General features: G+C 42.2%; 2 protein-coding genes across 2 annotated transcripts; one reads left to right on the top strand and one right to left on the bottom strand.

Annotated features, from left to right (window-relative positions):
• Nucleotides 1-41833: 41833 nt before the first annotated feature.
• On the bottom strand, nucleotides 41834-48796 carry LOC116698889 (probable ubiquitin carboxyl-terminal hydrolase 4). The gene is made up of 6 exons (XM_032531114.1): nucleotides 48703-48796; nucleotides 47516-47592; nucleotides 47108-47216; nucleotides 44691-44748; nucleotides 42945-43102; nucleotides 41834-42161 (listed from the first exon to the last, which is right to left on the bottom strand). The coding sequence occupies exons 1-6, from the start codon at nucleotides 48790-48792 to the stop codon at nucleotides 42156-42158; spliced, it is 498 nt and encodes a 165-aa protein (XP_032387005.1). The 5' UTR covers nucleotides 48793-48796; the 3' UTR covers nucleotides 41834-42155.
• Nucleotides 48797-107902: 59106 nt separating this feature from the next.
• On the top strand, nucleotides 107903-235187 carry adcy8 (adenylate cyclase 8 (brain)). Its single transcript, XM_032531093.1, is given in 19 exon segments — nucleotides 107903-108814; nucleotides 148624-148773; nucleotides 163094-163224; nucleotides 164861-164972; nucleotides 167357-167484; nucleotides 175645-175803; nucleotides 182483-182753; nucleotides 197606-197803; nucleotides 202944-203044; nucleotides 204213-204414; nucleotides 205591-205680; nucleotides 207106-207278; nucleotides 209768-209846; nucleotides 220687-220845; nucleotides 229303-229426; nucleotides 229429-229448; nucleotides 231350-231442; nucleotides 232875-232989; nucleotides 234506-235187. Coding segments are annotated over 19 exon segments (3717 nt in total). The 3' UTR covers nucleotides 235006-235187.
• Nucleotides 235188-238630: the final 3443 nt, after the last annotated feature.

The raw sequence follows: 238630 nt of genomic DNA, 5'->3' as shown, positions 1-238630 counted from the left end.
GACACAGAAATGACTGACCTCTAGCTCAAGATCTATGTCATTTATATAAATGTGTATGTGTATGTGTATCTACAGTGAAACACCAGAAGAAGAGAGGAAGGCGAGTTCTGATTGGCTGAACCACACGTAGGGCAATGATAGAAAGCGATGACAATAGAAGTTCCTAATAAGCAGTCGTATAATGTACAACTTCCTGCTGTTAGCCATGCTAGCTCCCACAGTTTATGTCTACAACCCAGCCCATGCCTTCGAATAATAATAATAATAATAATAATAATAATAATAATAAATACTCTTTATTGATCCCCTATGGGGAAATTACAAGTATACACTCTGTTGTTATTACACACCTGAAATACACACACATGCCCAGGTTCTTTTACATGCACTAATGGTGAGATGTCAGAGTGTGTGTGTGAGTGTGTGTGTGTGTGTGTGTGTGTGTGTGTGTGTGTGTGTGAGAGTGTGTGTGTGTGTGCAATTTTAATGTCGATAAGACTTTTATGAGGATGTTTCACTGTTGTTTCATTGAATCTATTCTTTCTTTTGCCTTTTGTGAGTTGGTTTGCGTCCCTCACGCTTAAAAACAACAACAACAACAGGCTGCAGTATATAGTTAATAGAGTAATAAAGCTTCCTTTACTCATGCTACCAAATGCACCCTTGTTAAGATGACAGTACTGCCAATTTTGGACTATGGTGATATTATCTACAAAATGGCACCAAACACAGCTCTAAAAAAAAACTTGACACAATCTCCCATTCAGCCATTCGTTTTGCCACTAATGCCCCCTTTCACACTCCTCATTGGGACCTGTACAGTCTGGTGGGATGGCCCTCCCATTATACCCGGCGGCTACATCACTGGTTTCTCTTTATATACAAGACCATCCTGGGCAAGACACCTCCCTATTTGTTATCTCTTCTTCATGGCGTTCATAACACCTATCACACCAGATCGAGTCATTTGATTAAATTTAGTACCCCTCCTACCTCTACTACCTTTGGACGTAATGCCTTCCGCTTTGCAGCAGTACATGACTGGAATACACGACAGAATACCCTGAAACTTACATCTCTGATCCCAATCTCCACCTTTAAGCAAAAAGTAAAAAAAGCAAAATGACATTGAATCATGAACCATATTTATACACACATATTTAAGCTCTTATTCTTTATCTTTTTTCGTTGACTGTCTTTTTTAATTCAGTTGCTTGTTCTATGTGTCATGCGTTTGACTATGTAAAGTTGGACAGTATGTTCCTATTTATTTCTGTAGCCTCTTGGCCAGGTCGTGTTTGTAAATGAGAATTGGTTCTCAAACAGTTTACCTGGATAAATAAAGGTTAAATTAAAAAAAATATATATAGTTAAGGTGGGTGGCAAGATTTCTCCCACAACCCTCTGACTTAAACTCTGCATATGAGAGTATTGTATTCAGTCTTCCTAAATGATGACAAACAGACACACAAACTCCTTTGTCCCTGTTGCTATGGGCTGTTTTTAATAAGTCAACGTGAGGAGTGGATTTCCGTGTGATACGTATTTTTATTTAGTTTCTAGATGTATGGCTGTTGTCGTGAATAACCTGTGTGTTATTTATTTATGTCACATGCTGTTGCACAGCAAATTGCCCCCCGGGGATAACAAAGACTCCTTGAACCTGAGGAGCGGTTGAAGTGTGTACGGTGCCTTGCTCAAGAGCACCTTAGCAGAGGCCAGGTGGTGAACTGGCACCTCTCCAGCCACCAGTCCACATTCCATACAGAGACTTGAACCAGCAACCCTCCGGTTTCCTACCCAACTTCCAACCGACTACCGCCACAAGCACATTTCACCTGTTCTCCATCTATGCTATACGCTATGCTATGCTAAGCTAAGCTAAGCTATGCTAAGCTATCCGTCTATAGTCTGGATCAATGGAAGTAGACTGGCAGGATAAGCACTGACAAGCCGAAGCTGAGGCACGTACATTTGTGCAATCATTTACAAAGGATTTGTTATAAAAGATGAATCTATCACAGAGACAACAGAAGCCTTAAAACGCCCCACACAAGCAGTGTCCCTGAACGCATCACAGTCACTTTTTTTTTTTTAAACTTCAACTGGTGTCTGTCACACAGTAAAATGAAGCTAATCTGTGACAGGCACGCTCAGTTGTAGGGTTGTTTTTCTAACTTGTCAACACACACACACACACACACACACACACACACACACACACATATCCGCTGTCAATGTCACACACGGACACGGACACACACCCGGACACACACACAGCTTACCGGCTGGCATCCTGGTGCTAATGTACCGCAGTTCCTCTTGTTTTGCTGAGCACCGATTGGTCCGGTCTTAGTTAGCCTCCATGTAGCTTCTCACTTCACCTGGCATCGGAATGACAACACGTTAACATGTAACACACACACACACACACACGGGGTGTGTGAGTTCACAGAGACAGTCAACATGCAGACAAAAAGACGTGTGAAGCGTCATTGACAGGCTACAAAAAAAAAAGCTGAGACTACCAACCCCAGTCAACACTGAATATCCAGAGGAATTAGCTTCAGAAGCTAACTAACTGTGCGCGCGGGTTCACGAGAAAACACACACGGAGACATAAATGGAGACATTTCGTGGGGGGGGGGGGGACAGACCGGTGGACATACCTGTAGGTAACGTTAATAAACAGCAAGCTGGCAAGACAACCTCCTGCACATTACTACAGTGCTTCCTGCTTTACGGTGACAGACAAGACGGAAGTGTGTGCGGCTTGCTGCCCCAAAAAAAACCTCCTACCCCCCCCCCCCCCGCGCTCGGATTCAGCTCTCAGAGCCTCGTGGAGCCCGGAGAGCTAATTATAGCTGTCTGCGGCAAGGTGTGCAGTCCAACGGGATTAGGCTCATTAGACTGGATATATGCAGCTATGAGTTAGTTATGGAAACACTCACACACACATTATTTTACATGTGCATGTTGTGTTTTTCATGTACCTGTCAAGTGTGAATGTGTGTAAAATGGAGATTATTAAAAGCTTTATTAATTCCCAGGGGGGTATATATATATTATATATATATATATATATATATATATATATATATATATTATATATATATATACAGTCTATGGGGAAAATGCAGGTGTTGCATTACGATATATGACCATATTTTGATTTCCAAACAAAGAGGACACTCGGCTAGCCTTGAGACACAAATTCAGTAGAAATTATGCCTCAATGGTACAAAAATAACTTATGTAATGAAATAATAACTCTCTTTTCAAATAAATAAATAAACATGAAGTAATGTATATGACCCATTCTGTGTCAGCGTCAAAATCCAGCTTCAACTAAATGTCTCTTAAAGCCTTTTCATTGTATTAAGATCAGGTTTTTCGGTGTAAGTCCATGTGAGCTTTGAGATCTCCAGCACCTTCATTAGACACTGAAACATATGTGCTAGCATGATATATAAGAAAATATAATATATATAAGGCGGACTCTCAGGCACTACGTCAAAGTACCGTAGTATTGTGTGCAAAGCACCAGTCAGTTTAAGTACACGCTTAATGCCAATAGTCCCATGAAAAACAGTGAAAACTGGACATTTTCATGAATTTATACGAGTTAAGGAGAAATATATTATTTTCTCCTTAACTTCTCCAGACATGAACACCTGTTTCCTGGTGAAGGTCTTGTGTTTTCTCCTTAACTTCTCCAGGACATGAACACCTGTTTCCTGGTGAAAGTCTTGTGTTTTCTCCTTAACTTCTCCAGGACATGAACACCTGTTTCCTGGTGAAGGTCTTGTGTTTTCTCCTTAACTTCTCCAGGACATGAACACCTGTTTCCTGGTGAAGGTCTTGTGTTTTCTCCTTAACTTCTCCAGGACATGAACACCTGTTTCCTGGTGAAAGTCTTGTGTTTTCTCCTTAACTTCTCCAGGACATTAACACCTGTTTCCTGGTGAAGGTCTTGTGTTTTCTCCTTAACTTCTCCAGGACATGAACACCTGTTTCCTGGTGAAGGTCTTGTGTTTTCTCCTTAACTTCTCCAGGACATGAAAACCAGACATTTTCATGAATTTATACGAACGCCCCGGACAGTATGTAAAAAGTGGACATCTCCGGCCAAAAGAGGACGTTTGCTCACCCTAAAGTTGTTGTTTTTCATGCACCTGTCACGTCATAGTAGCCTGTATGTGAATATGTGTAAAATGGAGATTATTAAAACCTTTATTGATTCCCGGGGGGGGGGGGGGGCTAACGTTAGCTTAAAACACCAGTCAACTGAGAGCCTTTGTTGTGTTTGATGCTAACTTGTAGCTAAGCTAGCCGTGAACCAACTTTGTTATGTACTGTAGGTCCCTTTTTTTATCGTATTGATATTACAGAAGTCTCTCATTATGTCACCTTTGGGTCATGTAACTCTAACCCAAAGTAGACAAAAGTATGTGGACAGGGTCAACATTGGTATGTTATAGCTCAAACCAGTACAACTGCCATGTTTAGGCCACTCATGCTAAATCTGTCGGCTACACACTCGTGTTGTCTTGAGCCTCGTTAGAGCTTTGTATCATACACACATACACACAATGAGAAAAAGAAAGGGCCTGCCGCATCTCTAATGACGACACAAGAGAGTTTCTTGTCATTAAGATCACCAATGAGACCAAAAATGTCAGTAATTAACTCTTAAGTACAAATACCTCCCAGAGCTGGTGGGTGACTGTGTGTAGAAAGTGTGTTGGTTGTGCTTTTTTTTTAAGCTCTTAAGGACCTTTGCTTCTGCCGTCCAATGGACTTAGAGGTGATTAACGGCTTTGGCCCCCACAGATGGCACGCCAAGCATCTGCTAAAGTCAAATGACCGGCAGCAGCCAGCCAGCGGCACTCCTGCCTGCCCGACACCAAAATAAATACAAATAACTGAGATTAAGGGGGGGGGGGGAAAGACTCTTGCTTGTGTAATTACTGTAATGCAGCGACGTCCACGTGTCTCAATAGTGTGGCAGAGGTGGATCTGCACACTGCACGCTGAAAATAAAACCCAGCAACATGAACAGACCTTCAGACAGGAACACATAGGGGTGCCGTAGACTGCTATTATCTTAATATTATATTTTATTAATACTAATGGACAAAGCACCCGGTTCGGCAAAGTGCTGCAAATGCAGAAGTGCCCTCAACCCTCGTGTTGTCTTCCCGTCAAAATAGAAAAAATCAACACTTTTGTTGACACTTTTCATTGATGTTTTTAACTTTTTCTTACGTTTTTGTCCATTTTTTCAACCCTTTTTCAATGTGTGTCACTTTCTTTGACGTTCAACCCAACTCATTAACTTTAGTTTTACAGTTATTTTTGGAAACCTAATTTTGTTTAAAAAATTATGTTTGAGTTAGAAAAGCAGAAATTAGGAATTATTTAGACTAAAATTAAAGGAATGGATGTTGATGATAATCAAAGACTGGAATATGTCAACTTTTACTCAATACTATTTCAACAACACTATAAAATTGAATAAGACCCAAAATTAATGAAAGTAGAGATTTGTACTTGGCAAAGAGCGTTGGGTGGAATCAATCATGTTATTTTGGGGAATTAAAAAGAACATTGATATAGGACAACATGAGGACAACATGAGGACAACATGAGGACAACATGGGGACAACATGAGGGCAACATGGGGACAACATGAAGACAACATGAGGGCAACATGAAGACAACATGGGGACAACATGAGGGCAACATGAGGAAAACATGAAGACAACATGGGGACAACATGGGGAAAACAGGGGGACAACATGAGGGCAACATGAGGGCAACATGAAGACAACATGGGGACAACATGTGGGCAACATGGGGACAACATGAAGACAACATGGGGACAACATGTGGGCAACATGGGGACAACATGAAGACAACATGAGGGCAACATGAGGGCAACATGAGGGCAACATGAGGGCAACATGAAGACAACATGAGGACAACATGGGGACAACATGGGGACAACATGTGGGCAACATGGGGACAACATGAAGACAACATGAGGGCAACATGAGGGCAACATGAAGACAACATGAGGACAACATGAAGACAACATGAAGACAACATGAGGACAACATGAGGGCAACATGAAGACAACATGAGGACAACATGAGGACAACATGAGGGCAACATGAGGGCAACATGAGGACAACATGAAGACAACATGAGGACAACATGAGGACAACATGAGGGCAACATGAGGGCAACATGAAGACAACATGAGGGCAACATGAGGACAACATGAGGGCAACATGAGGGCAACATGAAGACAACATGAGGGTTAAACCCGTATTTTATCTGAATTCCAGCAGAGGGAGACACGTGCGGTGGCAAAAGGAGTTTTGTTTCTGGAGAAATCTGTGAGAAATTGACCCACTTCTCATTTAATTTATTATCTCAGTCAACATCTTCATAATGAGTTAATCGCTAGTTTTAACCTTCGTGTTGTCTCCACCTCCGGGACCCTCTCGTGTCCCTCGGGTCAAACTGACCCAGGACTTATTTGGGGTTTTAAAAACAATTCTGAAATCAAATGTTACTTCATAATCTATTAACAAATATTGTCTTTATCTCCATTTCCAACAGCTGAGATAACATCTATGTTCAGGGAATGCATCAGTCTCTACTAGCACACTATTAAACATGGAAGTGGGGTTTTATCATAAGTTATAATTCATGTTAAAAATCCACTATGGAAACAACATAAGTGTCATATCCAGAATAATGTTCTGAGTCAGGAATACATGTTAATCACAGGAAATAAGGAAAGGACGCTGATTTCAGGTAGAAAACATGGAACTTGGACCATTTTTCTTCTTGTAAAAATTTTAAAATGGGTCAACTTTTTGAATTATGGTCTTGTTGATTTTAAAATCGGCGGTAAAGCAGGGTGTGTTTTAGGGCGTGGCTATGATGTGATTGACAGTGAAGGTGTGTAAGGGCTCCACCCCCTCTCCTCCCTCTCTCCTCCCTCTCTCCACCCCCCTCTCCTCCCTCACTTCTCCCACTCTTTTCCTCTCTCCTCCCTCTCTCCACCCCCTCTCCTCCACTCCTCTCCCCTCCACCCCCCTCTCTCCATCTCTCCTCCCCTCTCCACCCCTCTCCTCCACTCTCCTCCCCCTCTCCACTCCTCTCCACCCCCTCTCTCCTCCCCCTTCTCCTCCCTCACTTCTCCCCCTCTCCCCCCTCTCTCCTTTCTTCCTCCACCCTCTCTCCACCCCCTCTCCTTCCTCTCTCCTCCATCTCTCCTCCCCTCTCCTCCCTCTCGTCTAAAATCTCCCGGATTTTCTTATACCCATAAAAAAATGTGCAATGACATGTAACAACATGCTTTCCATTATAATTATAATATGTTTTGATTTTTTTTTCCTGGTTTGCCTTTTTGTCTCCTTTTGTCTCCTTTTCGTCTCCTTTTCATCCTCCTTTGTCTCCTTTTCATCTTCTTTTCGTCTCCTTTTCGTCTTCTTTTCGTCTCCTTTTAGTCTCCTTTTAGTTGCTTTTTGATGCTTTTCGATGCCTTTCTAAAGCCACTTCACACTCTTTTTACAGCAGCAGTCATACTGTAATTAATAAGTGGAAAACATATCAAGTACAGTTCTTTACTTTTGAAGCTATATGTACGAATGGGTTCTCATGAACCATTCTTTCAAAAGTAAAGCCTGGTACTGTCTCCAGTCTAGACTCTAGCTTCAATATTCTTTCAGTTCATGGGGCAGCGTTACACTGACCCTCAGCACAATATCGACACGTGTAATCAGAAAACAGGTGAAGTCAGTGAAACCGGTAGATGGTTGCTGATTGTCTGGCTGCTTTGGGGTGTTTTGGTGCAGTAATCAGAACCAGTTTACTTGTTGATGAGTGAACTTGATGAACAGGCAGACTCTAGTTTGAGCGTTTCCTGCATCTAGGGATCAGAGCTGCCCACACAGAAATCTTTATGCTTACAGCTTTTTAACTGGATGGGAAGAGACTGGCCTCAGATGAAAAACCCATTGGTTGTTTGTTCAAGCAGCAGTTACAAACCATCTAGTAGCCTCCTGTAATTATTACGTTATCACAGAAGGAAGAAAGCTCATGAAATATAAGAGTGCCAAATTCCACGTAAGTAGGGCTTCGGGTTTGAATCCAACCCGCGGCCCTTTGCTGCGTTTCATCCCCCATCTCTCTCCCCCTTTCAGTGTCTATCCACTGTCACTTTAATTAAGGGAAAAGCCCCAAAAATAAGCTTAGAACAGTAGGCAGGTTGGGGTGGTGCATGGGTGGTGTAGTCCGACCACACCACAGCACTGAAACGGCTCTTGTCAAAGTCTTTAATGACATCCACCTTAACACAGATAATGGCAAAATTTCAATCTTAGTATTACTTGATCTCAGTGCTGCATTTGACACGGTCGACCACGATATACTACTAGACCGATTGGAAAACTGCGTTGGCCTTTCTGGCTCAGTACTAAACTGGTTTGAATCCTACCTAAAGAATAGGGATTACTTTGTGTCTATAGGTAATTATGCATCTGAGCGTACAAATAGACGTGCGGAGTTCCGCAAGGCTCCATTTGGGGCCTCTTCTGTTAACATCTACATGCTTCCACTGGCTCAGATTATGGAGGGAAAAACAAAATAAGTTACCATAGTTATGCGGACGACACACAAATTTACATAACCTTATCGCCAGGGGACTATAGTCCAATACAAAAACTGACTAAGTGCATCGAACAAATTACGGCTGGATGTGCCAGAACTTCTGAAATTAAATGAAGGAAAAACTGAGGTGGTGTTTTTGGAGCAAGAGAGGAACGATTAAAAGTCTGCGCTCAGCTTCAAACAACATGTTAAAAACAACAGACAAAGCCAGAAATCTTGGTGTAGTCATGGACTCAGACCTGAACTTTAACAGCCACATTAAGACAATTACAAAGTCAGCCTACTATCACCTTAAGAATATATCAAGGGTTAAAGGACTATGTGTCAACAGGATTGGAAAACTTGTCCATGCCTTATCTTCAGTAGACTTGACTACTGTAACGGGGTCTTTACAGGTCTCCCTAAAAAATCAATCAGACAGCTGCAGCTGATTCAGAACGCGCTGCTCGAGTCCTCACTAAGACCAAGAGATGGATCACATCACTCCAGTTCTGAAGTCTTTACACTGGCTTCCTGTGTCTCAAGAATTGATTTCAAAGTACTCTTGCTAGTTTATAAATCACTTAACGGTTTAGGTCCAAAATATATGCTGATCTGTACTACACTATGAACCACCAGACCTCTCAGGTATCTGGGACAGGTCTGCTTTCTGTCCCCAGAGTCAGAACTAAACAGGGTTGAAGCAGCTTTCAGTTTCTATGCTCCTCATATCTGGAATAAACTCCCAGAAACCTGTAGATCCGCTGCTACTCTCAGTTCTTTTAAATCAAGGCTGAAGACCTTTCTATTTGATGCTGCCTTTCTTTAAATGACTATCATTTCTTTAAATTTCTTATGCTGCACTGTAAATTTTATTCTTGTGTTTTATGTTTCTCTTTGTTTTTAACTGTCTATTCATGTGTTTTACCCGGTTTTTAATGCTTGTGATTTTTAACTGTTTTACTTGTGTTTTATCTGTTCAACTGATTTTGTGTAAAGCACTTTGAATTGCCTTGTTGCTGAAATGTGCTATACAAATAAAGCTGCCTTGCCTTGCCTTGCCTAGTCTAGTTTCTTTGTAGTGAAAGATCCGGATTTTTCCCCTCCCAGCTTTAGACTCGCCCGTCCCAGAGTGACAACCCCATAGGTTTTTTTTAACTTCACTGCGTAAAGCATCAGGCTCATCTGTACGTTACATAACATTGGTAGAAACGTCGCCGCCTTATTGTCGCCACTTTGTCACTTTTTTGTTGCCTTTTCGTCGCCTTTTTCGACGCTTTGTCGTCTGCTTCTTTCGTCGCCTTATTCGATGCTTTTTGCTGTCTTTTAGTCGCTTTTGTGTCTCCTTCTTGTTGCCTCTTTGTCGGTTTGTAGTCACTTTTTGTTGCCTTTTCCGCCGCCTTTTTGACTCCTTTTTGTCTTCTTTTTGTCGCCTTTTTGTCACCTGTTTATAGCCTTGTAGTCACTTTTTGTAGCCTTTTTCGTCCCCTTTTGTCCCCTTTTCATTGCCTTTTATTTGCTGTTCGACGCCTTATTTGTTGCCTTTGTCGTTGCCTTTGTTGTCGCCTTTTTGTCATGGTAAATGCAGACATAGGACTATGGTTACCTGGTCCTCAGATCTCTGCAGGGTAAATCCAGACAGCTAGCTAGACTATCTGTCCCATCTGAGGACTATGGGTACCTGGTCCTCAGATCTCTGCAGGGTAAATCCAGACAGCTAGCTAGACTATCTGTCCCATCTGAGGACTATGGTTACCTGGTCCTCTGCAGGGTAAATCCAGACAGCTAGCTAGACTATCTGTCCAATCTGAGGACTATGGTTACCTGGTCCTCAGGTCTCTGCAGGGTAAATCCAGACAGCTAGATAGACTATGTGTCCAATCTGAGGACTATGGTTACCTGGTCCTCATGTCTCTGCAGGGTAAATCCAGACAGCTAGCTAGACTATCTGTCCAATCTGAGGACTCTGGTTACCTGGTCCTCAGATCTCTGCAGGGTAAATCCAGACAGCTAGCTAGACTATGTGTCCAATCTGAGGACTATGGTTACCTGGTCCTCAGGTCTCTGCAGGGTAAATCCAGACAGCTAGCTAGACTATCTGTCCAATCTGAGGACTATGGTTACCTGGTCCTCAGATCTCTGCAGGGTAAATCCAGACAGCTAGCTAGACTATGTGTCCAATCTGAGGACTATGGTTACCTGGTCCTCAGGTCTCTGCAGGGTAAATCCAGACAGCTAGCTAGACTATCTGTCCAATCTGAGGACTATAGTTACCTGGTCCTCAGATCTCTGCAGGGTAAATCCAGACAGCTAGCTAGACTATCTGTCCAATCGGAGTTTTCTCTTGCATGACTATTTCGCAGTGGCTCGGTGCACCGCCCATGACAATTGTGATTGGTTTAAAGAATTGCCAATAAACCAGAGCACATTTCCCCCCCATCCAGGAATGCTGGGTGGAGTAGCCTGACTCTCCTTCAGCGCGCTTTTGAGGACGGTCTACTACACAATGTTAACACCATGTTTTTTAAAACCGTGACTGTTACGGTCTCTGGTTTAGATACGGTATGAGGACGGAAAACTCTCCTGTGGGTCAGATTAGAGAGTGGGAATAACTCTGGTTTGGGAAACGTGAGTGAGTGAAACGTCTAAAACAGCCTGCAGAAAACAAGACTTTTAAAACTTCCATATCGCTGCCATTTCAGACTGATTCTTGGTCATGAAGAATCCTATTGAGCTGAATAAAAATTACATTTGAGACAGTTTATACTACAATGCCTTTGAATCTAGAAAGAGATCTTTTACTGTCTTCAATACTTGAAAGATACTAAATGTGCCGTATTTTACTCTCATCCTAAAATTTTATTATCAACCTATTCAATTAGAAATTGAAGCTCAGTGAAAGAACATAAATGGGAGAGCAGAGTGAAATAAATATCTCCTGGAGAGGACTCTATGTGCAGCAATTCACTCTTTTATTAAAACACTTTGTACATCCATATACTGTACATAATAGTTTGAAAAAACACTTTGCAACAAACAGTCAAAATCCAAACTTTTACACGTGCTATTGCAATTTCCTTTAAATGTTTATCTGTGATTCATCCTTCAACATAAAAGGGAATACATTTGATAGCAAACAACACATTAAATGCAATCAATCTGTCTCACTTCATATATCTCTCTCCGTACACACACACACACACACACACACACACACACACACACGTCTCCACGGCGCCCAGAGGTGGAGGTGAAAAGTGCTGTCGAAAGCCTCCGTTTGCACTTCAAAGGGTTGTGTGGGTGGAGGACAGACGCCTGTGGTGCGCTGCAGCAGAGTCGTATAAGCTGCTGGAGTTTAACCTCCTGGGAAGCGTCCTCGGCGTCCGACAGACCCCCGATCAACTCTGACGGATGTTTAACATCGAGCCTGGAGGAGGCGGAGGGGTGCGGATGGACGGGTCAACGGTCTCAGAGTTGCAGATATCAGATATGTTTTATAAGCTTTATGTGCTTGGCACAGTGAGCGGTTTTATGTAGAACTGCCCAGCTGACTGCCATGAAAGTATTTGAGGGGTGTAGACGGGGATCTTTGTGAAAACTACTTGAACACATTACTGTAAATGCAAATTGTCAATGGGGGGGGGGGGGGGGGGTGATAATGCACAACAATATAACAAAACATGCAAGAGTTATATCTCCCTTCCAATACCACTATGGCTATAGAGCCACTGGGCCGGCCATGCCATTACACTTATTCATGAACTTCAATATCCAATGGAAAATAATTTCAAAATAAAACAGTACAATGTGGTGTCAACATAAAAAATAACACTTTCAAGCCAGAGGAGTTAAATTTGTGTTGAAAACAAAATACTTTCACCCAGGAAACACTTGTTTAACCCTCTGGGCTGATTGAATCCAAACCAGGATATTTTTCCAACAACTTAACGAGTCGTTTTGGTGCCTAAACGTAACTGTCACGATCCAGTTATGATTGAATTTTAAGGAGGCTTCATATATCACGCAGAGTAATGTCAGGACAACCTGGCTAACCAGTAGATCAACTCTATGAATTCCTGTTGGGTGTAGTTGCACCCAGTCCCAAAACAATAAAGGAGACGTTGGGTGTGAGGAGCAGAGGAGGGTTGGGTGGGAATATTTTATTTTGTACAGATGTGATTGTCTGAACAGTCATCCATAAACCTGCTATTTGACAGACTGGAGGATTACATGACTCATACTTACATTTACAATCATCTCTAGGTCTGAATGCCCTGTAAAATGTCTACTTATAGGCTAGTAATATCCACCTGCATATCCAGCTGTAAATCTTGCTCACAATACTAGTTATCTATATATTATATTTATAGGGCAAATCTATCTGTAGAATTCTGTTTATAATAGTTTTAATTTCTATATTTATTCACTACTTATCCATGTCCTGCACTTATGGAACCATTGTATATCCTGCACCTGCTGCTATTGCACTTCTGGTTAGACCTAAACTGCATTTAGTTGCCTTGTGTCACAGTATGGTGAGGACCCAAATGCAGCGATACGGAGGCAGGCAGGAGCAGGTAAACAGGGCTTTATTGTAGTCTGTTAACAAAACAACAACCCACTAGGGAAAACAAAGTCCAGGGGAGCATCCAAAATCCGAAATCCAAAAAGACAGGCACAGGAGCCGGAGAAAATGCAAAACAACAGGAGATTACACGGGGAAAAAACTCACGGGGAGATCAGGAACACAGTAGCAAACACATGGGATAGGCAGGTTGACAAACAAGACAGGACGCACGACTGGAATGATCTAACAAGAGACAAAGGAAACACAGGGGTTAAATACAAGAAGTAACGAGGTAATGGGGAACAGGTGAGACATCAGGTGAATCACATTAGGGCGGGGCAGGACAATCAGACAAACAAAGTGAAGCTAGACAAGACAGGAAGCTGACTATCATAATAAAGCAGAACAAACAGACACAGGGGAACAAGACAAGGCCAGGAACACAGGTCCATGGAGAAAACAGACAAAAACACAAGTAGGCCAAACAAAAACCCCAAACCACAACACCTTGTACCTGTGTAATGACAATAAAGTTGAATCTAATCTAATGCAAATTATCAGACTCTCTTTTAGCTCTGTTTTTGTTCTCCACCAACTGAAGAAAACATCTGTCCCTTTCGCTGCTAAATGCAACACTCTGCTCACCAGCTAGTCTCTAACTGTGTCTGTCTGCTGATTTATTTCCCATCTAAATGGGAATCTAAATCTAAATGTTCTTCAGATTTGAAAATGAATGGCAGAGAACACCATGTTGTGCTCGTGGTGTTCAAGCCGCCGTTTCATTTCTGTCAGATGTGAAACGTGTTGCGGCACCTGTCTCTCTGCCGCGGGCCTTGTTCTTCATCAGACGGCTAAGAATAGCAGCGGGGAGATCAAGGGGTGACGGGGGGTGTGCAGCAGTGAAAGTGGGGAGGAAAGTGTAGCTCACCTGGAACTGGGAGATCTGTGAGAGTTTTCACAAAGCGTGAAATGGCTCTCGAGCCTGAACTATGGAATGACAAACACAAAGCATGACTTTTTCTAAACATAACCAAGTACTTTTTAGGCCTAATGCTAATCAGACAACATGAAATCATAACATAAGGGCGGGAATAAACAACCATCATGGTATGGTTTAGAGCAGTGATTATAAGGCCATGCTACTGTATGTACAGGGCTTTAAATTCACATGTTTGATCACCAGCCAACATATTTTAAGCCATCACACACACACACACACCACACACACACACACACACACACACACACACACACACACACACACACACACACACACACACACACCAAATGATGAAACTAGTGTCTGAAAAACTGATTTGAGAAGGACGGGGTATATGAATAAATCAAGAATTGGAATATTGTCAGATACTGAATCATATATATATAAATAAATAAATAAACAAAGGTAAATACAAGCTGCACAATTTCAGAGGAGTGATTACAAGGCCATGCATACTGTATATACAGGGCTTTAAATTCACATTTTTGATCAGCAGCCAACATATTTTTAAAGTTACCAGCCAATCAGATTGGGTTTTTTCCACAACTAACTTTACTTTAGCGTTTGTCGTCTATTGCTCATTTCTATACAGTGTAGACATTAGAGCCCCGATATTAGGCGTTTCCCAATATATCGGTATCAGCATTTATAATGGCCGATTTAAAAAAGAAATATTCATATTCAATAATCAGAATAATTTATAATGACAAATAAATGATTCTGATAAATGAATATTTAACAAATAAAAACGGACGGTCAACCATGTTATGAGTGTTGGCTTTGCATAGTCTGTCCACCAGAGGACGCTCTACAACGTCCCTGTTAGTGATGGCGTTGCATAGTCTGTCCACCAGAGGACGCTCTACAACGTCCCTGTTAGTGATGGCGTTGCATAGTCTGTCCACCAGAGGACGCTCTACAACGTCCCTGTTAGAGATGGCGTTGCATAGTCTGTCCACCAGAGGACGCTCTACAACGTCCCTTTTAGTGATGGCGTTGCATAGTCTGTCCACCAGAGGACGCTCTACAACGTCCCTGTTAGTGATGGCGTTGCATAGTCTGTCCACCAGAGGACGCTCTACAACGTCCCTGTTAGTGATGGCGTTGCATAGTCTGTCCACCAGAGGACGCTCTACAACGTCCCTTTTAGTGATGGCGTTGCATAGTCGGTCCACCAGAGGACGCTCTACAACGTCCCTGTTAGTGATGGCGTTGCATAGTCTGTCCACCAGAGGACGCTCTACAACGTCCCTTTTAGTGATGGCGTTGCATAGTCTGTCCACCAGAGGACGCTCTACAACGTCTCTGTTGGCAACACTGATTTTTTGTTTTTGTCATTGTGTTTTTGTTCAAAGGACTTTAAGTTAAGTTTCCTATCTTAAGTTTGTATTTTTATACATTTTATTTATCACAACTTTACCTTATTTTGGTGTTTCTCTGTTCTGTTTTTTTTATCGTGTTATTTTAGTGAGGAGAGAACTTTCATAAATACCTACAGATAACTAATGTTAGGGAAATCTGTTTATGGTTTGTCACGCTTTTCTGACATATCGGCTGACATATTGGCGTATCGGATTTTTGAATAACAAAATATTCGTATCACTATCAGCTTTAAAAATCCTTTATCAGTCGGGCTTTAGTAGACATACACGCCACTTGGCGTGTTGTCGCAAGAAGAAAGCGATGGTTGCGTTTAGGGCATGTGACACGCGGGACATGATCCTGGATGAAAGTCCTGTGTTTACCCATCCACCACCCCGGCTAATCTCCATACATGGATTTTCACCCTTTCATAATACTCGCTACTGCGTAAATTAACACACAATTGCAGGGTAATGTAAGTCAATGGAGGCCAAACGACGTTGATATACACGCTAAAAAGCAAGTATGCGTCTTGATACCACGCCAACAATGGCATGAGAATTGGCGTGTCCAATTGCATGAGATCAGTCTGAAAGTTTAAATTAAAATAACTTTGAAACTCGACTGTCTGTCGGCAGAGTTGTAGCTGCAGGGAATCTGCCGTTAAGACTCTGGCTCCCAGACGGCTGTGGCAGGTTGGTGTGACGAGCCGATCGATGACGCCGCGGCTGATGAGCCGAGGATGCAGGAGTCCCAAAGCACAGAGCGAGGAATAAAACTGACTCCAATCAATGTGTCTGTGAGTCGAGGAAACTCTGACAGCAATGACTCACCCTCCGCAGGGAGACGGGACGACGGAGCGTGACGAGAGGAGTTAGTCCAGAAGCAGCCAGGTGGAGGGACGATGGGTGTTTGATGACCTGTAGAGAGAGAGAGAGAGAGAGAGAGAGAGAGAGAGAGAGAGAGAGACACACACACACCACCACACACACACACACACACACACACACACACACACACACACACACTTTGGTATAATAGTGTACTTTACATGTATATGCAGTGGCCTAATGATCTAACTAGTGTCTGTAAAACTGACTTGAGAAGGACAGGGTATGTAAATAAATCAATTATTAAGAATGTTGTCAGACACTGAATCATAGATAGATAGATGGATAGATAGATGGATAGATGGATAGATAGATGGATAGATAGATATTTTGTGAAGGTAAATACAAGCTGCACAACTGCCCTGTTAACTTATGTTGTAGCTTGTGTCACCACTGCCGAACGCAGCGATCTCTCTTAATACTGGACCCATGTCAAAGATTCTTGTTCCCATCAGTTACCCTTTAACCCTCATTTTGTCCTCGGGTCAAATTGACCCGTTTTTCCTTTATCAATGTTCTTTTTAATTCCCCAAAATAACATGATTGATTCCACACAACGCTCTTTATCGGAACACATCTCTACTTTCATTCATTTTGGGGCGTCTTATTCAATTTTATAGCATTTGAAAACAAATGAAGTGTTGTTGAAATAGTAATGAGTAAAAGTTGACATATTCCAGTCTGTGATTATCATCAACATCCATTCCTTTAATTTTAGTCTCAATAATTCCTAATTTCTGCTTTTCTAACTCAAACATTAGGTAAAATTTCCTATAAATGAGGTTTATTGACCATAAATTACAAAAATAACTGCAAAACTAAAATTGATAAGTTAGTGTCACCTAGGTTTGCTTGTCAAAAAAAGTGACAAACATTGAAAAAAAATCAGCAAAAGTGTTGAAAAATGGGACAAAAACTTAAGAAAAAGTTCAAAACGTCGGGAAAACATCGTCAACAAAAGTGTTGATTTTCAATTTTGACGGGAAGACAACACAAGGGTTAAATATTAAGTTGAATCTTAGGTAACAATATATGAAAAACTCTTGTGGCACCGTGGTAGTCACACGTTTCCATAACATAACTAGCAAAAATATAAGGATTTCATGCATCGGCCTACAATGGGAAAATAGTTGAATCTGGTGAAATACAGTAAAAAAAATAAATCAAATATCACTTCTTTTCTCCAAAGTTGAATGTTCACACTACATAATGCATCGTCTTATTCTGTAATGGCAGTGAGATTAAAAAAAGTGTTTTTAATGAAGGTCAATGAGGCATTTTTGGCAACGAAGGTGTCCAGAGAGACTATCCAACTACTTAAATACCAAAGCAATCAAATAAATTTTGTTGCTAATCTTTGACATGAATCTAAGCTTTAATCATGACCGAAGCTGTTTAATTATATGGAAAATAAATCATTTCTGTTTTTAAAAATAATTCAAATCATTAAACTGGCATTTAAAGGGTTAAAATACTGAAATTTACTTAATGTTTGCAAGTTTGGAGCAAGTTTGAAATGGTTTTATTTAAGTGATTCATGAAGAAAATACAGACAAAAATATTGATGTATGATGATTTAATAGCAGTTTCTATGTGTGCGTACATTTTTGCCATGAAGGTGTCCAGTGGGTGCAAAATGCATCAATAGGGTAAAAAAAAAAAAAGCATTAAAGACGTTGGATTAAAACAATGTAAAAACTAAAAAAGGTTCTTGCAAAAATTCATGCCACAAGCTGTAAAAAAAATAAAAGAAATTGAGAAAAATGCACAGAAATGCCCTAGAGGGGCATTAGGGATCAGAAAAGAGTCACTGGTACTGTACTAGACAATAAAAACAGATCATCTTAACATAAAAAGCTGATTATTTTGTCATTAACTCATAAAGATGAGGTTTTAAAAGTAACCAAGACTTGTGGGACATGTAGTTGTTGAAAGCTAACAAGATTATTATAAGATTAGATCGTCCTCCCCCCCAAAAAACAGCCACATAAGTCGTTTGTTTAGGCAGCAATTACGACTCATATTTAGGTTTCTAGTGGCGTCGCCCTCTAGTGGCCGTAGTAGTCATGCTGGGAGCAAATCAGGAAGTAAGGGGACGAAGAATAAGGTAGTTGTTAAAAAGCTAACAAGATTAAAATAAGATTTTCGAATTACACTAACCTGTGAGACCGTCCTCCCCCCAAAAACAGCCACATAAGTCATTTGTTTAGGCAGCAACAGATGATATCATGATTTACAAGGATTTACGACACTACACAATCTGTTCCACAGTAGCGGTCTGCCGTTAGCCTCCACCGGAAAGCTAACGACGTTAGCTTAGCTAACGGCTAATTCGGCTAACCGCTACCTGACAGCTTGATTCACCCTAAAATAACATTACTCAAACTAAACAGCGGGAAAAGCAGGGAGAAAACTAACACAAACACAAGGAAGGCCACGAAACACCCAAAACCAAAACCCCAAACCACAACAGATATCATCTGCGCATGCACAAACATATTGCACATGTGCAGAACGGATCGTGCTGTGTTGTAAATCCTCGTACATCATGAAATCATCTGCACATGTGCAGAACGGACCGTGCAGGAGGGAATGCCAAAAAGTAGTTGATGGCTGCCAACACAGATGTGTGTGATAATGGAGTCCCAGCATCTAACGCTAAAGGTGTTGACATTAAGTTGGCGAGCCAGCCAGTCTGGCGGTCCGCCAGCACCTCCGGTTTTCCTCCTGCTCCTTACTGTTTTCTTAGTCGTGTCGTATCGGCTGCAGCCGGCGCTGAGTGGACGCCTTTTGATTTCCCATCCCTTTAGCTAGTTGACATTTATTTCACAAACAATGCATTTGGGAAAAGGGCTCCTCTGTGAGTGCTGGTGTGCACCCTTGAAAACCCCCCCCCCCCCCCCCCCCCCCCCCTCCTTTCCACACACCAAAAACCACATACAGAACCACACATACCACAAGACTTGCCATTAGCACCCTTTGTACCGAGCACTCTCCTTAACCTGAATTGACCGAGGTTTCAGCCGCTAAAAGAAAAAACTGTCAGTCTGGGGCTTTTATTCCCCCAAAATCAACACATTCGTGCATTCTGCGGAAGGGCTGTTTCGATCAGGAAGACATTTTTCCCATGTGCAAATACTCCACCAAGAACATTTTGTATAACTAGGGAAAGAACCATCAGCCCCCCCCTGGGAATCAACACCGGGGGTGGGGGCCAAGGGCCCGAAAACCGACCAAAAAAAGCTCCGGACCAGATTTTTTTTTTTTCTTTTAAAGGAGCTCAGCATTTTAAAGCCAAACTCCATATAGGGGAGCTGCTTTGATTTTTTTGCATTTTGTTGTTGAAATATCATTTAAAAAACAACACTTTTGCTCTGGGTCTGAGGGTTATCAGACATCAGACGATCCATTTGGCACCCCGTTATAAAACCCAAATATTTTTTCTAAAACAATAAAATAGCTTACATTAAAAAACCGCCAGGGAATCGACTGGGGATGCGATAACCCTTGAGACAAGCGTTCCGTAGTTTGTGCCACAGTGATTCTACATTTATTCAACTTTAAATGGGGTAGGGAACCCCGACTGAGTGGGCTGTCTAATCTACTGGATATATTTTTCTTCTTTATCATGTACATCAGTTCACCGAGGTTTGGAGGACCAAACCCATACAGCCCCCGTGGTGTGGACGCAGATACATAATCAGTTGATTAAAAAACATTACATCGGGAAAAAAAAACCCCTTGGGGGAAAAAATCCCGTTTCATAGGGTAACGCTTCTCAAACCCCCCCCCCCCCCCCCCCCCCCCCCCCCCCCCCTCCCCCAAAAAGTGCCCCCCCGAAATTAAAATTCCCGTTCTTCGTTTTGTTTTGCTCTGTGACCAGCAAACCCGAGGCCCTGGAAGCAAAGCCCGATCTCTGATTCCAAGAGAAAGTAGATCTCCGACTGACAATAAGAAAAAAAAAAAATGGCATCTTGAATTATGTCAGATGAAATGATGAAGCAGAGAGCAGGAGGGGGTAAAAAACAAAAAACAAAAAACAGTGTACGTTTGTTTCTATGTGTTCATGTTTGCATTAACATGTGTGAGGTCACGCACCCGGGAGTGGATGTATGTCTGTGCTGCTGTTTGCCTTCAGGCCTCCCCTCATACTGTGTGTGTGTGTGTGTGTGTGTGTGTGTGTTAGAGTGCGGATCGGGCCGGATTTTTCTGTCCGAGCCCGGCCCGCGTCCGACAGAGCAGTAACCGAACCCGACCCGAGCCCGACACAGTTAAAATGGCATTTGTTTCTCATACTAATGACACATGTACGTTTGTTTGTGTGGAAGCTTTTATTAAGCAATGGTAGGAAGGCATTGTGAAATGTCAACAGATGAGCGCATCAATGCACACGGGGCAACAAGCGCCATTACCTCCATAATAAGCAGTTTTAAATTCTAAATGTTCAATGCCTCATCGCGCTGATGTGACCGAGCCCGACCCGAACCCCAGCATCCTTTCTAAAAATCTGTTCCAACCTGGCCCGGCCCGTCGGGTACCGTCGGGTCCCGTCGGGTCCCGTCGGGTATCCATCCTCTAGTGTGTGTGTGTGTGTGTGTGTGTGTGTGTGTGTGTGTGTGTGTGTGGGAGATTTCTTTCATTATCACGAGAGAAGCTGCCCTTGAAATTGTCTTCATATACATCTAAAAACAAAATCTGAATAACGTTCCCTACGTTTTAATCCGCGGAGGGCAGGACATCTCTTCGCCTTCCTAGAAAAAGCCAATTGGCAGAGGAGAGCAGCGCCTCTATCAGCGCTCTATTAAGTTGAATGGGGATTCAATAATTCATATTTGCAGCTCTTCGATAGATTTCCAAATGTTATGGGGTAGAACAGATCAAACTCTGATAGTGAAACGAGTCATTTTGCGGGGTTGTGAATCTTAAAGCCCTATTCACACAGGACTAGTATTACCTGTGCATCTCTAGTCATTTGTAATAATTGCAATAAAAGGTCTTGTTCCCATGGAAATCTGCCATGTCTGTAATTTGTCAAGTAACAATTCCCCCGCAAATGACCCACCATATTCAATCAATCAAAATGTATTCATATAGCACTTTACAATAACCAGAAGGTATCCGAAGTGCTTTTACAAAATGAGTAAAATCACAACATACAATATATATAAAATATATAATCAAATATTTTGCCAAACACAGAGGTTGTGTAAGCATTAGCACCAGTGTCAGTCCTGTGTGAATCGGCATGTCTGTAATTCAGGAATCATATTGGCTCGTTAGCTATTATGAATTATAATTTTTTTATTTTACCTTTATTTAACCAGGAAGTCCCTTGAGATTGAAATGTCTTTTCCGAGGGAGACCTGGCCGAGACGACACACCAGTTACCATGTAAACAGAAATAAAGCATAGACAACACAAACAGACAAGCATCACACATAGAGGAGAGGAACAGGTCACATGTGGCAGCTGCATTTTTGAGTTACATGGCGTTTTAACACAGCCTTGAATTCATTTAATGGGACTAGATCATTTAGATGGAGCAGGTTATTCCAAGACCATGGAGTGCAGTAAGAGACGCTTTGTCCCCAGCTCAGTAAAAACCCTTGGAACCGGGTAGGAGCGCCGCCTGGTGGACCGGAGATGAAAACAGCTGGTGAATTCAGCTTGAGGAGATTACATAAACATGCCCACATGGCCTTTATAGCAATATAAATAATGTCAGTAAATTTGAGTAAAACGCAGACTTTGCTCATCTGTTGTGGATGCGTTACTAATAAACTCGGTCTCTCTCTCTCCACTTGGTCTCAGCGCTCATTACTGGACAGCTCGGGCTGTAACGGCACATATGCCACAGTGCAGCTTCACAGGCCACGGGTAAACTGCAGTTATACTGCATGTGTCTGGTGGGAAGTGACCAGAGGTGGGTAGTAACCAGTTACATTTACTCCGTTACATTTACTTGAGTAAGTTTTTGAAAAACTTGTACTTCTAGGAGTAGTTTTAAATCACTATACTGTCTTACTCCGCTACATCAGGCTACAATGAGCTCCTTACTTTTCTTTTTACCTCGTTGGTATTCTACGCCTCATCGTTTTTACCCCAGCTCCTTTTAATGTTTTATTTTGAAAGAGAGAGAGAGAGATAGAGAGAGTCTTCCTCTGAAGGCTCTACCACGTGACTGTGTTCCACCAATCAAACGTCGTCGTGCAGTCACGTGACCGTACTCGGTCTCAGCGGCGGGACAGGTTAGCTTTACAGTCGTAGCACAACAAAGATGTCAGAATCAACCGTCCCCAGGGCAACACAGACCAGGAGCCACCCCCCCCCCCGGCCTCATAGTGAAAGCATGGTTACACCTTTTAGGAAAAGTGCGAAACAGCAGCTACATATATAATACATTAATTTTAATTTATCTTATGGATTGGATGAACTATAATTGGCCTAAAGATGATTATTTTGTATTTTTGTCTGTCTGATTGATGCTTGTCAGACGTCACTCAACAGTTACTCACTACTTACGTAGTTTTTTCACCAAGCACTTTTTTTTTTACTTTTACTCTGCGTGGCTCAAAATGCTGCGCCACGCCGGCAGAGGTTCAGAGTTACGCGACGCAGTAACCGGCGGTAGATGTAATGTGTCGGCGCAAAGCATCCGGCACAAACGGGTTCATCGGTTCTCCTAAATCAAGTCAGCTGTTATCCTAATAAATGGACTCTTTATCATGCTGTGTGTAATATATCTGCAACTAGTCTCTCCTGATTTAAATATAGCTCAATGTACTCAAATTTAATCTCTTCCTAAATGGAATCAGCTGTTGGAGTCGTTCCCCTTCCTGCTTAACCAATCAGAATCATGCACAAACTGCAAGGGGCCAATCACAGAGTCACAACCCTGCTTTAAATAATCTGTTTCTCCCTTTGCTATCAGCTGTCATTGCAGGCAAAGAGTAGAACCTTCCACCTCCAGCTGACCGTGGGTCTGATGGTTCTCTACCCCTATGTACACACGTATGTATATATATATATATATATATATATACATACATATATGTATATTACATATATGTATATACATACACACACATGTATTCATGTATATACATACACATATATGTATAGTGATGGAGTCACCAAAGACTTTGTACATTTAATAATACACAGTATATACAGTACAATAAACCTCATCTGCAAACACGTCTCTCCTGATTGAAATATCGTGACACATGTGCATCCAGCTTCATCGTCTCTCACACACACACACACACACACACACACACACACACACACACACGCAACACACCACGCGTAGTGCTGTAACAACCCGCCCTCACACTGCCCTCACCACCTGGGGTACCACGGTGACCTTCTGCCCTTCTGCCCTTCTGCTTCATCATCTTCCAGCTTTCCTGCTCCACAGACGAGTCCCACTCCCGGATCAAAGTACCGCCCCCCACCGCCACCCTTCTTCTCCGTCTCCTTGTGTGGTTGTTGCACCTCGAACGCAGCTGCCTGCTTCACCGAGCGCTCCCGTGTGTGGGCGGCTGCTGCTGCTGCACCACCTCTGTTTGCCTCCGCCTTCATCCCAGCGCTCTTCCTCGCTGCACGCACGCTCCTCCGAGATGGCCGGGCCGCCATCTGCTCCCTCCAGGAGAGGCTGATGGAGGCACCGCCCGGGTAAAAGCTACAACGATGACTCATCCATTCCTGCAGCGACGGCTGCTGCAGTGAGAAAGTGTGTGAGTGTGTGATGTGTGAGTGTGTTGTTTAAGAAACACATGGCGTTCTCTGTCTCCTCTCCATCTGTCTCGCTTCTCTTCTTCTTCTTCACCTACAAGCTCGCAGAACAAAGCGACACAAAGCGGCGTTCGGTTCCCAAGGTTTTAACCTCTCGTGTCGTCTTCCTGGAGACCAACGTTTAGTTTTTCTGGGTCGAAATTCAAAATTCAAACCTCCTTAAGACAATTTCGTCACTTTTCCCACATTTTTTTTGTCAATGTTTTTGGAAATCTTTGTTGTTTTTGAAGCTTTCTCCGTCATTTGTTGTCACTTCTTTGACGTTTTCTAACTTTTACCAGTTCTTTCTCACTTTTTACAATGTCTTTGTCGATTTTTTTCTGCGTTTTTTTTTTGACGTTTTTAAAAACAAAACCCCCTTAAACACTTTATCATTTTCCCCAATTTCTTGTAAATGTTTTGGGAAATTTTTTGTTGTTTTTAAAGCTTTCTGACTTTTAATGTCCTTTTTTTGAGTTTTTAACTTTTCCCTAAGTTTTTTCACACTTTTTACAATGTTTTTTTCGTTTTTTTTTTGAAATTCTTTTTTTTTGAGTTTTCAATTTTTTCTCCTCATTTGTTGTACTTCTTGACGTTTTCTAAATTTTTCCAAAAGTTCTTTCCTTTTTTACAATGTCTTTGTCGTTTTTCTGCTTTTTTTGGGACGTTTTTGAAACCCCCGACTTTCTACCACTTTTTCAGTGTTTTTATTTTTTTTTCTTTTTAAAATGCTAAAAATTTAAAAATAAACCCAAAATTCAAGAAATATGCTGTCGTTACGGGTACGGTCTGCCTCTTTTTTATGAAAAGCGAAAAATTTTGCGTGTTTGGCGTTATTTAATTGTTTGAAATTAATTTAAAAAAATGGTTTTTTAACCTGTGGGGCGTTGGGGGATTTTTTTTTCAATTGGTTGGGCCCCCCAATTTTTGTTTTAAAAAATTTTTAAAAAAGGGGTAAAATTGGGGTTTAACAGGGGGTTAAAGCTTGAATCGAAAAACTAGGATATAAAATGCTCCTATTTTTCTTTTGGTTTGGGGGTGGAGAAAGGAAAGGTGGATGGGTGGGAGGTTTTTAAAGGTCGGTCACCAGACGGGGGAAAACAGTGTTGGCACTCGGGGATAAACATGGATGATACGACTTTCTAAAACTTATTCCCTGACAACGTGCCCACAGGCGGGCTAAAACCTTGTTGTATTAACGGGAGTCTATATCCACGTTTTTCGTTTCCTGTTTGGGTTGTTGCCCCCAAAATTCGTTTTTCTCGGCATGACGTCCATTCTTAAGGGGAAAACCCACAGTAATGTTGATAAACTGCGATTTCTCCTCCCCATATTATTTACATTTTAAACAAGACTTTTTAGTCAAGTTTGGGGGCTTTTGGGCTTTGATTGAGGACTAGAGTGAGGTTTGAAGGAGGTGATTTTTACCCTTTCTGGAAAAATTATAATACATGTATTTAATTTTAAAAGAAGGGGGGTGGAATTGGTTTGTACGAGTTAAAAGATTTATTCCATTTTTATATTAGTTTTGTTAACTGATTTGTATTGCATGTGGAAACTTTTTTGTTTTTTTCTCTTTCTTTGCATTTTTCACATTTGCTCAGGGGGGTTTTTGAAAAAAGAAAAAAAAAATCGACTTTATTTTGAAACCCCGCATCTGGATCAGTAAACCCAAAGGGGGCCGGCTAGACCCGGGGACCAAGATTAAAAAGGCCCTTAGGGGCCATCCCAAAGGGATTAAAATTTTTCAGTGTGGGGGGCCCTTTTGGGAAATTTGGGGTTGTCAGGGGGATCAATTTAAAGCAGATTTAAAAAAATTCAGAATTTTTATTCCCTTTTTGAACTCATATATTTTTCTGGAAAAAAAACCCAAACCCTGGGGGAAGAGAAAAAAAAGGAATCACGATTAAAACAGCGCCACGCTGGTTTTTGAGCTCATGTTAGGCTCCCTCTTAATTTGTTTCCCGATGCTTTTAATTTAAAAAAGGCCCCCCCCCCGGGGGCCCATTGCTTGCCTTAACGGTGAGCTGTGATCAACCCCATTGAAGCAGGAAAGGGCCCCCCTTCAGGTCAGATTGCGGCTTTTGGGGCCCGCCGGGGGTTTTTTGTCCCCCCCCCCGTCCTCCTGATTTTTAAACCCCCCTCCCAGCAGAGCTAAAAGGATCTCTCCTCTCCCTTTCCGAGCGTCACAGCCCCTTTACCTCTCGTGGCTCCTGTGGGTGGAACCCGTGTCAAACCACACCGGGGGGGCCACAAGAACCCCTGTCGTAGTAATCGCCGTTTCATACCCCTGGAGGGTAAAAACCATTTTTAACAAAATAAAACACGCTGAACGAGGGTTGAGACAATTTGAGAGGTTTTTACAGGCCATTTTGTTTCCCATTGAAACCCGACTGGGGAACCCTGGTGGGTTTCGTTTGGGAAAACACCCCGCTAGGAGCGGGCTCGGATCTGTGGACACAAATGGGTTTATTGTTAACTTAGGTTTAGGGGGGAGGGCCAGCCCAAACCCCACCAGCACCAGACCTACATATACTGTTCTGTGCAACCGGCTGTGTCTCTGATTGCTTGACCCCCCCCCCCCCTTCCTTTCCCTCTCCTTCATCCATCTTCCCCCTCTTCCCTTCCTGTACACATCTCTCTCATGTCTCATCTAGGTACCGTCTGGGGGGTCTGGAAACTATTCGGGCGAAAACTGCTTCTGAGAAGGAACCCCCCACCCTGAGTCTCATCCTATCCTCCCAGACCAGCCATCAGACGACATCCACATCAATTTTGCACATTCATAATGTTCATCTGTACATTCATAATGTTCATTAAATCTTTAACTTACACATGGTTGTGGCGTGGTCCATGCTAGTGAATGTTTCGCAATTCGGGTCAAGTGCATTTTGGTTCAGGTCTAAGTAGTCAGACAAGGTCTGGCTGTCCAGGTCTGGCTGTTTGGATTGGAAAATAGGTTCACGCACCTGTTTTCAGGGTCTGATTTGGACATGGTCGAACACCCGCACATACTCCAAAAGAATAAATTGCAGTATTTGATCTTGATTTAAAACGTGTTAACACATCATGGACCGTGTCATAGATGGTTCCTACTGAAACCTAAGGGTTAGGGTTACTGAAGACTAACCCTAACCCAGTACACTGAACCAGGAACCTATCGGATTTAGCTTGAATCAGTGAGTCTTATCTCTGCTCATGTATCCATCAAAGGTTTTAATTACAGGTTCCACCAAGTGTGAAGCAACTATAAACTGCCACAGTACCCTGATTGGCAGCGGGCAGTTTTTAAATGCGTGTGGGTGATATTCAAATGCACGGTTGAAGTAACTGGACAGTGAATAAACCATTTCTGAGGAAAACTAGATTGTTCAATGCGGCGTATAATTATCACAAGTGAAAGAACGCAGCAGAATGCTAAATCCACCATGTGAAAAGAAAAGGAAGTTATCAGTGATTTACACTTTGGAATAAATTAAGGAAAGAGCAGCGAGCGTCGGCTCTCTTTGGATATGCTAATATCTGGAAATTTAACTTGCTCCTTCCCATGCTGCTGTCCTTTGTCTTTGTGATTGTGTTAAAGCTGCAGTAGGGAGTTCTGAGAAAACGTGCCTTAGCCTAAAAATTTGAACAAGCACACCTTCCAGGTCCCTCCCCCATGCTCTCTGCTGCGCTACAGCCCCCCTCCACAGCTCCTCCCCACAGGGGGGCCTGCCGTGAACACGCAGGCTAGTAAGCAGGGCCACCGATGCTTTCCACATCCTCATGGACATACAGGGGATTTATTCTGAGGAGGGTATAGCTTATGTAAAAAAATTGCTTATATAATTATTTCTATTAAGTTTTGTAATTTTTTTTAATAAATGGGTTTAAAATTATTTTTATGAAATTGCTCATTTGTGAGAACAAAAGAAGCACTTTACACAGTACATCACTAATAACCTTGTTGGATCAATTTAAACACTAAAGTTTCAGTAGGAATGATGAATCAGGGAGGAGCTAAATAAGCCACGGAATAACAACATTTTAGAAATATGTAGGTTTTATTTTGCATATGGGTAAAATAAATCAGCTGTTTTTGCAAAGTACTCCAGCACAAGGAAATACTGAACTTTTTGATTTGGACTGAAAGACGATTCCTTCACGTGCCTCGGTGTCCGGGGAACGTCTGACCTGTTGAAGGAGCAAAAAAGAATTTGTGTCAGACATTTGATTTATAAATTACATCCTGAGGGGGAAGAAACATGTATGTTCAAAATAATCAAAATAGAATTCTGCCTTGCCAAACGATGATGGGGACAGCACACAAGTAGTTTAACCATAGCTACATTTATTGTGATCGACAAAAAAACATTTTGACTTACTAATGTAGGTATCGAAACAATATTGCTTATACTGAGGGTGAAGAGTTTGCAAGTAAAGTTTATCTTGTTGTGATGGGGGCGGAAGGAGGACCCAAACGCAGTGTAGCAGGTGGAAGGCAAAAACGTTATTGGGGGAAAACACAGCAGCAACGGATACCAAAAAACGTCAAAACACAGGGAGCCAGAGAAAAACCCAAAAACCGAAGCACAAGGGCTGGGAAACTCACAGGGAAGGTAAACAGGCAAAATATCACGGGGAAGTCTTACTGGAGCTGGAACAGAGGAGAGGTGACGACACGCTGGAGAACAAAAGGATCTAACAAGAGGCAAAGGAAACACTGGGTTAAATACATGAGGTAATGAGGCATAGGGAACAGATGAGACAACAGGTGAATCACATTAGGGCGGGCTGGACAATCAGACAAACAAAGTAAAGCTAGACTAGACAAGACAGGACAAGACAGGAAGTTGACTACCAAAATAAAGCAGAAGCATAACAACACACAGGGAAACATAAGACAGAATCTATGACACCAGACTAGGGAGAAAACCGGGACAAAAACACCGGGAAGGCCAAATGGAAAATAACCCCAAACAAAACCCCAACCCACAACAAATCTTCACCTGCTACAACATTCCTGCCGTGACACAAGCTAACAAGCTAACTGTTAGACTTAGCAACAGTACAGAGTAAACTGAGATTTGCGCTATCACCAGTGTACTGAAAGTGTACTGTAACCATTGTTATCTTAGTTGTTTAGTTCTTAAAAATTAAACAAATCAAGCAGGGATACTTACATGTCACGCAGAAATGTGGCTAACGCTAGCTCAGAATCCGTGTTGAATCCTTCCAGGAGGCGTAGCTCCCTCCACCTCTGAAAAGCCGCTTCGATGTTGACCCTCGTTTTATTTCGGGCTCGGTTTAATTCTTTCTTTTTAGCTGCTTTTCGTCATCGGTCTTCTTCTGTTTGCCGTCTTTGTTTCTGAGCAGGTGTCACTCGAGAAATTGCCTGTTTTCCTGAAAAGTTGTTTCTCCGCGATAAGCACAGTTGCAGTGCACTGGCAATCTTGAGCTTGAACGGTTGGTACGCGCTGTGCGGGGGAGGGTATGAGCAGCGCGTACACGAGAGTGATTGACACTTCTAAGACAGTCCTCCTGGCTCTGATTGGCTGTTTCTGACCGGGAGCGGTGTATTTCTGCAAGTGGTAGTAGGAGCACAGAGAGGAGCCACAGGAGCTTGATTTTTTCACAGATTATCTGTCTCATATTCTACTGTCAGGACATAGTGACAGTTTTAACAAATATGTAAAAAATACATTTTTACAAAAGTTACCTACTGAAGCTTTAAAGACTAGTACCTCCTCACAGTTGCGCTGTTTTAAAAAACGCAAGGTTTGACTGATGGGATTTTTGAAAGCCATTGCAGATATTATGGGCAAGTCAGTGAAGAATTTGTTTTTTTAGACTATTATTTTGGGCATTTTTAGGCCTTTTATTTTTACAGGACAGATGAAGGAAAGAAGAGAGAGGGGGGGGTATGACATGCAGCAGAGAGCCAGGTCGAAGTCGAAGCCGCGGCCGCTGCGTCAAGGAGTAAACCTCCAGAAAAATGAATACGTTATTGGCAGAAATAGATATAGAATGACTTTTGTTGAGGAAAAGGAATAAATATGAAGGTTGCATAACACAGAGAAAGACAGCCTCAATAGGCAAGACTTTAAAGAAATAGTGTGAATGTGTAGTGTCAAAAGATCTGAAAATCGTGCAAAGACGGTCGTTAAGTAGCCACGAAAGGCAGCGCTAGATCGGCTTGATTAGTGTGAAGAAGAGTCCAAGGAGACGAAAGGTAACGTCTCTAAAAATAGAGACTAATGAATGAAAACAATCAGGTCTCTGCATCATTTAGTACAGTATAGAAAGTATAATGCTGTGTTTATGACCCTCGTGGGGATGAATCTTGCAGCCGCTCAGACTCATGAATCCCCCCGTTTGACCGGCTCGGGGACACTGACAGCATGAAGTCCATTGATTGCACTTTGTGACGTCCTTTTTTGTTGGAAAGGACGACATGCATATGGCTCTGATGGCCTTTGAAAAGGGAAGATATGCCCTCTTTTGCAGATGAGAAGCCCTTTTGTGGCACATGCACACCATTAGCCGGGCATAATGAAAGGCCCTCGAGGCTGAGCACACGTCTCATACGTGGGGAGTGGGTGTGATTTATATGTTGGACTATTTGTCGAGCCATGGTGTCCTCCTCAAGCTATTCCACGGCACAGTCAGCTAAAGCAGCTGCTTTAAGGACCACTCGGCTGTCTTTTAATGTTACGCACCATTAACTGCAGATCTAGGATACTTTAAACTATAAAGGTGTTTTTTCTAAGTTTTCAGATCAGTAGATTATTAAGCAATTGTATACGATATTTGATTTACACTACATGGCAAAAGGTAATGGGACACGGTGGCTCCTTTCTTTAAATGAATCTTAACCCTCCTGTTGTCTTCTCATCACAATTGAAAATCAACAATTTTATTGACCCTTTTTATTGATCTTTGATATTTTGACGCTTTTAAAAAATGTTTGTCACTTTTTTGGCGTTTCCAACACTACGTAACACTAACTTATTAATTAACTTTAGTTTTACAGTTATTTTTGGAGTGAATGGTCAATAAATAAGGAAATTGTACCTAATGTTTGAGATAGAAAGCCCTTTTATTCTGATGGTGTGGGCATTAGGGGGGCCGACGTCTCCCTTAGAGATCGGGGGACAAGCTCAGTCATCCAAGAGGAGCTCGGAGTAGAGCCGCTGCTCCTTCACGTCTGAAGGAGCCAGTTGAGGTGGTTCGGGATCTGGTAAGGATGTCTCCTGGGCGCCTTGTATGTCCAACCTGGCCTGGGAACGCCTCGGGACCCCCCAGTCGGAGCTGGTTGATGTGGCTCGGGAAAGGGAAGTTTGGGGTCCCCTGCTGGAGCTGCTGCCCCTGAGACCTGATACCGGATAAGTGGACGCAGATGGATGGATGGATGGATGGATGGATGGATGGATAGATGGACGGATAGATGGACGGATGGATGGATGGACGGATGGATGGACGGATGGATGGCAGTAGCTCAGTTTGTAGGGAGTTGGGTTTGGAACCGGAGGGTCGCTCGTTCAATACCCGTATGGACCAAAGTATGGTGGTGGACTGGTAGCTGGAGAGATGCCAGTTCACCTCCTGGGCACTGCCAAACCCCAAACTCCTCCATTTCCATGGGCAATGGACCCCCCCCCCAATCTGAAATCTCTCCATTAGTGCATATGTAGGTACTGAGCATGTGTGTAGTTCAGGCTACTGTGTAAAAAAATTAAACTTATAAAGTATACATGATGGATGGATGGATGGGTGTGGGCATCAAGGCTAGCAAGGCTCTCTTCAACATGACCTGTCTAGACCTCGGGTTGGCTCCTGGTCCTTTACTGTCTCGACTTTAAAATGAACCAACCACCGCCGCATTTAGTTTAACCTGAACTTTTAAAACTTTCCTTAGCTAACCTCCTCGTCTTTCAGTCTACGCTTCCTGCTCTGACTCCGTTCGTTCCTTCTTCCTCGTGTTGTCTGGTGGACGCTCCCTTCGTTTCCATGGTTTCTCGCGCTGGTTTCCCTGCAAACTGCGTGCAGCCAATGGGCGTAGCATCACGTCCCAGTATTCATGGGCAATGTAGGAAGAACTGCCAGGGGGATAAATGACCGAGAAGGTAGAGAGAAGGTATTATGCATGTAGTGTCTCATGCATCACCAGCCAAACTGGCTAGTAAGTTTTTTATTAACACCTGCATTTGGCGTTGGAGTTAATTTAGAACCCTATACATGGTGTGTAATCTCAAAAAGATTCAATTACCTGCGTGTATATGTACAAATTAGAGGATGGATACCCGAACATCTGTCCGAACCCGGCGCGGCCCGTCAGGTCCCATGGGGTCCCGTTGGGCTCAGATAGACATTTAGAAATAACGTTGTTCGGGTCGGGCTCGGTCCCATGCGATGATGCATTTTAAATTTAAAACTGCTTATTATGTAGGTGGAGAGATCAGCAACTAAACTAGCCGAAGCTTAGTGCCCTTGACCGGGACACAGGGCAGGACCATCGAACCCAGGAGGAGGTCTACAGAACCTCTTGTGTGAATCTTTTTGGATTTTGTTCCGTTAACTTGAGCCATTTTCTCTGTTTATGAATCATGTAATATTCAAAGCGTCAGAGTCTGTTATCACAGACTAACAGATGTCCCCTCCGACAGGTCTCTCTGAGTGAAGTGTCTAACCTTTCTCAGATCGGCTGCCTCCAAACGGACGCTGTCATCATGTTGAATGGAGAATTATTTCCTTCTTCATCCAAATAAGAATATCTCACGCCCCTGGTGCTTCTCCTCGTCTCTGTGGTAACACGGCTGCAGATGGACAGTTGTGTTGACACCTCGTGACTTCCCCTTTTACTGCAACATTTCACACATTTAGATCACACCTCCATCATTAGTAAGACAATTCATATATATATATATATATATATATATATATATATAGAGCAACAAATATCAACTGGCAAAGCTTTCATGAAAATGTGAGGTTCTGCTGTTTTTCTCGGTTTCACATGATTATTGATTCATTGTAAAGGATCTTTTGCTCTTTTTGAGACAAACATATTCTTCCAAAAGCTGCTTTTTTAGCTTAATTTACCTTAACTGAACAGCTCCGGAGTCATTAGAATGGTTATGGGACTTTTTTGAGTTGCATGGTGGTCGTCTTGCTTCCCCCTAGCGCCTTAAAAGCAGAAAAAAACACCCTTGCAACTTCTGGCCACATCCAATATTAAATGAAGTTAACTGTCGACATAATACAGTAACGTGAGCTATTAAAATCAGCTGATACACGGTTAAACCTCATTACGTTTAACCAGTGTGTCTCTGTATGTCCCTCGTCCACAGCAATCCCACCTATCGGTCCCGAAACGTCCCTGTTAGAGAGGAAACGCCATATTCTTTATAAATCTTTACAATCATTCCCTAAAAGAACCTAGCAGGCCGGCCTTTAAGCGCAAATCAAATATTGACGTCTTGCTAGATTGTTTTTTCCTAGTCTCACATTCCAGACCTTCATCCACAGCGCTGCACAAGAAGGTCTGTCCCGTCCACATAGCATTCTGGGATGGAAGAAAAACGGGCTCTGGTTTATCGGCATTTCTTCCAACCAATCACAATCGTTTTAGTGGGTTCTAAGCGCCAGACGGAGCCACGGTGCCGCTGCTAAATAGTCTCAGAAGTAGTTTTTGTCAACAGAAACTCAGATAGTCTAGCTAGCTGTCTGGATTTACCCTGCAGAGACCTGAGGACCAGTACCATAGTCCTCAGATTGACAGATAGTCTAGCTAGCTGTCTGGATTTACCCTGCAGATCTGAGGACCAGGTAACCATAGTCCTCATTGGACAGATAGTCTAGCTAGCTGTCTGGTTTACCCTGCAGAGACCTGAGACCAGGTAACCATAGTCCTCAGATTGGACAGATAGTCTAGCTAGCTGTCTGGATTTACCCTGCAGAGATCTGAGGACCAGGTAACCATAGTCCTCAGATTGGACGGATAGTCTAGCTAGCTGTCTGGATTTACCCTGCAGAGGACCAGGGAACCATAGTCCTCAGAAATCAGCCGCAGGTTAGAGCGCCGACACAGAGACAGAGGACGGGGACCGACATCCGAAAAGGCAACGAAAAGGTAATGAAAAGGTGACGAAAAGACGACAAAAAGACGACGAAACAGCTTCTACCGATGTTATGTAACCCTGGTCATCAACAGAAACTCAGATTGGACAGATAGTCTAGCTAGCGGTCTGAATTTACCCTGCAGAGACCGGAGGACCAGGTAACCATAGTCCTCATGAATCCATCCATCCAGACCAAATTGAGGGACATCCGGGGGAATTTACTGCGGCACCTGAACAATCCCGGAAGTGGACCGTCAGAAATATAGAATAGACGGGGCTAAGTGGGACCAGAGTCCTCAGAAATCAGCCGCAGGTTAGAGCGCCGACTCAAAGGAAGCCCGAGGTAACATCCAGCCTTGGTGGTGTAAAGTCGTGCACGTGGACTAGTTGTCTCCCGTAGTGACGGGGTTTTAAAATCGGCAACACACAGAGAGCGGACATACAGAATAATATGGCTTTCTGATCTTTATCCTGGAAATGTGCCACCGTTGATCCAATCTCTGGAAAACGTGACCCGCATCGTGATGATCTCTCATGTATTTCTGGGACAGTGAGTGTTTTCCATGGTTTCTTCCATCGAGGAGATTAGCTCCTGAATCACCAGGGCTTTTGACCTTTGAACTCTGCACTGTTAGATGTTGATGATGGTGCTAATCTGTCTGTGGCTCTGCTGGAGCGCGCACACACACACACACACACACACCACACACACACACACACACACACACACACACACACACACACACACACACACCCTCCTCCCAGGTCACGGTTATCACATCTGGCCCAGTCTGAGCAAATCCCTTCCATATTTTTCCATAAGTTAGAGCCTGAATGAATGTGAAATACAATTAGTGATCATAAGACACTGTGTGTGTGTGTGTGTGTGTGTGTGTGTGTGTGTGTGTGTGTGTGATGGCACGAAGGCTGAAATGATGCTAACTGAACCGTGGCCGCTCGCCAGCAGCAGCGCGTCCGGCTCTTTTGTAGAGAGGAGCTCAAAAGAACAAATGAATAACAGAAAACAAAATGAAAGCCAACAGCTCTCTCTCACTCTCTCTCTCTCTCTCTTTCTCTCTCTTCTCTCTCTCTCTCTCTCTCTCTCTCTCTCTCTCTCTGTGTGCAGCACAGAAACCACGCCGCTCAGTGAAATCTGTCATTTTCAGAGAACAAAGCCTCTCGTCCAGCTGTGCGACAGCGTTTCGCTTTTTATTTCTCCTCCTCACGTCAGAGACGTCCATCCTAAAAAGTTATTCTGTCAAAGTCGCCTCTGTTCATTCTCACTTACATTTATAGAAGTTGTGTTACAGTTTTTCTCAATTGTTTTCACACAAATACTTGAGTCAATGTGTAGTATAAAAAAGACCTTAATGTCTGTATTAGCAAAGTTGTAGCAACGGGATTTGAATAGTTTGATCTGTTTTAACACATTTTATATTTGTATTGTTGACTGTAATCTTCTTATTGTTGTTTAATAGGGAGACAATTCTAGGATCTGACCAGGGACAACGGATGAAAAACTGGTGCATTTACAGCAACGTTAGTTAATGTACACTGTCCCTGTCAAATAAATTAAATTAAATTAAATTAAATGAACATGTAACTCCTGCACCACCCCCCTGAACCAATTCTGCCAAACTACAAGCACAATTCCTGCTTTCCACTCAAATTGCAGTTCTAAAACACACTGTTTTCAAACCGCTACACACAATTCTCTGCATTTGGCACATTTTTCATGAAGGAAATCTCTTGCCTTCACAAGGACCACGCCGCCATTCAGATATGCACACTGACTCATCCCATGGGCAAACACCCGTCACACAGTTTTACAATTAGCAATCAGAGCTTTAGCATGAAAGGGCAACAGGTGAGCTCTTCTGCTCCGGAGCAATGGACGCCAACACTGGAAAACAGAGGCAGAGGAGTGGGAGTTAGAGGAGGAGGACGGGGAAGGCCAAGGACCGTAATCTCTGATGAGATCCGAGCCACTTTGGTGGTCCAACCATGGTCTAACAATGAGGGCAAACAGTACAGCCCAATTTGAGCTGGTACACTGTAGCATTTATCATCTGGACTGGAAATGAGAATAGGTAAGAAACCTACTCTCACTAGACAATTGCAGTACTGTACATATCAATGCAGTACTGCAATGAGTACATTAGTAATTGCCTGTGGACTATTCTGTAGGACTGTAAAAATAAAGTACGTTGTAATAAAGTATTTGGGAAATGTACTCTTCCATTAAAAAGCAAAACCCTATCGCACAGCTGGACGAGAGGCTTTGTTCTCTGAAAACGACAGATTTCACTGAGCGGTGTGGTTTCTGTGCTGCACACACACACACACACACACACACACACACACACACACACACACACCACACACACACACACACACACACACACACACACACACCACACACACACACAAACACACAGAGAGAGCTGTTGGCTTTCATTTTTCTTTCTGTTATTCATTTGTTCTTATCCTTAAAAATCAAAGTGTAAGCATATCCACTGTGTGTGTGTGTTTGTGTGTGTGTGTGTGTGTTTGTGTGTGTGTGTGTGTGTGTGTGTCCAGAGATAAGACCTCAAGGTCACAGCTCTGTCCTGCCTTCGGATCAGTCTAAGATCTGCCACAACATCGATAAACAGCAAGACACACAAGAGCATTCAACTCAATTATATATCCCTGAACCTTCCAGTCCCCAGTCAGCTGATCCATGTAGCGCCGATAATCTATAATCAGCTTTAAATGAAGACAAGTAGAACGTCACAGTACATATCATGTTCCCTTTATCATGTTCCTGCTCCAAATGTTTCAGGTCAGTGAAAACCAAAAATGGAGAAAATCAGCTTTCCGGTGGATTCATGAGGACTCTGGTTACCTGGTCCTCAGGTCTCTGCAGGGTAAATCCAGACAGCTAGCTAGACTATCTGTCCAACCTGAGGACTATGGTTACCTGGTCCTCAGGTCTCTGCAGGGTAAATCCAGACAGCTAGCTAGACTATCTGTCCAACCTGAGGACTATGGTTACCTGGTCCTCAGGTCTCTGCAGGGTAAATCCAGACAGCTAGACTATCTGTCCAATCTGAGGACTATGGTTACCTGGTCCTCAGATCTCTGCAGGGTAAATCCAGACAGCTAGCTAGACTATCTGTCCAATCGGAGGACTATGGTTACCTGGTCCTCAGGTCTCTGCAGGGTAAATCCAGACCGCTAGCTAGACTATCTGTCCAATCTGAGGACTATGGTTACCTGGTCCTCAGGTCTCTGCAGGGTTAATCCAGACAGCTAGCTAGACTATCTGTCCAATCGGAGGACTATGGTTACCTGGTCCTCAGGTCTCTGCAGGGTAAATCCAGACCGCTAGCTAGACTATCTGTCCAATCTGAGGACTATGGTTACCTGGTCCTCAGGTCTCTGCAGGGTAAATCCAGACAGCTAGCTAGACTATCTATCCAACCTGAGGACTATGGTTACCTGGTCCTCAGGTCTCTGCAGGGTAAATCCAGACAGCTAGCTAGACTATCTGTCCAATCTGAGGACTATGGTTACCTGGTCCTCAGGTCTCTGCAGGGTAAATCCAGACAGCTAGCTAGACTATCTATCCAACCTGAGGACTATGGTTACCTGGTCCTCAGGTCTCTGCAGGGTAAATCCAGACTGCTAGCTAGACTATCTGTCCAACCTGAGGACTATGGTTACCTGGTCCTCAGGTCTCTGCAGGGTAAATCCAGACCGCTAGCTAGACTATCTGTCCAACCTGAGGACTATGGTTACCTGGTCCTCAGATGATGGTGACTGTTCCCCCCTCTCATTCCCCCTGCTCTGGTGTTCCCCCCCTCTCATTCCCCCTGCTCTGGTGTTTCCCCCCTCTCATTCCCCCTGCTCTGTCATTTCCCCCTCCCATTCCCCTGCTCTGTCATTTCCCCCCTCTCATTCCCCCTGCTCTGGCGTTTCCCTCTCTCATTTCCTCTGACCCCATCTCCACTCCTCATTGGGTCACGACATTTCGTTCTCTGAGACTAAGACACCAACGTTACCATGACAACTAACAGCAACACGCTGCCTCCTGTATATGCCCGATATACCAGAATGATGAGGAGATATGAGGTTTGACTAGTTCCTCTACTGCAGCTAAAAACACACAGAGATCGCTTTTGGCTCAAAACAGAAATGCCGATAAACCAGAGCACGTTTTTCTCCCATCCCACAGACCTTCCTATATATATATATATATGTATATATATATATTATATATATATATATATATATATATATATATATATATATATTATATATAATATATATAAATAAAGGAGTTTGACCAAAGCATCTTTGGATATCTACCTCAACCTTTAGACTTGAGCTGCTGTCAAACCTTTGTTTCCAATGACGAATAAATGAAATCTTGTCAGTATAAATGAAAAAAGATCCTGTTTTATTGACTCTAATTCTGTAATTCAGCTTAAACAGACCTTCTGACTGTTCATTGTCCCTTCATATTATCACACTCTGCTTTTCAAACTTCAGAAACAGCAGCATATTCAGTTTCTCCTCACACAAGTAAACCAATTCAGTCCAGTTTTGTCTTGATAAGAAGTTATTCATTTTTTAATCTTACCAACATTTTGACATTCAGCCCAAAGCTTCCCAAACATCCACGACCTAGACAAGCCTGTTAAGAGTTTGACTTGTTGGGCCAACATTTCCTCAGGCACAAGGAATTTAATCCTACACCGCATCCCGATAACTCTCCCCCCCCCCTCGTCCCTCCCTCCCTGCACTATTTTCCACCAGATTGGGTAAAGTCTCCTCTCTATAAGCCGATGATCCCTTTGCTTAATAAAACTCCAGAGAATGATACTTGGGCTGCAGTTAAGCTTCTTAACCGAGATCTCTGTTTGCAAGTAAAAGTAGACCTTGTGTAGGCTAGCAGTTCATAGATTGGGGGGGGGGGGGGGGGGGGGGGGCAACAGATTGATTACAGATACACAGATTTTGGTTGTTTAAATTTTCAGAATTTTAATGTTGATACAATTTGGTTTTGACTGGGAAGACGAGACGAAAACACGCTTACCCAACTGTCCTCATGAGTACGATTTTGGGGTCAGCCCAATGGTCCCACAGTCCTATGGTCCCACAGTCCTGTGGTCCCACAGCCCTGTAGTCCCACAGCCCTGTAGTCCCACAGCCCTATGGTCCCACAGCCCTATGGTCCCACAACCCTGTGGTCCCACAGTCCTATGGTCCCACGGCCCTATGGTCCCACAGCCCTGTAGTTCCACGGCCCTATGGTCCCACAGCCCTGTAGTTCCACAGCCCTATGGTCCCACAGCCCTGTAGTCCCACAGCCCAATGGTCCCATAGTCCAAAGGTCCCACATTTCTATATAGCCTAAGGTCCCACAGCCCAATGGTCCCACAGCCCTATGCTCGCTGATTCCACTCTGAAATCCAAACGAAAAGGAAGCAATTTCAAACAGCGGGGGTAAGTTAGAATTCTACTTATAAACAATTTGAATTGGATATTGAGACACTGTGTGAGACAAATACTGACCAAGGTTTTCACTGGGGTTATTTGGTGAAAGTTTTATCTTTTGTTTTGGGAAACTTTGGGTTGTACAAAACAGAAGAAAAAGGTTTTTTGTTGTTGTTTAACATCCAGGTTGTTAACGAAAATAAAAACCACAAATTTGACATCTCATCAAACACGGGAGTAGGACGGGGTGACGGATAGATTTTAAAATCATACAGATAAACAGTCATCGTAGCTGCCTATCTGGATTTTCATCGAGCAAAATCTATCACAGACAAACAGTCATTGTAGCTTAAATTAAGTTACAGCTGTTTTCAGGTTTTTTCGCAAAGTTTACCGAGAGACTAAACTGGGCCGTATAGTGACGATTATACGAAAAAGAAGTACTTCAATTACTTGTTCATTTCACTTTTAGAAATGGGCAATAAGGGCACAAAATCACACGTTCCTTCAGGCCCGGTGGTTCATGAGATGGTGAAAAAATATGGTCCGCAAACTTTAGATTGTTTGGTTTATTGGACCACTAAGCATGGCTTCCCTGAAAATGGCTCTTTGAGTACAGGGAAACTTAGGATGCTAAAGCAAGATTTAGAAGAAGAAGAAAAATTATTGAGAGGGGGTAAAACAATTAGCACCCAGGATTTAATTCAAATAGAGAAAAACAAAGAATGTTTTAGTCAGTGGATGGAAGAAGCCACTTGTAGGGAAAGAAAACAGATGAAAAAACTAGTAACTAAGGAGGGAACAGATAATGCTGTTGAAACACAGAGAGGAGAAATGAACACTGTCACTAATGCATTTTCCCTCTATCCGAGTCTTAAAGATGGCGATCAGCTGCTCAAACCACCACCCCACCCTCCTCCAACATCCAGGCCGAAGGGAGAAACACCGTCCGTGTCTCCCCCAGAAGCAAGCACCAGGAGCGGACCAGATCCCACACAGCCCCCACCTCGCTGCAAGCTCGCTCTCTCTACAAGCAGCCACGGCCTCTCCCCCACCTACATCTGACAATAACAGCAGCATCGGGTACCGTCATCCAATGCTACAAATCAGCTGAATAGGCTGACAAGAAGAGACCTTGTTGAAACAAAATAAAGACAGGCTAGAGACTGGATTAAAAGTTTGGATATTCGGTGAAAGAGTTTAATTATTTTCTCGAGAGAACAATCAAACAAAATGACGAGAATGGCAGTTCACAATGAAACAGAGTAACAAGTGACACCACACATTCTGGTAAATACAATAATGAATCCACTTCTTTATATGCAGTGCCCCCAGAGGAAAACCAACCCTTGTTTGAAACCAGTTTAATCTCAAACATAACAATCAGTGGACCTCAGGCAGACAGTGTGAGCTCTTACGTATTTCTGAATCTGTCCCTCGTGTGTCCAAGTGTCTTGACCGGTCATTCTATCTTAGCTAAAAAAGGACATCTTGTCTCTTGGATAGGCTCTGGTCTCGACCTGGGACCTGCTATGATAAACACCGTTCTAGGCAACTGTTTCTGTCAGGCTCCACGTCATCTATCCTTGGTGGGAAATGCAAAGTCATAACATATCCAGTTGTCTCCTACAAAGAGATCACACTGAGGACAGATACAGGAACCAAATACTCTGAGAGGCATTGAAGATATTATTATGAATAATTAATATGAAAATCATTGGTTACATGTAATTTTCCCATTACATCCCACAGCCCAATGGTCCCACAGCCCTATGGTGCCACAGCCCAAAGGTCATGCGCAGGGAAGTGGATCACTTGACACTTAAAGATGACTTTACTTAAAGGAATACAGAGCGTTTTTTCCCCTGACACAGCGCTGTGGAGATAGGATAGGATAGAAAATGAGTATCTATCCAAACACTTGTGGAGCTTCCTATTAAAGCAAACAACAAAAACCAACAAATTAAAAGGTAGGCTATTTATTTTCTGTACCTTTCTTTGTAAGGTCTCCCTTACAGGACAACATATTTACAGTATGACTTTAACATCTCTGTCCGGGAGTTCCCACCCTGGTGGGGGTCCGCCCTGCTGTCAGCAAGTGTGGGGCGACATCTGCAAAGGCACAACTCCCTCTGAGAGGGAGGATCCTTGGGAGGAAACCAGGCCCTCTGGGGGACGTGGGGGTCCATCCTCCTCAGGGTAGGGGGATATAAAGCTGCGGCTCCATGGGCTCCATCGTGATAGGAATGATCATGGCTCTCTTCATGTGGCTCCTGGAGCGTTTTAGGGCACTGCTCCCCCCCGTTGTCCTACACCTGAAGACAATGATCCTATTAACCATTAACACTGTTCAGGCTGTACTCATACACAGTGCTGGGTATCGTTCAAACTGTTTCAGTGCTATTACCGTGACTTAATACCGGTTCCTAAACAATACTTTTCGTGGATTTCTAGGAATTGGTGTGCAGGCATTTTCATACAATGACGTACAAACCGGTTCAAAAATCTCTCTTGCTTTGGAAATCCTTGAAAGTTACTAAAATCTTTGCCAGCATTCAATCTTTTCTAAACTTGAGGCTACATTTACATTATTTACGTTTTTCCCTCTCATTCCCCCCTGCTCTGGTGTTTCCCCTCTCATTCCCCCTGCTCTGGCGTTTCCCCCTCTCATTCCCCCTGCTCTGGCGTTTCCCCTCTCATTCCCCCTGCTCTGGCATTTCCCCCTCTCATTCCCCCTGCTCTGGTGTTTCCCCCTCTCATTCCCCCTGCTCTGGCGTTTCCCTCTCTCACCCCCCCTGACCCCATCTCCACCCCTCATTGGGTCACAACATTTCGTTCTCTGAGACTAAGCTACCGACGTTACCATGACAACTAACAGCAACAGGCGGAGTCTACACGCTGCCTCCTGTTGATGCCCAATATATCAGAATGATGAGGAGATATTTTGGTTTGATCAGTTTCGATTGGTTATTGATTATCATATTTGTTCCTCTACTGCAGCTAAAAACACACAGAGATCGCTTTTGGCTCAAAACTCCACTTAAAAACCCAAATGTTGTACATGTAGCCTGAGTTGAGGGGTGGTGTTGGCTCCGTACCTGTCTCTTGTAGAACAGGATGTAGGCGTCCTGCTTCTGGTGCCGACAGACCGCAGACCCGCTGGTCCTGAAGACCACCGAGTCGTTGAAGCTGAGCCAGCGGTCTCTGGGATCGTCTGGACTGTCGTCGGGGTGAACCCCGTCACAGATGTAGTGTCCTAACGGGAGACAGGTTCTTGTTAACATATTAAGCAGAGGTGGAAAGAGTGTACCAACATATTCTACCCCAATATTGCAATAAGGGCAACCGGCACGATTGGTTCATTACATTTTAACATACTTAAACAGTTGCACATTTAGTTTTTCACATCTTGTTTATATTTAAATATTTGTTCTTATAGCCTTATATTTCATTCTTATATTTCTTATATTATTATTATTATTATTATTATTATTATTATTTCATGTATATTGTATTTATGTGTATTTTGTGTGCTGCTGTAACACTGTAATTTCCCATTTTTTGGGATCAAATCTATCTATCTATCTATCTATCTATCTATCTATCTATCTATCTATCTATCTATCTATCTATCTACTAAAGTAAAAGTACTATTACTTTGATGAACTTTTACTTTAAGCAGCTACAAGTACCATCTCCACCAGACTCCATGTAAATAATCACTACTTTTAGCGTTAATAGAGCAGCATATCTCCACCAGACTCCATGTAAATAATCACTACTTTTAGCGTGTATAGAGCAGCATATCTCCACCAGACTCCATGTAAATAATCACTACTTTTAGCGTGTATAGAGCAGCATATCTCCACCATACTCCATGTAAATAATCACTACTTTTAGTGTGTATAGAGCAGCATATCTCCACCAGACTCCATGTAAATAATCACTACTTTTAGCATTTATAGAGCAGCATATCTCCACCAGACTCCATGTAAATAATCACTACTTTTAGCGTGTATAGAGCAGCATATCTCCACCAGACTCCATGTAAATAATCACTACTTTTAGCATTTATAGAGCAGCATGTCTCCACCAGACTCCATGTAAATAATCACTACTTTTAGCGTGTATAGAGCAGCATATCTCCACCAGACTCCATGTAAATAATCACTACTTTTAGCGTGTATGATCAGCATATCTCCACCAGACTCCATGTAAATAATCACTACTTTTAGCGTGTATAGAGCAGCATATCTCCACCAGACTCCATGTAAATAATCACTACTTTTAGCGTGTATGATCAGCATATCTCCACCAGACTCCATGTAAATAATCACTACTTTTAGCGTGTATAGAGCAGCATATCTCCACCAGACTCCATGTAAATAATCACTACTTTTAGCGTGTATAGAGCCAGCATATCTCCACCAGACTCCATGTAAATAATCACTACTTTTAGCGTGTATAGAGCCAGCATATCTCCACCAGACTCCATGTAAATAATCACTACTTTTAGCGTGTATAGAGTAGCATATCTCCACCAGACTCCATGTAAATAATCACTACTTTTAGTGTGTATAGAGTAGCATATCTCCACATGTATTTCAACCAAACCAGAGTGGTGATTGTTGGAACAGTGGAAAAACAAACCGAGATGCCTTTTGACAGTTTAATTTTGGTTCTGTTCACTTGAAGTATGTTTCACAGTGATAAAATGATCGTATATTTAAATGAAGATTGGCAAAGGCAATTTTGGGTCTGTTTCTGATTAGACAAAAAGGATCTTTCTCTTTAACATCTCTAACAGACGGTCCCAGTCAGTCTCCAGTGTGTGAGTCTCTTACCTCTTTCTGTGCCGCCAATATGGCTGATGGTGCTGATCAGACTGTAGCAGCTGCCGCCCTGAGAAGGAACAGTTTAGAAGAGTTTAGCTTCACACACAAGGGTGGGTGTTGTGTTTCAGTATCTTGGGGGTCGTCCCTCATAAAATTCTCAGCGTCAAAAACTTAATTTCCTGCCTTCTGGTTAATTTTTAAAGCAACATCTATCAGCATCAAGTTATGGTGCAAATATCTTTATTTATGTAAAGGAAATTGTGATTCTCTTCTCTTGTTCAAAACCTTCTGCATGTTCAAAACACGTGTTTGGGGAAGTTTTAGAAATCATGTGTATCTCAATAACAAATCCTTATTTTAACAGAGTTTCTGCAGGTTTCATCACATCCAATTTAGGACCTTTTAAGACCTTTAACCCAACATCTACTGAGCCCTGATTTCAGTTTTCTTCAAGCAAAGTAGCAAAATTGCTAAATTTGTGGTGCAATTCAAAAGAGACTTGCGCCAATAACAAAAAAGCTGATTGGCTGCAATTTAAGTTGCACGTTTAGTTTCATTTGTAGTCGTAATACAGCAAATTATATTTGGACCAGCGCAAAAACAGCGTGGATGCTAAAAAAGACGAGCAGGTAGAGTTACATGAAAATTAAAAACCTTTTAAAATGTATAATAGACCCAGAACTTAATACTTTTTAAGGCATTACATTTTGAAATGTTAGACTTAGACTTAGACTTAGACTTAGACTTCTCTTTATTGATCCTTTTGGGATGACTCCCGCAAGGAAATTGAAAATTCCAGCACCAGTTTTAGCAAGAAAGAACAAATTAAAAAATAGATTAAAAAAAGAAAAGAAAAGACAGTATAAAGACAACAAAATAACAATAATGATAATAACAACAATAAGAACATTTGTCAAATAAAACAAACAAAAGACCATAAATTATTATTAAAGTGTCAGTGTTGAGTCCAGTATTGAAGTGATAAAGTGATAAAGTGACTAGGTGTGCGTGTATGTATGTATGTATGTATGTGTACTGTGTATATGTATGTATGTATGTATGTATGTATGTTTACTGTGTATGCATGTATGTATATATGTATGTATATATGTATGTATGTATGTATGTATGTATGTATGTATGTATGTATGTATATATGTATGTATATATGTATGTATATATGTATGTATGTGTGTATGTATGTGTGTATGTGTGTATGTATGTATGTATGTATGTATTGTCCTCTCTGCCCTATTTCCTCCTCCCCCCTAGTGAGGAGTTGTAGAGTCTGATGGCATGAGGGACAAAGGAGTCCTTGAGTCTGTTGGTCCGGCACTTGGGAAGGAGCAGCCTTCCACTGAACCGGCTCCTCTGGGTGCTGATGACGGTGTGCAGGGGGTGGCTGGAATTTTCAGTAATAGCCAGCAGTTTGTCCAATGTCCTCCTCTCTGCCACCGTCACCAGTGAGTCCAGCTTCATGCCGACCACAGAGCCGGCCCGCCTGATCAGTTTGTCCAGCCTGTGGGTGTCCTTCTTTGATATGCTGCCCCCCCAGCACACCACAGTGTAGAAGAGGACACTGGTGACCACAGACTGGTAGAACATCCACAGCAGTTTGCTGCAGATGTTAAAGGAGCGCAGCCTCCTCAGGAAGTACAGCCGGCTCTGTGTCTTCCTGTACAGGTGGCTGCTGTTTGTTGTCCAGTCCAGTTTGTTGTCCAGCCACAGCCCGAGGTATTTGTATGATTGGACTGCCTCCACCTCAACTCCCTCCAACAGGACTGGTTGCGGTTTTGGTCTGGACCTCCCAAAATCAACGACCAGCTCCTTTGTTTTAGAGGTGTTGAGCTGTAGGCAGTTAGTGCGACACCAGAGAGCAAAGTCCCCCACCAGACTCCGATACTCCTCCTCCCTGTCCCCCCTGATACACCCAACGATGGCTGTGTCATCTGCGTACTTCTGTATGTTAGACTTTTTAAGACTTTTAAGACCCCGCGGAAACCCTGTTTGAAGCCAACAGCTATCTATCCTTATCAATCTTTCTTTTTCGTGCTTCTTTTGTTTTCTTTTGTTTTCTGCTGCGCTACCTTTGTGAAGCCAAGACTTTTGTGAACTCATTTCAAGCACCAAAACAATTAAGTGTAGGTATCAAGAAACAGTGTCAAGCGGATTCCTGTCAACACATCATCCAGCATGGCTCAGACACCACATTGTCACCTGAGGTTTGAAAACTAATGATTTCTTTACACAAAGCCCTGGAACTATTTTGTGCGTCGCTATACAAAAAGCTGAGTTTGTTCAGAACATGTTGATATGAAACACAGATTAAAACCGTACAAAGGAGAATTCAAGAAGAATTCTGAAGATGCCCTTGGACCTCAGAGGGTTCAGGTGAGGCACACGGGTTGAGTTGTGCGTTTCCTTACCTGTGCGGAGGTCAAGACCAGGTCCCTGAGCAGCGTGACGGGCTCATCGGCCTTCTCGAGCTCGAGGGACGGAGAGAAGCGAAACCGCTTCAGCTGCATGATGAGCACTCTGAAGGAAACAATGAGAAAAGGAGGAATGAGTTCATGTGTATGTTTTGTGCGATTACTATGAATATTTCTTTTTTTAAAGATTATTTTTTGGGGGCTTTACCCTTTATTCAATAGTGACAGTGGATAGAAAGGAAAGGAGAGAGAGAGAGAGAGAGAGAGAGAGAGAGAGAGATGGGCGATTCAGAGGTCAACCCAGATTATTGTGAATCTTAAGGACCCCTGAGGGTCAGCGGACCCCGCTTTGGGTACCCCCCAGACCAGATTCATTGTTTCTGTGCTGGATGTGGTGTCACTCACTGTGGCAGGGTGCTGAATGACGACCTGTAACTCGACGTCCGTCCTCCGCACTCACAGCTGAACTCTAGCTCTTTTTCCTGCGGAACAGCAAAGATATAACACAAGCAATGAGTGGCCGTGTGTGCGTCTGTGTGTGTGTGTGTGTGTGTGTGCGTCTGTGTGTGTGTGACTGTTTGGCTACATTTATAGCAATGCTGCGTTCTCGGCAGATGTGCGGATTATGTAGTGGCGGCCCGCCGTGGCCAAATATCTGCCGCCACGGTATCAGAAATAGGGCAGACGCACAATGTAGACGCGGTTGCCTTTTAACTGATCCTGCCGACATAATGCACCCCCCCCCCCAATCCCCCCGTTGGCTGCTGCTCACATTGCAATTTAACAACAAGGGGAACCCCAGTTTAACTCCACACACTGTTGTGTTGATGGAGTTGAACTGGTCGGTTCTGTCAGCTCATTGTCTTGATGTCAAACATCTGGAAACATCACAACGCTAAGTGAGTCTATGTGATATCATATAAATTGGAAATAGTCTATAGATGTCCTCATCTGGGTTTTGGTTCCCCTATGAAGAATTTCTTCTGAAATGCATTTTGTAGACCTGTTGCAGATGTTAAGAGCCCGATAGTTCCTCAAAAAATACAGTTCAGTTACAACTGGAAATATGCCTCATTGTGTGAATAAAGGTGTCAGGTAGAGGTGGTGGTGGTGGTGGGGGGGGGTTGTGGTTTTGATTGACCTGTTCCTGCTGCTAAAAAAAACCCTAAAGGAAACACTGTACAGTATCTTTTAACGGGCTACACCTGAAGAGCACACACCGTGCGAGAGGAGAGCTCGTTCAATCTACAGTCAGCTGTTACACAAACTCCTGGGCAGTTCAGGGCCTGTGTGTTGTGTTTTTTTTTAACCCTCATAGTGGTTTAAAACCTTCTCGTGGCAGCAATAGAGGCAGTGATGGTTTCTGTTTCCTGTACGAGACTCTCACACCGCCTCAAACCACAGCTCAAAACACACCGATGACTCTGATCTCCGGTTGCATGCCGGGCCACGGCAGCGTGACGTCTTGACTTGGTCTTAACTTTATGCTGCAGGCCCCCTGCGGTTTTTGGAGTGTCCCCCATGCGACAACCCCCCACACTACCCCCCATTCAAAATGAATGTAAAGACCTGCGAGGCCAAGTGGATCCTACCTTGAGGTACTCCTGGAGCAAGTCTTCCACAGAGACTCCAAAAACCAGGTCCAGAGACAGGTTAGTGAACTCCTCCTGTTTTGTTGACATGGCCCCACAGCTGCACATTAAAGGGACAACGCACATTAAAATACAGAACTCAACTTCAGTTTTCACCTTTCATGCAAACATGCGGCCCACAGAACAGGATTAAAACACGGGGGAATTTAAATAAACTAAATCTTTTTTTATACTTATACCAAGATTTGGAATGACATTCCTTATCACATCAGAAAACTACCATCCATCAAATATTTCAAAAAGGCACAAACAGCTGACACCTGCACACGTTAATTAATTTGCTCATGTATCAGCTCTATGTCTGGGCCAAACCAAGTTGAAGATGTGGTTGACTCTCACCTGTTGCAGGTCCTGGTGTTCTCCATCTTGAACACCATGTGGTCCTCGACGGGGCAGGTGTAACGCCGGCCCATGCACGCTGCGGCCCTCTGCAGCCGAGGGGCCAGACTCCTCATCTGCTCCAGCAGCGACGTCAGGAACTCATGAGCGTCCTGGAGATCATACACACAGCAAGGATGTCACGAGTTGGAACTTAAGTATTTTAACAGTGTGGTATTATTACTTTTACTTAAAGTGGCTGTGTGTAACTTTCAGTTTGTGTTGATTTCAGAGGCCCCTTTGGATGAAAGTGGTAGTGTTTTACATTTATTCATTCATATAAAAGTAACATTACATTACAATATAAATGGGCCTGATTCAGGTTAACAACGGGTTTTTTAGCTGGTTCCTGTTCTGCAGAAACACACTGAACCTGGTTACAGCACGTCGGGACAGACATTTGTACAGGACATCGATATGGACTAGACAGATGGACAACTAAAACAACAACACAGTTTTAGCACATAAGGACAGAGACATTTATACAAGACATCAGACACACCTGTAAAGGTCTCAGAGTTAGCATTATTGAGACTAGAGCTATAGTCAGGCCTTAAAAGGAAGGAATTCGGCCCGAGCTCGACAATTACATTTTGATTGACAGTTTTTTAAAAGTCTGAACCCGTCTACAGCCCGACATTATTCTGCCGACTCAGTCATAAATCATTTTGTGACTTGGCCCCGGGCAGAGGCATTAATAAAAACTGTAGAAAATTGGCGTTATTTTTACTATTTGCTGTTAAAGGTCATTTAAGACCATCAGATGGAACATTACACTGTTCCAGAAACATATAAACGTTACATGTAGCCACTCTAAGTAAAGGATCTGCCTTCTTCTTTCACCACTGGGTAAAACCCCAAAACATGACAGGAGAGAGCTCACGTGTTGCTGGAGGTTCCTGAACTGGAGTGGAACCGCCTCCCGAAATGAATGCAGGATGTAGACTTTAGTTTGTGTGTTTGTAGAGGTGTGAGCGTCCCTGATCGCCATCAACCCTCTACAGAGAATAGGAGAAAAAAAACAGACATGTTTCTGCTGTTAGATCTGCTCATTAGTGGAGAAACTTGAGGATTGACATGAGCAGAGGTGTGTGTTTGTGTGTGTGTGTGTGTTTGGGCCAGGGGTTGATGCATAGACTGTATAAGTAAGGCCAAAACATCTTTGTCTAGGGCTGCAACCAACAATTACTTTCAGAGTTGATTCATCTATTGATTATTTTCCCAATAAACTGTTAGTTCGCTTTCAAAAATGTCAGAAAAAGGTGAAAAATGTAGATCAGTGTTTCCCAAAAAAGCCCAAAACGACGTCCTCAAATGTCTCGTTTTGTCCACAACTCAAAGATATTCAGTTTATTTCACAGAGGAGAGAAGAAACTAGAACATATTCATATTTAAGAAACTGCAATCAGAGAATCTTTAGTCGTACGTAAGGCGGTTTTTTTGAGGGGGGTCAGATGATCAAACAACAGGACTTTGACCCAGGAGACCGGGGTTCATGTCCTGCTCTTGTCCCGACCAAGCAGGTCTAAATATGGCGCTAAAGAACAATTTTTGTATCAATAATAAACGCTAAAGGCCCCTATCCGAGTGAGAATAACAGTCTGCGGTTTGGGCTGCCGTACCTCATGAGTTGAGCCTCAGGGACTGATCTCCAGACGTCCTCCATGCGGCTGATGTCCCTCATGAAGTCCTCTAGGATCAGGAGACTCTGCAGGCTGGAGTTCATGTAGCAGCTCTGCCCAATGTTTGGTAACCTGACACACAAACACAGCCGGTCGAAAGACAAATATGTCAGTTTGGTTCGATAGATTAATTCCTCGTTATGTCTTTGATTCACATGCAGATGCACTCACCCAAAGCGGTCGATGCGGCTGCCCTTTAAATTTGTATATTCATAGCCGCGTTTATTGTTTATTGTGGCGCTACGGAGACATGAAAAATCACAAAATTATGGTTAATAAATACAGTTTCGGCACATAAGGACAGAGACATTTATACAAGACATCACCTACTGTTCTAAAGGTCTCGGAGTTAGCATTACCGGGACTAGAGCTGCAGGCCTTAAAAGTTCGGCCCGAGCTCAACAAGTAAATTTTGATTGACAGCTTTTTAAAAGTCTGAACCCGTCTACAGCCCAACATTATTTAAATCTCCGCACGCACGCAGAATAATGTTGAACAAAACATCTTCATTTGCAGTTATAATCAGCTAGAAAACCAAATTCAAAAGGCAGGAAATTCAAAATATGCAGAAAATGTTAATTATTTTGCTAAAAGAAATAACAAACTGGGCCTTTAAAGCCAAACTTTGGTCGTCTAGGACTTAGATTTAGGAAGGTAGAGAACGTGGAGGAAGTTTTTGGGTTACCTGGCGAGATTCTCCTCGAGCAGCGCGTTCAGGATGGCGTTGAAATCTGTCAGTCGTGACACCATCAGGTCGTCCAGCGGGCTGACGCAGTTGCTAAACTGTGCCACATCGTCCTCATGTCCCTGCTTGTCCTGTGTCTTTGTCTCGTTCACTTTTGCAGAGCTGCTGCTGGAAGAAAAAGAAATAGATCATCGTCATCAGCATACAGGCAGAACACACAAAAAGACTCAAAAATGAAATGTTATACAAACCAGAACCAGAATCAGCTTTATTTGCGAGGTATAAGGACACATATGAGGAATTTTACCTTGGAGCATTGTTGCTCACACTGTGCTTACACATACAAATCCACCAAAACAAAAATATACACACTAATATATACACAATATATACATACTCTAAACAGAAACAATTTAGAGGCCTGAGTGCAATGACAAGTTCAATATAAATTATTTAAATGTGGAGCATAGTGAAAAAGATACTGGGATAAATTGTGTGATGTATACATTATATAAACATAAACTAAATTAACAGGACAGATTTAAGAATCCATTCTCTACATGTTATTTACAATTACAAAGATTACATAGCAGATCAAGTAGTTTGTGAGTTGAACCAGTGCAAACCCAACAATATGAGGACAACGCCACTATAACCCTCATGTTGACCCGTTTTCAGTTTTTTCATCACAAAGAAATTGGCCTTCGAAATCAGCTGGAAATGTCAACATTAGAAATATCAAATAACTTTGGAAAACACATTAAAACGAGCACCCACAACATTGAAAAAGTGACACAAATGTCAGAAAAAGTGGTGACTATTTTTTCATGGTTGACAGGAAGACAACTCAAGGGTTAAATGTAAATGTCTTCGCTGCTTGTACAAACCATGTCTGGGAGCATTTCTCTGGGAACGGACATCGAAATGAACTTCTTTTCCTCCTCGGAGGGTCCAGGGAGTTCGTCTTTTCGTCTTTTTTGTCGTCTGCAGCCGGAGCGACGCGACACCTTCTCTGTTGGAGGAAAGACAGACGTTAATGGTTCAATAGTGCAAACCCAGAACAACGACCTATGATCGGACTCCGATTTGGTGAATATGGAGCTACTTTGGCTCTTTCTGTGAAACATACCCTGCAGCACCTGAACAGCTGACGCCACCAAGACGTCTTCTCGGCTGCTGCCTTCGTAGTTGGGCCGTCAGAAGTGCTAAAATGAAATATGGTTGGACATATTTGTAGAATAAAGATTCTCTAGACCAAAGACAGTGATGTATTAGCAAAAGATGTATCCCGCGATTCACTCAAAACTTTATTTTGTTCAGAAAATGTTGAAATTCGACTGAAAGAGACAATTATATTGTTGATTGCAATTATTTCTGAAACAATGAGTTGTACAGCAACATTTGGAGTTGTGACAAGGCTGTCCAATTTCTGTGGTTCCACGTCACAGTGAGAGATAACGGAGTGAAATGTTGGTTTTTTTTAACCCTTGTGTTTTCTACACCTCCGGGACCCTCTCGTGTCCCTCGGGTCAAACTGACCCGGGACTTATTTTGGGGTTTTAAAAGCAATTCTGAAATAACAGTTTTCTTCATAATCTGTTACCAAATATTGTCTTTATCTCAATTTCCAACAGCTGAGATAACATCTATGTTTAGGGAATGCATCAGTCTCTACTAGCACACTATTAAACATGGAAGTGGGGTTTTATCATAAGTTATAATTCATGTTAAAAATCCACTATGGAAACAACATAAGTGTCATATCCAGAATAATGTTCTGAGTCAGGAATACATGTTTATCACAGGAAATAAGGAAAGGACGCTGATTTCAGGCAGAAAACATGGAACTTGGACCATTTTTCTTCTTGTAAAAATGTGAAATGGGTCAATTTGACCCGGATACCAAACAAGGGTTAAACACTGGAATGATTTATGTTTATTTTTATTTAGTTGTCCAACCTGGCAACTAGGGTAGTAGTTTCTACAACGGACAGGGGGGGACATGTCCAGTTTGTGTCCCCCCTGCTTTCTAATTTGTTTGATATTATTTAAATCATAAGTCTCTGTGATCAGTAATCACTTCTCAAACCAAAGTTACACCCTTGCGATATAGTTTCAGATTAGTTTTTGGTTGAAGTTCTTCAGTAGTTTCATCTAACTAAAAGTATTTGTCCTTTACTTTAGTGTAATGTCCGAGGTGTCTTACCTTTTCTGGGGGGCGGAGGGCTTCTCCTCCGGAGGACGTTCCTTTTTCTGTCGAGTCAAAACCAAAACAACACAATGAGAAGCTAACTTTTCTTCGGTTGTCATTTACAACTTAACCCTTGTGTTGTCTTCTTGTCATCCATGAAAAAAACTGTTTTGGTCACTTTTTTTCAACATCATCGTTGTTTGAGACATTTTTGTCACTTTTTCAATGTTGTGGGTGCTTTTTTTTATGTTTTTCGAATTTTGACATTTTCACCGCTTATTTCGACGGCCCATTTTTTGTGACAAAAAAGCTGAAAACAAGGACAAAATGAGGGTTAAATGCACATGAATATAAAAGACTTCTAAAAACATGAAGCTCTGACAATTTCTGTCCAACCGTACCACAAAGAGACCAAAGAGACGATTTCTCCAGTTTGTCTTCTTGGTCTTTTCACCTTTTCCAGCCTGGGCCAGCTTTCCAGAGACTGGAGCAGCAGGAGAGTCTGGCAAAGTGAGTCTGGTGGTCAAGATAAACACAGTTAGTATATTTTAAGCCCGAAGTGAATCATAAATCACATGTGAGGAGAGAGAGAGAGGGAGAGAGAGAAAGAGAGAGAGAGAGAGAGAGAGAATAATCACAAACATGTTGCCACTAACTTAAAACATAAATCTCACACAGTTTAACAATTTCTTTAATTGTCAACAGGGTTGTAGTACTCGAGTCCGGTCTTGGACTCAAGTCCGGACTCGAGACTGTTTTTCTATGGTCTCGAACTTGTCTCGTTCTCGCTAGTATTTGGACTCAGACTTGTCTCGGCCACTGGTCTTGCCAGATCTGACTTTTGGGATTCTGGTCTGGACCGAGTCCAGGTGTCTTTATTATGTTGATAATAATATTGGAGGGAAAGGGAAACCCAAAATGATTGTCTTGATACTGTCATGCATGAGACCTTTATTCTGTCCTGGACTCGGTCTTGACTTGGACTCGACTAGTCCTGCTCTTGGACTTGTCTTGGACTTGACAAAGGTGGTCTTGACTACAGCCCTGTTTCACAATGACTTTAAAACACATGTCTCAAACTCGAGGCCTGGGGGCCAAATGCGGCCCCATGCAAATTTTGATCCCCCCCTCTCTTATCAATTTTAGGTCCAGAACACATTTAGGCCCTGGGGAGTCGTGCACCAAACCCAAAAGACAGAAAACTGTTTTCACACACCAATTGACGCGACTTTCAGAGCAGAAATTAGCAGATTTACCAACTTTGAAACTCAGAATCTCCCGAAGAACCACAGAGTATTTATATATTCAGGTGATGAAACAGGTTGTTGTGAAAAATATGTATTCATTGTTTTGCATGATTTGCTGAACTCTACAAAGACTTAGGAACTCTTTGCTGACTTTCTAGAGGTTTATATCGAACAAAGTGCGACAAAAGTTGAAAAGAGCGACAAAAAAAGCAACAGAACAACGCAAAAACCCATAGTAATAATAATAAAGAAAAAAGAGAGACACAAAAAAGTTGGAAAAAGCAACAAAAATGACCAAAAAAGTGAAGATATTTGACTTTTTACGATGTATGCATGTGAATTTAACTCTACATGTCAGACCCTTGATGTGATTCTCTTTTCCAGTGTTGCCAATGAAAATGAGAAACCAAATATGAAATCACATACTACACATAAAATGTTAAGTACCTTTGGTAATATGATTAAAAAAACAACCTTAACAACCTTACCTCCTTTCATGGGGGGAGTGAAGTTTCTTCTCACCCACCACAGCATTTTTTTGAGATGTTTTCTGTTTAGAGTAAAAAAACTATCATGAATATAAACAGAAAATGGAGCTGCCTTCATAGTGTAACGTTACAGAAAAGTATTTACTATGACTAACACGTGACTCAACAACTTTTACACTTGTCACATGTGGAATCTGCAGAAGAAGAGAGACAAACCCTTCGTGGTGATCCGAACATCTTTGTGTTTTTAAGAAAGAAAACTTCTTTATTATCTCTTTAATAAATCCGAGGTAACTAATCTCCGTGTGCGCTGTTCGGTTGTTGGGTTCAGACTGATGCTTCAGGAGCTCTTGAGTTCTCATTTAAGCCCAAAAGGTTCTAGAAGGGAAACCCTTGTGATGTCATAAGGGGAACTCTAATGTTCTGTAGGTTCTAGGTTCTTTATGCAAATTGTGGAATGTTCAGTGAACTTCAAATGTAATCACACGGGGACATTTAGACATGTTTTGGTTTAAAATTGTGAAATGGTCTATGCACCAAGGGTTTTCAATAGGGGCCCCGGGGCCCCTTTGGCAGTCCTCAAGCGTCACTGCAGTCATTTTTGAAAGTTTTTTCAAAAATTAAAATGTCTTAAAACCCTTGTGTTGTCTTCCCGTCAACCGTGAAACACTATTATCGCTTTTACCGACGTTTGTGTCACTTTTTCTATGTCGTGGGTGCTTTTTCTGATGACTGTTTCAAAGTTATTCGATAGTGCTAATGTTGACATTTTCAGTGCTTATTTTGAAGGCTTATTTATTGTGATAAAGGACAATATAAATGTTAACTCAAAGCTGGATTACTTGACATGCAGGAAGTACTGAAGACATTACACTCAGTTTAATCTTCATTCAAATTAAGAAAGTTATGTAAAAGCCACAACTTTGATGATTTACAGTATATAATCTCACCAACAATTATTATTCTGGTGTGCTGTTGCAGTTGCTCTAAAGAATCTAAAGTATTTCTGATTCTGATTTCTGATTATTTTAATAGCCTTGTATTCTATGCACTAAAAAGGCTCCCTACACTTTGTTGGCCCAGTTTGATATGCATCCGTCTCTCTTTAACCCTCATGTTGTCCTCATGTTGTCCTCATGTTGTCCTCATGTTGTCCTCATGTTGTCCTCATGTTGTCCCCATGTTGTCCCCATGTTGTCCTCATGTTGTCCTCATGTTGTCCTCATGTTGTCCTCATGTTGCCTTCATGTTGTCCTCATGTTGTCCTCATGTTGTCTTCATGTTGTCCCCATGTTGTCCTATATCAATGTTCTTTTTAATTCCCCAAAATAACATGATTGATTCCAACGCTCTTTGCCAAGCCCAAATCTCTAGTTTCATGAATTTTGGGTCTTATTCATTTTTGTAGCATTTGAAAAACAAATGGAAGTGTTTTTGAAATAGTGTTGAGTAAAAGTTGACATATTCCAGTCTGTGATTATCATCAACATCCATTCCTTTAATTTTAGTCTCAATAATTCCTAATTTCTGCTTTTCTAACTCAAGCATTAGGTATAATTTCCTATAAATGAGGTTTATTGACCATAAATTACAAAAATAACTGTAAAACTAAAGTAAATAAGTTAGTGTTACGTAGTGTTGAAAACATCAAAAAAAGTGACAAACATTGAAAAACAGCGTCAAAAGTTTTGAAAAAAAGGGCAAAAACGTAAGAAAAAGTTAAAAACATCGATAAAAGCGTCAACAAAAGTACTGATTTTCAATTTTGACGGGAAGACGACACGAGGGTTAAGTTAAGAGGTCCCCTGGTATGTTATTGTGTAAACTGTAAATCCCCAACTAGCACTAAGACACTTAATTTAAGTAATAATGCCAATGTCTGAATGAAAGATACTCCAAGTTATTGGGAGTATCTTTCATTTATTAGTCACACATATTCATAACATTCTTCAACGAATGTGGCTGGTAAATTATGTTCATCTGCAAAAACAAAAAAAAAGATATCACTTTTATGTTTGTTTGTCATAAACTGTATAAAGAGGGACAACGCGTCTCAACTTCCTCCCACTGTACAAAAGAGAAGCCAAATTATCTACTTAATTAATAAAAAAAAAGGTTGTGGTTTAGGTCGAAATTGTTGGGGTTATTTCAATAGCCTTGTATTCCGTGCACTAAAAAGATAATGTCTTATTATTGCACCATTTCAGTCTCCCTGAGAATTCATTGATCCATCATCAGCACCAGTAGCACAAAGCTAGGTGCAGGACATTTGTAGCCTAAATTAGCACAAATTGGAAGCATGCCTATGAAGAAATGCAAAAATACAAATGCAAATATACTAAAATCTATGTACACGTCCTCCAAACCATCCAACATGACCCACAGAAGCGTGTTTTTAAACAGTGGTGGCAGGAAATACAACCTAACATCTGAACCAGAGAATGTCTTTAACATTGTGAAATGGCACTTTGGTTAGGTTTGGGCACAAAAACTACTTAAAAAACTACACTGGTTCCACTTATTATTCCACTCATTCAGTATTATTCTTCATTCCCATTCTCACATCTCACTTAGTATTATTGATTTTTTTTAAATGTATTCATCATTCTCATTTCCCAATACATAACTGTTCATATGTTAAAAACTGTTCATATTGTAATATAATAACATAACTACTTTTTATCTATTACTTTTTTTTATTTATATCTACTTCTTAATTACTATTTATCCCAGTATCCTTTGCACTATGCTCCACATTTAAATAATTTTATTAATCTCTTCATTGCACTCATGCCTCTATATTGTTTTCTGTTCAGAGTGTGTATATATTGTGTATATATTAGTGTGTATATTTTTGTTTTGGTTGTTTTGTATGTGTAAACACAGTGTGAGCAACAATGCTCCAAAGTAAATTTCCTCGTATGTGTCCTCATACCTGGCGAATAAAGCTGATCCTGATTCTGATTAATTAAAAAAAGGTTGTGGTTTAGGGTGAAATTGTGAGGGTGAGGGTTAGTGTAACAGGACAGAGAGCGGGTGCATTAAACAGCAGCCAGCCACCATATTTAACTTTAACTACATTCAGTGGAACCGAAGGTTTTGCACTTTCATCTCCCGTCCCTTTCAGGTCTCGGTTGTCCTTTTGAATTTGAATAACGGATCCAATTTGAACGGCAGCGCGATGTTCCGGTCTCCAGTTCAAACCGAGCCGCACCTTAATTCACCTGATAAAAAGCGTACAAAGAGAGCCCCCCCCCCCCCCCCCCTCGGGTCTCTTTATCTTTCTCACTTTTAATTGGACCACTTGATCAAAGAGAGATGTCTTGCCTATGAAGCACACTGTGTCGTTTCAATTCTCTCTCATTAGCTTTTAAATTACTAAGCAGTGCGGTCATTTAAAAAAAATGGGGAATGAAAAAGCTGCTCAGGGAAAAGCAGGAGGGGGTGGGGGGGGGTGGTGGGGATAGAAAAGACTCAGCAGGTCTCTGCAGAGCTGCTGATATCCTGACTGGAAATGAAAGAATTCTGACCTTTGACCTCAGATGGGAGGCGCTGTGGTAGGGGAAAGATAAGGATCAGGTCTCTGAAAATGGGGGTTTATCGGATGCAACTGCTCGGTGGGCTTTCACGTTTTTATAAGAACAAATGGCAGCGAGTGAGGAGGAAGAATCTCCCAATACTGTATGTCACCAGAGTCAAATCCAAACCGACACTTTGCCCCCTTCAAAAAAACGTTGTTGTCCTAATCTGGACTGTGAAATTTAATTAATTTATTTAATTGCAATTTCTGCTCCTAACGATCACTAAAACCATGTAATCAATGAACACAATTATTGTGCACGTTAGGTTTTGCGAGTAATTCTGTCTTAGGTTCTGAATTAAATATTTAGCCTCCTCCCAAAGGCCAAACTCACTCAGCCAACATTTATATACATCTTGTTTTATTATTTATTTTAAGGGTAATTTAAAAAGTGAGCCTAAGTATTTTATAATGGGGGAAATTCAACAGTTCAAGATGTTTTCACAGGTTTCTTTTATGTAACGTCCTTCTAAAAAGTCAATTAGTAATCGTGCTAAATAATCGTGATTTGCTGAGTACCCAGGGCCCTCATGTGAGGAGGGCCCAAAGCGATGCTATAATGAATAGCTGTGGATGTGGGGAGGGACCCATAGACCCTTAGATAGTCTTACTACGCCCCTGATCGTGCAACAGAGTTCTCAGACTGGAAAGATAGTCTAGCTAGCTGTCTAGATTTACCCTGCAGAGACCTGAGGACCAGGGAACCATAGTCCTCAGATTGGACAGATAGTCTAGCTAGCTGTCTGGATTTACCCTGCAGAGATCTGAGGACCAGGTAACCATAGTCCTCAGATTGGACAGATAGTCTAGCTAGCTGTCTGGATTTACCCTGCAGAGATCTGAGGACCAGGTAACCATAGTCCTCAGATTGGACAGATAGTCTAGCTAGTGGTCTGGATTTACCCTGCAGAGATCTGAGGACCAGGTAACCATAGTCCTCAGATTGGACAGATAGTCTAGCTAGTGGTCTGGATTTACCCTGCAGAGATCTGAGGACCAGGTAACCATAGTCCTCAGATTGGACAGATAGTCTAGCTAGTGGTCTGGATTTACCCTGCAGAGACCTGAGGACCAGGTAACCATAGTCCTCAGATTGGACAGATAGTCTAGCAAGCTGTCTGGATTTACCCTGCAGAGATCTGAGGACCAGGTAACCATAGTCCTCAGATTGGACAGATAGTCTAGCTAGTGGTCTGGATTTACCCTGCAGAGACCTGAGGACCAGGTAACCATAGTCCTTAGATTGGACAGATAGTCTAGCAAGCTGTCTGGATTTACCCTGCAGAGATCTGAGGACCAGGTAACCATAGTCCTCAGAAATCATCAGGTTGGAGCGCCAACACAAAGACAGAGGACGGGGACACACATTCGGCCGAAATCATGCCAAATTTCTGACGGGAACCTGAACAATCCGGGAAATGAACCGTGTCGATATAGACTGCTCGGACAGAAACAAGCAACAGAAGATCTGCTTAACCATACAAAAATAAAACAGACAACCACACAGGCCGAGCACCAAACAACAAAACACAGACAGGCAGAGAAATCCAAGTTTAGAAAGCCAAACGAAAAAAATCTCCATTCTCCCAAACAACAGAGAAAGAAACCCATGACTCAGCGGAGACAAGGCCCCTGGGGCCCCAGTGCGTGGGTGTTGATTTTCTAACTCTTTTTAGCTGGTGCAGGCGACGTGTCAGCGTCTTCTCCAAGCTTACAATTTAAGCCAGGCAACAGGACAATGTTCCAGGAAAATGGGAAAAAGCACTAACCCCTTAGTCTATTTCAGTGAGGCGGTGGCGTGCACTTTGTCCGCCCTTCGCTCTACACCAAACAGCCATTATTAAGCTTTCAAAGTTCCCAACATCTAAAGGCTCTTGTCCTGCATCGACCTAGTTTCTTTTTTTTTTTTTTACCACTGCCGGTGTCCTGCTGGTTAGATTGTCATGAAGTCATGAGTCCAGTTTTTCAGGGTGTTGCCGGCAAGTCGATTAAGCCTGAGGGGCGCAGGGACACGAGTAGAACAGGTACGTCTATCATTAGATTCAGCCGGGAAGCTTGGACGTCAGCAGAGGTGACTTAGAAAGAACCTGTGCTGTCAAATCACAAACTCACTTCACTGTGACTCGGGAGCCAGACGTCAAGGTGAAAATTAACAGCCCTGGATCCCAAAAAAAATGACATTCCCCTATATAGGCCTGCAACCAAACTGCATTCTCCATTGTTTTGGAGAGACATGTATTTTGTCCAGGATTTTGCTGAAGCCAAAAGTCTACGTTGACACAACCTACGTAGCTTTTTACGTAATTTTAATTGTATAATTTTTTACTTATCAGAATCAGAATCAGAATCAGAAATACTTTATTGATCCCCGAAGGGAAACTCTGTGTTGTAGTTGCACAAATATTATAAATAGAGTAGAAATACAAGAAATAAAGAAATATAAGGAATTGGATACGTACATTTTTTAATAATAACCGTGCACTTTAATATCTATATAAGGGGTTGTCTTTAGGGGCCAAGGGCAATATACATTTATATTTTTTGCAATTTAGGAATGCAATTTATTTATTTTTATTGGTACTTTTTACTAGTTTTGTGAAATTTTATTTATTTATAATGTAAATGCTTTGTGTGTCTTTTTAAACTCAACTTGACTCTGAGTAACTACTGCACAAGAGTTCCTATGTGTACACAAATGGCAAATAAAGTTCTTGATTCTTGATTCTTGATCTTGACAATTTACATTGAACACAATTGTAAACGCAACATTTTGTTTGTTGCCCCCATTTTTCCTGAGGTGAACTCAAAGATCTAAGACTTTTTCTATGTACACAAAAGGTTTATTTAGGGTTAGGATGTAAGGTTCATCGGTGAAGAGAACACCTCACCAGCATCTCAGCAGACACTGCTGAATGTGAGCGTTTGAACAGAATAGATAGAAAGCCCTTATTGTCATTGTACACAAGTGCAGAACCTGTGTGACGACATTGGAGCAAACCCTTTACAGTGTCAACACAAAAATATAAAATAAAAAATGTAAGAAGTGCAGAAAAAAATGTGGAATGTAAAGAACAGTCCACACAATTATATACAGTACATATATACAGTGGTAGAGAGATAAAGGGTTTGAATACACATTATGCAGAAATATAGTTTGGTGTATCAAAAGTCCTAAATATTAAATTTTGCACAGTGATGAGATTAAACGGTTAGGTAGGGAACCGGAGGGTCACTGGTTCAAGACCCAGTACGGACCAAAGTACAGAGTGTGGATCGGTAGCTGGAGAGATGCAAGTCTCTGGCTCTGTACCCCCCATCCACTCAGGGTGCTGGTCCAGCTGGCAGCCCACTCACTCTGACGTGTGTGTGTGTGTGTGTGTGTGTGTGTGTATATTCCAGGCCTATGTGTATTGATTTCAATCATTAAACAGTATATATTATTAGTATAAATGGCTATAAATGAACCTTCACATGCTGACAGTCATGAACCTCGGTCTCCTTGGTGAAAGTCCTGTGTAGCCCCCCCCAGCCCCCCCACCCCTCCCAACCTGCCTCCTTAAGCTAAAATTTCCCGCTCTTATATTTAGCTTCCTCTCTCCTCTACTCCTGTTACAACTGCCACTGCCATCAGACGGCGACTATAAACGTGAATATAGTCATAATTGCTGCTTACACCAGCAACTTCTGGGAGCGTTTTGTTTCCCATTTTTGTTTTTTTTGTCTTTCCAATTCACAACGTTAACCACGTTTCTAAACCCATTCCACGATGTGCGCCACATTCTGGTTTGAGAAGCTTAGGTTTTCTCCGCCTCCAGTCATTGATCGTGCGATTACGCTCTGGTGGAGATAGCCGGGTGATATCAATATTTAGTGCCGCCAGCTCATTGCTGGTAACTGATGGATGTGGTGTTCCTGAAACCCTGATTCATCTGTTCCTGATTGACTGACCAAGCCGCAGACAGACGGTTGGAGGGCGTTAAAGTGAAAATCCATACCGTTTAGGCTCGGTTAGTGTTGTGTTTTCCTGCTGATAGATGAACACAAGCAACCCTTATCTCACAAGCACAATCCCCGCTGGAACCGGGGGCGGAGCCAGACGTCGTAAAATTCAATAAATATAAATATAATGTTCCCTTTAAAGCAGCTGTAGGTGCTATTTTTCAAGACATTTGATAACAGAAGATCTGAACATCTTTTGAGAAACACTTAATAATCTACCTCTGTTGTCCTCGGGTCAAATTTGACCCCTTTAAAAAAAAATTATATCTGAAATATGAGTTTCTTTTTAACCAAATTGCCACAAAAAATGGATTGGATTCAATACAACGCTCTTTGTAAATACAATTGATCACTTTCGTTCTTGATGAAACTCATCTGTTCTTTCCTCTGATCTTAACTATTAGTCAAATTAATTCAAAATCTTTGCTTTTTAAACTCAAATTATAGGTATAATTCTATAAAAATGCAGGTTATTGACCATGAATTCCAAAAAGTAGTAAAACTAGTGAGATGGTGTTAGTGGAAACTAAAAAAAAAAAAGTCTGAAAGTTTTTTAACCCAGGAGGACAACACGAGAGATAATAATAATAATAACAATAATAACGGTTATTTACATAGCGCCTTTCAAGAAACCCAATGACACTTGTGTTGTGGTAAACAGGTGGTGTCCCAGGAGTTACATATGTCCAGGGGTGGAGCATTTTGGGGTGGGGTGTATGGATGGAGAAGGTTGCTTTTTTTCAGTGTTGTTTTTTGGGCTTTTTTCTTCACCTTTTTGTTGCGTTTGACACGTTCAACAACGTTTTTGTCCTCTTTTTTTTTTTTTATCTAAATGTTCTCCAACTGTCTTCGTCATTCTGAAACCAGAACACAAATATGGAGGATGACTCATTTTTCCTTTTCGGTTCTTAACTTCTAAAACATAGGTAGATGGGTAGGGAAGCTGCATTGATTTGCCGGTCCAATCAGAGAGACCGAGGAGGAAATGAGTTGAAATTACCCTCAGGGCTTTAAAGAAAACATTTGGGGCTGGAGCCCAGTAAGCCCCCCCCCCCCCAGCCATGGCCGCCCGTGAGCTGCCTGCGTGCGAATCTGTCCACACTCTGGGTGGAGTCCCACTGTGCTGCAGCAGCTAGCAGGTGGCTGATTGTCAAACACATGAAGAAGACAGGCTGCATGACAACAAAGTGGGAAGGCTTCTGGAGAAAATAATTAAAGACTTGCCGTGTACATATATACACATACATACCATATATATATATATATATATATATATATATATATATATATATATATATATATAAGAAGCAAAGACTGGTGGTTAAATTCTACCGAGGCATCAATCCTCCACACATCCTCCCGAGGCCCCACCTGTTATATATAATATATAACATATGTATAACATAACATATAACATTTATATAACATATTTATAACAAATATAACACATATATAACATATAGAACACATATATAACACATATATGACATATAGAACACAACTATAACACATATATAACACATGTAACATACTGTATATGTTATATGTGTTATATATATATATATATATATATATGTAACATACATATAACACACAAACAACATGCATGTTATACGTAACATATATATGTTAAATGACATATATAACATAAATAACATATATGTTATATATAACATATATATGTTATATATATGTAACATATATATAACATATATAGATGTTATATATATGTAACATATATATAACATATATGTTACATATATATATATATTATGTATATGTCATATAGCGTGTGTGTGGAGGGAAATCAAAGCGAGAATGGGTGGAGGAAAAACAGTGGATATTAAATAGGTTCTTCCTCTGTGGTCCAATTCTATTTTTTCCTCTAACAAGATGCAGATGTGTGTAAAGCCCACGCAGATTCATCACCTTCTGGACCAGATGGATGTATGAGATGTTTGATTAACAGGTAAACTCTGAGGGTGTATATACCTCACAGAATGAAAGGTTTTAAGTTTTTATTCTATAAGTTATTTTAGTAAATAAGAGCTCAGAGTGAAAATGTGAAAAAAAAACAGAAACCGATAATAACTGGTTTCAACCAGGAGAGACTTTACATAACGTGAAATGTAGAGAGTCTTTGGAGATTAGACTCCATCGTTATAAAATCATCAGCTATGTTTCCATCCACACGTTTTTATCCAAATTAAGTGATATCGAATGAAAAACACCTTCTGGAAACAGTAAAATTCGATGGAATTTCATGAATATCGACTCAAAGTAAATACGTTCAGTCTCATCGGATTTAAACTTGACCGATATGCGGCTTATGCGATAAAACGCTGCAAGTTGCATCTGCATTGTCATAGCGATGTGTCGATAGCATCGTTGTTGTCTTAATATAGCTCGATATGTCACTATCAGCTGACACATAAGCTCCATTACAACTTGTCCCATGTTGGTAGACACCGCGACCCATTTTGTCTAGTTTGTTGTTGCTTGAATGTTGTGCGATTCAGTGGGAAATTGAATGGAAACACCTTAAAATGTGTGTGTAATGTGTGTAATAACAACAAAGTGTAAATTGTAATTCCCCCTTGTGGGATTAATAAAGTACACATTATTGTTATTATTAGCTGCAACATCACTTGTTGAGTTCGTGGTGGGCAACAGGACGTCCAAAGGTTCAGAGCCAAAACCTTACGTTCATACATTTTAAAAATGGAAGTTCATTCTTGACAGTGCGATGCAGTTATTAGGGCTATTAGGGTATCAATAAAAAATGTTCATATCAATACCGTATACCAATACTTTTTCAATACCAATTTAACCCTTGTGTTGTCTTCCAAAAACATAAGTGGTCATATCCAGAATAATTTCTTGATTTAAGTCAGGAATACATGTTTATCACAGGAAATAAGGAAAGGACGTTGATTTCAGGTAGAAAAAAATGTAACTTTGACCATTTGTCTTCTTGTAAAAATTTGAAACGGGTCAATTTGACCTGAATACCATACAAGGGTTAAAGGGTTAATAATTTGAGCCCATTTATTTTCATTATAGTACCAGTTGATGATCCGGGCTACTGTACGCCCCCCCCCCCCCCCCCAGTTCCAGATGGATTAAAGACACATAGGCTATCTGCAAAGTGAGATTAAAATCATGTATGCTCAGAAATGGGATTAATGACAGCAGTTAATCTGCCCTGTGTGTTAAGACGCTGGCTCTCATATACGCCCTGTTCATCGATTCAAATCAGCCACGCAGAGTGCATGGAGGCTCTTTCGCCATTTCAGAGATTTACGGCCCAGATGTTTTGTTTTCGGCCACAGTGTCACGTCCTGTTGTCCCATCCGTCACATTTCCGACAGCGTTTATGGGGGAGGAGGTAGCAGAGCTGCAGCACGTGACTTCAGCCATTTCAATTATGCGGGCCAATAAATCTGAGCTCAAGGAAGTGTCAGTGGACAAAGAGTGTGGAGTGCTGTACAGTTTTAAAAAATGGGGGTTCAACAAGGCAGAGAGGAGCTTCTGACGCAGGGAAGACAAGGGTACTTGACCTATTTGGTTCTGGGACTAGCAAATAAATCTGAACCAGTTTCCAATACCATCAGATGGATTGGGCTGCTTTTTATCATCTAAAGTTCAAGTAAGTGTTGAGTATGTATCATCACCATCAGACCTGTGTGAAGATTGGCAGGGTTTTGGTGACTGACTGAGCTGAATTCAGGACAATGAAGACCCCCAGAGAAAACAGATGACTTCTTCATGACCTCTCGCTGCTGCAACTCTGCTAAAAGCCTCCAAATCCCAGCATGATTAGTAAAGCTCTGAGCTCCTCTCTGATTGTTTCTGTCGCTAAAAATGGAAGCGATTTTTGTCATAATGTGTTATAATCTCTATTCTGGGATTGATGTGTCAATCTTCCCTTAATTAATTACAGACAAATAAACCTAATCCCACTTCTGCTCGTCTAAGCAGAAAGAAATCACTGCTGTCTGAAACGTTGTTGGACTAGAAGCTCCATCAGTGCTGATTTGAGTCACGCATGCATCACTTAGCGACAAGTAGCATACAAGATGCTAACGAGAGACTTCTCTAATGTCAACACAGTAAAAATTGACCTACTTAACCAAGTTGGTTCACTGCTAGCTACAAGTTAGCATCAAGCACAACAAAGGCTGTCAGTTGAATGGTGTTTTGAGCTAACGTTAGCAACCAAACAACCATAGATAGCTAAAAGGTTTTTGAAATGACTGCTAGCTTAGCTACAAGCTAGCATCAAACATAACAAAGGCTGTCAGTTGAATGGTGTTGTGAGCTAAGGTTAGCAATCAGACAACCATAGATACTGTTATTGTTTGTAATGAGAAAAGTATTTCATTATTTCATGGATTTTACAAATTTTAGTATGACAGTTATGTCGTAAACCGTTTAAATCTGAGCCCGCACGACTCAAATCAGACTCAACCCTTTTTTGACGTTTTTTCAGTACCTCCAGGATTTTGCAATGTCAACCACAGTGAATTGGGTGTGACTCACAATTATGACCAATAACCGCAACTTTACCGCAAATTGAACCAATAACCATGGTTTCCAGTGACTTCAGCCAATCCCTGCAGTCCCACGTGCGTCCGTATGTGACTCTGAGAGCCACTCACCAAGCAGGAGTGAGAACTGGTTGACGTAACACACGTAGGTCGCCAAATTAATTTCCTTGTTTCTGATATGAAAACGAGACGTGTGTGACTCGAACATCTCACATTTACCAACAAAACGTACCGCGTTAATAAAGAAAACCATCAGACCGTCCTGCCAACCTGTAGCATGTATATACTGTATGTTACAACATCAACGTACAGTACGCTGGGATGATTTTTCACTCTAAAGTCAAGGAAAGTTGCTGCTGTTTCAATCCAGTCAGCTCCCTGCAGGGGAACACTGCTCAGTTCCCTCCATGGCTGACGTGAGCACACACACACACACACACACACACACAAACAAAGGACAGACTGGAGTTAAAAAACAGCCCTGGACTTTCTCCCAAATTGGCCCATCATCCGGCCATTCGCCCGTATATCGCAACCTTTTTTTTTGCAATATTCACTGTCTTTTGCAACTTCATTGCAACAAAAATACAAAAGACATAGCAACTTCTATTGCAATTTTTTACAAAAGCTGCTACAAACTCATGCATTTTGGGCTGGAACAATCTAAAAAAAAGCCAGCAAAATCCTGGAGGGACTGCTTTTTGTGTCTAAGTAACAGATGGGAACAATTTGAAATTGGTCCAGTACTGAGTGAGACGGACGGCAGCAGCAAAACAAGCTGCAATGTACCATTACTTTAAGTTTTTCCATTCTATTTGCCACTTGAGATTATTATTCTCAGGTGGTACTCACACTTGGCCCAGTTACCTTAAACCGTGCCAAGCATGATTGGCCCTCCTCCTCCCTCCCCTGCTGACCTGCACTGAAACTCCAACAACACATTCAGGGCCAGAGCACACTAACATCATCACCTGGTTTAATGTACTCTGCCTGACACTAGTCAGACCGGTTGGACATGGGGGTCAAACCTGCTCTGACACGGATTAACTGGGTCAAGTGTGGGTCTGCCTTAAGTTTTTACAACAGCTTAGCGCCATTGAAACCATACACAACACTGGCTTAGATCCATCATCCTCCCCAGCTGTGCCCTTTTGTCCAGTTAAAGTCACTTCTGGCTCCAAAATACCAAGATGGCGACGGACAAAATGCAAACTCCTGGCTTCAAAACGGCACTCCACAAAACAATTGGTGACGTTGCCAATGCTACATCAGTTATTTTTACAGTCTATGGTTTTACAGGCCCTGACCTGCTCTCTGGTATGTATTTTCCACCAAGGCAGTTCTGGTGCTGGTTCGGAGTCAAGGCCAAATATCAAACCGGTTCTTTGCCTTTCCACACAAATAAACCTGGCTCTGGGCCAAGAAAACGGGTTCCAACTCAGCACCAACTTAGCGCTGGTCTAGAGATAAGAACTGGTTACGTCTGGTGCTGGGGGGGCGAGGTTATCATGACGTTTGAAAACAAAAACCTCTGGCCACCATTTTGAAAACCCCGGTCAGCTGTTAACCATAGAGAGCTGTTAATGTTAGCTTTGGACATGGATGGGAGACCAGAACCACCGTGGTCTGGGGAGGAAACAAACGGTCTGCTGGCTCTCAGGCTGGGGAAGATCCAGCTGGTTCTTAGATACCTGGCCAGTAGAACCAGCCCAGAACCAGGACCTGGTTAGCCTTGGTGGAAAAGACATATGGGAGCACTGTTGGGTTCAATGTTCTGCTCAAGGATGTGTGGACTGGAGGGAAGGGTTGAATATCCAAACCCTATGATTGATGCCTACAGCCACTCTGGACCGTAACAGTAATTTTAATTGAATAATTCATACCCTTTATTGATCCCTTTTGGGGAAGTTAAAACACAGTATAGTTGGGCCAGGATAAAAACCTGACTCTTGGTAAATTTTTGGTTGGTAAATGTGAGATGTTCGAGTCACACACGTCTTGTCTTCATATTATAGAAAATTAATTTGGCGATCTACATCGCGTCAACCCGTTCACACTCTCTTTGGTCAGTGGCTCTCAGACTCTGACGCAAAGTCTGGCACATGGGGCTTCTGGGATTGGTTGAAGTCACTGGAAACTCTGATTATTGGTTCATTTTGCGGTAAAGTTGCTCTGATTGGTCAAAATTGCGAGTCGCAGCAAACTCTCAGTGATTGGTTGAATTTGCGTGAATTATTTTGCGATGGTGACATTGCAAATTCATGAAGGGATTAAAAGATGTGAAAATAGTAGGAATTTGCTTTGGTTGAAAATTTAAACATTGATATACAAATTAACAAACATATAGAGAAGCAAATATCACATTAACATGACATTTCAGCTCTGGAAAGTGTCCTCAGAGGAAAGTTTATTAATCACGTGCATGCCAATCAAGAATCTTGTTCTTCTCAACATATGAATTCCACAATTTTAATAACAAAGGTCGCTGACAACATCCCTGACGGAGAGCTTAGTACAATCCCACAGAGAGCAGCTGAATCAAAGGGACTGTAATGGCTGAATAAAAGCCTTTTAAAGCTAGGCGAAGCAGCTTTAAAAGTGACATGTTTTCTTAGTTATTCAGTTATTTCCCTATAAGCAATGTAGCACTTAAGAGTCGTCATCCAACGGTTTAAACCGAATAGTCTAGCTCAGGTAAAACCACAATCCAAATCTGTCAGCGTGTCATGTGTGTGATTGTTAGGCCACCGACAACATTATCTTTGCTTCACCTGTTCGACTGACCTAAGCAGTTTGGATAACACTGCTGTTAGACACGAGAACTAACCACAGTTACTCTGCTTAACCCTCATGTTGTCCTCATGTTGTCCTCATGTTGTCCTCATGTTGTCCTCGGGTCAAATTGACCCGTTTTCCTATATCAATGTTCTTTTTAATCCCCCAAAATAACATGATTGATTCCATACCACGCTCTTTGGAAAGCACAAATCTCTACTTTTAATAAATTTGGGGCGTCTTATTTAATTTTTGAGCATTTGGTGAGAAAAAAATGGAAGTGTTTTTGAAATAGTGTTGAGTAAAAGTTGACATATTCCAGTCTGTGATTATCCATCAAGATCCATTCCTTTAATTTTAGTCTCAATAATTCCTAATTTCTGCTTTTCTATCTCAAACATTAGGTATAATTTCCTATAAATGAGGTTCATTGACCATACAAACATTGAAAAAAAGCACCATAAGTGTTGAAAAAAATTTACAAAAACGTAAGAAGAAGTTAAAAACATCGATAAAAGGACTCAGCAAATGTGTTGATTTTCAATTTTGACGGGAAGACAACACGAGGCTCATGGACTCACGGCAGTGCAACGCTGAATGAAAACAGGGGATATGTGTCAGTGTTTTTTTACAATTACACACCAGAGAGCAAGAAGCAGTTCTGATTAAGATCTTCATTAATGCTGCATTGTTGTGGTGTCTCTAATTAAAGAAGTGACATTTGAAATAGAGCCTGGGGTTGCTGGAGAACTTGGCGTTCTCTATCTCATCCTCGTCTCCACTGGTTCTTCTTTGTCCTAGTGGTCTCCGTAACAGTGGGAATCCATCACTGTCCCCAGCCTCTGGTCTTCCCCCGGGGTCTTTCGTTGAGCCCAAACGGTGAATGTCAGACGTCATGGTAATGAGCTGTTATTGCCCGAACGCTAATGTATCATTGATTATGTGATCAATGGCTCATTGGGGGAGCTGCGGGGGTCGTTGGAGGGTGTTGGGTCCAGCATCGAGGCCTTCGTGGACTCTGGGCTGCATACCAAGCGTGACATTGACCTCGCAACACTCGCTCCTCTTAATCAGAGAGTGACTGAGTGAAATTAGTAAAGACAACCATGGGTTTATTGCCCTCCCTTCAAACTCACTTGAGTTGTATTTGTATGTTAAACATATAGTCATAGGTGTGGAAGACATACTAACAGACTAATGCAGGGAGTACAAACTCTGCCAGGAATTAATATATAATAAAATGCAATGCTAGTGCTTGTCCATCAGTTTAGCAGTCCCGTGTTTCGTCATTTCTAGCATCCATTTTCTTTCCATCTGTATGGTACCTCAAAAGTGCAATATAAGAACCAGTGTAAAGAAATTAGGCCTAGTTACTACTGTACTACGGTAATTTTGGGGGAAAAAAAGGGAAGCCTACTTTACATTCATAGAATAATTTGTTTGTCATTTTATTCTGAATTTTTTATTTTTTTACTTTTTTTAAATTAAAAAATACCTTTTATCGGCCGAGCCGACATATCGGTCGGGCTCTAATAAAGAGAAAAGCCCCCAAAAATTGTCTTTAAAACAAAAGAGAACATGTGTTTTCTCAAGTTTGCTTCACTTTCGCTTCATAGCTCTGTAATGCAGTTAAGCCACACCCACTATACACAAAATACAAAAAAAATCTGATGTTTTATGACGTGACACAAGCTCACCTTTAAACAGTTAAAGACAACACACTGGCAGCGCACAACAACAACAACAACACCTACAGCGGTTGTTTTAACATAAATCAACATAGCATCCCGAAGGCATTAACAGGGACGTTGTAGAGCGTCCTCTGGTGGACAGACTATGCAACACCATCACTAACAGGGATGTTGTAGAGCGTCCTCTTGTGGACAGACTATGCAACGCCATCACTAACAGGGACGTTGTAGAGCGTCCTCTGGTGGACAGACTATGCAACGCCATCACTAACAGGGACGTTGTAGAGCGTCCTCTGGTGGACAGACTATGCAACGCCATCACTAACAGGGACGTTGTAGAGCGTCCTCTTGTGGACAGACTATGCAACGCCATCACTAACAGGGACGTTGTAGAGCGTCCTCTGGTGGACAGACTATGCAATCCCATCACTAACAGGGACGTTGTAGAGCGTCCTCTGGTGGACAGACTATGCAACGCCATCACTAACAGGGATGTTGTAGAGCGTCCTCTGGTGGACAGACTATGCAACACCATCACTAACAGGGACGTTGTAGAGCGTCCTCTGGTGGACAGACTATGCAACGCCATCACTAACAGGGACGTTGTAGAGCGTCCTCTGGTGGACAGACTATGCAACGCCATCACTAACAGGGACGTTGTAGAGCGTCCTCTGGTGGACAGACTATGCAACGCCATCACTAACAGGGACGTTGTAGAGCGTCCTCTGGTGGACAGACTATGCAACGCCATCACTAACAGGGACATTGTAGAGCGTCCTCTGGTGGACAGACTATGCAACACCATCGCTAACAAAAAACACCTACAGCGATTGTTTTAAAATACATGGCCTTCCGAAGGCATTTTGTTGCACTTTCTTATGGGGCAACTCTCCAAAACAAATGTCAATTTTTAATTTAATTTAATTTAATTTAATATTTGACATGGCACATTCCAGCTACCGTACCCTGACCTCTGCTTCTCTGCACAGTGCATCCACTGATGGCCACAGGCGTCAAATGATACAACGCTAGGCTATGTGACCACTTTCTAACCCTCTCCTGTGTCCTGTATGTCACTTTATCATAATAAAAAAATGTGAAAGCCAACAGACAGCGGGAAACTGACTGTTGAGAGAGATTGAGTGCAGCAGTCAGCTTCAGGAAAACATCACATTCTGCCAACACGCTTGTTTTTCTGCCCAATATAATTCAAAAGGGAAAGGTCACTGTCATCTTCTTTAACCTCCTGTCACTGACTCACTGGATGGCTCACACACACACACACACACACACACACACACACACACGTACACACACACACACACACACACACACACACCACACACACCACACACACACACACACACACACACACCATGATGTCAGTAAAACACATAGACATTCAATTCTAGTTGTCTACAAAGGTAAAAACAAAAGCTGGTTTTTCAGTATAATTATGTGACATTAACAGTGATTTCTATTCATTGAGAAATGCAACACACTCTCATTGCTATCGCGTAAAATACGGACGCTTGGTCAGGTGTGTTGGCGTTGTTATTGATGCTAAAAGTCTCCTTTAGTGACATATCTAATCACTCTTTATCTAAAACGCGGTGGATCGGGACTACTGGCCTCACTTTTGATGCAGTTAGGTTAAGGAAAAGATTGTGGGTGGGCTTATAAAAGGTAGGTTACATGGGACAAGACCGAGACAGTTGGCTTTAGGAGAAGAAGAACGGGACAGACGGGACACGAACCTCGGTCTTGTGTGTGAAAGTCCTATGTGGGTTGACCTATCCAGCCCCCCCAACCAGCCTCACAATGTGGATGTTGGGCTTTCATAATACTCGCTACCGTTGTCGCTCTTAATACGTCAAACTTAAAGCGCAGCGTAGCTGCTGCTCGGCCCAAACATCCGTATTTGATGCGTTGGGAGTCAGAATGAGTTGATAATTGAATGGTTGACAGCTGATGAAATCTTTTGTCATTTCAGAGGACAAAACTGTCTCCCATTAGCTCCTGCTGGGACGCCTCTGTCTCTGTGTTGACCTCTGAAATCAAGGACTGAATGCTTAAAACATTTGCTATGAACTTTGCGTGGCGAATCCGTTATTGTCATCATTGAACACTGCCTCGCCTTCAAGACTGGAAAGCGTGACAGGTGTAGAAACAGTTACCAGCTGACGGTCAATCATATAATATCATATAATCAACAGCTAAATCCCTGTGACATTCACATTAGCCTTTATGTAAACACATCTACACACCTGCTCATCGGATACACACTCACACACATCTACACACCTGCTCATCAGATACACACTCACACACATCGACACACCTGCTCATCAGATACACACTCACACACATCGACACACCTGCTCATCAGATACACACTCACACACATCGACACACCTGCTCATCGGATACACACTCACACACATCGACACACCTGCTCATCGGATACACACTCACACACATCGACACACCTGCTCATCGGATACACACTCACACACATTGACACACCTGCTCATCGGATACACACTCACACACATCGACACACCTGCTCATCAGATACACACACACACACATCTACACACCTGCTCATCAGATACACACACACACACACATCTACACACCTGCTCATCAATACACACAACACACAAGATACACCTGCTCATCAGATACACACACACACACATCTACACACCTGCTCATCAGATACACACACACACACACACTCTACACACCTACTCATCGATACACACTCACACACACATCTACTACCTGCTCATAAGATACACACTCACACACATCTACACACCTGCTCATCAGATACACACTCACACACATCTACACACCTGCTCATCAGATACACACCACACACATCGACACACCTGCTCATCAGATACACACTCACACACATCGACACACCTGCTCATCAGATACCACTCACACACTCTACACACCTGCTCATCGGATACACACTCACACACATCTACACACCTGCTCATCGATACACACTCACACATCTACACACCTGCTCATCAGATACACACACACACCACATCTACACACCTGCTCATCAGATACACACACACACACATCTACACACCTGCTCATCAGATACCACACTCACACACATGTACACACCTGCTCATCGGATACACACACACCACACATCTACACACCTAATCATCAGATACACACTCACACACATCTACACACCTGCTCATCAGATACACACTCTCAACATCTACACACCTGCTCATCAGATACACACACATCTACACACCTGCTCATCAGATACACACACACACACATCTACACACCTGCTCATCAGATACACACTCACACACATCTACACACCTGCTCATCAGATACACCACACACACACACATCATACACCTGCTCATCAGATACAACACACATACACATCTACACACCTGCTCATCAGATACACCCACACACACATCTACACACCTGCTCATCAGATACATACTCACACACATCAACACACCTGCTCATCAGATACACACTCACACACATCGACACACCTGCTCATCAGATACACACCACACACACTACACACCTGCTCATCAGATACACACACACACATCTACACACCTGCTCATCAGATACACACACACACACACACATCCACACAACTGCTCATCAGATACACACACACACACATCTATACACCCTGTTCATCAGATACACATAACACATCTACACACCTGCTCATCAGTAACACACACACACATGACACACCTGCTCATCAGATACACACTCAACCATGTACACACCTGCTCATCGGATACACACACACCACAATCTACACACCTTCTCATCATACACACCTCACACACATCTACACACTGCTCATCAGATACACACTCTCACACATCTACACACCTGCTCATCAGATACACACACACACACACACACATCTACACACCTGCTCATCAGATACACACTCACACACACATCTACACACCTGCTCATCAGATACACACACACACACACATCTATACACCTGTTTATCAGATACACACACACATACACATCTACACACCTGCTCATCAGATACACACACACACACACATCTACACACCTGCTCATCGGATACACACTCACACACACATCTACATACCTGCTCATAAGATACACACTCACACACATCTACACACCTGCTCATCAGATACACACTCACACACATCTACACACCTGCTCATCAGATACACACTCACGCACACATCTACACACCTGCTCATCAGATAAACTCTCACACACACATCTACACACCTGCTCATCAGATACACACACACACACATCTACACACCTGCTCATCAGATACACACTCACACACATCTACACACCTGCTCATCAGATACACACACACACACACACATCTACACACCTGCTCATCAGACACACACTCACACACATCTACACACCTGCTCATCAGATACACACACACACACATCTATACACCTGCTCATCAGATACACACTCACACACATCTACACACCTGCTCATCAAATACACACTCTCACACACACATCTACACACCTGCTCATCAGATACACACACACATACACATCTACACACCTGCTCATCAGATACACACAACACACATCTACACACCTGCTCATCAGATACACATCACACACATCTACAAACCTGCTCATCAGATACACACACACACACATCTACCACCTGCTCATCAGATAACACACTCACACACATCTACACACCTGCTCATCAGATACACACTCACAACATCGACACACCTGCTCATCAGATACACACTCACACACCATTACACACCTGCTCATCGGATACACACACACACACACCATCTACACACCTAATCATCAGATACACACTCACACACATCTACACACCTGCTCATCAGATACACACTCTCACACATCTACACACCTGCTCATCAGATACCACTCTCACATCTACACACCTGCTCATCAGATACAACACCACATTACACACCTGCTCATCAGATACACACACACACACATCTACACACCTGCTCATCAGATACACACTCACACACACATCTACACACCTGCTCATCAGATACACACACACACACACACATCTATACACCTGCTCATCAGATACACACACACATACACATCTACATACCTGCTCATAAGATACACACTCACACACATCGACACACCTGCTCATCAGATACACACTCACACCACATCTACACACCTGCTCATCAGATACACACTCACACACATCGACACACCTGCTCATCAGATACACACACACACATCTACACACCTGCTCATCAGATACACACACACACACATCTACACACCTGCTCATCAGATACACACACACACACACATCCACACAACTGCTCATCAGATACACACACACACACTCATACACCTGTTCATCAGATACACATACACATCTACACACCTGCTCATCAGATACACACACACACACATGTACACACACTGCCATCAGGATACACACTCACACACATGTACACACCTGCTCATCGGATACACACCACACACATCTACACACCTTCTCATCAGATACACACTCACACACATCTCACACCTGCTCATCAGATACACACTCACACATCTACACACCTGTCATCAGATACACACACACACACACACTCTACAACACCTGCTCATCAGATACACACTCACACACACATCTAACACCTGCTCATCAGATACACACACACACACACATCTATACACCTGCTCATCAGATACACACACACAACACATCTACAACCTGCATCATCAGACTACACACACACACCCACATCTACACACCTGCTCATCGATACACACTCACACACATATCTACATCCTGCTCATAAGATACACACTCACACACATCTACACACCTGCTCATCAGATACACACTCACACACACTACACACCTGCTCATCAGATACACACTCACCACACATCTACACACCTGCTCATCAGATAAACTCTCACACACATCTACACACCTGCTCATCAGATACACACACACACACACACATCTACACACCTGCTCATCAGATACACACTCACACACATCTACACACCTGCTCATCAGATACACACACACAACACACTCTACACACCTGCTCATCAGACACACACTCACACACATCTACACACCTGCTCATCAGATACACCACACACACCATCTAACACCTGCTCATCAGATACACACACACACACATCTACACACCTGCTCATCAATACCATCTCACAACACACATCTACACACCTGCTCATCAGATACACACACACATACACATCTACACACCTGCTCATCAGATACACACAACACACACATCTACACACCTGCTCATCAGATACACACTCACACACATCTACACACCTGCTCATCAGATACACACCACACACATCTACACACACTGCTCTCAGATACACACTCACACACATCTACACACCTGCTCATCAGATACACACTCACACACATCGACACACCTGCTCATCAGATACACACACACACACCACATCTACACACCTGCTCATCAGAACACACTCACACACATCTACACACCTGCTCATCAGATACACACACACACACACATCTACACCTGCTCATCAGACACACACTCACACACATCTACACACCTGCCTCATCAGATCACACACACACATCTATCACACCTGCTCATCAGATACACACACACAACATCTACACACCTGCTCATCAAATACACACCTACACACACATCTACACACCTGCTCATCAGATACACACTACACATACACATCTACACACCTGCTCATCAGATACACACAAACACACATCTACACACCTGCTCATCAGATACACACTCACACACATCGACACACCTGCTCATCAGATACACACACACACACACATCTACACACCTGCTCATCAGATACACACTCACACACATCGACACACCTGCTCATCAAGCATACCTAGTCAGCCCCATCCGGTCCTGACCACACATGCGGCACAACCTTGGTATAAAAGTGTTTTCCATTTTTCTTCACTTAACACTTACATTTAAAATGGAAAAAAAAATGTTATGTAAATGTAAAAGAAAATTGACAATCAAAACAACGTTAAATGGCTTTCCAAATGAACATTTCTGCCAAATGAAGATGGAAAAGAAGATTCAAAAAATGGTTGAGATTGTCAAAAAAGTGAAGAAAGAAAAATGTCCCTAAACAACAATTAGAGCAGGAACAGCACAAAAGCATGTAGAACAGGAGAAGTCCTGGCACCGAAAGACATTTACATTTCATTGGATCTGGTTTTCACGCAGTGTTGCAGCCTGAGACCCGGGATGTGAACTTCTCTGCAGGATCCAGCTGATTGATGCTGTATCCCAGCAGGAGCCAACACACGGCTCCACATCACGGCGTCAAGTTGATAAATCTGCGGTGGAAATATTAGCTCTCTGGTTCGGTTGATGAACGGCAGAGAGCTCGCTGTCCTTCTTCTCTCCGACCTTTCACCAACTGGACTCATTTGTTCATTTTCCAACCAGAGATATACTGCCAGAGGCCGGTGTTGACCTTTCTGTCATGTGCCAGCATGACAAATACAACTACAGCTGAACTTTTGAGCTGAATCAGCAAAGAGGTGACTGAAAAAATCCCTGCGTTATACGTGGAATATGTTTTTTTAGTTTAGTTTGCTTCGGCCATTTTTTTCTCTGATTCCAGCTCGTCAAAATGTGAATATTTTGTAGTTTCGTCCCTGGTCTGTGCCATTAAACTGAAGCTCTTTGAGGTGTGGTGGTGATGGCCAGCCCAGTGTCATGGTAACGTTGTTTAATCTATTGACTCATGTACAGGTCACGTTAACGTTGTTATTTTTGTGTGTTGATTATGAATTTTAAAGTAATGTGTTTCAATGGGAAGCCTATGTCAACAATTACGGTAGCGAGTAGTATTGAAAGGATAAAGATCTGCATAGTGGTTGGGGGGGTGGACAGGTCTAACAACACAGGACTCTCACCCTGGAGACCGAGGGATTGTGTCCCTGCATGTTGCAGTTCCTTTTCCTGTTATCCTCTTCCTAACAACAACAACAACAACATCCCGTTGTTATGGCCGGCGTGTGGCATGTCATGTCGTTGTCGCGTGCCACAGAGACCGCCAATCGCGTCAGACCGCTACTGTGGAACAGATCCTGCAGGGGCGTAAATCCCTGGTAAATCCTCCTACATCCTGATGATCATCTGCACGTGTGCAGAACGGATCGTGCAGGCCGGACGGATCGTGTACCGACACCATGAACAAAAAGAAAAACATCAAACACAAAAGAACTTTTGAGAACTTTTGCTGTTTTCTGAGGGTTTACAAAATGCTTTCCTGTGTTTCCTCCTCTGCCTCTTTCCTCCCTGTGAGACAGCTCAACATCTTTGTGGTGTTGACTCTTTGATTCAGAAGGACTGAGACCAAAAACCCTGACATATACCTCTGCTGTTGAAGATCACAGGTGCTACTCTATTGCAGCAGTGGGAATTATTTGGCTCGTCGACAACCCACAAAAGACTTTTCTTCAAAGAGTGAAGATGACTTCACGGTCCTTGTAAATAAAGAGACTTTCTGTATCAGCGGGACAACTGTCAGGTAAAGAAAGAGCCATCGAGACGGAAGAGAGGAGCATCGGAAATGACACAAAGATGCCAGACGAGATAAAAAGAACGAGGAGTGAAAGAGAGAAAGGAGTGCGGAGTCATCCATCTGTCTGATAGAGAGGGAAGAGGAGATCTAGTCATCATCGATCAGAGCAAACAGAGCAACCTCCTTTCCTCCAGGAGGGTCTTTCTCTTCCTCTACTCCACAATTATGTCTCTTCTTCAGCATCTTATTAATGTTAATTATTACTATTACTTTCTTGTCTTTGTCTAAACATCTGCCATCTGCATTCCTTTCCCATCCGTTGGTTTGCGTAGGGAGCGCTACGTGTTCGAAACACTGGGTAACACAAAGCAGCGCATTCTCATTAACGGGTACGCAGATCTTAGGAGAACCTAAAAGGCTAACAATTTGTGTGGTATCCTACGAAATGACGGCAGCCGGCCAAGTGAATTCCTTTAGATTAGCTTTAGAGTGTCATGATGTGAGTGTGACCCAGAACTCAGAGATACAACACAGGAGTCAGAATGAAGTTCAGGTTGTTTTAATGTTTGCAGCAGCTCGACGGTAAACAGGAACAGGAGAATCTGCACGGAGAGCATGGGTTACTACGAGGAATCCACAAAGATAAACACGAGACGACAAATCTCCCCTACAGAGCCAAGTTACCACGATGGTAATGATCTGGCGCTGAAGAGGTGCTCAGCCCGTGGATTAATGCTGCAGAGGTGGATGATGGGATGGGAATCAGCTGTGCAGGTGAGCAGAGACGAGTGGCCACGCCTCTTGGCCTAGTTCCTCTAGACACGCCCCCTCATGCAAAGACAGACAAGACAGACAGACACCCAGAGGAAAGGGAGAAATGACACAGGATGGGGGGGGGGGGACGCAGCAGACCACAACATAGACACTCTTAGCAAACAAGTGCTCTGAACAATACGTCGAAATAAGTTGGTTACTACCCCAGAAATACGCCCCTAGTAGCGTACCTAGCACTCCCATTCAAAAGACCATTCGACCGAATGTGGGTTGTGCTTTGTTGGTTACCTGTCACACGTATGTATAATAAGGAGGTGAAGGTGATGATTGGATGGAGTTTATTTGGGGTAAGTAGGTGGTGGGGGGGGGCGTGTTCCTGTCTGTTCCTGAAAGGTAACTGGGGTGTGAAACAGAATTACAGGATCAGTTCTGCTAAAGCATCAATCAGAATTAATTACTTTTATTGTGAAGTAAAAATAACTCTTGGAAAACTGGCAGTGAATAAACAGTGTGCAGGTTCAGGGTTAGATGTCCCCGAAAGCAAGCAATGTCCTGCTGTGGACAGGGGGGCAGCAGCTAGATGGATTCTAGACACCCAAAAACAATAATATCTGTTTAAGTCGATGTTTTTTTGATAAAAAGGAGTCTGGTGGATTTCAACAGAGCATAGATGAGTTCAGTTCCCTATTGTAAAGGACTGTCTGATAGCAAGGAAAAGCGGTACAAATATTCTCAATATTCATATATTTATTATACAGGAAAGTTAGAAAAAGTAACTTCACATTAAAATATAAAAACGGGCCTGACTCAGTTTAAAAACTGGTTTTCAGCAGGTTCCTGTAGAGCGTCCATAACTGATTATAGATGTTTTCAGGTATCTAAACAAGCTGTTCTCATGAACCATTCATAAATATAGCTACAAAAAGTGATGTAATCCTTATGTACTCCACATATTAATTACTGTCAACACCACATTGACTGGAGCTGTATAGACGTGAAGATCCCCGTAGGGAGAAGGTCGGGGGGGGGGGGGGGGGGGGATAGTTGGTCCTAAAACACAGGAAACAGGTGTTCATGTCCTGGAGAAGTTAAGGAGAAATCACCAGACTTTCACCAGGAAACGGTGTTCATGTCCTGGAGAAGTTTAAGGAGAAAACACAAGACTCTCACCAGGAACAGTGTTCATGTCCTGGAGAAGTTAAGGAGAAAACACAAGACTTTCACCAGGAAACAGGTGTTCATGTCCTGGAGAAGTTAAGAGAAAAACACAAGACTCTCACCAGGAAACAGGTGTTCATGTCCTGGAGAGTCAAGGAGAAAACACAAGACTCTCACCAGAAACAGGTGTTCATGTCCTGGAGAAGTTAAGGAGAAAACACAAGACTTTCACCAGGAAACAGGTGTTCATGTCCTGGAGAAGTTAAGGAGAAAACACAAGACTTTCACCAGGAAACAGGTGTTCATGTCCTGGAGAAGTTAAGGAGAAAACACAAGACCTTCACCAGGAAACAGGTGTTCATGTCCTGGAGAAGTTAAGAAGAAAACACAAGACTTTCACCAGGAAACAGTGTTCATGTCCTGGAGAAGTTAAGGAGAAAACACAATCCTTCACCCAGAAACAGGTGTTCATGTCCTGGAGAAGTTAATTTGAAAACAAAAGACTTTCACCAGGAAACAGGTGTTCATGTCCTGGAGAAGTTAAGGAGAAAACACAAGACTTTCACCAGGAAACAGGTGTTCATGTCCTGGAGAAGTTAAGGAGAAACACAAGACTTTCACCAGGAAACAGGTGTTCACGTCCTGGAGAAGTTAAGGAGAAAACACAGGACTTTCACCAGGAAACAGGTGTTCATGTCCTGAGAAGTTAAGGAGAAAACACAAGACTTTCACCAGGAAACAGGTGTTCATGTCCTGGAGAAGTTAAGGAGAAAACACAAGACCTTCACCAGGAAACAGGTGTTCATGTCCTGGAGAAGTTAAGGAGAAAACACAGACTTTCACCAGAAACAGGTGTTCATGTCCTGAAGAAGTTAAGGAGAAAACACAAGACCTTCACCAGGAAACAGGTGTTCATGTCCTGGAGAAGTTAAGAGAAAACACAAGACCTTCACCAGGAAACAGGTGTTCATGTCCTGGAGAAGTTAAGAGAAAACACAAGACTTTCACCAGGAAACAGGTGTTCATGTCCTGGAGAAGTTAAGGAGAAACACACAGACTCTCACCAGGAAACAGTGTGTTCATGTCCTGGAGAAGTTAAGGAGAAAACACAAGACTTTCACCAGGAAACAGGTGTTCATGTCCTGGAGAAGTTAAGGAGAAAACACAAGACTTTCACCAGAAACAGGTGTTCATGTCCTGGAGAAGTTTAAGGAGAAAACACCAGACCTTCACCAGGAAACAGGTGTTCATGTCCTGGAGAAGTTAAGGAGAAAACACCAGACTTTCACCAGGAAACAGGTGTTCATGTCCTGGAGAAGTTAAGGAGAAAACACAAGACCTTCACCAGGAAACAGGTGTTCATGTCCTGGAGAAGTTAAGGAGAAAACACAAGACTTTCACCAGGAAACAGGTGTTCATGTCCTGGAGAAGTTAAGGAGAAAACACAAGACTTTCACCAGGAAACAGGTGTTTTAACCAAACCACATTTTTTGTATTAACCTATGTTCATGAGTCCAATGACATCAAGACAATCAATATTTCCACATTTCTAAATTAGGAAAAAGTTAAACTTGGGACTTGTACTGAAAATGTGAAAGAGCAGTAACACATCACATTTTTGTCCAGGAAGAGAGAAGAAGAAGCTGGGTCAGTGGACTGTCTAGACACCCAGCCCCGGTCCTGTGTACAGAAATAGACAGTAACCTGATGTTTCTCCACACACACACACACACACACCACACACACACACACACACACACACACAATGCAATCAAAATTAATTTAATTGCATTAGTATTTTTAACGTAGTGCCAGATACTCCGTCTCGACACCTTTGTGGCAAAAATGAACATAGCCCAAAAAACTGATATTAAATCATTAATACATATTAATACATTTTCTTCTTCTTTTTTTTCTCTCCATAAATCACTTAAACCATTTCAAACTTGCTCAAAACTACCAAACGTCCAATCATTTTCAGGATTTTAACCCTTTAAATGCCTATTTAATTCTTTGAAGTGACTATTATTTATGAAAAACCCAACAGAACAGTAATGATTTTACATAAACTAAATAGTAGGGCGATGGGGCTTTGGAGGTGATTAGAGTCTTGAATATGTCAAAGATTATCAACAAAGCTGATTGGATTGCACCCCGAGGTTCAACCAGTTTCCTCTTCACCCATTGGACGTCTCTCCACATTTCCAGAAGGACAATGGGAATATTGAAAGGAAGGAAACAAATTAATACCGTTTCAATTGTCTTTTATTTTGTGTACATTCATGATGTCCAGTAACAAACTACTTCACTTTATTTCACGACACAGTGGATCAGTAAAATAAGACAAAGACGCTTTAAAAGTCATTGTACAGGTGTATTTTTGCCTATCCTGTAGAATCAGCCAGAAATCCAACAAAAACTAAATACTAGTAATTGTAAATTTCCTCCAAATTACTTCAGATTTTACAGCTTTTTGAAACTCAACACACATTTATACACATTTTCAACTCAATTCATTAAGTTCATTCCATATTTTAAGCCCCCCACAACTGAAACACATCTACATTTTACATTAATCCCTCACTTTACCAGTTTCAAAAATAGAGAACCTCTTAAATTATAATTACCTTCTCTTCTTTAAAATTTTATACAGACAGGAACGCCATTGTTCACAACTCAAAAAAAGGTATTTCCAAAGTTTATAAATATACAAGATCATATTTTCTCCAGGTGCAACATAGAGCCTTAATTGTCCATCATGGTTGTGGAGCACGCCTTCTTCGTCTGCCTCCATATTTGCCACTAATTTTGGTTTAAAATGTATTTTGGGGGGAAAGTTTGGCTTCGAAAAGCTATTTTCGGAAATGACATAAGTTCAGATCTTGTGTCACATTCTATCCTAGAAAGATGAGTTCATTGAGAAAGTATGAACGTATAGGTTCAGGTTTTGGTTTTAGTGTGCAGTTGCTAACTTCCCACAACAAACGTTTACCATGACAGCTGTTCTCCAAACAGGAAACGAAGGCAGGTGATGAACCAGAGAGGCCAACGCATCACATTGTAATTCATTAAACTGATGATTAAAGCTGCGTTAGGACACAGTCGGCCGCTCAGCACGCCAGTCTGTGACCATCAAGGGTTGTGTAGTTGGGCCCTGCACCCAACAATGTGTTGTTTTCTACTTCCTGTCTGTGGTTTAGCCGTGAAGCGTGTCAGTGATTAAAGTTCTTCAGCGACAGCTGGCTGGGAAACCTGCCCGGGGCCGGAGACAATATTTACAGGTGTGACCTTGGTGTGTGTGTGTGTGTGTGTGTGTGTGTGTGTGGATTTATTCAGCTCAGACTCAGTGTGCGCTGCAAAACAAGACACAACTCACCCCCCCCGCAGGGAGTCCTTGGATAACGGGCAGAAGCAAGGCACTAACGGTGACTGGGGTATGTTTAAATCCTCCATCCTGGGTTGTTTGCAGGGCTTTGACTGAACTCTTTGTAGTCACATTTTGGAATTTACAAGCCAATCCCATTTTCCTCCACTCGCTGGTTCAAGTCCCCGTACGGACCAAAGTACGGTGGTGGACTGGTAGCTGGAGAAGTGCCAGTTCACCTGGGCACTGCCAAGGTGCTTTTGAGCAAGGCACCGAATCCCAGACTGCTCGGGGCTGTGTAGGTCCTGAGCATGTGTGTAGTTCAGGCCTGTGTGTAATGACAGTGTAAATTGTAATTTCCCCTTGTGGGACTAATAAAGGGTAAATTGTTATTATTATTTATCGTAAAACAGGACATGAACCCCGATCTCCGGGGTAAAGTCCCGTGTGCTTGATTGACTCCCCCCACCCCCCCAACCTGCCTTCTTCGTCACATTGCTTCCTGCTCTGCCCCTGAAGGGTTGCCGCCCTTTTTTATCTTGTTGCTGTGGCACCATTTGGTGGCACTTGGAGTAATTCTTGGGTCTCTGTAAATTATAGAGTGTGGTCTAGACCTACTCTATCTGTGAAGTGTCCTCACATAACCTAAAATTAAATTGAGTTTTTGTTTGAATTCATCGGTGTCTCTGTGCCTTATTAACACTTACCTAATAACGTATTACTTGTTCAAATTGACTCCTGTCTACTCTTTTGCTTAGTTCACCGTCCTGTTAAAGTTGATATAGTTTAAATAGCCAAGTGGATGCACTTCATGTTTGGCGTCGGCTCTGAAATTCAGTCGCCAAACATCACCAACGGACATTTCCCCGATTGTTGACTGAGCTGAACTCTAGGTGGCATCCCTGCACATTTAGTCCTGAGGCAGCAAAACAACAGCAAGCCCAAGAAAAGCTGTTTTATTTATTGTTTATTTGTCGCAGACACGGTGGCGGCTGACTCGTGAGTCTGATCCTCTCTCTCAGCTGCTCTGGCACGTCGCTCCTCGTGCAGCAGAAAGCCGTTAATCACGCCAGCCGGTTCACAGTTTCGATAGCAGTGCTTTGGAGCTCTGAGACACTCTGAGACTGTCAGTTTAATCACAGAGCGGGGGGGGGGACGGGGGGGGGGGGACGGGGGGGTAGGACGGCAGCCACGCGTCGCCTCATCCCACACTGCAAAAAACAACAACAACAACCCGACAATCATTGCACTGTTCATCATGTCTCAAAAATGCCATTTCCCAATTAATTTAGCGTTATCTTTCTGAAATATGACCACAAAAATAATTCCATAATAAAGATCCCAATCCCAAATTCCAATATTTTTTTTTGCAAGGCTGATACTGATTATTAGTTGTTAGTGAGACTGAACCAATGTGCATAAACAGTGGAAATGAAAACTTTTAACCCTCGTGCTGTCTTCCCGTCAAAATTGAAAAATCAACACTTTTGTTGATGCTTTTTATCGATATTTTGTAACTTTTTCTTACGTTTGTCCCTTTTATCCAAACTTTTCATGCTTTTTTTCATTGTTTGTCACTTTGTTGACGTTTTTAACCCTAAGTAACACTAAGTTATTAAATTTAGTTTTACAGTTATTTTTGGAATTTATGGTCAATAAACCTCATTTATAGGAAATTATACCTAATGTTTGAGTTAGAAAAGCAGAAATTAGGAATTATTGAGACTGAAAGTAAGAATGGTGTTGATGATACATCACAGACTGGAATATGTCAACGTTTACTCACACTAACCTACCAAACTACCGAGGCTGAATTTTGGAAAAATTGACTTATGGTTAGATACAGTATTAGGGACCACTAAGGTCTATATAAGAGACTTCAGATACAGTATTAGGGACCACTAAGGTCTATATAAAGAGACTTCAGATACAGTATTAGGGACCACTAAGGTCTATATAAAGAGACTTCAGATACAGTATTAGGGGACCACTAAGGTCTATATAAAAGAGACTTCAGATACAGTATTAGGGACCACTAGGCTATATAAGGTCTATATAAAAGAGACTTCAGATACAGTATTAGGGCACTAGGTCTATAAAAGAGACTTCAGATACAGTATTAGGGACCCACTAAGGTCCTATATAAAAAGAGACTTCAGATACAGCATTAGGGAACCTAACTAAGGTCTATATAACAGAGACTTCAGATACATATTAGGGACCTTTAAATAAATGACCTATAGCACGTCTCCAGGTCTCCAAATTAACTCATTATCACTGTGAAATAATGGGCAAAAATACCAAAATAAGACCCAAGTTGTAATAAACTGAAACTACAAAAGACAGTATGCGTTGGGTTTAAAGTGTTATTTTCTGAACAGCTGACTGTGCGGTGTGTCATTAAGCGTCTTGAGGTTGAGATGCGACAAGAGAAACTAAAATAACTCAGAACATTGTGTGAAATCAGACTGCGGCTGCAAATGCAATTTGTAGCGAATCCTGTTTGCTTTTGAAAATTACTGTTGGTGTTTAAAGGCCGCTCGCTGTTCCTGCAGGGTTTTTATATCGAGGCTTTCTTACACACACACACACACACACACACACACACACACGCACGCACACACACACACACACACACACACCACACACACACACACACACACACACTCACCACAACGATGAACGTATAGAAATTCAATTCTAGCTGTCTACACAGGTTAAAAAAAAGCTAGTTTTTGCTGTCTAAATTTTGAAGGCTCATTAATGGTCCATTTCAGTCTGTGTTGACTTGATGTGTACATCACACACACACACATACACCACACACACACACACCACACACACACACACACACACACACACACACACACAACACACACACACACACACATACACACGGAAAGCTGTATGTCTACATATAGACTCACAGGATTATTTTAAGACTTATTAGATCTCTGACACACACGCAATCCACACACACACACACACACACACACACAAACACACACACACACACCACACACGGATTCATGAACACACCCCAACACAGACTCATCGTTCACTGGCAGGGAACCTTGACTTGTCTCTCTCTCTCACACACACACACACACACACACACACACAACACACACACACACACACACACCACACACACACACACACACACATACGGCTTTTTCCACACCCTTCACAAGGTTGGTAACTATGTGAAATGGTCTTTACACCCACACAGCAATAAACAACGTATGGGCTCTGAAAACGGAGCAGGAACAGATCCGTCACGAGTAGCTGCTGCAATTCTGTAAAACCGCCCCCCCCCCCATCCCTGCCTAGCAATCAGCTGGGGAAAAAACAAAGAAATGCTTCCTTGCAATGCTGCACAAAACTACCCCTCCCGTAAATGAACCTGAGCTTAAAACGTGTCGTCGCCCCCCCGGAGTCACTACCGGAGAATAGATGGAGCACCGAGGAGATGCTTGCTAGCTTTTCGTCATTACCAAACCCGGTCTTTAAAGCTGTAGTGCGCGACTTTTTGCTATTAATGAACGTCCGTTACATTCAAGCCGTTGCCAAATGAGTTGCAACAAAGCTAATTAAGACTCCAATTAAGATCAGCTCCAATTAAGATCAGCTCCAATTAAGATCAGCTCCAATTAAGATCAGCTCCAATTAAGATCAGCTCCAATTAAGATCAGCTCCACACGACCCTCTCTGGATCTCTCAGCTGTGTTCAGAAGATTGGGGCGTCCGGTGACTTTTGCGCGCACAAAATTGACCGAAGACAATGAGCTCTTCTGAAGAGTCCATCATGTTTTTCTTTTTCACCCCCATGTTGCCTTTGGGTCAAATTGACCCGTTGTCAGGTAATTTTTTGGGGCCGTCGAAATAAGCGCTGTAAATGTCAACATTAAAAATATCAGAAAACTTTGGAAAAGACACCGAAAACATAAAAACCACACAACATTGAAAAAGTGACAAAAATGTACAAAAAAGCGATAATAATGTTGAAAAAACATTTTTTTTTTTTTCATGGTTGACAGGAAAAAAACACAAGGGTTGATCCAAGCAACTGTGTGGAGTAGGCATAGGTGGAAATCCCCAGCCCCCCCCCCCAAAAAAAACCCAAATATCATTAAAAACCATGCTGTGTATTGTACATAACACAACGGTGTATACTTAAAACATCCGTGTAAGTAGTAAAACACTACCAACCCCCCAAAAAATGTAGGTTTAGAAACATTTTGATGATTCTCCAACTTTTGCTGCACAATTAGTCCCAATTTTATCCAAATTGCAATATGGACTAGTCCAATATCCAAATCGCAGGGGGGCACACTATTTGTTAAAGGCAAAAATATGTGTCAAACCATCCTAAAATAAAGTATTGTGGTGCTGCAGAGACCTCCAGGTCCAACAACTAGTATCCTACAGACCACAGAAAACATCTTGGTTCACTTGATGATCACTTCAATCATTTCTTTTTAATTTTATTTCAATGAAAATGACAACAATGGTACAAAAATGATCATTCAATATCGTGAATCATCTCGCAATATCAGTCAAAATGATCACAATTGGATATTTTCCTACAATCGTGCAGCCGTAGTCCCAAGTCCTGAAATTGCATCCACGTTTCCCTCACCTCTTCGCGTCTTAGTCCGTCCCACTGTCCTCGTTCTTCAGCCACGTGGGTGGAGTTAGCAACGGCTTTCAGCTGCATGGAGTAGAATAGAAAGCCTTTGTTGTCATTATACACAAGTACTTGTGTAACGAGATTAAAGCAATCCCTTTACACCGTTGACACAAAATATATAAGAATATAAGATAACAATATAAAATGCACAGTCCTGAGTCCGGAGAGCCACTGCATATATATATGTAAAATAGCTTTGAATGCACATTGTGTAAACATAGATAAGTGTTAACAATGAATAAATAATATTGCACAGTGATGAAATGAAATGATTAAGTACTATTATTAAATAAATAAATATTGCACAGTAATGAAATGGAAAGGTTAATGTATTAAATATTGCACTGTATGAAATGAAAATGCACAGATTCCAGTGTCCTATGAGGTATTATATAACAGTATAACAGTAACGGTATAACAATATTGCACAGTCGGAGGGAAGGAAGAAGACAGTCCGGGAGCCGGGGGGGTGGGGGGGCTGTGGAGTGGAGTCAGTGCACATGTGAGTTCAGGGTGGTTATGGCCTTTGGGAAGAAAACTGTTCTTGGGTCTGTTGGTCCGTGCATGGCTTCCACGGAGGCTGCTCTCGTGTGAACTGAGTTCCCACCGAAGTGTGTCTAGTCTCAAATACCACTCGAGCATTAAAAACTCCTTTTGAAAAAAGTACACGTAGAACAGCCCAAAACATGTGTGATTCATTTGCAATTCATTTTCATCAATTGACAGCCCTGGTTGACTGTTGCTGTGTGTCTGACCAGCCGACATCACCTCAGCAGGTCACCTGCATTTGCAGATGCGTGACCACCGGTCATGGCTGAAATAACGAGGCGCACAAAAAGAGGATTCTCCGACAGCGTAGACACTCTTCACACATGTAGCGGTGGGCCACGGACGGGAGTGAGTCACTTCTTTGTTAGTCATCCACCAAGAGATGTTATTCAACATATGTAAAAGTATATGGATATTTATATCCAGCTGGAAAATAACACATTTGTCATCACACTTGTTTTTTTTTTTACACATAGTTACATACATATATTCTTTTAACCCTCATGTTGTCCGCGGGTCAAATTTGACCCGTTTGCAGTTTTTAAATCACAAAAAAATGGGCTTTCCAAATAAGCACTGAAAATGACAACATTATGAATGTCAAATAACTTTGAAAAAAACATCAAAAATGCACCCACAACATTAAAAAAGTGACAAAAAAATGTCAAAAAAAGCGATAATAGTGTTTTTTTCATGGTTGATGGGAAGACAACACAAGGGTTAAAGAACTGAATTCTGTCATCTGGGTGGACTTAAAAGTGGACCATCTCAAAAGGGACATTTCATTTCACAAGACTCAGTTGTCCTTCTTCTCTCTCTTTCGTTTGGTGGAACGACTAAGACGGCACCCCCTTTGGGGGGGGGGGTTATAGGCCATCGACAAAGGGTCTTTCTTTGCTATCTGGGACCAAGACAAAATGATTAATGCGTCAAACACAGAGCTTTCACCCAGGAGACCGGGGTTCATGGCCCCCGTGTCCCTGAAATGTACATTTTGTAACCCCACCTACGGTCTTTTTCTAAACCTAACTGTCCCATTCTTGTGCCGCAGTTAAGTTAAACACAGAGCGCCAAATAGTGACACAAAGAGTCCCAATCCAGAGCGCCAAATAGTGACAAAAAGTCCCAAACCCAGAGCGCCAAATAGTGACACAAAGAGTCCCAATCCAGAGCGCCAAATAGTGACAAAAAGTCCCAAACCCAGAGCGCCAAATAGTGACACAAAGAGTCCAAACCCAGAGCGCCAAATAGTGACACAAAGAGTCCCAATCCAGAGCGCCAAATAATGACAAAAAGTCCCAAACCCAGAGCGCCAAATAGTGACACAAAGAGTCCAAACCCAGAGCGCTAAATAGTGACACAAAGAGTCCCGACCCAGAGCGCCAAATAGTGACGCAGAGTCCAAACCCAGAGCGCTAAATAGTGACACAAAGAGTCCCAATCCAGAGCGCCAAATAGTGACACAGAGTCCAAACCCAGAGTGCTAAATAGTGACACAAAGAGTCCCGACCCAGAGCGCCAAATAGTGACACAGAGTCCAAACCCAGAGCGCCAAATAGTGACACAGAGTCCAAACCCAGAGCGCTAAATAGTGACACAAAGAGTCCCAATCCAGAGCGCCAAATAGTGACACAGAGTCCAAACCCAGAGTGCTAAATAGTGACACAAAGAGTCCCGACCCAGAGCGCCAAATAGTGACACAGAGTCCAAACCCAGAGCGCCAAATAGTGACACAGAGTCCAAACCCAGAGCGCTAAATAGTGACACAAAGAGTCCCGACCCAGAGCGCCAAATAGTGACACAGAGTCCCAAACCCAGAGCGCCAAATAGTGACACACAGAGTCCCAAACCCAGAGCGCTAAATAGTGACGCAAAGAGTCCAAACCCAGAGCGCCATATAGGGACGCAAAGAATCCCGACCCAGAGCGCCAAATAGTGACACACAGAGTCCCAAACCCAGAGCGCCAAATAGTGACACAGAGTCCCAAACCCAGAGCGCCAAATAGTGACACACAGAGTCCCAAACCCAGATCGCCAAATAGTGACGCAAAGAGTCCAAACCCAGAGCACCATATAGTGACGCAGAGTCCATTTCAGAGCGTCACATAGTGACGCAAAGAATCCCGACCCAGAGCGCCAAAATAGTGACAAAAGGTCCCAATCCAGAGCGTCAAATAGTACCACAAAGAGTCCTGATCAAGCGTGTCCACAAATGACGTTAAAGAAGACTTTTTGCATCAATAACAAATGCCACAGCCACCTGACCAAACCTGATGTTGCTTTAAAAGACTGATTCCGGTCACTTCCACACAGTGAGGCCTACAGCGTCAGTATCAGTATCGGTATCAATCTCTTAAAGTAACAAAGAATTAGACTAAATGGCCGCAGACTCTCACAAATTTCCACTTGATCTAATTTATCTAAATCAATCTGAGCTGAAGGAAACTAGCAAACTGGACTGTCCTGCTGTTTGATCAGCATATGAAACACCACCACAGGCAGCATGGACGCTGCGGACTCCCGACAGGTATTCAGGCTGATGAGCTCGCTCTCGAGGTAATTTGTGTCGCCTGTGAAAAGCAGCGACCCATGGGAAACGGAGGTGAAGGTGGTGCTGATAGACATCATTATACAACCGAGCAGCAGCAGCTTCACTTTAATAAATCACTCAAGAGTGACTCCTCTGAAGGCCTTGTTTTTTCTGAGAGACCCGGTTCCAAATCTTTGCTTCTGGGTGATGTCTGACATCAAATCAAAAGGAAAAATCTGCAAAATACCTGGATTCACAATAGCAGACGAGCAAAAGGGAAATTTGCTTCCAGTTTATATGAAGTAAAAGCCGTGGAATCGGGGGTCTGCAGATGGAAATTAGCCTAAGGCTACAATCTGGCATATTTACATTTGTGAAAATGTTCATTCATATGTATTGTCCCCTTTTGTTTTTTTCAAATAAAATAAATAAATAAAATAAAAGAAAGCCGTGGAATCGTGGCTTCATTCAGAGACATCTGGCCTGCAGCCAGCAACATGAAACACACACTATTGGCCCATCCATAGGCTTCTAATCGCAATATTTTTTAAAGAATCAACGTTTCTTTGTTGAACAGCAATTAATCAAAAACTAACATAGTTGTTGCTCCTCATCTTCTCAGTTTTCCAGTTTTGCAAAAATAACCTGTCCCTTGATGTGGAGAAAACTAAGGAGGTCATCATAGATTTTAGGAAGAACAAACTCACACACACACCTGTCGATATTAACAACTCTCCTGTTGAAATTGTCAACACGTTTAAATTCTTAGGCGTCCATAGTTCAGACTCCCTCACATGGTCGCTTCACATCAGATGTGCCGTTAAGAAGGCACATCAGAGGCTATGTTTTTTGAGGTGTCTTAAGAAATCAGGTATGTCCCCAAATATTCTACAGAACTTCTACCGTTGTACAATTGAGAGTATATTTACAGGTGACGTTGTAGTGTGGTTTGGTACGGCTACTTCACATGACCTTAATCTTCTGACAAAGGTCAAAACTGCGTCTAAAACCATCGATGTTCCACTTGAACCGCTGCAACATATTTACTGGAAACGCAGTACTAAGAAGGCACGAGGTGTCATGCAGGATTCTAGTCATCCTGCACACAACCTCTCCCCCCCACCCCCTTCCATCAGGGAGACGTTTGCAGAGCATTTGAGTCCAAACCAGTACCAACTGGGACAGTATTACCGACAAATGTAAATACGAATTTCAAGTGAGCCATTTAATCAAAAGCAAACATCGGAGGAAAGAAAAGAGTGACAAAGTGAGAAGAGAAACAAATGAAGACCAATTAAACTCCATGTTTACAGGGAAGAGATGAGCTAGGGGACTTTGTCAGACATCACAATTATGAATTTAAATGATAGCCTCCTGTACATCAGTATCTTGACTGTCTTCCGCTCAAGTGGACAATCAGGGAGATGTTTCTGTATTAGTTATAGATTCACTGATTGCCGACATGATTACAGATGATTAATGGCGAAAAAGCCCGCAAGCCAGATGGACGAAGAGCTGAGCACAGCAGATTACAAGCCAGAGACTGGAGGAATGAGAAGGAGGATGAAGGGGGGGGGGGGGGGGGGGGGGGGGGGGGGGGGGGGGGGAGAAGTCCTCTTGATGACTCATCCCCTCAGGCTGCCTCTCAGATATGATGCCAGCACAGTTGGTTATTTGCAGCGGGCTCAAACTGCGGCGTTATCCTCAAACATGATCATTTCCAGAGCCGGCCTCGGCCTCCGCGACTCCCAGAGCGCGGAAACATCTCAACGACTTCTTTAATCTTGTACAGAGGATTTAAAAACATACAGCACATCACTTGGAACGGCATGAGGGTACTTTCTGTGTCTTTCCGGTGCTGATTAGTTTGTCAAGACTTCCTTTTTTTTTTATTAGTTTATGCAATGATTCATAGCAGTGCAAGTGCAGGATTACTGCAGACATATTTTATGACGCTCACACTTCCAAAGATACAGATACAGAGTTGTGGTGATGACGTCAAATGGGGGCATATTTCAGTGGGAATTAATTTTTCCTCTCATCTCTATTTAAAGGAGCACACCAGTGGGTTTGCTGACGACACTCAGGGTATCTCCTCTGCATTCTTCGTGGGAGGATTTGGGGATTTAAGTTGAAAACTTTAAGCTGCTTTCTGTATTTTTAGACTCAAGATATTTAAATTGGACTTCTTTTAGGGCCGCCACAATGAGAAGGTCATAAAAGGATTCAGCACTTCTTCAGCATTATTGTGTTTCTAAAGAGAATGGAGAGGGTTATAAAACGGGATTTACACCATAATGTTATGAAATGAAATGTTACTGCTTCATTTTACCAACCCTGCCTCCCAGAAATAGGTTTATATACAACTAATTGGTTGTTTTGCGGTTGCTTTTCACTGGAAAGGTTATAGATTATGTCTTTCAAGTTGTTAAGTTTAGGTACGCTATGGATGGTGGTTGCACAAAGTCCAGTGTGCTGCTAGGTTTCAGCAACACAAGCACAACTGACTAGTCTGTATTCATGATTCAACAGGTTGTTGAATGGAGCCTCTGTAATGACTGAAGCTAAAGTAACTTTTTCCTGCATGTACGTCCAAATATGACCCAAGATGATTATTAAAGGCTTTGCTGAAATTTAATTTTGTCTCTCCTCTTTAATTAAATCTGATTGCATTTTGGCCAAGATGGATCTGGAAAACTTCAACTCAGCAGGTTTGAATTAAAAGAGCCGCTGCTGTTGGCCAATCGCAGCGCAGCAGTGTGAGGACTTACTGTTCAAGTAAAGGCCGCATTAACCCAGAAGCATGGTTGGATTAATCCACTCTTCAACTTTGGGGGATAAATGAGACCGCCACTATTGGTTTCTTTTACCCATGATCTACCACCTCTTGGAGAAGGACTTTCCTGATGTAATCATCAGAGTGGTCAGGGTCCCCAGTAAAAAGGTGAGCCATTTATTTTCACTATAATACCAAAGGTTACAATGACAGAATGCATGATTGTTTTTGGTCATGGGTTCTTAAACCAAAACTATCAGATCAGGGACAATATTTTGTTAAATGGGGGTCTGTGGTCTAATTTGTGTCAGTTTAGGGGTCCTAGGTGTGAAAAAGGTGGGGAACCGCTGCCCTAACAAACAGCATAATTCATAACAAGCCCGAACGTGGTCAACGCAAGTACGCAACCATGGATCCTAATATTGATCTAGCTACAAACGATCTATTTCACACGTTGCATTCACCTGACAACACCTGGAAACTTACCTCAAAACTCAACCTTAAGGTGTAGGGGGGGCGTTGCAGCTAGGGGGCGCTGTAGCATGAAACAAGACAACGCTGACTCCTGTTTGTTTCACTTCTGTTTAGAACAACCGCTGCTGACCAGTTCGATGGAGCTCTAGCTCAACATGTCACATGCAATTGAAGCGCTCTGATTGGCTCTCTGTTGCCCCCTTGAAGACTGAGGTTTGGGGACCGAGGTTTGAGGATTGATGTCTGGGGGCCGAGGTGAAAGGACCGAGGTTGGAGGACCAAGATATAGGGACGGAAGTTTGAGGACCGAGGTTTGAGGACAGAGGTTGGAGGGCGGAGGTGTGAGGACCAAGATCTGGGGACGGAAGATTGGGGACCGAGGTTTGAGGACTGATGTCTGGGGGCCGAGGTGAAAGGACCGAGGTTTGAGGACCAAGATCTGGGAACCGAAGTTTGAGGACCGAGTTTTGAGGACAGAGATTTGAGGACTGAGGACCGAGTTCAGAAGACCGCGGTGGGGGGACCGAGGTTTGGGGACAGAGGTTTGAGGGCTGAGGTGTGAGGACCAAGGTTTTTAGGACAGAGGTGTGAGGGCCGAGTTATAAGGACCGTGGTGGGGGGTTCAAGGTTTGGGGGCCGAGTTTTTTTTAAATTTATTTAAAGACTATTTTTTGGGGTATTTTTCGGCCTTTATTGACAGGACAGCTGAAGACAAAAAAGGGGAGAAGGGGGGGCGGGGGCAGTTAGGGCTCAGTTGGAAATGAGGTTTTAGTTGACCCTAACCTAGACCTAATACTAAGAACCAAGAACCTTAGAATCAAGTCTGCACCCTCAAACTGGGAGGCCCAAATGTCCTTATTTCCCCAAAATGTCCTCAATCTAAAGATTCACATTCACACTTGTTTACAAACCCATGAATACAAATATGGCAAAATACACACCCCAGTACACACACTCACACATGTCACACATCGCTGGCGTGCTGACGGCCGGGGGGCTCATCCATGGTGGCATGTGAAGTGCAGGTGAGCATGGCAGGAGGAGTAGGAAGGGATGCAGTGTCTCTGTCTGTGTGTGTGTGTGTCTGTGTGTGTGTGTCTGTGTGTGTGTGTCTGTGTGTGTGTGTGTGTGTGTGTGTGTCTGTGTGTGTGTGTCTGTGTGTGTCTGTGTGTGTGTGTCTGTGGTGTGTGTGTGTGTGTGTGTGTCTGTGTGTGTGTGTCTGTGGTGTCTGTGTGTCTGTGTGTGTGTGTCTGTGTGTGTGTGTGCGTGTGTCTGTGTGGTGTGTCTGTGTGGTGTGTGTGTGTGTGTGTGTGTGTGTGTGTGTGTGTGTGTGTGTGTGTCTGTCGTCTCCCAGCCTGCCTCTGATCTGAGAGATCAGATGAACTGCAGCTGAGTTCCAACCTACTCCACATCCAGAGAGTCTGCGTCCTGTCATCACACAGAGGACGAAGACGCAGAGCAGAGGTCAGTGAGACGTCCCTCGCTGCGTTTATATTTCCAGCTTTTGACACATAAATAAGCAGATGAAAGTCAAACTTCGTAAAGCTTCGAGAGATTTTTTTCAGAACTGAGTCTCTCATTTGCATAAAAAATATTCAGCACCACAGTGAAGTGCATTTTCAACCAATTTTATGAAGTAAATTTTCTCAAATTAAACAAATATACAAACTCCTCTCATCTTGTTTTGGTGTGTATGTTTAAAGATTGTGTTAGTCATGCAACAGGAAACTCAGATTGGACAGATAGTCTAGCTAGCTGTCTGGATTTACCCTGCAGAGATCTGAGGACCAGGTAACCATAGTCCTCAGATTGGACAGATAGTCTAGCTAGCGGTCTGGATTTACCCTGCAGAGATCTGAGGACCAGGTAACCATAGTCCTCAGATTGGACAGATAGTCTAGCTAGCTGTCTGGATTTACCCTGCAGAGATCTGGGGACCAGGTAACCATAGTCCTCAGATTGGACAGATAGTCTAGCTAGCTGTCAGGATTTACCATGCAGAGATCTGAGGACCAGGTAACCATAGTCCTCAGATTGGACAGATAGTCTAGCTAGCTGTCAGGATTTACCATGCAGAGACCTGAGGACCAGGTAACCATAGTCCTCAGATTGGACAGATAGTCTAGCAAGCGGTCTGGATTTACCCTGCAGAGACCTGAGGACCAGGTAACCATAGTCCTCTGATTTGACAGATAGTCTAGCTAGCTGTCTGGATATACCCTGCAGAGACCTGAGGACCAGGTAACCATAGTCCTCAGATTGGACAGATAGTCTAGCTAGCTGTCTGGATTTACCCTGCAGAGACCTGAGGACCAGGTAACCATAGTCCTCAGATTTGACAGATAGTCTAGCTAGCTGTCTGGATTTACCCTGCAGAGACCTGGGGACCAGGTAACCATAGTCCCCTTTAAAGAAAGAGTAAGGCATTGCTCCGGCACCAGTGGATAAAGGCAAAATATGATGTAACATCCGACAAATAGAAAGGTGATTATTTACCACACACTGCAAAACAACCTGACCCTGGTCCAGAAAGAAAATCCGTTAGTATTTAAATGACATGCGGCAACATATTTAAATGTAATGACGCATTTTAACTTTTCATTATTTTATTCAATCATCATATGAACATAAACATTATCTACACAACCTTTAGCTACATTGTTACTTTGCTTTGTCTCTCCACATGACACCTTGGTACCGCGAGCTTACATGAACTGATTTTAAAGTCCGCCAGGATAAAGATTTTAGGTCTTATTCAGATTTTCTACTTTGTTCTGTCTTCTGCGCCATGCCACACTCTGAAGCGTAGCGTTTTTGCATCTCGACGCGCAGATTTTAATCGTCTCTAAGAGCTTTACGGAACAATCACGTGTTTATTAAGCTAGCATCTTTTGTCTTTTGGTAACCTGACGGGATGTCGCTGCTTCACTGCTGGCTGGGATTGCTTGCGGTGGTCACGACGTCTCCTGACCCAGATTCAAAGCCAACGCTCCACAGAAGCTAAATTAAACAAAACTCCAGTGATGAGCAGTAGTCTTCTGACTCCAGTTTCCACACACCGGATAATCTGCCTCAACAAAAGTGTGTTTAGCTGCAGAGCCTCGGTGTGTAACCTTGATGGATCTGAGCGTTGACTCAGTGCACAGAGAAGCCTGTATCTGGGTAATTATTAACCTTTATACAACAAGAGAAGGGTGACTGAGCTTTTGCATTCTTTTTCCACCTCCTTCAGTAGTGCATTAACACCTGGCAGCGGGCAATCACAGATCGCTCTTGTTGGAGTTGAATTACAGTGAATGAACTGGAGAGGTTTGGCAAAAAAAACCTGATTTCCAAATTAATCACAGAAAAGCTGCATAAAAGCAGTCAGAATTGACATATGGGGAACAACTTAACTTTAGTTTTATGGTTATTTAAAAAAAATCTATGGTCAATAAACCTAAATTATAACTACTGTTTGAGAAATTAAGAATTATTGAGACTACAATTAAAGGAATGGATGTTGATGATAATCACAGACTGGAATATGTCAACTTTTACTCTATACTATTTCAAAAACACTTCAATTTGTTTTACAATGCTGTAAAATTGAATAAGACGCCTCCAAAAAAAAGGGTCAATTTGTCCCGAGAGCAACATGAGGGTTAACGTTGTATGTTGTGTACATTAGACAGATTCTAGAGTAGTTGTGTGCATCATACTTCATACCTTTCTACCAGGACATTGCTCGGATTCACATTTTGAAATTTTAAATATCGGGAAACTTATCAGTAACTCTGTACACTAGGCATTTAGAGAATTTAACCGAACTGTGAAAGACTGTCCTTTTTTCTGTTGTTGTATTCTTCTCTTCTTTCTTCAATTAAAAAATATATATATAATATGCTAATAATATAACTAACCCCAAATAAGAGAAAGGAGTACTTTTACTCAAGCTTAAGTTGCAGTTCATTACAATGAGTTACAGTGGAGTATTTTCCTTATGTGGTTTTGTCATGAGTGTTTAACTGAGTTTTGAGTTTTTCCTTCCAAACCTTAAAATCATTTTTACAGAATCAAACACACACACACACACACACACACACACACACACACACACACACACACACACACACACACACCACGCCCTCCACTATGATTGCCCTATGAGTATTTCCTATAGAAACATATCTGCTGCTGGTCTACTTATGACTGTAGACAACTGTTGAAAACCTCAAAACGGAGTAGTTTTAAATCACTATACTTTTACTTGTTCTTGAGTAGATTAGTGAAGAAGAAACTGTCTCACTCCGCTACATCAGGCTACAATGAGCTCCTTACTTTTCTTTATTACTTCTTTGGTACTCTACGCCTCATTGTTCCCCCCAGCGTACGTGTCTTTTTAACGTTTTATTTTGACCGAGAGAGAGTCTTCCGCTGAAGGCTCAACCACGTGACTGTGTTTCCACCAATCAAACGTCGTCGTGCAGTCACGTGATCGGACTCGGTCTCAGCGGCGGGACAGGTTAGCTTTACAGTCGTAGCACAACAAGATGTCAGAATCAACCGTCCCCAGGGCAACACAGACCAGGAGCAACCCCCCCCCCCCCCCCCCCCCCCCCCCCCCCCCCCTCCGGCTCATAGTGAAAGCATGGTTACACCTTTTAGGAAAAGTGCGAAACAGCAGCTACATTATGCGGTGCCTTCTGTGTCGACCAAAACAAACGGACATTTCAGCGTTCAACAACTCAACATCTAACCCGAGGCGACGTAGCGGTAGTTTTAGTTTCTGCTGTGGAGAGGTGGATGTTTGTCTTTTAGGTTACATTCAGTGTGTTTTACACATGCAGTATCCATCCAAATTTGAGGTGACAAGTCTCTTCACTTGAGCTATTTTGTAATTAATAAATTAATTTCAATTTATCTTATGGATTGGATGAACTATAATTTGCCTAAAGATGATTATTTTGTATTTTTGTCTGTCTGATTGATGCTCGTGTTACTCAACAGTTTCTTCACCAAGCACTTTTTTTACTCTTACTCAAGTTATTATTTGGACGACTACTTGTACTTTTACTTGAGTCGTATTATTCTGAAGTAACAGTACTTTTACTTGAGTACAATTTTTGGCTCCTCAGGGGAAGGACACGCTCGTCCTCGTTGGGTCCGTCCGCCGTTGTTAAGCTCTGCCCATATCAACGGAGGGCGAGCTGTCCCTCATGTCCTGTCACTTCGTCACTGAAACTGCAAATTACGCCACCGGGGAATTGATGAGCTGTCGCGCCCGCCTGCAGAGCTGTCAGCGGGCTGACACCCCGAAATGAGCGGGTCCGGACCAAATGGCAAACAGTTTGATTTCTGAGACTACGGCGACGTTTTGATTGCCGGGAGGCGGCGCAGACGGGTAAACTCCACTTAATGTCTGCAGCCTTTAATGAGGGGATCCACTCTAAATGGATACACATCACATTTAAATCAGCACCTGGTTTTCATGACTGTACACAAAGCAATTCAATCTGGTCGATTGTTTTAAAGGGACCCACGGAAGAAAGTGAATAACTTAAACACATAACAAGACATAAAGCCAATGATAGGTGTCCAGTTCATGACTTAAAACCTTTGAAATGTGGCAGTGGAAAAAGATGATATGCTTCTGGTGAATCCTCAATCCTCCATGATTAAAGGTGAGAATAAATACAAGCACCGGCCAGTTGTTGGCTTACACCTTCCTGAACAGCCGTGTCAACCAACGGATTTGTGGATCCACCAGAGGTCGGTGATGAGCGTATGTCTCCGATGCCAGACAGTCGTCGCTACCCCTCCCAGAACCATTCATATACGAAGAGAAATGCACTGGAGTGGAGTTCTTGTCCCAGAAGTTCAGAGGAAAACACAAGACTTTCACCCAGAAAACCCAGGAGTAAATGGACTGTTCTTGTATAGCGCTTTTCTAGTCTTAACCACTACTCAAAGCGCTTTTACATAGTACAGGAACCATTACACACATTCAAGGCGCCCCCTGGTCATCAGATAAACACACACACACACATTTACACTCCGATGGTGCAGCATTGGGGGCAACTCGGGGTTCAGTGTCTCGCCCAAGGACACTTCAACATGGGACTGCAACCTTCCGATTGGCAACCCTGTTGACGCTTTTTTTCAGTGTTTGTCACTTTTTTTGATGTTTTCAACACTACGTAACACTAACTTATTAACTTTAGTTTTACAGTTATTTTTGGACTTTATGGTCAGTAAACCTCATTTATAGGAAATTATACCTAATGTTTGAGTTAGAAAAGCAGAAATTAGGAATTATTGAGACTAAAATTAAAGGAATGGATGTTGATGATAATCACAGACTGGAATATGTCAACTTTTACTCAATACTATTTCAACAACACTTCACTTTGTTTTACAATGCTATGAAATGGAATAAGACCCAAAATTAATGAAAGTAGAGATTTGTACTTGGCAAAGAGCGTTGGAATCAATCATGTTATTTTGGGGAATTAAAAACAACATTGATATAGGACAACATGAGGACAACGTGAGGACAACGTGAGGACAACATGAGATGTTAAATGATGATGTTAGAAAACGTCACACACAAACTGGGACATGTTCAGTTTTAACCGACTTTCTCTGACGTGCAGCTGCAACTTTCTGGAGCAGCTTTCCTTCTGAAGTGATGTGGGGTACGGCTGATTTACAACTTCATTTTCATTCAGTTACCCTACATCCAGCATAAGGAGAAATCAAGTGGCTGTTGAACTCTCCCTGGTGCTTGATAGCGTTTGGTGAGGTTCAGGATTTCAGTAATTCCCTGTTCCTGGGAATGAGCAGAAACAAGCTACAGTGGAGACACTGCAGACGACAAGAAGGTAAAAATAGACTGAATAGCAATGAGGACAACTTTCCTCTCGCTTGAAGCTGTGTGTGAGTCAAAGTGTGTGTGTGTGTGTGTGTGTGGGGGGGGGTTGCTTCTCCTCATAGGGACCTGCTGCAGCTCCTTAAGGTTTAGGAGGGAACAATTTCACCCGATCTAATCCGTGGCCCTGCTTCTCTCGGATAAGGGGAAAGTGGGACAAGACACGCACACTGCGGGGGAGGATGTAACTTCTACCGTGTGCACACTTCCCTTTAATATTCTGTCTACATTTTGGGAGTTGTGATTCTGAATTAAAATCTGAATTAATCTCGCTTTAACCAGTGTCCTCCAGGCAAGACAGTAAGTGGAGATCTGTGGAGGAGGGAGGAGCTCTTCTTTTCTCGATTAATTTGAAGTTCATGGTTTGTGATTAAACATTTGAGGGGCTCTGATTTCTACCAATATTTTGACTGACTGCGGGACAGCTGTGCTCCGACTCTGTCCCAGCTCGGAGACACCGGAGAGCACAAGGCAGATGATGCGGGACTGGAAGTCGAGCACAGAAACAAAAAATAAAACATGCGGTTATTTTTCACAAAAAAAAATACATCGTGCTCACGGCGGATCATATCTCCCTGCGCTACACCTTGAAAACGTCAAAATGGGTGAAGACAGACCTGAAGTCAACAGGTCAGAGGTTCAGTGGTTCTGTTTATAGAAACTACATCCTGTTATATAGCTTGGCTAACAACGTTAGCTGCCTGGTGGTCTGTTGCTAGCAGGTCGCCCTGGGAGTGTGGAGGTGGAGAGGCTCAAGGATTTTTGCACACAAAAATCACAAAAAACTCAGGGCATTTTAACAGGCTAGGCTACTCCATCAGGATTTAAAAACCTGACATATGGGTCTGATAACATCTTGATCAATCAAACATAACAGGATGTGTGTTTCTGGGACTTCCTGGAAACTGTCTGACTTTGTTTTTAGTTTTCTCTAACACCACCTTACTACCACTAGTTTTACTCCTTTTTGGAATTCATGGCCAATAACCCTCATTTATATAGAATTATACCTAATATTTGAGTTAAAAAAGCAACATGTTTGAATTATTTTGACTAATAGTTAAGATCAGAGGAATGAAAGTGATCAGTTGTATTTGCAAAGAGCGTTGTAAGGAATCCAATCCATTTTTTGTGATAATTTGGTTAAAAAGAAACCATATTTCAGGTATAGACATTTTTTAAAGGGGTCAGATTTGACCCGAGGACAACAGGAGGGTAAAAATAAAACTTCTACAGCCTATGTAGGCCTACAGCTCAGGACTGCCTGTATTACCCAATCTTACCATGAAGTAAGAAGTTGAACTCCGCCTCGTGTTTCGGGCCTTGGAGTGGCCGATACACATTACCCAGCATTCACAGCGTTAAAATCCCAACAATAACAAACACAATGGCAATGTATTCCTCTTTTTGGTTTTTTTTTTCATACGCTTTCTGTAATAACGCATCTAAAATAGAGATGGAGGTTCATGGAACAAAATGTTATCCAACGGGGGGGTCCATGGTCTACTTTTGTGTCAGTTCAGGAGTCTTTGATGTGAAAAAGTTTGGGAACCATTGGTCTTTAATTTCACCCTGTATGTCAAAGCATTAAGGGGTTCATAGGAACTGAGGCCCCCAAAATCCAGTTTGTTGGACTCGTAAGGTCACTCCGGGCCGTGCCCGAAAGAGGGGGACCAGGGCACGGTGCGGCTGGACTCGGGCCCCAGTCTGGTTCGAATCTCATAGATCAATGTTTCCCAAACTTAGGGTCGGGACCCAAAATGGGTCGGTCAGTAAAGTGCATATCAACCTTATGTGAATGAGCGTTTTTTTGCTCCACTGGGCTGTTTAGCTCAGATGCTGTGGGGGGAGGGGGGGGGGGGGGTCTCTCTCTCTCTTCTCTTATCCTAGGAGGGGATAAGAACATGAGTTGAGAAAGGGGTGAGACCCAGAAAGGAGAATAGAGACCTTTTCTGTTTTTGTCTACTTTTATAATGGAATAAATATGCTTCATATACATTTAAATTCATGGTTTGTTCCGTCTTTTGTCCACAGTTTTAAACATGTCGATGTTACAATGATTCATGGTGTATTTTTGTAAATTCAGGTCCTGGGGAGACACCGAATTTCTGTTTTGGGTCTTGAGCTGAAAAAGTTTGGGAACCACTGGCTTAGATGAATGGGAATTGCAGTCGACTAGTCCCGAAATGTAATGGGGGGGGGGGGGGGGGGACAATCATGCTTGGGCACAGGGTTCAAAGCAACTGGGCCAAGCGTCCTACGCCCTAGGAGGCCTAACGTAGACCAAGTCGGTTAGTCGGAAACATGCTAAATTCAGTTCAAGTTTCATTGAAATTGAACAAAAATGGCAAAAAAACAAGGCAACAATGGGAAATAGAGGAGAGGACTGGAAGAAGGCAAATCATCTGAAGAGAGAGAGCACTGTTTGGAGACAGAGGGATGGAAGAAGGAAGGAAGGAAGGAAGGAAGGAAGGAAGGAAGGACGGAAGGAAGGGATAGCAAGAATAGGGAGGAACGAAATGGCAGAAATGGGGATTAAAGGATAAAGGAGTGGGATGAGGAAAGACAGTTAAGACGAGGAGAGAGAGAGAGGAGAGAGAGAGAGGGGGGGGAGAGAGAGAGAGAGATGGAGAGAGCACACATATAGAGGTGACTGTGACGTCAACCCGGAGCCCAGCTGACTCGCTCGCTGACCAGCCTCGCGCTCCCTGCACATCCCCACGCGGCTGCTGCTGCACGCCCTCTCTAAACACCAAGGAGGAGACGAAGAAGAAGAAGAAGAAGAAGAAGAAGAGGGAGAGAGAGGAAAAACCAGGAGAGAGAGAGAGAGACGGAGGAGGTGGAGGAGGAAGGAGACTCCGTTGTCATCCTCGCGCACGAGGGTCGAGCACGGGGACTGACAGGACAGTGGGGTGTTTTTTTTGGACACTTTCCATGCACATGCACGCTTTTATTCCCCTCGCGCTGTCTCCTCTCTACACAGATAACGGAGTAGGACTGTGACGGAGGACCGTTGTGTTTTTTTTTGGCACCGCACCCCCCCCCTTCCCCCACCACCCACCCTAATCCAGGTGTTGCATTCAATTCAAGCGCGAGCCCCTCGTGTCGATGGAGAGGGAGAAGGAGGGGTTGATCCGTGTTGCGGAGCTCGCGCACTCGACTCTGTCTGAACGTGTCTGAGACCCTCGCGAGCAACAACAAGTTGACAATTTTGAATTTCCTCTGGCACAAACGGATTATATTGACGGATTTTTTTTTTTTACTTCTTTGGCATTTTTTTGGCTTCTTCAGTCCGCGGATTTTGTCTCTTTTTTTGTGGCATATTTACTGACCGTTACCGTAAACGGGATTTAACGAGATTTGGGCTTTGTTTTCTTTGCTCTGCAGCGTGCCGCGAATTTAGGAAAGGAATGGCAAAGTAAACGGACCCAGCTGTGCCAACAACGCGCGAGCCGTTGTTGTTTTTTTTTTGGGGGGGGGGGGGGTTTACAGCTTAAACAGATGACACAGCCTTCTGCTTCTGCTGCCTGACACCGCGTGCACCCCGAACCCACGCCTTTGTGTTTTTGACTGATCCCGGGCGCCCGTGGCGCCGCGGCACCCTGATGGTGCGGACGGTCGGCGCACGGTGGCTCGAGCTGCCGTTTGGACACGCCGCGCGGTGATTCAGCCTTCAGCACGGAGACGCGGTGCATGATGATGATGATGATGATGATGATGATGATGATAATGATGGAGAAGAAGAAGAAGATGATGGTGGTGGTGCGGAAACGCGATTGATCCGGGAGATGCTTTTCCACTCGAGTGGGATTTATGTGCTGTTTCTTAAGTTGAATCGTTCGCGTGACGATGACCTCCAACCGCGCTTTACCCCGTGCTGCCCTCGCACCCAAATCTTCGAGCTAACCGTTCCCGCAGCCGGGAACCGCGGGAAGGGAGGGATCACATTAACCGACGCAACCGTGTGGAGGGGAACACAATAACAGCAGCAACAAGCGCCCGCAGTGATGGAGCTATCCGAGGTCCGGTGCTCCAGCGCGAGCGAGGAGCTGTACACCATCAACAAGACGCCGAGCAGCAGCGGCAGCAGCGGCAGCGGCGGCACCGCGCGACCCAAACGCCTGCTGTGGCAGAACGCGGTGCGGCACATCACAGAGCAGCGGTTCATCCACGAGCAGGGCGGGGGAGGCGGGGCGGGGGTGAAGGGCATCGGCTCGGACGAGCCCTACGACCCGAGCCAGGGCGCGCGGAAGCACTCTGCGGGGCGGACGTCGGTGGGAGACCGGCACAACAACGGCGGCACCAAGGTGTTCCCGGCGGAGCGCGCAAGTAGCGACCTGGGCTTCCTGCAGATCGACTGCGCGCCGAGCAACTCGGACTTTTTCCTCAACTGGGGCTACACGTACCGGGGCGTCATCTTCCCCACGCTGCGGAACTCCTTCAAGTCGCGCGACCTGGAGCGGCTCTACCAGCGCTACTTCCTGGGCCAGAGGCGCAAATCCGTGGTGGTGATGAACATCCTGGACGTGGTGACGAAGCTCACGCTGCTGGTGCTGCACCTGACGCTGGCCTCCTCCCCGATGGACCCGATCAAAGGCGCGCTCCTGGGCTTCTTCACGGGCATCGAGGTGGTCATATGTGCCTTAGTGGTCGTGCGGAAGGACACCACGTCGCACAGCTACCTGCAGTACAGCGGCGTGGTCACGTGGGTGGCCATGGCGACGCAGATCCTGGCGGCCGGGCTGGGCTACGGGCTGCTGGGGGACGGGGTGGGGTACGTGCTCTTCACGCTGTTCGCCACCTACAGCATGCTGCCGCTGCCGCTCACGTGGGCCATCATGGCCGGCCTGTTCACCTCAGGGCTCCACATCCTAGTCCAGATGCTCATCTCCCAGAATGCACCGCTCTCCACCAACCAGGTAAGCCCCTCACCTGTCCTCCGAACTACATTCATCCGGCCCTTTTTCTACATCCTTCTCTCCTCTTTTGTCTCCTCGCCTTAGCTTTTTACTGCCCTCCTCATCTTCTCCATTCATTCCCACTCTTTCTCCTTCTTTTTCTTCTCTCATCTCTCCTCTTTTGTTTCCTCCTGTCCTCCTCATCTTCTCCATTCAGCCCAGTTCTTTTCTTCATCTTTCTCTCCTCATTGTTCATTCCTCATCCTCTTCCTCTCCTCCTGATATGTCACTTGTCCTCCTTGTCTCCTCCATTCACCCCCACCATTTTCTCTTTTTTCTCCTCTTCTCTCTCTTTTGTTTCCTCCTGGCCTCCTCATCTTCTCCTCCATTCAGCTCCACTCTTTTCTCCATCTGTCTCTCCTCTTCTCTCCTCATTGTTTCCTCCTCTCCTCTTCCTCTCCTCCTGAGCTATCTCCTGTCCTCCTTGTCTTCTCCATTCGTCCCTGTCCCTTTCTCCATCTGTCTCTCCTCTTCTCTCCTCATTGTTTCCTCCTCTCCTCTTCCTCTCCTCCTGAGCTATCTCCTGTCCTCCTTGTCTTCTCCATTTATCCCCACCCCTTTCTCCTTCTTTTCTTCTCTCCTCTCGTTTCCTCCTGTCCTCCTTGTCTTCTCCATTCATCCCCACCCCTTTCTCCTTCTTTTTCTCCTCTCCTCTCTCCTCTTGTTTCCTCCTGTCCTCCTTGTCTTCTCCATTCATCCCCACCCTTTTCTCCTTCTTTTTCTCCTCTTCTCCTTAACTGACCTCCACTCTTTTGCCTTCTTACTCCTTCATCTTCTACCGCCTCCTCCTAATCCTCCCGTTTTCTATCTCCCACCTCCTCTATCTTCCCTTTGTTTGCTCGCTTGGCCTCATCTTTTCTATTTTCTCTCCTCTATTTCTCTATCTCCATATTCCTCTACCCCCCCTAATCTCTTCCTCCTCCATCCCCCTTTGCCTCCCCCTAATCCTCTGCTCCTCCTTTACAGTTTCTCCATCCTCCCCCTATTTCTTTTCTTAATCCTCCTCTCTGCTCCATCCTGTCCTTTCTATCTACCTTTCTTTCTCACTTAGGCGTCTCCACCTCCTCTGCTGTGACCTCCACCTCCTCTCTTCCATCCAGACCTCCTCTTCTCGCCTATCTGCTTCTCCGTTTAATTTCTCTCATCATCCTTCACTTCTCCTCCTCCTCCTCCTCTCCTCCACCCTCTGCCTCAGACAGTCTCCATCATTGACCGGCCCATCCTTATCTTTTATCCTCCATCCCTCCTCCTTCCTCCTCCTCCTCCTCCTATGAACAGGAGAGTGAAGAGAGTGGTTGGTGTTTACTGAAACTTTCATTTCATCGCTTTCATCGTCCTTTTCCTTCATATTTTTGCTGGACTTGGACTTAAAAACTGAAACTGGGCTGTAGGTCATTTGCAGCGATTTCATTGTCAGGGAAACCTGTGTGTTTGTGTGTGTTTGTGTGTGTTGTTTTTGTCGGTTTCCCTGCGCTGTTTGTCGCTCCGCACGTCTGCGATTTCCCATATCTGTAAGGGCTCTATTGATTTTGTGAAATGTTTCAGTTGTAATAGTGAAATATGGCACTCTGTGTGTGTGTGTGTGTGTGTGTGTGTGTGTGTGTGTGTGTGTGTGGTGTGTGACATCGGCCTGGTCGGATGGCTGAGGTTTCAGCACCTGGAACTGTCCAACACACACGCACACACACACACACACACCGGCCAGAGACAGACACACACACACACACACACACACAATCGCACACACACACACCCACACACACACAAACCAGAGACTAACATACAAACAAACCACACACACACCACACAACACACCCCACACACACGCACACCCAAAGACAATCACACACACACACACACGCACACGCACACACACACACACACACACACACACACACACACACACACACCACCCAAAGACAATCACACGCACACACGCACACACACACACACACACAAAGACAATCTCACACACACACCACACACACACGACACGCACACGCACACGCACGCGCACACACACACACACCCAAAGACAATCACACGCACACACACATACACACACACACACACACACACACAACACCACACACACACACAGGTCCTGAAAATGCACCTCAGCTATGATAAGATATTCCCCCCCACCCCTACTGGTGAATATTATAATCATAAATCAGCTTTTACACAACCTGCGTCCATCCCAAACCTTTTTTTCCTTCTGTTTTTACGTATTTAGGTCGATGTAAGGGTGACGATGAGGACACTATGCTGACTCTCAGCTCCTTACATGCACGTCAGACCAGACCAGTTTAGGAGCAGCAGTGTGTTTTTATGTAAAGCCTTGTTGCTGAAACGTGCTGCACAAATACAGCTGCCTGGCCTCGCCTTTCTACATATTTCTACATATTCATATACTGTACATCGGGTGCAGCACACAGCCTTTTACTAGGAGCGTTCTGTCACTCAGCGGTCTGTTAAGCAGGGAAATAATAATAATAGTGAAACTGATCTGGATCATGTTTCCCAGTATTCCCCTTCCTGGAGACTTTGCTTTCCAAGGCAGTCCGTGGCTCGAATGTCAGACAGTACAGCTCGTACAGTGTGTTCAAAAACTACAATACCGTGGAGTCGGCCATTCCTGTGGTGGAGTTATGGAGGAAAAACAAGCGTTTTTTGAACTTAACATCAAGGGGTTTGATACGGCTCATTTCACCCGACTCTGCACATACAATACAACTTTTGTTCTTGTTGTCGTCGTCGTTGGGAAACCTGAGCTGTGAGAAAAGCCTTCTTCCTGTTTCTCTTACCGTGTATCTGGAACAAGACATACGAGAGAGGCTTTATTGTCATCGCACCGCGGTCTAATAGTATCTCAAGGAAATTATGTTGGTACCCCCCTGAAAACTAAATTTAAATATCGTCAACTTCCTAAAATAATCGCCTAAGTCATTTTTTGACAAAAAAGTATTTTCTTGCCTAAATCATCTCCTCATGGTGCTGGCCACCTCTGGTAACATTTCCTCCATTCTCAGTTGAACAGGTCATGTGATTCTACACCTTTAGTATAACTGCCTGAGTCAAAAGTGGCACTTAGGCAGTTTTATTTGCCTAAGTCAAAAGACAATGTTTTACAAGCTTTTCAAATGGCCGCTGCTTCACGAATTTTTTTTTTTACCGCTCTATCAGTGAAGTTATTTCCACGATTCAGGGCTCGTCCCCAATCGGGAAGTGATGATGTTTACTATAATAAAGGCTAGGCTATACGTATAGTTATTTTGTAGTTTTTATTCAGCCTTTTTAGTCAGCATTTTAGTACATGAAAGTTAGCATTTAGCTAGCTGTTTTTAGCTAGCTTCGTGGACTTCACTCTTTTTTTGTTGAATTTTGTCCACAGTACATGATCTTATCAAGACAGATTTAAATACTTTATTGTAATCTAACAGCTAAAAACTATGTTTTTAACTAAAAAATCATGAAAACTAGCATTTAGCTAGCTGCATTTAGCTAGCTTCATGGACTTCGCTTAACTCTTGTCTTTTCAAAAACTATCTGGTCCTTCTTCCCCGCTCATGTATACGGGGAGAACTGGCATAAACCGGTTATTCACTTCACCGTATACCCCGGTTACTGCTGTGCATGTAAACACATTGTTGACAGAGTTGAGGGTTTAAAATTGCCTAAGTCACAAAGGCATGTTCATAATTTGCCCGAGTCATTTATTCCTCTCATGTTGTATTATTTACAGACATTGTTATTAGTATGTCAAAAGTCATCTATTGTCATAACATGTTTGAATGAAATTATTAATAAATATCATATGTTCAGTATTGGGTTCAGTTTTTTTGTGTTTTCTGAAAAACATGAAAAAATGACTTAGGCGATTATTTTAGGAAGGTGACGATATGGAAAACACAACGACAATGGATGACAATTTGAATTTAAATAGGCAAGTCAGGAACCTGTCCCAGAAAAAGTGCAATAATAGTGTACACATTCATGTAGAAATATTGGTTATTGCAGATAAATACGTGATGGGGTCAAACTAAACTGCAGGTGATGACTATGCGAGCTATAAGTCAACAGAAATAGGTTTGATTGGACCGTGTGCTGCACACTTGACAGATTCTAGCGTGTGCTGTCCATCTTGTCTGTTGTCATGACCACACGGCTGTCAAAGGTGATTTTGAACACTGATTCAAACCGGTGTGGGACTGAAAGATCAGTGGAGGCCTCGGATGGTTTTTTACTTTTTCAAATCAGCTTTTTATTTCTCTGCACAGTGTCCCCGAGTGCAGTGCAGTGCAGTGCGTATCTCATTTCAGACCTAAGGTCTCCATGTCAACATGAAAGTCCCCACATCAGCAGTCCGCTGTGAAATGCTCGTCCCTCCGTCAGCTCGTCTCTTCGGCCCGAGCCGGGGACGTTGGGAGCGGAGCGGAGATGACAGCGTGTCAGGCGTGCTGAGGATAATCCGTAGTAGAGTTGGCATCAAAACACTTGAGGACAGTTATGGGTCAACAGACACGTGAGATGACACGGAATAAAACCCAACACAGTGGAACTGCAACCAACAAAACCCAACAAACTACACAGCAACAAAACCACTAAATAACATCACCACCAGGGGTTTGATTTTGTGGAAGACTTAATGTAGGTGCTCATAATTGGCGACCTGACCCAATTAGGGGACCAAACAAGTCTTAAGTGACTGAGAGCAAAATGACCAATTAGTCGACTATTTGACTAAGACGGGCCGCCCTAATAATTTCTAATGGAAATTTTGAATGAAATCAGTTATTATGAGATTGTCTGACAGTTTTCAATAGTTGGCCTGTTCATCGGTTCAGCGACTAAAGGGAAGTTCTGCGAGCCTGGTCCCACCAGACTCTGGTCCATTAGCCTGGTCCTACCAGACTCTGGTCCATTAGCCTGGTTCTACCAGACTCTGGTCCGTTAGCCTGGTCCTACCAGACTATGGTCCATTAGCCTGGTCCTATCAGACTCTGGTCCATTAGCCTGGTCCTACCAGACTCTGGTCCAGTAGCCTAGTCCTACAAGACTCTGGTCTATTAGCCCGGTCCTACCAGACTCTGGTCCATTAGCCTGGTTCTACCAGACTCTGGTCCAGTAGCCTGGTCCTACAAGACTCTGGTCTATTAGTCCGGTCCTACTAGACTCTGGTCCATTAGCCTGGTTCTACCAAACTCTAGTAGACTAACCCGGTCCTACCGGACTCTGGTCCAGTAGCCTGGTCCTACCAGACTCCGGCTCGTTAGCCCCCACACACACATATCGTTCTCAGCCTAAAAGTTTAAAATTGATTACTCGATCCACAGAATACTTCTTGACAACAATTGTGACAGTCGACTAATCGTTTAGGTAATTTCAATGATTTCCTCTTTGCAATTCCTAGGATCTCCTGCTTCTGTCTCTTTGATTAAATAGTAAATTCTCTCTTAGGAGTTGTAGGTCGGACAAAACAAGACGTTTTGCATGATGTCACCTTGGACTTTGGTACCTTGTAGTTTAATTTCTCACTATCTTTCACAGGGGTGGATTTAGTCATTTTGAGGCCTAAGGCAAACACAGGCATGGGACTCTCCACAACCCTCGTTCTCCCCCCCTTTCAGTCCTTATTTATCTGAGAAAGACGTGCTTGTAACTTTTCTCCAGTCTTCACTAGACTCAACCTGGGCTGACACTCCTCTTCATCAGTGTTAGCATTGCTAGCTCAAGCACCGGCTTCTTGCTGCTCTTTAGTAACGTTAATGTTAGCGTTGTCAGTAGCCGTCGTGATAAAGGTTGATACCTTTGGAAGTTTTGTTAAAAACGTTCTGCTTTCTTCCCGCTTCTTCTTCCTTTTTTCAGAACCACTTCGGTAGCTTCGCTTCCTTTTCCAGCCGTCTGTAGCCTCCAGCTAACAGCCTGCTGAGCTGTTTGTTTACAGTAGGATAATGGAATAGTCCAATGTAGTGGGGACTGGGGGGGGGGGGTTTCTCATCATGAATTAAACAATCGGATGGCACTTTAGCGTATCAATGTTTGGAGATATAATTAATTGGTGAAGAGTAAGACAACAAATCGTAACCGTAAGTTTTTTGAGGCGTTTTAGGGGGCCCTTGGTAGCTCGGGGCCTAAGGCAACTGCCGAGCTTTGCCTAATGGAACGTCCGCCTCTGGTCTTTCAGACAGTTTGTAGACCCAGATAATCCTGGTCACCAGACATTTTGAGTCATGCCTTATTTTCAGCGTGTTAGACTCTTCCGTACTGCACGGTGAAACACGTTGAAAGGTCACCGAGCATGCTCAGTGCGACTCTGTAGCCTCCTGGTCTGAAGGCTGGATGAACAGAGCCTTGTCCTTATCGTGCTTCGCTTCTGAGTCTCAGCTGACTCCGCCGGCCCCTCTGCGTGGTCGTGTAGCTGACTGTGGAGGTGCTGCAGCTGACTGCACGCTGCTCTGTGTAGCTCGGGGGGGATTTCCCAGCTTCCCCCCTTGTGTGGTTCCGCTGCGTTGCGGCGCTCGCAGCCACCGACCCAGCGAGGTCCGAGGTCGAGGCTGCTCTTCGTCGGATTTGGGGAGTGGGACACTTTACTTTTCAGAATTTTTGCAGATGATTTCAACTTCAACACAACTGTGATACAGCCAGATTCCCTGATTCCCACTGATCATTTAACCTGACAGGAAATGCTTATGATACCTTTTTGATGTTATGTATTACAGTAACAATCTGATCTTTACAGGCTGTCCATTATCGATTCTTAAGTTTAAATAAATGCAGATTGTTGAAAGAATAGGAACATCAGGACGTACTTTTAAGGGATACGTAAAAGCTTGGGCCAGGTATGGCCAAGACTTCGCATTCTTTATAATTCCATGAAGTCAACTTTGTTTAATAGCTCAAAGCTATTACTCCTCATCTCACAAACCTTCTGTAGGGAGGTTCAGAGACAGGAATTTCAAAAGGTAGATATATTTGTTGGCTTGTCTTTGTAACCAAGCAGATAATGCCATTTTTTTCAGGTCAATAAGAATAGTACAAATTCAGTGGAAGCAAGATCCCCACTGTGTCCCCAAATGTCAAATGCTACCCATGCACCTGGAGATGTTTGGGGCATTAAGTGGCTTGCTCCTAGTGTAAAATCAAACCCAATACATTCATCATTCCCTCCCCTTTTATGGTTCTCAGGTCCAATTTTGTTGGTAGTTTAGCTTAGTGACGCAATGCTCATCCACATATGTTCCTCTGTGCTGCATGCTCAGGATGATGCCCTTTGTATGGCAATGTCACTGTATATTTGAATGTCAGATACCACCCCCCCCCCGTCATCATCACCCACCCAGACAATGATCAAGAAAAGATGACAGCAACTACACTATTCAAGACCATTCAACAAAGTAGTTAGTTAGTTAGTTAGGTTTATAACCAATTGTTTGTGTGTTGATTCTTGAGTACAAAAGGCCTATGATGGGAACATTTCCAGCTTTGCATTTAAATATCTTTAGGTTTTGGACTTTTGAAGGCAATGTGCTGTTGAAACAGCTTTATTTTACACAGACTTTTAGCCCAGTTACCTTCCAAATCCATGATCAACATTAAAGCTCTAGTGCGTAGTTTCTGTCTCCCCCATGAGGAATTCTAAGTAACGACAACAACACTGTCCACATGATACAAGCCTTCTGTGATCTCGCACCACCCCCAACCCCTCCACACAGTTGCTGGTAGCCAAGGAGGACACAACAGACTCTTCAGATGATTTCATTATCTTCTGATCATAGTCAAACTGAGAAATACAGAGAGTTGTGTTTTTGATGTGTTATGATATCAAAAGGTTATGCTCTCAAACGTTAATGGACTAAAATTATTATTACAGTTGAACAGCAAATAAATGAGTTTCCTCAATGTTTTTGTCAATTTATTATCCTGTCAAAAACATGCTAGTCCTCGGGTTAAAATAATCATCTCTTCAATTAAAATCAGTCTTTTTTGAGTGATTCCAAAACCAATCTTTTAATATATTTAATATATTTTCAATTCTGTCATGTTAGTCCAATGTCCCTTGAAACCCTTGTGTTGTCCTCAGGGTAAAATTTGACCCGTTTTTCAAAGTTTTTATTACATCAGACGATTCTTTCAACCAAAATGCCCAAAAAAAATAACATGGATGCATGGATGATCTTTGGTAAATTTAATGATTACTTCTGTTGAATTTGGGCTGTTTTATTCAGTTTCATAGCATTTGAAAAAAAGAAAGTTATATGGTTTCAAAACAGACTCCTGACTATACATCCTCTGATCTCAACTACCAGGCAAAATAATTCCTAATTCATCATTTTTAAACAAAAACAATAGGTATAATGTCATATAAATTAGGTTTATTGACCATGTTTGAAAAAAAAAAAGAAAGGTTTGACAAAAACGTTTTAAAAAGTGTCAAAAGCCCAAACCGCAGGAAATTTGTACAAGTTCATTTTCGACAGGAAGACCACACAAGGGTTAAACAAACATGTTGGGGGTTAATTCCTAATGCAAACATTAACCTGGCAAATTATTAAAAAAAATAATATCAAGACGGTTGCTTCTTCTATTTACAGCAGAAGTTCTCCGAGAATCTCCTTTAACCCTCGTATGGTATTCAGGTCAAATTGACCCATTTTAAATTTTTTACAAGAAGAAAAATGGTCCAAGTTCCATGTTTTCTACCTGAAATCAGCGTCCTTTCCTTATTTCCTGTGATAAACATGTATTCCTGACTCAGAACATTATTCTGGATATGACACTTATGTTGTTTCCATAGTGGATTTATAACATGAATTGTAACTTATGACAAAGAACAAACCCCACTTCCATGTTTAATAGTGTGCTAGTAGAGACTGATGCATTCCCTGAACATAGATGTTATCTCAGCTGTTGGAAATTGAGATAAAGACAATATTTGTTGATAGATTATGAAGGAAAATGTTATTTCAGAATTGTTTTTAAAACCCCAAATAAGTCCTGGGTCAGTTTGACCCGAGGGACACGAGGGGGTCCCGGAGGTGGAGACAACACGAGGGTTAAATCCAAAATAAACCGGTATTGTAACTGAAATTTCCCCGAACCCTAACTGCTATCAAATCAACACCTTGACAATCAGAATTGAATCGATTTAGGAAATCGTTGTATCATCGATACCCTTAGTATGCATTTAAATGTCTTTGGATTACATGTGTTACATGTGTGAGTGTTTGTTATTTTTTTTTATTTTTTAGGTCCATTAATTAGCTTCCAGTCACGCTGCGATAAATCCTAGCCTTGTGTCATTATGATGAGCATTAACTCGCTGGAAACTGGGGATTATTTTACATAGGGAGTTGGTGTTAGTCACATACGTCGCGTACACATTCAGTCTTAACCCAGCTGCGATGACATGCCAGCTGCGTCGGGTCGAGTGCACGCGGCGGGATGGTCGCGGCGGCGGAGCGAGGATTAGGACGACTCACTCTGCACCCCCGGGGGTCGGAAAAATGAAAAAAAACCTGTACTCAAGCAGTGCTAATCTGCTTTTAATACATTGTGTTTGCTCAAGGATGTGGAGAACATATTATGTACATGTTAACCACAGAGAGGAGAGACGAGGAAGGGGATGGATGCTGACTGTCACTTTCATTAGAAAGGGAAGCTCTGGATTTACCACACGCCTCGGTTCAACTGGAAGTCAAACGGGGACTAAAACTGTCCCCGCAGGGCTGCGCTGATGCCTCCTGTACTCTAGAAGACTCTTAAAAAAAGAGTAATCTCACAAGCAAAGACAATCCGTCATAACATGTGAAGACTGGAGATCTTGCAGGGTCACAGTTTTCCATACTACACATTGGTTCATTTTGAAAACTTTAACCAAGCTAGGTAGCTTAGCTAGCTTAGCTATTACCTGGTAACATGAGGAAAAGTTAGCAGATTTTCTGTTCTGCCGTACATGCAGATGGATGGCAGCCCCCCCTTCTGCCAGTCCAGCCATCTGTGGACCTAGCCCCCCCTTCTGCCAGTCCAGCCATCTATGGATCTAGCCCCCCCCCCCCTCTGCCAGCCCAGCCATCTATGGACCTAGCCCCCCTTCGGCCAGCCCAGCCATCTATGGATCTGGCCCCCCCCTCTGCCAGCCCAGCCATTTTCAAGTCAAGTCAAGTTTATTTCATCCATAAAAATGGAAATTACAGTGCTCACACTCGCCATCTTACCCACAAAAACTAGAGAATAAATACAATACCACAAATACACTACAATATTATACATAAATACAATAAAAAAATAAAATAAAAACTTATAAAATTGTACGTTTAATGTGCTTGTTGTGCTGTCTAATAGCCTGAGGTATGAAAGATAGAGCATACCGCTTAGTTTTTACCACAGGAGGTCTTAGTCTACCACTACGCTCCATAACCCCCCTACCAGTCAGATTACCACAGGAGGTCTTAGTCTAGCACTACGCTCTATAACCCTACCAGTCAGAATACCAGAAGAGGTCTTAGTCTTCCACTATACTCTATAACCCTACCAGTCAGATTACCACAGGAGGTCTTAGTCTACCACTACGCTCTATAACCCTACCAGTCAGATTACCATAAGAGGTCTTAGTCTACCTCTACACTCTATAACCCTACCAGTCAGATTACCATAGGAGGTCTTAGTCTACCACTACGCTCTATAACCCTACCAGTCAGACTACCAGAGGAGGTCTTAGTCTACCTCTACGCTCTATAACCCTACCAGTCAGAATACCAGAAGAGGTCTTAGTCTTCCACTATACTCTATAACCCTACCAGTCAGATTACCACAGGAGGTCTTAGTCTACCTCTACACTCTATAACCCTACCAGTCAGATTACCACAGGAGGTCTTAGTCTACCACTACGCTCTATAACCCTACCAGTCAGATTACCATAAGAGGTCTTAGTCTACCTCTACACTCTATAACCTACCAGTCAGATTACCATAGGAGGTCTTAGTCTACCACTACGCTCTATAACCCTACCAGTCAGACTACCAGAGGAGGTCTTAGTCTACCTCTACGCTCTATAACCCTACCAGTCAGATTACCAGAGAGGTCTTAGTCTTCACTAGCTCTCATAACCCTACCAGTCAGATAACCACAGGAGGTCTTAGTCTACCTCTACCTCTATACCCTACCAGTCAGATTACCACAGGAGGTCTTAGTCTACCACTACGCTCCATAACCCTACCAGTCAGATACCACAAGAGGTCTTAGTCTACCTCTACACTCTATAACCCTACCAGTCAGATTACCATAGGAGGTCTTAGTCTACCACTACGCTCTATAACCCTACCAGTCAGACTACCAGAGGAGGTCTTAGTCTACCTCTACGCTCTATAACCCTACCAGTCAGATTACCACAGGAGGTCTTAGTCTATCACTACGCTCCATAACCCTACCAGTCAGATAACCACAGGAGGTCTTAGTCTACCTCTACGCTCTATGACCCTACCAGTCAGATTACCACAGGAGGTCTTAGTCTACCTCTACGCTCTATGACCCTACCAGTCAGATTACCATGAAGAGGGTGACCCGGGTCCCTCGTTATTTTCTCTCTCTTCCCTCTGCCAGCCCAGCCATTTTGGATTAGAGTTAGTAACGTCAGGGAATGGAGCAGACTGGTAAATACAAAGACAAGAAACTAGACTGGATACAAATATCAAAAGCTGGTAAATACGCATACTCAGTGGTAAGCAACAATCCGGCACGGTATTGATACCGGTACCAATATCAATAACGTGACTTCGATATGTGGAAAACCAAAAAAGGTGAGTAGAGTCGAGACCATGAAGTGGAAAAACGTCATTAGTGACCTAGTCGGCACCTGTATGGAACATGCCTGATTCTTCCTGTCAGACTCCCAATGGCCTCCATCGATCCGTCTCTTTATAGAGCCTCTCTCAGCGTCGCTGCTGCTCACACATCTTTTGTCTCCCACTGAGTCCCTTAAAGCCTTCACACCAATCCGATCACGTCCTATCTTCTCTAAACACACACTCGTATTAACCTGCTGTTTGCTTGTTTCTCTCCCTGAAAAGACTCCAAACTGAGCTGATTCCGGCTCTCCCGTCGCTGCCGTGTTGAAAGAGGCCTTTGTAGAAGCCATCTAGCCTTTTTACTTGTTTTAAATGAACTGAGGCGTTCAGTATATAGCAGATTAGGGCTGTGTGTGTGTGTGTGTGTGTGTGTGTGTGTGTGTGTGTGTGTGTGAGTGAGTGAGTGAGTGAGAGAGATGATGTGTGTGTTTTGGTGCTGGGGAAGTGTTCTAGTGTAGCTAAGAGCATTATGTCAATAGCACTGTATCTTCTTCCCTATGTTCACACTTAGGCTCACGCACACGCACGCACGGACACACACACACACACACACACACACATCACACACACACACACACACTTAATCACACTCACAGTGTGAGCTTTGCTCCCAGCGATTATTTGTTCTTCAAGCTCGCTGCAGTTACCTCTTTCAAGGTCAAACTGAGCTCACCTGGAGCGCCGGCTGCACCGAGGAGATAGAGCAGGATAAAAAGGAGACAACAAGGAAAAGGTGGATTTCATAAAGAGAATACATGCATGCATTTTTATTCTCTTGCCCTTTTGCGTGCCGTGAAACACTATTTTGTGCCTTTTAATATTGTGTGCGTTTTCCACGGGTGCCAGCCAATCACAATCACACATTCTTTTGTAATTCTCTTTTAAAAACGCTGCTGTGCATTTTTATTTAAATTTGAGATTTCAGGTTTATGTAAGAAAGGAAACTGATCCAATTGTCTGTGACGGATTCTTAGGCTCTTCTTTCTGATCACGACCTAATTACAGTCAGGAGAGACTTCATTTAGTGCAATCTAGGGCTGCAACCTACCCTGGAAATCCAGAGTTTCAGTGTGCGAGAGCACAATTTTGAATTTGCTCAGCGAGTCACTCTGGAAATGAGTAATGCTGCCTATTATCCACACCCTTGGAGCCGAGCTGCACCAATCGCATCGGTGTATCTGATATGGGCGGGCCAGAGGCGCGCTAAACAGATGACAACATTGTTATCCCATTCCGTGCAGTGATACTTTCAAATGCATGCTTTGTGCCGCCTCTCGAGTTGGGCCATTCTCTCATAGCCAGACCCTTAATCTTTTGCATTTGGGTCTGGATTTCCAGCCATTTTCCCCTGTTGGAAATTAGGCAACAAGTGAAACTGAGGCTCTTTTTCATCAAACCGCAGTTTTTGCAAGTTCCCGAAATTTCATTGCATAAAATTGCATAAATATCCCACGTACTCCATTGCATTATTTAAGAAAACGTGCCACATAAGTGAGGATTTTCCCCCCTCAACAATCAGCTCTATGTACGAATGGTCCATGAGAACAGTCAGATTTATCTCACTTTGTGTGGACACTCGCAACTTTCCAAGTTTTGGAAAGGGTGTTGGAATCTTTGAAAGACTTTAAACCTGAGATTGGACCTGAGACCTTGTTGGACGAACACCATGTTGCAGCTTCCATTGCGTATCGTTGAGCCGGTCCCTGCAGCCTGCTGTCAGAAAACTAATGCTTTTAGGAACCCTGAGTGTGATAACCATGAAGGGCAGCCAGGTTGATCCTATAGTCCGAGAGTCTATATGGTCATCGTTTCATTCCTGGGATTGTTCAGGTACCACCTTTTTGGCCAGATGTCTGTCCCCTTTCTCTGTTTCTGTGTTGCCGTTTTAAACTCTGGTGGATTTCTGAGGACTATGGTTACCTGGTCCTCAGATCTCTGCTGGGTAGATCCAGACAGCTAGCTAGACTATCTGTCCAATCTGAGGACTATGGTTACCTGGTCCTCAGATCTCTGCAGGGTAAATCCAGACAGCTAGCTAGACTATCTGTCCAATCTGAGGACTATGGTTCCCTGGTCCTCTGCAGGGTAAATCCAGACAGCTAGCTAGACTATCTGTCCAATCTGAGGACTATGGTTACCTGGTCCTCAGATCTCTGCAGGGTAAATCCAGACAGCTAGCTAGACTATCTGTCCAATCTGAGGACTATGGTTACCTGGTCCTCAGGTCTCTGCAGGGTAAATCCAGACAGCTAGCTAGGCTATCTGTCCAATCTGAGGACTATGGTTACCTGGTCCTCAGATCTCTGCAGGGTAAATCCAGACAGCTAGCTAGACTATCTGTCCAATCTGAGGACTATGGTTACCTGGTCCTCAGGTCTCTGCAGGGTAAATCCAGACAGCTAGCTAGACCATCTGTCCAATCAGAGTTTCCTGTTGCACGGCTTAAACTACTTTTGAACGTACACATGCTTCTTTTGTATCCCTCCTGTTGTCCTCGGGTCAAATCTGACCCCTTTGAAAAATGTCCATATCTGAAATAAGAGTTTCTTTTTAACCAAAGTACCATAATAAATGGATTGGATTCCTTACAACGCTCTTTCCAAATACAATTGATCACTTTCATTCCTCTGATCTTAACTATTAGTCAAAATAATTTTTTAACTTTTTTAACTCAAATATTAGGTATAATTCTATATAAATGAGGGTTATTGACCATGAATTCCAAAAAGGAGTAAAACTAGTGGTAGTAAGGTGGTGTTAGAGAAAACTAAAAACAAAGTCTTTCCAGGAAGTCCCAGAAACACACATCCTGTTATGTTTGATTCATAAAGATGTTATCAGACCCATATATCAAGATTTTTTATTTTTTTTATTTATCCTGATGGAGTAACCAAGCCTGTTAAAATGCCCTGAATCTATTGCTGATGTAAATATACTCGTCCTTCCAGAAAAAGAGTTTTTTTGTGATTGTTGTGTGCAAAAATCCTTGATCATGAAAAAAATGGGATGGAATGTGCGGGATATTTATGCAATTTTGTGCAATGAAATTGCGGGAACTTGCAAAAACTGCAGTTTGATAAAAAAAGAGAATCACTGTAATTATGTCACTGCATAACGTTTTCATGGCCAAAGGGGAACATGGCTGCTCTTGTGTGACGTAAACGCAACAGGTTTCAACTTCCCGCTGAGAGATATGCGACTAGTTTGCAAAAGAAATTCGGGGATTATGAAATCATGCAAGCCCCGCATGATTTTCTGCGGAATCAGCAATTTATGCGGCGAAAGTGCGGCCTATTTGAAAAGATGCGGCCCCCCCGCATAAATACGCAGACTTTGGCTGACTATGCATTGAATTATGCGATCGCACAATCGTGTTTTTCTGGAGGGACTGACATACGACAGATGGTAGAGATGATGTAATCAGAAGAAATGTCGAACGCACACATGTTCCACCGAAGCGAGTTCCTTGCCGAGGCTATCTTGCAGAAATAGAAACCGTCTGTCTTGTGATTGGTGTAAAGAAATGCCAGTAAACCAGAGCACGTTGTTGTCCCATCCGGGAATGTGGTGTGGACTAGTCAGACCCTACCCGGCGGCGCTGTGGAAGAAGGTCTGGCAATGCAAGACTAGGTGGATCCTGACACACTTTCTGTCCTCCAGAGTCCAGAGTGTGGTCCTCATTCAGATGACTGCTTGTCTCTATCTGGATCTTGTCTCTTTCTGTCCCCCTTTGTGAGCAGCCACGCGTCTTTAGATTGACTCAGCTCAGTGAACAACCATTTCTGACAGAGGAAGGACACGGGGACGAATCAGAGGCTCCTTCATCCTTTAGCTCTTCTCTCTCCTCCCCCCTCACCTCCCCTCTCTTTCACCCTCCTTCATCTTGCTGGTTTCATGTTTTTCTCTCGGTGTTACCAGACACTGCACTCAGCCACTCTTAATATTTAATGAAGGATCAGGGCCATCAGCAGCAGCCCTTTTTTTGAGCTTTTAATAGCAGTTTTCCAGTGACATGTTGTGCCGTGACCCGTCCAAGGCATTTTCCAAAAACTGCTCCAGATTTAAAAGCTTTTACCGTCCCTCATTCTTATTCTGACATGAATAAACCCTGAAATCAGGGCATGAAAGAAAACACTTTTCATCCATTTAGAAATTTGCAGGCGTTATTAAACAAACATGATTTTTTTGAAGAAATGCTTGACTGCCAAAGTGCCAAAAAAGTATTGTACAAAATTGTATAAAAGCTTCCTTTAAATAAGAGTCTCGGCTCTCTAAATATTTATTTTGTGCCTGGAATATTTTGCGTAAGTACCATAACTTCACAACTAGTGTCTGCAGCTTTCTTTTCAAATAAAAGCAAAGAGACCCGGACTAGGATTACATTTATTAACATTTACATTTCTTATTCACACTGATTTTATAAGCGTTGTCATATAAGAGTAAGACGTGTCCCTTTTTCTGATCCGTCTTTGTTTGATTAATTTACACTTAAACATCTTAAAATTAAATTTACAATACAACACCTGGATGAGTTTTAAAGACAAAAGGATTATTTTAACAATAACAAAAGGCTATCTCCACAGGTAAGGTAAGGTCTGGCCCCTCCACAGATGCATTCTGGGATCGGAGGAAAAAACCCATTTTGGGTTGTTGTTGATTTCTTTAAACCAATCACAATCGTCGCAGCGGCTGTGGCTCTGCTAAATAGTCCTCATACAATATTAAATTAAGTTAAAGTGGAACTATGCAGGTTTTTTCAGTTACAAGTACTTACTCTTTCAACATTGGTTAATGGTTACCCACTTTTGCAACTATTTTAATGGTATCTTCACCTAGCTTATTTAAAATACGTCACCTCAACTCACTGATATGTGTTTTGATGTACCATGCAACGCACTGATGTAAACCTTTATTTGACGTGCACTTCTCAGCCCAGAGCAAAAGTTCCACAGAGAGAAAATCCACACTGGTCGTCTCTGCTTTAGGTTATGTTAGATTAAAGGGGATAATTAAACTGCTTAAGCATGTAAGTCTGTTTCAAGGACATTAGAGAATTAACGAGCTTGATTTAGGATCCGCAGTTTTCGACCATCAACGACTTCAACTGATTGGACGCACTTTGCCCCGTGCCGTGCGTTTGTCACTTGTGTTTATTCGTCCGGCTTTTGCTGTTGTGAAATGGACCATGTGAAAAACCCGTCGGTGGGATAAATTACAACACGTAGAGTCTGGCTCTAAAATCCTAATATAAACATTGGGCCGCTTTAGGGCCATTCTTTAACTCTGCTTTTGCTCTGCGTAAGGGGTCTTAACCTTTAGCGAGTTTATTGCACCGGCCGAGGACTTCACCTGACCTGAATTACATATGATCAATGTGTCGTTCAACACACTGCAGCCCCTGACCACCTTCACCGGGCACACTGCGCGTTCATTTCCACTCTTCTTTTGGTAGCGAGTTGATCCAATTAGTGTTATATCCAACGTCCAGCTTCAGATGCTAAATGAAATCGGTTACAGTGTTGATTCCAAGGTGCTTGTTAGATGCTGATCGACTCCAACTGTGGCACCTGCATTTTTTGTGCCAAATGCTGACTCAAAACACCCCACGCCCACCCCTAACCTCCTTTCCTCCTCTTCTACTCTATTAGTTTTGCCAGAGCAGCCCGAGACATTTACTCTCAACGACAGGCTTCTCTTCAGTCCCTTTTTTGACTAAAACTGATGACTTTTGATCATTGTGGTCAGTGTGTTCAGTCCTGCTGTGGTGTACAGTGAGAAGGGTTAAATGGCCTTCTTTGTGATTTGGTCAACGTTTCTCGTGTGCTGCACAAATTCAACAATCTCCTTTAGGTGCACTACGAGTTCCTGTGTGGTTTCAGCACAATTTCATTTTTGTGTCAAACTGTAGGCGTCTCTCCTTGAACACACCGTGGAAAAGCCCGGAGACGGGTCGCTGCTTTTTTTTAGTTTTTCGCCTGTTGTCGGTTGTTTGCTGTGTTCAGACGCCGCTACATTCAGGGAGTGTGTTTTTCAAGAGATAAAAAGGGGAGTTTGTATACATATTCAAAACCATGTTTAGCAATTATATAATATTGAGGAGGTGACGAATCGGGATGCATCGCGATATCGATTTGAACCCCTGACAGGGAATTGAATGCATCGAGAGACCAGTGAAGATTCACACTCCTAATTTTTGGGGGTGGCAGTCCCCATACGGACCAAAGTATAGAGAGTGTAGACTGGACAACTCCTGGGCGCTGCCAAGGTGCTCTTGAGCAAGGCACCGAACCCCCCTCAACCGCTCAGGATGCTGGTCCAGTACTGGCAGCCCCCCCCCACTCTGACATCTCGCCATTAGTGCATGTATTGGACCAGAGCATGTGTGTGTAGTTCAGGCCTGTGTGTAATAACAACAGTGTAAAATTGTAATTTATGCTCTTTATTGTGATCAATATCAAATTATAGATTTATAAGTTATAGAAAGTCATCCGTGGTCTCGGTGGACACACAAATTCCCTGTTGAAGCTCAGTCGCACCTTAAAAAGTACGTTTGGGTCAAACAAACACGGGATTTTCACCCAGGAGAGCGCCGTTTGTCTCCCATGGTCAGGGGGGCTCGGACAACCTGATACGCACAATGTAAACTAGTAAAATCCTGAAACCTTTGGGTGGTTTTTGTCAGCATGTCTGAAGAGTTTTTGTGCAGAAAATTGATTTTAAAAGATCAAACAAGCGAGGAGAGACTCCATGGAGCGCTCTGAATCTTATTAACAGGATCTTAAGTGGAATTGGGTCTGATCGTCTTAGTGATAAAGATGTAGGGTGAAAACAGAACAACCATCGTGCTGTGGTGTTATCCCCCCCACCTCAGTGTCAGGAGGTTAAACGACAGCTCACAGTGTGACCCTGAGACCTTTCCAACGAGCTCTCCTGAGATTAATCACAACAAACAGAATAATGAGAAGAAACGGCTGAGTGATGACGCACGGCGGCAGGGACACATGTTCAGCATCAATGTTTCAGAGCATCGATCCTCCTGTGTCGATGGAGTCAAGAGATTCACCCCCCCCCCGTGTGTGTGTGTGTGGTTAAGCTTGGGAAAATATGAATCTTAGAATTGATATCACGATTCTCTGCCATGATTTTTCCTGACTAAGTGTAATGTTATTGCACACATGAACCATGACAACACTTTGGCACATTGCTGTAAACATAGAGGCTTCAATGAAGAGAAGGGAGACGCTTTAAAACTTCCGTGTTACCACCTTAAAGCCACCAAGCAACAACGCACCCGACCCCTCCAAGACAAAAACTCAACCACCAACACCATTGCCACCCACCCACCCACCACCCACCAACCAACCAACCAACCCAACCACCACCCCCAACCACCAACCAACCACCAACCAACCACCCAACCAACCAACCCACCACCCACCAACCAACCACCACCCCAACCAACCACACCAACCCCACCCCAACAACCAACAACCAACCAACCAACCACCCACCCAACCAACCACCAACCATCGCAATCAACAACACCAAACCAGGTTATTATATCTACCGACATATCACTCCCCTTTTATCACCATTCCTAACCTGAACGACCCTGGACCAATTCTAACCCCAACCCCAATACCACATGCTTGCTCCAGTATAATGTCAAAGAGTATTTTTTAAATATCTTCAGGATCTTTTAAGCACCTTTTTCATGAAGGTATGAAAACCTTTAGGTTCCAAAAGCATCAAGAGACTATTGTTTTAGGTTTAAATGATCTACCATACAATAAAGAGATTGTTTTTGTGCCGTGAGACTCTTTTCAAACAAGGGCTTTTGTAGACTTTTCTCCATCCAATAGTACCTCAAACAATATTTGATCTGAAAGCCTCTCTACAGACATTTTGAGGATCACGTCTCTTCTTTTGCCACTGAGCATCATTTTCCAAAACAACACGACTCTTTGTGACCTTTTTTTTAATACCAACATTTAGTAACATCAGTCATAGTTTGCTGTGTAAATACTCCACAGAGAGTTTGATATGCATCATCTGTCCTGTTTATCTGACAACATATTGAGTGAGGTTTTAGGCTTAATGTGAGGGTGATTTTCAGATTATTCTTCACATTGAGGATGAGTTTCCGACAGGATTACCTCGCAGCTGAATGCGGGCGCCAGCCAGCAGCGCTTACTGCTCTCTCTGGGGTTACTGTTTAATGACATTACTTTTGGATTTCGGTTATCTGTTTGAAATGTAGGAAAACGGCAGGTACTCTGGACAACGCCTGTATTTAACCTTTCGTGGTGCAAATATTTGACCACAGACCTGCAACATGTTCTAGTGCAGGGGCTCCCAAAACTTTCAGCCCACAACCCCCAAAGTAACGGTGCAAGTGACTTGCGACCCCCCCCACTATAAACGTATATAAACATTGCGCGCAACCGTGCACGCACTATAGGCGTATCCAAACACGAGCATATTGACAACACAAAATAACACAACAGCCATGACATTATTCTACAGTAATTTACTCATTACTTTAATTAGAACCTCACCTAAGAGATGGATGTGCAGTATGTTTGGAGCACAGCAAGTCCAGTCCTGGTTTAATGTTGGAGACCGCTACTCGGAAAGAAAGAAAATCAAAAGAGCTGTTCTCTGTTTATTTATTTGCTTGGTTGTATTTTAAATTTAGCCACTAGTTTTATCTTGTGTTAAAACCATGGCTAACATATGCTATTTCTAATCGTTTTTAAATTTTTATTTTATTTCTGGAAATCAACTCGCGACCCCCCCCTCTCTGGCTCGCGACCCCCCTGTGGGTCCCGACCCCCACTTTGGGAATCACTGTTCTAGTGGAATGTAGTATGAACCTGAAAATGAGCAAGGTTTTTTGTCCAGTGCGGCGGCATTTTGCATTGACTATCAATCGAAGCAGACTGTCCTTCCCAAAAAAACGGCCATATAGGTCGTCTGTGCAATTAGGACCTATATTGGGGAAATATATGGGAGCAAAGGAGAAAGTTAGTTGATGTAGTATGAAGAGAGATTAAGTCTGCGTTGCGAGCAGGTGGGGGTGGATAGATGGGTCAAAGAAACAGGACTTTCACCCAGGAGATTGAGGTTTGTGTCCCTTTTGAAAATAAAAGTAAACAAGTTTTATCACTTAACAAACATTACATTCTTCATATGTGTAACTGGAAGTGAAGTAACTTCTGATTTTAACCCAATCTACAATCTTTGTTATTTTTAGTAGTTTTGGTGCCTAAACGAAACCCAACTGCGACCATTTTCATAACGTCAGCAACGTGTTTTCAACCAAAGTCATTACATTCTCTGGTTAAGAGTCAATGGTGATGTGTATTTATCTAGACTACTTACTTTTTTAACCCAAACCATGATCTTTACCCTAACCAAATACTTTTGTTTCAATTCGCCATGCGCGCCTATTGCTGGTGCTCTTCAACAGCCATATACGTCAGTTTGGGAGTTATTGGCAAACCTATTTTGTTGTCATGGTGTAAGGAAGTGTGCAATCAAAGACACGCGTTTGGTCTTTGGTCCGAACTTGAATCTCAGACTACTCCGGTAGTTTTGACTGAGAAAAATGTCGAATCAACTCTTCAAAAAAGTTGAAATCCTCTTCAAGACACAACTGAAGACACAACTGAAAACTGACATTTATTTCCTGAAATATATAGCTTTATCCAGGAAACTGTGGTATTTGTAGGGACTGAAAAGTCAGGACACATTGACATATAAAGTCTCTGCAGTGACATCAACACCTTTTGCAGTTAGTTTAAGATTTCAACATTGGTTTGCTGCCATCCATCCATCCATCCATCCATCTTCGGAGCGCTATAACTCCGTTATCACGTCTCGGGGGCACGAGCTCCAGCAGGTGGAACCCCACAATCCTCTTCCAGACCCACATCACCAGCTCGACTGGGTGATCCCGAGGCGTCTCCAGGCCCCAGGTTGGCCGATGCTTCATCTCCCCACCTAGTCCTGGGTCTTCCCCGAGGCCTCCTCCCAGCTGGATGTCCCTCCACCTAGTCCTGGGTCTTCCCCGAGGCCTCCTCCCAGCTGGACGTGCCTGGAAAACCTCCCTAGGGACCCCCCCAGGAGACATCCTTACCAGATGCCCGAACCAGACTGAATCCAAACCGAGCAGTTTGACACTTGCCAATGAATTTGGGAAGCTCGCCGTGAAGTTACCTCTGAGCCGTGTGCAGAGTGACACCCTGTTATTACACGACGACTCTCATGTTTGATACGACTCTAGCAGGGGGAATACCATCAGCGTTTACACAGTGATAGTCAGCAGAATGTGTAATGACCAGGCAGGGAGACTAAGAACTGGTTTCTGTTGATTGGAAAGGACATTTAAAGACTGCACTTTCATGAAAGCTGGGATTTTAATACTCATACGTAATACTTGAACAGAACTGTGTTCATTTTAGACACCTTACTCTTCCAAACTACAGGTTTTTCTGAGACTGTTTCTCCAGTACTGTGGGTCACATATGCGGTTTTAGTTTAAATGTTGTTGGAACTACTTTGTTTGTGAGGGGTTGGACGTGACTGTCCCACCAATGTCATTTTTACTGGAAGCTGAAGCTGTTTGAGCAGTTGCTTAATAGGGCTGGATATTTGTTTGTTGGGTAAGTATTGGATTTTAAATTTCTTTGTTTCTTTCATTCTTTTCTTGGTTTTGGTTTTTTCCATTTAATACTCAGCTTTTTGGAGAAACACAACCCAACGTCACACTGCGTTGGCCAATCATGTAACTGGCAATCAGACTTGTCAGTGTGTTTTGAGGTGTTGTTAGAGTCCAGGAAACATCACTGCCTCTATGACTGCCACAAGAAAGTTATAAAACACCAAGCACTGAACTGCCCGGGAGTTTATATAATCTTGGCCATATTGTTATTTGCGTTATCTGTTATCTATTATCTGTGTTCCTCGCTGTTGTTTGTATTCTAGTGCTTTGCAGGACAAACTGGGCCGTGCAGCTGCACATGTTCTCGAGGCTTGTAGCGGCTTGTTGTTTGGCGTGTGTGCTCAGTGTCTCGTGGGAGGACGGGTCTTTAGCTGCTACAGTATCACAGTCTATGTCTCCTGTCCCCCCAGGGTTGTGGTGCTGAAGCTGCTACACCTTGCCTCAGGGATTACTCGGCCAGACGGTGTCAGGGAACAAACACGGCTGCCAACACTGCAAAACATCACAGCCTAATTCAATTTTAAAGTTAGGATTTTCTGGTTGCTTTTGGTGCTAAGTGCTTATTTTATCCTAGATTTAGTTGTCAGGTGCAAGTCAGATTTTCCGATTTGGCAAAAACAACAAAAAGCAAGCAAACCTATCTACTTTTTCTGTTAAATACTGCTGAATTTGTATTGCTTTTGTAGTGGATTACAGAATGTAATGAAGCATGTAGGTTAAGGAAATTTTCCTTGCATGTTATTTAAAATAAATAAACCTGAGATTTCCCAGATCTTAAGAGAAGAGAGGAGCTCACATAAGTGGGATTGTGCGGACGTGGTCGAGGGAGGGGAGGATTCCATTAGTGATATCAATAAATCAGCCTCAGAAAAACAACACATAAACCGAAGATGCACCGTATTGTAGACTACAAATATGCGTTCGATGTGTGTGTCTGCACTCAGTGCATCTGTGCATTCAGGCCGCAATCCATCAAACATGTTCACACACACACACACACACACACACACACACACACACACACACACACACACACACACACACACACACACACACACACACACACACACACACACACACGCTGAGCTGAGCTAATGGAGATCAGCACGATGCTGTTCATCGCTCTGAGGGAGAAACAAGAGGTCATAAAGTGACATTGGGGAGAGCAGCATGCTGTGCACCTGCAGGCGGAGCTGTGGGGAAATGTCAGCGTCACATGTCCAGGAGACACAGTGGACTGTGGACATATTCTGTTGGACTCAGAGAAGGTTTCATGAGCGGTTGCTGTAATAAAGCCACTGCTCAGGTTGCAAGACACTCCTCCTTTTTCAGGCAAGACCCGCTGTGTTAAGATAGGCCCGGGTATCGTTAAATATTCAATACTGGTGCTGATACCAATACTGGGACTTGATACCAGTTCCTAAACAACACCAGTTTTATAATATTAAAAGAAATTACAACATTACACAGTACGGCACAGTAAGTCTTTATTTTTATTTTTCAGTTGTCTCTGTGTAACGTAGAGTTTTTCCTGCGTGTCTCTAAGCTCCCAGACGTAAGCATGCCTATTGGCCCATTTGACACTTATTTGATTTACTCCTTATGAAGGTATTTCATAGCCGATACAGATACAAATATTTGGTTATTTAAAAATCCGTTATTCCAATGTAGTGTTGCTAACAGGGACGTTGTAGAAGATGGCATAACATGGTTGACCGTCCTTTTTTATTTTATTTTTTAAATTTTCATTAGAATCATTTGTCATTACAAATAAATCTGATATATACTGTATGTATGTATGTGTGTATATGTGTGTGTATGTTTGTATTTATGTGTGTGTATATATATGTATATATATGTGTGTGTGTGTGTGTGTGTGTGTGTTCTACTCCTTAGGTATTGAAATTGGGTATTGAATGACGAGGCATTTTTCGAAAGTTGTTGCTAAGGAGACATTTGAATTCGGTACCCAACCCTACTCTTAGAAATACTTAGTTTTCTCCAAAAACATGGACGTTTGGAAATGAAGACATCCCATATCATTACTGCTAAATGTCACACATACTTGGGATTGTAATTCGGGGGATTTTTGCACGTGAAAGAGCAGGATTCGAGTAAAGACACTCAGGGGAGGAGGAGGGGGGGGGGGGGGGGGGGTGGTTGTTGAGTCAGGACACTCGAGTAAATGGACTGACTGTCCATCGCGGTTGGTCTCGGAAGATGTTTTGACGCACGGCTGTTGTTAAATTACCCGTCCTGCTGATCTTTAAGCCTCAGGAACCCTCTTTCTCTCTTGCATTAAAATCTGAAATTCAAACAGCATGACTAAAAAATAAAAAAATAAAAACATCCAGCCACACGGCAGATATGCAAAGCTGATCCAGAGCTTCGTCACCGGGTTGTTTCTGATCACACGTCGGGAACAGATTGCTGTAACACACACATCCTCCCACAGACCTTCACTTGTCATCTCCACCCTCGGTCCAATTTACACGTCGAGGTGGAGAAAGCAGCCGAGCCGCGAGGCTGGAGGTGCCAGGGAGAGCTGTTTACAGACTGTCATGGAAACGTGTTGACTGTCACATTTAACTTGTTATACCAATAATGTCATGATACTGTTTAATCTATACACCGGCTATCTGTTTAACATAGAGCTGGGCAATATATCAATATTACATTGATTTGGAGATATGAGACTAGATGTTGTCTCAGAATATCTGGATACAGTAAATTAATGTCATTTTTGGCTCAGTGGTAGAGCGGTTGCCTGCCAATTGGATGGTTGGTGGTTCAATCCCTGGTCCTGACACTGAACCCCGAGTTGTTGCACCATCGGTGCTGCACCATCGGTGTGTAGATGTGTGTTAGTGTTTATCTGATGAGCAGGTGTGTAGATGTGTGTGAGTGTGTATCTGATGAGCAGGTGTGTAGATGTGTGTGTGTGTATCTGATGAGCAGGTGTGTAGATGTGTGTGAGTGTGTATCTGACGAGCAGGTGTGTAGATGTGTGTGAGTGTGTATCTGACGAGCAGGTGTGTAGATGTGTGTGAGTGTGGATCTGATGAGCAGGTGTGTAGATGTGTGTGGGTGTGTATCTGATGAGCAGGTGTGTAGATGTGTGTGAGTGTGTATCTGACGAGCAGGTGTGTAGATGTGTGTGAGTGTGTATCTGACGAGCAGGTGTGTAGATGTGTGTGAGTGTGTATCTGATGAGCAGGTGTGTAGATGTGTGAGTGTGTATCTGATGAGCAGGTGTGTAGATGTGTGTGAGTGTGTATCCGACGAGCAGGTGTGTAGATGTGTGTGAGTGTGTATCTGACGAGCAGGTGTGTAGATGCGTGTGAGTGTTTATCTGACGAGCAGGTGTGTAGATGTGTAGATGTGTGTGAGTGTGTATCTGACGAGCAGGTGTGTAGATGTGTGTGTGTGTGTGTATCTGATGAGCAGGTGTGTAGATGTGTGTGTGTGAGTGTGTATCTGATGAGCAGGTGTGTAGATGTGTGAGAGTGTGTATCTGATGAGCAGGTGTGTAGATGTGTGTGTGTGAGTGTGTATCTGACGAGCAGGTGTGTAGATGTGTGTGTGTGTGTGTGTATCTGATGAGCAGGTGTGTAGATGTGTGTATGTGAGTGTGTATCTGATGAGCAGGTGTGTAGATGTGTGTGTGTGTGTATCTGATGAGCAGGTGTGTAGATGTGTGTGTGTGAGTGTGTATCTGACGAGCAGGTGTGTAGATGTGTGTGTGTGTGTGTATCTGATGAGCAGGTGTGTAGATGTGTGAGAGTGTGTATCTGATGAGCAGGTGTGTAGATGTGTGTGTGTGAGTGTGTATCTGACGAGCAGGTGTGTAGATGTGTGTGTGTGTGTGTATCTGATGAGCAGGTGTGTAGATGTGTGTGTGTGTGTATCTGATGAGCAGGTGTGTAGATGTGTGTGTGTGTGTATCTGATGAGCAGGTGTGTAGATGTGTGTGTGTGTGTGTATCTGATGAGCAGGTGTGTAGGTCGGTATTGAACCTACGTCCACTGTGTCCAGGACACGTCGCTCGGATACTATTCTCTCGGTTCCTGAGTGAAAATACTTTTTAATACAAAAAAGATAAATTGAAATCCCATTGATAAGGATTATTTCTGTAATTACAGATGGAAAGGTTTGGACATTTCCAAAAGGATATATGACCCATTTGGGACAGGAGCATTTATTGAAGAGTATTGATTTATTTAGCTTGTTCTTCCTTTTATAAACTATTCATTCCTTATCATTACATTGCTGATTACTGAAGGCCAGTGCTGTGTGAAGCCTGAGTTGGCGGGTGGTGTTAGGTGTGTGATGTGACTCGTTCTTTGTGTGACGGAGTCTATTTCCGTCCAGGTTACGATGGTTGGATCAGATTTCAGACGGTTTAAATGGAGACACCGAGCACGGTCGATGTGCATCCTGACAGCTCGACCACCGACAGAAAACACCGAGCTTCAGGTGGTTTTTCAACAACATCTGCCTGGAAGCATCCGAGCGATGTTGCACTCGGTTATTAATTATTAACCGTGGCCGTCCATGCCAAGTTAAATTTAACCCTCTGAGCCCTGAGGCCATTTTTACAGTTCGTTGTCCGTCTGGGTTTATTTTCTGTAAAAGCTCGTGAAACATCAACCCTGTTGTCTACAGTCAAGATATGAACATCATGTTTTTCAGGACAAACTGAGTTATTAGAATATTTGGGTTGCAGTGAGGTCACTTGCATGTTAAAAATGGTTGTAGGACCTTAACCCTCTGAGCCCGAGACACCCGCCCACGAGTAAAAAAGTACCTCTGATTCATAGTTTAATAACTTTTGAACCATACAAGCGATTTACTCACTTTCGGTTTCGTTTGAATCCTGACGTTTTCGGCTTTACGGCGGTCTTTTCCGGGTCTTTCTAGCCTCTACAGGGGGTTTTCTATCCAGCCTGGAACTTCAGCCTCTTTGGGCTTTAAATCCATACTGTTATATCTAAGATTGATCCACTTTATGTCCATAATTCATCGCGTTTTGGCTCATTTCTGCCGCTGGCTCGCTCCTCCGTCTCTCTATCTGTCTGTCCTGTCTATTTTTCAGGAAGTGCATGCCCATATATGGGAGATAAAAGCACCCCTCTTGTATGGAAGGCCAGAGGGGACAAAAATGCCTATAGACTCTATGGAAGGCCAAATAATGCACTATTTAGACACATATCTGCTTGTATAGCATTGCTGTGGGTGTAATATCAATAATTATGACATTATTATGTTATCATTGGCATAAGTAAATGTCATGAGAGCAAAACGTCTTGACTTTTTTGGAAAAAATGCATGTATTTTGTCAACTGTATAAGTTATAATGATTATTTCTTCACAGTGTGACTCCCAAGACATATGAGAAGTGTTTTAGAGGTTTTACTGATATGTCTGTGATATCAATACATATCTGGAAGATTCATTTATTTATTTTTTCATCTTTAAGGCCCTACAACCATTTTTAACATGCAAGTGACCTCACTGCAACCCAAATATTCTAATAACCCAGTTTGTCCTAAAAAAAAAAAATGATGTTCACATCTTGACTGTAGACAACAGGGTTGATGTTTTACAAGTTATTATAAAATAAATCCAGACGGAAATTAAACTGTAAAAATGGCCTCAGGGCCCAGAGCGTTAAAAACAAATAATTAAATAAAACGGAACAAGAATCTTCGAGGTATGTATTGATATCACAGACAGAGCAGTAAAACCTCTCTAAGCCATTTTCCTCTCTAAAACACTTTAAAAACCCTATTATTGGCTTTACTTCCGTAAACAACAGAGAGCAGACACGGACCACGGAGCTAGCGGCATAAAATCAGCCAAAACGCAATGAAATATGGACATAAAGTGGATAGTTCTTTGATGTAACGGTTTGGAATTAATGCTCAACGACCCTGAAACAGGCTGGAAGTTCCAGGCTGGATAGAAAATCACCTGTAGAGGCTAGAAGGACCCGGAAGAGACCTCCGTAACCGCTAACTTAGCTTTTAGCTGCAATTTTCGGTGAGGTTTCTGTGTTTTATGGTTATTAACTGATTAAACTCTGAATCAGAGGTGCTGTTTGTGCTCGTGGGCAAGGTTAAAATCTACTATCTTTTGACAGCCTGCGTTGACTGCGTCCTATCTAGTCATTGGAAGATAACAGTGCACCTAAAGTGAAAGGATGCACAATATATAGTTTGTTTTTTATCGCCAGGGCTGGACTGGGGTAAAAAAAACAGCCCTTTCAGGACTTTTGAGAACTAGACCAGCCCGCCACAGTCAGCCAGACACCCACCCGCCCTCGCCAACAGAGCGTCAGGTGGATAAGCCGGTTTTTGATTGGTCAGATTTCATAACAGAAGCACGGTAGAAGGGTAGAAAAGCTCCAGGATTCCAGGCGGAGCTAGAGGGCCAAACCAGATCCAGCTGGGTTTACCCGGTCCACCAACTAGTTGTATTTTTGCAGGAGACTGAGAGCAGCATGAAAGCAGAACTGAGCACACTTTAGCATCCGTTCATGTATCTGATCCACAAGGCCAGAGACGTCGGGGGGGGGGATCTGGACTCTCTGTGGGGGGGTGTCAGAGAGGAGGACGCTGTCCAAACTACATGCCATCTTGGACGATGTCTCGCACCCACTCCATGGCTTGCTGTTCAATCACAGGACAAGACTCATTCTCCCACAATGCACCACAGAGCGCCACAGGAAGTCCTTCCTGCCTGTGGCCATCAAACTTTATAACTCCTCCCTCTAAGTGTCTGACACACACACACACACACACACACACACACACACACACACACACACACAACACACCACATACACACACATACACACACACACACACACACACACACACATACACATACACACACACACACACACACACACACACACACACAAACACAAACTTGGAGGTTAAAACTGGACAATATTATCTGTTTTGTTCAATAACACTGGCTTGTAATGTGTGCAATACTCAACTGTTACTATTATTACTATTATTATTATTATTATTATTATTATTATTATTATTATTATTATTATTATCATTATTATTACTTTACACCATTGCAACACCTTAATTATGTTAATTATGTAAATACTGTGTCATAACATTCCTTTAACTATGTAAATATCCACACTCCTTATATTTCTTAATTTATAGTTCTACTATTTATGCAACTGCAACACAGAGTTTCCCTTCGGGGATCAATCTGTATCGCAGTTAATATCGCTATGGCGATATTTAACGACGTTATCGCAAATTTTCCTCATATCGTGCGGCCCTAGCGTGAGGCCGAGTTAATCATTGGCCGTCCTCTTGTGTCCCTCGGAGCCACGGAATAAATCCCTAGGTTTGGCAGAGGAGTGTTTTTTTTTTTTTTTTTTTTGGAAAGGTTTAGCTCTTCAGCTGAGAGCCAGCTGCCCCCCCCCCCCCCCCCCCACATGTTATCACACAGCTGTCATCGGACACTAAGAGCAGGTTAAACTGCTGCGGCCAGACATGTTGTCGGGTGTAGAAGACTCACCTCTGAGGATTTACAGTAATATGACGCCCGTCATTGTGCGACGAGGTAACTAATATCTCTGAAATATTGATGCTGGGTGAGTCTCTCGTCTGGTTTCTCTTCGTTTCTAATCACCTTGTCGTGTTGAAGCGTGACGCCCGCTGATTATCCTGCTCAGAAGTTCCCACGCTCTTCTTAAGCTCCTTTTCTTCTAATCTTATGTTCCTCTCTTTGGTAAATAATTAATGGGAATTTGAAATTGATTTTGGGTATGAGGCCAGGAGAACACATAATGGAAATAGCCATTGGGAAGCGGGTCGATTTTACAATCCCTGATTTGCCGGGTGGGATTAATTAAAATTTGGTAACACTTGAGCTGTAGGTAGCTACAGTGGGGTTCGAAAGTTTGGGGAAAAATGTGTAATAATGAGCATAAAGAAGCCAAGAAAAGATGGAAAAATCTCCAAAAGGCATCAAATGACAGATTTTTGTATAATGTGTCACAAAAAGTTAGATTTTATTTCCATCATTTACACTTTCAAAATAACAGAAAACAACAAAATGATTGATTGATTGATTGATTGATTATTTATTTTCACTACAAAAACATTAAGACGGTATTATATATTACACAAAAAAGATGTGACGGATGATTGCCGAAAAACCCTCCAAGGGGCTTAATAAGTGGCAATCTCCATAAAAACAATAACATTTAACAATTTAAAAAAATTTATGTTATTATGTAAAAAACTAAAAACTAAAACAAACAAGCAAACAACAATAAAAACAAAAACAAACAAACAAAAAATCCAAACAAACCAAAACACATTTAATTTGTATGAAACAACTTAAAAATAGATTTAGAACATAAACCCAAATGGAAAATTCAGAGAACTTAGGAGCAATAATTTGACTCTCAGTTTAAAAAGTTCTTTAGATGAGAGATTATACGAATGTCTAATCTGTCATTTGATGTCTTTTGGAGATTTTTCCATCTTTTCTTGACGTCTTTATGCACATTAACACACATTTTTTACCTTGGGGGCCCAAACTTTCCAACCCCACTGTTCATAAGAGTGACGTGACCCATGAGCCCTGACCCTAACCAACCCTACCCGGATTTTAAGGAGGTTTTTATAAGTTTTGTACTGTTTTATCACTCTTAAAAAGATACCTTCAACTAAAGTGTAGCCATAAATTTATACTTCTTCTCACTCTTTTCTCTTTTTCGATGTTCCCAATTTTCTTTGTTGTAATATTAATATTATTGTTATTTATTCATTGTCTTGGTATTTGTTTATGTATATCTTTTTACAACTTTGAGATGAACATTTTCAGCATATTAATGGTAAAAAAACTCAAAAAGTGACATCTTCGTGCCATGGGACCTTTTAAGCATGAAATGACTACAAAATACAAACCCCAGCAGACAAAACATCTCACTACAACTCGTGTGTGACAAATACATAATACACAAAATATAAGGAAGGGGTTGGCAAACTGAATTATATGAATATTTTTAAAATCACACATGGAAATGTACATTAAAAACTTGTTAATTGGTGATATGATGATGATGATGATGATTAATGTGAATCTATTTTTATAGCAAATATGAAAACATCAATCAATCAAATCTATTGTTCTATTTCTTACATGTGGACGACAGTCTGTAAGTGACTACACGTGTGTGTGTGTGTTTGTTTTCCATGTCTGGCTGTATGCCATTACTCACCCTTGCATCAAATTGAAAGCATTATGATAATTATTACTATTATTAACCTTGCCTCATTATTTTCCATGTAGCTGTTTGTAAGCTGTGTCTCCTCCTGGCCCGCTGCCTCCTAATGAGGCCTTGTTAAAAACATCCACCTCTCTGGCATATTCCTCTAATGAGCACCGCCGTTCTCCGTGCTGATGCACCGCCGCTGCTCCTTTTCCAAAACAACATGGACGCCACATCTACCACATCTGCCCCATCTGCCCCATCTACCACACCACATCTACCACATCTACCCCATCTACCACACCACATCTACCACATCTACCACATCTACCACATCTACCCCATCTACCACACCACATCTACCACATCTACCACATCTACCCCATCTACCCCATCTACCACAGCTACCACATCTACCACACCACTATCACATCTACCACATCTACCACATCTACCACATCTACCACATCTACCACATCTACCACATCTACCCATCTACCACATCTGCCCCATCTACCACATCTACCACAGCTACCACATCTACCACATCTACCACAGCTACCACATCTACCCCATCTACCACATCTACCCCATCTACCACATCTACCCCATCTACCACATCTACCACATCTACCACCACAATCTACCCATCTACACATTACCAATCTACCACATCTGACCCATCTACCCCATCTACCACACCACATCTACCACATCTACCACCAATTACCACATCTACCCATCTACAACATCTACCACATCTGCCCATCTACCACATTACCACATACACATCATACCCATCTACCAACATACCCCATCTACACAAATCACCACACCACATTACCACACTACCACATCTACCACATCTACACATCTACCCATCTACCACATCTACCACATCTACACAGCTGACAAATACCACATCTACCCCATCTACCACATTACCCATCTACCACATCTACCACATCTACCACAGCTCCACATCTACACACATCTACCATCTACCCCACATACCACATCTACCACATCTACCCATCTACACACATTACCACATCTGCCCCATCTACCACATCTACCACATACCACATCTACCCCATCTACACATCTACCACATCTACACACACTACCCACCATCTACACACATTACCACACACATCTACCACCATCTACCACATACTACCCCATCGTACCACAGTACAACATCTACACACAATACTACCAACATCTACCAATTACCACACTAACTACCACATCTACCCCATACACTACACAGTACCCATAACACACAGCTACACAACATCTACCACAGCTACAACACATACACACACGCTAACACACATCTACCACATCATACCACAGCTACCACAGCTGCCCGCTATGGGAATACATTACCACGTACACAGTACACAGTAACCTTCAGGAACACACTTAAAAATGTAATCACAGCTGACACATCACAGTCACATAAACACAGTAACAAGTCACACATCACACATAAGCATCCACAGTACCAACACACAGTACCACATAACACACAGTAACACACAGTACACAGTAACCACTACACAGTCTAACACACCAAGTAACACACAGTAACACACACTACCACAGTACACACACGTAACACACGTACACAAAGTAACACCACAGTAACCACACGTACCATAACACCACGTAACCCAGCACAGTAACACACAGAACACATACACACAGTAACCACAGTAACACGACACAGTAACCACAGTACACACACACAGTAACACAGTACAACACAGTAACACAGTAACACTAATCAGTAACACAGTAACACAGCAGTACCATTACAGAACACACATAACACAGTAACCACAGGTCCAAACACAGTACAACACACCACGGTAACACAGTAACACAGTACACAACACAGTACACACAGTAACACAGTAACACATAACACACGTAACACACAGTAACACATCAACAGCCGTAACACGTAACACCACGTACACACACAGTAACACGTAACACAGTAAACACCAGTAACACACAGTAACACACAGTAACACACGTAACACAGTAACACTAACAGTACACACAGTCTAACACACGTAACACACACGTAACACACAGTAACAACACGTAAACACAGTAACACACAGAACACATCACGTAACACAGTAAACACACAGTAACAACAGTAAACACAGTACACACACAGTAAACACAGTAACACACAGTAACACAGTAACACAGTAACACACGTAACACACGGTAACACACGTAACACAGTAACCACAGTAAACAGTAACACAACAAGTTAAACAGTAACCCAGCAACAGTAATAACAGTAACACACGTACACAGTAACACCAGTAACCACACAGTAACACAGTAACACAGTAACACAGTAACCACAGTAACCAGTAACACACACGTAACACAGTAAACACAGTAACCTAACACAAAAACAGTAAACATAACACACGTAACACAGTAACACCAGTAACACGTAACCCAACACGTAACACAGTAACACATAACACAGTACAGTAACACAGTAAACACAGTAAACAGTAACACGTAACACACAGTAACACAGTAACACAGTAACACAGTAACCACAGTAAACGTAACACAGTAAACAGTAACACAGTAACTACAGTAACACAGTAACACACAGTAACACACAGTAACAAACACAGTAAACACAGTAACACACAGTAACACACAGTAACTAAACGTAACACACGTAACACAGTAACACAGTAACACACAGTAGTAACCAGTAACACAGTACACAGTAACACACAGTAAACAGTAAACCAAAACAGTAACACACAGTAAACACAGTAAACAGTAAACACAGTAAACACAGTAACACAGAACACAGTAACACACAGTAACACAGTAAACACAGTAACACAGTAACACACAGTAACAACAGTAAACACAGTAACACAGTACACACATAAAAAAAAAAACACAGTAAACACACAGTAACACAGTAACGACAGTAACACAGTAAAACACAGTAACACAGTAACACAGTACAGTAACACAGTAACACAGTACACACGTAACACAGTAAACACAGTAACACCAGTAACACACAGTAACACAGTACCACAGTAACACGAGTAACACACACAGTAACACAGTAAACACAGTAACACAGTAAGTACACGTAATCACAGTAACACAGTAACACACAGTAAACAACACAGTAACAGAACACAGTAACACACAGTAACACACGGTAACACAGTAACACAGTAACACAGTAACACAGTAAACACAGTAACACAGTAACACAGTACAGTAACAGCACAGTAACACAGTAACACAGTAACACACAGTAACAACCAGTAACACACAGTAACACAGTAACAACACAGTAACACAGTAACGTACCAGTAAACACAGTAACGACAGTAACACACACCAGTAAACACAGTAACCACAGTAACACACAGTAAACACGTAACACACAGTAACACAGTAAACAGTAACCAGTAACACAGTAACAAGCACAGTAAACACACAGTAATACGAAAGTAACACACAGTAACACAGTAACACACAGTAACACAGTAACCAGTAACACAGTAACCAGTACAGTAACCAGAACACAGTAAACAGTAACACACAGTAACACACAGTAACACACAGTAACACAGTAACACAGTAACACACAGTAACACAGTAACACACAGTAACACAGTAACACAGTAAACAGTAACACAGTAACACAGTACACGTAATACAGTAACACAGTACACGTACCAGTAACACAGTAAACAGTAACACACAGTAAACACAGTAACACAGTAACAACAACACAGTAACACACAGAACACAGTAACACAGTAACACAGTAACACAGTAACACACAGTAACACAGTAAACAACACAGTAACACAGTAACACACAGTAACACACAGTAACACAGTAACACACAGTAACACAGTAACACACAGTAACACAGTAACACACGGTAACACGGTAACACACGGTAACACAGTAACACAGTAACACAGTAACACAGTAACACAGTAACACAGTAATACAGTAACACAGTAATACAGTAACACACAGCAACACAGTAACACAGTAACACAGTAACACACAGTAACACAGTAACACACAGTAACACATGGTAATGCACCAGGAGGCTCGTCTGCGCAGTTAGATGCATTGAAGAGGCCCAAGGGAAGAGTGCAAGATCACTGTGTGTGTGGTTTTGTGTGTGTGGTGTGTGTGTGTGTGTGTGTGTGTGTGTGTGAAAAAATACTCCTTCCTACATTTAGTTTTAATTGTGAAAGATTCCTTTTCTTTATGGTTGCATGCAGGGTTTTCTTCATCACTTTCTTTAAGCAGAGGCGGCTCGTGTAATTCGACACGCCCCAAACTCCCCTGCGCCGTGCGCCTCACGCCGTGTGTCTGGAGACAGTCAGCGTCAGAGGGTTGTGAAGACAACAAGTTTGAAAAACAAAAAGAAAAGTGGAGGTTGAAAAATGTCTGCGTACCCGACTTCTGCAGCCATTAGCTCATCTCTCCTGTAGGCTACAGGCGCCAGGCTATATATATATATATATATATATATATATATATATATATATATATATATAAACTTTTTTTTCAGACCAAGGGGGATCCATATCCCAATAAGAACATACATAAACACAAAAAAACAAAAAAACAAAGCCTTCCACAATGTTCAGTGTCTAATATACAGACATGTTCGCCAATGGGTCCTCAGTCTGGAGGAGAATCTGACAGAACTACGTACTGGGTCAGCCAAAACAGGGATTATGTCCTTTACTGACTCAGATACCCTACACATACATCTATACATCAGGTTGCTTAAAACAGCCGAGCAGGTAGGTACCCCAACGCTGACAAACATATGGCTTGCACTGGAGTTTATTGGAGCATTCAACATCAGCCTCATGCTGTCATTATCATTATATATATATATATATATATATATATATATATAATATAGTCTATAATACATACAAATCTTGGAAATTCTTTATCTGGTCTGCATATCAGTTGAGGTTTACAATAGATTTTTGGCTGTTTAGTTGTGCACCAAACCAAAAAGAATAAGAGGCAATTTTCAAACTGTTGAAATTTGGCAGTTTTGCCAACATTAAGACAGATTATTATTATATATACAGTATATATACAGTATATAAATATATACTGTATGTAGAAGCTTTAACAGGTATATAGAGCACTCTCACATGCATTTTTATACTTCTTCGATACAAATTGTTTTTTATGTTCTGTGAAACAAATCCTAAACTAAACTCATGGACCCAGAGCGGTGGAGACTCACTCAGACTCAGATTGCGCTCTGGGAAAGCCTCCTTTTAAAATGTCAACTTGCTCTCAATCTTTCCTCTCGAAATGTGCTCTTAGTGCAGCAATTTCACTGCAGAGGGAAACAGCAGCAGAGCACTCGACAGCTTTCCTCTCAGCGACGGAACTGTCTGTTCGGAGGGTTTTATCAGCGCTGACACGTTTGCGCCTCGAGTGGAAGAGCCAGAGCCGTTTCTCTTTCTAAAAAAAAAAAGTGGAAAACCGAGACAGGAAGCAAAGAAACGGGCTACAAGTTAATTTAATCACCATCACACCGTCACATCGTTGTCTCAGTTTTTCTTTAACTCAAGAGGGAGCTGTAAAAGAAGCGTTTAAATACACATTTCAGTGTTTAGATTGTAGAGAGACCTTTTAAATTACAAATAGAAGTCGCATTCTCCCATTAAAGCTGCAGTAGGTAAGACTTATAAGACCCATTTTCTGTCATATTTGCTGAAACTGACCCTATGTTCCAGTAGAACTACATGAAGCAGGTCATTTTAGAACATATCCAGCGCCTATTGGCTTTAGAGGAAAAGGGGGGGGGGGGGGTGAGAAGTTGGCTAAGACCTGGATCTTCACAATCCTACGTACGGCACCTTTAAAGTGGTTAATGTGAGCAGAAACCCAAATGAAACATGAGAAAATGTCACCATGGAATATCCTGGAATAATGAAGCCGTCTTCACATTTATTTATTTTTGTAGAGCAAGTGGTTTTATAAGATTGGAAGCTGAGTCACCAATGTTGTGTTTGTTGTATTCTGAACAGCTCCGTCTGCCTATAAAACACCGGATTAATCTGCAATATATAATCTAAACAGGAAGTAGTGGGATGTTTTTGTAGCAGCTTCGGTGGTGAATGTGTGTGTGTGTGTGTGTGTGTGTGTGTGTGTGTGTGTGGTCTTGTTTAACTGTTTTCATGGGGTCCAAAAAGAGTCCAGGATACTTGTGGGGTCCCGAGAGCTTTTTGGAGCCAAAATGCTGGAGCCCACAACTTTAAAGGGCTGTTTCAGGGTTAAGACCTGGTTTTAGGACTAGGGTTAGAATTAGGTTATGGCGTGGGTGAGAGTGAGGGTTAAGGTTAGGCATTTAGTTGTTATGGTTACGGTTAGGGTAAGGGGCTAGGGATTGCATTATGTCAGGGATGGGTCCCTACAAAGAGTGTGTGTGTGTGTGTGTGTGTGTGTGTGTGTCAGACCAGATGCCTCAATCCACATACATTTGTGCACTTGGTCTGCATTTGGTTTTCTTTGGACCTGTTGGTTCCTTTAAAGAGACGTCATAATGCTAAACCGTTTCCTGTTTCAGCTTAGCAGTGTAACGTTCAGGTGTCCACATGCTGTGTAGAGTTTTTTAGTTGCCTTTAGTTCTCTTAGGGCTGCGCATCACCACGGATTTCCTGAATCGATTCCGATTCACAAGATCTGGTAATTTGGTTAAAAAGAAACCCATATATCAGATATAGACATTTTTTAAAGGGGTCCCGAGGACAACGGGAGGGTTATTCAACTTTTGTTTTTGTTAAAGAAGGAAATGAAAATCCCAATACTCAATACCATCGAATCGCAGTAAATGAAACATTGCATGGTGAACAAAATGAATCGGGACCAAAAGCACACGGTCCCAGCCCTGATGTGGTAGTAGTTTGGTGTTCTGGCGTTAACCGGCTGATAATCCAGCATCGCCCGTCAGAGGACACGCTTTAAAAGCCAGACATCTCCTCGCCTGAGCACCTTATCACCATTTATTGATCGACAACTTTATCAGCTGCTTACAGCAACGGGACAGTCTGCTCGCTGTGGGGCAATAAAAACTGCCCCCAGTGACCTAGAGACACAGAGACATTAGAGACAGAGAGACATCGGAGACAGTCGCAGATGCAAGGGGCCTGTCCAGACTCGTCTGTGGCTGGGATTACACCCTCGACACACTCCTCACCCCCTCTGGGAGTAGACTGGAGAAACCCAGTTCCCATCAGGGGCGGAGCCAGACGTTGTCCACACAACTCAAATCTAGGGGGGGGCGTTCAGGGTAACACTATATATCCAGCTCTTTGATAACAGGTTGCCTAAAAATCAGTTCATCATTTGGGAAAGCGGCTGTTTTTGATGCTTTTTTAAATTTTTATTTTTTATTTTTCTTTAGCCTTTCAACTGTTCTCTGGACATTGATGATGCTTTTCACAATTTCCAAAAATTTTTGGCACTTTATGGCAGTTTTTGGCACTTTTATGCTTGTGTCAGCAGTTTTTACCGACATTTTTGTTGTCTTTTGTCAATGTTTTTGTCTCTTTATTTTCCATCCTGTTCTCCGATTCTCTTCCTCATTCTGAAACCAGAACACAGCAAATGTTGAGCGTGACTCATTTTCACTCCTGACACCTAAAGAGAGGCAAAAACTGTCTGATGTCTCTATTTTAAAAGTTCCATAACAAAGGAAGGGATGCAGGTCCAGTCAGAGAGACTGAGGGGACAGGTATTTAGAAAACCTTCAAAGATTTGGTGATCCAGAGAAAAAAAACAGGGCTTAAGACCCAGAAGCCACCCCCCTCTGTTTGTGGTATCTCACCCTCTGTGTGTGTGTGTGTTTCAGGTCGCGGCTCAGGCCGTGTTGTTCATGTGTATGAACACGGCGGGGATCTTCATCAGCTACCTGTCGGACCGCGCCCAGCGGCAGGCCTTCCTGGAGACGCGGCGCTGCATCGAGGCTCGGCTGCGACTCGAGACCGAGAACCAGAGACAGGTGAGCCCACGACATGACGAAGAGATGAGAACTCTGCTCACATTTGCTGGTACATAAGTTAACGTTATCCAGAGGATGAATCCTCTTTGGGTGTGCGTTGACTGTTCCTCAAGCTCCACCACAGGCACACATTTTAGACCTGATGTCACGTAACGAGATGACATCATCACGACCTGAAAGACCCGAGCTTTGGCTTTCTGCTGCAAAGTGAATGAATGCTCTAGCTTTTATGGCTTTTATTTTGGACCGATGTAACGGGATCATGTAAGCAAGACTACAGCCTGTTCTATTAGAGTTGAAGTGCCCATTCTGGGATTTGGGGGGTTGTTTTGTGTCTCTGGTGCTTCCACACACATACAAACTCGGAAAAAAACACTATCCATGGTGTTTTGAGTGAGATCCGGTTTCTGAATGTCCTCTGTCTTCAGTCTCCTGTTCAAAATCTGCACGGCTTTCTACGTCACTAAAGACAAAGTGGCTAACCGTTGCATGCTAGCTCATTCTCAATGGCAAAACACTGCTTCAACACCCACTAGCTGACCACAATCTCCAAAGAACTACTTCCTGTCCCTGTTACACTTCCTGTCCCTGTTGTGTCCCTGGTCTAGAAGAAGTCTCCCAGCTGATCCTGCCTTGGACTGACCAAAGCTGGAGAAAGAGTTATCAGCTGATGGATCTTACCGAGCTACTGAGCATGTGCAGCTCCCAACAAAGATAGGATAGAAGGGAGATGTCTCACTCTGGAGATAAAACTAGAGAGATGTCTCACTCTGGAGATAAAACTAGAGAGATGTCTCACTCTGGAGATAAAACTAGAGAGATGTCTCACTCTGGAGATAAAACTAGAGAGATGTCTCACTCTGGAGATAAAACTAGAGAGATGTCTCACTCTGGAGATAAAACTAGAGAGATGTCTCACTCTGGAGATAAAACTAGAGATGTCTCACTCTGGAGATAAAACTAGAGAGATGTCTCACTCTGGAGATAAAACTAGAGAGATGTCTCACTCTGGAGATAAAACTAGTGAGACGTCTCACTCTGGAGATAAAACTAGAGAGACGTCTCACTCTGGAGATAAAACTAGAGAGATGTCTCACTCTGGAGATAAAACTAGAGAGATGTCTCACTCTGGAGATAAAACTAGAGAGATGTCTCACTCTGGAAATAAAACTAGAGAGATGTCTCACTCTGGAGCTAAAACTAGAGAGATGTCTCACTCCGGAGCTAAAACTAGAGAGATGTCTCACTCTGGAGATAAAACTAGAGATGTCTCACTCTGGAGATAAAACTAGTGAGATGTCTCACTCTGGAGATAAAACTAGAGAGATGTCTCACTCTGGAGATAAAACTAGAGAGATGTCTCACTCTGGAGATAAAACTAGAGAGATGTCTCACTCTGGAGATAAAACTAGAGAGATGTCTCACTCTGGAGATAAAACTAGTGAGATGTCTCACTCTGGAGATAAAACTGGAGAGATGTCTCACTCTGGAGATAAAACAGAGACCCAAACACACAGGGTGAAAACAGGATCTGCAGCAATGTGCACTACAACAACAATCTGGTGTTTTTAGAAAATGAAACAGGGAAACCTATTCTGTTACAACCTCAACATACAATTATGAACCTGAAATGGAGCATAATATGAGTGCTTTACAGGTAGGGTTGGGTACCAAAACCCAGTGGGAATATGGCACTGGTGCCTAAATGATCGGTATCTCCCGCACCAACTAGCAACGGGGATTTCGGCGCCTCATTTCGGTGCCACTGACATCCCTGCGCTGCTCTCTGATGCTCTGACACAGACGTTACAGGCGATAGAAGCATCGCTGGATGGAACGCTACTTAACACTCATTCAATCAAATTAAATACCTTTTATTCATAGAATCAAATCATAACAAGAGTTCTCTTTACAGCTAGAGTAGGTCTAGACCACACTCTATAATTTACAAGTCGTTTTGTGCTTTTTTTAAAAACCATTTTGTCATTTTAGCACGGGTATCGGAATAAAACCCCACGATACGCTGCCCTAGTTACAAGATGTTTACCGTCCAACAACTGGCCCACCAAAGCAGCCCAAACAACACAGTAAAACATAACAGAACCTTGTGTTTTTACTTCCTGTCGTTTAGCAACGGAGATCAGTGCGGTGAGACTTTGATGAAGGAAGCACAGCGATTGGCTGGATTTCAGTTGACAGGCCCGAACGTTAGCAGCTCGGCTAACGAGCCTGATGAGAGGAGAACAACACGGACGCCGCTGCATCGATCCGCCGCTCGCACACACACACACACACACACACACACACACACACACAGACACACACAGACACACACACACACACACACACGCTATGTTTACGCAGCGGAGTGGAGACTGTAGGACTCTGGGAAGCCACAGGAAGCTTTTACAGCGTCGTGTTTCCTGGAAGGGTTCGGCTTTGAGGAGCTTTGGGAGGGTTGCAATGGAGAGAGATGGGGCTCCATCCCGAGGAGGACACCTTAATGTCAGCCAATCAGGGCCTGTTATTTCTGTCAACATGCTGGACGAACAGCTGAGCCTCGTTTCTGTCCACAGCACGTTAAAAAAATAGAGTCTGCGTGTGTCTTCTTCCTTCAAGTGTGACAGTGACAGGAGGAAGGATGTGGACAGGAAGTCGAAGCAGAAAGCAGAACAAGGCTGCAGAATTTAAACCTGCTCTAAAAATGGAGTAAATGAACGCGCATACAATGTGAATCTACAACCCAGTCTCATATAAAAACGTACCGTCTAAGGAACAAATCCGTACAATAACAGAAACAGTACTGACAGCTCATTATTTGGACTTTCTCCCAAAATTAAAAAAACAGAACTTTTCGGTTGAGTAACTGTGTCAATGGAAAAAAAAAAACATAACACTTTCTGTTATATTGTAAATTAACAGAAATATAGCTGTGAATCACGTGCAAGGGACAATTTCTGTTCAAATTTACAATCATACAACTGTTAATTTACAGATATTTCTTAGAGTGTACACTGAGTACGTTGGTCCAATGTGCAATAACGTAGAGGCGTTACAATAATGGCCCTTGAATTGTATGACTGTCACATTTGTTCTGCCTGTTCTTTTTCTACAGTTTCGCGTCCAAGTCACGGGACTTGGACATGAGGAGGGTAGTTTGTAGTTACAATAAACATGGCGGACATTTCTCTCATTTTTAGTGAAAAAAAAATCAATATTTTAAGTTAGTTTCTGCATAAAAAATGCATTTTTGGATTACATCTCTGGCGAGAAATATATATTTTATTTTCATAATATTCACTCAGTGAATGTACACAATCACTCGCTTGCTCGTTGCTGCGAATATCTTTCAGATATCGGAATCTACTCTCATCGTAGTTTTCGTAGGTTTCAGTAAATCACATGATTATGAAGTGAAAACTAGAGGCATTGCTAACAATCATGAGTTAACATACTGTTTTCTTTTCTGGAGTTTAAATGGAGCCTTTCAGACAGAGGGTGAATACAGGTATGTTCAGACAGACGATATGAGGACAAAATCATGTAGACATCTTCTAGTAGAAACCAAAACACATGTATGATAATGGAAATGAGCATGATATGGGACCAGTTCAGACTCTTCAACTGGTTGTACTGTAATTAATCAAGACAAACGTACAATTACATTAAATCCACCGGGACTGGAGGGACATTTCCCCTCTTCTTTTATTGCTGACGTCCCTCTTATCAGTGTCTTCTTACTTTGAGATCATTCAAGAGATGTTTCTTTAAACTGTTTTCCCGTTTCTGAAGGGACTCGTTTGCCCAACAGCAGCAGAAGATCTGAGAGTATCATCTAAATGTCCACCACGTGACCATAAAGAAGGCATTCCTAGTGGCAGTTATGCATCTTTTCAGTCTAAACTGATCTTTATTGTTTTGGAATGAAGCTGTTACGGTTCAGTGAAGAAGCACAGATTGTGATTATAGCTCAACGCTGACACTAAATTGGCTTTAAACTGAAAAAAATCGCAATATGCGACAATAATAAAAGCAGAATGAAGGAACAAAGTGTCGGCCAGTGAAACTTTAACACAATCTCGATGAAATGTGAAGATAGACGTTGTCAGTGAGCTGCTGCAGGGCTTTTCTCTCGGCTAAAATCAAGCTGTGCTAATGACTAACGAAGCTAATGTGACACTGACACAAACCAGAGACAATGTCCAGTGGAGCAAACACACACCACAGCCCCCCCGTCCACTCGGCACACTGCAAGAAATGTCCAACTGAGACATGCAGCACTGCTGACGATCAAACACATGCAATTCGGCTCTTTAATTGAATGCTATATTGTGTCAAAAATGTCATTAATCAAGCTAAATCAATTGTATTTCACAGTTATTTTGAGAAAAGGACAGTTAGTGTGAGCTAATGTGATTTGATTCAACACAAAAACAACAACACATGATCGATTCACTGTTTTATTGTGACACCTGCTCCTTCTCTTCAGTCACTCTCTAGCTCACTCGACTGATTGAGCCCCCTTCAAAAGTCTGCCATTTAGACCAGCTGACTTCTCTATTGGCTGTAGCAACAGGAGACGTCTCTTACGTCCTAAAACCAGCCTCTGGAGACTCCACCAGCTGACTTCTCTATTGGCTGTAGCAACAGGAGACGTCTCTTACGTCCTAAAACCAGCCTCTGGAGACTCCACCAGCTGACTTCTCTATTGGCTGTAGCAACAGGAGACGTCTCTTACGTCCTAAAACCAGCCTCTGGAGACTCCACCAGCTAACTTCTCTATTGGCTGTAGCAACAGGAGATGTCTCTTACGTCCTAAAACCAGCCTCTGGAGACTCCACCAGCTGACTTCTCAATGGGCTGTAGAAACAAGCGACGTCTCATACGTCCTACAACCAGCCTCTGGAGAGTCCACCAGCTGAGTCGCAGCAACACCATCAGCTGGTTTGAGTTGAGCTGAGACAGGCCGGTCCAGACCGCTTTCTTCCGACGTTCTGTAACCTGATTGGCTCGTTGCGAATCTCTGGTCTGAACTTGACTTTGGACCGATTTACCAATGTAACCAACTTGGGTTAAAGGTTCAAGGGAGCGTTAAGACTCTGAGGTTTTTAGAAACTAATAAATTATAAATTATAAACATTTCTTTTTAAACAAAGATCCAAATGTGATTATTAGTGGAATCAAAGGCGTCTGCGTAGCTACAGTTTGAACATCAAGCTTCTCCTTTAGTGTCAAACATAGAAATATAAAGCATGAGCTTGTCACAGGATTTCCTTTTTTTGTTAATTCACAGCTTTTTTTTGTTTTTCTGAATTTCAGTTTTTCCGATTTTTAGAGTTTCAGAATATCTGTTTTTCTGAAATAACGAGTTAATGAACTAGTAAAAACAGGGATTTTGTTTTCAAGTGAACGCTTTCGTAAAATAGAGCTCTATGAATGAATATTAAAAAAAACACACAGACTGTACCAAACCACACAGAGCAACCGTTCAGTGGGACTTATGTAAACTCAACATTTCTTGCAGTGAGTCTCCAGCACCAAAGCCCGGAGCATTTTTTTTGCATTAGCAACGCTCCACTGGAATTTTTGTATGTCTGGACCTTAATTTGGGGAAACACGGCTCTGCTTTCCAGCACAGATACCAGGTCAAAATATTTAAGGCCGAACAGTAAAGGCTGACCTGGTTTAATTAGCGCTGTCAGAACTTTTCTTTTAGAACAAATCAGCAGCGTTTCCCCAGACATTGGGCAGTTTTTCATAAAAGAGCAGGTCTAGACCGGACTCTGGGATGTTATTTATCTCCCAGGTCTTTCCATAAAGAGCAGGTCTAGACCGGACTCTGGGATGTTATTTATCTCCCAGGTCTTTCCATAAAGAGCAGGTCTAGACCGGACTCTGGGATGTTATTTATCTCCCAGGTCTTTCCATAAAGAGCAGGTCTAGACCAGGACTCTGGGATGTTATTTATCTCCCAGGTCTTTCCATAAAGAGCAGGTCTAGACCGGACTCTGGGATGTTATTTATCTCCCAGGTCTTTCCATACAGAGCAGGTCTAGACCAGGACTCTGGGATGTTATTTATCTCCCAGGTCATTCTATAAAGAGCAGGTCTAAAGCACAACCAGGTTGACCAAAGTGCTGTACATAGACATGGAACAATAAATAGACAGAATACAACACCAGACAACACCAGGGTTTTAGGGACAACAAGAAGAGACTGGTTTGCAGACCTTAATGACCTCGAAGGAGCATGTGGCTTCAACAGATCAGTGATGTAGACTGGAGCTAGTCCATGGAGGGCTTTAAAAACCAACAATAAAATCTTAAAATCCATCCTAAAAGTAACTGGGAGCCAGTGGAGAGAGGCAGGGACAGGGGTGATGGGATCTCGCTTACGAGTCCCGGTAAGGAGACGAGCGGCAGCGTTTTGAACCAGTTGTAGTGGAGAGAGGGAGGCCTGGCTAACTCCTCCATACAGAGCATTACAATAGTCAAGCTTGTTGTAATCAAAGCATGTGTAACCCTCTCAAAGTCTGTGAAGGATAAAAAGACCTTGAGCTTAGTAAGAAGCCTCAGTTGAAAGAAACTTGCTTTCACAACAGAATTCATCTGCTTCTCCATTTTAAAATCACAATCCATTTTTACACACAGGTTTGTTACAACAGACTTAACATAGGGTTGAAAAATGCCCGGGTCTATTTGTGAGACATCAGAGGTGCCACTGGGTCTAAAAACCATAACCTCAGTTTTACTCTCGTTAAAGTTTAAAAAAATGTAAGGCCATCCAGGCTTTAATATCATTAAAACAGTCAACTAATCTTGCTAAAGAACTACCATCATTTCTTTTGATGGGCAGGTAGATTTGTGAATCATCTGCATAGAGATGGAAGCTGATAGACTTAGACTTAGACTTAGACTTAGACTTCTCTTTATTGATCCTTTTGGGATGACTCCCGCAAGGAAATTGAAAATTCCAGCACCAGTTTTAGCAAGAAAGAACAAATTAAAAAATAGATTAAAAAGAAAAGAAAAGACAGTATAAAGACAACAAAATAACAATAATGATAATAACAACAATAAGAACATTTGTCAAATAAAACAAACAAAAGACCATAAATTATTATTAAAGTGTCAGTGTTGAGTCCAGTATTGAAGTGATAAAGTGATAAAGTACTAGGTGTGCGTGTATGTATGTATGTATGTGTACTGTGTGTATGTATGTATGTATGTGTACTGTGTATGCATGTATGCATGTATGTATATATGTATGTATATATGTATGTATGTATGTATGTATTGTCCTCTGCCCTATTTCCTCCTCCCCCCTAGTGAGGAGTTGTAGAGTCTGATGGCATGAGGGACAAAGGAGTCCTTGAGTCTGTTGGTCCGGCACTTGGGAAGGAGCAGCCTTCCACTGAACATGATGTTGTGTCTTTTTAAGATACAAGACCATTCTGACTGATAACTCATGTTTAGTTTTCACAGTTTGAGCTGTTGAACTCAGGGACGAGGGACAGGGTCCCCTGGGTAAATATGACAGGTATAATCACTCATTTGTCCCTCTCGCAGTAAAGCTCATTAATGAGCAGCTGTGACTATGAATTCTTTAATGTAAATCTGTGACTGTGATGGATAAAAAAGGATGAATGAAATTGTTTTTATAGTTTTTTTTGTTTTCTGAAGGATGGCTTTTATCTTATTTTTGTATAGAAAATGGTAAATCTGCAATTTGTACAGGTCTTTTATTCGTTGTGTCAGTAACTCTTGCAGCAAAGTAAGTTACTCGGTGTCCAAAATGAGTTTCTCCTTTGGGAGACTAATAAAGGTACTTTGACTTTGACTTTGAAGGCAGCGATGAAACATCATCTCTGGATAGTTTTTTCATTCAGTGTGACAATGATGAATGAAGATAGAATGGAGAATGAAGAGCGTTTGATTTAATAAAGAGAGAATGGAGCAGAGGAGGATGCTGTCTCCCTCCCTCTCTCTCCGCTGGTGCTCGAGGTCTGAAGAGGCTCTTCAGAGCTCTCAGCAGGCGTCATGCAGTTCCGCTGAATTCACAAAGGTTGTAGGTTCATTTTCACAGTCTGCATCACGAGCCAAACGGGGGGACAAAAACGTCCTCATAGTTTTCACATCAACTGCACAAATGGGTTTTTAAGCACAACATAAAAGCAACCTAAGCCAGAGAGCTTATGATAATCAAACGCTGCAGTCCAACAGGTCCGAACCGTATCAGTTGTTTATTCTTCCCCTCTACAGCCCGGATCAGAGTCAGGATTTTGCGACTAGACAAAACCATTTTAGAACATTTTAGGGGTCTACCGACCCGACCCGACCCGTCTCAGCTCGACTCAGCTCGACTCAAACCAGCTGATGTTGAGGCTGCAACTCAGCTGGTGGAGTCTCCAGAGGCTGGTTTTAGGACGTAAGAGACGTCTCCTGTTTCTACAGCCAATAGAGAAGTCAGCTGGTGGAGTCTCCAGAGGCTGGTTTTAGGACGTAAGAGACGTCTCCTGTTCAACAGCCAATAGAGAAGTCAGCTGGTGGAGTCTCCAGAGGCTGGTTTTAGGACGTACGAGACGTCTCCGGTTTCAACAGCCAATAGAGAAGTCATGATGATGATGATCCAAAGCAAAATTCCTTGTATGTGTCCTCATACCTGGCAAATAAAGCTGATTCTGAATGACATTAGTTGCACATAATAATGCTAAAAATATAATAATTGACATTAAAAAGTGCATGGTCAGGTTGAACCCACAACAGAAACAAGGGGGGAAAAGGGGGCTTTGTTGTATTTCAATTGTATTCAGTTGTATTTTTGGCCCCCTTGTTTTAGCATCATACATCCATAAAACGTACAAACACAACAACATTTACTATTACCAGGTCTCCTTGGCGTCTTTATTGCAGTCGTCTTCAGCTACTGACAATGTAATCCCATCCGCGGTGATATTCGATAACGAGAGCGGCCGCTCCAGCCGTCCTCTCACTCCATTAGAAGGACTATGTCTAGGACTTTAATCCCCTTATGAGACACTCAGACCACAACCGCGTGGCCTAACAACACAAATTGTTTACATGTCCTTTGACTATGTGGCTGCATTATCAGAAGCTAGAGACTCAGGAGTAGATGAAGTGATGATTTGAGATTCTGTGTCTCTCAATGTCCGTCCAGCTGGGTTTGCGATCATTAGCATGACATCACGTACAGGACTTCTGGGTAGAGAAACGTGAGTCTTGGTTTGAATGTATTCAGTATGTAAAAAGGGCAGTTGCTTGGCGCCGGTGCAGATCCCCCCCTCCCCCCACAGGCCAAAAAGTACTGATGGACGCTGCATGGCTCCCACTCCAAATCTGTGTCTTTATTTGCCAAGTGGCACTGCGTCATTATGGGTCTGGAGGCTTTGGACAATCCTGCTGCAGGACCTTAGGCTGGCACCGGCTTCTTTAAATCATTTCTCTCTAATGTAACTTGGTTTTTACAAGATTCTGATAAGAAACTAATTCTTAGTTTTTGACTTGTGTCTCCATGTAATTCCTCTCTGCTCCTAATCTTCATGCCGTGTAAGTCACTGTAGAACATTCGAGTCTTAGAGAATCTACAAACCTGTATTCTCAACATTAGAGCAGCGTCCTTTAAATCACTTTTAATAACTCATCTTTTTGCGCTGGCTTTTAACATAAGCTGAGCTGTGACATTTTATTTTCATTGTTATTGATTTGAGCAAAGTCTGTCTTTTTTTGTTTTTGGCTTATTCTGTTTTAGATGTGGGTTTTTTGGTTATTTATTAGGCTTTTATCTTATGATGTTATCTATATTTGTGCAGCACTTTGGGGCAGAAGTGACTGTTTTTAAATGTGCTATAGAAATAAACTTTGACCTTGTATATCAAGTTTCACTTTGCTGCAAAAAAACCCTTAAATGTGTCAATAATTATTGGTAAATTAGTGTGTCTATTATAGCATGTAATAGTAATATTTAACCCTCATGTTGTCCTCGGGTCAAATTTGACCCATTTTCACTTCTTTTTGTCACAAAAAAATGGGCGTTTGAAATAAGCGCTGGAAATGTCATCATTTAAAATATCAAATAACTTTGGAAAAAACAGTTTAAAAGAGCGCCCACAGCATGGAAAAAGTGAGAAAAATGTCAGAAAAAGCCAAAGTGATGTTTCATGGTTGACGGGAAGACAACACAAGGGTTAAAAAACAATCTGCCTGAGTAAAAAAACTAAAAATATTCTAGAAAATTTCCCCTCATTTAACGATTGATGCACTCAAAGAAATACACTTATAGAAGACGTTGTTAACCCTCTGAGGACAAAAGACGCACCGGCGATGTTTGACAACATTCCTACTCAAAAAGCCATATTACAAAATATCATTTTAGACATTTATTTACTATTGTATTCATATATCACGCTACTTTTGTGAACCAAAGACCTTTGTAAACTTTAAGCACCAAAACAATTGAGTTTAGGCTTGTTTTCTCAAGGAATTTGAGAAATTTCAAAATGCTAACTTTTCAGCTTTAGGGGCCAAAACTACTCATTAAACATGGCTCTGGAACCAATTTGGGCGTCACTATACGGAAAGCTTTGTTGGGAACGTTTTGATATGAAACACATGGGGCTAAGTTATATACAAATACCTTTAACCCTCATGTTGTCCTCATGTTGTCCTCATGTTGTCCCCATGTTGTCCTCATGTTGTCCTCATGTTGTCTTCATGTTGCCCTCATGTTGTCCTCATGTTTTCTTCATGTTGTCCCCATGTTATCCTCATGTTATCCTCATGTTGTCTTCATGTTGTCCCCATGTTGTCCTCATGTTGCCCTCATGTTGTCCTCATGTTGTCTTCATGTTGCCCTCATGTTATCCTCATGTTGTCCTCGTGTTGTCCTCGTGTTGTCCTCATGTTGTCTTCATGTTGTCCCCATGTTATCCTCATGTTGTTTCATTCAAACCTTTATTTAACCAGGATAAAAAACTCCTTGAGATTAAAAATCTCTTTTACAAGAGTGTCCTGGCAAGTGGCAGCAGCACGTTTCAGACAGAGACACTTACTATAAATACATAAACACACTTTCCTCATATTCAAACAACAATGTCATCATAAAATACCAGGGTCCTAATCAATTTAAAAACAGTGACATACAGACTGCCCTTCTGTAAGGTCCTTTAACAAGCCTTAAAATAAAAAAATGAGACCAACTCCTTCAAATGGAGTTCATTTTGAAGCTGATTCCATGCAGATGGGGCTGCAAAATAAAAGCCCTTTTGCCGAAGTCAGTGCGGGCTTTAGGGACTGTCAATAAAACCAGATCCTGTGAGCGCAGGTGATATGTCCCTGCAGACCTCGGGACGATGTAGGTGTTCAAATAAGGAGAAGAAGTCCTAATACTGCCTTATAAATAAAAAGATGCCAGTGCATCCAACGCCGAATCGAGAGTGAAAACCACCCGACCCGAGAATACAACAAACAGTGATGAGTGAGAGATTTAAGTTTGTGATGAATCTCAGGCTCCATGAAACACAGTGTCCAAAGCATGAAGACACTGGGAGGTTGAATGCATGTATAAATATCACCGTAGTCCAACACAGACAAGAATGTTGCATTTACTAGTTGTTTTTTGATTCAAAGATAAACAAGACTTGATTCTAAAGAAAAACCTACTTCAATTTCATGTTTTTAACTAAATCTTGGATATGCATTGTAAAGACAATGATTGGTCGATGGTAATACCAAATATTTGTAATGTGACACTTCTTCAATTTCTGTACCAGAAAGTGTACAAATGGTTGGGACATTATTCTTAGTTGTTTTTCCCAGATTGAAAGTCATGACTTTAGTTTTTTAGAGTTTAGAACCAAATTTTAGAAGCCAGATATGTTGCAAGATATTAAAAGCGGACTGTAAGTTTTGTTGCTTGACCTAATGTGCCCAGAACATAGAGACATGTCACACGTTAGTAATGATTTTTTTGCATTTTTATATTATTGCAGAGGTTTTTGTAAAATATAAAAAGAAGAGGCCCAAGGTTTGAGCCCTGAGGCACCCCTTTGAATATTTAGGAGGCAGAAAAAACCCATCTACTTGCACACATTGTGTTCTCCCTGATAGGTAAGTTAAAACCATCCCACTGCTTGTTCTGATAGTCCAATAGAGGTGAGTCTCCTGAAGGAGAATTTTATGATCCCTGGTCAAAAGCTTTTGACAAATCAATAAATAGTGCTGCACAGTGCTGTTTATTGTCCAAAGTCTTGACTAGGTCATTAACAACTTTCGAAACAGCTGTTATTGTACTATGTTGTTTCCTGAAACCGGATTGAAATTCAGTCAGAATATTGTTTAATTAGATAGTCTTTTAATTGCATGCTAATGAGTGATTCCATTAATTTAGCTAATACTGACAATTTAGAAATAGGCCTATAGTATTTATGTTTGCAGGATCACCACCTTTGTGAAGGGGGAGAACATTGGCAGATTTCCAGATGGCTGGTACCTGATTTGTGGCTAAAGAAAGGTTAATTAGATATGTAACTGGATTGGCTATCAGATCTGCAGCTATTTTAAAAATATGGTTCCAATTTGTCTGGACCCGATGATTTCTTTGGATCTAAATCCTTCAAGGCCTTCCTTACTTCTGGTACGGTTACTGTCTTGAAATGAAATGGTTGAGCTGTGAGTAACTGATCAACAGGACATACCGTGGGAGAGCTGGAGATTGAATTATTTAGTGTTTCATAAAGGAGCTAGCAGTAATGAAATGATTATTGAAACTATTGAGAATTTTGTCTTTGTCAATGATTTTTTTGTCATCAACAACAATACAAGATGGTACTTCTGTCTCTGTTTTTATTTCAGTTAATAATTTGATTGTTTTCCAGAACTTGAGAGGGTTATTTAAATTTTTGGATTTTTCAGAAAGAAATAAGCAGATTTGGCATTACGAATTTTGACAGTACATAGATTGCGTAACCGCCGAAATATAAACCAATCAGACTCAAGCTTTGACTTCCTAGCTTGAGCCCAGGCCTGATTTCGCTCCAGAAGAAGGTCAGACAGTTCATTGTTAAAACCAAACATTATTTCGCCCTTTCACTCTTTGTCTTTTGAGGGGGGCATGCTTATTTACCAGGCCTGGGAAACCATTATAAAAAATGTCCAAGCATTTTCAACATCATCAATAAGACTAATTCTTCCCCAATCAAAATCATACAGATCACGTAAAAAGCCTTGAACTGAGAACTGCTTCATTGCCCTCTTAAAGATTATGCGCGGCCTTGTTTTAGGAATTTTCGTGTTCCTTACAGATGCTATAAGACAATGATCGCTTATATCATTTGCAAAAACAGAGGCACAAGAGTATTTGTGAGGGACATTTGTAAGAATAAGATCAATTAAGGATGATTTTTCTGGATGTTTTAGGTTTGGTCTGGTGGGGCTATTTACAATCTGAAAGAGATTAAAAGAATCACAGAATAATTTAAAATGATCAGACATTGGCAAAAGCCAGTTGTCCTCATGTTGTCCTCATGTTGTCCTCATGTTGTCCCCATGTTGTCCTATATCAATGTTGTTTTTAATTCCCCAAAATAACATGATTGATTCCACCCAACGCTCTTTGCCAAGTACAAATCTCTACTTTCATTAATTTTGGGTCTTATTCTATTTTATAGCATTGTAAAACAAAGTGAAGTGTTGTTGAAATAGTGTTGAGTAAAAGTTGACATATTCCAGTCTGTGATTATCATCAACATCCATTCCTTTAATTTTAATCTCAATAATTCCTAATTTCTGCTTTTCTAACTCAAACATTAGGTATAATTTTCTATAAATGAGGTTCATTGACCATAAATTCCAAAAATAACTGTAAAACTAAAGTTAATAAGTTAGTGTTACATAGTGTTAAAAAGGTTAAAAAAGTGACAAACATTGGAAAAAAGCGTCAAGTGCTGAAAAAAGGGACAAAAATGTAAGAAAAAGATGAAAACACCCATAAATGTGAAACGTAAACATAAAATGTGAATTACAAATGAATGTAAAAATGTCTTTAGACCTCATGGGGTTAATATTGGAAACAGGTAAAAGTTATGTCTCATATGCGGCTGATTCCTTTCATTTTTTTCAAGGAAAAGTAAAAAAAAAGAGTCAATGATCAATGGAAATGACTTTATAAGAATGACATTTCTTTAGTGCAGGTGTTTTACAGATGATGCCGTTTGTAGAATATCCAAATATCTGATTATCCGTCTTCAGTCGTTGCTTCAGAGCACTAACATGACTAAATGCTATATGCGTTATGTCCCCCACAGGAGAGACTGGTCTTATCAGTCCTGCCACGTTTTGTAGTTTTGGAAATGATCAACGACATGACAAATGTAGAGGACGAACACCTCCAGCATCAGTTCCACAGGATCTACATCCACCGCTACGAGAATGTCAGGTGAGGCCGCTGGACGTACACTTAGAAATGTTGTCGACATTTGCAGTAACAATCAGCAGCAACTCAGTTGTTTTGTTTTTTAAAGTGGGCACAAGATATGTTGGGTTAGGGTTATGGTACATGTCCACATACGTGTGTTTTCACTGATGAGATCGCCTCGCCTCCAAGGATTGCATGCTATTACCGTACGTACACACCGGCACCGACTTGTGCTGCAAAAAAGCTCTGAAACTTTTATAAATTACATATATCATCTATACACTGACTCTAGAAACCTTTATACATTACAAATATAATGATAGAAGTTGGATTGTTAATTGGTCGCAGCGGGGTCTGTTAGCAGTTAGCTCACCCGTTAGCCGCTGAGCCGTAGCGGCGTGCAAGCAGAGCGAGCAGCCGCCGGACTAAGCTAGTGACCCAGACTAACCTAGTGACCCAGACTAACCTAGTGATCCAGACCAACCTAGTGATCCAGACCAACCTAGGCCTCCTGAACCGTGCAGGACTTCACTTTGAGGGACCATTAGAAACCATGTGACCGGCAGCTAACGCTAACTGGAGACCATGTGACCGGCAGCTAACGCTAACTGGAGACCCTGTGACCGGCAGCTAACGCTAACTGGTCCCTATGTACAAACAACGTTATATTATAAACGATAGGTAACCCAGCGACGGCGATTATGACCTTGTCCTCAGAATGAATGTTTTGGTTAGAACCAAAGATTACATCGTATGTTTCTCCGTGATCGGCCAGCACGAAGGACGTCTATATTCCGATTGGCGGCTGGCGTCATAGCTCATTACCATAAAATTGAAAGATTTAAACTTTCTGGTTGACGCTCAAAACGCCCAAAACGCAACGCCGACAGATTTGCCTCCTTGCAGCTGAGAGAAGCTTCCAGTGAAGATGAATCCGGTAACTTTAGACGCTCCAGTCGGCGGCGGTGTGTACGTCCGGTTAAGCTAGCCACCAGTTTCTCTTTACTCAACGCTGACGAGCAAAGAAAACAGCCTCCACCCTCCTACAACTGTGATGGCCGCGGCTGATTGGACGAACGCGTCACGTGGGGCTGGCTGCTCCCGAATTTCAAAACCGACCATAATGGCGGCTCGTTCGGGAAACGCAATAAAAATATTTAACCAAAACGACTTTCTGATTGCATTTTAAGCAACAAATAGGCCATTCAGTTGCTGCTGAATCTGTCTTTGCTTTAAATGGACAATGCAGATGAGGAGCGGGCGACTCGACACCCTGCTTCTCCAGAGACCCCACGACGCGACCAGAATGCATTGCGTGGCTGACAATGGACACACAGCATTAGGGCATAGCTGACGACACCCCCGTTTCCCCCGGCTTCCTCCCGTGTTTTTAGCTCAATCTCCCGGACCCCTCCCGGGGAACTCCCTTAATTTGCATGGCCCAAACTCCTTTGTAAATCATTGGATCAATTTGTTTGTCTAATGTTGACCAGTTGCCAGATCTTGTTAATAGATTGATATTTACATATATATATATATATATATATATATATATATATATATATATATATATATATGTATATGTATACAATACATATTTGGATGGTGTTAAAGAACTGACCTGGATATTAAAGTGACATTTCCATATTTTATTCAGCATTCTTTTCGCAGATGTTAAAGGCTTCACAAACCTCTCCACGACGCTGTCGGCGCAGGAGCTGGTGCGAATGTTGAATGAACTCTTTGCACGCTTCGACCGCCTCGCACACGTAAGTGATTTCTCTTCGGACCCCAGATGCACATATCACTGTTATTTCTTTTACATGCACAATTTAGTCCTGTATGTTTCCAGCATCAAACACTCACCCGTGCTTTAGCTTTGGCCCCAGTTAAAGTTTGGGAAAGATCGTCTTTATGGTTAAAAGAATCTTGTTTCTGGCTGGCGATCAGTTATGGAGAGATTAGGCAGTCTGATTTGACAGAAACACCTAAAAAATACAAAAGCGTATTTTGGATTTTCTACAAACTTAGACATTTGTCCACTCAAAAGAAAGAGAGAGGGGGCGGTGCTTATGCTAATGTTAGTTAAAACAAATCAGTCAAGCAATAGAGAGAACAGAGTAAGCGGCGGTGCTAATTCTAACGTTAGCTAAAACAAAGCGGTCGAGCAATCTAAATAAAGAGCAGAGAGAAGCGGCGTTTCTAATGCTAACGTTAGCTAAAACAAAGCGGTCAAGCAATCTAAAGAAAGAACTGTGAGAAGTGGCGGTGCTAATGCTAACGCTAGTTAAAACAAAGTGGTCAAGCAATAGAGAAAGAACAGAGAGAAGCGGCGGTGCTAATGCTAACGTTAGCTAAAACAAAGCGGTTAAGCAATCTAAAGAAAGAACTGTGAGAAGTGGTGGTGCTAATGCTAATGTTAGCTAAAACAAAGCGGTCGAGCAATCTAGAGAAAGAACAGAGAGAAGCAGCGGTGCTAATGCTAACATTAGCTAAAACAAAGCTGTGCGAGCAATCTAGAGAAAGAACATAGAGAAGCAGCGGTGCTAATGCTAACATTAGCTAAAACAAAGCTGTGCGAGCAATCTAGAGAAAGGACAGAGAGAAGCGGCGGTGCTAATGCTAAATAAAGCAAAGCGGTTGAGCCATCTGGAGAAAGAACAGAGAGAAGCGCCGGTGCTAATGCTAACGCTACATAAAGCAAAGCGGTTGAGCCATCTGGAGAAAGAACAGAGAGAAGCGCCGGTGCTAATGCTAACACTAGTTAAAACAAAGCGGTTGAGCAATCTAAAGAAAGAACAGAGAGAAGCGGCGGTGCTAATGCTAACGCTAGTTAAAACAAAGCGAGTTTCCTGAACAGGGAGCAGCGCTCAAACCACGTAACTCGCTGTGCTCTGAGACTAGTTCACCTAGCTGCACCTTCTCTAGTTTTTCTTCTTGTCATGGAAACGACAGGTCTCGCCACGCCGCTTGTCATCGGTCAGCTGTCAAAATAGCCCTTAGAGTAGGTCGCGTTTCTTTCCAGGTCAGACTGAAACAACTTACTTTCTACACTCTTCGTTTTTTAATATCATAGAAAAACAAGTCTTTACAAGACTTTTAATCCCAGACGTGACTTCGCTGCCTGCTTGATGGTGTCCTTTTTTGGAGCTTATCTTCTCTGACGGCCTCTCAGGGCTGTCGAAGCTCATGACAGCTGAATAAAGAAACTCCGGTATAGCCTAATACATTTTTTATTCAGAAACAACAGAGCGAATAATTGATTCAGCGTTGCCTCTGTAGGGCCGGGCCGCGTGTCTGATATAAGATTGAAGAGCTGTCAGGGTTACACAGGTATTGCAGAACCACCTGATGTGGAAATAGTTTCCACCGGTTTATTTTTTTAATAAGCCACTTGCATTTTTTCATTTTAGATCACATATAAATATATACAGTATGTATATATATACTCTCTCTCTCTCTATATATATATATATATATAGAGAGAGAGAGAGTATATATACATACTGTATATATTATATTATATTACATATTATACTTTATGTTCCTCTGTTGTAACCTTAATTAAATGAATGTATTGTATGTAATAGGGCTGCACAATATACAGTTTTTTTCAATCCACATTGCGATATCGGCTGATGCAATGAACACATTGTGAAAGTTACAGAGATTTTTTGTGCTAGTTGAAAGAAAATATCATCAGAAAATTACACTTTAAAATGTGTCTTTTTTTTAAATATTCAAATCAATGTCCAATTTGTTCAATAGAAGAATGATGGAAATTATTTCCTTTCATTTTTTTTTTAATTCAACAGTAATTTTAAATAAAGCTACTAGTACTGCGTTCCAATTGGAGCGCAGTACTAGTAGCTTTATTCATGATTATTCACTTTTAGGATCCAGCACCCAGCCGTTAAAGCTTTCTAAGTATCTGTGTGAGTGGAGCGTGTCCAGGCTTATTTTAAATTTAAAAGCAATTTGTTATATTAAGCAGAATACTGCAGAAAGACACACTTTAATATCTGTTTAGTTAGCGTTAAGTAACGTTATGATCGTGATATTCAACGTTACCTCATATATATCGTGCAGCCCTAACATTGCTGCCAACGTGCTAGGTGTTTGCCTGAGAGCTGATGTGATTGGTCGGTTGCAGGAGAACCACTGTCTACGGATAAAGATCCTGGGAGACTGTTACTACTGTGTGTCCGGTCTCCCCGAGCCCAGACAGGACCACGCCCACTGCTGTGTGGAGATGGGCCTCAGCATGATCAAAACCATCAGGTACGGGCTGCCTCCATGATGTTGCTATGGTTTTTATTGGTTTTAACCGTAGGGATGGAGACTCTGGTGGGTCAACAGGGTTTCCACATGGTTTTATAAAGTCTAAAACTTTGAAATCTAAACTTTTGGCCTTAAAAAGTTTCACATTCACTCAAGTTCAAGTTCAAGACCTTTATCTGTCCCCGAGGGGCGATTCATTTTGCTGCAGTAGCAAAGAAGTTGACATCCAGTACACGACAACAAAGACGACAACATTGATTAAAAATACAGAATCAGACCAGATGGGGAAATAAATACAATATTAACAGTTTAAGTCCCAGGGCCTTATGTGCAGACGTTATATTCTTTCCAGAGTTAAGCAGAGAGATAGCAGAGGGGACGAAGGAGGATTTCTATCGATTAGTTTTGACTGGTGGCTGATGGAAGCAGGAACCAGAGGGCAGCAACTTAAATTCTGCATTCAGGGGGTGAGACCTATCGGCCATGTTGGATTCTGCCTTTTTAAGCACATGTCTGTTGTACAGATCAGTTGGTGTCATCTGCTGAATCCCAGTGATTTTGCTGCTAACTTTATTTACCATTGCTAATGGGTTTTTCCGTTTTAAACTCAGAGAAGCACTCCAGCAAATACGTGAAAAGGTAAAGACGGACTCAATAAATGATTTGTAAAACAATGTCATCAGGGATCTGTCCACTTGAAACTTAGCTAGCTTTCCCAGACAGAAGAGACGTTGCTGACCTTCTTACTCAGCATGTCTGCGTTTAGTTCAAAGGTCAACTTGTTATCAATGATGATTCAAGTATCGTGTTCTAGGTCTTAAATAATTTTAAACGGGTCCTAATGTTCCTACGTCCATGCATCACTACCTTATTATGCTCATTTTAGTTTATTCCGTGGTGTTGTAGTTCGTTGGTTTGCTAGTCCAAATATAATTTTGCTGTATTATGATTACACATGAGACGGACATGTAACTCAGATATAAAACAGATTTTATTCTTCAGCTTTGGGGAAGTGCAAGCTTAGCAATAGTTGGCTTGGAACAACTGAATTTAGGGTGTAGTTGATGTTGAATGATGAATTCATTCATAATGGTCTTAAAAAGATCTCAAAGTGGTGCAGAACCTGCAGAAACCCTGGTGCAGAACCTGCAGAAACCCTGGTGCAGAACCTGCAGAAACCCTGGTCCAGAACCTGCAGAAACCCTAGTGCAGAACCTGCAGAAACCCTGGTGCAGAACCTGCAGAAACCCTGGTGCAGAACCTGCAGAAACCCTGGTCCAACACAAAAATGTTACATAATGTTGTAAAAGTTAATGAAGTTTAACATTGTTCATTTACACATACTACCAACATTATCATGATAGAAAGTTGGTTGAATATTGGCAAAATATCCATTTAACCCTTCGAATGTCAGGCGTTGAGTTCCTGTTTGCATTGTACCCAGGGATGTACTGACAACTGTCAAAACTTAAAGATATGATGATTCCCAGACAAGTTTGCATCTATAAGGAGCACATTTTTGTTTTTACATTAATTCGGAAAATGGTATCCTCGGGAAGTGCAAGTCAAACTGAAAAGCCAGGTCTTTGATCTGAAGCCTGCTTTATTTGCATTTGCGAGTCTTTTCCCCTGGCTGTGCTTCTACAGAATACCAGTAACAAATACAGTTAAAAGGTTCAAAGACTTCTTGATATTAAGATCTCTCCTTCATTTTTGGCCAAATATCCATCACCTTCCTCTTTCTTTTTGTTGACATTCGTTTTTTTCGTTTCTCGTTTTTTGTTGTTTCACACGTCATCATTGTAAATTCAAACACAATTTCCTGAGGTACAATGACCATATACAGGACGCATTAAATGGGAAACCCCAAATAAGCTATTAATGGCTTTAACATTTTAAACTCTGAGCTAGAACCGAATTATATTTCTCTTCTTTTTAAGTCATCACACACTTGACAGCCATTTAAATTCCAGAACTCGCCTCCCTTTCGTGCACATGTTCCACCAAAACAACTTCCTTCTCGAGGCTATTTTGCAGAGGCACCGTTGCTTCGTCCGACTAGGGCACGTTACTCTCCCATCCAGGAATGCTGTGTGGACTAGCCAGACCCTCCTCCGCAGCGCTGTGGAGGAAGGTCTGGCAATGGGAGACTAGATGTACTGTAGCTAGGCCAACTACCTGCAAACATTAAGTTAGACCAGGGGTGGCGACCAGCGTCTACACAACAATTCAGTCAAGTACGAACGTGCACCACAGCCTACGTGTGTCTATTGTCCTCCTAATTTCGCCGAACCTCAATAGCGGTGTTGAGTTTCCATGGATTAGCCATGGATTCCAAATCCAAACAATTTAATATTTAAAGACAAGCACACTGCATTTGTAAGTATCTGGCTGGGGATGAGAGAGAGAGAGAGATTTCGAGAAAGCAGAGCAAATGGGCTTTTAGGAATGGGATTGAATGTTCAAAAGACAAGGCAATGAAAATGACAGGAAACATCAATATTTAAAATGCTCATGAATACCTATTAGTAATGTTGATAGGCTAATTTAGACCTAATGGACTGTTACCATTATAATTGAGCTTAAATTTGTTTTGCATCTTCAGACAGATTTCTTTAATTTTGAATGGCAAAAAATGGCTCTTTTGATTGGTTGCTCACCCCTGAGTTAGACATATTTTGTTTGCAAGTAATAAAACTATAACAACAAAATGGTTACAGTCTGAACCAGCATATCACACATCCATACATCACTGGGATATTTTCAATGATGGCGTCATATTTTATGATTACACAACAGGGATTTACAGATTTTATAAGCTCATGAATCCTGACACATAAATGACTGTGTAATCTTCAGTTTATGTAAGAAAGGAGGTATGCAGCAGGAATAAAGTCTCCAATCATCCAATCACTCCCTCACAACACACAATCTCTCTGCGGTTACTCCTGAAAAGGCTCACTGACCCTAGCGTTTTAAAGCCTGAGGCCTTTTTTTTCTTCCATTTCGATTATCTTCTTTGCCGCTGGAGCGTTTTGGCTCCATTGCATCAGTTTCAGCGTGACAGTGAGGGAGGAGAGGAGCACTGACATGAGGGAAAAAGTGGGATTAGTGATGGATAAGCTGTGAGATTTGTACTGTATACTATTAAAGCAATATGGTGAGCTGCTTACAGGCGACCACTCTGTGCTGCACGAGTGAGTGCAGCTTGGGACATATTGCTTAAACGATAGATGAACCATTATCATTAATTAAAAGAAGTAAGAATACAGAGGAGAACAGAGGTCTGCGTGGGTTCAGACTGACAGTGGCATTTTGTCATGAGAATGCTAGGGGCAGTGTTGGTGAAAGTGTACCATGAAGACGATAAAAAATCAGCCTGAACGGTTGGGAAGGTACACGTAGAAGATTGAATTATAAAGTCAGAGAGCATTGTGTCGTTCTCTGAAAGAAAAACAATCGCCGCAACAATATGCACCCAATGCTGAAAACATAAAGGCCGTTGAGCTCCTTTGATTGGTACACAAAAAAATAGCGATTGTTGTTACAATACGCGTCAGTGGGGTCGTAAACTGTGGACCGCTAGTGTTAGACCCAGTGGCAGTGGACCAAAAAGAGTTATACTTTCAACATGCTTTAGCCTGACTAGCCTAAAACTGTCCTTTGAATATTTGTCTGGTAACAAAATGATTTGCTTAAAGCCCGTGTTGCAGGTTGAAACTGACATTTAACACTATTGGGAGACATTTAAAACTGATATACATATCTTGAGTGCTTTTTGTACCCAATAATCAACAGTGGTGGTTAACCTGCAACATGGGCTTTAACTTACAGAAATAAAGTTAGCCTGCAACTGACATCTGATACTTGACTAGGTAACACAATGCTTTAGCTTAACTTACAGATGTAAAGCTGGTTTAGACTGACGTCTGGTATTTGTCTTTGTAACAAAATGCTTAATGCACATGTTAAATCATACATAACGTTAGCTTAGTGCCTTCCTACTGATTCCTCACGTCTGTATCAGCTTTCGTTTTCATAAAGACTCACTTTTTCAGTTTTTTAACTTAGTTTAGAGTTATCTTGGTATTACGTCGCAGCACAGAGCAGCTTTAAGACGTTTTCTGTTGTTTGCTAGCAGACAGAATGGACGAGGAGGCAGCTGTACCCAATATAAGTCAATGGAGAGCGATGCATGGTTGTGGGGTGTCTGTGACTTTGATATTTTTGCTGAATATCCTGGATTTTTGTTGCTTGATTAGTAAGAGCTTAGTTTTGTCTCCTTATACATCAGTGCAGGTCTTCTAGTCTTCTCGGCCCCTCGGACAGAACCCTGATTGGGCTGCTAAATCAAAGTCAGATCACTCGAGTTGAGGGTTGAAAACTGGACTTTCTGTGTCAAGATCTTGCCTCTCAGTCCCTGTGCTGACGTACTGTACATCGATCAAATGTCTGATGTCATCGTGGTGGAAAATCAACACAGCACCTGAGAACATGTTAGTTTTCGCTCCAGTTGTTTGTCTGCTTCGGTAAATGCATTGGGACGATGTCACAGTGACCCAGAGCTTAGACCGACAATTTTCCATTTTAGAGAATTAGATTCTATTTGTGCAAATATTTTTATACAAAATTCTGCAAGTACAATTTACATTTTTTAATTTAATGGTATTGTAGAGGCAATATGTCCACAAATAATGCCACTGGGTGAAATCTGAAGCCCTTTCCAACTCTTGCTGGTGCAAATAATGAGGTCCGCCGTCGTCGTACGGTTAATCCTTTATTGTACAAAATTTTAGGTTCGAGCACAAACAAAAAGACTGACTTGAGTGATTAAAAGCCGAGAACGACGAGCTCTAAAAACATTACTCTCACACAGCTGAGGTTGAAAAACTGTGTGGCTTCCCAGAGCCAGATCCCCCCCCCCCCCCCCTCACCTGTGATTCCCTTTCCAATCTCCAATTAGCACCACACACAGGTGTGCAGGTGACGTAACAAACAAACCATTCACACAGACCTACACAAACAAACACACACACACACACACACACACACACACACATACACATAACAACCATATATAGCCAAATTGGCCATTGCAGGTATAATGTAGTAAGGGAACGGGGGCATCTGACAACAAAGTCCAGTTCGTTTCATTAGTATAAACCGTGTCTATATCCCAAAGGGCATGTCAGATGAAAAATATAGGAGTGACTAACATAAGGTAACTGCTATTACTGCTGTACTATTTTTAGAATAATACAATAGTGCTATGACTTGTAATGTTTCCTATTTTGAAACGTTGATAATTAAATTGTCCGTGATGTAGAGTAACAGGCCGCCCCGACAGTTCGGCATGCATGGGAACCGCAGTTTGTTGCGAATGTAACCATCATCGTGTGAAATACAGTTTAACTGGTGCTGTTACGTGAACGGGCCTCAGAGACGACGTCTCTGCATATTCAGGGAGTCAGGTCAATGCCGCTAAAGCACTGAAAACTCACGTAGGCTGCTCCCAAAGGACTCGCATCGGTCGTTAAATCGAACCGTTCCGAAACACGGGGGAAGGTATTTAACGCAACACACAAGCCGTTTTTATTTTTACAGGTTAGGAACCTGTCTCGAGGAGAGCTCTGCGTCCATCAGTAACAGGGTCACCTGGTCTGGAGAGTCTGGTACAGACTGGTAATTCATATCACTCTTGCGTGACACTGATTTGTGTTTATACATGCAGCTGCCTTTGTGCTATTTTAATAACCCAGAATTTAATGGGTGTACTCTTTACTCCTATTTCCCAAATTTTTTTTTTAGTCTTTTGATGATGATGTTCGAGGTGACCTAATTACCTAACAAAGAGGTCTAGTGCCTCATTTGTCCACACCTCTGATGCATATCAAATGTTCCTATTGAAATCCTTGATGTCAAACGTGAGTAGGCCTACAGAGCAGGGGAGACGGCTCTGCTGTACTGCAGTTTCCCATTGAGTAGATATGTGTTTAGAGTTTCAGAGGGACTCTGAAAGCTGATAGAAGTGCTTTTTTACGAGTTGGGAGTGAGTACAGGTTGGCAGGTGCCCTTTATCATGATTCTGGGTGGCTGATCAATAATACGTATTGAATCCTGTATTGAAAAAGTTTCTTATTAGGGAAGTTTAACAGCAGTAATAGTTTTCGAACATGAGGCATCCGGCATGTGCACTCTGATGACAAACAGCAGGAGTTGGTGTTATCATCCATCTCCATTGTTATGATTTACCGTTTGTCTTGAGTTCATTTCCAGCCCCCGGGCGTCGTTCAGCACTCGACTGACTTTAAGCACCTGTCACGAACTCCCACAATGCCTTTCACCTCCCATTCATCACTGCTGTTTTGAAGCATGAAACGGGGCCCGGAGGCCGGGACGGGTGCGACAGCCCCACGTTTGCTCCTTTTTTCAGCCTCAGGTTGTTCGGCTTTTTATTACGTTGCGGGATAATAACGTATGAAATGAGAAACAAATGTATTAACAGGTGTGAAATGAGTTTGGGTTTTTTGCCCTGTTTTTCCAATTCGCTGATACCCGTGAAATGTGTCTTGCTCATTTCTTGGTGAATTTATGAACATTGTTTGCCTGTCAACGTTATCTGTGTTCTGGTGAGCCGAAGGTCAATTTCATGTTTATTAATTTCCAGAATTAATGCACACAGACACTGTGTTGTGCACAGTGACCCAGAGTTACCCCTGGAATAGTAAAAGAAGAAAAAAAACTAAAGAAATATACATATTTTATATTGTACTACAAATATGCATGGTCATCATTAAATATTCATTTTGACCTTCATACCCTATTAGACTTTATCAATTTAAAGTAATAAATAGTATATTAATAGTAATGAACACATAGGACGACGCCAGTGTCGCTGCACGTTGGAGCTGTAAAGATGAATTGATTAGTTGTCAACTGTTAAATTAATGTCAAACTATTTTGTTAATCGATTATCGTCATTTAAATAAATAAAAAAACTTCTGTGAGCCCAGCTTTCTAAATATGAATATGTTCTAGTTTCTTCTCTCCTCTGGACAAAACGAGACATTTGAGGACGTCTTCCTGGGCTTTTTGGCAAACGATCCAATTTAAAAAAATAAATCCTTTTCTGACATTTTAGAGTCCAAACAACTAATGGAGAAAATAATCGACAGACTAGTTGATTAGATGGTGAAATATGTCGATCGGTGTTTTCCGAAGCCCAAGATAACGTCATGTAACGTCTCCCAGGAAAACACCGACGGACGTTTTTCACCGACAACTAATCGATTCATCGAGAACATAACTGACAGATTAATCAACAATGAAAATAATCGTTAGTTGTAGCTTGAATGTTTTATACTATTTAAAACACATTTATTATGACTTATCCATCATTATGAAGCTGTAGAGATTGGTGACTATTAATCCAAGAGTTGTTGGTTCAGTTTTCTTTCCACGTATCCTTGAGCAAGGGACTAGAGCCCGACCAATGACGGATGTTTAAGGCCGATACCAATATTATATAATACGATATTTGGTTGTTTAAAAATCCTATATGCAAATATATATATACATATATATATATATATATTATATATATATATATATTTTAAATCCAGAAACGCGCTACAAAACATAAACAGATTTCCCTATCATTAGTTATTTGTAGTTATTTATGCGTTCTCATAAAAATAATATGATAATAATTTGTTTTATTGTCACAACAGCACAGAGGAACATCAAAATATGTTAAAGTTCTGACAAATAAAATGTATAAAAATACAAACTTAAAATATAAAAACTGAAAGTCCTTTGAACAAAAACACAATAACAAAAAAAAAGTAATCAGGCCGGAAGTCAACAGGGCGGAGGATATTAATAATGATAAATTAATAATAAGATTTTGATCAATTCTATTTAATTTACAGTGTCAAATCATAACAGAAGTTATCTCAGGACACTTTACATATAGAGTAGGTCTAGACCACACTCTTTAATTTAGAAAGACCCAACATTTCCCCCTTAAAACATGCATTTGCTGGGACTGCGGAGGAAAAACTGTGTTTTAACAGGCAGAAACCTCAGATGAAGCCTGGCTCTCGTTCTGATGGATCTTCCCGTTTCTTCTTCTTCTTCATCTTCTTCTTCTTCTTCCAGATACGTGCGATCGCGCACGAAACACGACATCGACATGCGGATCGGGATCCACTCGGGCTCGGTGCTGTGCGGCGTGCTGGGACTCAGGAAGTGGCAGTTTGACGTCTGGTCCTGGGACGTGGACATCGCCAACAAACTGGAGTCCGGAGGGATCCCGGGGTGAGTACCCCCCAAAGGTCTGGGGGAATATTCTGATATTCTGCCTTTTAATGAAGGACTGAATAGAACAACAACAATGGGAGAATAAGATTGGTTGCTTGCTTAAATGTTTTAGCTACAGAGCTGTTTGGACTTAGTAGTAAGTCGTAGTAGTTTTTTTGTGTATTTGTTGTTGTCAGCTGGTGGTGAAGACAACAAGTTTGAAAAAACACAAAAAACATTTCAATCAGGAGAGACGTGTTTGCGGATATGCAAATAAGCTCAATGAAATGTACAAAGTCTTTGGCGATTAGACTCCATCGCTATACTAATATTTAGTAGAGACAGAGAATAGGGTTAGAGAACCATCAGACCCCCCCGATGGACTCTAGACACCGGTGGTGGTGACGAAGGAGCCCGAAGACCAGACCGAAGGAGGCTCCGGACCGGTCAGCTGGAGTAGATGACTGGAGGGGGGGGGTGGGGGGGGGTGGAGGGTTGCACTCTTTGTCTGCAACATCAGCTGATAGCAAAGGGAGAAACTGATTTTTTAACCCCTTCACTTTTGGGACCCTCTCGTGTCCCTCGGGTCAAACTGACCCGGGACTTATTTGGGGTTTTAAAAACAATTCTGAAATCAAATTTTACTTCATAATCTATAACAAATATCGTCTTTATCTCCATATCCAACCCAGCTGAGATAACATCTATGTTCAGGGAATGCATCAGTCTCTACTAGCACACTATTAAACATGGAAGTGGGGTTTTATCATAAGTTATAATTCATGTTAAAAATCCACTATGGAAACAACATAAGTGTCATATCCAGAATAATGTTCTGAGTCAGGAATACATGTTTATCACAGGAAATAAGGAAAGGACGCTGATTTCAGGTAGAAAACATGGAACTTGGACCCGAATACGATACAAGGGTTAAATCAATTTGTGCATGATTCTGATTGGTTAAGCAGGAAGGTGAACGCCTCCAACAGCTGATTCCATTTAGGAAGAGAGCATTGATTAAATGAAGTCTTCCTGAAAGGATTTACACTGAGCTATAGTTCAATCAGAAGAGACTAGTTGCAGATATGTAAGAGTTAGACACAGCATGATAAAATATATATTTATTAGGATATCCGTACATACACACCGGGAAGCTTAGTGACGCTTTAGCCGCTCTGACGTGGCGGCGATCTCTGTCCGACCGGGAGGAACTCACGCAGCCACGGCAACACACTGACACTAGAAACCTTTATACATTACATATATAATGACAGAAGTTGTGTTAATTGGTCGCAACGGAGTCTGTTAGCAGTTAGCTCGCTCGTTAGCCGCTGAGCCGTAGCGGCGTGCAGGCAGAGAGCAGCCGCCGGACTAACCTAGTGATCCAGACTACCTATGACCATACTAGTGACCCCAGTGACCGATAACCTAGTGACCCAGACTAACCTAGTGATCCAGACTAACCTAGTGATCCAGACTAATCTAGTGACCCAGACTAACCTAGTGATCCAGACTAATCTAGTGACCCAGACTAACCTAGTGATCCAGACTAACCTAGTGACCCAGACTAACCTAGTGACCCCGACTAACTTAGTGATCCAGACTAACCTAGTGACCCAGACTAACCTAGTGACCCAGACTAACCTAGTGATCCAGACTAACCTAGTGACCCAGACTAACCTAGTGGCCCAGACTAACCTAGTGACCCAGACTAATCTAGTGACCCAGACTAACCTAGTGATCCAGACTAACCTAGTGACCCAGACTAACCTAGTGACCCAGACTAACCTAGTGACCCGTGCCGGACTTCACTGTGAGCGGATGTGACCGGCAGGTAACGTTAACTTGTTCCTACGTACAAACAACGTTATATTATAAACGAAAGGTAACCCAGCAACGGCGATTATGAGCTTGTCCTCAGAATTAATGTTTTGGTAGGAACCAAAGATTACATCGTATGTTTCTCCAGGACCAGCCAGCGTGAAGGACGTCTATATTCCGATTGGCGGCCGGCGTTAGCTGCTGCTTGCCGCTGAACCGCGTCATAGCTCATTACCATAAAGTTGAAAAATGTCAACTTTCTGATTGACGCTCAAAACGCCCAAAACGCGACGCCGACAGATTTGCCTCCTTGCAGCTGAGAGAAGCTTCCAGTGAAGATGAATGACTTCCGGTAACTTGAGACGCTCAGGTCGGTGGCGGTGTGAACGTACGGTAACAGCTGAATTGATTTAGGCGCATCAATTAAAAGTTAGGTTTTCCGGAAAGAATTTACCCTGAGCTACATAAGTGGAGATAACAAAATGTCTGCGTACCAGACCTCTGCAGCCATTAGCTCCTCCCTGCTGCAGGCTACAGGCACCAGGCTATATATATATAATATATATATATATATAATATATATAATTAGCCTTTAATACACGGGTCAAACTGGGTCTGCATATCAATTGGGGTTTACAATATATTTTGGCTGTCTAGTTGTGGACCAAACCAAAAAGAATAAGAAACAATTTTCGGTTACACTTCACTTGAAGGTATCTACGTAAGAGTGACATGACACTGTCATGAACGTGTCATAAAGATTAAAAAACAAGTCATGAAGAGAAGTCTAAGTCTTTTTCATGTCATTCGGTCTTGTCATGACAGGTTATGGTTTGGGTTCATGGGGTCAGGACTGTCTCATGTCACTCTTAGATTCCTTCAAGTAAAGTATCCCCAGCGTTTTATTTCAAACAACGTACAAAAGAATAAATAAAAAAACATAATCACAAGACGCTAAACGTTCATTAGGAGCAAAGAAAAAGCAAGAATAAGCTCAATAAAGAAATATTCTTGTCAGAAAGGGGCACCCCTTTTTAAAATGTCCATACCTTTTTACATCTTTAATTACAAAAATAACCTTATTAAGTGTTTTAAATTGTTTTTTTTTGTTTTTTTTAAATGTAACCATGCAACACGATAACAGAAGACATTGTCAAAATCCAACAACATCAATCGATCAAGTTACTATTCCATCATTTCCTTAATTAATCATTTATTTACGTCCCATCCGTAAGTTGGTTTGTTTCAGAACCAGAATCAGCTTTCTTTGCCGGGTATGAAGGAACATACGAGGAATTTTTCTTTGGAGCATCGTTGCTCATAATGTGCTCGCACATACAAAACCACCAAAACAAAAATATGCACACTAATATATACACACTAATATATACACACTCTAAACAGAAACAATGTAGAGGCATGAGTGCAATGAAGAAATCATAAGATTTTTTAAATGTGGAGCATAGTGCAAAGGATACTGGGATAAATAGTATTATGTTATTATATCACAATATGAACAGTTATATGAAATGAGAATGATGAATAAATAACAAATAATAAGTGAGATATGAGAAGGGGAATGATGAATAGTAGCCAGTTACAAGTAAACACTAATGTTTCCCGTTAACTGAGAGGACTGCGCCTGAATCTTTTAACATATCAAAAGTCTCTTCAAAAACCAGTAAACTGTGTCATGTTTAGTGTGCAAGGACCATGAAGTGAGATCATTTCTTCAAAATAGAAGTTTACAATCCATGGAAATGGAAATTTCCTTCTGGAATTGTGGAAGAAATCAATGTGTTTTGGGACAGATTCGCTGTCATGGTCATTCGGCCCCGGTCTGGGATTAGTTCTGGTTTTAAAGATCCTGCCAGGATCTGCTGCAGAGCCCCGCTGTCCCCCCCCGGCCCCTGGCCTTTGCGGTCTCAGTTGTATAACAGGGAGGAGTTAAGCCACAGCTCCAACACCAGCGACAGGAGATCTGTGAACGCCTGATGTTTCATAAGTCCGTCTCATCCGACACATCCGATCCCTTCCACTGAGTTGTGTAACATGAATAACCTTTTACAGTGAAAACAACGGGAGCGTTTTTTATTTAGGGATCGTTTTGGGGTCTCCTCTAATTTTTAAGCAAGACACGAGTGAATGTGACCACCCAGGCAGGTCATCACATGCAGGAAGACCACGGTGCAGATGGATACTTTACTTGTCTTTAAAAATGAAAGAAATTTCAAAATAAAACAGCCAGGTTCATGATGATTTTGGCTGTCCTGACTTCTCACAGTGAGACACGCGATCAGGTACATGGAGGGAGAGACTGACACACACACACAAAAATACATACACACACACACACACACACACACACACACACACAGACACCTACACACAGACCACACACACACACACACACACACACACACACACACACACACCACACACACACACACACACACACAGAGACACGCACACAAAAATACATACACACACACACACACACACATACACACACCGACACACACAAAAATACATACACACACACACACACACCACACACACACACACACCACACAAAAATACATACACACACACACACACACACACAAATACATACACACACACCTACACACAGACACACACACACCTACACACAGACACACACACACACACACACACAGAGACACACACAAAAATACATACACCCCACACACACACACACACACAAATACATACACACACCTACACACACAGACACACACACACACACACACAGACACCACACACATACACATACACACACACAAGACACACACACAAAAATACATACACACACACACACACACAAATACATACACACACACACCACCTACACACACACACAGACAGACACACACACACACACCACACACACAGACACACACAGACACAACACACACACACACACACACACACAGCCACATATTGACTACAATTACCACCTTTTTCCACACTCATGCTGTCTTTTTCAATCAGAGAGAGAGAGAGAGAGAGAGAGAGAGAGAGAGAGAGAGAGAGAGAGAGAGAGAGAGAGGAGAATTTTGATCTCTTTGTGTCCTTTGCGGAGACATAAGCGTCCGGTATGAGTGGCCATGCGTGCGATCAGGCATGTATCTACGCTTCGCTGGCTATACACTACACGTGGTGTGTGTGTGTGTGTGTGTGTTCACTGTTAGGTTGGCTGGCTGTCTCTGACCTGACCTGACACATTCGGTTCACGCCTGCACAGGTCACTGATTATCTGCCCCGCTCCGGCTGAAGGGGTCTCTGTTTCTGGGCTGAGACCTGCCGACTCTGGAACCAGCCATCCAGGACTCAAGGGAGGAGCTGGTTAAACACATCTGCCGGGATGTTTCAAAACTAACCAGATGATTTTGATAAACTCCTGCTCTCGATCCGATCCCTCCTTGAAATCCTGCCGACAACGCCAAGTTTCTTGTTACAGCGAGGGAGGAATTTTTGAAACAAAATAGAGACTGAAGGCTGCAAACTGAATTAACCCTTGTGTTGTCTTCCAGTCAACCATGATCACTTTTTTTCAAAATTATTATCACTTTTTTTCAACACTTTTGTCACTATTTCAATGTTGTGGGTGCTTTTTTTTTGGACGTTTTTGGTGTCTTTTCCAAAGGTTTTTGATATTTTGAATGTTGTCTTATTCCGACGGCTCATTTTTAATGAATACAAAATGAACTGAAAACGGGTCAATTTGACCCAAGGACAACATGAGGGTTAAAGGTTTTAGGTGTTCGGTAAAGGGGAAAAGGTTTAATTGTGTCCTGCAGAGAACATGACGAGAACAGCTTTCACAATGAACAGAGTTACAATGTGACCACATTTCTGGTGAATACATCAGTAATACACTTCCTTATATCCAGTGCCCCCCCCCCCCCCCAGAGGACAAAAACCCTTGTTTGGAAAACAGTTTAATCTCAAACACAACAATTAATGGACCTCAGGTGGACAGTTTGTTTTATTACGTATTTCTGAATCTGCCCCTCGTGGATCCAAGTTTCCTGACTGGTCGTTCTATCTTAGCTGAAAAAGGACATCTTGTCTCTTGGACCTGCTATGGTCTCGACCTGGGACCTGCTATGGTCTCGACCTGGGACCTGCGACCTGCTATGGTGTCGACCTGGGACCTGCTATGGTCTTGACCTGTGACCTGCTATGGTCTTGACCTGGGACCTGCTATGGTCTTGACCTGGGACCTGGGACCTGCTATGGTCTCGACCTGGGACCTGCAATGGTCTCGACCTGGGACCTGGGACCTGCTATGGTCTCGACCTGGGACCTGCTATGGTCTCGACCTGGGACCTGGAACCTGCTATGGTCTCGACCTGGGACCTGGGACCTGGGACCTGCTCTGGTCTCAACCTGTGACCTGCTATGATAAACATCGCTCTAGGCAACTCTTTCTGCCAGGCTCCACCTCATATTATGAATAATTAAAATGATTAAATGTCATGTCATCATTGGTTAAATGTCATATATATATATATATATATATATATATATATAATACGCGTTGCCAGAATGGATGTTTTTACTAGAAAATGGAGTAAGTACTGGAGCTTTCTGGAGGACTCCTAAGAAGCTCTGTGCTGGGTAAAGACCTGTATGACGGCTTATGGTGTTGCCATTTATCCATATGTTTATTTGGTTTATGACTTATTGTCTTTTTTGTTGCTACTTAGTTACCGTGTCATCTTAACTTGATTTTGGTCTGGGTGGGTGGTGATGACGAAGGGGTGGGGGCATGTTGAGTTGTTGTAAACCTTGTTAATCACAACAACAACCAAAAGGTTCGACTGGCCTCCTCTCCCTGTCCCCGTTCCAGGAGGATCCACATCTCCAAAGCGGCGTTGGACTGTCTGAACGGCGACTACGAGGTGGAGGAGGGTCACGGCAAGGACCGCAACGACTTCCTGCGCCGTCACAACATCGAGACGTACCTCATCAAGCAGCCGGAGGAGAGCACGCTCAGCCTGCCCGAGGACATCATGAAGGACTCGGCCAGCTCGGCGGACCGCCGCGCCAGCAGCACCACCTTCAACGAGGCGTCCTGGAGCCCCGAGCTCCCCTTCGACAACATCGTCGGGAAGCAGAACGTAAGTCCCGCCGCCGCAAGCCCTGTGACGTCACGCTCCGCTCTTTATCTTTATCGCACTGTGGGAGTAAAAACCTCCATCTTAACAAACATGTTCCGCAATTGAGGATTGAATTTAGTACTATTTGTTTTCTACTGCTGGGGTAAAAAACAAACAAAAAAACGACATTCTCTAGAAGGAAATATGGTGTTAAAATCCCACTTCAGTTCAATTCAATGTTATTTATAGTCTCAAATCATAACAGAAGGACAGGAGGGATCTCAGGACACCTTACAGACAGAGAGTAGGTCTATACCACGCTCTATAATTTACAAAGACACACCAATTCCAACCAAGAGCGAGCGTTTTGGTGTGACAGTGTCGAGGAAAAACTTGCCGGTTGTGACACAGAGACACTGATACACAAAATTAGGATTTATTATAATTATACTTTTCTAAAGATGAACTTTCTGGGGCATTTTATGCCTTTCTTTTTGACAGTTCAGACATGAAAGAGGAGAAAGAGGGGGAATGACATGCAGCCAAGAACCGCAAGTCGGAATCAAACCTGCAACCACTGCGTCGAGGACTGGGTCTTTGTAGATGGGTGTTCTACCAGGTGCACTACCCAGGCACCCCATAATCATACTTTAACCAGGATATGTTAGCTGTAAGGCTCCACGATATGAGGAAAATAGTAGGACTGCACAATTAATTGAATTTTAATCACAATCACGATTTTGACTTCCCACAATCAAATTTGCGTAATCGAGCGATTTTTTTTAGATGCGTCATTTTATAGAACGCTCCGGGTTTTTTCATGTTCATGTTCATGTTTTACGTGTTTCTGGATTCAAAAAATATGTATATATATATATATATATGTTTAAATATCAGACGATATATCAGAATATCGGATTTTTAAATAACCAAATATTTGTATCGGTATCGGCCTTAAAAATCCATTATTGGTCGGGCTCTGGCTTCCAGTGATCTGCTGAAATACACCACTCTTGTTGAATTTAAAACAAAAGAAAGGAAAGAATTTGTTCTTTTAATGAACAAATTGAACATTGAATTGAATAGAAAAGACGCGTTAGAGGACGGTTACATTTCAAAGTGCAGATTTCTACGGATATTTTTCTCCCAACTAACACAAACAAATCTCTTAGTGTCTTTCCCGATGTGTTTATTGCGCCATAAAAAGTATAAAAAAACACAACAAATAAACCGGGCAGCTCTACTTTAGTTAAACCTTTTGTTTTTAGGCAGATTTTGTGGCGACTTTAAGCCTCGCTGCAGGATGAATTGGTTTCTTAAGATGGACGTTTTCCTGCAGGACGTTGGACCTCCTCAGTTGCCTGTTTGTCGCCTGTTTGTCGTCTGTTTGTCGCCTGTTTTGTCTTTTTGTGTGTTTCCCTGGGAATGAGTGGACGGCCGTTGCATCGCTGCGTGTCAGCCTGCCTGTGTGGGAGGATGACGAGCTTCCGATTGTGTGGCCCATTTAATTCAAACCTCTTTATCCCTTCTTCTTCTTCTTCTTCTTCATTTGTCTGCGTTCTCGTCCCGCCCCGGACGACCAGTCAGCCCACGGAGGCGTCACGTTGACATTTTGGGTGTTTTCGTCTGCAGTGGTTGGTTTTGGAGAAAGCACTGCAGGCTTGAGCTTTTATTCTGAATCCCTTCTTTGAAACAATTGGCGATTTCTTAAAGGAGAATTCCGGTCGATTCCATCATATAGCTCGGTTGTTTCTAAATGTGTATTGCTGTCAGTAGAGAGAAAAATGAAAACAATCAGTTATCCTCCTGCTAGCGTTAGCACCCAACCGACTCAAACAGCAAGTTATAAACGGGTTTTTAGCATCCAAAAAACTAGCAGAAGACAAGTTATAATAGAGGCAAGTTTGGAGACACTAGCTTATTTAATTAAACTGATAGCCTACATATTTTAGTGTTATCTCTTTTCTGTGTTGTAGTTTGTAGACGGTCCCTAAACTCTCAAATAAACACAGCTGAATAAGCACAACTTTCATGCATTTCTGTCGAATCTCAAACAGTCAGATTCACTGTGTTCCCTCGGAAGGAATCACTTAACATTGGTAGGTGCTTTTAATGACATTTTCAACATGTTTAGAGGCTAAAAACAGGTTTAAAACTTGATAACTTGATAATAATAGTAATATATATATTATTATATATATATAATAATATTTGTAATGCACTTTACAATTAAACAAATCTCAAAGTGCTACAGGTGAGATCCTAAATGCAAGTTAAAAAACCTCAGTGTTGGGTGCCTGTTGGGTGCTAACGTTAGCAGGAGGATAACACGGTGTAGGGAGCACCGATTGGTTTAGTTGTTCTCGCTACTGACAACACTCCACATGTACAAACAACAGAGTTGCGTGTTGGAATCGACCACAATTCTCCTTTAAAGTCGACATGTGGGAGACGTGTATGTGTAAGTAAACTGGAGTGGAGACTCAAACACCCCAAACCATAGCTAATTAGCTCTTTGCACATGATGGTTCATGTTGGAGAAGCTACAAATTCAAGGTGTGTTTTTTTGTTGGATTTGGCCTGCAGGGTCTTTACATCCATCTCAAACCCGTGGTCAACAAGCAGCCATCTGGTCTTGATGATATGTGATCTTTTCAACAGAATAATATGTAGGAACAAGTGTTCTGTCAGCTACTTTAGAGGTTGTGAAGTAACACATTTGTGCCTTATAAATCACGGTTTTATTTCATGAAAGAGCGAGCCAGCTCAGCCCAGCTGCGTCTGAATCTTAAAACAATGGTGATTGGTTTAAAGAAATGCAAACAACCCAGAGTATTGGCACCCTCACACCCCGCAAAAGAAAACACCATATACAATATTAAATGTAGATAACTGTTGACACGATACAGTAACGTCATTTAGTTCAATTAGCCGACACACGATTACACCTCATTAGCTCTTAAAATCACAAGATCACAAGCTCCTCTTTTTCTGCTTGTGGACACATGAACCTCTATTGATGAGGTCTGGCGAGTTGGACGTCCGAGAGTAGATCCCAGGCAGACACACAGCTGACAGCCTGCAGGTGGCGGCGCTGGAGACGGGGCTCAGATACCCCCCACGGGCCACTGTGGACTTGTGTCAGTCCCACAAGCGGTTTCTGGAAAGTGGCTGCATGTTTCCGACAACGCCCAAAACATCAACACCTGTACAAGCCTACGGCCGTCCGGGGACACGGGGTGCACACAGTGTGTCAGAGCCTCCTGGACGGGGAACTGAGACTCCGTGTCCTGGGCTTTCTTTTGGAAGGCTGGCTGCCAAAAATCACACCTGCAGTGTCTGTTGTGTCCGCCAGTGTTTTTGTGTTTGTGTGTCTGCCCGCCCCCCCACATTTGGCGAGTGTTATTTTCGGACCCTGCCCAGTAGCCATTTAATGCACTTTGTATTTGTAAGAGAACTCGATTGAAGTTGATGTTCAACATCCTGCTCGAATCATCTCCACAATGGAGATTAGTTAAAAAAATCGTGATATGAATTGAATCATGGCTTTGGTGTATCGTTACAGACCTATTTACCAATGTATCTCCGTCCACAGCAACCCCAAAAAACAGTCCCAAAACGCCCCAGTTAGAGAAAAGACGCCATCAACATATTCAGTTGTAAATCTCTACAATCTTTCCCTGAAAGAACCAAGCAGGCCTGCCTTGTTCCACCATCCAAATTGTCTTAAAAACTTGACATTTTCAGCGCGTAGCTTGCTAGAAGTGTGTTGTTGTTGCTTCCCGTAGTGAAGCCTAACCCTAACCCAAAGCTTTATATACTCTACAATATACTACAAACTAGATTAGACCTGAGCTTATGTCTTGCCTTTGTCTTTTATTGTGATCTAGATCTGGCTCGGCATGAATACATATAGATGGATGGATGGATGGATGGATGGATGGATGGATGGATGGATGGATGGATGGATGGATGATAGATAGATAGATAGATAGATAGATAGATAGATAGATAGATAGATAGATATTTATTGATCCCAAAAAATGGGAAATTACGGTGTTACAGCAGCACACGTACATTAGTCACACAACACAGAATATAAATATATATACTAGGAAAAAATATACATACATACAGTATACGTGAAATAATAATAATAATAGGAATAAAATATAAGAATAAAATATAAGAACAAATATTTAAATATATACAGGTTGGGAAAACAAAATGTGCAACTGCTTAAATAATAATGCTAAGCTAAATGTATGCTACAATGTAAATGAACCAGTTGTGCAGGTTGCCCTTAGTGCAATATTGTGGTGTCTAAAATACTGCCTGCCAGTATAAAGAAAAATGACACAACAAATGGATGTGAAGCAGGACAAGAAGCCAAGCTGGCAAACGTCAGGCCCTTTGTCTATTCACTGTTCTGGGATTCGTTCCAGGGAAATGTAGCCACCGGACATTTTACAGACATGTGATGTATCTGCTGCACTCTCAGATATGGCATCAAACATAACAGCTCGGGGGGGTTTAAAGCCGAGTATTCAGGCCACATTTGCATCCCCAGATTTGTTCTGAGGCGACTTGCTGTTTGCGTCCTGCCCTGCTGGCGGACAGCCCAGCGCCGCCTGCTTGGGACGTTTTTTCTTTTCCAGAACCGGCACGAGACGTTCTACAACCTGCTGCTTCTCCTCCAGGGTACACAGATACATTGGCAGGTTGTTTTAAAGCCCTGTGCGGAGGAAGTGGGGATGTTAATTGAGATATGATGCACAGGAGCCAGACAGAAGGAAGACCTTCTATAATCCAAGATTTATACAAGTTTTTCTTTTTGATATTGACTTCTCTCACGCACGTGGCTCCTAGGTTTGGACACTGAGGTCAGAAAACACTCTCTACCAACAAAAGACGATTACAGCGAAGGAGACACTGACGTTCCAGTCGTGCTTACCCCAGCTCTGCAATATAATGCATGCTGTTGCTCGGAATAGTGGAAGAGTTGAGGGTGTCAGTTACTCCATAAGTAGTTTGGATCGACGGAAGTACATTTCTCAGTGTGCTGCTGTTCTAAAAAGCCCTTCGCTACGGGAAACAACAACCAACTTCGAGCTAGCAGTTTACAAGCTGAAAATGTCAAGTTTAGAAGAAGATTTGGACTGTGCAACAAGGCAGGCTTGTTCTTTAGAGGAAGGATTGGAAAGATTTACAAAGAATATGTTTCCTCTCTAACGGGGACGTTTTGGGTACGATTGGTGGGTTCGCTGTGGACGAAGTCCACACAGAGATAGACTGGTCAGAGATAATGTTTCAGCTAATTTAAATAGCTCACGTTACTGTATTGTTTCAACATTTATCTTCATTTAATATTGATGTGGCGTTGTTCCACCAAAACAAGTTCCTTCCTGAGCCACCTCCACACCCAAGGCGCTTGTGATTGCTTTAAAGAAATGCTAAAAATCCCTAGAGCTTCTTTTTATTTTTCCAATCCCATAATGCATCTGTGGCCCAGCCAGACGTTCATCCACAGCGCTGTGGTGACAACTCTGCCAATGCTATACTTATCAAAAAGCATAATTTTGCTTGTTTATCAATACAAACACAAATGCTGTAACCCACACATAGTTAAATACATTCAGTAATGTGTAACCACATGCAATGTCGGAAGTTATTAAGCAATATTTACACAACTATATATATTTATAATATATATTTACACCGGGAAATTTGTTTTTTTTCTCCGCTTGTGACAGCCTTTTGTTTCATCTCCTGCAGCCATGAGCTAGCAGTGAACTTGCCGTTACCTCTTGTGTGTGTGTGTGTGTGTGTGGTGTGTTCTAGTGTATATATATATATATATATATATATATATATATATATATATATATGTATATACATGGAGATGTTCAGCTCCCCTCCGTTGCAGGCCTGTCAGCAGCTTATAGCATCCGATGTACCCAAGCATTTGGAATCAGAGGCATGTTTTTTGTTTTTTTTTCCTGAAAGTGCATATTCTTTGTTTCTGGCATAATGAAAGCCTGTCAGGGCAGTCCCTTTCAAAGATTGTCTCTTTGCATATCAAAGGCTTCACGGAGGAGTTTTGAATTGTCTTTCATGTTGTCGCTTGGCTCTGCCGCTCGGAGCGGAACTTCTCCCTCTCCGGTGGTTTCCTGTCCTCCGGGTCCCTGTCGCCCCGTCCTGTTAGTCTGATTCACTTTTTTAGCATCACTGGGTTGACAACAAGGTAGAATATTAGGCTGTGTGTGTGTGTGTGTGTGTGTGTGTGTCAGACGGAGTGGAAATAATAGAGGAAGAGGAGCGAGTCAAATATAGAAAAAGGGATTGCATTTAAATTGTGTTTGTATTATGCAAAAACAGTGTGTGACAATCTGAAAAGCAGAGTGTGGTCTGTAACCTTGAACGACTTCTGCGATGCTGTGATACATAGGAGCTTACGGATGCTGTACATTGGCCAGGCCACTAAAACAGCCTATATCGACTGCTTATCATTTCTGGGATTGTTTTCTGTTTCTCTTTCTTTGTATTGTCGTTCTAACCTCTGGTGGATTTCTGAGGACTATGGTTACCTGGTCCTCAGGTCTCTGCAGGGTAAATCCAGACAGCTAGCTAGACTATCTGTCCAATCTGAGGACTATGGTTACCTGGTCCTCAGATCTCTGCAGGGTAAATCCAGACAGCTAGCTGGACTACCTGTCCAATCTGAGGACTATGGTTACCTGGTCCCCAGGTCTCTGCAGGGTAAATCCAGACTGCTAGCTAGACTATCTGTCCAATCTGAGGACTATGGTTCCCTGGTCCTCAGGTATCTGCAGGGTAAATCCAGACGACTAGCTAGACTATCTGTCCAATCTGAGTTTTCTGTTGCACGACTAAAACTAATTTTGAACGTACACATTTTCCACCACAAGAAGCTCTTTCCAGAGGCTATTTTGCAGAGGCACAGTGGCTCTGCCCGGCGATTGTGATTGGTTGGAAAATATGCCAATAAACCCGAGCATGTTTTTCTCCCATCACAAAATGCTGTGTGGACTGGCCAGACCTTCCTCTGCATCGCTGTGGAGGAAGGTTTATGTGAAGGGCCGTCATCCAGGACTTATTGCCATTCTCAAGCCCAGAAGATGCGTGCGGCGCTGGGTTTTGAAGGACCTGTGAGTCCAGGAAGACGAGCCCTGAAATCAGACTCCCATTTTTGTGTAGGCTCTCTGTACCGGCTGAGTGGCTCTGTCTTTACCTCTTTCATGCTTGGCTGTGTGCCTGCTGGCTCCCATGATGCACAGCACTGTCACAGTGCTTTCACCTCAAAGGAGGTTGTGTGTTTCCTCAGAAGACCCAGTCAGTAGTGTCTCATCGCCGTGAAATCTAGGCCAAAAAGAAATGTAGCAGTTTCCACGTTTCTGTTTTGGTTTCCGCCTGTGTTGGTGCTGCTTTCATGTCTGCTGAAGAGAATCCATTAAATGTTCAACATGATAAAAGGTGGTGTAGCCGTCTGTGCCACATCGCAGCTCCAGTCTGTCCCCAATAAAGGTGTGCCTTAACGAAGGATTCAACACCAATTGACAATATACCAAGGTTCAAGACTCTGAATGTGTCCAATAGTTAGTCGAGACATTTGAATTTGTACTTCAGTTGGTCCAGATTCTTCCCTGAAGCGTGTTTGTGGTTCACATAACGGCTTGGACCAGTTCCAAACAAGTCATGTTGCAGTGAATTATACTCCCTGGCTCTAAAGTACAAGTTAATCTGTCACACTACCGCACATATGAGACATCTAGCACATGAATATCCTCGGATATTACGGCACCTCCCCCACTCCCCCACCTCCACTTGCCCTTTTCCTGGTATCATATGTTGGCATTTCGATGAGACAAATATGTTTTGTCAGTGCCGGACGGGGCTAATAATTTAGGCCAGAAATCTAACAGCAGTCAAGTACAATACCCACGCATTTACAGCAGCCCACGTGTGCTGTAACCTTTTCTCTCTTTTCTATTATAATACCCGTTCCCATCTTCAATTATGTCTCATATCACGGTGCATACATTTTGGACTGATACCGTTTCTTCCACAGATTTGGTATTGATTCTTGAGCGGTGCTAAATGGTTACATAAATGGTTCAAGAAGTGATATTAATGGTTGGAAATCTCCTCCAAAATACCACAGTAAGACAAGACCACGACCTGGAAGAACAGCATAGAATAATCCATGCTGTGATTTGGTTGAAAAAACTTTTGACATTTGGAGATTTCTGACACAAAATGCATGGTTTTTGGCGATTGGATCGCCAGGACTTCTGTTTAGAAACCACCTTTTGGTCTAAATATTACATCCGCTGAATGCCCTAGGTCTGTAGTTTGTGGTTTTAAAGTTTCATGAGGCTGTGATTATCCTCAATGTCACAACAGCTCATTTTATATAGTGAGGTCAAGTTTCAAGGAAATGGATTCATTACAATGACATGGCAATATGGGGACTAATATCATCCCACCTGAATACAATTTTGCTTTTTGAATCCACATCAGTCTCAGCTTTCTAGTTAGACCCACTATATAAAACTCCAAGACTGTTCAGGCACCCCGTCATGCAGAAATAATCAAAAAGACCATTTTAGAATTGGCAAAAACAACACGTGTGCTGGATGAAAATAACTGCATTGCTTTTGCCCAGACTGCGTTGGATTAGCATGTAGTGGGCAGATATGCAAAGGGGAGCCCTGTAGCTTCCCATATTACCCATTTTTATTCAGATATCTTGAGGGGAGATGTCAAGGAACCCCTTTTAAAAAGGCCATGCCAGTTTTTCCATTGCTAAAATTAATCTTTGGAGCGTTTTTAGCAGGGTCATGCTACCCATAAAACATTTTGGTACCACGGAACCCTTCGGGTCGTCAGGGGTTATACCCTACGAAAAATTTTTGGGGCTTCCTCCCCCCCCGAAAAAGCCCACAAAACGTTGGCCAAAATCACCTGTGATCCCCAATGCTCTCAATGGCCAGTCGGGCCCCTTTGGGACCCCCGGCCGGGGGTTTTTCTGTTTTAATAGGTACATACATACAGTTACCAAATTGCTCCCCCCCCATAAAAGCCAACCCCCCGGTCCGGGCAACATAAATCGGATATCACAGAAAAAAGTCAGGGGATGAAAGCAGGTCCCCCTTTGGGACCTTTGGGTTTCCCCTTCGGGGATTTTCCCACGACAAAAACAACCCTGCTAGGGGTGCTCTAACTTTGGAACATTCCCCCCCTTTTTGACCCCTGGGTGTTATAAAGTGGCCTAGGAAGTATAAGATCCACCATTGTTGAGGGTCCCAAAACAGGGTCAAGCATGAGTCTGAGATCCCAGAGTTTTCTCAGATAGCAGACGTGTCAGGATGAATTACAGGGGAAAGGGTGGAGTGCAAGAAATGTCGTATTGGCTTAGAATATTTTGATTAAAGAATCATGATGTGTTTTTTTATGGAATCTCTAGAATAGCAGGATGCAATGCCCTACTGTGGAAAATATGTTTTTGTACATTATAAGCTGCTTATGGTGGAAATCTATGGGAGATACATATCAAAAGTTTTTCTTCAAAGCTTTAAAAAGCAAAGTTTCTTCCCCGGGTGATTCGGGTTTTATTTGGGGACTCTCTTTCCCCCGGGGAAATTTAAACTTAAAACGTACCATGCCCAAATACCAGTAACAGGCGGAGTAAAACGAACCCCCCCTGTTTTTTGCCCAAATATTGGAGAAGATCCCCCCATCCAAACTTCATCCGGCCTTTTTCCGGTTTTCCCGGGGCTCGGGGGCAGCACTCCAGCAGGGGAAACCCAAAATTTCCCTTTTTTCCCCAGCCCAATCAACCAGCCTGGGCGGGGGGTTCCCGAGACGTTCCCAGGGGCCCGGGTTGGGGGACATAATTTTCCCCACCATCCTGGGTCTTTCCCCCCCAGGCCCCCTCCCCGCTGGCCGGGCCCCTCCCCCTAGTTCCCCGGGTCTTTTTCCCGAGGCCTCCTCCCCAATGGACGTCCCTCCAACCAGTCCTGGGTCTTCCCCGGGAGGCCCCCCTCCCCCCTGGACCCTCCCCCCCACCTATTTCCGGGGGTTTTTCCCCCCCCCAGGCCCCCCCCCCCCCGGGGGACGTCCTTTCCCCCCCCAGTCCTGGGTTTTTTTTTTCCCGGGGCCCCCCCCCAAGGGTGGGGGCGTCCCCCCCCACCTAGTTTCCCGGGGCTTCCCCGAAAGGGCCCCCCAGGGGGGGCCCCCCAATAGGGTTTTTTTTTGGTTCCCCCTTAAGTTTAAACCCCAAAATTGGGTTTTTTTCCCCCCCCGGCCCCCCACTCCCCCTGGAGTTTTACCCTTTTGGGGTTTTCCCAACCCCTGCTTAAAAAAGGGTAGGGTGTTAAATTTTAAAAAAAGTTTTTTGGACATAAACACCGGGGTTTTTGGTTTAAAAACGCCGTTAAAAAACTCTTTCCAAAACGCCTTTGTCAAAGGCTCCCAAAACCCCCCTTGCTAAAAAATTTTGTCTTGTTTTTACATTTTTTGGTTTGGGGTTATTTTGGTTGGCCCTTTGGAAAGGTTATTTAATATGGCTTTAAAGGGGAAAGGCAAACAAACCTTTTTTAAAAGGAATTTGTAGCTCTCATTTAAAAATTAGTTTTTACCCAACAGAAGGCCCCCCCCCCAAACCCAAACCATAAAAAAGCAAGCAAAACTGCTCATAACTGTTTTTAAGGGATTGAGAAATAAAAAGCATTGGGGAAGTTTTTCAAACGGAATGTCTCACCAGTCACTGAAAATAGATCATAAACCAAATTTTGATGAGGGGGGCCCGGGAGCATTAAATTTTCCCAATGGCAACATTGAAATTTTAGGCTCGAACCTGACGCAAACCCACAGTGTGGACATTAAAATGTGCCCGATAATTAACCAGATTCAAAAGCCCTTTCAGGCTCAGTTCAGGTTGCAGCTCTCTCATTCAACACCTACTGTAATTACATGGTATTTTCCACAGAAGTGAGCTGAGATCGTCCCTAAAATAGACTGATAATAGGGTCGACATGTCATCACTATGAACTGAGGCACACAGACATAATGGAGGTCATCTGAGTCCCTGAAACGCCGTCCAATCATCTTCATTATAATGAGGCTTGTGTGTTTTCTGTGGCTGATATGTTAATGATTTGACACCCAGGCCAAACATTATCATTCACATGCAACAGAAGTTTGGTCAAGTTCAACTTCCGTTCATCTCTCTCTCCCTTATAGTGTGTGGAGACCAAAAATGGCCAGTTTGCATTCAGTGAATACTCCATTCTGCCAGACAATTATAAAAAGGCAGAAGTATTAAGTAGCTATAGGCAGGACTTTTCCAGATTCTATGTTTTATTTAGTGTAATTCCCATTTACTCTTAGCTGTCAAAGTGTGTTAATTTTCCTTACATTATTATACATTTACCTGAAAGTTATGCTCAACAAGTAGGGTTGTTCTCCTATTTCTTCAGATAGGAAAAGGTTTGATAAACTTCAGGTGTACTTTATGCTACGTTAAATCATTGCAATTGTTTTGCCATTGCTTATCTGGTTGCCTATCATGTTCTACTTTGTAGAAGTGAGTCGTCCGACATGTCTTTGGCTTACATGTCTCTCTCGTGGTGTGTAGAGTTGTGTACTGAACTCGGTAATTTTTAGTGCACCGATCAAATTACCTTGGTACGACCACGGACCGATTCAGGTTAAATTCTGGTACCCGAGAGCGCTTAAGGGCCGTAACACACCAATCTGACCCGTCGGACGGTCTGGCGAGGTCGGTGACTCGAGTCTTTTTCGGTGGCGGCCTTCATTTCGGCCGACCTGACATCAGTCGGAAGGGGGCACTGCCGGCAGTCTGACTCAACTGACCAATCTGATTGGTGGAGGGCTAACCCGGAAACAAGGAGCGGGATGAGCGTGACTAGAGTGACTAAAATCTTTTAAACTGACCTTTGTGGATCTTAAATGAAGACTCAGCAGCTACACGTCCTATTTCTCCTTAAAATGTTTTCTGAAACATGTTTCAGTAAACTATTTTAGTGAAATAGCGTTGACTGTTGACTTCAGGCCTGTCTCCGCCCGTTATGGCATTTTCAAGGTGTAAGCAGGGAAATATGAGCATGGTGTATTTTAATTTGAAAATTAACCGGATGTTTTATTTTCCTGTCTCGCTGACGTTGATAAATGCCGCAGGCTCTTGTGATTTCTGAGGCATTGGCGTCATTTATAATCTCCAGGTAGTTCTGATGAGGTTCAAGTCCCCCCCCCCGTAACGACGGCCTGATGGGTAAAAAAAGAATGAAAAGATAGCCAGTAATGAAGATTTGTCTGAGAACATCAGTTCTGTCTGAAAATGAACTTTTAATGATCTCAGTGTGATGGATATCATCTGCTGAAGTGTTGGATTAAGCGAGATGAGGTGAGAGACATATTGAATTTCACACACAACTCCATCATCACACATTCCTCTGTGTAATGACTTTATCTCACAATGGTGGGGAGATGATAAAATGACTGATCCTCATGCATATGGTCTCTATCACTTAAACCTCAAGGGCTGCTCTTGAAAAAACGTGACGCCGCCAGGATGGACAGGGACTCACCTTGACTCACTTTAGGATACAATGGACCACAGCAGGGCTTTTTCAGGGTTAGGTTGGATGTTTAGAAGTGAGGTTGTATGAGGATTTAAAGGCAAATTCTGAGTGTTTTTGAGAGTGAAACAAAAATAAGAAAGTTGAGAACTGAAACCAAGTCTGGGCTTTGATATTTATGTACACCTTTAGGTATAGGAATAACAATTTCACACAGCACAGCAGCACAATGTGGAAAAGTCTTCCATAAGGTGCCACCCTGCTTCTTCCCCTCTGCAAACTATTCAGCTCGAGGTTACCAATCCCGTTTATCTCAACTCTCAATCTCAAATACCAGGGGGCCGCTGCTAAATAGTCTGAAAAAGGAACTTGTTTTGCTAGAACATGTGTCGTTCAAAAGTAGTTTTTAGTCGTCCCAAGGGAAAAAAAACTCAGATTGGACAGATAGTCCAGCTAGCTGCTGTTTTACCCTGCAGAGACTGAGGACCAGGTAAACATAGTCCTCGATTGGAAAGATAGTCCAGCTAGCTGTCTGGTTTACCTGCAAGACCTGGGACCAGGTACCATGTCTCCGATGGAAAGATAGTCTAGTTTAGCGGTCTGGATTTACCCTGCAGAGATCTGAGGCCCAGGTAACCATAGTCCTCAGATTCCCACAGATAGTTAGCTAGCGGTCTGGATTTACCCTGCGAGATCTAGGACGGGTAACCATAGTCCTCGATTGGAAATAGTCTAGCTCGCTGTCTGGATTTACCCTGCAGAGATCGGGACCAGGTAACCATAGTCCTCCGATTGGACAGATAGTCTAGCTAGGGGTTTCTGGTTTTACCCTGCAGAGATCTGAGGACCAGGTGACCATAGTCCTCAGATTGGACAGATAGTCTAGCTAGCGGTCTGGATTTACCCTGCAGAGATCTGAGGACCAGGTAACCATAGTCCTCAGATTGGACGATAGTCTAGCTAGCGGTCGGATTTACCCTGCAGAGATCTGAGGACCAGGTAACCATAGTCCTCAGATTGGACGATAGTCTAGCTAGCGGTCTGGATTTACCCTGCAGAGATCGAGTTGTCAAAATGGGAAAAAAGAAGTAAAACATCATAAAAACAGTTTTTTAAAATTTGTGGCATATTCATTCTTGCAGGTCTGTCCGGGGTTGGGACATGTTTCTTTTTAAGAGTTAACAAAAACACTCAAAACATTTTAAAAGTTGGATTCATGTTTTGAGGATCCAGTTTTTTTAAAAATCCAGATGGTTTTCTATATTTTTACTTGCTAAAGAAAAATACAATAACATAATGTATTATTTGCATGGGGTGTGTGTGTGTGTGTGTGTGTGTGGGGTGTGTGTGTGTGTGTGCGTGTGTGTGTGTTGTGTGTGTGTGTGTGTGTGTGTGGGGCGTGTGTGCGTGTGTGTGTGTGTGTGTGTGTGTGTGCGTGTGTGTGTGTCGGTGGGTGTGTGGTGTGGTGTGTGTGTGTGGGTGTGTTGCGGTGTGTGTGTGCGTGTGTGTGTTGTGGTGTGTGTGTGTGTGCGTGTGGTGTGTGCGTGCGTGGGGGTGTGTGGTGTGTGTGTGGAGAGAAGAAGGAAGGCCAAGCAAATGGGAGTAAGAAGTAAAACATCATAAAAAACACTTTTTACAATGTTTTACAATATCTCTTGCAGGTTTGTCCTTTTTAGGGACATGTTTCACTTAAAGAATTAACAAAAACACTCAAACATTTTGAAAGTTGCATTCATTTTTTTGAGGATCTAGTCTTTTAAAATTCAGATGGTTTTCTCATACTTTTACTTGCCAAAGATGAATAGAATATAACATGTATTATCTGGTGCTTTTGGTCTATTTGTCATATTTTGCAACTTAACTCTTCTCTCAGCTGTGTTTTGTTGTCCAACCATTTCACACGTAATATTGCATTAACTTCATCAGATTTATTAGTTTTCATTTCCTGTCTTTCCCCTTTCCAATCCCAGCTCTTTGTTATAACGTGTGCGTAGTTACGAGCTGGGTCCCCACCGACATCGGTGCAGAGCGAACATGCAGCGAGAGAATGAGAGACGCATGGCTCGGTCTCGTCCGGCTGATAGCGAATGTTGCATTTTGCGCTCCCCCTTATCTTCCTTTTCATTAATTTTCTTTTGTGTATGTACTGAACGTAACTGTGTGTCTGTTTCTTTTTCATTTCTAACTTGTTTGAAACAAAGCGGGGGGACAAGCAGGTTCATTCTGTGTGCATGTGCTTTCCCCCCCTAGACTCTGGCTGCCCTAACGAGAAATTCGATAAATCTGCTTCCAAACCATCTCGCACAAGCTTTGCATGTCCACTCTGGTCCTGAGGAAATTAACAAGCGAATAGAGAGCGCCATCGACTTAAGGAGTGGCGATAAGTTGAGAAGAGAGCATATGAAGCCTTTCTCACTGATGTTTAAAGACTCCAGCCTGGAAGAGAAGGTAGCTGGGGTTTTAGATAGATGACTGTTTTTGGTTTTCTTTCCCTCTCCCTCTCCACATCTATTCTTAGATTAATTTTTTTCGAAGCAAAACAAGAAGCAACAGTTTGTATCCGATCATGAGTAAGCTAAAGTAGGGCTAGGCAATATAGAGAAAATCAAATATCACCATATTTTTGACCAAATACCTTTACCGATGTTTTAACAAAATGTTATTTACACAATGAGATTTTTGATAAATATTCTCCAGAAATGATTTAATGACTAAAGGTAAATAAGAGAAGAGCTACAACAGTCCGGTAAGTTCAGGAAATGACATCACTTTACTGTAATGCAGCCTGTAAAACCATGGTAAAGACACTTGCCATATTATGCATGATATTACAATATATCCAAAATCTAAGACGATATCTAGTCGCAATATCGAGACAACATTGATATATTGCCCAGCTCTAAGCTAAAGGCACTTGAGATACTATTCAGAGGACAAGGACAAACCTTCATGGTGTAACTGAAGGACGTCGTGAAACGTAAATACTGAAGTGTACACAGTATACGGTAGGTACATCTAATAGTCCAGGGTCTGTACTACATTTGGTCGTCCAGCGTATGGAGTCTGAAGTGTGCCAACATTAATAATTATGGACTCAAAGTTTAAATTACAGCCGGTTGATAAACTGATTCATTTTGAAGAGCTATTATGACTTTAATTTGCATTTAAATGATGCACTAAATTCAGATTTATAAAAAAAAAAGTTCATGCAATTATGTTTTAAGTAATTCCTTTAAATGATGAATTATAATGATATGTTAAAATGTCATTTGTGGTTATTTTTTTTTTTACAGGCTTTTACATTTTGTGATTGCATTTATTGTCTGCCTATTATATTCCATCACACAGTTCATTTCTTGCTTTCATATTCATTAATATCAATACTAAGCGTTTCCATTTTGGAATCTTTTGTGAAAAGTCAAGTTTAAATGACAAAACATAATAGATGTTGCATTTCCGCAATTAAAATCAAATTATTAACTCAACATTTAAAGACAAAACAAATAATTAAAATACAAATACAATAGATTTTTTGAGCTTAATAGTAGCTCTGTGTTTTTCAAGACCCACATTTTCAGAGCTTACAACTGCATCTCTTCATCTATGAATCTCATGGAGTCTCCATCCATTCAACTCCATCTCTGGAGAAAGACCCTGAGATGCATCTAAAACCTCTGGAAATGGCCCTTGAGTTTTTCTATCAAACTATTCTTCTCAAGGGTCATTCTCAAGGTTTTTTAACCCTAATGTTGTCTTCATGTTGTCCTCATGTTGTCTTCATGTTGTCCTCATGTTGTCTTCATGTTGTCCTCAAGTTGTCTTCATGTTGTCCTCATGTTGTCCTCATGTTGTCCTCATGTTGTCTTTAATGTTGTCCTCATGTTGTCCTCATGTTGTCCTCATGTTGCCCTCATGTTGTCCTCATGTTGTCTTCATGTTGTCCTCATGTTGTCCTCATGTTGTCCTCATGTTGTCCTCATGTTGTCCTCATGTTGTCTTCATGTTCTCCTCATGTTGTCTTCATGTTGTCCTCATGTTGTCCTCATGTTGTCTTCATGTCGCCCTCATGTTGTCCTCATGTTGTCCTCATGTTGTCCTCATGTTGTCTTCATGTTGTCTTCATGTCGCCCTCATGTTGTCCTCATGTTGTCCTCATGTTGTCCTCATGTTGTCCCCATGTTGTCCTCATGTTGTCCTATATCAATGTTCTTTTTAATTCCCCAAAATAACATGATTGATTCCACACAATGCTCTTTGGCAAGTACAAATCTCTACTTTCATTAATTTTGGGTCTTATTCAATTTTATAGCATTTGAAAACAAATGGAAGTGTTGTTGAAATAGTATTGAGTAAAAGTTGACATATTCCAGTCTGTGATTATCATCAACATCCATTCCTTTAATTTTAGTCTCAATAATTCCTAATTTCTGCTTTTCTAACTCAAACATTAGGTACAATTTCCTATAAATGAGGTTTATTGACCATAAATTCCAAAAATAACTGTAAAACTAAAGTTAATAAGTTGGTGTTACGTACTGTTGGAAACATCAAAAAAATTGACAAACATTGAAAAAAAGCACCAAAAGTGTTGGAAAAAACGGACAAAAACGTAAGAAAAAGTTTAAAACATTGATGAAACGCGTCAACAAAAGGGTTGATTTTCAATTTTGACGGGAAGACAACACGAGGGTTAAACATGGTAATTGACAGGGTTTCCCTCAGAGAAGTTGTGTCTTTTCCGATGTAGATAGTTTCTGCAAAACAGAATCCTTGACCGAATCGTGAAATTGAGAAGCTATAAGACAGATTCCATTGGGACGCACAATACGTCGGTGCTAAAAGCTAACTGGAGATTTGAAAACTAAGCCGCCCAACTGTAACTGCAGTTTTAAAAAAGGCCATTGAGCCGTTTGCCATGGTCACTTGATTGGTACGCAACAAAATGGCTGCTGCTCTGACCATTCTGCTACGTTGAGTTGAATGGTCTTTCTATAACTTTTATTTCTATGGTCAAAAAATACATTATAAAATGATTAGGCCTCAGGCCTGTTGGGGGGGGGGAGGGAACTGAGGCCCAGTGGGCCACCAGGCTCAAGAAACCCTGATTGATTTACAGCTATAATAAACAAGTTGTAGAAGTAGAAGTATCCAGTTGGCACATCTCAGACTTCATACGAGTTCATGAGTACACACTCTCTAATAGTAGATACCAACTCACAATGATGTATTTTTTAAATTATTGCTAATGTTAAACCAAGCACGTTAAAAAAATGTCATTCAGTGCTGAGATATAGAGAAGTCACTTATGTAAAACACTGATGTTTGGCAATGCTAATATGGTTTGCTAAGACCGCAGAACCCCCTTTAGTTTACTCATGACCAACAGTCCATGGACCTGTTACCTGTTTAAAGTCCTGTAGAAACAGCTGACTTTTCCTTTTAACAGGAGCACATTGCATTCACTAAACAAAAAATATCTTTTGTTAAAATACAATTTTGAGATTTCTTTGGCTTACAAATCCCATAATTATGACTTTACATCTCATAACTATGAGTCTGTGAGCTCGCAATATACCTTTTTTAAATAGATTTAGATCACCTAGATTGAAAGACCACGGGTAATTCTGTTATAATTATGAGATGTTAAGTCATAATTGTGATATGTCAAAGTCATAAACATGAAAATACATGAAAATGTGTCTGAATATTCTTTTATTTTGTGAATGCAATGCACTTCTGTAGCTTTTTGTCCCCTTTCTCCCTGTATTTTCTTAGTTCCTTTAAGTTGACTGTCGTATCAGCTCTTCCCTTTTTCCCTGAGATCTCCATCGCCATCTTCAAAACTTTTCTGAGACCTTTTTTTGTTTTTTGTTGGTTGACCCCTTAACCTTGAAGTGCGTGTGCAGTGATTTGCTGTTGGCCTCCCTCTTTATTTTTGATTTTTTTTGTGCCAAAGTTGTGACCAAACGTGAAGCATCCTCTTGCTAATTTCCCAGCACTCCTAGAGAAAGAGACGGAGCGAGGACGGGGCAGCGGGGGTCATGGGGGGGGGTTAAAGACTACGATGAGTCAGGCTCCAGTCGGTCCAGACTGGTGACTCATCAGTCTAGACTCTTACATCAGCGCACATGCCCACATCCTCCTATCTCAACACAACCAGCTTAACTCAGTAGTCCTAAAATTGACAATGCACGTAAAACACATTAACTTGAATTTTAAGAATAAAACATCTATGCTCCTTTTGTACGATCACATCCTCTCATCTAACCCTTAGTAGGAAAGCAAATGAACATTTCCCAAAATTGCTAAATTTTTTCCACGTGGTCAGAGAAAAGAAACCGTTATCATTCACAATTTCTTGTAATTGATGAGCACTGTCTCTAACATATATACAATACACACAGTTATCCTGGACTGGAAAATAATCCACTACTGTACATCCAAAGGAAAGTTCTTGCATTACAGAACAAGCGTTAGCATGTGCTAAACTATCAAAATGCAACAGACTGATCAAAGGGTTGGAGATACAAGGGACAGAATCTCTATTTTATTTAAGTTTCCTCCAATTAAGTTGGAGGAAACTTGAGCAAAAACATTTCTAAAACTACAAGACATTTTCGGAAGAAAACATACTTTTAACCCAAAACAGCTTATGACATTTTAAAGTTAAAATAAATGCAGTAGAGGAAAAGTATCAGGTCAATATCAAACCCTCAAAACTCGATTTAGATAGTAACACTACCATAAATGCCCTTTACTGTCGTTGCTTTTTGGATATTTTACTTTGGTTGACTTGCTAAAAGGCCTTCAACTAACAATTATATTCATTGTTGATTTATCGGTGGATTATTTTATAGATAAATAGAGAATTAGCTGTTTTATATAAAATGGTGAAAAGTGTGGACCAGTGTGTACCAAAAAGCCCAAAATGACGTCCTCAAATGTCTTGTTTTGTCCACAACTCAAAGATCTTCAGTTAACTGTCCCGGAGGAGAGAAGAAACTCAAACATATTCACATTTAACAAGCTGGAATCAGAGAAGTTTTACCTATAATTTCATAAAGAACGACTCAAAGCGATGAATTGATTATCATAATAGTTGGCGATTAATTTAATAGTCAATAGACAACTAATTGCTTAATCCTTGCAGCGCTAGTTGCTAACACTATAAAACCTTGTGAAAATAAATAAAGTTCTAATATTTCTCAAATCCAGAGAATTCCCCTTCAGTTAAGCTTTCAGAAACTCTCTCTACGCCCCCGTTTAGCTTCACAGCTAGCTTAATTTGGCGCAGCGCTCTTTGTGTCTCTGACTCAGCTAACGGCTAACAGCTAACAGCTAACGGCTAACAGCTAGCATGGTGCTTGTCAGCTTTGCGCCTTCCCCAGGACCCCACAGCTAGCCCTCTGGCTCCTGTCTCTCTCTAACGCTTGTGGTTGAACCATTGAATGCATCTGTGGCAGCGAGTCGGTGTGTTTGAGGTGCATTTCAGTGCTTTTAGTCTTCTGTGTTTGTATGAAAACGCGTTTCTCCATGTTTCTCTCACCTCCTCTTCCTCCCTCTTTGTCTTCTCCTTCTCACGGTGCAGTACTCCCAGATGAGGGACGAGGTCTTCAAGTCCAACCTGGTGTGCGCCTTCATCGTGCTCATCTTCATCACCACCATCCAAAGCCTGCTTCCCTCTGCCAGGTAAAAAAAAAAGACAGACTGTTAATATGGTGGACATTTCTGACTAAAAAGACTAATAACTGAAAGATGTATTTATATATTTTTTTAAGAACCACCTCTTGCCTCTGTTGCTGTTTGGCTAGTTTTCAGCTCTCAGTGTATTTTGTCAGAGACAGTTTCAACAGTTTAGTTAAATTTTGATGATGATTTGTCTTAAGGACGTAAAAGTCTTATTTTGTTATAACGAGCAGATCAGTTTCTTCTCTCCTTCCTGCTCAGCAAATCCTCCGTCACAACAGCAGTGTGCCCAGGTACAACCTCACCAACCGCACTTGGCTGTTAAAGAGAATAGGGGATGACCTCTGATTGGTTGATTGCATGTTACGCCCAAAACACACCTATGATTAATGAAGACACTAAGTACTTTTCAACCATGCACCCGGCGCATGAACCCTTTTTTTCCTGTACACGCCCTAAACGCACCTATCTACCTATCTATCTGTGTGTAGTAGATAGATAGATAGATGTAGAGAGATAGAGAGATAGAGAGATAGATAGATAGATAATGGATAGATAGATAGATAGATAGATAGATAGATAGATAGATAGATACTTTATACATCCCGAAGGAAATTATAGATACAACATATCCATAGGATATACATATTTCTACGCAAAACGTTAAAGTTGAAAAAGTTTGCATAGAAAAAAAGTAATGACAGACTCATGATAGACGGATCAGACGGAGCTACTGAGAGAAGCTGCCCCTCTCGTCGGCTGCAGAAGAGTGACTAGAGTGTGTGGATGTCTTTAACTTTAGCGTATGGAAAGAAAACCATGGACAAACAATTTCAAAATGCCACAAAAAATGATGAAAGAAACTGAGAAAATACATAATCTGACCAAAGCTAATGGACCAGAGAACTAAAACAGCTAAAAATGGGACGTTGTTTTGAGATCTGCATCCCACATTTACAGATGAAGTTATTAAAACTGTGGGATAGAGATCTTAATTTTTAGAATACAAAATAAAAATGTATGAAAACATTTATCTCATTTGCCTACTTTTTATTTACATTAAAATTTCTTTAATGTGATTGAACAGCCCACTTATTAAATGTATTGAAGGCCTCAGCCCACAGCAGATGGTATTATTGTTATTTTGCAATTTATTGTGTTTTTTCTGCAGGATGGTAACCATGGTGATCCAGTTCTCAATCCTCATCGTCCTCCATTCCTGTCTGGTCCTAGTTACCACGGCGGAAGACTACAAGTGTCTGCCCCTGGTCCTGCGCAAAACCTGCTGCTGGATCAACGAGACGTACGCAGCGCGAAACGTCATCATCTTCATCTCCATCCTCATCAACTTCCTGGCGGCCATGATCAACATAGTGAGTTGCATTTTCATTTCCAGATCGCTGTTTGAATGCTGCATTTTTACAGAGTTGTCTTTTTGTTGTCTCTCCGAACTCGAGTAATACGGACGCTTGGGCAGTGGCGTTCAGCATCAGATACAACAGATACAACCCTAACCCTAACCAGAGCGCTGCGTTCTACCCTAACCTAACCCCTACGCAGCGCTTGAACATGACGTAGCATTAAGAGAGACGGTAGAGAGTAGTATGGAAGCCCGAAATTCCTCAAAGGGAGGCTGGCTGGGGGGGGTGGAGCAACACAGGACTTTAACCCTGAAGACAAGGGTTTGTGTCCCTCGTGTCACGTTTACTAAACCCAACTGTCCCGTTCTTCTTCACCTAAACCCAACCATCCCGTTCTCCTTTTGTGTTAGGCTGCTGCCTTTAATATTAACTTTCAGAGATCTGAAGAGCAGGTAACCATAGTCCTAATAAATCCACCAGAGTTTAGACACAAAGGAAGCCCAAAGCAATGGATATCAGGACTAAAACCCTGAAACCCGTCGGCAATGGAGCAATCCCGGAAGTGGAACGTCGAGGATCTGGACTAAGTAAGGATAGATCGGATATCGGCCTTTTCTTTTCGGAAGTTTGCAGATGATCTGGATCAGCGTGTTCTACTTTGGCTCGGTTACAGCTTGTGTCTTTCCCTCTGTCCCTCGGTTTTACTCACCACTGAGTCTGACTTAATGCCCCCCCCACACATCACTATCTGACTCTCTGTTACTGGGTATCATGTTGAAGGTTTCTCATTTATTAAGCCTTTGCTTAGAGCATTGAAACAAGGTTTTGTGTTGGAGTTTGTAACATTCCAAATTCTTAATTTAGATTTTAACTTGAAGACTTTATTTTGTACTGTAAATGCGTATCATTTCCAAATATCGGTTATCGGTTTTATTAACCACTATTAATTGGCATCGGTGCCGGCCTTGAATAACCTGTATCGGTCGACCCCTACTGTTTAGTTATCGCAAGTAATATCATTATCAGGATATTCAACAACGATATCACATATCACATTTTCCTCATATGGTGAAGCCCTGACACAAACCCCTTGAAAAAGACTCAGGACTCCAGGTATGTTTACACTGACCCAGCATCGCTTTCCTACTGTACAACAACAACAATAATCGCCCTTTTGGTCTCTTGCAGCTGTGGTGCGACTTCGACAAGTCCAGCACCTTGAGGAACCAGACCTACAACGAGTCGGTCTCCATCCCGGACATCTGCTTCTACCCAGAGGTACCCACTAAATGAGGTGTCTTCAATTTTTGTTGCAGTCAGGGTCCATCTGTTGTGCTTTACTTCACTTCTGAGAAAGCAAGACAAAAAGAATTAAACATCCCCGACATCTGCTCGCACCCGGAGGGAGGTCTCGCCTCAGACAACGGCGACTGATGGAGCCGTCGGAAACGTCACGGAGAAAACATCCATTATGTTATTAGGCTCACACAATATGCAGCTGATTGATGGACTCAATAAGGGAGTTCCATTTTTGTAGCTGCAAGCTTGGGCTGAGACAGTTATTGTTGCATGTAGACGTCAAAACCACATTTCTCCCCGAGGGTCTTGACAACTTGTATGTGCACAAATAAGAGCTGTTTTTAGATACACAGGAAAGAGCTATTGAGTCTATCTAGTATACATCCAGACTGGAATATTAAATAAGACACACAAACTAAAAGAATGCCATATCGGAGGTCTTTGGTGCAGATTTTCAGATGTTTAACTACCTTTGAAAGGGGCACTCCACCAACTCTAAGGATCACTTTACAAGTCATAGGTAAGATTAATCTGCAATAACAGAGGAGCTTTTTCAAGTCTCACAAAATAACCCTGGATGACGTCCCGGTGATGTCATCAGTTTCCTAAGGTCGGACACTAAGACTACAAATTAACAATGTTTAAAATTTAAAATATGTCAGTGTTTCCCAGGCAAGTAGGTGTTTCATCTTAGTTTAGCATATTAGCATGCAAACATTTTCTTATGAGCAAAGCACAGATACGGCTGATGGCAATGTCATTAGTTCTGCGAGCATTTGGTCATAAACCAGTATCAGTATTGAAAGGTCAGTATATTTTTTTAATTATAAAGCAGAAACTGTGCCTTTAAATGAGCCGTCAGGACTTTTGTACCGTAGTGGTGTCACAACCTTACCATATATAGGTAGAAAGTGTTGCCAAAGTCTTTCCCCACCTGCAATGATGGTGCAGAGACTCAGAGAACGCAGATGCAGCGGACCTGGAAAAGCTGACCAATCAGAGCGGAATGGGCTTTTTCGAGAGAGGGCCTTAAAGAGACAGGCGCTAAAACGTGGTGTTTCAAAAGAGGCTGAATGCAGCTATGTTCAGACAGACAATATGAGAAAACCAATGTGTTTTTTTAAAATATCAAAGCATGTAAAGATGTTCTAGTAGAAACCCCAAATACAAGCATGAAGCTGAAAATGAGCATAATACAGGCCCTTTAATATGTTGACTGAGGACAGCGCTAGATGGAAAGTCAGAGGATTAACATCCTCCAACCAAATCTCTGAACCAAATCTCACAGCAATCTTTAACCTTTAATCCTCTTTACTTTCTGAATGTCCTCAGTAAAGCAAAGTAACCTGTTTAGGTAGAGGATGGATCTGATGATATTGAGCATGAATGTCTTTCTTTTTCCAGTATTTCGTGTTCACGGGGGTCCTGGCGATGGTGACCTGTGCCGTCTTCCTGCGGCTGAACTCTGTGTTGAAGTTGGCGGTGCTGCTGGTGATGATCGCCATCTACGCGCTGCTCACCGAAGCTTTCTACACCTCGCTGTTTGTCCGCTACGACACCGTCCACCACAACACTGAGTGAGTGCTTCAGAATGCCATGTTCAACAATCACGTACGGATGTAACGCTGGAACGGTTGCATAGCTTGTTAATTCAAGGAATTTATGCATGTAGTTATTTCAGGTATGTGTGTGAGTGATGTGGATGTGTTTTTTTATTTGAGAAGTTTTGTATTTTGCACTTTTTGCGCTTTTCTTCTGAAAGGAAATGAGAACAATGCACAGACATATTTGTAGAAATAAATTCATATAAAATCCATTTTCTGAGTCATTTTCTTCTGGATTTTTTTCTGTTTTAAGTTGAGACATGTGGCTAGGCTACTATTTTTGTATATAGCCCATGTAATATGCTTACAGTAGTGTTTTTTAAAATAATTTTACAGATGATTTACTTGGACGGAAATAGAAATTCTCTGTTCTAACCTCTCTAGCTCTGTGTCAGTAAGGCCTAAGAGTAATGTAAGAGTAGTGTCAACTTCCCAATGACCTCAGGAACATCCCAGAGGGCCAAAGTATGTGGGAACTGCATCACTTTTTTTGGAGTAAAAAGTTAGGCGAGAAAAGCACTTATTTTCAAGTGTTTTGTAAAGAGGTTGAAACAAGCTACAACGTTATTAGAGCAAACATTCAGCTTGTATTTACCTTCACAAAAGTGCTCATTTTGCTGCTGACAGACTCAGATCATTACTCTAAGTGTCTGACAACATTATGGAAAGGATTTCTAAGGAGGACAACCTTTCTGTTAAAGAGTAAAATCCTTTTTATAAACATAAAAACATCTACGTCTGTGTGTTGTCTCGTCATTTTAGCATCGTAAAACCCACTTCATTCCATGTCGACAGAAACAAAAATAAAACTATGAAACACCGTTTTGGGACGTCTTCCCACTTTTCCAACCATCACAACCCTAGTTTTGGTTGCAATAAACATGTAGATTACAGATTTACATGTGGAAATATGTTGGCTCTATACACGTTAAAAGTAATGTTTTTTCATATGGAGTCTGGTGGGTTTAGCACTAGCGACTTCAAAGCTGTTTCTGGTTAAACAGAAAGGTCTCAAAGAGGTTTTAAAGGTCTATCTATGAAGGGATCCTTTCCATAATGATGTCAGACACTTACAGAATATTAATCTGAGTCTGTCAGTAACAATACAAGCAATTTTGTGAAGGTAAATACAAGATGGACAATTGACCTATTGACTTACGGCTTCCGACTGCAGAGATCTCTCTTAATACTGAACCAGTGTCTAAGTCACTTACACACAAAAACATAGGAAAACAGGGTTGAAACAAACGGGTGGTTACCCTGTAATGATCTGATTAGATTTTAGAGGACTTGCTGCATCCTTTTTAGTAGAAATGTACTGTAGGCAAATTGGCGAAACTACAAATTTAATGGTCATTCTTAACAAAGTACATGTGTTAAAGTGAAGACACGTCCATTAATGTCTCTCCAAAAAGACATCAGGGAGCCAAGTTGACCTTATCTTCTGGACATAGTTGTTGCAAATGTGAGGAAACTCATCTTCACATGTGTTCTCAGTGATACTACAGTGACCTTTACAGTGACCTTTAAAATGACCATGTAAAATAAAAAGGTGTCTGGAGTATGTAAGCGTGAAAAAGCGATGAGGAAGAAGCCGAGGTTTCCATACGAGCTCTAAAGGGAGCTGAGGGGAGTCAGGTTCATTTCTTCAGAAGGCATTCTGGGAAACGAGACCGAGAAGGTCCAGATGAGAAGACCTTAGAGGGAGACCATCTCCGTATGATTTCCACTGTATAATATTCCAGACTCAAGTCATGTATTTACAATTATTTGTTTGGAAATTTATGAAAACATGGCTGTAAATTAAATGTAAAATACCGTTTATATCACACCACACGTCCGTGCAATTGACCTTCCCGTTGTCAAATTTGCACATTTTTAAAGCTTTTATGTCAGGAATATGGCTCTCAACCAAATTTCCCAAAAATAACATGGATGGTGTGAAAATCTGTGATCATCCATAAACATATATCAACTCATATCAATGTTAAAAAAAAACTCATAAAGTGAAATTGTCATGCCATGAAACCTTCAAATTTGCAAAAGTATTGTGTTCTAGGTCTAAAATAATTTCAAATAGGTTTTATTTTTTCTACGTCCATGTAACACTACCTCTAATGCTCTAACGTTTTTTTTTTTTTTATTTTAATTCTGTGGCGTTCTTTCCAAATAATAATTATCTGTATATGTACAGATTATTATTACTATTACGTGATTTTTTTCAATTTTAATAATTTTGTTAAAATACTTTAGTGAGTACTTTTGTGACTCTGCATTTCCTTCTACTTGTACGTCATGATACAGGTCTTTTAGGTCTTTTATGGGACATATTTGTTCAAAATGGTCTTCAAAAAGTAAAAAATGTGACTTGTTGAAACTTGCATAAATTCTGATGACCGAAGAGCGTCAAATGAACCAGACTCTTCTTTGAGCAGCGTCTTCTCTCCTTTTGGTTCCAACAGAAACTTCCTGGGGACCAAGGAGACGTCTCTGCTGCTGATGGCCATGTTCCTCCTCGCGGTGTTTTACCACGGCCAGCAGGTACGATCCCACCTCCTCTCCTCACCCCACACCTGGGACTTAAAACTACATAGTGTTAGATTAGATGACACTTCATTCATCCCACAGCGGGGACATGGTCTTGTTACAGCAGCATTTTCTACAATAAAAGCAACACAAACAAACAAGTAAACACACAACAAACAGGCAAACAACAGACAATGAGCAGAAGGTAGACTGAAGTAAAGTGGCGTCTAATAAAGGTTTTGTAAAGTGCGTTGCCATAGTACAAGAAACAATATTGCGGTGTAAGTAAGTGACGTTGAAATTAAATTGAATATGTAATTAGAGTTGGTAATAAAGCAAACGTAGATAGCATAATATAAAATACTATTGAAAAGTGAGTACTTGTAATGAAAAAATATAAATACAGATAATAAAGATATACAGAGAGTGTGTGGAGTAGATGAAAAAAACAGGAAGAGAAACTACAACATCATCAGGTGGTGCAGGTGGTGTAGAGTCTGACAGAGACTGGGATGAAGGACCTGGGGTACCCCTCCTTCTTACACCGGGGGGGGGGGGTGTATCAGTCCGCTGCTGAAGGAGCTGCTCAGGATGTTATGGATATTTAATGACGTATCCATAGGTACCTAACAATTGAACACAAATCCCAGAGAAACACAGAGCTACAGTTAAGGTGATATATTGTAAATAATGTTTGTGATCAATCACAGGGAAGCCAGCAGGGACAAGCAACGCGGTTTTATTTATTATTTCAGTTTTCTCTAAGTCAGTGCTAAAAGCTGACTGGAGATTTGTAAATATGACCAATGTTACGTCTAAGTTCCCAACCGAGCTGTAAGTAACAGTAGTTTTAAAACGCCTATAAATAATAATTTCCAGTGGCTTTCACCTGAGGGGGGGGTGGGGGGGGGAACTTAGGCCCAGTGGTCCACCAGGCTTGCAATACACTGGTGGAAACACTGTTTTGTACCAAGAAGAAGCATTACAGTCCTAAAACCAAAGAAAACCGCCCTGTCGGTTGGTCTTGCTGTGTTATACCTGACCTCGTCACATGTAAAGACAAACAGGAACAAACCACGTTGATACACCACACCGGCCGTGTTAATAACGATGCAGTCTGAGTCGGCAGCCTGATGGAAACTGGTACCACGGTTTGCTTTCATGCTCTCGCCATGGCAACCTTTGATCGTGCCGTTGAGCGGCTCGGCGGCGTTCAGAGACGCCCGGGACTCGGCCGTCATTGAGGCTCCTTTGTAGCCCCGTGAAGGTGGATGGCAGCCGCAGTTGAAGTCGTCCAGCGGCATATTGATTTCCTCCGGGTCAGTTCTACCATTTGTTTGGAAAAAAGACCGACGGAGACAATGACAGCTCACGACATGAGGAGACACTCTCTTTGTGTGAGACGCGTCAGGCCGAGAGGAAACAGATAAAAGAGACTGTTCTCGTCTGCAAAGTGTGATATTTCTTCTTCTTTTTTTGAAATTGCTGTGTTAATGGTTAGTTATGCTGAATATAAACACATCAGGAATACTTAAGTTTCCTGCTAAATTGTCCAAACAATCCACTCTGTATATCTTTATTATCTGTATTTATATTTTCCCTCTACAAGTACTTACTTTTTCAATATTATTCATGGTCCCAGGTAAATATCATTTATAATATGGTTACCTACTATTGCATTATGACTTTAATTACATTTTCGACTTAATCTTAATGTCACTTACTTGCACTGCAATATTGTTTTTTGTACTATGCCAACCGCACTTTACAAAACCTTTACAATACCTTTACTTTACAATACCTTTACAAAACCTTTACAATACCTTTACAAAACCTTTACAATACCTTTACAAAACCTTTATCAGACGCCACTGTACATTCAGCGTACCCTCTGCTCATAGTCGGTTGTTTGCCTGTTTGTTGTGTGTTTACTTGTTTGTTTGTGTTGCTTTTATTGTCGAAAACACTGCTGTAACAAGGGAATTTCCCCGCTGTGGGATGGATAAAGTATCATCTGATAATATAATAATATAATATAATCTAAAACAATCTTGGTATGAGAGAATAGTCCTTTTTTGCTTTTATATTTCTGATGCCCAGGCCCTCAGCAGGTGTTGTTGCGACCCTGTCTCCCGCAGGTTTGTGGTTTCTTTGCGGACTACCGGTTTTGAAGCCTCAATTTTGACATTTTTGGCGCGGCCATCTTTGTTTTTTGGGACTTCTCGCCGTGTCTTTTGTACAACTGAACGCTGAACAATACATTGTTTAGGCGACCGAGATGTTAAAATGTACCTCGATGACGTGAAAACACACAGAGGGTGAAAGTTAAAGGTGAAAATACCCCAAAACAAGTTTGAAAGTCGTCATTGACAGGTCGCCAGGTAGCGACTCGTCAATCACGAGGTAGCCACGCCCTAAAGCATCCTCTACAACTTTATCGTCTATTTTAGTCTAAATGGAACCATAGTTTACTAAATCAAGCTGTAGTGAAGAAGACTTGAGAAAAGACTTGGACCATAATCCTTAAATAGAGGTATTTTAATCTAAGTTAAGTACTGTAACGTGAACAGTCTATAATACCACAGAAGAATAAAGTCTGAATGGCAGCTGCTGGTTGTATTTAGCTGCTCCAGAGCTCTAGAACGCCGGCTATGGGGGCAATAGGGGGCAATAGGGGGCAATGGGGGCAATGGCAATAGGGGGCAGTGATCCGGGTACATGCAGTGCCAGATGACGCTCCATTCAGGGGCCGAGGATGGTAGTGGAGTTTAGCCAGAAAAGGTGAGCTTCATGTGGCAATGATTGTTAAGTTTAGGCAACAAAAAGACAGGTTAAGTTTGGGATCAAAGTTGTGGTTTGGACCGTAACACCCCAGAGGAACGAGCCAGCGTTTCCTAGGTGGAAGTAGGGCTACGTGATAAGAACTAAAATCATAATCACGATTAATTGCACACTTGCCCTCGATAACAATAAATGAACATAATAAAAATAAAATGTTTGTTCCTTGGCAAGGTTTGTAAATAGGCTCAAATATTGAAAGTGACATTTTTTTTCCGAATTCAAAAGTGCTTATTTTTGTGATTTTACAAAAATGGAAGGAAACACAAAGCGGGAACTGCATGAAAACGATTAAAATTATCGTGATGGGGAAAAATACGTCGCTAAACAGCTTCAGGATTTCGATGTCAATACATGCACCTAGGTGAAAGTATTTGGTATTTCCGGGAAGTGAACTTCTCTTTCCGGCTTGACAGCGTCAAGTGTAATGTTGACAGCATGTGCTGTTTTATTTTGAGATTTTTTTTATTGGATAGTTAAGATCAGAAACAAGTGTTTTGGCATGGCACTATGTACGTATGGTATTGAAAGGGGGATTTGATTCTTGCATTCTTGCATGATAAAAATTGGCCGCAAGGCAATGATTGGTGGGAATTCTTACAGGATTACAGCACCTTGAAAAAGAGAAAAGTATTTTTTTGTGTTTTGGCGTACATCCTGGAAGTTGATGGATTGAGCTGAAATGGCCGGAAGATATTAAAACACATAAAAAAAACACTCAAATGGTAATAAAAAGGTGCAAGTACAAAGGCTTTGCACATTTTAAAAAAGGGCTGAGTTGGAACATCCTGCACTTAATTAGGTGGAAAATGAACTCCACACATCAGTAAAATACTAGGTTATGTTTTAGTAAGGTTAGGCTGTTTTATCAGCTTTCAGGGTATTATTCCTTTGTTTTTGTTTCGAGGAAGTTTACTAGAAGTAAGCAACGGGTGTGACTGGTGATGCTGGACCCCTGGAAAATGGGTCAATTTGACCCGAATACCATACAAGGGTTAAAAATGGCTCCCAATTAAAGTTCGCAAGTATATGTTGATAGTTTCCCTGCTTTTTGCTCAGAATTTTCTGTATATAAAAAAATATCTTATCACTTATTTAAAACTGCTATGCACCACTCCTTTTTTTCAAAACCCAGAAGTTAATTATTGCTCAAACAATATGTTAAAAAAAGTGTAAATTGGAAATAGTAACCAACCCACGTTGGGCCGAGTGGTCGAACGATGCTGGAGCTGACATGGAAAACGTTCAGAATCCTCAATAAATAAGACTTAATGGGGATTGATCTGTTGATCAAAGAAATCAAACACTACCTGCAACAGTCATCTCCTCCTTAAGAAACATGCAGCGTCGCAGTGAACTACAACCTCGTGTAATCAACTCCCAACAATCTCCCATTGGAAGAGGGGAGTGAGTTTGCTTCTTGGAACAAAGATCCAACCGAAACATATAGTGAGAATAGCAGAGGTTTTATTTTTTAACCAAGCCAAACACTGGAATAACGAGGCAGCTTCATCAAGTGGATTCAGAAAGGAAGAACAAGGCTTTTCAATCCTTTGAAGCTGAAAACCCCCGGCGCCGTCGTCTTTCGTACCGAAGGTGTAAAAGCATTAGTCGGCGCTTCACTCAGAGACACTTTCCTGACTCTGTTGTGTTGCGAAGAAGAGCCTATTAGAGCTGAAAGACAGATGGAGGCGACTTTTATTGTCCTCAGGGTTTGTTTTTTTCCTGACAAGGATCTGGTTGAGTCTGTCGTTGGGCTGTTGCTGAATGTGAAGGCTGTGTATGATGTCTTCACAACAGCCCAGCAAACAACATGCACTATGTTGGAAACTTACAATGAACAAAATCTTAGATCAGAGCTACAAAAAACATACTCTAATGGATGATTATGGTACAATTTTAGGCTCCTGGGAGGACAGCTTTCCTCATCAGCTGTCAGTGTGCATGTAGCTGTGAGGAAGTAAGGGATGATGGAGAGCAAGGCGGACATTATAGCGAATACAACCCCGACACGGTGATAGATTTAGATTTCTCTTTATTAATCCTCTTGGGATGACTCCCGCGAGGAAATTATAAAAATTACAGCATCAGTTTTAGCAAGGAAATTTAAATAAATAAAAAAAGACAGTACAAAAAAAACCAAAATAACAGTAAGAACAATAAGAACATTCGTCAATAAAAAGACCATAATTATTATTATTATTATTAAAGTGTCAGTGTTGAGTCCAGTGTTAAAGGGCTAAAGTGACCAGGTATTAATGTAAGTCCAGGTATGTATATATGTATGTAATATATGTAGTATTATATGTATGTATATATGTATGTATATGTATGTATGTATGTATGTATGTAATGTATGTATGTATGTAATTATGTATGTATAATGTATGTATGTATGTATGTATAGTATTATATGTATGTATGATATGTATGTATGTATGTAGTATGTATGTATGTATGTATGTATATGTATGTTATGTATGTATGTATATGTATTATGTATGTATGTATATATGTATGATATGTATGTATGTATGTTATGTATGTATGTATGTATTATGTATGATGTATGTATGTATATGGTATATGTATGTATTATGTATGTATGTATGTAATGTTATGTATTATTATTATGTATGTATGTTATGTATATGTAATGTATGTATGATGTATGAATATGTATGTATGTAATTATTGTATGAATTATGTATCAATGTTAATGTAGTCAATTACTTTATTGTCATGCATGTACAGTACAGCAGACGAATGTGATCACATCTATCGAATTGTATAAGTATGTATAAATACTTGTAGTATCAATTTTATGTAAGCATGTAATATAAGGATCATTTAATAATTTTGTATAAAATATAAATAAACTAGTGTCTATACAGATTATACAGATTATACAGGTATAACAGTATGTATGAGCAAAAAGTAATATTGTAGGGACTAAATAGGTATAAATATAATATGGGAGGTCTATGCCAGATTTATACAGAATACAGGAGTTAGTAAAGGATATATGTATTAGCGGATTTAAATACAGGATAAATAATGCAGTTCGATTAAGAATATATAACGATTATATAATATGTGTATGTGTGGGACAGTCCATGGTATGTGTGTGTGTGTGAGGGCAGTCCATATATTATTATTGTATGGGTGGACGGGGGGGGTTGCCATTCTTATAGTTGTATGTATGCAGGCATTGTCAGGATAAAATAATGATTCAAATAGGATTTTATTGATTTATAAGCGATGGTATTGCTTCCGCTACAGAAAATAGTCTGTTCCACCTTGTTGAAATTCTGCGTCCATAGCCACATAAACTCTGGATCTGTTTATTTGCAACCCTCCGTCTGTCACTCAACACCACACAACACTACATTTCATTTTACGCCCCCCCCCCCCTTACAGGCTGTGGTAGTAGTAGCCGTGTGTTTCAGGAGTCGGGCTGTGATGAGGCGCTGCCCTGCTTTCACTAGCCATAGGTGGACAAATCCATTCACCCGGCTGCTGTTTTTAAGTACTGCTAGTGAGCTAGCGGGCTATCGGCTGCTCTAACTCACGTTAACATCAACGTTTCCGTTGACGGTGAAGTAAGACACCATGCATGGGACTTCTTTGGGACTATTTATGTTGACTATTCATCTCGTTTCCTTCTTGCACACGGGTAAACTCGATGTTGCAATGCAAGCTAACTCATTAGCGTTGTTGTCCCTATGGCTGGAGTTACGGCTTAGCGATCATAGATTGTGTATCCAGGTGTAGTGATAGGCGTTCACGAGATCTGCTGCCATTCATTGCCTGGATTAGACAGGACAGGAGTTGTTTATCTGTGTTTTAAGCCCTCAGGTTTAGGGTTAACAGTTGCAGCGCTGCCTGGAAGGAGATGCTGGGGGCTTTAAACATCATCAAGCACAGTTTCAGAAAGCAGAGTCAGCCCCTTTTTCCCCACGTTCTGCCACAGCTGATAAATGATCCGGATGTCTTTCATCGGGTTGATAGCTGCCCTCCAGAGTGATGAGAACCACATCCATGGCAATGTTGTGCTCTGCATGGCAACGGTGTGTTACACTTAACAGTCCACAGAATGCATTAGAATTCAACTAAGCCATGTAATAATACTGGATAATGTATAGACTTAAGCAGTATTGACATACACTTTTATATTATTATATTTTTGTACTTTATGACGCAGATTTGTTTCTTTGTTGTTTTCTTTTAACGTGATAAAGTAACAGCAGCGGAGAACTGAAGCCAGATGAGGTTGTTCTTCATGAACTCCGCTTCCTGTCAGAGCCCTGATTACGTTTTCAAGCACAGGGAACACAAAGCATTTCATTACAGAAATGAAGACAAGGCTCTTATTGTGAAATGATCGGGCGATCTTGACATCTAATTTTCTGTTGAATCATTTTAAGCCGTGTAGATTAGTCGAGGTTAGCTAATGGTCCCGGGGATGATTAAAGAGTAAAGTGTAATAGCAAATCTTCATTCCCAAACAACAAAATAGCTCATTTTTCAACCCAGTGGTTCATATTGTGACCTGCCACATCTGCGGTTAAATGGGAACTTTTTTGACGCTTTTTTGCAGCCTGGACGTGTCTAACAACATTAACAAAAGGTTTTTTAAGGAGGTCGACCTTTCTGTTAAAGAGTAAGATCCTATTGTTAAACATAAAAACCATCCGTGACATTTGCGTTTGCTAAGAAATTAGGAATTATTGAGACTAAAATTAAAGGAATGGATGTTGATGATAATCACAGACTGGAATATGTCAACTTTTACTCAATACTATTTCAACAACACTTCCATTTGTTTTACAATGCTATAAAATTGAATAAGACCCAAAATTAATGAAAGTAGAGATTTGTACTTGGCAAAGAGCGTTGGAATCAATCATGTTATTTTGGGGAATTAAAAAGAACATTGATATAGGACAACATGGGGACAACATGGGGACAACATGAGGACAACATGGGGACAACATGAGGACAACATGAGGACAACATGAGGGTTAGGAGTTATTTCACACTTTTTTTTCCACATGTGTTCATTCATAGTTTTGATGCCTTCACTTACTGTTTAGAGGAGTCTCCATGCTCTATACACGCTAAAAGTATTGTTTTTTAACCCTTGCGTCGTCTTCCCGTCAAATCTGAAAATCAACACTTTTGTTGACGCTTTTAATCGATTTTTCTCACGTTTTTTTTCTCCTTTATTTGACGTTCGTCACTTTTTTTTGACGTTTTTTCAACATTACTATTAACTTTAGTTTAGAAAAACTTGTTCCCAGACTTTAATTTTTTACCTAGATCCGCTCAGAGTTTAATACCCTCACGTATTTTAAACCTAGACGGGGGAAAGGCTGTCAGACCAGAACACGTGACCCTACACCTAATTAGGGAGCCGCTCTGATGCTGATTACAGTGTTTATCGGTGTCGGTACTTCCCTCTCAGATTCTAGAAGCTGTTTTGAATGAAAGTGCACGGCGGAGGTCGTGTTGGCTCACGCCTGAGTGACCCGGCGTTACTTCACCGGCCACCGTCTCATTATCCCGGCCCAGCAGGCTTTGCATTCCTAATTAGAAAATAAAAAACGGAAAATGAGATTGCAGTTTTGCACTCACTCTTCTGATTAAGGGACTAACCGATACCAAGATTAATCACAAAAATGTTTCCGCCAAGCGCCAGAGAGAGACGCTAAAACCCTAACAGGCTTAATCTGCCTGACCCTGAAATTAATTTTCAATATCACAAATCCCCGCCCCCCCCCCCCTTCTCTTGAAAGTACAAAACAAATGGTACTGACTTTGTGTTAATTGTGCGTTCGGAAAAGCAATCTGTGTTGCGTACTGCTTTCGCTGCACTTCAGATTGATCACACTCTCTCGTGTTCCATAATTGAGCCGACCAATTTAGCCATTCATCCATCTTCTAAAAGATATAAACAACTTTACTCTGATTTTTAGTCACATTTTGAAGCAGTTATTAAAGTGTTAGGCCTGTCTGGAAACTCTGAAAAAAGGAGAAGGGGATTTTCAGACGCTTGGGAGGCTTGAGCACCAAAACCTTTGGAGAAAATGAGTTGATAGTTATTTGTTTCTGTGAAAAGCAATCGGTGGGTCAGGGGGAGTGTCTGAGCGAATCATGTTGAACTAAACGATTATGGTTCAATGAGAACATGATTTAAGGCATGGTTTTAAATCTTAGTATTTCTCTTATAAGTCTTTCTCTATAACACAAAAATAAATCCTATAACTAACTAAACATGCATCAATCACAGTTCTAGAAAACATTTCTGGTTGTTTTTTGGAGCATTTAACAGTCAAATGTTCAGCAAATCTGCTTCTACAGGACTGTGTGTCTGTGGAAAGTAATCACTGCATCAGGCGGTTAGCAGGGTCAGGCTGAGGATCAACATTACGGGCTCTGTCTATCACCTGGTGCACAGCCAAAGCCCGACACAAGTGCTATTTTAAGACGGCCTAGCGTCCACGTTGTTTAAATCGGAAATACACCTGCGCCCATGGGCATGCTGGTCTTACAGGGAGGTGTGTTCAGGTGCATTGTGGGCGTGCTGGTCTTACAGGGAGGTGTGTTCAGGTGCAGTGTTGCTAACTTCAGGCAGCGGGAAGTGATCGTGTCATTGACCAACAAAAACCTCTAAAGTCAGTAACGCAGCATTTCATTGTTATTTTAACAGCGTATTAGTAAAATGTGCCTAGGCTTTTGCACAGACACACACACTATGCTTGTTACACACACAGGGACACACACTATGCTTGTGACACACTATGCTTGTGACACACACAGGGACACACAGCAGCACACACACACTTGCAGAAAATTACAAATAAAAACATGTAAATCCTCCATCATAACAGCAATGGTCCGAGGTCCAAACACGCCTGGCTTTTAAAGGAAAAGGACCTCTGATTGGCTGTTAAAGGGAATGGGAGATGACCTCTGATTAGCTGTTAAAGGGAATGGGAGATGACCTCTGATTGGCTGTTAAAGGGAATGGGAGATGACCTCTGATTAGCTGTTAAAGGGAATGGGAGATGACCTCTGATTGGCTCTTAAAGGGAACGGGAGATAACCTCTGATTGGCTGTTAAAGGGAATGGGAGAGGACCTCTGATTGGCTGATTGCATGTTACGCCCTGAACACACCTCTGATTACTGGAGACATTAAGTAAAAATCTTTAGGACCATGCACCCACGCACGGACCCTTTTCTATGCCTCAAACTAGCAAAATTGGATTTGGACGCGCCCTAAATGCTTGGCAGCAGCAGATTCAGAGGTCCAAGCCAGAGTTTTGGCTGTTTTTTTACCTCAACGAGACATCTCAGCACATTTTAATCTCACGGGGGCGAGATCTCATCACCCCCATTCTTCTTTGTATTACTCTGAGATAGTTCTTTTCATGTGTTTGTCATTTGTGAGGTTCTTTGTTCATGTTGCTGGGCCGCTGTCAATCAAACCTGATTAACATGCACTGACAGAGTCCTCAGATTTTGGGAAAATGTGACTGTCAGATCCTCCATAACAAGGACGTTTTTCAGTTTATCGGAACTCGACCTTGTGATGCATACTAAGTTATGAATACTGTATGTGATATACAAATACTGTATTTATTTAAAACCCTGCTTAAAATACATTTTCTTTTATCAAAACAAATATTTAAGTGTGCTCATATCTGCTTCCATACAGCAGGGTTCAACAGTCAGGTTTTTTTCCCCGCTTGTCCTGTCGGGCAAGTAACAAAAAATTGCCCTAAGTCATATTTTACTAGCCCCTATACATCCATCCATTTTCGTCCGGGGCATCAAAATATGGAGAAAACAAACTCTGAAAATATTGAAAACGTGTCCAACTGCATTGTTAGATTTCCTTGCCTGATGTTATGTTATTGGCTTCTTAGCAGGATAATATTTACTTGACACCTACCTGAGACCTGGGACAAGAGACATGGAAAGGGATGACCATGTGTTTCTTCCACCTGTAGCTGGAATACACGGCGCGGCTGGACTTCCTGTGGCGCGTCCAGGCCAAAGAGGAGATCAACGAGATGAAGGAGCTGCGGGAACACAACGAGAACATGCTGAGGAACATCCTGCCCAGCCACGTGGCCCGACACTTCCTGGAGAAGGACCGGGACAACGAGGTCTGCACAAAACCCGCTCACACGTTTTCAATCTTCCTCACATTGACGATCTGATCGTCTCCACAGAAATCCGTCACAATGCATCTTTAGTTTGCTTTATTTCGTGTTATTGACTTAAACGTTACTTTGCAAGATTATTGTTGTTGTCACGTGGAAATACCGGTGCAAGCAGAGTCCCTAAAATCTCCTCCATGTTGATGTGTTTAACCCTTATGTTGTTCTTGGGTCAAATTGACCCGTTGTCCTATATCAATGTTCTTTTTAATTCCCCAAAATAACATGATTGATTCCACCCAACGCTCTTTGGCAAGTACAAATCTCTACTTTCATTAATTTTGGGGCGTCTTATTCAATTTTATAGCATTTGAAAAACCAATGGAAGTGTTGTTGAAATAGTGTTGAGTAAAAGTTGACATATTCCAGTCTGTGATTATCCATCAACATCCATTCCTTTAATTTTAGTCTCAATAATTCCTAATTTCTGCTTTTCTAACTCAAACATTAGGTATAATTTCCTATAAATGAGGTTTATTGACCATAAATTCCCAAATAACTGTACAACTAAAGTTAATAAGTTAGTGTTACGTAGTGTTGAAAACGTCAAAAAAAGTGACAAACATTGAAAGAAAGCATGAAGTGTTGAAAAAAGGGACAAAAACGTAAGAAAAAGTTAAAAACATCGATAAAAAGCATCAACAAAAGTACTGATTTTTGGAAAAAGACAACACAAGGGTTAGGTGCTTGTGGGATTCTGAGACTCTGTATTGTTGACGATCAACTAGCTGCGTAGATGCAGGAAAGACAACCATGATGTGATGTGTTTTTTGAAGTTGTTATCCTCCCATTTTGAGGACTACTAGGACTACTAGGACTCCACTATGATGGAGATGCTTTTTAGGAGCTGAATCTAAAATGTCAACTAACACGTGAACACACCGACAGGGATTGCTTTTCCGACGCGTTTCCATCGGACAGTTCCTGTTACTGTATTTCAAGAAAGAAAGAGAAAATCTGTGATGTATCTGTGATGGATTATCTTTCTCAAATATATTTGAAGTGTTGAATCAAATCAGCTCATTCTGGAAGGTGAGAAGTCAAAGTAGACTTTAAGAAAATTCCAATTTATTACAAGTTTTGTCTTGGTTTTTGTACTTTTTGTCCATTATTTGTATCAGTATTGATACAATTGTACTTACCGAATACATTTTTTGGGTTCAGTCAAAACTAGTAAAATGAGAAATGTGCAAGATCTCTTGTCAACCACTGATAAGAAGAAAAGAAAAAGCTCCATAATTGCTTTTCAAACAACTGTACAGAGAGAGAGAGAGAGAGAGAGAGGTTTTGGTCGTATGAATTTGAATTGATTTTAATAACAGTCCCTCGGCAGCCGAGAACTCATTGATTTCTCTCGCCGTCTCAGGAAGGCGTGACTCAGCAGAGTCAGACTTTACAAAGTTTCTTTTTTTTGTTTCCCTTGCCTCTGCTTCCCTTTTCCTTTTGTGCCTTTTATTCCATTGAATGGAGTTGTTCTGCACTTCTAAAAACGTCTAAAATGGGAGCACACCCAATAAGATAGAAATCAGATGGGTCTTTGGTTAATCTGGTGCGTATTTTAACCCATTTCTAAAAGAAATTACCTTTCTCATTATGTTTTTTCACATTTATCTTGAATGTGTGTTGATTAATACGACATTCACCGCATAACTTAAAGATCTGCACTCAAACAACATTATCTGGCTGCAGGGTTTTATCTCTAGGGGGTCGACCGATACTGTTTTTTCAGGGCCGATACCGATTATTAGTAGTTTTTTATTTTATTTTATTTAACCAGGTAGGCCGTTGAGATCAGGTTCTCATTTGGCCAAGAAAAGCATAACCGTACGTTCACACCGCCACCGACCTGAGCGTCTCAAGTTACCGGAAGTCATTCATCTTCACTGGAAGCTTCTCTCAGCTGCAAGGAGCGGCAAATCTGTCGACGTCGCGTTTTGGGCGTTTTGAGCGTGTTGAGTGTCAGTCAGAAAGTTGAAATTTTTCAACTTTATGGTAATGAGCTATGACGCGGTTCAGCGGCTAACGCCGGCCGCCAATCGGAATATAGACGTCCTTCACGCTGGCTGGTCCTGGAGAAACATACGATGTAATCTTTGGTTCCTACCAAAACATTAATTCTGAGGACAAGCTCATAATCGCCGTTGCTGGGTTACCTTTCGTTTATAATATAACGTTGTTTGTATGTAGGAACAAGTTAACGTTACCTGCCGGTCACATCCGCTCACAGTGAAGTCCGGCACGGGTCACTAGGTTAGTCTGGATCACTAGGTTAGTCTGGGTCCCTAGGTTAGTCTGGTTCACTAGGTTAGTCTGGGTCACTAGGTTAGTCTGGGTCACTAGGTTAGTCTGGATCACTAGGTTAGTCTGGGTCACTAGGTTAGTCTGGATCACTAGGTTAGTCTGGGCCACTAGGTTAGTCTGGGTCACTAGGTTAGTCTGGGCCACTAGGTTAGTCTGGGTCACTAGGTTAGTCTGGGTCACTAGGTTAGTCTGGATCACTAGGTTAGTCTGGGCCACTAGGTTAGTCTGGGTCACTAGGTTAGTCTGGGTCACTAGGTTAGTCTGGATCACTAGGTTAGTCAGGGTCACTAGGTTAGTCTGGATCACTAGGTTAGTCCGGCGGCTGCTCGCTCTGCCTGCACGCCGCTACGGCTCAGCGGCTAACGAGCGAGCTAACTGCTAACAGACTCCGTTGCGACCAATTAACACAACTTCTGTCATTATATATGTAATGTATAAAGGTTTCTAGTGTCAGTGTGTTGCCGTGGCTGCGTGAGTTCCTCCCGGTCGGACAGAGATCGCCGCCACGTCAGAGCGGCTAAAGCGGCACTAAGCTTCCCCGTACTTTTTGACAAGCGTCCTCGGCGGGGCGGCCAGAGTTTTTTTGCGGCTCCAGTCGGTGGCGGTGTGTAGGTACGGTAAGAGACAACATACAGGGTCACATCCAATACAGTTAGTGCAAATTATGATGTAGTTAGTTGTGTTGAATCAGTTATAACACACTATATATGAATAGGCAGTCTATACAAATACTGAAATGTAGTAGTAAGAGTTGATATACAGTTAGTGCAAGTAGTGGACTAGGTAGGGATGTAGATGATTAAAGCTATAGTTCGTAGTTTCTGTTGCCTCCATGAGGAATTCGGAGTAATGTCAATAAAATGCAGTTGCTCAAAGCCAAGGACAACATGGAGGATTAAAAAAAACATGATAGATGTGCACAAACCTTTGGCCATAACGCATAGCGTGTTTTTTTTTTTTTTGCTTAAATGAGTCCGATTTGGTTTCTGAGTTAAGAACCATCAGTTCAGTCTCCTTGTTATCCCAAATGGAAAACTTGGTCTGCAGATCCACACATCCTAACAACATACAAATGAACAAGACAACAATGCAAAGACATATACAAAGTACAAAAAAGTTTGTAATATATAAAACACAATTTTACACCACAGGAACAATCTGTAAACAAGTCTACATTACATGTGCAAATTAAGCCGAGTTATAGCACAGGGAACAAAGGAGTTTTCAATCAAACTCAGGTATGTCTTTTCCACCAAGGCTAACCAGGTGCTGGTTCTGGTTCTGGTGCCAGTTTGCTGCTGGTTCTACTCCAGTTCTCTAAGAACCAGCTGGATCTTCCCCAGCCTGAGAGCCAGCAGACCGTTGGTTCCCTCCCCAGACCACGGTGGTTCTGGTCTCCCATCCATGTCCAAAGCTAACATTAACAGCTCTCTATGGTTAACAGCTGACCCGTGTTTTAAAAATGGCCGCCAGACGCCCCCCAGCACCAGACGTAACCGGTTCTTATCTCTAGACCAGCGCTAAGTTGGTGCTGAGGTGAAACCCGTGTTCTTGGCCCAGAGCCAGGTTTGTTTGTGTGGAAAAGCAAAGAACCGGTTCAATATCTGGCCCTGAACCCGAACCAGCACCAGAACCGCCTCGGTGGAAAAGACGTGACAGTGAAGTGGGTGGTTTGTGCAGTATGATAGAGGCCGGGCCTTGCTGAGGACTGAATTTAGCGTCAATCTGTTCAGTAAGTGTTCAGGGCCTTCAGTCTGGACCAAAACCGGCAGACCATCTGACCAACATTTTAAAAAACATTGTTTTAAGTGACATTCATAATTATTAATTGCACCTTAAAAGTGAAGGTTGATAACTTCTGTGTTTCTCTGTAATGAGCTGCCAGCAATTAAGATGAAAGACTCTGGGATAAATCTCGTTAATTATCCCTCGTCGGAGTTTGATAGAAGTTCACACTCAAACTAAACCAATATTTCAGCTTTTTTTATTTAATGTGGGGTGGGGGGCGGGGGGGGGGGGGGGGGGGGGATCTGACAGAAAATTGCTTGATTTCACTTCCTTTCTTCTTCTTCTTCTTCTCCGTTCGTTCTGCTGCATTCTTCCTACCAACTCGATAATGACTTGATTGTGCGGGTCGACGGAGACGACAGTTATCACACGCCAGAGTCAAATCGCCGTATTGTCCCCGTCCGTCCTCGTCTCGGCTCCTCCGTTATCGACTCCTCCGTTATCGACTCCTCCAATCATCCGCCGCCTCCCGAACAAAAGGCAAGCGGCCGATGAATTATGAATGTCACGAGAGGAGAGCTGATATCATTCTGCTGCCATGTCTGTTCCTACTTATAAAGAACACGATTAAAAATGCATCCATTAGGATAGGTCGGGTCCTGATCACTTGTTACATTATTAATCAGGCTGATTATTGGTCCGTGATTTAGATACTGAAGCTCTGGGTCGGCTCAAGAGCTGTTGACAGAAAGCATTTTAGAGTCGTTTGATCAACATTTTTAAGCTATTTTTAGGGTCGCACACATCCTGTGATTTGTTAAATACTCCTGTTTGTCCCGGGTTGTGTGAAGGTCTGTGTTGAAAGAGAAAGAAAACTTTAAAGTGCTCATATTCTGCTCATGTTCAGGTTTGTATTTGTATTTTGAGGTTGTACCAGAATAGGTTTACATGGTTTTATTTTCAAGAAAAACACCAATTTTTGCTGCAGATCCTGTTTGGGAGTCTATTTTATCTCCAGAGGGAGACATCTCCCTAGTTTTATCTCCAGAGTGAGACATCTCCCTAGTTTTATCTCCAGAGTGAGACATCTCACTACTTTTATCTCCAGAGTGAGACATCTCTCTAGTTTTATCTCCAGAGTGAGACATCTCTCTAGTTTTATCTCCAGAGTGAGACATCTCACTAGTTTTATCTCCAGAGTGAGACATCTCTCTAGTTTTATCTCCAGAGTGAGACATCTCACTAGTTTTATCTCCAGAGTGAGACATCTCACTAGTTTTATCTCCAGAGTGAGACATCTCACTAGTTTTATCTCCAGAGTGAGACATCTCCCTAGTTTTATCTCCAGAGTAAGACATCTCTCTAGTTTTATCTCCAGAGTGAGACATCTCTCTAGTTTTATCTCCAGAGTGAGACATCTCACTAGTTTTATCTCCAGAGTGAGACATCTCTCTAGTTTTATCTCCAGAGTGAGACATTTCACTAGTTTTATCTCCAGAGTGAGACGTCTCATTAGTTTTATCTCCAGAGTGAGACATCTCTCTAGTTTTATCTCCAGAGTGAACATCTCACTAGTTTTATCTCCAGAGTGAGACATCTCTCTAGTTTTATCTCCAGAGTGAGACATCTCTCTAGTTTTATCTCCAGAGTGAGACATCTCTCTAGTTTTATCTCCAGAGTGAGACATCTCCCTTCTATCCTATCTTTGTTGGGAGCTGCACATGCTCAGTAGCTCGGTAAGATCCATCAGCTGATAACTGTTTCTCCAGCTTTGGTCAGTCCAAGGCAGGATCAGCTGGGAGACTTCTTCTAGACCAGGGACACAACAGGGACAGGAAGTAGAACAGGGACAGGAAGTAGTTCTTTTGGAGAGTCTGGTCAACTAGTGGCTGTTGTAGCAGTGTTGATATTGAGAACGAGCTAGCATGCTACGGTTAGCCACCTCGTCTCTAGTGCTGTAGAAAGCCGTGCAGATGTTGAACATCTCACCCGGAGACTGAAGACAGAGGACATTCAGAAACTAGGTCTATCCAATTGAGAGCAGAGGCTTTTTCTTTCCTGGTTTGGTGGAAACACTCTGCATAATCCCAGCCCAGTGGAGCAGAATCAGACTCAGATTCTGACTCAAATCTGAGTAAGACCACGTCAGGCAGGGAGGTCGCTGGAAATAGAAATATTCAGCGAACCAACCGCTGACGACTACAAGCTGCACCAATGAAGACTGGGATCGTGTCTGGACACAGTCTGGTGTCTTTTTGTCCATTTTGTCTTTCTTTTTTTTTTAAAGTTTCTTTTTTTGCAGGGTTACGGTTAACTGTTGTCACTGTTGATCTCTATAGAACTACGTCGAATCAAACATATTTTTAGTCTTTAAATGGTTTAAGGAAGCTAAAGCCTTCACAGTCACCAGATCTCAACCTAAGAAGTCTCTGCTGTGGAGGTGGAGGTGGTCACCATACCTAGAGATTGGCATGGTGTTATTCTAGTTAGTCTAATAGCCGGTTTGATTTGCATTGAGAGATGATTTCATTTAACATATATTTTAACATAGGGGGGTGTATACTTATGCCCCTGTATTTTAACATAGGGGGGTGTATACTTATGCCCCTGTATGTTTTAACATAGGGGGGTGTATACTTATGCCCCTGTATTTTAACATAGGGGGTGTATACATATGCCCCTGTATTTTAACATAGAGTGGTGGTGATACTTATGCCCCTGTATTTTAACATAGGGGGGGTGTAAATTGCCCCTATTTAACATAGGGGGTGTTACTATCCCCTGTATTTTAACATAGGGGGGTGTATACTTATGCCCCTGTATTTTAACATAGGGGGGTGTATACTTATGCCCCTGTAGTTTAACATAGAGTGGTGTATACTTATGCCCCTGTATTTTAACATAGGGGGTGTATACTTATGCCCCTGTAGTTTAACATAGGGGTGTATACTTATGCCCCTGTATTTTAACATAGGGGGGTGTATACTTTGCCCCTGTATTTTAACATAGGGGGGTGTATACTTATGCCCCTGTATTTTAAGGAAGAACATTTACTTATTTATGAAACATTATTCATTCACAAAGAAAATTTGTGTCATTAAAGGTTGGATTTTACCTCATTTTTTAATTAAGGCGTTAAGATCAATTTCCAAAACATGATTTTTTTTATTCCTCTTCTTAGTCAACTTAAGCACGGGTATGTAAACTTATGAGCACCACTGTACATCACAAACATACTAAAATAACACACTTCTCCCAACTAATATTAAAACAAAGCTGAACTTGCAGGATGAAACCCTAAACAAATGTCAGAACAGTGACTCACGTCGTACAACAGAGTGAAGGACCAACCTTTTACCAACGTTACCTCTGAAGCGTTGACATTTGGCCGTGCTCGTTAAGCGTGTGTAACGCCGGCGACGATGTCACAACAAAGTCAGAGGCTAAGTTTAATTGAACAGAAAAAGCCAAGCAGAGTAAGAGAGGTCTGACTTCTGACTCTTTTAATTATGTATATGAAATGTTGAACAATGGCTGGACTTAATGTCTACCAGCCTATTATTAAAATATCCCCATGGTGACGTGAGGATGTTTCCTGTCTGCAGGCCTGCTGCTCTGCTCGCTCCTGTGCCAACACTGCCCCCCAGTGGTGGGACCAGGGTACTGCAGCTGCTGCATCACAGACACTTAAAACCTTTGTTTCTGTGCAGATGCAGGATTTTTATTATTTGTTTTTTTTGTAAAGCATTTTGTCACATTGAGATTTAGTTTCTGAATTCATGCACACATTGACTATGTTGTGTATTGACCCTGGAATAGTTAACAAGAAGAAAAATATACATATTTTATATTTTACCAAAATATACATGGTCATCATTAAATATGCTTTTTGACCCTCATACACTATTGCACTTTATCAATTTAAATATTAATATTAATGTTTAGAAAATATCCTATTATTGTTATAAGGAAGGTAAATTAATTAATAATTAGTAATTATTTTGAATTGATTAACCGGTTTGAAGGTAAACTTCTCTGTTGTTCTAGTTTCTTCTCTGTGTGAAGGTGGACTGAATATTTTTTGAGTTGTGGACATTTGAGGACGTCATGTTGGGCTTCGGGAAACACTCTTCCACATTTCTCTTTACCTTATAGACCAAACAACTAATCGATTAATCAGCAATTGCAATAATCAAGTTGCCATCCAAGAAATTACATAAATATATCAAATCAAAAACTGATGAAAAGAATCAGATTTTGAGAATTGACACCTCAAACTTCATATCCTTTGTAGAGGAACACTGGTATTTTTTAGCATTTTCACTTAGACAAATGTGTCAATAGGGGTTGAATCGGTGCCGTGTGCCCCCACAGGAGCTGTACTCCCAGTCCTACGACTCGGTGGGCGTGATGTTCGCGTCCATCCCGGGCTTCGCCGACTTCTACTCCCAGACTGAGATGAACAACCAGGGAGTCGAGTGCCTCAGGCTCCTCAACGAGATATCGCCGACTTTGACGAGGTGAGACCGCCGACCCTGAGGTGCACCCACTTACACTTCAGCCCCACTTTCAAACCTGCCTCAGCATCAGCGTTGGGCAAGTTACTCCCAAAATATAATACACGATAGATTACTAGTGACTGTCATGTGAGAGTAATTAGTTATATCAGAATCAGAATCAGAACCAGCTTTATTGACCAGGTATGAAGACACATACGAGGAATTTTCCTTTGGAGCATCGTTGCTCACAATGTGCTTACACATTCAAAACAAACAACCCAACAAACAATATATACACACTAATATATACACACTAATATATACATACTCTAAACAGACACAATGTAGAGAGATGAGTGCAATGAAGAGACCAATAAAATTATTTAAATGTGGAACATAGTGCAAAGGGTGCTGGGATAAATAGTATTAAGTTATTATACTACAATATGAACAGTATGAACATTATCAACAGTAATAAGTATTATAATATTACTGTCTCTGAATTGTAATGCGTTTGAATACTTTTGAGTTACTTTCACCAAAATAACAGCGGGAGTTTGACTTGGCAATTAGCGTGTGAATTTCGCTACCGGATACTACTCTTTATCCACTTTAATACATTAAAGATTATTCGTAATATTTTGCATAATTAATATGAATATGCAAAGTAACTACAGCTATAAAAAATATATGAGTAAAACTCACAATAGGCAATTAGGAGAATGAAAATACTCAATTAAAAGTACCTTGCAGTGGTATTGAAGTACGGCATGGTTGTTTGTGTAAAGCACCTGAATAAGAAAATCATGTTTAGTTTAAAACACTCAATGGTCAATTATAGACCATATCTACATTATTTACAGTACTCGATCTACAGCTGATATGTGAAAAGGTACACAACTTAATTTGTTTAACAGCAATTTAGTTTTACTGCAAACCGTCAAAAGGAAGTGCTTTTATTTTGAAGTCGCCTACCCAAAAGTAGGCTGTCGTGTAGTCTTGCTAGCTTACGGAGATGAACGTGAGACGCTAGATGTAAAAGACGTCCGTTTGCTCACTTTCTTGTTTGTAAAACTGCACCATATTGAACAGGAAGTGGTCGCGACAGGGTTACCACGGTAACTCTCCACGGCTGATTAAGCGATATTACGTGTAGCAGGTGTGAAGAGATTTCTCTCTTCACGTTTAAGATGGCTCAAGAGATGACACGGGACAACCACGCTACTTTGTACAAAGGGCAACCTGCTGGGCTGAACACCCAAGAGAGAGTCGCGCCGAGGCAGTCCCTTGTTCCTTTATTTATAGGTTGATACAAACAATAATAGTGTGTGAGTGTGTAATCATGTGGTTGGGTTATAGGTTGATACAAACAGCATAGTGAGTGTGTGTGTGTGTGTGTGTGTGTGTGTGATGTGGTTGGGCCTCCGTCCTTGGTTAGTGAGATACATGTCTCAATAAGAGAACGTGAGATACACGTTTCAACAAAAAGAACATCTTGTGAAATGCTTGCATAAGCTTTTATGAGAACAGAGTGTGACAATCACCCAAATATCGCTACACAGCCAAGCAGTTGAATATAGTACATCGAACATATCTTATAACAGCAGGCCTAAACGTTAATTTCCGACATAATTCCATATTCTGTCCGGGCGCCTCACCGCTGAGATGTATTGATTTCCCTTACAGAGTTACAGAAGGATTTGCTGTAGGTTGAATAGTAGGACTCCAAAAATTTGTATAAAGCGTTTTTTGTGTCGCGAATCTTTGGTCTGAACCGGGCTTTAGATATAATAATCAGTTGTTTAAAAAGCCGACTTGCAGAAAGATCTGATATGAAGGAGAATACATGTATCAGAGTCTTGGATTCATTTCCTTGACATCAGAAGAAGTAAATATTTCTTTCACTGTGTCACTTGTCCCAGTTGCTGGGCGAGGAGCGCTTCCAGGACATCGAGAAGATCAAGACCATCGGCAGCACCTACATGGCCGTCTCCGGTCTGTCCCCCGAGAAGCAGGTGAGATCCTCCATGGTTCCTTCCACTGCTTGTCTGTCTGCTTGTTGCTAGGCTGCAGGACGTCCCAGGTGAGAGGCATCGTCATCTTCAAACTAGGCTCACGAGACACAAACACTAATTGCTAATTTGCATATGTAGAACTGGTTTGCAGCGGGCCCAGGTTGGACTCCGACCTGCGGCCCTTTGCTGCACGTCATTACCCTTCAACGTCTTCAGCTGTCCTGTCAAAATAAAAGCCTAAAAATGCTAAGAAAATACTCTTAAAAAAAGAACTAAGATAAAAAAGACATTGTTAAAGCCAGAAGCTTCACAGTTTAACAAGTCCACATTTGACTGTACAATGAATTGTCTCAGACATAACTGTGACTAACAATATAATCATCATAAAAAAAAAAACGGTTATTTATGTCTTACTTTTTCAAGGAAATTAAAGTTTTGGTTGAGCCCCAGTTGTCATCTGTTGGTTATATCACTATCATGTGACCCAGATCATGTAAAAACACAAGCATGCAGCCTATATAATAAACCACCCCTCTTTATTAGTATAAATGATCCTAAAACGTTTTGCGGTTAAGCAAAGAAATGGCGATTATGTAAAATACAATGCAATTTGATTGAATGAGTTATGTTGACTGTTACAGGCCTAATCTACATAAAACCCATTAAGAAAAATCTCATCTTTATTTTTCACAATCCTGTCGTGTTATTTAACCCCCCCCCCCCAATAGTAGCACATTTTTAGTAAACACAGTTCTTGTTTTTTGTACACGTTTTGAGACCCCAGTTTTTTTTGTTTAATCTCTTTTGGAGAGTGGGTTATGTTTCATATTTTTTTAACCCTTGTGTCGTCCTCGGGTCAAACTGACCCGTTTAAATGTGTTTCATATCAGAAATATTAGATTTCTTTCAACCAAATTGCCCAAGAATAACATGGATGATTCCATACGTTCTTCAGGTAAAATTAATGATTACTTTCATTGAATGTTTTGGGTGTTTTATTTAATCTTATAGCTTTTTTTTAATGGTTTCCAAACAGTATCCAGACTAAACTTGACATCTTCCCATCTGAGATCCACTCCACATCCTCTGATCTTAACTATTAGTCAAAATAATTCATAATTCCTGCCTTTTTAACAAAAAACGTATGAACAATTTGATATAAATGAGGTTTCTTGACGATGAATTACACGATTAAGTGTAAAACCTGTTATTAACCAGCTCAGGTTTTTAAAAAAAGCGCCAAAAGCTGGAAAAAATGAGTAATAAATCAGAAAAAGTGACAAAAACATTGACCCGAATTTTGACCCGAAGGACAAGTTCACGGGTAACGGGGAGACAACACAAGGGTTAAGGGGGGAAAAAAATCTACTTTTTCCAAACGTTGGAGGGGACCTTTCCCCTCGGCTGACTGCGACTCTTCTCTGACCCGCAGCAGTGTGAAGATAAGTGGGGTCACCTGTGTGCGCTGGCGGACTTCGCCATCGCCCTCAACGAGAGCATCCAGGAGATCAACAAGCACTCGTTCAACAACTTTGAGCTGAGGATCGGTAAGAGCTCCGTCTCGTTCATCAAGGGGATTCATTCTTTCATACTTCTTTCTGATCATGAGTCCTCTTCCACCTTATTTCATCACGTCTTTACCCCCATTTTAATACTTTCGTATATTTTCTAGTCCCTTGATGAAGGGTGACCTTCTAAAATCTTCTGCCAATCAACCTGTTCATTGACTGTTTTGCCGCTAGCTTCTTTTCTAGAGCGCTGCGGGCTGCGTTTCTCATGAACTGATTACTTTTTTTCAGTGCTTAGAGTCAGACATGTTGCACTTCATGCAATAAAGTGGTAAAAAAAGGGCTTCAAATCACATCTTAGTAAATGCAGCTCATCTTTTGACAAACAGAGCGGCGACCTTGGATCAGAACCAACAGGAGCATAGATGTCTTCATGTTTCCCCGGTAACATGACAGATACCAGCATAACAATGAGTACACTCAGGAGAACTGTAGCCAAAAACAAAAGCAGGAACAACATAACAGTGGCATAGAAAACAAAATTGATTTTATCATCATTACAGCAGGAACATAGTGCACGCGGAAACGCTGCAAATAGCCGTGAAGTGTAGATTCGTGTCTGATCGTGCGCCTGGCTGTACATACGTGTGTGTGTGTGTGTGTGTGTGTGTGTGTGTGTGTGTGTATATCTGTGTGTGTGTGAGAGAGTCACTCTCTCTATCCGTCCATCTGTCTCTCCCGGTGTGCCTGATCGCATGTCTCGCTATGAGAAGACCACAGCTAAAATCCCCATAAACCTGGGTGTTTTATTTTGAAACATGTTTTATTTTGTTAAGTATCCGGCTGCCCTGTGGCCTTCTGATTACCTGCCTGGCTCGACACGTTTGGGAGAAATGTAGGAGTTGCCAAACGACCACTGCACCTGATCGCAGCCGGTATGAACAGACAGATTGGACAACACAATAATTCGAAGTGTGTGTTTCTGGCATTAGGCTCAAACACAAGGAAACCGACAAGTCGTGCAAAATGACATTTTGTCTATCCCACTTACTGAGCTTAAATTGTGTCAAACATCGGGTACAACCACAGTTTCTAGATGCATATTTTAACGGGTCCTCAACAGCCACTTCTTTAAACCTTGCCCTGGTTAATTAATTAAACTTATAAACTCTATTTCAGACCCAGGGGGATCCATATCACAATACGAACATACACAAACACAAAAATACAAAATACAAAAAATAAAAAGCCTTCCACAATGTTCAGTGTCTAATATACAGACATGTTCGCCAATGGGTCCACAGTCTGGAGGAGAATCTGACAGAACTACGTACAGGGTCAGCCAAAACAGGGATTATGTCATTTACTGACTCAGATGCCCTACACATACATCTATACATCAGGTTACGTAGAACAGCCGAGCAGGTAGGTACCTGAACTGAACAGATATCTGATGTGTAGAAACTTAAAAATCCAGATTTCAGAAAACGTGTGTCTAGAAAGAATTAACAGCTGATCGCCTGTGTGTGTGTGTGTGTGTGTGTGTGTGTGTCAGGGATGGCCCACGGCTCGGTGGTGGCGGGTGTGATCGGCGCCAAGAAGCCCCAGTACGACATCTGGGGGAAGACGGTGAACCTGGCGAGCCGCATGGACAGCACGGGCATCAGCGGCAAGATCCAGGTCCCCGAGGACACCTACCTGATCCTGAAGGAGCGCGGCTTCGCCTTCGAGTACCGCGGCGAGATCTACGTCAAGGGCATCAGCGAGCAGGAGGGCAAGATCCGCACGCACTACCTGCTGGGCCGCGTGCAGCCCAACCCGCTCATCATGCAGCCGCGCAAGATCACGGGCCAGTACTCGCTGGCGGCCGTGGTCCTCGGCCTGGTGCAGTCCCTGAACCGCCAGAAGCAGAAGCAGATCCTGAACGACAACAACAACTCGGGCATCCTGAAGGGCCACCACCACTACAACCGCAGGACGTTGTTAGCGCCCGGTAGCTCCGAGGTGGGAGCGGGGCATCACCCGGAGGCAGCTGATAAGACTGAGCTGTCCTGAAGGTGCACCCTGGGAGTTGTAGTTCCACGCAGGTTTTTCCCACAGAGGCAGAGCCGCTCTGCAGGCAGAACACATTCCAGAGGTTAAGTTAAACTTCAAAAGATGAGGGTTTTCTTTTGAGATTTTTTTTTTTAGGCTTTTATTTGATAGGTCAGCTTATTCATTTAAGGGGAGAGAGAGAGAGTGTGTGTGTGTGGGGGGGGGGGGGGGGGGACATGCAGTAAAGGCCGGCAGGTCGAAATTGGACCCGCTGCGGCGAGGACCCCATGTGCATGGGGCGCGTGCTCTACCAGGTGAGCTACCCAGGCACCCCGGGTGTGTAACTAACGATAGGAGAGCAGGAAGGTTTTTTTAGCCAGACCTCTAAATAGTCGCTCTTATTTCAGATTTCTTACAACAAAATAAAACAAAAAAGGAGAACAGGAAGTCTCTTCAGGGGTCACAGAAACTTAAGTATAGCGTCACCGGGTTGCAGAGCTCTGAATGGTCGCACATTCAGCTTTTATTTTACAGTAATTTGAATTGGTCTGGTGTTGTGTTTACTGACGTCTGTTTCCTCGGTCTGAGCAGTAGCTGACCAATCAGAGCTTTGTAGGCAGGGTTCTTAAGAGGGTCATTGTGGTCTTAGCCTGGCTCCGCCCTTCTACGTTCTTCCGCTTAATGTTCATTTTCCCAGCAGTACTCCGTCTGGGTTTGCGGTCTATTCTTGGGTTTTCTCCGGCAAAATAATTGTCGGTCCAATCAGCGAGCAGAGGGAGTGTCAGAGAACGATGACGTTGAGGTTCGGTATCCTACCTTGAGTTCTGTAATGGCGGCGGAGAAAGGAATTCGAGCGAGGCCGTTTGATCCATTGTGGCCACACTGCCAAATATCCAGACGTTAAAGCCCGAGCAGGAACACTCTTTGCTGAGTTCTGTTGGGGTCCATGATGTTGTGGCCCTCCTCCACATGGGGATCGGGAGAAGTTTGATTTCCCAGCTCGCTCCTTTAGTGGTGAAGGCGTTGGCTAAGGCTAACGCTAGTGATGCTAAGCCAACGTCATGACCAAACGTTAGCGATTGGTTACGGCAGATCCAGAGTGGCAGAGACTCTCTGGACTAATAAAATGTACCAGAGTCTGGTAGGACCGGGCTAATGGACCAGAGTCTGGTAGGACAGGGCTACTGGACCAGAGTCTGGTAGGACCGGGCTAATGGACCAGAGTCTGGTAGGACCGCGCTAAGGCTCTTTTATAGTTTTTTTTAAATTGAAAATTCTTTAAATGCAACAATATATGAACATTTTAAAGTACTTAAATAGATAATAAGTAAACCTAAATCACTTAACACACAACTACAATAATTTAACAATAAACAACAGTTGCACTATTAACAAGTAACAACAAAATAAATGTTGAGTTGCTATGGTAACCAGAGCCCAGAGGGAAAATATGGCATTTTTAAAAGTAGCCCACATTCACGGTAGCTAGCTAACGGCAGACTACACGTCAGTTTCAGAGCGACAAAGGGAAAAATTCCAGTCGACACATTAATGGAACCGAAATGAGGAACCCTAATGGAACAGAAATGAGGAACCATAATGGAACCGAAATGAGGAACCATAATGGAACCAAAATGAGGAACCATAATGGAACCGGGTTTCGGGACCCAACCGTAAGCACAAGTAGACGTTATATTTCACAATTACGGTTTTCCATTGGATTTTTTTTAGGTCTTATGTTTCCTAGCGCACTTGAAGGCAGCTTCATTTCCCGGGTTAGCTATTTCACAAACTCAGGGCTTTTCACAGCCCCCCCCCCCCCCACAGCTGCAGTCTACCCCCATTCATTATGAATTATTACGGTTTATTGGCATTTCTTTAACCCTCTTGTTGTCTTCGGGTCAATTTTGAATTTGACCCATTTTCAAAGTTTCTATATCAGAACATTTGGGTTTTCTTTTAAACCAAATTGCCCAAAAGTAACAGAAGGTTCCTTGAAACCCTCTTCACAAGTAATATTCATTGAATTTTTGGTGTTTTAAGTATTTTTATAGAATTATCCTGACGTCACTTTGACAGTCTGTGATTATCCACCGACCGTACGTTCCTTTGATCTTAAATATTAGTCAAAATTATTCATACTTTCTGCTTTTTTCACTCAAAAGTTAGATATAATTTCATATAGGCTACTCAAGGTGAATTGACCATAAATTCCAAAAAAATGAGTGTAAAACTAGTGGGAATAAGTGGTAAATAAGCGCCGAAAATCTCGACAAATGCTGAAAAAAACAACCCATTGAAGAGACATGAAGACCGTATAATGTAATGTAATGTAATGAGAAAAGTGTAAAAAAAAAAAAAAAAACTGTCCCGGAAGGACAACACGGGTTAAACCAATCACGATTGACCCTGCATAGACCTGAGGACCAGTTAACCATACACTGTCAAGAAAAAAAGAACAAAACAAGACCTTTAAGGTATAAAAGCTTGTCACTGGGGTGGTTCCCCTTAAAAGTACATTGTTATACCTTGAATAAGAGGATCAAATGTGTACCTTACCAGTTTGTACCTTCTATTGGACAATATTATACCTTTGAGGATCAATAATGGGACAGTTCACCAAAAAAAATCCGATTTATTTGGCACATATCCCCCAAACTTTACAGTTAATTTAGTTGGACAATTATTGAGTTATTGATATAGATTAAATTGTGTTTTTTGGGAGATGACATGTTCTGCTATGATGAGCATCCACTTATTCCTGCTGTTCAATATTTAAACATAAGGTACAAATATGTACCTTACACCTCAGAAAATTGCTAAGTTTGTACCTTAGGGAACAAAAATGGACCAGTATTGTACCTCTTTTTTTGACAGTGTAGTCCTCAAAAATTCTGTTGAGATACAATGTCCCTTGTTTATTGGCTGTGTCACAGGTGGTACCCAATCAGCAGAGACATGTCTGTAAACCTGTGGAAAATAAGAAAGGCAGACCGGGTGTTAAACGCACCCCCGTTTCAGTTTTTGTTTTTAAAAAGCGTTGCTGTGTGTTATCGGGGCTGAACGTTGCCTAGTAGCCTAAATGTGCTCTGAGGAAGAAAAAAAAAAGCTTTCTCTGGCTCCTCCCACACAGGTTTAACTCAACCAATGAGATGAGGTTCTGCCTCCTGGAGCTGCTCTGCTTTTGATCAATGTTGGCAGAACTGAAAGTCCCACCCTCTTCCTGAAAGAGGAGGATGAAGAGGAGGATGAAGAGGAGGTGGTGCTGGAGGGAGGAGGGGGGGGGGGGGGGAGGGGACGGGACGGCTGTGTCCTGTCTCCGTCCTCCCTCGCCTGTTCCTTGTCTGTTGCAATGATCCCCTCGGACTGTCTGGCGTTTCCTCCTGTCGTTTCCACTCCCCCCCCCCTTTTTATGTCGCCAATGACCCCCCCCCCACCCCCAGTCCAAACCCCAAACTACCCCCGTCCCGCTCTGACCCTCGCCCAGTGTCGATGTTTCTTTTTTGTATTTCTTTTATATATGAGAACACAATAAAAGGGGTCTAATTTTTTATATAAGTCATGTGTCTGATTGTGTTTATTTTGTCGTGTTTGCAGAGAAGGTTATTTTGGGAAGAAGCATCGGAGGTAAACTGTGATTGGATGA

This window comes from Etheostoma spectabile, chromosome 12 (assembly GCF_008692095.1).
Source record: "Etheostoma spectabile isolate EspeVRDwgs_2016 chromosome 12, UIUC_Espe_1.0, whole genome shotgun sequence".
NCBI lineage: Eukaryota > Metazoa > Chordata > Actinopteri > Perciformes > Percidae > Etheostoma > Etheostoma spectabile.
The sequence above is the reverse complement of the archived record's forward strand: the minus strand, read 5'-3'. Positions and strand labels throughout refer to the sequence as shown.

Excerpts from the sequence above, each read along its gene's own strand:
- LOC116698889 (XM_032531114.1), bottom strand. The coding sequence starts at position 48,792 with ATGTCAACAAAACAGGAGGAGTTCACTAACCTGTCTCTGGACCTGGTT. Across the intron at positions 47,217-47,515 it reads TCATTCAGCACCCTGCCACA|AGTGCTCATCATGCAGCTGA; the intron begins GTGAGTGACACC and ends TGTTTCCTTCAG. Across the intron at positions 43,103-44,690 it reads TATTGGCGGCACAGAAAGAG|GACACTACATCTGTGACGGG; the intron begins GTAAGAGACTCA and ends GTCTCCCGTTAG.